The 288,358-nt window shown below is 40.8% G+C and overlaps 1 protein-coding gene, 1 non-coding gene and 1 pseudogene across 11 annotated transcripts; all 3 read left to right on the top strand.

Annotated features, from left to right (window-relative positions):
* LOC138429931 (NADH dehydrogenase [ubiquinone] 1 alpha subcomplex subunit 8 pseudogene) overlaps nucleotides 1-294 on the top strand; it is a 779-nt pseudogene extending 485 nt beyond the window's left edge.
* Nucleotides 295-7,872: 7,578 nt separating this feature from the next.
* On the top strand, nucleotides 7,873-7,945 carry TRNAE-UUC (transfer RNA glutamic acid (anticodon UUC)). The gene has a single exon. It is a non-coding gene; the product is annotated as a tRNA-Glu (tRNA).
* Nucleotides 7,946-127,775: 119,830 nt separating this feature from the next.
* Nucleotides 127,776-268,192, top strand: RHOBTB1 (Rho related BTB domain containing 1). 10 transcript variants are annotated; one of them, XM_069571722.1, is made up of 14 exons: nucleotides 127,776-128,115; nucleotides 128,595-128,728; nucleotides 143,646-143,748; nucleotides 167,087-167,153; nucleotides 193,154-193,204; nucleotides 227,058-227,259; nucleotides 227,798-227,901; nucleotides 245,112-245,297; nucleotides 250,469-251,448; nucleotides 253,690-253,808; nucleotides 259,685-259,835; nucleotides 262,638-262,726; nucleotides 265,406-265,511; nucleotides 266,020-268,192. In XM_069571722.1, exons 6-14 carry the CDS (start codon nucleotides 227,068-227,070, stop codon nucleotides 266,187-266,189), a joined length of 2,097 nt encoding a protein of 698 aa, XP_069427823.1. In that variant the 5' UTR covers nucleotides 127,776-128,115; nucleotides 128,595-128,728; nucleotides 143,646-143,748; nucleotides 167,087-167,153; nucleotides 193,154-193,204; nucleotides 227,058-227,067; the 3' UTR covers nucleotides 266,190-268,192. The 10 variants fall into 10 exon arrangements, with proteins under 10 accessions (XP_069427823.1, XP_069427824.1, XP_069427830.1 ...); XM_069571723.1 differs by lacking the exon at nucleotides 193,154-193,204; XM_069571729.1 differs by lacking the exons at nucleotides 167,087-167,153; nucleotides 193,154-193,204.
* Nucleotides 268,193-288,358: the final 20,166 nt, after the last annotated feature.

Below are 288,358 nucleotides of genomic sequence, written 5' to 3'. Positions count from 1 at the left end.
CAGTGGGGTTTTCTTGGTCTCTCTGTGTCTTTTGGCCCTGGACTTCTTTAGGGAGATAAAGTGGAGTCTTTCACAGAGTATTGGACCTGCAGTGATTATTCCGACCTGCAGCAATTTCTTCACTGTCATAAAGAGCCAGCAAAGTTTCATGAGTGAGTACCGGACAAACAGGGCTGGGTGAGTGCTGACCTTAGGGAGCTGTCAAAGGTCACCAAAGTGAAAACAGATAGGACTTTACCCTATCACTCAAGACCAAGGCCAGAGCCCAACCCTGAGATAGAAAGCAGCTTTTGATGCTGTTATTCAGTCACTAAGTCATGTCTCACTCTTTGCGACCCCATGGACGGTAGCATGGCAGGCTTCCCTGTCCTTCACCGTCTCCTGGAGTTTGCTCAGATTCGTGTCCATTCAGTCAGTGATTCCATCCAACCATCTCATCCTCTACTGCCCCTTTCTCCTTCTGCCCTTAATCTTTCCCAGCAACAGGGTCTTTTCCAATGAGTTGGCTCTTCGCATCAGGTGGCCAAAGTATTGGAGTTTCAGCATCAGTGCTTCCAATGAATATTCAGAGTTGATTTCCTTTAGGATTTACTGGTTGGATCTCCTTGCTGTCCAAGGGACTATCAAGAATCTTATCCAACACCAAAATTTGAAAGCATCAATTCTTTAATGCTCAGTCTTCTTTATGGTCCAACTCTCACATCCATACATTATAGCTTTGACTAGACAGACCTTTGTTGGCAAAGTAATGTCTCTGCTTTTCAATATACTATCTATGTTGGTCATAGCTTTCCTTCCAAGAAGGAAGCCTCTTTTAATTTCATGGCTACAGTCAGCATCCACAGTGATTTTGGAGCCCAATAAAATGAAATCTGTCACTGCTTCCACTTTAAAAGGCAATCTGAAGCCTGCCAACATGGCAGCCATCTCTTTTTTCTGGACCATGTGAAGATGAGTTCATGGTCCAAATCCAGTCACACTCCAGGCAACAGGCAGTAAAAACTCTCCTGCAGTTTGCATCAACCCAAAAGAGAGCTCTTTCCAAGGGATCACAAACATTAACAACAATGTTAATTTATGTGGCATGGCTGTTATTTTATACCATTTCTTGCCCATTCAACATTTTAAAGGCAAAAAAATTAAGGGGATGATTCTTCCAAAACAAACTTATTGGGGCCAGTCATAGCCTTCTAGATGTTGGCATCTGAGAATTCATGGAAAGACTCACCCTTATTATGTACTGGCTATAAATCTAAGGCAGAGGAAAAACAGAGAGAGAGAGAGAACTTGATGTTTAAATTTTGCATCTATTATCATTTGAAAACCATGTTCAAATGTTTGAAAACATTGAGAGCCTATCATGCCTATACCCAATGTGGCAACAAAGTAGACACTAGCCAGGTTTGGCTGGGTGACCATTTTTCTAAGTGGGTGTGCTTATTTGAAATGCTCAATACCTCTTCTCTCAGCCACTTTTAGAGAATTAAAAATAGACCTTGCAAGGAAACCAGTTAAAACTAATGTCCATAACATGGGGCAGCTGGATATACACACAAGAGCTATTATCTTTTGATGTCCACCAGCTAGATACAGTTAATGGCAGGCAGCTGAGCATCAAAGGGAAAATGTCCCCCATGTGCCCTTTGCTTAGATACTAGCCCGTAAGTGCTTTGGAAATTCAAGTAGATTTTCAGTGGGTTATTTTTATTGTGGGTTCACAAAGATCTTCAAGGAAAAGCACCTCACTTGCAGACATTCACTCTCCAGGCTTTCCCACCTTTATTGCCATCACTCCCTCTACAATGAGCTTTAAGTCAAAATCAATGTTGAAATAAAGGATGTCAGTACTTGGTGGCTAAAGGAAATTGACTTTCAAACAGTTGAGAGCCTAAAACATAACTCCTAACACAATCTAGTTTATCTAGTTTATCTGCTCCAGAATTTTCTAACCTACAATGCTCATCCTAGCTCCACGCTAGAGTCATCAGATGAGATACATCAGAATCTCTAGGGAAAAGCCAGGACCCTTGTCTTAAATGCTCTCCAGTTATTTCTAACGTACACCAGGGTCCAGAACCCCTGAAGTTCCCTCTAGTTATAAGATGATTGCAGATTATTTGAATGAGAAACTGCAAAAATGATGTAGGGCATGAGTACATACGGGCATTTCAGGAGCATATAACACTCCAAGATAGTTACTTACGAAAACTTAAAAGATAATGATCTCAGTTGTAAGAGAGTGAAAATTTAGAATCAACCAATTTCAGTTTCAGGTGGTCAAAGGAAAAGGAAATGGATACTAGGTCACCACTGAACCCCAATTTTCATCTGGCAAATGACCCATTCCCCCAATATCAACAAATGCAGGTTGAATTGACTTGACTCTTCCCCTCAGCCTAGGATGGAGGGGCCACCTGACATTGGTCCAGTCATTCGGGGCATTTCCTTTCCCTGGCTGTCGTCATTGCTCAAGGATCAAATCAGAGCACGTAAGACATGGTTCTGCTACAACTCTTAAACCAGGGAAAGTGCTTTTTATCCTGACACTTGAATCTGAAAAGACCTGGGTCAGAATTGGTAGAGCCAGTATTTTCAACATAAGAGAAAACCTGAGACTAATTCAGAGAAGAAGAGTAGCTGGGAGACTTCAAAAAAGAATCCAGGACCTGATTCCATAATTTGGGTTCCTGTATCGAGCTGAGCCTGAAGCTAACACTACAACTTAGTTTTCAGTTATAAGAGCCAACAGATTCCCTTTTCTATAGGTTAGTGTGGATCTTGGTAACTCAAAGAATTCTAAGTGAAACGTCTTCCAGCTAAAACAGCAGTTTCTCCCTTTCTCTCTTACACTGCCCCCAATCCCAGCATAAACACAGGACATCATTTACACACAGTCCAGACTCACATTTAGGCTTCCCTTGTGGCTCAGCTGGTATAGAATCTGCTTGAAATGAGGGAGACCTCGGTTTGATCCCTGGGTTGGGAAGATCCCCCAGAGAAGGGAAAGGCTACAAACTCCAGTATTCTGACCTGGAGAATTCCATGGACTGTATAGTCTATGGGGTTCCAAAGAGTTGGACACAACTACGCAACTTTCACTTCACTTCACGGTAGAAGTGAACTTATTTGCTCTCCGTTTTCAAAAGTCCTTTCATCCAGCCCCATGATAGTCTGAGAAGGATTACCCTTTATTAACGCACAAAGAAAGGGCTTGACTAGAAGAGACTTGGGCTGTGAATACCTTATCAGTTGTTCCTATCAAAGATATCAAGACAGATTCACAAGGAAAATAAATACAAAGACATTTATCATGGTAAACTACCGGACATATCATAGCAAAATGACTAAAACCTAAAGACAAGGAAAAAATCTTCAGAGACTCCTGAGACAGTAACATATATTACCTTCAAAAAAAAACCTAATAAGATTTATAGCTGATTTCTCAACAATAATAAGGATCAGAAGAAAATAAAATATCCTCAAAATGATAAAATGAACTACAACTATGAATGCACTAGAAAAAATATATATATATGTATACACAGACATAAATCTGGCAGTTCAAAACTCTTTCTTAACATCACATCAAAGAGGGAAATCATGAAAGAAATTCAAGAGGAATATATCTGACCATATGAAAACTAAATATTTATAAGCTTTAGGTAAAATTCATGCTATAAAATGTGAAAGATAGTTTCAAACTGAGGAAAAAGTATAATATTTTCAATATGTAAGATAGTAAACTATTATCCTTAACAAGTAGCCTTTACAAATCAATACGAAAAAATACTGTAAGCACCCTAAAATGGGCAAAGAATATATACATAGTAAACAAAAAATGTTTAATAAATTTGAAAATGTTTAACTTCATTAATAGTAAAAATACAAATTAAACAAAAATATTACAGAAAGTTTCAGCTATGAAATGATCAATATTTAAAAAATGAATTTAATATTGAGGCTTCAGTGGTGGCCCAGCTGGTAAAGAATCCGCCTGCGATGTGGGAGACCTGGGTTCAATCCTTGGGTTGGGAAGATTCCCTGGAGAAGGAAATGGCTACCCACTCCAGTATTCTCGCCTGGAGAATTCCATGGACTGTTTAATCCATGTGGTCACAAAGAGTTGGACACAACTGAGCATTGAATTTTTCAGAAAAGCTGTCGATAATTAGGCTCTGTGCACTTCTGGAGGGCAATTTAGGGTAAACATTCATGCACTCTTCCTAGAAGGCAGCTGAGCAGCACATAGGCAGCAGTCTAGTAGTTAAAACTCTGCACTTCCACTGCAGGAGAGGCAGGTTCGATCCCTAGTTGGGGAACTAAGATCTCACATGCCATGTGGTGGGGCCAAAAAATAGGTTAAGACGTGTCCCTTGGCCCATTAGTTACATGTTTAGGAAAAATCCTCAATTATAATAAAAAATGAATAAAGATTTAGCTATAAAAAGTATATAGCTATATAGTATAAATGAGTAAAATTTTAGAAGCAGCCTAAATCTTCAACAATAGGAGAGTTATTAAAATAGTAAAATACATTGTAATTATATTTCTAATTAAAATACAAACAAGTAAGCACAGTATTACTTCATTTTTCTAGATTTTCATAGGACATATACCACCTTTTGTACAACAGCACAAATTATAAATATATGGTATTGAACTCAATTTATACGCCTCTCTACTTCCCTGGTGGCTCAGACGGCTAAGCGTCTGTCTACAACGCGGGAGACCCAGGTTCGATTCCTGGGTCGGGAAGATCCCCTGGAGAAGGAAATGGCAATCCACTCCAGTACTATTGCCTGGAAAATCCCATGGATAGAGGAGCCTGGTAGGCTACAGTCCATGGGGTCGCAAAGAGTCGGACACAACTGAGCAACTTCACTTTCACTATATGCCTCTCTAGATTTGTTCAATCCCACCGGCCTCCCGGGTCAAAGAAAGAGTTCCAGCTGGACAGTGATATAACCATCCAGCATGAATTCCATGGTGAAGACTTTGGGCAAACATGCATGGCACACACTGAGGACGGGAAATCCCTTTGAAGATTCTCAAATCACATCCCACAAGTCCTAATTACATATCCAGGAAGCCCCAGAGTGTGCAGCTTGGTTGTTCAGAGAGAGAAGAAGCAAGTTCAACATATTTGGCCACCTGATGCAAAGAACTGACTCATTTGAAAAGACCCTGATGCTGGGAAAGATTGAAGGCAGGAGAAGGGGACGACAGAGGATGAGATGGTTAGATGACTGAGAAACTGAACTGAATTGATTCTTGTCTTGTTGCTGTTGTTCAGTCACTAAGTTGTGTCTGACTCTTTGTGACCCCATGAACTGCAGCATACCAGGCTTCCTTGTTCTTCACTATCTCCCTGAGTTTATTCAAACTCATGTCCATTGAGTCAGTGAGGACAGCCAACCATCTCATCTTCTGCTGCCCCTTCTCCTCCTTCCCTCAATCTTTCCCAGTATGAATGTCTTTTCTAGTGAGTCAGATCCTTTGTATCAGGTAACCAAAGTATTGGAGCTTCAGCTTCAGCATCAGTCCTTCCAATGAATATTCAGGGTTGTCTTACCTCTATTTCCTTTCTATTGATAGCTTTGGTGGAAAAAAAAATAGCACCTATACTTGGAATGATTAAGAGATCATCCTGGAATGTAGCATCATTCCCAATTCATGGAAAGAATCCTTGAGAAACGTTTCAAAGCATCATCTGTGTTTATGCCCTAAACAGATTGAATCTAAGCATACCCACAGCCATCACCTGAGATGCTCTCTTCAGTGTTCCTTGAAAACAAATTCTTATGAGTCTTAGCTTCTAAAACACAATCCCTCTTCATCTCACCCCAAATCTAGGTGGTCTTACATTTTTGATAAGAATAATAATGAATGATGAGACTAAGACAACAAAGAATGAGATTAAAGATTCATTAATCAAATGTTTCAGAATACAGGCAAATTTACTCAAATTCTGACCATGCAAATGATGACTTTAGAATCCTTTAGGAAAAATGCAGTTAAATCTGTATCAACATTTTAAGGAAGACAATCAAAGTCAAACATTATTATCTTTTATGATAACTTTCTGTTGTCATGACACAGGTTCCCTTTTTGTGATTTCAGCAGTGAAGATTTAAAAAAAAAAAAACTTAATTTAAAAGAAACCTCATATAGATTTTTACAAAATGTGGCTGAAATTGGTAATATGAGATTACTAAACTGAGAAGCATTTTTTAGAATCTTAAAGTTGTTAAGACTCCCAAAATATATAAGCCACAGTCTGCACACTAAGACTCAAGACTTTTCATCATAGGAGAAATCACATACGTTAAGGAAAGGTAAATAAAACTCTTCCTTGCACAATTCAAATGACATTAAAACCTTAATAAAAGTTTTCAACCTGTTAGTCTTATGTTCACATTTCATTGTAAGTTCCCAGAAACCAGAGTACATGTCTGTTCACTACTGAATTTCTTAAGAGTCTAGAAGAGCATCTTTACAGTAACTAATCGATAACTTTGGCACTAAAAATTTTCTTGGCTGTTAAATGTATATATGATTCCTTTCTAATAAATTCTTGCTTCAGGCACAGACTGTTAGTGACTTCATCCCACCAACACATAACTCACTAACACGGTAACCCACTACCCCTGAAATAAAACAGCTTGTAGGTAGTTCCTGCCTTGCTGGCTGACAGTTTAGATGGGAACCAGGGAGTTGTTAGAAGCCATGAAAAGAAAAATCAATGTCTGGTAGGAACAGGAAGCAGCACACAGGAAAAGGAAGTAGCTGGGCAGCAAAAAGAACCTCACTGAGGCTCAGCTGCATCCTCATGGTACTGCAGCTGTGTCTATCAGTAAAGACCCCCTTTGGCTCAAGCGACCTCAAGTTAAATTTCTATCACTTGTAACTGAAACACTTCTGACCAAGTCATCATTTTCCCATCTAAATTCTATTCTTAATTATTTCCAACCTAAGTTCTATCTCTCTTGAGACAGTTAACTCACATTTCATTACAAAACAAACAAAATAATATAGATCAGATGTCATAATGATGAACCTCAAGTTTATGTTCAGAGTATTTCATTAAACTCTCATTTTATAGCATTGGGTAGCACTCAAACCAAAAGGCTTTCAGTTGAGACCTAAAGATGCTCTTACCCGGCATATACTACTACCACAGTAACCATTTTAAACATGCTCTAAACTGAGTTAACTGCATTTCTTATAAAATTCACTAATATTCAATAGGTACGTTTTTACTTTCTTTCCAGTAATAATCCCTAATGTTTTTCTACATCTGCTGTCAGTTTTGAGACGCTCAACAACTATGTGAAAGGTAGCGTGGCTATTTGCCTTCTTGTACTACTCAGGGTAGACTAATTGCTGCAATTCAAAAAGCTCAGGAACTCAAAACCATTTATTTTTGGCTGATGTTGAGTTAAACGCAAACGAAAAGCTCTCAGACACGCCCTTGTGATGTCACCATCATCAACATCAACACAGGAAGAGGAAAGAGCCTGGGAAGGTAAATGCATCAGATACTCCGCCTCTTCAGAAGTGAGGCGCTACAATTCTACTCATATTCTATTGGCCAGAACCAGTCACATGGTCTTGGCTAAGATGCAAGGGAAAGACATCTCCCTTGAGCAGCTGCTTTCTGGAAGCAAATCCACACTATGGAAGAAATCACAGATTTATTTTATTTGTCCCTGTCACGGTTTTGTGGATGAAGACATTGAAGTTCATATACAGCAGAAATTAAAGCAGAACAGTTACTCCAACCCAGGTGTTCTCTTAGGTGGCACTTTCCTTCAGTACTAATGCCAAAGTCAGTCAGAATGACATGCATTTAACATTGACATTGAGGGGACTTCCCTGGTAGTTCAGTGGTTAAGACTTTGCACTTTCAATGCAAGGGATGCAGGTTTGATCCCTGGTCAGGGAACTAAGATCCCACATGCCACGTGACCAAAAAATAATAATAAAATTTTAATAAAGATGATTTTGAATTATACACTCCTTTCCTTTTCCTCATTTTCCCTGTTCTTTTAGTTCTCCTTTAAAGATCGATTTTTAGTAATTTTTTTCTGACTCTTTTCTTTCGTACTCTGCTTTGTCCTACCATATTAACCACACTGCCTCTATTTTTGTTTTTATTAGTATTATCTATATTGGGGTATATTTTACAAAGGTCCATACCTGCTAGCTTGAAGGTCCATACCTTCAAGCATCTTAAAAGCAATCTTATTCCTCTGTGTGTCTGTTTCTCAAAAAGTGATTAATTAGTGACTGCTTGGTAAGTGAGAAAAGACTTTCTCCACATCCAAGTTCATTCAACCCCTTGACCTCTCTCATACAGGTGAAACCTTTTTCCTCAATTAACATGGAAAATCAAAAACAGAAGCTAAAGCACATGTGACAGATATAAAAATGTAACCCTGTATTCTTCTACATTTAACACATTTTATGAATATTCAGAAAATGAAGATCATGGCATCTGGCCCCATACTTCATGGGAAATAGATGGGGAAATGGTGCAAACAGTGTCAGACTTTATTTTGGGAGGCTCCAAAATCACTGCAGATAGTGACTGCAGCCATGAAATTAAAAGATGCTTACTCCTTGGAAGGAAAGTTATGACCAACCTAGAGAGCATATTCAAAAGCAGAGACATTACTTTGCCAACAAAGGTCCGTCTAGTCAAGGCTATGGTTTTTCCAGTGGTCATGTATAGATGTGAGATCTGGACTGTGAAGAAAGCTGAGCGTCGAAAAATTGATGCTTTTGAACTGTGGTGTTGGAGAAGACTCTTGAGAGTCCCTTGGACTGCAAGGAGATCCAACCAGTCCGTTCTGAAGGAGATCAGCCCTGGGATTTCTTTGGAAGGAATGATTCTAAAGCTGAAACTCCAGTACTTTGGCCACCTCATGCGAAGAGTTGACTCATTGAAAAGACTCTGATGCTGGGAGGGATTGGGGGCAGGAGGAGAAGGGGACGACAGAGGATGAGATGGCTGGATGGTATCACTGACGCAATGGACGTGAGTCTGAGTGAACTCCAGGAGTTGGTGATGGACAGGGAGGCCTGGCATGCTGTGATTCATGGGGTCACAAAGAGTAGGACACGACTGAGAGACTGAACTGAACTGAACTGATTAAAATTCTTGTTCAGCAGCTCAGCAGCATTAGCAGTCCCTCCCCTTTAAATGTTTGTTTAATCCCACCATTCAGCAGCCTCAAGAGTCAGGGCACCTGCATTTGCTGTGAGTTGATGCTTGAATGAACCTTAAATCTTCATGTTCTTTTTGACACCGTTCTGAGACAAACTCTTTGATTCAGGAAAACTGCATACTCTATGGAATAGAGCTGAAGCAATTAATCAAGTATTTAATTATATTGTAACAGAACACAGTTATGAAGCTTTTAACTAACAATGGGAAAGAGTCCCCAGTGACCTTAGGCAACAGAAGACACTAACACAAAAAGGCTATTTAAACCTCAGTTCTTGGGGTCTCAGTGGGAACATGTGGAAGCACAGAATGGATTGGCGTCAAAAGGCTAAAAACTCGCAGTCAACCCTTTAAAAGCAGGGTTTTTAAACTTGGAGACTGCCTGTTCCAGAAGTTCCTAATCACTGGTCCAGACTGGTGCAAATTTTCACCACCTTGAACATTCTAAAACAGAGCACCTAGGTACCTTTCCCCTTTGTCTCTTTCCTGTAAGAGTCCACAGTCAATAATCTAGATATCATAATCTTGACATTTTAAAGCATGATGTCTTAAAGGGCATGCAATGCTGAAAGAAACCATTCTATTCTTGGATGGTTTGTGAACTCAGAATCCATATGATGATGTAATCATTTTATTTTCTGTTCTTACTATGTCCATCTCACACGGATATCCAGAAATCGCCTCTCTTGGTCTCCTTCCTTTTCAACCCCCCAGCTTCAAACCCAAAGTCCTGGTTCATTCTGTTGCTATCCTGTCCAAACCCAGACAGGTAAATTCCTGACCTACCCTTCCCAGTAAGGTGAGGCTGGACATGTACATTCTTCAGACTGGAGTTCCTATGTAACAATCTAATTCCTCTCTAACACTGAGAGAAGATCATGGCATAACTCTGGTAGGTTTTTAAAACAGCCTATTTTCACACCAGGATGAGAATGGGGAGATGACACGGTGATGAAGGGACAGGGAGTCCCATCTTGCCACAAAACTTTGCCTCCCCACTGTCATCTGGGATGAGAAACAATCTGTCTATACAACATAGCACTCTATTCTACATACAGCTCACACTCACTCTTCTGGACCAAGAAGAATGATTTCAGCTCCCCAGCAAGTGTGTGAAGGGTTGTCTACCACCAACAGAGTTACGATTTCAGATTAAGGCTTCATTCTGAAGAGGTCTGAAAATTACACTGTGTGCTGGGGTGGATTATTGTTCCAATTTCTCCTTCGTTCCCTATTTAGAAAAAAAAAGAAGCAGCAGCAGCAGCCTACCTATCCACACCCTTTGCCATGTGATTCTACAGTGTCAAGAAATAGAACATGCCAAATACACAGCTCTACCTGCAACTTGGTCAGGTGCCTTGCTTTGACCACTGGAATGTGGGTGGAAGAGACAGTGTGTCAGTTCCCAACAGTTTAAGAGGCATCGCCTGTCACTTTAAGCCCCTACACCCATCTTCCTTTAACTTGGGTCTGGAAATGAGAAGACACATGGAATGGAGTCAAAATAAGAGAAGTAACACCAAGTTGAGCCCAGCAGAACCACAGACAATTTGCAGCCCTCATGATAACATGAGCAGTAAGTGAGTATCTCGTGCAGTACATCACTGTAATTTGGGGTTTGTTTGTTGCTGCAGCCAAAGTTAACTAATATGAATGATACTCAAATTTTTCACAATCTATCTCAAACATAAGCTTTCCATCTTCCCCTGCCACCGTTCTTCCCTCCACAAAATATGTTTCAGACAAATGGTTAGCCCTTAAATGTACCCTCTTACCTTTCCATGTCCATGGCTTTGCTCATGAAAACCCCTGGCCTAGAATACACAAGTTCTAGTGCAAACAGAACAGGCTTTAAAGTCACCTAAACTAGGCTTTAAAACCAAGACCATCACTTAAATTTAGCTACGTGCTCTCTGAGTTTCAGTATCTCTATCTGTGGGAATGGGGCTGAGGTGGGAGCAGGAGATGATGGAAAAAACGCAAAAGCATCAACTTTAACAGAAGACCAACTCATATTTTCTGCTAATCATTATTCTGACCCCATGACCTAGCCTTAGTTTTATCACCTGTAAAATGGTGATGATGGGTTCTTAGGCTTAAGAACTCTATGTTCTTAAGTGACATAGAGTTGGGAAATCAACTAGGACAGAGCTTAACAATGTCCTGCTTAATTTTTTGCGGACTGAAAACTTAAATAAATAAATAGGGCTTCCCTGGTGGCTCAGTGGTAAAGAAATCACCTGCCAGTGCAAAAGACATGGGTTCAATCCCTGGTCTAGGAAGAATCTACATCCCACATGCTCCAGAGCAACTAAGCCCGGGTGCCACAAATACTGAGCCTGTATTCTAGAGCCTGGGAGCTGCAGCTACTGAAGCTCACGTGCCGAGAGCGTGTGCTCTGCAATAAGAGAAGACACCACAATGAGGAGTCCACACACCCCAGACAGAGGATAGCCCTTGCTCACTGCAACTAGCGAAAAAATCCACAGAGAAATAAAGACCCAACACAGCCAAAAATAGATAAATGAAGTGTACAATCCAACAGGGGCATCCCAAGAGGTACAGTGGTAAAGAATCTGCCTGCCAATGCAGGAGACACAAGAGACATGGGTTTGATCCCTCGGCTGGGAAGAGTCCCTGGAGGAGAAAATGGCAAACCACTCCAGTGTTCTTGACTAAAAAATCTCACGGACAGAGGAGCCTGGCGGGCTACCAGGCCATGAGATCACACAGAGTAGGACATGACTGACTGACTAAGCACAGGTACAAGCATGCACTCAAACTGAATAAGAGATCTCAAGGCAATTTTAAAATAATTGTCAATTAATAAGCATGTGTCTTCTACATGTGCCATGTACAACACGGGTTCACTGAAGATATTAAAATGTGTTTCTTGAGAAAAGTGTTCCACAGTTAAATAAGTTCAGAAAATCTTGCATAAAATACCTCCCTTTGGATATTCATAGTACACATTAAAAATTAAAGGCTCTGAGAAATCATGTGATAAGTAATCTTATTTGACTTCATTTAACATCTCCAAAAAGGACCATCCACTGTTCCTCCTATTGACCTGTTAACATTCAAAGTCTTTCAGAGAACATGGTTTGTGTCTTACTCTGCTAGGGCTGTCACAACAAAGCACCATAAACGGGGTGGCCTAATCAGCAAGAATTGATTTTCTCACAGTTCTGGAAGCTAGAAGTCTGTGATCAGGGAACCAACACGGTCAGTTTCTTCCGGTCAGGGCTTTCTTCCTGGCTTGAACATGGCTTGCAGCCCTCTCACTGTGTCCTCACGTGGCAGAGAGAGAGAAAAAGAGCATGACGGGGCAGGGGCGATCTCTTCCTCTTCTTCTAAAGGCCACCAATCTTATCAGATTAGGACACCACCCCTAGGATCTCATTTAACCTTAATCACCTCCTAAAAGCCCTGTCTCAAAATGCAGCCATACTGGAAGCAAAGGCTTCAACATATGAATGGGGGTGGGGGACACACCATTCAGTTCGTAATAGTTTGGGAAATGCTCGTAAAGTATGAAATATAACAGGGAAAAAGAGAAAAGAAATAAAAGTGTAGCAGAATGAATTCAATCCGTTTTGATGAAAACACACAATACTTTATAGAGGAAGAGGACTTATATTAGTCTGGGACCCAGGGTAGATTGAGCAGGTTATTATGGGATCTGTAATTTTAAGCTGATGCACTTGCCAAATTTCAAGAGAATGGGCAATTTGCTGGTCCAGGCAGAGCAGATATGAGAATCATGTGGCTGAAACTTCCAAATCTTAAAATCTGATACATTCAAACACCTCTCTGTCCAAGGACCTCTTCCCACAAACTTCCTCCATTGCCCTGCTATGAATATGCAGGAAAAAAGATGTACCCCATGATAATTATTTGTGAGAATACAAATAATAGGAAGAGGATTCAATGAAATTTATGACCACCTTTTGGGCTCAAGCCAACTCCCTACCAAAACATCTCCTGTTTAGAGGGGATAAGTATAGAAAAACAGTCACACTGATGAGCTTAAAAAATACAGATAATTTGGCTCTGTGGATCAAGGACCAAGTGCTAAGGCACCTGGAATCATTGGTTAGCCTTCAATAGGTGGCTAACTTGGCTACATCTAATGCTTGCTTTACCCACACACTACAGCATAAGGATAAAGCAGGCATTGAAATCAACCTTATTACAAGACTGCTGTATCACATTTGATGCCAGATCCATGGTTTTGTCAAGCCTTTAGCTTTTTCATACTGGGAAACTTGTTTCTTTAAGATTCAGGAGACAACCTTATACAAATTATCTTAATGTAGTTATGAAATATGCTTCTAAGTTGTGTCCAACTCTCTGTGACCCCATGGACTACAGGCTCCAGGCAAGAATATGGGAGGATTGCCATTTCCTCCCTCTAGGAGATCTTCCCGGCCTAGGGATTGAACCCGTGTATCCTGTGTCTCCTGCACTGGCAGGGAAATTCTTTACCACTGAGCTACCAGGGAGGCCCTCATACGAAATACACAGGTTTGAAAATGCCAATGCTCACAGGAACCAGCATGGCAGATGCAAATGGGCAAATAAGTTCAATTGACAGCAGTGGTGAGCAGCGTGACAGACTGGGGAACATGTGCTTCTAAAGCCCCCCCCCCAATATCTCCAAAATTCTAGCCAATATTATCTTGTAGATATGTAAGCTTAGTATTGACACACCTCCTGATTTTTCAAGAAAAGTTGGCACTCTGGATTTTGATGTGAAATTCAACCTTTAAATGTTAGCAACAAACTAAACATCTTTCAACCCTCTCTATAGATATGAATAACACTCCTCCATCTCCCACCCACGCACAGACACACATGCAAATACATTTACAGGATAACTCCAGCCCATAGGTCACCAGTGTTGAACCTGTGACATATGCTATAAATATTTAGTGAATAAAGGCATCAAAGCTATCCCAAAATACACTACTCCAATGGAGGGAAGAACACCAGAGGTCTGATCTTTTCAAACCAGCAGCTGGCATTGTCAGAACGGTACAACATTAAGTTTAGCTTCTCTCTAAGGAGAGAACCGACCACTAAGATTTATGGAAATGCCTGAGAGAACTGGCCATCCAATATTATTCCTTCTCTGTTAAACAAATACTTCATGACATCTCTAGTCCAGATGTCATGACAGATGCAAGAGGTGCGGATTTCACTGCCTGATTCAATGTCAAATTGGAAACATCACTACTCTTTCCATACTCTTGATGAATATTACTTCAATATGATGACATTAAGTCATGCATTAAAAAAAAAAGTTATGCACATATTGTGTCATTAAGATTTAATTGCAAGTTGCATTACATATAAATCCAAAACTCTTCACAGCTCACCATGGTTTTCGTTTCTTTTGTTTGTTCTTTCTCCAGGATGGTTTAATCTTGAGAAAGAATGCCTTAGCAGGAAGAAAAAAAAAGTGCTACCAAATTTTAGTGAAAGTAAAAGTCGCTCAGTCGTGTTCAAACTCTTCGCGACACAGTTCATAGAATTCTCCAGGCCAGAATACTGGAAAAAGCCTGTTCCTTCTCCAGGGCATCTTCCCAATCCAGGGATCAAACCCAGGTATCCCATGTTGCAGGTGGATTCTTTACCAGCTGAGCCTCAAGGGAAGCCCAAATAGGAGATCCAAATAAGTTGTGTCCAACTCTTTGCAATCCCATGGACTGAATACCAGATTTTAGAGGACCCATTTAATTCTGGCGCTTCCTTGGTTAAACTGTTTCCTGCACTCCTTGCTCCACTGCTCTCCTTCCAGTCTCTTCCACCTGAGGAGAAAGCAAGATTCAAGGCACCCGGTTTAAATCTGTTTCTAGAAACTAATGAGTTGAACAGTGGTTCTATTTCACAGACTTGTCCAGGTTCAGTGGGACGTTACACCATTTAAAACTAAAAAGCCCCTTTTTATTTCAAAGACAGCTGATAGGAAAAACAAATTGACAGTGTATCTTGAAAGAGCTCATCCCACATGCAGACAAATTTTTACAGAGAAAGGGCACAGAAATACAACCTGCCAAATATTCAATTGAACTTATTTTAGGCCCTTGGATTCAGAGCACTGTACATACATAAACACAGAGCTGCTCCATCTTCTGGTTTTTCCAAAGAACAGGCTATAGCAAAAAGGAATATAGAAAGTTTGGGCCACCTTCAACAGGGTCAAGCACAATGTAAAACAGAGGAGCCGAACAGGGCTCATTCAGATTTCAGGCCATCACTGCTACTGTACCAAAACTTAATACGAAAAGCTCACTGTGATTTATTCCATGAAAGAGCATCCCTGAGCAGAAACTAACACAACACTGTAAAGAAACTATACACCAATAAAACAGATAAATATAAATAAAGTGATAAAAATAAAGTTAAAAAAAGAAAAAAGAAAGAAGGTCCCTGCCTTGTTCGTTTTGCTAGGCCTCCACCCCACCCCCACGTTCAACCCAGATTTAGATTTTTTACTTTCAATTTCACCCAACTCTACTCTTAGCTTTATAATGACTTTAACTGTTCAATATTTAAAGAACCAATTAATTAAATAACATTTATTATGCTGTAAGGACAGTGGTTCTCATATTTTCATATGCATAAGAATTACCAAGGGAGCTTGTTAAAAACTCCAGGCGCCCACCAACCCAGAGATCCTGATTCAGTAAGTCTGAGCTGGGGAGCAGGAATTTTATTCTTAACAGTCCTGCTTCATCTGATTGTGGTGACTGGCCGACTGCATTTGGGGACACACTACTCGAGGGACTAGGGGATTAGATAACTGCACGCTCTGGAGGGGGTAAAGAAAACCAGCAAAGTACAAGTCCCTGGTCCATTACTCACTAGCTGTGTGATCTAGGGGAAGTCAGTACATGCTCTGTGCCTCAGTTTGCCTCATCAGCGAAAAGAGAAAAACACCACCACCAAAGTCATAGGGTTGCTGGGGACGTGATCAGTCAAGTTTGTATCTCATTCTACCCTCTCTAGGAGGACTCTTGCTGATTCCAGAGCCCTCCTGTTCCATTGGTCACCAGTTCCACAGTTTCTCTGGTGACTCAGCTGGTAAAGAATCTGCCTGCAATGCAGGAGACCAGGTTTGATCCCTGGGTCAGGAAGATCCCCTCGAAAAGGGACTAGCTACCCACTCCAGTATTCTTGCCTGGAGAATGCCACGGACAGAGGAGCCTGGCAGTCTACAGTCCATGGGTTGCAAAGAGTTGGACATGACTGAATGCACCTTTCAGAACAACTGGGGAAGAGGGTCAGGCCCTGTGAAAAAGAATCATGGAAAATTTGGGGAAAGCAAATATACAGCCCAATCCATGGGTGTACTATGGAAGAAAAGTGTAGTGGTCTGAGGGAAAATATGTGTGATATGTGAGCTGTTTCCCCTCACCTCAGTCACGTCTGGGGGTGACAGCCAGCAATACGTGAAGGTAAACAAAGATGGGCACTATCATTGAGGCAACCAGAAAATAAATAAATAAACCTTCTGGGACAAGTGACACTTTTCCACCTAAGTGGACTGTTTTCAGTGTGTACACACAGGTTTTACTATCTTTATTTTTAGGGGGGAAAAATATAGGTAGCTGCTGGCCACTGACCTTCCCCTGACCAGGGTGAACATCTTAAATCAAGAGCTTGCTACAACACAGCTGAGCTTAGCGATTTTAATGAGAAATCTGGTCCTGCTGGATTAGTGTTCATGGGCCACATCTTGTCAGCAATTCCTCAGGAAATTATTCAACCATCCCCAACTGCAAAGAAACAGATGGTGTACTGGAGGGGAAGAAAAAAAAAAAAAACAAATACTCTGAAGTGTATGTGCTGGTGAAAAGCAAATTTAAGGACAACAAAGGCCAAAGATGACACAAATACTGAAAGTACTTTTTCCCCAGAAAAATGGACTTTCAGAGATTTTCATTTTTCTCTCCCCTTTTAAAACTAGGAACTCTACCCATCATTGGCTTGCATACTCAATGGGAAGATTTGTTTGAGTTTTCAGAACTGGTTAAAAGAGACAGCTTGTTTTAATAACATAGAATCATACTGATCAATCGCCCTTATGGAAGATCAAGTTTTAAAATTTTTATTAATGCCCCCGCTTTCTTTCTTCTAATATCCTTTAACCAAAACTTCAGGATCTGACTCTATTATGCCAACTACCCATAAAAAAAATGCTGAAATACTATTAAAAATTATGATGACACCTGAGAAAATAGCAGGGTAACCCTCATGAATATTAAACCTTTTCATAATGATCAGTGTTATTACCATGAATACTAAATGTTATGAATTCATTGGAAATTCATAATGCTTAGTGTGAAAACTTGGCCTGTAACCAGAAAGTCTGAATTATACTTGGCAAATGCTTGAATTGATTTCAGTTATAAAAGCAGGAAAAGGAAAATGGATAAAATTCTTGACCTTTAGAATTAGAAGCCAAAGAGTGTGAGGAATCTCACAAAAGGAAGGCTAGTTGCAATTTTCAAAGATTTCATGGAAATGTCTGAATCTTTTCCAGAGTTCCCATTTCTGCTTAATTATATCCCAGTGAAGAATCAGAGAAGTGTCAGGAGTAAGAGAGCAGCACCTTCAGTTACCAATCTGTGGCTATTCTTACATGGCACTAACTTCCAGAGCTTAGTACCACAGCATGTCACGTATTACATGTAGTCAATGGGGAGTACTACAGCCTAGGAGTGATTCTGACCCTAGAAGAAATCTGCACAAAATAATCATTACGCAAGAGTCTGCACCTATTACAAATCATGCCGGCTTTTAGTCCTCACATCTCCCACTGAGATGAGCCCCAGCAGGTTTTGCTTCAGTAACTGAAAGCCACATCTATATGAAAACAAATACACGGAGTGCTTGTTATGATTAACTGATCACAAACCTTAGGCCATGTGTTTTTATAGTCGCATGACATTCAGGCAAATAAAATGGGATGATTGATTCTCAAGACATTCCAAGAGCGGAGTAACAGACGGGGGTTCGGGCAAAGAGATCTTAATGAAAATCTGATGGGAAAGCGGATCTCTCTTGGGGGGTGGGGGAGGTGGTTGTTCCAGCTGAAAAACTATTGAGCAATTTATAATAAACTGAAAGCCTGGTTTCACAAGCATTCCCTTAACAGGATCACTTACAGCTCTATTTACTGAGCAGGTCTTCCTACTCATGTTGCGTGATCAAAAATCATAGGAATCAGACTTTAGATTGAAAGTTTGCTGATCAAAGTGAAGAAGCTCCTATCAAAATTCTTTCCTTGCAAAATATGCTTCTAAATCCACAGATACTTAGCATCTTTTAGAGAATACAAGCATATCCCACACAGATTTTTTTTTAAGTATTGTAATTTTATCCCAACTAATTTAAGCCCCATTTGAAATTTCCTTTAAAATATTCTTAAGAACTGGAGAAAGTTCTGACTGATGGATGGATTTAAGCGTCTCATAATTTCCTAAAACATTCTCTAACTGTCCTCAGTAATAATCCATTGAGGTGACAGAGAATGGGGACAGATGCTAATTTTGCCTCCGGGAATTTCTATGAAGTTATAGGATGGCACTAAAACTGCAAAACAGCAGGATTTAACTAAACAGAACATCAATCAGTAGAGAACAGTATGGTGTGCCTGGAATCCATTCTGAATGTCCTCAGGGCAAATTCCAAGATAGTTTCTCCCCCTCTAAATTCTAAGTCTCATAAGTAATGTCTTACATTCTCCCGGTAATTTCTTCAGTTATACAATCATGGCAAACCGAGAGGCTCTGGAGAGTTATTCAGCTAATAATCCACCACGAGGAATTATTGGCCCCTTCAGAACAATTACTCTGCATTCTTCCCGAATTCACTCAGATACCTTTAGCGTCCTCTGAATCTCCTTGGCGTCAACAATACTTTCTTAACGGTTTCACAAGCATTTCAGGGTCTGAGAGTCCCAGATTAGAAATACAGATAAAAATTCCTCATAAGTTCCCAGAGAATCATGAATAACATTTCTAAGTGCAAAAAATAGCCCTACATACTCATCAAGGCTAGTAAACTATGTGAGATTTTAAAGCGGCACCATGGGGAAAGAAAATCTGCAATATTCCAATTTAAATGAAGTCAGATGAGAGACTGTGGTAGAGTGAAAAAGGATACGATTTCGGTTCCTGGGTCCTTAATATGAAGTGAAAAATACTTTTCTGAATTTCTAGGTCGTTATCTGTAAAATGGGAATAATAACTACATATCTTTATGCATACGTATAGCTGATTTACTTTGCTGTACAGTAAAAACTAACACCACATTGTAAAGTAACTAAAATCCAATTTTAAAAATTTTTTTAATTAAAAAATAAAATCTGTATTAGAAATTTTGAAGTTTTAAATAATAACTACATATCTTACAGGGTTATTGTGAGGCTTAAATGAAAGTTTTATAAAGCCTCTAGCACAGTTACCAACATCAAAGCCTGGTTTTATAAATATTTATTCTCTCTAATGTTAGAACGTCTCCTCGTAAGTGCAATTTCCCTGTATATCTGCACTAGCCGAGGACTGGGCCAGCCATTTTCAGTTAAGTCTATGATGAAGCCCACTCTTTAAATGATAGCTTTTATTCTTCATCAGAGTTTGTAGATTGCAGGCAACAGATGCCTACTCAAAATAACTCAAACAAAGGAGGACAACTGGAAGGATTTGGGACAGATCTTTTCATGACCCAGGAGCTCAGCTGTCCATGACCAAGGTAGCTACTCTGGTTCTCAGTCTCTCCCTCTGAAGCCAACAGGCCTCTCCTCCTTGCTTCTCTCTGCCTGACCTCCTCCCCCACCTACTTCCCTTTGAGGGCCAGCATTCTCCACTTAAAAGACATGCAGCTGAAAAGGCATTCCCCTGCAGCCCCACTGCCGCATTCACACATGCACCACCCTCTGAGCACACACCCTGAGACTCTGATACAAGACCAGTTAGAGAAGATGATGTGTGTCCGGTAGGTTGGGGCAGGAGTGGAAACTGGGAGAGGCAGCTGTACCATGCGGTCCACGGCCATCCCTTCAGCAAACTGCGTGATGTGGGGGCGGAGGGAAGGGAGTTCCAAAATAAGAAAGAGTGAATGAGGCAGGCACTCCAGAGCTGATCTGCCCAACTTCACAATAAGATATTATCTTTGGCTTCCTGCTTCTTATCCATCAAGAGCCCAGCACTGGTGGCCGATGAGCATGCATAGCTGTCCTGCCCCTCAACAACTAGGATCACGAGCAGCCTAGAAATTGTGACTGTGAATAACCATAGGAATTCGTCGTCTCCAGATTTAGAAAACGGTGTCAAGCTTATTTCCATTCCTACTTCTTCTCCCACCCACTGTAAGCACCTCTAGTCACTCCCACATACAGAACACATCATCATCCCACTACACAGGTCTACCCAAAACTCAGTCGGAACCACGCTCACTCTTAGCTCTTACGTGTCCTTCTGAAATGCACTCTCTTCTTTCTCCCTTCTTTTTTCCCACATACTTTCCTTTACAATATCCTACATTCCAGAGCTAAGTTTGACTATATAAAGAATAATAAAATCAAATGCCAGTGGCCAGGTTATATTGATAGATATCTAAAAGGTATCAATATGCTTGACATTCAGAAGTAAGAAATGCCACCTTACTTGCTGTAAATCAATGCGACTTAGGCACAAAGCCCCTCATGAATCAGCACTGATAAACTGAATCTCAGACACATTTAGGGAGACACTCCCTCTCTTGGGGGGTTATTCAATAGTCCCAGAGAGTGTTCCTCCGTTGAGTACTGGAGTGGGTTGCCATTTCCTTCCCCAGGGGATCTTCCTGACCCAGGGATCAAACCCAGGTCTCCTGCACTGTGGGCAGATGCTTTACTGTCTGAGCCACCAGGGAAATCCATCCAATTCTTAACAATGGATAAAGAGGTCTCTGTTTTCAGTCTATCATGACTGACTCTGAGATACTCATTATTCAAGATATACATACACACACACACACACACACACATCCAGTCCATCTGAAGTGAATCATTTCCCCAGCTCTTGCCAAGCTCAGGCACAGAATTTCTCATGGCTGGGACCTAGTGCATAGATCTTTCAGGCATTTATGCTGTCATCATCTGAGCTACAGCCACCCTGGGATGGGAGTAAGAATATCCATATCTTTTCCTTTCAGGTCAATTCATATCTCTTTCCTCCAGTCCTTGCTGACCTTCTCCCTTTCAGAGGACTCATTTCTTCAGGGAGTCTAGATTTTCAAAAATAATGACCTGGTAATTTCCCCCTGAGGGCAAGAGCTGTCCAACTTCTGGGGCTCTAAGCTTGCTTGCTCTCTAGAAGGTAAAAAAGAGAAAAACACCTCTCACCTATTTTCCAACTCTCCCTGTAACTGTGAGAACAAGACAGATATTAATATCACTTACTTTAGCAACTACCTATAAGTGAAAGTGTTTAAATGACTGTGCTCTCGGGCTCTTCTCAAACTGCTGATTGCAGGGTCATTCTCCCAGAAGCTTTTCTGGCAAGTAAGAAAAAGTTCAGAAAGTGACATCTCTGGGGTTGGCAGAGAAGAAGTGAAGGCAAAGAGATGGTCTACAACATGAAATATGGATGTCCAGGCCAGGCCAGGCCAAGAAGGTGGAGTAGGAAAGTATTTCCTGAGCTGGCCTGAGTTAGGATGGCACAGCTTCATAGTGGAGTAGAGAGGTAAGGGCGGAAAGGGGAAACCAGGGAGAAGAACGCTACTCAGACTCCATGACAAATGCAATGTGCTTGGTAATAGCAGTAATTCTAGAACTGCTAATAAAATATAGTCTCTTGGACAGCAAGGAGATCAAAGCAGTCAATCTTAAGGGAAGTCAACCCTGAATACTCATTAGTAGGGCTGATGCTGAAGCTGAAGCTCCAATACTTTGGCCACCTCTTGCAAAGAGCCAACTCATAGGAAAAGATCCTGATGCTGGGAAAGATTGAGAGCAGAAGGGGGTGACAGAGGATGAGATGGTTGGATGGCATCACCAACTCAATGGACAAGAGTTTGAGCAAACTCAGGGAGATGGTGAGGGACAGGGAGGCCTGGCGTGCTGCAGTCCATGTGGTCGCAAAGGATCAGACACGACTTACTGACTGAACAACAACAACAGCTGTGCTTTTTATGTGCTATGTGATATTTAATTCACTTCACATTCTTCATTGCATTTATCCTCAGTATCTATGAGGGAGTCCTATTGTTATGTTCATTTTATAGATGCAGAAACTGAGGCACCAGAACCCAACTAAGATGGCATCGCTAAGAAAAGGCTGGGCCATTCTCACACGATGCCAAAAACTCTTTCAGGTACTTTACATACAGTAACTCACTTAATACAATCACCCCATTATGTGAGTGCTCTTATAAAATTAATTAGAAGTTTCCAAGTATTCGGGGCCTGGCGTGCTGCAATTCATGGGGTCGCAAAGAGTCGGACACGACTGAGCAACTGAACTGATGCAAAAAAAAAAAGCAATACTCAGATTAAATTGGTCAAATATGTAAGGACAAGCTAACAGTCAGCAATTAGTGTAAGAGCCCTGGAGCGTGAAACAGATATTCCAGGTCAGACCATCACTGGCACTATGAGGGAGGCCAGGCACCTCTGCAGAGAAGGTGAACTGGCTTAACTATGCTTAGTAAGGATTGTCACTAACAACTTTGTAAGGCAAACCTGAGACTCAAGTCAGGCCCCCTGAAGAGCATTTTATTTAGTCATCTATTTTAAACAAGATAAATTCAGTTTCTATATAACACATACACATACAGAAATACACATATATACAGAAGGTAAATAGTACATCATTATATAACTCAATCTGAGTTCTAACATGTTTAAACAACACACATACACAGCACAGTATCCAAAGCTGGTAGGAAATAAGCAAACTAGCATTTGTTGAGGGCTTAATTCTATGTCAAGAACAACTTTAGGCCCTTCACTCTGATTTAAATTGTTCCTTACACAAACACATACCTATTTAACATAAATATAAGAAATTTTCTTTCAAGTCAAGAGCTGGGTTTCAGGGGCCAAAACTGAATGAAAAGGGAAGAATTGCTGAAATTAAGGTATTTTAAGAAGAAATAATTCTATATTAAGGTGTCACTTAAAAGCAGGGGAGTAAAGAGCCCAATGTTTCCTAATGGGAGGCTGGATTCAGCATCCAGAGCACAAGGAACATGTTGAGATGTTATACGCTGGCCAAAGAGACTCAGGACCACGTGGGCAAAATGATGACAGGCCATAAGCACCATTAACAATGTTACCAGGAGACTTGAACGCTGCTGAGACAGAATTGGGGTACTCTGCCTGGATTGGTGTGCACAGACCTTCACGTTGTCAAGGATGTGCAGGAAGAAAGGAAACCAGAGATCAGAGAAATGCAGTGATGCTTACAGAAATTGAAATGGAAGAACATCTCTGCAGCAGAGTAATGATGGGTCCTGACAGCTCAAACTTTGGGTTTTCAGACTCAGATTTCAAAAGGATACGGCCACCCTTTCAGCTGAGCTGATGGTGAATAATTATATCCTGTCTTTGCTTCTGCTCAAATGGTTGACTTCTAAAATACTATGCTGACATGCAGGTTTTATAGCAATCATAATTCAATATTTCAATAAAGAGTTTCCTCTGAACATCACTGGGGTTTCACTGGCCTGTCTTTCTTAGGGGCCTCGACTCTATGGAAAGAAAAGCTAATATTTAAGTGCACTGTCTGACCCACCAGGTAGGCATATAAAGAATACCTTTGGAGGGTCAATCATGAAAATAAAAATCTTCCTTAACTTTCTTTTGTTAAATAAAGTGAGGGGCCTCTCAGGGAGGCAGACGGCTTCAGACAGCCTCTTGTCTGGGGAATTCAAGTAGGGTAGTGGAAAGAGCTAGGCTCTGTAGTCCCTGCTCTGGGTTTGAACCCCAACTCCATCCTGAATGAGCAGTGATGTAAATTTTAACTCCATCACTGAACTAGCATTGATGTCCCTGGGAAAGTGCCTGACTTCTCTGAGCTTCTCTTCCCCACTCTACAAAACAAGTCCAGCCTTATCTATTTTCCAGGGGGTGGGAGAGATTCTAAATCTAAATGTATCTGGGTGTGATTTTCACTGTTTCCAGAAGGTTCACCTGGAGACCACACGGTCAAATCTGCTATAAACACACATCTCATGAAAACCGTGCCTCTTAGTTCAGTGTCAGGAAAGATGAAAAGGAAGGGCTGCTTTAAGAATAATTTTTTTCTTGGCATTTATTGATACTCAATTTTTAAATTATGTATTTTTAGAAATGTATTCAAGTATAGTTGATTTACAATGCTGTGTTTGTTTCAGGTGTACAGGAAAGTGATTCAGTTATACAAATACATACATTCTTTTCATATTCTTTTCTATTATGGTTTAGCACAGGATATTAAATACAGTTCTCTCTTAAAATTAAACCTTATAGTTCTACAACTGCAATGCTAAAATGCTATCCCCTATTTTGAAAATGATACAGTGCATAAAAGTCTGTGTAAAAATTCTGTGCACATCTGAGGGCTCCTAGGAATAGACATTCGACTATCGGCTTCTACCTTATACACCTTCATTTCATGCAGACAGCTAGGTATTGCTATCTCAAGAGTCTGGTCATTGGATTTCAGTGGTATATCAGAACGAACAAGATTGTAAATTGGATTTACAGTGAATTCTATGAATAAATACATAGCATTAATTTTGTATTAATAATTACCAAGATATGTCAGAAAGGCATATGTTATACTAGGCAGTTTGTAATATATGCCAAGTGTCCAGTAGAGTGCTATCATCAAGTAGACAATCAGAAAATGATAGTTCAGTAAATGTCCTGTAGAAAACAAGAATACAGTTAAGATGAACTAGAGAAGTGCCAGCCTGTTCTGGAACACACCTTGCCAAAACCACACCAAAATTGTCTGCCTTTTGTTAACTGTAGCAGGCTACAGTCTAGAAGAAACCATTTTATTTCAATATAGGGATATTTCACTTTTAAATGGTCATTAGAAAATCCTCTTATGTCAGTTGTGTACGTTTTTTAGTCCCTCACTCTCTTTTTTTAGGCAACCCTGATGTTTCTTAACATTTCAGTCTTTATCAGTATACATTAGTATATTCTCTAGGCTTCACGAACCTATCAAAAACACCTGAATCTGTTATTCTGTTCTTAAAAACATCACTCCACCTGTGGCTGCCTATTTCTCCTGTACAGCACGCATCACAATTGTCGGCCTACTGCTTTTCTCAATGCATCAACTGAACAGAATTCATGACTGTGAATTTCTAAATCACAATCCTTGACCTTTCACATGCAGCAAATCTCTTGTCTCTTTCAGTCAAAAATTATACTGTTCTCTTCTAGGGCAATACTTGGAAGCCCGATGCCACATGAAAGCTATGTATCCTATTAACTGTTGTTTTGTATTTAACTTGTTTAGGATATGGTCGCCTTTGGTCCTTCTGAACTTAAAGAACAGAAAATGACTCAGTTAAAAGTATAGCAGTGGCTTACATCTCAACGTGGCATCTGCATTCATCTCCTCTCCCTTTCGAGTCATCATCACACCGATATTAAAAGAGTAGATATAAACCCACAGCAACAAAGGGAGCGAGAATAGAGCCTCCAGAGAGCAAGAGATCTTATAAAATTTCTAAGACCAAAACAGATGGATGAGTCTGAAGACTGATGGAGAAGAGCAGAGGAAAGCACAACCAAGCATACTAATGAAGCGAACTGCAATCAATAAGAGACAGATTTGCTCTGGAGGACTCAGAGACACCAGGTATGAGGAAGGGCAGATTCCAAGGACATGCCTGAAAAGAGAAGTGAAACTCTAGAAAGAAAAACAAATATTGTATATTAATGCATACATATGGAATCTAGAAAAATGGTACAAATGAACCTGTTTGCAAAGCAGAAACAGAGATGCAGACATAGAGAACAAACCTATGGGCACCAAGGGGAGAAGGGGAAGGGTGGGATGAGTTGGGAGATTAGGACTGACATACGTACACTGCTGTGTATAAAGCAGATAACCAATGGCATCCTATTGTACAGCGCAGGGAGCTCTACTCAGTACTCTCTGGTGATCTAAATGGGAAAGAAATCCAAAAAAGAGGGACTATACACATACATATTGGAGAAGACAATGGCAACCCACTCCAGTGTTCTTGCCTGGAAAATCCCATGGACGGAGGAGCCTGGTAGGCTGCAGTCCATGGGGTCTCAAAAAGTCGGACACGACTGAGTGACTTCACTTTCACTTTTCACTTTCATGAACTGGAGAAGGAAATGGCAACCCACTCCAGTGTTCTTGCCTGGAGAATCCCAGGGACGGGGGAGCCTGGTGGGCTGCCGTCTATGGGGTCTCACAGAGTCGGACACGACTGAAGCGACTTAGCAGCAGCAGCAGCAGCATACATACACATACACATAATTGATACAATTTGCTGTACACAGAAAAAGTGAAAGTGAACATCACGTCCAAGTCTTTGTGACCCCGTGGACTATAATACAGTCCATGAAATTCTTCAGGCCAGAATACTGGAGTGGGTAGCTATTCCTGTCTCCTGGGGATTTTCCCAACCCCAGAATCGAACCGGGGTCCCCTGCATTGCAGGTGGATTCTTTACCAGCTGAGCTACCTAGGAAGCAGAAACTAAGACTATTATAAAGCAACTATACTTTTTTAAATTTAAAATTTTTTTGATTTATTTTAAAAACACTCTGCCTCTCATCTACCCCCATGCAGAACACTACAGTGAGATGTTTACCCTACATAAGAAAAAAGGGGATATCCTCTGGACATTTTGAATAAATTATCTGTGAAGAAGAGGGCAGTGGGTACAAAATTAGCACCCCTGAGCAAATCCCTCATCGTTCTAGTATTTAGAAGTCCCAAGGCATCATCTTTAGTTTTCTACTCTCTCCTTATAACTGATTCCTTCCCTTTCACCAAGTTCCACCACAGAGCTCACAGTTAGGTTTTTAATGCCATGATGTCTCAATGCCTCAATGATGGCATTTGAGAAAAGCTGAAACAAGCAAAATCAAGACACCATACAAGAATGACTGAAGATGAAACAGGATTAAGTCAGGAATGGAGGGGAGGAGAAAAAGAGAACAAGAGTACTTCTGCTTGGTATTCACAGACAGGATTGAGGTTATATTGCAATCATAAACCAAGAAGAGGATGATATTGAAAAAATACAAAGACCAAAGAACTCTTTGAAACCTAAAAACTGTCCATTTTTTAAAAATGCAGACACAGTATAATATTAAATGAAGCTAAACTCCCAGACAGCAGGACAAAAATATTTAGATAGAAGATACTGTTACACCTTATCTAAACAATGTAAATTTTCCTACTCATTTTTTAGAATCAATTTGCAAACTGGAATACTTGGCTATGATTCCAAATAGAACATATGCATTCTCAGACTTCCCTGGTGGTCCAGTGGTTGAGAAACTGCATAGGTTTGATCCCTAAGATCCCACATGCTGGGGTGCAACTAAGCCCATCCACCTCAACTACAGAAGGCACCACGATAAGAAGCTCACACACCACAACGAAGAACAGCCCCTACTGCTGCAACTGGTGGAAGACTGCATGCAGCAACAAAGACCAGCACAGACAAAAATAAAGAAAGAAAATTTTAAGTTAAATAAGGTGATTTGAAAAAAAAAAAAAACTGGGTAGGAGCATTCTAAGCAGTGTTCAAAAAAAATAAAAAGAACATATGCATTCTCAACCTTGCTTTCCTTTTAAAAAGATAAGTTGTAACTAACCAAGGACCAAATGGGGTGAGGGGAGGGTGGAGGTGGAGGAAAGAGCATGGGAACACTGATGTCAGAAGTCAGTCGATGCCATCACTGGGGATGCAGCAAATGTGGCTTATTATTGTTTGGAGTTACAAAGATGGCCTCTGGAGGAAATGAGGGTAATTTTGGAAAGAGATAAAGAGGGAGACAGACAGGCCAGCATGAGGAGGCTAATTCCTTGCATATTATAATAGACAGAATAAATTAAGAAAATTTGTTTTCTCAATTTTCACTTTCAAATTGAGAAAAACAAAGAAACAGCATATTGAAGACATGAAGAATAACACATGAAAAGACAAAGCAAAGACAATGACAGGCAGTTACCTCTGAGAAGTGGGAAAGGAGTAAGGAGATTATCAGATGCCTTTTGCTTTTCCTTCTGTTTCTATAGTGTTTGACTTTTCAAACCACGAGCATTAAGTATGGACATTCATTCTAATGCAATATTAAAAAAAAAAAAGAGAGAGAGAGCTTCCATCCACCTCAATCTCAATCCATATACATTTCACTGGTAGATGCTCAACATTCTTGGCATTTCAGCTTTTTCCAGCCATTTCAAGTCTCCTTAAAGGCCATACTTACTTGTTTGACAGAGCAATATATATCCAAACTAAAAACAAAGTGACAAATATATGAGCAGAAAAAACCTCATCTGACCTGCAGAATCATATAGGCTTAGGAAGCATTTTAGTATTCAGCCTTTGAACATATGCTGTTTTTTAACAAATGAAATAAACTCTTGATTATTCTTCAGGTAAAACCCTTCAGCAGAACTGCTGCTGCTCCTACTGCTGCTGCTCTTGAGGTTTTGCTGCATTTTACCCCAGGGGAGAAAGGAAACACACGAGTGCACTCAAGCACATTCCTCACTCCATTTCCGGTCTAGTGGAAAGACGAAGGTACCAAGCATGCCCAGGGTAGACTCATTTCAGTCTCCTGGGATTTATAAGGTTCAGAAAGGTAATCCTGTAGAACTACAAGGCCTTTTTTTTCTTTCTTTTTCTTTGTACCTTTTAATATTTCCCTGATCTTGCATAATGTCGACATATTACTTCCAGTACACAAAAAGGAAATAAAAGCTCTTGGGGAGAACAAAATCTAAGAATGAGAACATGAAAGACCTCTATTATCAAAAGAAAGAAAGATATATTTCAATTCTGTATAATTCACTTACGAGACAAGGAAGGAGGTGCGTACATTAGATTTTTATTCTCATGGTAGGTCAAATTTCCAAAAGAGGTTCTGGGCAAGAAGCGTGTGTCAACCATTTCCTTTATTAAGCTTGGCGGTAGTAGTGGCCGTTGCTCAGTCGTGTCCAACTCTTTGCGATCCCATGAGCTATAACCTGCCAGGATCCTCTGTCCATGGAATTCTCTAGGCAAGAATACCGGAGTGGGTAGTCATTCCCTTCTCCATGGGATCTTCCCAACCCAGGGATCGAAACTGGGTCTCTGGCATTGCAGGCAGATTCTTTATCATTTGAGCCACTAGGGAAGCCCTTACTAAGCTTAGAAATTATTAAAAATCTCTCATTATAATTTTCCTCATTTTCACTCAGTTCAATGCCACCAAATTCTTTTTTTGCTCATGTGCAACTGGTTTATTTGTTTACATATTACAGAGATAGTACTGGCTTCATATAGAGATATTAGAAAATATTAAAGAGCAGAAGCAAAAAGGATTAATCATCTTGGAGACAACCATCATCAACATTTTGGTGAATGTCTTCAAATCTCTTTTAATATGCCTATATTATATACAAAATTAAGCTTACACAGTCTGTACAATTTTACAACCAGTTCAGAAAACTTTTGTGAATATTCTTACTTCAATACAAATATATTTCTCCCAAAAAGATCTTTCTGAATATTTATCCAAAAGATCTTTTTCAATCTTTTATTATGTTTCTGACTGTGATCAATAATCCATTGATGAGTATCTTGGTACATACATCTTAGTATACAGCTCTGAGAATTTCTTCAGGGAAAATCCTTAAATAAGAAACTACTAGATTGTAGGCCATGCATATGTTTAAGCTTCTCTTAAAATATACTGGTTACAATTTTTAGTTCATTAAAAATCATTTTAAACCACAAATAGCAGAGAAATGGACCTGCTGAATCCCATCATTTCAGGATTTGCCCTTATTAAGTACAGAGGTTTGAGATCCCTCCATAGGAAAAGAGACTGGCAATAACTATACCAAGATGTCTTATTTGAATGTCTTATTTGACTATGGGTAATGAGAGTACTTTGGCCACCTCATGCAAAGAGTTGACTCATTGGAAAAGACTCTGATGCTGGAGGGGATTGGGGGCAGGAGGAAAAGGGGACGACAGAGGATGAGATGGCTGGATGGCATCACTGACTCGATGGACGTGAATCTGAGTGAACTCCAGGAGTTGGTGATGGACAGGGAGGCCTGGCATGCTGCGATTCATGGGGTCACAAAGAGTCGGACACGACTGAGTGACTGAATTGAACTGAAGCTGCTCATGGACTCTCAATTCTGCCTCCACATACCCCAATCCTTGCCAAGCATTGCTGATAGACCAGCAGCGGGTTCCTCCCTGAAAGAGAGCCAACGCACGCACTTGGCTCAAGCAATCAGATTTTCTAGGCTGACAAGTGAGACTGTCCCTAGTAATTGGTAGGTTCTGGAGCTAAAAAGCCATGGAGCTTAAGGGCTAGAGTCAGCTTCTTAGCCAACCAGAGCCACCTACAGGCCTCAGAAGTTAAACAGCAAAACCTGGAAACAGAGCAAATAATTCAGAGAGAAGTGGAGAGATGTACCTGGAAAGGCAGAAAAACAAGACTGTGTGTCCTCAGAAAGACACAGACTAGGTTACTACAGTTCCTGATTTCTGGGTCTTGGTCTTGAGCCCTGGGACAATTTCTTTCCTGTCATGTATGAGGTTGATGAGATGGCCAGTTGCACCCTCAGCCACCCCCCTACCCCTCATCAAACATATATATATATTCACACACACATACATATATACATATATTATGTGGATGTGTGTGTATATATACATATATAATGTGTATATATGTTAAAACATATTATACATACATGAGTTTTTATTCTTTGGGACTACAGTCTGCTTACTTGAACAAAAAGTGAATTTTGCTGTCAGAACACTGAAAACCAAAATTTGAAGATGCAAAAGAGCAGCCCCTGGGCCTCATTCCAACCTCAATCATGTTCTACTTGGCTCCACAGCGTTTTCATAAATCTGGATAAGCATCTATACGTGGGGAAGCTTTACATAACATCTGAATCCTTATCTTTTTTTGAAAAACACATCATGAATTGAGTATCACTGTGCCCCGGGCCTGAACTGGCTGGAACTGAGCAGCTGGTAACACCCTGAGACATAGTACGTCACTCAGAGTTCACATTCTTCACCACGCAGGAGGTCCCTACTTGGATACCCACCCTGGACAGCTATATTCCTTTTTCATTTTAGGCCCCCAAGGAGTTAAAGTTCCTGACCCCGTGTCCTAAAAGACCTACTTTGAATTTCCTCTCTTGCCTTTGCCTGCTTCTGAAGGTCTGATTCCTGGGTTTTTAAAAGAGATTATAGACCATGTACATCCTCTCTCCTGCATTCTCGCCCAAGCATTGCTTTTTAAATAAAGTTAATGGCTTGTCATTAAAGGGTGATGCTGATGCCTGAGGAACAAGGCATTTTATCTGCCTCAGCAGTATATCTGTGGCAAAGAATAAAAGCTAGGAAAATCAAACACTTCCTCATTTCTCCAGAAAACCTTCCTTTTTCTAATTTAGAAACACCCATTTTGGAAAATCCGTGGGTTTTTTTTTTCCCTCTGCAGAGCAAATATCTGACACCACATCATTATCCCGAAGCCCAAACACAAGCCACAAGACTGAAGGCTCTGACAAAGGAGCTGATGTGAACACTAAAATTCTTAAGCTTCAATTATGAAATTGCCTGCTTTACAGAACTGGTTAGATGTTGTTCATTTGGCGGGGGGCGGGGGGCGGGTTGTTCTGAAACACTGAAAGAAGCACCCAAGTCATCATGGTATTTCCCACTGGAGATGGGAGCAAAGTGCACCAGCTTGAGTGCCTGCTGACACCAGCCCCTTTCTCACCTTTAAATGAGCCTTGGAATAAATCAAGGGCAACAGGGACAACTGGATGGGTCTGCAAAGGAGATCTTTATCTCCCAAGTCTTAAAAATCTGGAATCTGCTAAACCACAGAGGAGATGTTTTTTATAGCAGTGAATGTTTTTTTAAGATGACATGTGAAGAAGCACACTGTTTTCTTTTACGCTTAATTTTCAGAAAGTTTTTCGACCTGAGCCATTAACATCTATCAGATGGGTCCTAATCTCTGGTGAACTAACACATGTGGGAAGTTAAAGTCTTCTCCATTCACGATGGAATAAATGTTTCCAATTTACCACTTGAAGGCAAGATATCAGACCTGGAATTGAACTGATTTCAAGAGAATGAAGAATATCCTACCTCTGTCTGCACAATTGGGCCTGCGGACTTTGGTGGTCCAGTGGTTAACACTCCACGCTTCCACTGCAGGGGGCATGGGTTCAATCCTTGGTCAGGGAACTAAGATCCCACATGTCATGCAGCATGGCCCAAAAAAACCAGATCAGGCCTGAATAAGGCAGAAGGAAAAAGCATCAACTATGCCACTGCCTTCCCTTAGTCAAAACAATGTATTTCTCTGCAAGAAAACTCTAAATTGGAATTTCAAACACAAAGTCTAATTAGAGGTTCAGCCAAGGTTTAAATGCCATCAGTGTTATCCATCTCTTGCCCAAGATATTTTCATTGTTTAACAGTAACAGTAAAATAGAATATATACATTTACCCAATTCATCATTCTTCAAGTCTCAGCTGGAACCTGGAAAAGACTGGTGAGCTTAATCCAGCAATGAACAGTCACCTCAACAAGAATACTGAATGTTAACATACCTGACTTGAGACCCTAATTAAACGTACATTGAAAAGCCACTGTATGAGAATCTGGAGAGAATTCAACCCTTTCGTGCTACTGTAATGTCAGACAGTCTACAGCTGCCTTAATATTCTATACTGAATAGGGAATGTCTGTTTGCATTCATCACTACAGAAATCTACAGAGAGCTTTAAATGATAACCCCACTGGAGTAAACCACAGGCTTGGTGCTAGGTATTTGTTTTATTTTTACCAAATGTGAAAAGAGGGACTCCAGTAGACAGGGAAGAAAGTCGGGGGTCCCTTGGAATAAGACCCTGGCTCTCCACCAGGTTATGGTCCCAAGAAACCTTCTGGCCTCAGTTCAGGTCTCTGCTGTGGCCCAAATCCCAGAACCCCGGGTTCAACCTATGAAGAAAGACATTATCATCCCCAGGAAGAAACATTTGTGACAAAATATTCAGCATATCTTATTAGCCGTACTGACTCTTGTGATGAGAAGGTAATTAAACCACTTCCCAATATGTGTTTTGCTATAAAACAATCTTAACTGACAAAGTTTAAAAAAAAGTTTCTTAAAAAAAAATATAAGTACCATCATCTCTTCCTTGGACTTCTCAGGTGGCTCAGTGCTAGAGAATCTGCCTGTCAATACAGGAGACACAGGTTCAAACCCTGGATCAGGAAGATCCCCTGGAGAAATGGCAACCTACTCCAATATTCTTGCCTGGGAAATCCTATGGACAGAGGACCCTGGTGGGCTACAGTCCATGCAGTAGCAAGAGTCAGACACAACTTAGCAACTAGAGAACAACATCTCTTCCTTAGATATACTCCTTCATATGTGAAATATCAGATCTTGGAGATAAATCAAAAAATGCCACAATGTCTCATTTAATGAAGTCAGAGAATAGCAGTTACAAATGAATGAACTTCCCAGAATTACCCCATGAAGCATCAACTTCCTATAAACAAATCAGGTAGATACAGAAATTGTATGCCATACAAACATATAGATTACAAAAAGTATACATGTGTAAATTTTAAGTATATGACTCATTTTTTTTGCCTTTCAAAACAGAAAGTATTAAACATGAGTGCTTCTTCATATCATGGTTCCCTAGTCAGAAGCCTGTGTATGTGTGATAACCTGGGTATCCTAATATTCCTATATATTTTGATTTGGCTTTTTATAGTTTCTTTCAGCCTCATTCACATTTTCAACTGTTCAGTATCATTTCAGGCTTATGGTTCTCATAATATTTTTCAGCTACCCCAAAACCCTCTTGCTCTGATTCCTAATATCTTCTTTGCTATGAACAAATAGACTTAAGTGAGGGGAAGAGAGAGAGAAATAAAAATGATTGTAAACCAGCCTTTAAAGCCTCTCCCTATGGGAAGGAAATCCAAAAGAGGTATATGTATCTGTATATGTATGTGTGTGTGTATCAGTTCAGTTCAGTCACTCGGTCGTGTCCGACTCTTTGCGACCCCAAGAATCGCAGCATCCCAGGCTTCCCTGTCCATCACCAACTCCCAGAGTTTACCCAAACTCATGTCCATAGAGTTGGTGATGCCATCCAGACATCTGATCCTCTGTCATCCCCTTCTCCTCCTTCCCTCAACCCCTCCCAACATCAGGGTCTTTTCCAATGAGTCAACACTTTGCATGAGGTGACCAAAGTACTGGAGTTTCAGCTTCAGCATCAGTCCTTCCAATGAACACCCAGAGTGTGTATATATATGTCCAAAAAAGACAGGATGTGTGTGTGTAGCTGAGTCACTTTGCTGTACAGCAGGTACTAACACCACATTGTAAAACAGTTCAGTTCAGTTGCTCAGTCATGTTCAACTCTTTGCGACCCCATGGACTGCAGGACACCAAGCTTCCCTGTCTGTCACCAACTCCCAGAGCTTGCTCAGACTCATGTCCATCAAGTCGGTGATGCCATCCAACCATCTCGTCCTCTGTCATCCCTTTCTCCTCCTGCCTTCAATCTTTCCCAGCATCAGGGTCTTTTCCAATGAGTCAGTTCTTCACATAAGGTGGCCAAAGAGTTGGAATTTTAGCTTCAAGCCCTTCCCAAAAGCAATGTGCAGGAGTTTTAGTTACTGGAAACTAGAGTCACTTCTCAGCTTCTCAGATTTCTCTTTCAATGGTTCTTACCTAAGCTCCCAATAGTTGATGTGGCTGGTTAAGTGACATTCTGAGAAATTGGGTATTAATGGACCATGATATTATAGAAATTGTTTTAAAGTGAAGATGTAAGGAAGCAACTCAACTTTGAAGACCCACCTACTTTCCTTTCCAAATTTACAACCTTGGTGTGCAGTGTAAATAAAATATTATTGAGCATAAAGCAGAAATTTAATACACAAAGAGCAAAGTACTCAGTAGGGATCACAAATGTTTGGAGAAAGAAATAAAAGGCAACATATTAATGAACAATTTGCTAATGAATCTTCCAAGAATTATACCAGTCATACACCTCAAAGTCTCAAATGGGGCTTGTATATTTGTTCCAGAGTACCTGGAGGCCCCAGCTGCACACTCCACTTCTGAAGGTCAAGGGAGGAACAGTACCTCTGTTTGTTTGACAAGTTGGTGGCTTTTGTTTTTTTTTTTTTTTGGTTGTTGTTTTCTCTCTTTCTGGCTGCACCTGGCATTATGTGGGATCTTAGTACCCCTCACCAGGGATCAAACCTGCGCCCCCCTACACTGGTAGCATGAAGTCGTAACCACTGGACTGCCAGGGAAGTCCCCCTCTCCTTGCTTTTAAACATTTTTCATTAATTCTGAACCAGGGTTAAAAATCACAAGAATAACCCCTCCACATTATGACCCTCCTCCGGGTACTCCTTTTCCATCCTCATATTAGTATTTCTCTCCTCTCTTTTATCTCCAACTCTGTAGTTCATTCCTCCCCTGTTTCTTTCCCCTCTGCCCCTAAAGCTGAGCAGTATCCTCTGGTGTGCTCTTCAAGAACTCTGAGATCTTCTACTTTACTAAGGCACTCATTTATGACCTAAGCTTCCTCTGCTAAAAAAAAAAAAAAAAAAAAAAAAAACAAACAGCATTCTGTGCCTGCCCACACACATTGCTTTTTAGCAATTATATCCTTATTATATCCTTCTGCCCGTGTTTTTGTTTATTACTTTTTACTTGCCAAAATCTCCATGAAATTCTAAGTTCCTTGACAACAAGGATTCTTTCTTATTCACCTGATATCTTCCATAATATCTAGTGACCCATAGATGTTAGCACTATATACATAAAAATATATGTTAACTTAACTAAATTCGTGTTGTGGTGGTCGTGTAGTTGCTAAGTCATGTCTGACTCTTTCACAGTCCCACAGATGGCAGCCTGCCAGACTCCTCTGTCCATGGGATTTCCCAGGCAAGAATATTAGAGTGGGTTGCCATTTCCTTCTCCAGGGATCTTCCCAACCCAGGGATGAAACTCAGTCTTCTGCTTTGCTGGGTGTCTCCTGCATTACAGGTGGATTCTTTACCCACTGAGCCAGTAGGGAAGCCCTTGCTGCTGCTGCTAAGTCGCTTCAGTTGTGTCCGACTCTGTGCGACCCCATAGAAGGCAGCCCACCAGGCTCCCCCATCCCTGGGATTCTCCAGGCAAGAACACTGGAGTGGGTTGCCATTTCCTTCTCCAATGCATGAAAGTGAAAAGTCAAAGTGAAGTCACTCAGTTGTGTCCAACTCTTAGCGACCCCATGGACTGCAGCCCACCAGGCTCCTCCGTCCATGGGATTTTCCAGGCAAGAGTACTGGAGTGGGGTGCCACTGCCTTCTCCAGGGAAGCCCTTAAACTGGTATAATTTATATACAATATGAAGAAGACAACTTAACTACTGTTATAAGTGTTGCTTTCAAAGCACTTTTATATCCATGGTCTTAATTTAAACATACAGCAAGCCAATGGTTTACATGAACTCAAAATGGTCATTTATTATTTCATCTAACCACCATTCATTCACTTTTCATCTGATATGAGCACTCTAGTTTCCCCCAACAAAGAATCCCCATGCTACTTTTACTCCAAGTGTTACAGGTGACACAAACACCAGCCCTGGTCTCACAAGGTCATGAGAGGATGCCTGGCCTGTCAGAGCACCACGTTCCCTGAATTCTGGTGACTGATTCAGGGATAAGCACTTGGCCAGAAAGGGACAAAAGGACTAAACTCTGGAACTTTTGTGAAATTGTTGGAAAGACAAAATAACTTATTTCTGATGGAGTTGCTGCGACATTAGGATGTAAACTAATTTGGCATTGCAAGGGGAGAACCAAAATAGAGGAGAGTAGAATTAAGGGAAACGACTCTTAAGGACATCATTTAAACCCCGGGATACAGCCATACCTAAAACCTACATAGAACATTTCTGTTAAGTGAACCCAATAAGAAAGCTTCTGTACTTGTACAAAGAAAACAAGCAACAAAATGAAAGAGCCGGTTGGGAGAAAATATTTGCAAATCATATATCTGGTAAGAGAGTAATGTGAAAGTGAAGGTTTAGTTGCTCAGACGTGTCAGTCTCTGCAACCTCATGGACTGTGGTCTGCCAGGCTCTTCTGTCCATGGAATTCTCCAGGCAAGAATATTGGAATGGTTAGCCATTTCCTTCTCCAGGGGATCTCTCTGACCTAGGGATCAAACCCAGGTCAACTGCATTGCAGGTAAATCCTTTACCATCTGAGCCACCAAGGAAAATATATAAGGAACTCACACAACTCAAGAGCAAAAATAACAATGATAATGAAAATAAAAATTTTAATGGGCAAAGGATATGAATAAATGTTTTTCCAAGGAAGATATCCATGGCCAACAGGTACATGAAAAGGTGTTCAACATCACTAAGAGCTCAGTTCAGTTCAGTCACTCAGTCGAGTTTGACTCTTTGCCGTCCCATGAATTACAGCACGCCAGGCCTCCCTGTCCATCACCAACTCCCAGAGTCCACACAAACTCATGTCCATCGAGTCGATGATGCCATCCAGCCATCTCATCCTCGGCTGTCCCCTTCTCCTCCTGCCCCCAATCCTTCCCAGCATCAGAGTCTTTTCCAATGAGTCAACTCTTCGCATGAGGTGGCCAGAGTATCGGAGTTTCAGCTTTAGCATCAGTCCTTCCAGTGAACACCCAGGACTGATCTCCTTTACAATGGACTGGTTGGATCTCCTTGCAGTCCAAGGGACTCTCAAGAGTCTTCAACACCACAGTTCAAAAGTATCAATTCTTTGGTACCCAGCTTTCTTCACAGTCCAACTTTCACATCCATACATGAAAAACCATACAGGAAAAACCATAGCCTTGACTAAACAGACCTCTATTGGCAAAGTAATGTCTCTGCTTTTCAATAGGCTATCTAGGTTGGTCATAACTTTCCTTCCAAAGAGTAAGCATCTTTTAATTTCATGGCTGCAATCACCATCTGCAGTGATTTTGGAGCCTAGAAAAATAAAGTCTGACACTGTTTCCACTGTCTCCCCATCTATTTCCCATGAAGTGATGGGACCAGATGCCATGATCTTCATTTTCTGAATGTTGAGCTTTAAGCCAACTTATTCACCCTCCTCTTTCACTTTCATCAAGAGGCTTTTTAGTTCCTCTTCACATTCTGCCATAAGGGTGGTGTCATCTGCATATCTGAAGTGATTGATATTTCTCCTAGCAATTTTGATTCCAGCTTGTGCTTCTTCCAGCACAGCGATTCTCATGATGTAATCTGTATAGAAGTTAAATAAGCAGGGTGATAATATACAGCCTTGACGTACTCCTTTTCCTATTTGGAACCAGTCTGTTGTTCCATGTCCAGTTCTAACTGTTGCTTCCTAGCCTGCATACAGATTTCTCAAGAGGCAGGTCAGGTGGTCTGGTATTCTCATCTCTTTCAGAATTTTCCACAGTTTGTTGTGATCCACACAGTCAAAGGCTTTGGTGTAGTTAATAAAGCAGAAATAGATGTTTTTCTGGAACTCTCTTGCTTTTTCCATGATCCAGCGGATGTTGGCAATTTGATCTCTGGTTCCTCTGCCTTTTCTAAATCCAGCTTGAACATCTGGAAGTTCACGGTTCACATATTGTTGAAGCCTGGCGTGGAGAATTTTGAGCATTACTTTACTAGCATGTGAGATGAGTGCAATTGTGCGGTAGTTTGAGCATTCTTTGGCATTGCCTTTCTTTGAGATTGGAAGGAAAACGGACCTTTTCCGGTCCTGTTGTCACTGCTGACTAATAGTCAGGGAGATGCAGACCAAAACCACAATTAGGTAACACTTCACAGCTTTTACAGTGGTTATTATCAAAAAACAAAAAACTAGAGATATAGTAATAAGTGTTGCTAAGCGTGTGGAGAAAAGGGAGCCTTTGGACACTGTTGATGGGAATATAAATTGGTACAGCCACGTGGAAAATAATATAGTTCTTCAAAAGATGAAAAATAAAACTACTTTGAAAGTGAAATTGCTGAGTCGGACACAGCAGTCGTGTCTCTGCAACCCCATGGACTGCAGCCTACAAGGTTCCTTCGTCTATGGGATTTTCCAGGCAAGAATACTGGAGTGGGTTGCCATTTCCTTCTCCAAAACTACTGTGCCATCCAGCAATTCTGCTTCTGGGTATACATCCAAAAGAAACTAAATCAGTACACTGAAGACATACTACATTCCCAATGCTCACTTCAGTGAACATTATTCACAATAGCCCAGGCATACAAACAACCTAAGTGTCCCTAGACAGATGAATGGACAAAGAAAACGTGTCATATATGCAATGGAATATCATTCAGTCTTGAAAAAGAACTAACTGCTGCCATTTGCAACAACATGTATGAGCCTGGAGGACATTATGCTGAGGAAAATAAGTAAGATAAAGACAAATACTCCATGATATCACTTATACGTAGAGTCTAAAAAAGTCAGACTCAGAACATTTCCAGGGACAGTGAGTTGGGGGAAATGATGGGATGTTGACCTAAAGAAACAAACCCTCAGTTATAAGATGTAAAATTCTAGGGCTATTATGTACAATATCAAAATTATAGTTAATAATGCTAAACTTGAAATTTGCTAACAGTAAATCTTGAGTGTTCTCACCACACACACACACAATGGTAACTATGTGAGATGATGGATGTTAACTTTTCTGTGGTAAGCATTTCAGTGTACAGATAAGTCAAAAACCACATTGCACAACCTAATTATAATTTTATTTTCCAATAATACTTCAATAAAGCTGGAGATGGAAAAAAAAGTAATTTGTAAGTTTTCTCCATTTGAAAAAGAGAAAAGTCCTGACTAATCAAAAGTCTGATAGCACTGAGGATTAAGGTTGTTCCATGACCCATAGTAGATGATATAACGAGTTCTCCCAGGGGCAGAATCAGTTCTGAGTCAGTGTCTCTTCCGCCATCTCTCTCTTAAGTTCAGTTAGGGAGGGTGTTGGGGACCATGCTAGTTCTCCCTCCACTCCCATCCTCATCACAGCATCATAAAATTCCAATATCCCTGTGGCAACATTCAGGGAGAGTCAGAAAAAAACTTGTAAATAAATTTGTCAATTTTATTTTAGTTCTCATTGCCGCAAATTTATACAGTTCAAACAAATTTACCAAACATTCACAACTTTCACAACCTCACTTATCCACAGTATGAAAGGATTTCCCTGGTAGCTCAGCTGGTAAAGTATCTGCCTGCAATGCAGGAGACCCCAGTGCCATTCCTGGGTCAGGAAGATTCCCTGGAGAAGGAACAGCTACCCATTTAAGTATTCTGGCCTGGAGAATTTTATGGACTGTATAGTCCATGGGGTCACAAAGAGTTGGACATGACTAAGTGACTTTCACATGATTATAGGTGAATATAATCACTAAGTTCCTTTATACTGTTTTTTCCTCATATTAATACATGATTTGGTCTGTCCTGGATCCAGGTGAATCACGTGATAAGACTGGAAATTATTCAAGCAAAACAAATTTTTTTTTTTAATGTCATGAATTAGGACAAAGAAAACAAAGAGATCAAAACCTGCCTATGTGGCACTCAGTGGTTAGAGTTTAAGATCTCAGCTCCAGGCATGAGGAAGCTTCCTTCAGCTGTTTTAACAATGCCTACCCATTGTCAGCCCTGAAGACTGGTCACCGTGTACTCAACCTGGCTTCTTCCACCTACCAAAATCCAATGAACCAAGAAGAAAGGAAAACAAACCTGGAGGCTCATGTCAAGTGTTGGCTAGTAGCTGCCAGAGCTGATAAAAACATGATGTGTCCCTCCACTGGGTAAAAGGTCAAGGTCAGGCTTGTCAGCTCTCAAGCACAGGTGAAAATGAACAGGTCACCAAACTCTGGGGACTGATTCTGTTTTTGCTTGCCATTTTGCCCATAATAAACACACAAACACAGCCAATCCTATTATTCACAGGTTCTGTATTTGCAAACTTACCTACTTGCTAAAATTTCTTTGTTACCCCCAAATTAACACCCCTAGTGATTTGAGAACCTTCACACACAAATTGTGCAAAGCAGGCAAAAAATTTTAGCTGCTCACATGGGTTCCCAGCTGGGGTGAACCGGCTAATGCTCTGTCCTCTTGTTTCCTCTCCTGTCCCTTCAACAAGTGTCCTTTTCACAGTTTCCTTGGAGCTGCATTTTTCACATTTTTGTACTTTTTGGTGGCGATTTCACTAATTCAAATGGCCCCCATGGATCATGCTGAAGTACTGCCTAAGGTTACAAGCACAAGAAGGCTGTGATGTCCCTTAGAAGAAGGTATTGGGTTGGCCAAAGTGTTCAGTTTTTTCTCTTCCATCTTAGAGAAAAACCCTAACGAATTTATGGTCAACCCTTACGTGTGTTAGGTAAACTTCAATCAGATATGAGTTATCACGCTATTAGCTCTGAATTCAAAGGTAATGAGTCAAAAACATATATTAAATAAATTATCACATAAAATGACGTTACCTATTGATTAGTTAACAAAAGTGTTGGTGACTAGAGACTCACGGGAATCTAACCCCATATTGTCCCTAAAAGCAATGGCTCAGTGACTTTACAGAACATGACAAGTGTGAATAATGAAACTTGGCTGCACAAACATATATAATATCCGTATGCATGTTGTATAGACACATCTACATTTAATAGACACTCTGTATAGACAAACCTTCATGCAAATAGGCATTTTTAGGAGAAGGGTTACACTGCCCTTCCTATATTCAAAATGAAGGTCCAGAAATAGAGCTGCATTGTCCAGTTCCAGTAGATAATAGATTATAAAATACCCAGTGTGGGACAATCTCTCAAGGGGCATAAGAGATGAAAGATCTGACTTCGAGCCAGCTAATCACTGCCTCCCTCATGAGTCCCAGTAATGATATTCACAAGGGAACCATGGAAATTGCTTCTCTGAGAAACAGCAAAATAAAGTTAAGTCCTTCCATGCTTGCTTTCTAAGCTCAGAATCTCCTTCACCACACGTGGCAATTATGGTGGCAATTGTTACACCTCCCAAGTGGCTGCTCCCAACCTCCCAAATTTAAGCAAGGCATTGATTTTTCTATCAAAATCTAATAGTCTGTAATCCTGTTAACCAGGGTTTTACTGTCACCATCACCAGCCACAAATATACACAGCATACCTGGCAGGTAAAGCAAGATGCAAGATGGTGGGAGGCAATACACTCACACTATTAGATATAAGGTTGGTACCTTCAGAAATCTTACAGTTATAAAAGAAAAAAAAAATCTCAGACAAGATTCCAACTTCAAACCTCAGAGACTTTTAACTAATTTGACATTTATATGAGCTAATTCAGGGTTTTTGTTAAAATAATGGAGAATGGGAAAGATACATCCACCTCAATTTTCACAGTAGCCTTATTTACAGGTGCTAAGATATGGAAGCAACCTAAGGGTCCATCAACAGCTGAATAAAGAAGTTATGGTACATATATACAATGGAATACCAGTCAGCCATAAAAAATGAAATACTGCATTTGCAACAGCGTGAATAGACTCAGAGGGTACTATGCTAAATAAGTCAGAGAAAGACAAATACTACATGATATCACTTATACATGGACTCTAAAAACTGAAAAAAACAGATATTATAACATAATAGAAAGAGACTCATAGATACAGAGGAAAAAAATTAGTGGTTACCAATGAGGATAGGGAAGGAGGGAGGGAAAATATAGGCATTAGGGGATTAAGAGGTAGAAACTATTATGTATAAAATAAGCTACAAGGATATATTGGAATGCAGTCTATGGGGTTGCAAAGAGTCAGACATGACTTAGCAACTGAACAACAACAACATGTATTGTACAAAACAGGGACTATATAGCCAATATCTTAAAACAAATATAAATGGAGTATAACCTTTAAAAATTGTGACTTGCTCTATTATTCACTTGTAACTTATATGATATTGTACATCAACTACATGCCAATTTTAAAAAGATAAAATAATAATGGAATAAGCAGCAGTAGGTGTAACGTCATGGCTGAGGAAGAAAGCATGTAAGCCTTTTGGAACAGATGTACTATTTTATTCTATGTTTTCTTACTTTTCTTTCAGTGACAAACATACACAATTCTCATAATTGGAGCTCAATAAATATCTCATTTAAGGGGAATGTACCTGATATTTGCTGGAATCATCCTAACCTAAAGCCCTGGTCTTACACAAAGATGGACAGTTATGGACCTAACTATTTTTTGGATTGAATTTCATATGAATTTTTTTCTAAACTGCTCAAAATGCTAAAGGAAAACAGATCTACTGAACAAGCATTCCCTGCAAATGACATGTATGTGGCAGAAGGGACGCACACAGAGAGAAAAGGAAGGATGTAGAGATAGGATATTGGTGAGAAGAGGAAGGCTGGGAGACAAGGACCAAAACTTTATGCGGCCCTAGTAACACTGTGCCTGGTTCTTCCCTGGTGGCTCAATGGTGAAGAACCCACCTGGTAATGTAGCAAATGCAGGTTGCATTTCTGGGTCGGGAAGATCCCCTGGAGAAGGAAATAGCAACCCACTCCGGTATTCTTGCCTGGGAAATCCCGTGGGCAGAAGAGCCTGGCAGTCTATAGTCCATGGGGTCACAAAAGTGTTGTACAAGACTTAGTAACTAAACAACAACAATGCTGTACCTAGTCTAAGAGCATATCAACCAGAACACCTGGTTAAATATTGTGAATGGAATGCATGCATTTACTGTCCCCAGACTTATCAATACCATAATTATAAACACATAAGCCCAGCAACTCACCAGCTTCACTTATGCACCCAAACTTTAAAGCTATTTTTATTTTCAATTCATCAGTCTTTAATAGGAAGAGAAAACCCTGGATTATGAGAAACATAAAGAAATTCCCCAACATGAAAGTGGAGAATTATCTTTAAAATGAAAAAATGCAAAGTAAAGAAATACTATCAGAAGGTAGCTTGCAAAATCATTATAGCACCAGAGATCTATCAAAGAATAGGGTGTCACAAAAAGGAGAAATGTTTAGAGAGAAAGACGAGCTCTTAAAAATTAAAATTACGAGAGCAGAAACTGGAAAAAAGCAACTAATTATCAATTATACGTGAGGACAAAAATTTTTAAGTATGCAAGTTCTCAAGATACTTACCTGCTCTTGCCCTTTACTCTAGAACGTACAGGATAAGAAACGTTCCCCACCAAAATGAAAGTGTAAATCAAGAACGAGACCAATAGAAAAATCAGTAACTCAAGATTCCACCAAGAGCAAAGCAAAACGTTCTAGGAGGGTAAAGACGGGCCATGCCTTGGTGACTGCTGTTTCCAAAATGAGAAAGCACCAACCCAGCTGGGCGCAGAAGCAAACAGTGTTCCCCCAAAGTTCCCACGTCAAGAGAATTAATTAAAAGTGGCATATTATCTAATACTTTTCAATGTATTAACAGTCATTTCAATACGATAGTTACGACTTTGATAATATATGTATGTGGAATCTAAACAATAATGGTACAGATAAACCTCTTTCGGGACAGGAAGAGAGATGCAGTCATAGAGCATGGATGTGTAGACACAGTGGGGGAAGGGAAGGGTGGGATGAACTGAGAGCCTAGGCGTGACATATGTACACTACCATACATAAAATAGCTAGCTAGTGGGAAGCTGCTATAAAGCACAGAAACCTCAGCTCAGTGCTCTGTGATGACCTAGAGAGGCGGGATGTGTGGGGGCAGGAGGGGTGGAAGAGATGTCCAAGAGGGAGGGGATATATGGATACACATAGCTGATTCTCCCGTGGTAAATCATCCTGCAGCGCAGGAGACATGGGTTCCATCCCTGGGTCTGGAAGATCCCCTGGAGGAGGAAATGGCAACCTATTCCAGTATCCTTGACTAGGAAATCCCCTGGACAGAGGGACCTGGCAGGTTACAGTCCATGGAGTCGCAAAAGAATCAGACACAACTTAGCAACTAAACAACAACAAATAGCTGATTCACTTCACAGTACAGCAGAAACTAACACAACATTGTAAAGCAATTATACTTTGACTAAATCTATTGATTGATCGATGAATCGATCGATGGATAAGGGCTTCCCAGGTAGCACTGGTGGTAAAGAACTGGCCTGCCAATAGACAGACAGACAGACAGATGTGGGCTTCCAGGTGGCACTAGTGGTGAAGAACTTGCCTGTCAATGCAGGAGACAGCGGAGACATGGGCTTGATCCCTGAGTGTCACATACCTATACTTGAAAGTTGCTAAGAGAGTAGATTTTATATGTTCTCACCAGAGAAGCAAAATGGTATGTCTGTGACATGATGAGAGGCATTAGCTAACACTATGATGCTAATCATTTTTCAGTATATAAGTGGATTGAAGCAACACAGTACAGTTCAGTTCATTTCAGTTGCTCAGTCATGTCCGACTTTTTGTGACCCCAAGAATCCCAGCACCCCGGGCCTCCCTGTCCATCACCAACTCCTGGAGTTCACTCAGACTCACGTCCATCGAGTCAGTGGTGCCATCCAGCCATCTCATCCTTGGTTGTCCCCTTCTCCTCCTGCCCCCAATCCCTCCCAGCATCAGAGTCTTTTCCAATGAGTCAACTCTTCGCATGAGGTGGCCAAAGTACTGGAGTTTCAGCTTTAGCATCATTACTTCCAAAGAAATCCCAGGGTTGATCTTCAGAATGGACTGGTTGGATCTCCTTGCAGTCCAAGGGACTCTCAAGAGTCTTCTCCAACACCATAGTTCAAAAGCATCAATTCTTCAGCGCTCAGCCTTCTTCACAGTCCAACTCTCACATCCATACATGACCACAGGAAAAACCATAGCCTTGACTAGACAGACCTTAGTTGGCAAAGTAATGTCTCTGCTTTTGAATATACTATCTAGGTTGGTCATAACTTTTCTTCCAAGGAGTAAGTATCTTTTAATTTCATGGCTGCAGTCACCATCTGCAGTGATTTTGGAGCCCAAAAAAATAAAGTCTGACACTGTTTCTACTGTTTCCCCATCTATTTCCCATGAAGTGATGGGACCAGATGCCATAATCTTCGTTTTCTGAGTGTTGAGCTTTAAGCCAACTTTTTAACACAAGGTATACCTTAAACTTACACAATGTTATACATCAACTATATACCAATAAAGATGGGAAATATTTTAATTTTTTTCAAAGGAAAAAAAATTTAGATAATGATGGAGTTTGGGAATAATTTTCTCATCCATAAAATAAAGGAGTAGACTAGCAGATCTCTAAATCCTTTCCAGCTCAAATAACCTATGAACTATAACCTACAACCTCAAACTCTTTAAAAATGAAAATTCATATTTCAAAGCCAACATCAAAGATGAACGGTTCATGCATTTCCCTGGGGAAAAAGCAACCAAGCAATAATATTTAGAAAAATATTTTATGTGTATCAGGATTTTTAAAGTTGGCCATTTAGTCAAATAAGCTCTGCTTCTTCCAGTCAAACCACAACCCACTTCACACCCTGTTTCATACACAGATTTCTTTTTAGGTGGTTTTATCACATGCACTAACTCTGGTTCCCAGAGAGTGAGCCGTTAACAGGTGACAAGAAATGTCGTCACTAATGTTAACATTGGCATCTCTCACAGACAGGCCCACTGGTCTGCAAATTAAGAGAATTTAAGAATTAAGAAGCCACTTAAGCATAAGACTATCATTAGCCAACTTATCCTTGCATTTGCTAATGACCAAAAACAAAACCTTAAATATGGATGAGGTTCTATATAACTAGGAATAAACATATATTCCCCGAGAAATCATTTTTTCAATCTTCATGTAATCTTAGGGACCATGCTAGTCACATATTTCTTGCTCAGTAAAAGTGAATTTCCAACCTAAAAAGTGAGTAAAGGGTCTTCCTTGGCAATCCAGTGGTTAAGACTCTGAGCTTCCAATGCAGAGGACATGGGCTCAATTCCTGGTCAGGGAACCAAGATTCTAAGATCCCACGTCACTCTGTCAAAAAAATTAAATAATAATAATTTTTAAGAGTGAATATGAAAACAGGAGACCCAGAAACTCTTATCTTTTTTTCTCATTTCTGGCTTTATTTCCACCCTAGTTGTTGCCCTCAGCTATTATCTGTGCTGTGCTATCTGGCCTGATCCTGTCTGTCCTTGTTTTCTCCAAGCTCCCTGCCATCTTTGGTATGTCTTTTCCTTAGACACCTTCTCCTTCTGAGACAATTTCCAATCCACATTGTTCCTTAATGCCAAATCACTAAAGAAGCACCACTGACAAGTCTTGGGGACAAGGATGCTGACCAAGGACAACCTGCTCCAATGCCTCAGGAAGTCAAGGAAAAAACCAAGAGTCCAATCTGGGTCTCCCCTTGTACCTCTTTCAGTACTGTTTCCACAAAATCACATGAAACCTGAAATAACAGCAAACCCAGGAGCAGGGCAGTCAAAAGGCGACTAAATGACCACATGTGACTTGGTTTTGGAGGCACTTGCATCTGAAAGTATATCTGCATGCTGTGTTCACATTAAAGGTGTACATTTTTAAATCTGGCTGACCCAGGACTTGTAATGTCTTAAGGAGACACTTCCCTTTAGGCTGAATGTTTATAGTAGACCGAGGGACAGCTCAAGTGCTTGAAAGTATTCATGCAAAAAAGCAGAGAGAATAATTCATTACACTAGAAGAACCTAATCCTTCTAAATCAATATATCTCTGCACACAAAGCTTCTATCAAGAAATCAAGCCTATTATACACCCAGAGAAAAAACATGGTCTAAAAAAATACATGCATCCCAAAACTCATTGCAGCACTGTTTACAATACCCAAGATATGGAAGCCACCTAAATCCCATCAACAGAGGAATGGATAAAGAAAATGTGGTACATATATACAATGGAATATTACTCAGCTGTTAAAAGGAACAGCTTTTGCAGCAACATGGAACATGGAATATTACTCAGCTGTTAAAAGGAATGGCCATTTGCAGCAACGTGGATGAACCTAGAGACTGTCATACTAAGTGAAATAGATGGACAGAGAAGGAAAAATATCATATGTTACCCAACATATACGAAATCTAAAAAGAAATGGTACAAATGAACTTATTTACAAAACAGATACAGACTCACAGACTTAGAAACAAACTTATGATTGCCATGGGGGGAAGATGGGGGGAAGGGATAGTTAGGGAGTTTGAGATCAACATGTATACACTGCTATATTTAAAGCAGATAACCAACAAGGATGTTCTGTATAGCAAAGGGAACGCTACTCAATGTTATGTGGCAGCTTGGATGGGAGGGGAGTTTGGGGGAGAATGGACACATGTGTATATATGGCTGAGTCCCTTTGCTGTCCACCTGAAACTGTCACAACATTGTTAATCTGCTGTACTCCAATATAATATAAAAAGTTTAAGAATATATCAAAAAATTTTTAAAGTGAAGCCCATGTCAGGGACTACAAATTCTCCTGCTGGTAGGAGTCAGGAGAAAACATGAATGGCCACACATAGGCCCAGGAGTGAAGAAAGGAAATAGGGTGAGTAGGCCCTGTTGCCCGGCAGCTGCTCTCATGCAACAGTCTATGCCTACTGCCACTCTATGCTTCACTCTTGAGCTGTAAAATTTTTCAGCTTTGAAAAGGGACTTTCCTGGTGGTGCAGTGGTTAAGACTCTGCCTTCCAATGCAGAGGTGCAGGTTCCATTACTGGTCAGGGAGCTAAGACCCCACATGCCTAGTGGGCAAAAATACAAAATATAAACAGAAGCAATATTCTAACAAATTCAATAAAAACTTTAAAAAGTAAAAAGTAAAACACTACAAAGGAAAAAGAAACTCTGTAAATTTAAACCAACCTAACTGATCCCATTATGAGAAGTCAGGCACATTTTTTTCTTTTCTAATTACACAGCTCTTCAAGAAGACAGTGTTATCAGGAAGGTGTAGATAATCCTCTGAAAGAAACTTCCAAGTTTTGAATACTTCAAACAAGACCTCTGGCTCTTTGCATACACTTTTCTCTCATCAAAGTCACCAGGAGTTAAGAATTTACCAAATCAGCGACAGCAAGATTTTCAAACAAAGTTCTTCTTTTTCCTCTCTCCTATATCGAACACATTTATTTTACAATCCCTTGAATGATGGATGCTAGCCTAAACAGAGAATACTCAATTGTGTCTATTTTAAAAAATACTTGTACTAATAGGAGGTCAAAAAAAGAAACTTTCGTGAATTGACAAATAATCAATTTTCTGGGGCCTGCATCAAAACTATGACATCAAACGAGGTAAAAGTGTAACCAAGTATTCTTAAAAGCTTAACTGCTCAGGCAGGCTTAGGGGTCTGAGTGTGCAGCTGAGCACTAAGGCATTATTTGCGGTTTTCGTCAGCAGGTGTTTGGCAGACACTGTTTCCACAGGATATGATTGTCCAGTCCTTCATTTATCTCAAATTTTAAAAATAACTAGTATTTTATTGAGCAAAAGGATTAGAGGAGATCAAGAAAAGGGAAATGGTTTGGCAGAAGATAAAACTCAAACACCAAGCAACATCTTAAACTGAATTGCCTTGAAATAACTAACAATGAGGTTTTAAAAAAACATTTTAAGGGTCAAATGCTCAGAATCCCACAGCATTTCTAATTAGCAAAATTCAGTTCACAGAAGGGCGCTAAGCTCTCAAGATTAAACCCAGCTAATGCTCCTGGCCACTTCCACTTACCTAGTCAACCTGACTAAGCCACAGACTCCTTTCCTCTGTAAGATATCTGACCAATATTACACTGGACACCATTAATCAGTTCAGTTCAGTTCAGTCACTCAGTTGTGTCTGACTCTTTGCAACCCCATGGAACACAGTACGCCAGGCCTCCCTGTCCATCACCAACTCCTGGAGCTTGCTCAAACTCATGTCCATTGCATCAGTGATGCCATCCAACCACCTCATTCTCTGTCATCCCCTTCTCCTCCTGCCCTCAATCTTTCCCCGCATAAGGGTCTTTTCAAATGAGTCAGTTCTTCGCATCAGGTGGCCAAAGTATTGGAGTTTCAGCTTCAGCATCAGTCCTTCCAATGAATACTGAGGACTGATTTCCTTTAGGTTAGACTGGCTGGATCTCCTTGCAGTCCAAGGGACTCTCAAGAGTCTTCTTCAACACCACAGTTCAAAAGCATCAATTCTTCGGTGCTCAGTTTTCTTTACAGTCCAACTCTTACATCCATACATAACTACAGGAACAACCATAGCTTTGACGAGATTAATATTTGTAGGTTAGTTTTTTGAAACCCCTTAGGTGAGTTTTATGTTTACTATGAGTTCCCTATATTGTTCTCAAGTCAGTTTATGCCAGTTTTCTTGCTATTGCAACTGTGAAACTGGGCTTCCCCAGTGGCTCAACTACATGCCAATGTAGGAGACATAGGTTCAGTCCCTGGGTTGGGAAGATCCCCTGGAGAAGGAAATCGTAACTTGCTCCAGTATTCTTACCTGGAGAATTCCATGGACAGAGGAGCCTGATGGACTACTGAGTCCGTGGGGTCGCAAAGAAGTCAGAAACAACTGAAAATACATGCACAATTTAATTAAATATTACACAAACTGACTAACAAGAGTATGGAAAGAGAGTTTGGGGTTTCTATGAAAACCTAGTTGAATATATTGGAAAGACTTGCTAAAACCAAGTCTAGAAGAAAATTACTTTGGGTGAGATATCTGCGAAAGAGTAGGAAATATTCATAAAAAATCTAGATAGACTGTACTGTCAGATGACTTCACAACTCATTAACTTCTAGCTCTTTTTTTTTAATTAAATTGAATTTAGAAGAAATAGGCAATGCATTGTATGGTTTATGCAAAAAAGATGACAGCATTCTAATAATAGACATATTCAATGAAAAGGTCTTGACTTTCAAAGTATTGGCTGACAACAAGAAAAGTTAAAATACATATATATTGTTTTCATGAATCCCTTTTCAATTTATTGACAAATTTTATTGGCCAATACCAATCACATCAGATAATAGGGCTTCTACTATGCTCACTTCAAATAAGTCTTATGTTCAATATGAACAAGGCAACACTTTTACCAAAATTTTTGGTTACTGCAGTCTTTACATTTTAAACCCTTGTCAAGGGAGGTCATAGAAACGACCTCCTCAGCCTAATATCTTGACATGGCAATCAACTGAAAAGTTTACATTTCAATGGACCAAAATCTATGGAAGATTCTCTACTACAAAGTTGCCTTTTTTCTCCTGACCTCATGAAAATTTACATGTTTGTTTCATAATTAAGATAAACTTATCAAATTATATTGGCTAAAATGGATTATGCTATATAAATCTCTGAAATAGTCATAATTAGGTTAAGTTTTTGAGAATTGATAATCATTAGTAAATTTATGTACCAGACAATGTTAATAAACATAGACACCCCATCTATGTATACACAGCTGCTTTTCACAGCACCCATTTTTCACATGAGAAAGAGTGCTAGAGATAACAAATAAGTTGCCCGCAAGTCACTGTCTCTGATGTGAGGGACACAGCCAGACTTGGCGTCTGGTCTCTCAAGTTCCAAACATGGTGCTCATCTTCACAGTGCTACCAGGAGCCCTATAGATTATGTTACTTTAATGCTACTCAACTAAAGGCTCCAGTCTTTCGACTATCTTGATTTTACATTTAGAAACTTCTCTATACTTTTTAAAATCATTGGTTATAATACACAGCTACAAAATTTTTTAAAAAACTAGATGTTCCTTAATAAAATTTCTTCAGAACAGAAAGGTATACAGATTGCATTACTAATAAGAAAACACTGCTTCCAAGGAAGGGCATAATGGAAATAATTCTGGAATGTTTCCTTAACTCATTCATACAGACACCTGCTCTTGGCTATGCTCAGCACTGAGAATGCAAAAAAGTATGTAATAATGCCATTTGCAGCAACACAGATGGACCTAGAGCTTATCATACTGAGTACAATAAGCCAAAGACAAATATCTTAAGATATCACTTATATGGGGAATCTAAAAAGATGATATAATTGAACTTATTTACAAAACAGAAACAGACTCACAGACTTTAAAACCAAATTTGTGGTTGCTAAAGGGTAAAGGTAAATGGCTGGATAAATTAGGAGTTTTTACTTAACATATACACAAAACTATATATAAACAATAAACAAGAACATACTACATAGCACAGGAAATTCTACTCAATAGTCTGTAATAACCTACATAAGAAAAGAATCTGAAAAAAAAAAAGTATATATGCATATAACCGAATCACTTTTCTACCCAGCAGAAATTAAAACAACACTGTAAATGAACGATACATGAATAAAGAAAATAGTTTTAATGGACAAATTCTTAGAAAAGCACAACTTTCCAAAACTGAACCAGGAAGAAATAGAAAATCTTAACAGACCCATCACAAACACGGAAATTGAAACTGTAATCAGAAATCTTCCAGCAAACAAAAGCCCAGGTCCAGATGGCTTCACAGCTGAATTCTACCAAAAATTTAAAGAAGCTAACACCTATCCTACTCAAACTCTTCCAGAAAATTGCAGAGGAAGGTAAACTTCCAAACTCATTCTATGAGGCCACCATCACCCTAATACCAAAACCTGATAAAGATGCCACAAAAAAAGAAAACTACAGACCAATATCACTGATGAACATAGATGCAAAAATCCTTAACAAAATTCTAGCAATCAGAATCCAACAACACATTAAAAAGATCATATACCATGACCAAGTGGGCTTTATCCCAGGGATGCAAGGATTCTTTAATATCCACAAATCAATCAAGGTAATACACCACATTAACAAATTGAAAAATAAAAGCCATATGATTATCTCAATAGATGCAGAGAAAGCCTTTGATGAAAATAAACATCCATTTATGATAAAATAATATCATATTTTTTTTCTCCAGAAAGCAGGAACAGAGGGAACATACCTCAACATAATAAAAGCTATATATGACAAACCCACAGCTAACATTATCCTCAATGGTGAAAAATTGAAAGCATTTCCCCTAAAGTCAGGAACAAGACAAGGGTGCCCACTTTCACCGCTACTATTCAACATAGTTCTGGAAGTTTTGGCCACAGCAATCAGAGCAGAAAAATAAATAAAAGGAATCCAAATTGGAAAAGAAGAAGTAAAACTCTCACTGTTTGCAGATACCATGATCCTCTACATAGAAAACCCTAAAGACTCCACCAGAAAATTACTAGAGCTAATCAATGAATAGAGTAAAGTTTCAGGATATAAAATCAACACAGAGGAATCCCTTGCATTCCTATACACTAATAATGAGAAAATAGACAGAGAAATTAAGGAAACAATCCCATTCACCATGGCAAAGAAAAGAATAAAATACTTAGGAATATATCTACCTAAAGAAAATAAAGACCTATATATAGAAAACTATAAAACACTGGTGAAAGAAATAAAAAAGGACACTAATAGATGGAGAAATATACCATGTTCATGGATTGGAAGAATTAATATAGTGAAAATGAGTATACTACCCAAAGCAATCTATAGATTCAGTGCAATCGCTATCAAGCTACCAACAGTATTCTTCACAGAGCTAGAACAAATAATTTCACAATTTGTATGGAAATACAAAACAACTCAAATAGCCAAAGCAGTCTTGAGAAAGAAGAATGGACCTGGAGGAATCAACCTGCCTGACTTCAGGCTCTACTACAAAGCCACAGTCATCAAGACAGTATGGTACTGGCACAAAGACAGAAATATAGATCAATGGAACAAAATAGAAAGCCCAGAGATAAATCCACACACCTATGGACACCTTATCTTTGACAAAGGAGGCAAGAACATACAATGGAGAAAGGACAATCTCTTTAACAAGTGGTGCTGGGAAAACTGGTCAACCACTTGTAAAAGACTGAAACTAGAACACTTTCTAACACCGTACACAGAAGTAAACTCAAAATGGATTAAAGATCTAAATGTAAGACCAGAAACTATAAAACTCCTAGAGGAGAACGTAGGCAAAACACTCTCCGACATAAATCACAGAAGGATTCTCTATGACCCACCTCCCAGAATACTGGAAACAAAAGCAAAAATAAACAAATGGGACCTAATTAAACTTAAAAGCTTCCGCACAACAAAGGAAACTATAAGCAAGGTGAAAAGACAGCCTTCGGAATGGGAGAAAATAATAGCAAATGAAGCAACTGACAAACAACTAATCTCAAAAATATATAAGCAACTCCTGCAGCTCAGTTCCAGAAAAATAAAAGACCCAATCAAAAAAATGGGCCAAAGAACTAAACACATTTCTCCAAAGAAGACATACAGATGGCTAACAAACACTTGAAAGGATGCTCAACATCACTTATTATCAGAGAAATGCAAATCAAAACCACAATGAGGTACCATTTCATGCCAGTCAGAATGGCTGCTATCTGAAAGTCTACAGGCACTAAATGCTGGAGAGGGTGTGGAGAAAAGGGAACCCTCTTACAGTGTTGGTGGGAATGCAAACTAGTACAGCCACTATGGAGAACAGTGTGGAGATTCCTTAAAAAACTGGAAACAGAACTGCCTTATGACCCTGCAATCCCACTGCTGGGCATACACACTGAGGAAACCAGAATTGAAAGAGACACATGTACCCCAATGTTCATCGCAGCACTGTTTATAATAGCCAGGACATTGAAACAACCTAGATGTCCATCAGCAGATGAATGGATAAGAAAGCTGTGGTACATATACACAATGGAGTATTACTCAGCCGTTAAAAAGAATACATTTGAATCAGTTCTAATGAGGTGGATGAAACTGGAGCCTATTATACAGAGTGAAGTAAGCCAGAAAGAAAAACACCAGTACAGTATACTAATGCATATATATGGAATTTAGAAAGATGGTAACAATAACCCTGTATGTGAGACAGCAAAAGAGACACAGATGTATAGAACAGTCTTTTGGACTCTGTGGGAGAGGGCGAGGGTGGGATGATTTGGGAGAATGGCATTGAAGCATGCATAATATCATATATGAAATGAATTGCTGGTCCAGGTTTGATGCATGATACAGGATGCTTGGGGCTGGTACACTGGGATGACCCAGAGGGATGAGATGGGGAGGGAGGTAGGCAGGGGGTTCAAGATGGGGAACATGTGTACACCTGTGGCAGATTCATGCGGATAAATGGCAAAACCAACACAATATTGTAAAGTAATTAGCCTCCAATTAAAATAAATAAATTTATATTAAAAATAAATAAATAAACCATATCAATAACTATATCCAAAAAAAAGAAAATAGTCTTTAATTGCAGATGATCTTACATATTGAAAATCCTTAAGACTTCAACAGCCGAAAGAGCTGATCAATGAATTAATTTGCAGAATATAAAATCAACATAGAGAAATCAGTTGTACTTCTACATACTAACAATGAAATATCTGAAAAAGAAATAAAGAAACCAATTTATTGCATGAAAAACAACTGCATCAAAAACAATAAAATATTTAGGCATAAATGTAACTAAGGAGGTAAAATAGGAAGCACACTGAAAACTATAAGCTTTGATAAAAGAAATTAAAGAAGCTACAAAAAAAAAAGAGAAATATTCTCTGTTCATGGATAAGAAGAAGGAATATTGCTAAAATGTCCATACTGTCCAAGGCTATTTATAGATTCAATACAAGCTCTCAAGATTCCAACAGCACAAAAAGGAAACTCCAATGGCATTTTTCTATGAAAAAGAATGAACAATCCCAAAACGTGTGAAATCACAAAAGACTATGACTGGTCACAGCAATCCTGAAGAACAAGAATAAAGCCAGAGGTATCACACCTCCTGATTTCAAACTATACTCCAAATCTACAGTAATCAAAACAGTTTTATACTGGCATAAAAATAGACACAAAGACCAATGGAACAGAACTGAGAGCCCATAAATAAATCTCTGCAGACATAATCAATTAACGTTTGACAAAGGATTCAAGAATACTCAATGGGGAAAGGACAAATGGTATTGGTAAAACTGGATAACCATCTGCAGAAAAACAAAATTGAACCCCTTCTTATACCACTTACATAAATTAACTCAAAATGATTTAAAGCTTTAAACATAAGGATGAAATTTTTAAACTTTTAGAAGAAAACATTGAGGGAAGTTCCTTTATATTGGTCTTGGCAATGATATTTTGGATATGACACCAAAAACACAAGCAACAAAAGCAAAAAAAATTGAAGTGATACTACTTGAAACTAAATGTATAACCACGATGGTGTGATCACTCACCTAGAGCCAGACATTCTAGAGTGTGAAGTCAAGTGGGCCTTAGCAAGGAAGCATCACTATGAACAAAGTTAGTGGAGGTGATGGAATTCTAGCTGTGCTATTTCAAATCCTAAAAGATGATGCTGTGAAAGTGCTGCACTCAATATGTCAACACATTTGGAAAACTCAGCAGTGGCCACAGAACTGGAAAAGGTCAGTTTTCATTCCAATCCCAAGGAAAGGCAATGCCAAAGAATGTTCAAACTAACACACAATTGCATTCATTTCACATGCTAGCAAAGTAATGCTTAAAAATCTTCAAGCTAGATTTCAACAGTACGTGAACCAAGAACTTCCAGATGTTCAAGCTGGATTTAGAAAAGGCAGAGGAACCAGAGATCAAACTGCCAACATCTGCTGAATCACAGAAAAAGCAAGAGAGTTCCAGAAAAACATCTACATCTGCTTCATTAACTATGTTAAAACCTTTGACTTTGTAGATCACACAAACTATGGAATATGCTTAAAAGAGGTGGGAATACCGGAATACCTTAACTACCTCCTAAGAAACCCGTATGCACCTCAAGAAGCAACAGTTAGAACCAGAAATGGAACAACAGACTGGTTCCAAATTGGGAAAGGAGTACGACAGGCTGTATATTTTCACCCTGCTTATTCAACTTGTGAAATGCCAGGCTGGATGAAGCACAAGCTGGAATCAAGATTGCTGGGAGAACTATCAATAACGTCAGATATGCAGATGACACCACCCTTATGGCAGAAAATGAAGAACTAAAGAGCCTCTTGATAAGAGTCAAAGAGAAGAGTGAAAAAGCTGGCTTAAAACTCAACATTGAAAAAAATAAGATCATGGCATCTGGTCCCATTACTTCATGGTGAATAGATGGGGAAACAATGGAAACAACAACAGACTTTATTTCCTTGGGCTCCAAAATCACTGTGGATGGTGACTGCAACCATGAAATTAAAAGACGCTTGCTCCTTGGAAGAAAAACTATGACAAACTTAGACAGCATATTAGAAAGAAGAGACATTATTTTGCCAACAAAGGTCCATCTCGTCAAAGCTATGATTTTTCAGTAGTCATGTATAGATGTGAGAGTTGGACCATAAAGAAAGTTGAGCACCAAAGAATTGACGCTTCTGAACCACGGTGTTAGAGGAGACTTTGGAGAGTCCCTTGAGACTCAAGGAGATCAAACTAGCCAATCCTAAAGGAAATCAATCCTGACTATTCACTGGAAGGACTGATGCTGAAGCGGAAGCTGCAACACTTTGGCCACCTGATGCAAAGAGCCGACGCATTAGAAAAAACCCTGATGTTGGGAAAGATTGAAGGCGGGAGGAGAAGGGGACAACAGAGGATGAGATGGTTGGATGGCATCACTGCCTCAATAGACATGAGTTTGAACAAGCTCTAGGAGATGGTGAGCGACAGGGAAGCTTGGCGTGCTGCAGTCCCTGGGCTTGCAAAGAGTCAGACATGACTGAGTGAGTGAAGAACAACATGAAACGAAAAGGATTCTGCACATCATAAGAAACAATCAACAAAATTAAAAAGAAGCCTATAGAATGGAATAAAATATCTTCAAACCATATGTATTATAAGGAGTTAATATTCAAAATTTATAAAGAAACTACCAAATCAATAACCAAAAAAGTTTTTAATGGGCAGAGGAACCAAATAAACATTTTTCCAAAGAAGGCATAGAAACAGCCAAGAGGTACGTGAAAGGATGGGCTTCCCTGGTGGCTCAGTGGTAAAGAATCCGCCTGCCAATGCAGGAGACACAGGTTCAATCTCTGAGTCAGGAAGTTCCCCAGGGAAAGAATGGCAACCCACTCTAGTATTCTTGCCTGGGAAATCCCATGAACAGAGGAGCCTTGCTGGGGCGGGGGGTGGGGGGGGTGGCTAAGTCCACGAGGCCACAAAACAGCCAGACATGACTGAGCAACTAAACAACAACAGGAAAGGATGTTCAACATCACTAATCCTCAGGGAAATGCAAATCAAAAAACCACAGTGAGGAATCACCTCATACTTGTTAGAAAGACTAATATCCAAAAGACAACAAATAACAAGTGTTGACGATGTGTGGAGAAAAGGGAATTCTTATATGCTGTTTGTGGGAATATAAATTGGTACACTCACAGTGGAAAAGAGCAGGAATGTTCTTTAAAAAGTTAACATAAAACTACCATATGATCCAGCATTCCCCACTTTTGGCTTTATAGCCAAAGCACATGAATGCAGGATATCAAAGAGATGGCTGCCCTCCGTGTTTACTAATGTATTATTCACAACAGTCAAGGCATGAAAGCAACCTCAGTGTCAACAAGAGTTTACTGATATGTGAGATACACACACACAAGGTTGATCCTTGAAAACCATGGAGGTTAGGGGCACTGACCACTCACAGTAAAAAATTCACTTACTGCTATCTCTGCCTCAAAAGCAAAGAAACTGAGAGATGATTCAGCTTACTGTCAAAATAGGAAACAGTTTGTACAGAACCAGGACTCAGACTCTAGTTATTTCGATTCCATATACCATGATCTCTAAATGAATACAAGTATTTCCCTGTACTTATTTAAAAATCTGTAAAATGAAAATAAAGGTACTATATTTATTGAAAACAATTTTGTGTAATGGACCTGCACAGTTCACACTCATGCTGTTCAAGGGTTACTTGTGCATGCACACATGCACACACGCGTGTGCACACACACACGCACACACACACACACCCAGGATGTTATTCAGCCATGAGAGAAAACAAAATCCTGGTATTTTCAACAATATAACTGGATCTTGAAGGCATAATGTTAAGTGCAACAAGTCAGAGAAATACTGTATGATATCATTTAAATATGAAGTCTAAAAAAATCTAACTTATAGGAACAACAGTGTAAAATGGTGGTTACCACTGACTGTGGGGTGAAGGGAACAAGGAGAGGTTGATCACAGAGTATAAACTTCCTGTTCCGATTCTGGGGATATAATGCACATCATTGTGATTATAGACAACAACATGAAAGTTGTTAACAGATGTTCTCACCACAAAAAAAGAAATGGTAACTATGTGATGTGATGGTGGTTTAACCGTATGATATGTACTATGTAAGTGATCAAATTAAGTTGATCAAATCAACAAGTGATCACATCAACAACCTTGAACTGACACAATGTTACAGTGAGATGCACAAGGTTTATTGAGGTACCAATTATATCTCAATAAAGATGGAAAAAACACAAAAGTAATGAATTTGCAGTGGCACTCTAGTGGCAGCTGTGTGGTGCTGGAGTGACTGTGAGGAAATACCCCATGTCCAAGGGTCAGAGAAGCCCCAGCAAGATGGTAGGAGGGGCAAAATCACATTTAGAACCAAACCCCATACCTGCCAGAGATGCTCAGAGGGCTCAAACATACCTTGTTTGCACAAGGACCCAGAGACCCCACAGAGACTGAGACTGTGTTTGGGTGTCTCCTGAGGAGGCATGGGTCAGCAGTGGACTGCTGCAGGAGCTCTGGGTATGGCATAAGCTCTTTTGGAGGAAGTCACGATTAACCCCACCACAGAGCCACCAGAACTTACACAGGACAGGGGAAATAGACTCTTGGAGGGCACAAACAGAACCTTGTGCATACCAGGACCCAGGAGAACAAAGTGGAGGTGAAGGAATTCCAGTTGAGCTATTTCAAATCCTAAAAGATGATGCTGGTAAAGCACTGGACTCAATATGTCAGCAAATTTGGAAAACTCAGCAGTGGCCACAGAACTGGAAAAGGTCAGTTTTCATTCCAATCCCAAAGGAAGGCAATGCCAAAGAATGCTCAGACTACTGCATAATTGCACTCATCTCACATGCTAGTAACATAATGCTCCAAATTCTCCAAGCCAGGCTTCAAAAGTATGTGAACTGTGAACTTCCAGATGTTCAGGCTGGATTTAGAAAAGGTAGAGAAACTGGAGATCAAATTGCCAACATCTGTTGGATCATCAAAAAAGCAAGAGAGTTCCAGAAAAAAATCTGCTTCTGCTTTATTGACTTCTGCTTTATTGACTCTTGGCAGTGTGGATCACAATAAACTGTGGAAAATTCTGAAAGAGATGGGCATACCAGACCACCTTAGCTGCCTCCTGAGAAATCTGTATGCAGGTCAAGAAGCAACAGTTAGAACTGGACATGGAACAACAGACTGGATCCAAATTGTACATCAAGGCTATATATTGTCACCCTGCTTATTTAACTTATATGCAGAGTACATCATGAGAAATGCTGGACTGGAAGAAGCACAAGCCAGAATCAAGATAGCTGGAAGAAATATCGATAACCTCAGATATGCTGATGACACCACCCTTATGGCAGAAAGTGAATAACTAAAGAGCCTCTTGATGAAAGTAAAAGAGGAGAGTGAAAAAGTTGGCTTAAAGCTCAACATTCAGAAAACTAAGATCATGGCATCTGGTCCTATCAGTTCATGGCAAATAGATGGGGAAACAATGAAAACAGTGAGAGACTTTATTTTGGGGGGCTCCAAAATCTCTGCAGATAGCGACTGCAGCCATGAAATTAAAAGACGCTTGCTGCTTGGAAGAGAAATTATGACCAACCTAGACAGTATGTTAAAAAGCAGAGATGTTACGTTGGCAACAAAGGTCCGTCTAGTCAAAGTTATAGTTTTTCCAGTAGTCATGTATGGATGTGAGAGCTGGACTATAAAGAAAGCTAAGTGCCGAAGAAATGAAGCTTTTGAACTGTGGTGTTGGAGATTATTGAGAGTGCCTTGGACAGCAAGGAGATCCAACCAGTCCATCCTAAAGGAAATCAGTCCTCAATATTCATTGGAAGGACTGATGCTTCCAATCCTGAAGCTGAAACTCCAATACTTTGAACACCTGATGCAAAGAACTTACTCATTGGAAAAGACCCTGATGCTGGGAAAGATTGAAGGCAGGAGAAGAAGGGGAAAACAGAGGATGAGATGATTAGATGACATCACAACTCAATGGACACGAGTTTGAGTAAGCTCTGGGAGTGGGTGATGGACAGGGATGCCTGGCATGTTGCAGTCCATGGGGTTGCAAAGAGTCGGACATGACTGAGTGACTGAACTGACTGACTTATCCCACAAAGAGGAGTCTGTTGTCCACTGTCGTTATTTGCAATTACTGGCACATGGTACTAATAACAAGCAGATGGCTTTTAGTCAGTTTTCTTTTCGTGTTAAACTCTCTACAGACAATGTATTGGCTTCTGTCTACACCTAGGTGGACCACCACCACCACCCTGGCATGATGCTGTGAATGTGAACTAGGTCTTACCATACAGAGAAGACAGAGAAAGTCATCTCAGACAGAGTCTTTGCTAGGGAAATCCTTCCAAACCAAAGATCCAATCATGCCATTATTCTGTCTAAACACCAAACTTCTTTGACCTACTTTGAACAAGCACAGTGGTATGAAAAGATGAGAAGGACAAAGAAGTTTGGTGTTGTTGAGCAGAGTTCAAGGAAGTTGAACTCTGTAAACATGACCTCTTTAAGTTCCTGCAAAGATTACCTCAAGTCAAGCCGGAATCTGAGCTGACTGGCTCAGGAATCTAGACTTTATCCTAAAAGCCACAGAAAGACTGGGTAATCTGATGGGCTGCTGCTGCTGCTGCTGCTAAGTCACTTCAGTCGTGTCCGACTCTCTGCGACCCTATAGACGGCAGCCCACCAGGCTCCGCCATCCCTGGGATTCTCCAGGCTCCAGACTCTTAAATTCAAATCTTGGCTCTGCCATTTAACTACTGCATGATTTCAACCCATGAACCTGTCAAGATAATAACACAATGCCTACTCTGCAGAGTTGTGAAGATTAATAAAGGCAACAATGGGAGATGCTTAGTGCCTTGGGTGATTTGAGTGGACAATACACAAGGGCCCTCTGAAGAGTTTAGACGAAAGAATGCCATGATTGCATGGTTTGGAAGGATTGCATGGATTGCATGGATTGTGGTTTGGAAGGATTTCTCCAGCAACAATGCGAACTCAGGGACACAATTAAGGAATTTTTGCAAAAATGCAGGTAAAGCAAGGGAAAGACATGAACTTCAGGTAGCACTGTGGTGTCTGAAACAGGAAGTCGTTTCTAGAGATATTTGGAGGAAGAGGGGTGGATTAAACATGGACGGGGTGGGGGAAGGGGGAGATGTAGATACACTCAGCACTGTAATAGTTGCCTAGGCGTTTCCCTGGAGGTCCAGTGGTTAAGACTCTGCACTTCCACTGCACAGGGCACAGGTTCAGTACCTGGTGGGGGAGCTAAGATCCCACATGACATGCAGCAAAAAGAAAGGAAAAGGTCCCATATTAGCCCACCAACAATCAAAATGATGATACACATAGAGCATATATATAAAATAATTTCTTTCACTTTGAACACTTATTCGTTTTTACCTCTTAATAAAAATTAATGAATTTTGATGAAGAGCCCTCAGGTCAGGAATCAAATACAGCAAGTTCAGTTCTGACTCAGTCCTCACTGCTCTTTGACATGTGTTTCAATTTCTCATTCACAAACATGAAAAAACAAATTCATTATACCTACTCATATGATTCTGAAAAGAATATTATTATCAACAGTGTTGCAAGTAGGAGCATTGCATAATAGGAACTGAACTCCTAACAGGGACTGAATTAATAAGAATGCAATTGTCCATGGTTATACACAGTGTCGAGCCTGGTGGGCTGCCGTCTATGGGGTCACACAGAGTTGGACACGACTGAAGTGACTTAGCAGCAGCAGCATACACAGTGTCGGGCTTCCCAGGTGGAGCCAACAGTAAAGAATACACCTGCCAACGCATGAGACAGAAGAAAGTTCAGTCCCTGGGTCTGGAGGATCCCCTGGAGTAGGGCATGGCAACCCACTCCAGGAACTGTGCCAGGAGAATCCCATGGACAGAGGAGCCTGGTGAGATACAGTCCACAGGGTCGCGAAAGGTCGGACATGACTGAAGTGACTTAGCAGGCTTACACACAGTATTATTGTGGGAAAAGGATAATTGGACTTCTCTATGATATTTCTGTTAGCTTTTTTTGTAAGTCTGAAATTATTTCCAAATAAAAAGTTAAAACAGTCATGAGGGTGTGAATTCACCCAAGACCCATGTGTGAATATGAATAGCTGTTACAGGAAATGCTGTTTGCAGAGAAATGGGACCGTTCAAGCTGAGCTGAAATGATGTTTCCCCTGGTGGATTGAACAACTGCCCAGTGACACACTGACTCCTGGAAGCTCCCTTCTGACAGCATTCTGAAGTCTGTTCTCGCCAAACATTTCTTTCTTTGCATGTAAGAATGGCAGTCAACAGCCAAATCAAACAGGAACTGCTTGGCTTGTTTTGAAGAAGCCTTTGGAAAACTGCTTTGGAGTTGCTATTTGTCATTGCCACCAAATCTTGGAGACATGGGGAGAGGAAACTGTAGTGTCCTGCCTCAGCCTGACTCTAGGCACTTTTCCAATTTGTCCTTTCACACAAGACCAGAAAGTCCATGTGGAATTCTTCTCGGAATCCAAGTCTCCAGCATAAGACAACTTTCTTTAATTGAAAGTGCCAGTGGCTTCGATTTCCTTTTGAAAAGGAGTTTTTTGTTTTTCCTTCTTTAAAGCTCTTGATTAGTAGAAGGCATGAATAAAAAATAAGATTTCTGTGTGAGTTCTACACACTGAGGCCATCACTACAAGCACAAAAATACAAATAGCCACTGCATTGACTCATTTCCTTCTAAGCTAAAACCTTCTCTACTAATGAAACAGAAGTTCAGGAAAATGACTTGCTAAGAGTCTCTCCTCTTAGACTCGGTAGAGTCTATATTAGCTATCTAACACAATCTAACACACTCCTAGCTAACACAATCTATAGCCAACAGTCATGAGTAGATCTAGGCAGAACTTAGAAGAAGAAATAAATACGCACAAACATCCATCATCAAAACAGGCTTTCACTGTCATGAAACTACTCTGGGAGAGTCTGACTTAAAATTGCTCACCCTCATCCAACCACAGGAAAAACATTCAATACTTTCAAGCTCCTACACTAAAGCAGAGCCTCTCTGAGCACATATAATCACTGGATTACAATTCTAGTCACATATACATGTGCAGAGGAAGGTCTTTCGAATGGAGCAAATACTCCTTTAAACACTCAATTAAAGCCCTTTCAAGAATGTACAACAATGTGATTTAGGTCACACACATGATGTCAGAACTATGGGTTGAATCTCATCAATGCAATGAAGCAGAAGAAAGTAAGATTGAAGCCAGTTGTTTGGTTTCGTGTAGCTAAAACAACTGCCTGATTAACTAAATTTTTCTCCTTCTAACTGGTTGTCATGGTATTGTGCAGGTAGAATCTTAGATGAAGCCTGTAGACAACAACAAATTTGCGACATTCTGCCTTGACCCTTATTTTGCAATTATATTAGGGCTGTCATTCTCAGAGGACATGGAATCACAATACAGTCTCTTTAGAAAAAGATTCTCAGAAATTTGCAGATGGGAAAGCCAAGGAGTCAATGGAAGACCATATTTTATGATTTTAAAATACAGGTTTATTATTTTCAATTTCTGTGCACATTTAAGACTAAGAGATATATATAAATAAATAAATATTAAATAAATAAATAAATACTAAATAAATTCAATTAAGAAAATGAAAAATGCCAAAAGGCCTATATTGCCTGTATATCAAAAATATACAGTTATCTCAGTGCACAGACACCAGTTACTGTACTCTGAGATAAAGGCACTTTTACTTAACCAGAACTACAATAACAGTCCCTAGTGTTTACTGGACATTTAGAACATACCAGAAGTTTCATATGTATTTTCTCATTTATCTTCCCCACAACCATTTAAGATAGAGTCTAAGATGATGGGAATTTTACAAATAAAGAAACTGAGCTTAAAGAGACTATGTCTCTTTGCAAACGGAAAGAACGGATTTGAGGACACAAAGAGGGATGGAGAGGGTGGAACAAATTGAGAGAGTGGTATTTACATATACACACTGCTGCTGCTGCTAAGTCACTTCAGTCGTGTCTGACTCTGTATGACCCCATATTTACACTACCACACATAAATTAGATAGCTAGTGGGAAGCTGCTGTATAGCACTGGGAGCTCAGCTCAGCGCTCTGTGGCATGGAATGGGGTGAGGGGAGGAAGGTTCAGGAGGGAGGGGACATATGCATATTTATAGCTGATTCACATTGTCGTACAGCAGAACTGAACACAGCAGTGTAAAGCAATTATACTCTAATTTTTTTAAAATAAATTTTAAAATTTTAAATAAAAAGAGAGAGAGAGTACACCTCAGGCCCAAGAGCACACCAAGGGGTGGGGACCCTACTAGTCTCCATGGCCTGAGGCCTTCATTCTACCCCGAACATCTTCTAAGCAAACACACTCCAAACTGTCAACTGATCCCCCACCAGTTACACTCTCACCTAACGTTAGCCATATTTTCAGTCTCACTGAGACCAGGGGGCTCCTTTCAAAGAAAGAACCTATGAATGATGAGCCATTAACAATTTTCAAATGTAAAAGCAAAGCTTGGAATCTGAAACAGAACTGAAATGCCCAACTCAAAATTTAAAAAATTTCAGTTTAGCAATAACATTCAGGATTTGTATCCATTTCATCTATGTTTTTTAATAACACTTTTATTCGGCTGCTCCAGGTCTTCATTATGGTATGTGGGATTTTTTTTTTTTTTTTAGTTGCAGCATGGGGAATCTTTTAGTTGTAGCATAAGAACTCTTAGTTGCGGTATTTGGGATCTAGCTCCCCAACCAGGGATCGAACCCAGGTCCCCTGCTCTGGGAGCACAAAGTTTTAACCAGTGGATCACCAGGGAAGTCCTCACATCCCCACTTTTAAGAGATCTTTTTTCCCTTTTGTGCTGAAGCTACTAAAATTAAGGCTTTAAAATAAAGAATGATGAGTTTTCTCTAAAGCAAGGAAATTCATGTTCCTAGGATCCACATCAAACATTATCCTTTCTGTACCACATTTGGGCTGGTGCCTCGGAAATGTACACAGTGGCTGTGGACATCTCCCTTAAGCTTTGCTCCCTGGACATTGTTCAGGGAAGCTGGTAGTGATGCTGTGTTCTTGGGTATCTTGGGAATACTAATGGATACCCAAAGAGAACACAACCAGCAAGCATACTGCAGCACAGGGCCTGTTTTATTCACTCCTGGAGGCTCACAAGTGAAACTCTGACAAAGCATGCACCACGTCTGTGGGCAGAGGTCATAATCCATTATCTGAGACAACAATCACTAATGTCTGTGGCTTAACAGTAAAAGGAAAGGGGGTGAAAATTTTTCATCTGTAACAGGTTTGATAGATCACAGCTCTGATCTCCCCTTCCCACTAGCTTATTAAGTAGAAAGTCAATATGAATATGCAACAGAACTGTATCCTCCTTTGGTTTTTTGGCAAACTGGTCTTTGCTCCTAATTCCCAGCAGTATCAATTAACAATGAATAATTTTAATAGAATGCTTGGAAGTACGGGACTGGTGCTGTAAAAATTAATTGTCTTGAGCAGATTTCTTGTAGACACCGTTCATCAATATTATGCCATCTCACAAGCAGCTGCTTGTCTTCCTCCCAGGGATTCAAGAGAGGAAGGAATGAGAATAAGGTGGCCTCATGCTCTGCAGGTGTGTGGGCAGCATTTGAATTTTTAACATCTTGGGTTGTAAAAATCCTGGAAAGAAAATTAATAGTTTGATGTGTTCTGCTACAGCTGAAGTTCTTAAGATGTTTTCGGAGTGATCCAGATTAAATAACTGAATTAAACAAAGTATGAACGGAGACTTCTCATAAACGCTACCTAAAATACGATCACTTGTACGATGCCAGACTCTGGAAATTACACCTATTTATGTCAAGGAGTATTTTATGTAATTGTTTGGCATGTTCAGAAGTAAAGTGATACAGTATATATCACAGGGAATGGAAACCTTTAGATCAGTGTATTTGGAAGGAACATCTACTTTAGAATAAGAGAACATGAGTTCCAGGCCTGACCCTTGCATCCTCTTGTAACCTGGGGTAACAACTTTTAGAAACTAGCATTTCCCTTCTCAGGGTCAAAATCTCCTCACCTATAAAGTGAGAGAGTGAGTAAAAGATCTCTAAAGTTCTAGTTTTTATAATTCAAAAAGATACATGCACCACCTATGTAAAAAGCAACACTATTCACAATAGCCAAGACATGGAAGCAACCTAAATGTCCATCAACAGATGAATGGATAAAGAAGCTGTGGTATATATGTACAATGGAATATTACTCAACCATAAAAAAGAACAAAATAATGCCATTGGCAACACCATATATGCACTAGAGATTATCATACTTAATGAAGTAAGAAAGACGAATACCATATGATATCACTTATCATGGAATCTAAAATATGACACAAATGACCCTATCTATGAAGCAGAAACAGAATTACGGACTTGGGGAACAGATAGGTGGTTGCCAAGAGAGATGACTTCAGGGCAAGGGTGGACTGGGAAGTTGGCATTAGCAGATATAAGCTTTTATATATAGAATGGATAAACAACAAGGTCCTGTACACACAGAGAACTATATTCAATATTCTATGATAAACCATAACGGAAAAGAATATTTAAAAAAGAATGCATATATATATATATATATATATACACATAGTTGAATCACTTTGCTGTACAACAGTGATTAACACAACACTGAAAATCAATTATACCTCAATTTAAAAAATTAATAAAATTAAAAGTTCTATTGTAAATCAACTATCTTTCATGCATCCAGAGGTGTGTCCAACTCTTTGTGACCCCAAGGACTGTAGCCTACCGGGCTCATCTGTCCATAGAGTTTTCCAGACAAAAATACTGGAGTGGGTTGCCATTTCCTCCTCCAGAGGACCTTCCCATCTCAGGATCAAACCCATATTTCCTGTGATTCCTGCAATGGCAGGCAGATTCTTTACCACTATACCATGAACTATACCTCAATAAAAAATGAATAAAATTTAAAATGAAGTTCTCGATTTAAAAACAAAGGTGTTGACACAATTCAGGCAAAGATGGAAAACCACATACACTGTTCACAAATGCTGAATACCTGTCCATGCTAGTCTTCTAGTTCTTCCAGAGAAGATGAGCACATGTCCCTCTAATCCACCATCTTGAGACTCTACTAATCTCACAGGACCTTTTGAAGGAGGTCACCATTATCTGCATTACTTCCACCATAGTCTGGCCTCAGGTCAAACAAAAGGGATATAGCCCCTCCTACCAACAGAAAATTTGATTAAAGATTTACTGAGCACAGCCCCACCCATCAGAACAAAACCCAGTTTTCCCCTCAGTCAGTCTATACCATCAGGAAGCTTCCACAAGCCTTCAGAGGGCAGACACAATGAAAACCACAATCACAGAAAACTAATCAAACTGACCACAGCCTTGTCTAACTCAGTGAAACTATGAGCCATGCCTTGTAGGGCCACCCAAGATGGACGGGTCATGGCGGAGAATTCTGACAAAATGTGGTCCACTGGGGAAGGGAATGGCAAACCACTTCAGTATTCTTGCCTTGAGAACCCCATGAATAGTATGAAAAGGCAAAAAGATAGGACACTGAAAGATAAACTCCCCAGGTCAGTAGGTGCCCAATATGCTACTGGAGATCACTGGAGAAATAACTTCAGAAAGACTGAAGAGATGGAGTCAAAGCAAAAACAACACCCAGTTGTGGATGTGACTGGTGATGGAAGTAAATCTGATGCTGTAAGAACACTGCACAGGAACCTGAATGTTAAGTCCATGAATCAAGGCAAATTAGAAGCGGTCAAACAGGAGATGGTAAGAATGAATGTTGACATTTTTTAAATCAGTAAACTAAAAAGGACTGGAATGTGTGAATTTAACTCAAATGACCATTATATCTACTACTGTAAGCAAGAATCCCTTAGAAGAAATGAGTAGCCATCATAGTCAACAAAAAAGTCCAAAATTCAGTACTTGGATGCAATCTAAAAATGACAGAATGATCTCTGTTCATTTCCAAGGCAAATCATTCAATATCACAGTAATCCAAGTCTATGACCCGACCAGCAATCCTGAAGAAGCTGAAGTTGAATGGTTCTATGACGACCTACAAAAATCTTCTATATTTAAAAACCAAAAAAGATGCCCTTTCCATTATAGGGGACTGGAAAGTAAAGTAGGAAGTCAAAAGATACATGGAGTAACAGGCAAATATGGTTTTGGGAATACAAAATGAAGCAGGGCAAAGGCTAATAGACTTTTGCCAAGAGAATGCACTGGTCATAGCAAACACCCTCTTCCAACAACACAAGAGAACACTCTGCATGTGGACATCACCAGATGGTCAATACCTAAATCAGATTGCTTTCTTTTTTTTTTTTTTTTTTTTTTGCAGCCAAAGATGGAAGAGCCCTATACAGTAAGCAAAAACAAGACTAGGAGCAGACTCTGGCTCAGATCATGAACTCCTTATTGGCAAATTCAGACTTAAATAGAAGAAAGTAGAGAAAACCACTAAACCAGATATGACCTAAATCAAATCCTTTATGATTATACAGTGGAAGTGACAAATAGATTCAAGGGATTAGATCTGTTAGACAGAGTGCCTGAAGAACTATGGATGAAGATTTGTGACACTGTACAGGAGGCAGTGATCAAGACCATACCCAATAAAAGAAACGCAAAATGGCAAAATGTTTGTCTGAGGAGGCCATACAACTAGCTGTGAAAAGAAGAGAAGTGAAAGGCAAAGGAGAAAAGGAAAGATATACCCATTTGAATGCAGAGTTTGAAAGAATAGCAATGAGAGATAAGAAAGCCTTTCTCATGATCAATGCAAAGAAATAGAGGAAAACAATAGAATGGGAAAGACTACAGATCTCTTCAAGAAAATTAGAGATACCAAGGGAAGTTTTTGTGCAAAGATGGGCACAATAAAGGACAGAATTGGTATGAACCTAGCAGAAGCAAAAGACATTAAGAAGAGGTGGCAAGAATATACAGAAAAACTATACAAAAAAGATCTTAATGACCCAGATAATCATGATGGTGTGATCATAATAGAGCCAGATATCCCGGAATGTGAAGTCAAGTGGGCCTTAGGAAGCATCACTATAAACAAAGTTAGTGGAGGTGATGGAATTCCAGTTAAGCTATTTCAAATCCTAAAAGATGATGCTGGCAAACTGCTGCACTCAATAAGCCAGCAAATTTGGAAAACTCAGCAGTGGCCACAGGACTGGAAAAGGTCAGCTTTCATTCCAATCCACAAGAAACGCAATGCCAAAGAATGCTCAAACAACTGCACAATTTTACTCATCTCACAAGCTAGCAAAGTAAGCTCAAAATTCTCCAAGCCAGGCTTCAACAGTAAACTGTGAACTTCCAGATGTTCAAGCTGGATTTAGAAAAGTAGAGGAACTGGAGATCAAAGTGCCAACATCTGCTGGATCATCAAAAAAGCAAAAGAGTTCCAGAAAGACATCTACTTCTGCCTTATTGACTATGCCAAAGCCTTTGACTGTGTGGATCACAACAAACTGTGGAAATTTCTTAAAGAGATGGGGATACCAGACCACCTGACCTGCCTCCCAAGAAATCTGTATGCAGGTCAAGAAGCAACAGTTAGAACTGGACATGGAACCAAAGACTGGTTCCAAACTGGGAAAAGAGTACATCAAGGCTGTATATTGTCACATACTCTGCTTATTTAACTTATATGCAGAGTATATCATGAGAAATGCTGGGCTGGATGAAGTACGAGCTGGAATCAAGATTGCTGGGATCAATAACCTCAGATACACAGATGACACCTCCTTATGGCAGAAAGCGAAGAAGAACTAAAGAGCCTCTTGGTGAAAGTGAAAGAGGAGAGTGAAAAAGTTGGCTTAAAATTCAGCATTCAGAAAACTAAGATCATGACATATGGTCCCATGACTTCATGGCAAATAGATGTGGAAACAGTGGCTGACTTTATTTTGGGGGGCTCCAAAATCACTGCAGATGGTGACTGCAGCCATGAAATTAAACGACGCTTGCTCCTTGGAAGAAAAGCTATGACCAACCTAGACAGCATATTAAAAAGCAGGGACATTACTTTACCAACAAAGGTCCGTCTAGTCAAAGTTATGGTTTTTCCAGTAGTCATGTATGGATGTGAGAACTGAACTATAAAGAAAGCTGAGCACTGAAGAATTGATGATTTTGAGCTGTGGTGTTGGAGAAGACTCGAGAGTCCCTTGGGCTGTGAGGAGATCAAACCAGTCAATCCTAAAAGATATCAATCTTGAATATTTATTGGAAGGACTGATGCTGAAGCTGAAACTCCAAAACTTTGGTCACCTGATGTGAAGAACTGACTCATTTGAAAAGACCCTGATGCTGGGAAAGACTGAAGGTGGGAAAAGAAGGGAACAACAGAGAATGAGATGGTTGGATGGCATCACCGACTCGATGGAAGTGAATTTGATCAAGCTCCAGGAGTTGGATGGACAGGGAAGCCTGGCATGCTCCAGTGCACAGGGTCACAAAGAGACAGACATGACTGAGTGACTGAACTGTCTTCTAGGCCTGACCTGTCCAATACTGTATCCATGAGGCATGGGTGACTATGCAGCAGTTTAGAAGTGCTGTTAATGGTCAAACACACATCAGATTACAGATGGTATGAAAAGAAAAAATGCAAAATATCCCACTAACATTTTTATCTTCATTGCATGTAGATAGGGTAATATTGGGGATGCACAGGGTTAGATTAAATGCATTATCAAAATTAATTTTCTATTTCTCTCCTTACTGTTTCTAATGTGGCTACTGGAAAACTGCAGGTCACATATGTGCGTCATTCCACTGCTGCTGAACAGCACTGGCCTAGGTCTTGGTTCTTAGCAGCAGGCAAAATAAGACAGGTCCCCACTCTTTTAAGGAACTTGCACTCTGTGAGAGGCAGGAAAGAACAAACAAGCAAGTGAATAATTAACTTAGGTAACAGTGCTATGAAGATAATAAAATTAAACATTATGCCAGAGTAGTTTTCTTTAGATAAGGTGGTTGGGAAAGATTTTTAAGAGAAGGCGACGTTTAAGCTGAGACGCAAATGATGAGACATGGCAGCCTGACCCAAATCTGGGAGAAGAATGACCCAGAAGGAGGAAAGAGCAAGTCCTGAAACCCTGAGGTGAGAGCAGACTTCAGATGTAAACACACTGACATCCTCATGACACATTTACCAGAAGTATTATTTCGGCTCCGCAATGGATTTACTGGGCACCAAGCGTTGTTTTAGGAAATGTTACATACAACATTACCCCTATTTCATCTTCCCAATGACTCTCTCTATAAATAAAATAGTGACAAAGTGTCTTTTGGAGGAGAAAAGGGCGACCCACTCCAGTACCCTTGTCTGGAAAATCCAATGGACAGAGGAGCCTGGTGGGCTACAGTCCACGGGGTTGCAAAGAGTTGGACATGACTGAGCATGCACCTATGCATGCTCACCTTTAACACAGATGAACTAAAACTCAGAGGGTTTGAGGGACCTGTCTGAGAATGCTCAATATGTAAGACAGATTGGGGACTGATGCGCCCATCTTCACTCCTGAAATTCGGGCCTCTTTCCGCCTGGTTTCTTTAGTCACCTTCACCCAAAGTACAGAGAGGAGGCCAAAAAATTTCCCAACAGATGTGTGGTGTCTTTGCCACTCCTTCCTAGCTACTCTTTATTGCTCAGTGGCTCACTGAAGGAGTGAGTCTGGAGAAATGTGATCACCGCCACCAACTATTTGATGAATTGGAGATGCAAGTTTGCCCTCAAGCAACTAGACAACATTGTTCATTTTTTAGAAAGGAAGGAAGAAATTGTTAATTCCTTTCCCTTTCCTCTCTTCCTCTTAATTATCAAGTGTTTGTCTTATTCATTACATTTGTTAGGCGTTTAGCAAGCCTTCTTAGTGATTCAAATGGCATTCTAGAATAGCTTAATAGTGGAGGTCTGCTGAGCCCAGCTCCTGGGAAATATTTTGCTGCTTCACAAGGAACTCAGTCTGAACCAATGGAGGTTTGTGCACCCTGAAATTATTGGGATTAAGAGTGGGCAGGGACCTTTATGGCGGGACAGCCTTGAACATGTTTATACTTACGTACTGATGAAACACAAACAGTATTTCCTGGTTAAGATTATTCTGTTTCTGAGAATTGAGATCAGCTATAGGAGCCCCGGCTTTCAGCTTCCCAGTAACAGTCCAGGCTTCCTTCCCATTTGGCACTATAATTCGATGACATTGGATTTTATTTTATTTTTTAATTTTAATTGGAGGCTAATTACTTTACAATATTGTAGTGCTTTTTGCCATGCATTGACATGAATCAGCCATGGGTGTACATGTGTCCCCCATCCTGAACCCCCATCCCATCCCTCAGGGTCATCTCAGTGCACCAGGCCTGAACATCCTGTCTCTTGCATTGAACCTGGACCGGCGATCTATTTCACATATGGTGATATACATGTTTCAATGCTATTCTCTCAAATCATCCCACCCTTGCCTTCTCCCACAGAGTCCAAAAGTCTGTTCTTTACATCTGTGTCTCTTTTGCTGTCTTGCATACAGTATCATCATTACCATCTTTCTAAATTCCATATATATGCATTAATATACTGTATTGGTGTTTTTCTTTCTGACTTACTTCACTCTGTATAATAGGCTCCAGTTTCATCCACCTCATTAGAACTGATTCAAATGCATTCTTTTTAATGGCTGAGTAATATTACATTGTGTATATGTACCACAGCTCTCTTATCCATTTGTCTGCCAGTGGACATCTAGGTTGCTTCCATGTCCTAGCTATTGTAACAGTGCTGCAATGAACATTGGGGTACACATCTCTTTCAATTCTGGTTTCTTCGCTGTGAATGCCCAGCAGTGGGATTGCTGGGTCGTATGGCAGTTCTATTTACAGTTTTTTGAGGAATCTCCACACTGTTCTCCATAGTGGCTGTACTAGTTTGCATTCCCACCAACAGTGTTAAGAGGGTTCCCTTTTCTCCACACCCTCTCCAGCATTTAGTGCTTGTAGACTTTCAGATAACAGCCATTCGGACTGGTGTGAAATGGTACCTTATTGTGGTTTTGATTTGCATTTCTCTGACAATGAGTGATGTTGAGCGTCTTTTCATGTGTTTGTTAGCCATCTGTATGTCTTCTTTGGAGAAATGTCTGTTTAGTTCTTTGGCCCATTTTGTGATTGGGTCATTTATTTTTCTGGAATTGAGCTGCAGGAACTGCTTGTAGTTCCCATCTACTGGGTCCAGCAGATGTCTTCTGAGTACCTTTTAATACTGGGCTTACAGGACATCAACAAGAGACAGAAATCAGGGCCCCCTTTTCACAGGAAGTTGAGTCTCATAGCGTTGCTTTGCCTGAGGTCACAGAGCTGCTGAGGCAGGCTTTCCATCCTTCCCTGAAACCAGCTGTCCAGACACCAGGCCTCCTACCAGCTCCTACAAGGACAAAGGAGGGTAGGGTGGCCAGAGGACCAGATGCAGCCTGGGTTGATTGAAGCTCACAGCCCACCTGGTCTTATCATTCTCTGACCCACTACTCAGGGTTCCAGACTCCCCAGGGGGCCTGTTCCCTCGTCTGCTTTGGTCTTTCTTCCTCCTGCTTCTGTGCAAACTGGGGCCCCTCCCCCATGCCCTTCTATAGATACTTTGGATAGATACCCTTGCTCTCATTTCCAGCCGCAGGTGGGCTGTCAGTACAGACTCTCCCAGGCAGGATAGCAATAACTAACCAAATGCCAATGGGTTCCTAGTAAGTGAGAGGTGGGATATCTTTTCTTTACTATCATCTCATTGTGTGACTTGTTCCAATGAACCAATTCTTCTCTGTTATGGAAGTGAGTGAACTCCTTCACCCCCAAGACATCCACCCTCTTCAAAACACCTGACATGACCTTCTGTCCATCCCCTAGATGACTTTTTTTACTTTTTACCACTTTTACTTCTCAATTTGAAATCACAGGCTACCCATCACCCACAAATGCCTTTCCAAACTAGTTCAAACTTTTCTGCAAGGACTGAATCAGGGGTGAGATCTGGCAGAGATAAGAGGTATTTAAACTATTTACAGTGGATTGAAGCAGAGGTAATTAAGAAGTCCTTTAAAATGAACATCAGAACAACCACAGGAGACACTGTAGTGGGGGACCCTACCTTCCCCCACCCCCATTCCTTTATCCTGTCATAATGAGGGGTTGAAATGAATGGTCTAGCCATATACTTCTAGGGACCTTTATGTCTTCTCCCCTGAGTTATTGTCTTGTCTTTTACCAATGTCCCAGAATGGAAGTGAGAAGGCACTTGTCCAAAATTCCCATTTCTAGAGCCCTGCACACTCTCCTTTAGAAAAACCCTTAAGCATTCTCTTAGCTCCTGTACACAGATCTAGAAACCCATACTTATAAAGCACATCAAAGATGGAGCACTTCATTCTGGTGTGGACCAATATGTCCTCAGCATTGTGTTGGCCAAAAAGTTTATTTGGGTTAAAGTGAAAAAAAAAAAAAAAAGATATTTTTCATTTTCATGAAGAACTTTACTGAACAATATATTCACTAACCAGATGAACTTTTTGGTCAATCCAATATAAACCTTGCTCACAAACTGACAAGTTCCTGGCAGTGTGCTGGAAGACTCATTTGGTTATCATTAGAATTATGTTTAGCTCTAAGGTCTAAAGTTTAGCTTTAAGGTTTAGCTCAACCTTATGTTTAGCTCTAAGGTTTAGCTTCTAAGCTCAAACTTCAGCTCACTTAGAATTCAGACCTTCCATTCTAGGTGGAATACCTAGAGTGAACTTGCAGTTTTCAATTCACATATCTGAAGACATGGACTCTCCCTTTCTTTTGAAGACAGTTGGTCTCCTGGTTTGTGTGACTCTCTTCTTTGTCTCTCTTTCCTTCTAATTCCTCAGTGTGATCGGTCCACAAGCTAAATGATATGATGGAGAGGTTACTGAGCTAAAGGCTCCTATCAGAGTCATGCCCCAAAAGGTAAGCATCTGAGACATAAAACACGTGTTTAACAGACCTGACCTGGACATGAACCAATGCCAGTGTGGCTGCCAGCCAGCTGTGGCATTCCCAGCAGCCTCCAACTTTATATCCAGGTAAAATACCTTCACAAGATTTTCAAGAAGATCCCAAAGGGGACAGATGATAGGAAAGAAGAGAGAGGATGTCACTGAGAACCAGAAAGAAATTTAGTGTACATCTAGTCCAATCTCATCTTTTCACTGTGAGGAAATGAGGCCCATTCTGATGAAAACCTGTCCAAGGACTCTTGTGCTTATAAGGACAGAGCTTAGAACATACCTCAAGCCCCATGACTATTAGGCTAATGTTCTTTTCCACGATCCAATTTGCCAAGCCCAAGAATAGCTCTGACTCTTATCCGCAGACTATCCTCCAGCTGTCCAAGAGAACCCAAATTCAGAAGACATGGCATCGTGAACTGAAACAACCACGGCTTTTAACGTCAGGCCTGAAGTCAAGTCTAGCTATATGGAACTTCCCTGAAAGTTACCAGTCACCTTTCTGAACTCTTGTTTTCTTACTGGTGAAGGGGGGCTAATAGTTGCCTTCAGTACCTGTCTGACTTGTTGTGAAAATCAAAGGATACAGGAAATGTGTAATGATTCTCAAATTCCACTGACCTAACACAGAACACGGAGAAGGCAACGGCACCCCCCTCCACTACTCTTGCCTGGAAAATCCCAAGGACAGAGGAGCCTGGAAGGCTGCAGTCCATGGGGTCACTGAGGGTTGGACAAAACTGAGTTACTTCACTTTCACTTTTCACTTTCATGCATTGGAGAAGGAAATGGCAACCCACTCCAATGTTCTTGCCTGGAGAATCCCAGGAACAGGGGGGCCTGGTGGGCTGCCGTCTATGGGGTCACACAGAGTCGGACACGACTGAAGAGACTTAGCAGCAGCAGCAGCAGCAACACAGAACACAGACTGAGGGGCTTAACAGATATGGAAGTAAGCCAAGACCACTTCCCAGCAGCTCTGGGAAGGAAGGGGAAAAGACTAGGAAGGAAAAGGAAGAGAAAACATCCTGTGACGTCATGGGGTTAGCAGGGCAACCAACTGTTCTATTTGTCCTGATTTTAGCACCAAAAGTGCTCTGTCCTGGGAACCCCTGAAGTCCCAGGCAAACTGGAAGAGCTGGCCACCCTAAAATTTAATATTAATTTAACACCTAAAATGTGAGTCACTAAGATATTATACTCACTCACAGAAAATTGTAAACCTGTCAGTTAAGAACCGTTTAACAGCAGGCTATGAGTTTTACATGACTCCCTCTTCTTCACCTCCAGGAATAAGGGAAACCTAGGTAAGGGCTTTAAAAATACATTTTTCTGCCTGTGGTGGCCACTAGCTTATATTCCTCCTCACAGGACACTGTACACAGCAGAAAAACAACAGCAATGCAAAACAAGTGAGTCAAGAGACAGGAGAAGATTAGAAAAATATCAAGGAATACAAGTGGATAGCCCAGCCAGCTAGCGCCCTGCTGTGTGCAAAGGTTAAGCATCTTGTCAAAGCCCAGGATCCAACATGTTATTTCATCTTATATTCCCCCCTCCCTTCTGAAAACTACTAAGAAATGCAGTCAAATTCCTGACAACACAGCCCATCTTTCTGACTACTTTTGCTTTGAATGTAAGCTATCTCACTTTCAAAATGGAGGGCAGTAAAAGGCATTGTTTCAACTTTATTTTTTCCAATTGGCTTTTCTGGTCAAGGGCCTTAAAGTACCAGTTCTCTTAGCCAAGACTGGAAAGAGTGTCATATCTGATATTCTAAATTATTCATTCCAAATTCTGAATTAGGATTGGGCAGCTCAGATGAATATACAGCAGTTTTGAAATCTATTCCTAAGAGGTAATTGTTCAGTCAGGAGGACAACTTCTTTCAAACTGTGTGCAGAAAAGCATACCAAGAAACATGAAACGCTTTGGAAAACTTCTGGTGTGCGACCACATTTGCAGGTTTCACCAAAATATTTATTCTGGTTCCTCCATCTCTTGAGAGCAGATTTTTGAACATATGGCTTTTAAGGACTTTTTTTTTCCTCTCTGTCTCCCTCGCCATCTTGTATTCCAGTTTTGTAAGTAGAGACATATATGAAAATGATATGTGTGGTTTTTTTTCCTTCAAAATATGGGGACAATTAGAGAATAAAATACGCTAACAAGTGTGGATTCAACTGGTATTCTTGAAGGACTTCTATAAGCACTCTTTTGGTATACAAGAAACAGTGAGCACCTGAGATTTTTGGCCAGCATTATTCTTTCTTCAATCCTTTTGGATCACATGCAATTATGCCCATGTGGGGATAAAAATAGTTTTAAATTCTGATAAGGCATAAAAGCAGTATAAAATGACAGGCATGGTACACTGACTAAAATAATCAATAGTAACTCATACTTCTGTACTTTCCCATCTCCTTGAGAAAAATGACCATATATACCAAGAGTGGAGTATTGACTAGGAAGGGAAGAAAGAGGGCCTATCTGCCCATGATGAATTCTAGAGAGCATACAAAAATCATTTGTCTTTAAAAATAATTTCACTCACATTCATACACTATACGTTTCATCATCAGTTTTAAGTTTATGGTATGCTTTGAAAAAGAGGTAGTCTGTTATATATATATATATTTTTTTAAACATCTTAGCTGTGGCTTATTTCTCTGGATGAAATCTTATGCATGTTCCAGGCCTGTGTATCTTACTGTCTCTACACAGTTTTCTATTAAGGGCACAGGCTATCTAATGAGAATGCTTACTATGGGCCAAGTTCTAACAATTTTATAAATATCAACCTAATTATCTTAATATGAAGAATAGTAGGAAGACTTTCCTGGTGGTCCAGGGGTTAAGACTTTGCCTTTCAATGGAGTGGATGTGGGTTCAATCCCTGGTCAGGGAGCTAAGGCTCCACAAGCCTTGCAGCCAAAAAACCAAACCATAAAGCAGAAGCAATATTGTAACAAATTCAATAAAGACTTTTTAAATGGTCCACATTAAAAAAAATAAAAATAAAAAAGAATGGTAGATACTATTCTCATCCCCATTATACAGATGTGGAAATTGAGCACAGAGAGGTTAAGGGACTTTCCCAAAGTCTCAGACTTAGTAGGTGCTGGAACCAGGATTCAAACCCAGACAGTGCTGCCCTTGGTTTTCACCACCACCTCTCCAGGCCACACCATTTGCTGCCTACACTCCAGACATCTGCTGTTTTCTAGTCTTCCAGTCCCTCAAAGAGTCTTGTCAGCCTGTGTCTTTGGACATGCTCTCTTTGCCTACAGAATTCTTCACTGTTGGCACCTTCTCATCATTTCCATCTGAGTCAAAATGCCATGGACTTGGGAGGTCTTCTCTGTACCTCCTCAAAGTTAAGGGATTGACATGTACACACTACTTTATTTAAAATGGATAAGCAACAAGGGCCTACTGTATAGCACTGGGAACTCTGCTCAGTACTATGCAACAACCTAAATGAGATAAGAACCTGAAAAAGAATAGATGCATATATATGGATAATTCAATCACTCTGCCTTATACCTGAAACTAATATAACACTGTTCATCAATTATACTCCAGGATAAAATAAAAAGATTTTTACAAAGTTAAGTGTCTCTTCCCTCTCTTTCTCCCTCTTTCACACCAACATCTTTCATAGCATTCATCACAATTTGTCATTTTCTTTTCTTGCTGGTTTCTATCAGACTTTCCCACTAACATATTCTCCACAAAAGCACTGTCTGGCTCACTAAGTATAGTACCTGCCTCACCGAAGCTAATAAATAGTCACTGAATGAATGAATGAATGTTAAAGAACTCTCTATGTACACAGTCTGGACAAATAGCCTAACTGGGACAACTTTCAGGCTAAGTTGAAGCTATATTCAGGTGTAGGGTCAGGAAAAGAGGTTCTGGATCAGGCTTAATTAAAGAATGTACTTAGAATATTAAGCACATTCATTGAATCCATGAATGTGGGTACAATCTCAAGACCTTTCAGACATCCGTCTTTCTGCAAATGGTAAGAGTCATGTTATAATTACCAACCGCCAAAAGCTGCCTTGACATGCACCAAGTAACTGGCAGATTCAAATCTAGAAGTGAGAAGGCTGGGCTGAATGGGAGCCCCTCCTGCAACCCCTGCCCTCTCGCATTGCCTACAGGTACAAGTTTCTGCCCTGGAATCCAACTTTCATATAAAGCCTATCTGAAAGTACAAGTGAAAGTGTTAGTCATTCAGTCATGTCCCACTCTTTGGGACCCTCTGGACTGTAGCCTGCCAGGCTCCTCTGTCCATGGAACTCTCCAGGCAGCAATACCGGAGTGGGTAGCCATTCCAAGTTTAGTGCTATAAAGACAATTAGGTCCCCAATTACTTCTGTCAACTCAAGACTGTAAAGTCTTACTTTTCAAAGCGTTACTATATAATTATCTTCTCTGAGCTTCCAAACTGAATAGCCATTAGTCCAGAGTTCTGCTGGGTTGAAGTTCCTGCTCTCAATTACCAGTGGCACAGGCCTTGTCCGAAATCAGAGGTCCCTTTACCTAATTTCAATTCCAGCATTAAGAAGAGGAGAAGTTTCTCTTTTAAAATATTATTTCTTTATTTGGCTGTGCTGTGTCTTAGTTGCAGCATGTGGAACCTAGTTCCTTGACCAGGGATGGAACCCGGGCCCCCTTGCACTGGGAGGATGGAGTCTTATCCCCTGAACCACCAGCAAAGTCCCAAGACAAGACATTTCTTCACTGCAGGATCTATTTGTTCTCACAGCATGGCACAGAGCCAGGCCACCACTTGGCCTGGGCAGAAGTCAGTCTGTATCAGTCAGAGTCATGGCAAGAAACAGATGCGACAGTTAAACTGGGTCATTTGAAGAGAATTTAATAAGGTAACTGCCTATAAAACTATGAACAGGATCTAAGAAAACAAACAAACAAACAAACCAAAGAATGGTACAGAATATTCCAGAATTGGCAAGAGTGGGTTGCTGTTTTTCCCCTAGAGATGAAAAGACAAGTGGTTCCCAGAACCAGATTCTAGAACAGTTAGCTGAGGGGAGTGGGTATAAGGAGTAGACCACCTGTCAAGGAGGTGTGGCCATCAGAGGAGGGATGTAGACAGGCTGCAGAGACCATGGCAAGAAAGAGGTAGAGGAACACCCTGCTCATTCCTACTTCTATCGCCACTGATTCAACCCAACTAGAATCCAAAGTTTCTAAGAAAAAATGGTGTGACTGAAGGATTGGGTCCACACAAAACATGTGTGACCTCAAACTTTTTCCCCTGTGAGTTCCACCATAGCATCACCCAAAAATGGTATTCCATGGAACAGGCTTTAGGAAATGCTGGAGAAGGTAACCTCCATTGCCTCCCGCTTCAGCATTCTGTTGCTCTAATCAGTACTAGGAGGGAAGGCATAGGACATACTCGGCTAAAAGTCAAGTCCCAGCACTGTCATCTTGTGTTAACTGACATGATTACAGAATTACAACATGATTCAGGATGGGGTCCTTGGCCACTGGATTAACAACTGTGCGGGGGGCAGGCGGGTGGAGAGAAAGAAGAGGGGGCACTTTTTGGATAAAATAGCTGAAATTCATCCAAATTTCTTTTTTAAATGAGGCTGGAGGTTATTGAGAATTCAGAAGAACCTATTAATTGCCTTCCCAGAATTGTGGTTGTGACAAGGGGTTCATACCAGATGCTCCTAAATATAATGAGACTAATTTGTAAATGTTCCCATAATGCACTAATTCTGAAGGCACTCGCTGTCAGGGGAAAGTTTCTCCTGACCTCAGTTAATGACCTCCTTACATCGTGAAGCATGAAGATTGATAGATCTTGTAATTTTTATCCCCGTTAATTTAACTGCAGATGCTATTCTTAGGCAACTTGGTGATCACAAGATTTAAAATATTGATAAGCGTCTATAGGACGGCAGTAAAGAAAGAGAGGTTTTTAACAGACTGTGAAGGAACTTACAGCTTGTTAAAGGAAACTGGCTGCAGCTCAAAAATGCATGGGAAACTGACAGAGTGGGAAGCATTTAAGATAGAGTCAAGGAAATAAACCATAAAATTTATATTTATGAAGCCAGCAATGCCAAATGAGCAACAGGAACCAATGTGCCTGAGTGTGGAAGGGAAGACATATACAACAGCAGAGAAGCAAGGAAAATTAGAAAAATAAAAATGCACGTGTTCACTGCAGTATTTCACCACCTCGACATTTGCAGCTAAGGACTGTTGGGAATATTCCCATCTTGAAGGCAGTTCTGCCTGGGGTGGTGATGGACAGTCCAGTACCTGAGAATGGTGTTTACTGGGGATTCCTATACTTCCCCCAAGACTCTGTTCCCCTAATTCTGCCACTACGCTGGCTCCTGGGACTTCTGTACATCACAACACCCAGTTGTCACATAAGGAAATTCAACTGCACAACCTGCAGGGCTCTGAAATGTAACAGCCTCTGTGAGAAGAAGGTCACAGACTGTAAGAAAATGCATTTGGTGCAGAATGCATTTCTTTTAAGTATTCTCAGGTGTGTTGTTGTTCCCTTCAAGCTATAACCCAACCCTAACATACAGGGGTGTTATGATGCCCAGGCAAGAAACTAAAACATTTTGACAATTATCACTTAAATTCCTTGCCAGTCTACTGAGGCAGACATTATTATTTCTACTTCAGAGATGAAAAAACCAAAACAAAGAGAGTTTCAGCAATGGGACTAGCCAACAGAGCGGTAGGCAGTCACCACTGAAGCTGAGAGAAAAAGAACCTGTCCGTTATCATTATCACTAAAACTGTTACCCCTAGAACTTAAGAACAAAGGGATTAAAAAGGGTACCTTGGGGAACAAAGTACCTTGAGCTCTTCCTCCAACTGACTTTACTCTTTTCTATGGACTATTCCTTAACTATAGGGAAAGAAAAGTGGAAGAAAAATTATAAAATAAAATATGGAAGGGTGGGAGGAAAGATTGTTGACATCAAAGTCAAATGGTCAAGGGACTTCCCTGGTGACCTGGTGGTTAAGACTTTGCCTTCCAGTGCAGCGGATGCAGGTGTGATTCCTGGTTGGGGAACTGGATTCCACATGTCACAACTAAAGATGCCACAAGCTGCAACTAAGACTCATCACAGACAAAAATAAATAAATAAAATATATAATTTTTAAAAAGTTAAATGGTCCAGCTGGTAGTTAGAGAGCCCCAGCTCTGTATCATGGAAAGCTGTGTAACTGGAGCTCTTGGGGGACATGGTTCAGACCAGTTCATAAAAGAGGAAATAGAACAACCATATTCTGAAGGTAGGCACCATAACACAAAGGCAACAACACTGGGCAGAAAGACCAGCAGGCCATGATTCTAATCCCAGTTCTGCTACCTCTAAGGTCTGAGTGACTGCAAGCACATGTTTAAGGTGCCTTCTGGATCTGAGGCTATTTGCCAAAGACTGGAAGTTCCCTTCCAGTCTGCCTGTGACCCCTCCAACTCTCTGTTCATAAGTGAAATACACTTAAAGCAAATGGCCAAGAAGATTTGAGCTTTTAGAGAGAGTCTCCCTTCAGCGAACTGACAAATCGGCTTCCTATGGCTGCTGTTCAATTTAGTTGCTCAACTGTGTCCAACTCTTTGCGACCCATTGGACTGCAGTAAGCCAGGCTCCCATGTCCATCACCAACTCCCAGAGCTTACTCAAACTCATGTCCATTGAGTCAGTGATGCCATCCAACCATCTCATCCTCTGTCATCCCCTTCTCCTCCTGCCTTCAATCTTTCCCAGCATCAAGGTCATTTCAAATGAATCAGGTCTTTGCATCAGGTGGCCAAAGTATTGGAGTTTCAGCTTCAACATCAGTCCTTCCAATAAACACCTAGGATTGATCTCCTTTAAGATGGACTGGTTGGATCTCCTTGCTGTCCAAGGACTCTCAGGAGTCTTCTCCAACACCACACTTCAAAAGTATCAATTATTCAGTGCTCTGCTTTCTTCATAGTCCAACTCTCACAACCATACATGATGACTGGAAAATCCATAGCCTTCACTAAACAGACCTTTGTTGGCAAAGTAACATTTCTGCTTTATAATATGCTGTCTAGGTTGGTCATAACTTTCCTTCCAAGGAGCAAGCGTCTTTGAATTTCATGGCTGCAGTCACCATCTGCAGTGATTTTGGAGCCCAAAAAAATAAAGTCTCTCACTGTTTTCATTGTTTCCCCATCTATTTGCCATGAAGTCATGGGACCAGATGTCATGATCTTAGTTTTCTGAATGTTGAGTTTAAGCCAACTTTTTCATTCTCCTCTTTCAATTTCATCAAGAGGCTCTTTAGATCTTCTTCACTTTTTTCCCTAAGGGTGGTGTCATCTGCATATCTGAGGTTATTGATATTTCTCCTGGCAATCTTGATTCCAGCTTGTGCTTCTTCCAGCCCAGCATTTCTCATGATGTACTATGCCTATAAGTTAAATAAGCAGGGTGACAATATACAGCCTTGACATACTCCTTTTCCTATTTGGAACCAGTCTGTTGTTCCATGTCCAGTTCTAACTGTTGCTTCCTGACCTGTATACAGTTTTCTCAGGAGGCAGGTCAGGTGGTCTGGTATTCCCATCTCTTTCAGAATTTTCCACAGTTTGTTGTGATCCACACAAAGGCTTTGGCATAGTCAATAAAGCAGTAGCAGATTTTTTTTCTGGAACTCTCTTGCTTTTTCGATGATCCAGCGGATGTCGGCAATTTGATCTCTGGTTCCACTGCCTTTTCTAAACCCAGCTTGAACATCTGGAAGTTCACAGTTCACAGTTGAAGCCTGGCTTGGAGCATTTGGAGCATTACTTTACTAGCATGTGCTTCTGCTGCTGCTGCTAAGTTGTTTCAGTCATATCTGACTCTGTGCAACCCCATAGATGGCAGCCCACTAGGCTCCTTTTCCCTGGGATTCTCCAGGCAAGAATACTTGCCATTTCCTTCTCAAATGCATGTGAGATACAGTAGTTTGAGCATTCTTTGGCATTGTCTTTCTTTGGGATTGGAATGAAAAGTGACCTTTTCCAGTCCTGTGGCCACTGCTGAGTTTTCCAAATTTGCTGGCATATTGAATGCAGCACTTTCACAATATCATCTTTTAGAATTTGAAATAGCTCAACTGGAATTTCATCACCTCCACTAGCTTTGTTCATAGTGATGCTTCCTAAGGCCCACTTGCCTTCACATTCCAGAATGTCTGGCTCTAGGTGAGTGATCACATCATCATGATTATCTGGATCATGAAGATCATTTTTGTACAGTTCTTCTGTGTTTTCTGGCCACCTCTTCTTAATATCTTCTGCTTCTGTCAGGTCCATACCATTTCTGTCCTTTATTGTGCCCATCTTTAGATGAAATATTCCCTTGGTATCTCTAATTTTCTTGAAGAGATCTCTTGTCCTTCCCATTCTATTGTTTTCCTCTGTTTCTTTGCATTGATCACTGAGGAAGGCTTTCTTATCTCTTCTTGCTATTGTTTGGAACTCTGCATTCATATCGGTATATCTTTCCTTTTCTCCTTTGCCTTTTGCTTCTCTTCTTTTCACAAATTTGTGAGGCCTCCTCAGACAACCATTTTGCCTTTTTGCATTTCTTTTTCTTGGGGATGGTCTTGATCACTGCTTCCTGTACAATATCACAAACTTCCATCCATAGTTCTTCAGGCATTCTATCAGATCTAACCCCTTGAATCTATTTCTCACTTCCACTGTATAATAGTTAGGGATTTGATTTGGCTCATACTTGAACAATCTAGTGGTTTTCCCTGCTTTCTTCAATTTAAGTCTGAATTTGTCAATAAGGAGTTCATAACCTGAGCCACAGTCAGCTCGTCTTGGTTTTGCTGACTGTATAGAGCTTCTCCATCTTTGGCTGCAAAGAATATAATCAATATGATTTCGGTATTGACCATCTGGTGATGTCCATGTGTAGAGGCTTCTGTTGTGTTGTTGGAAGAGGGTGTTTGCTATGACCAGTGTGTTCTCTTGGCAAAACCCTATTAGCCTTTGCCCTGCTTCATCCTGTACTTGAAGGCCAAATATCTGTTACTCCGGGTATTTCTTGTCTTCCTACTTTTGCATTCCAGTCCCCTATAATGAAAAGGACATCTTTTCGACGTGAAGCTATACTCAGCAGTATGATAAGCCCCCTGGATTGCAACCAATATTTTCCATCTTTCTGAGTTCTCTAGTAACTGAGCTCCTGTCTCTCATGCCTCTGGGGCCATAGAAAAGGCTCAGGTTGAAAGTTTTCAAACTCCCTGAAATATCAGGACCAAGATGCTACCACTTTGAAGAATTCTCTGAAATGCAAACCCTCTAATGCCATAATGGAGTCCAGGTAACTGCTCCACATACCAGAAATCACAATAAATACAGCTGATGGACCATTCTTGTCAATCTCTTTTAGGTTCTGAATATCTTGGATTCAATATTAGAGGTTCCCTTTGTTCCCTTGTAAAGAGCCACTCCCTGACAAGCAGAGAGAAAAATTCGGTGGCATGTTTTTATAGAACATATCACCACAGCCTTATTATGAAGCTTGAAGCATTAGGGTTTTGAATATATATTTTAAATAAACAGAAAAGTAATGATGGGCTCCCAACAATTGTAAAATTAGAGGCTCCAACATTATTCCAACAGATGGCATCCTGCTTTGTGCTATCATGTTTGAGTTAGCAGCAGTCTTCATTATACAAAGATATTCTTCAATTGTGTGATCTTCATAATAGGGATTAAGGAAAGGATATAAATGCAGTAATTTAGCAGATCTTATCGTTGGAAAGTGCTCATTTACTTCTAACTTGCACCATGGCTCTGTTGCTTAAAAAATGTTTGCCTGCTGTTTTTTAGCAGCAGGGAGAACAAAACACATTGTTGTTAAGGTTGTTGATTCTAACTAGCTTTCATTAGGTATAAAAACCCATAAAGAATCAATAAATACTTGGTGTTTTTCTAAAGAGCATTCAAGGGTGGGGACAGTTAATGTGTTCATTGTATCCAGACAGTCTTTGCCCAAGAGAAATAATGAGGGAAAAGATGAATAGAAAATGGAAAATACTCTCCATTAATAATGCTTTCCAAGCAATAAAGCATTTTAAGTCAATAACTTGCTTACTACTTAAAGGCCAGCACAATATTTTAAAAATTCCCTTATATAACTGGCCATCTATGTTTAATGGGATTTTCTGCACAAATATTACATAGTCCCTAATGGAGCTATTAGCTGTTCATGGCAACTGTCCATCTTGATTCTATTCCTATAAGCTAGCCATACCCATCCCAGACCACAAGGCTAGTAGCCAATTGAAAAACTGCTGCGGCTTCTTCAGCTCTATCTCAACACTGCCTATTGACCCTGCAAGGCCTACTACAATGCTACGAAATGCCAGGTGCTCAATAAATGTTTTGTGTATAGAAATGAATCCTCTCCAGTAACTCTAGTTTATCTTCTCAAAATTACTTATTGGTAGTAAAGCTGGATTCATAGGAACACTATCTGTGGACTGAGACAATAAACTCACTGCTTATTTTTCTAATCATTTTTAAGATGACAGGTCCTTTCGAGGAATTGATGGAGGTAACAACCTCTTCCCCCAGAAAGATTCACATGGACACATACACATTTGATTTTACACACAATTTGGGGTGATTCCTTAAACCTAAAGCATCATGGATTCCAGGTTAAGAATGCCTGACCCCTCAAAGCAATAAAGTAGTCATGGACCCCTAGTGGTCCTGTGGTTAAGATTCCATGCTTCCAGTGTAGGGGACACAAGTTCCATCCTTGGTCAGGGAATTAAGATACCACATGCCACCAGGCATAGCCAAATAAATTAATTAATTAAAGAGTTTATCCCCAAGCTCTCTTAAACAAAACAAAAGGTCATGGAAATGCCAGCAATATACAAGACATTAACTTTATTGATAAGTACTAGAATGTGTGCTTGTGCTGAGGCTAAGTCACTTCAATCATCTCTGACTCTGTGCAGCTCTCTGGACTGTAGCCCACCAGGCTTCTCTGTCCATGGGATTCTCCAGGCAAGAATACTGGAGTGGGTTGCCATGCCCTCCTCCTCCTGGGGATCTTCCCCACCCAGGGATCGAACCTGTGTCTCTTATGTCCCCTGCCCTGGCAGGCAAGTTCTTTACCGCTAGCACCACCTGGGAAGCGCTCACACTAGTTAGATATGAACAAATGACCAAAATCTCTATGGTGATATATAATGCAATTTTAAGAACATCCACTGTATAAATATTACAGGACATTCAAATTGTGGAGGCAGATTGTTTGCTTCTCAAAATCATTTTTTCAATCTACCTAAGACAGCAAGCCTCCTGAAGCCAGGGGGTCCATGTCTTTAGTTACAGTTCCTGCCATTCAGTTGGCCTTTGGTAAGAGTTTGTCGTGTGTCTTGAATAAATACATGGCTACCTTGCAGTTTCTGTAAATAGCTATGCTTCATTTGTGTTTGCATTTAGGTCATTAAAAGCTTGCATAGATATGCAAAAAGAAGCCTCTGTCAACTGAAGATTATTCAGAAGAGAAGATAAAGCGTATCTCAAATTATAATGTGAGTCAATGGGAAAAGTGATTTACTTTACGAAAATGAAATTTACACAAAACTAGTGCATAAATCAAGATCTACTCTCTCTCATGAATAATTTGAGTCACCTAGTATAATTTATAGCCTTTGTTATAAAACCAATTTAAAACCCTATTCCAACTGTAGTGTATCTTCTGTGAAAACTAGCACTAATCCTGATGCAGGAAACTTGCCTGAATTGAAAAAAAAAATTCTGGAGTAAAGAATGTGAGCTCTTCAAACACCAGGCATTTTTTGCTTTGTCTTGCCTTTTTTTTTTTTTTTTTTTTTTGCTGAGACAAATTTTGGAATTTGTTAGACCACTGTTACAAAGAATTCTCTTTATGTGAAGGTAATAGAGAGCTAATGGCACAAACTAAGGAAACAAATAGCATATTGAGGGGGATTACTTCACTCTTCTTCTGGAAATAGTAGAAAATTCCAATCTCCTGATTAGGGGGAAATATTCATGAGAAAGGATTGTTTTCTCACTCCGAGCAGGAATACCTTATTATGGCACAATCTCCTTTACCATTAAGCCTCTCAGCTGTGATGTGCCAAACTGATTATCCAGGAATTTAGCTTCCTCCATGCATTAATTAGCCTCCTAAGGCTGCTGTAACAAAACACCACAGACTGCGTGGCTTAAACAACAGAAATATATTTCCTTACAGTGCTGGGGACTGAAGTCCAAGATCAAGCTGTCAGCAAATTTGGCTTTACCTGAGGCCTCTTTGGTTCACAGATGGCCTCCTTCTTACAGCCTCTTCACATATGTATCCCTCTGTACACACACCCCCAGTGTCTCTTCCTCTTCTTATAAGGTCACTGATCCTACTGGATTAGGGCCCCAACCTAACGGCCCCATTCTATTGAAAACTCAATCACCTTTTTAAAGACTGCATCTCCAGGAATGAACTAATGCCATCTGCAGCAACATGGATGGACCTGGAGATTATCAGACTAAGTGAAGTAGTAAGTCAAACAGAGAATGACAAATATCACATGATATCACATATATGTGGAATCTAAAACAAAAAAGAAAAAAATGTGTACAAATGAACTTACCCACAATACAGAAACAGACTCACACACTTAAGAGATGAACTTTTGGTTACCAGGGGGAAAGGGTGGGCAGGGGAGGGACTGGGAGCTTGGGATTGAACACAGTGAAAAAAAGGGAAAAAATAGACTATTTCCAAATAGAGTTACATTCTGAGGAAATGGGGGTTGAGACTTCAACATAGTGATTTCCGGGGAGGGCTCCAGAACCCAGCGATCTGACGGCTTGCCTCCTCATAGCCCTGTGTTCACTGACCACTCTAGATACATTTATTCTCATAGGATCAGGCTTCGAATCCCAAGACTTCTTTCTGACCCGAGGGCCCAAGTGTCTCATGCTATTACATGACCACCTCTCCTTACTTTTCTACTGCTGCCATAGTAATGAGGGACCAGGAAAGGGGTTCTTTGCAGAATCCTCAAGTGACTTCTTTCTTCTTGATTGTGTGTCTATGTGTGTGTACTCTTCTTGATATACAAAACAGACCTCCAGTCCTTTGTTTGAATTTAAGCATCAGTAAATCAATGACAATAATTCCACTTACATCTGTGTAGAGTTTACATTAAGAGAACCGTTGCAGAAGAAAGTCCAACAAAAGAGATCGAAAAGGGACAGCTAGAAGAAGGCAGAGGAACTGTGAGAGAATGATGTTAATGGAAGAAAGGAGACTCCAGTGTTGATGGAGGCTTTTAGGGATATTGACCAATAAAAGGTAAGAGAATGTGGAAATTAAGAAATCACTGATAATCTTACGAATAGTTACATGGCTTGATCTTTGGAAGCCAAACAATTGGTTGAGAATTTAATAAGAAGCAATGAACCAGAATAGTGAATATGGGACAAAGCAAGTAGCTTAGAGGTGGCTGCGGGAATGTGGAGGTCCGAGAAACAAGTTTGTAAGGATGGGTGAATATAGTCACGGACTAGGACGAGAAGGTAGAAAGAAATTGAGAATTAGACTGAAAGCAAATATAAGAAATTGCAGCAAGGCTTGGGGAGAAGAAATAGCATCCCAGGGATAAAGCACAGACAAGGAAGTATCAAGAAGTTGCTGGAAGATTTAGTATAAAAGAAAGCACACATTGTCCCTTAACAGGGCACATCAGGAGAGGATGATTGTCAACACGGCTAAAATGAGAGGCAGCTACACCTCCCATGGGGCTAGTAAAACCAGACAACTTCAGTGGTTCCCATCTGATGCCCATTTGAGATACGTGACATGCTTCAGACGGTGGCTGGGAAAAGGAGGCCTTTGGGGAGCTGGGCTCATGTTCAAAAAATCATTTTGCTGAAAAATCAATTCAATGAAGAGTCAAGCTACCAAATTCATTTAAGTTATGTTTCTCTTAACTGGAAGTTTACAGCAATTAGTACTGAGTGACGTTTAACAGAACTAGGGGAAGATTTGAAGATTTGGCGGAAGTTTGGGTTGACTGATTTTCATTTGTTCTTCATACCACCCTTTTAAGGAATATCTCATGTGTCAAAAGCAAAGTATCATGGGATGCTTTAATTAGGAACACAGGTAATATTCAAAAATGCATATGTAAATACCAGGAATCAAAATTTAAGGGTTTCCTATGGAGAATTTTACTATGCCTACTCTTTTGCCCTATTTAAGACCCTTTGACAAATATATCAAATAGAATAGCCTACTTACCTTGTTTTTATAGCAATTAGTAGCCAAGGAAATGGCAAACCACTCCAGTATTCTTGCCTAGGAAATCCCATGGACAGAGGAGCTTGGCAGGCTACAATCCATGGGTTTGCAAAAGTCAGACACTGCTGAGCAACTAAACAAGTCAAAATTTAGCATGTGGTATGAAAGAAAGTGGAAGTGAAGTCGCCCAGTCGTGTCCAACTCTTTGCGACCCCATGGACTGTAGCCTACTAGGCTCCTCTCTCCAGGCAAGAATACTGGAATGGGTTGCCATTTCCTTCTCCAGGGGAGCTTCCCAACCCAGGGATCAACCTGGGTCTCCTGCATTGCAGGCAGCCGCTTTAACCTCTGAGCCACCAGGGAAGCCCCTAGTATGTGGTATAGCTGTACTTAACTGCTTCAGAGTTACCTTCCCCCTGCCTTGCCCCAAAGTACATCCCCAAGATGAAAAGGGTCAAAGAACCTGTCTGCAACTGAGTAAAACTCAACACGGGGAACTGGCTCAGTTCTGCCTCTAACACCTCTGCCATCGTCTTCAAAAGCTAGAATTTGTTTATACATATGTCTGTCCATCACTAAGTGCATAGCTGTGTTACTTGGGCTTTTATTGATGGTTGGAAGAGGCAAGTTCAAGATCTGCTGTAAGGGTATCAGGAACCTATGGAAGTGTCAGCTCCATGGTCACTGGGGGACCTGTGATTCCAAGGTCAGGATGTGTAATCAGTTCCTTAGAAAACTGGCTCACTGGAAACAGAAAAGCCCTGTGCAAGAGGGATCACCTGGAACATTTTTAACTAACACATTAGCTGATTTCTCCATCACAATTTTGAATTTACATTTAATGTAGTTCAAATCTGAAGTCCTAATCACACGGTCCTTTATAATAATCCTATCTAAACAGCCCTTGTTTTCATTCCCATCCTTGAATGTTTCCAAATTCCATTTTCTGCAACTGTCAACAAGTCTATGCCTTTGGAATGCTTTACAGAGTAGCTAAACATTTATTTCCTAAAAGGCTGATACAGAATACACAAGTGCCAAGATAAATTTTAGTGGGGCCAGAAGCATACTTCTCTTTAATGAGAGAATAACAAATTGGATTATATAAGCATCTTTCTAGAGCCCTTTGGGGATGGAAGAGGGTATCCTCTGACCCATCCATATTAATCTACAGTGCATGGCCCAGAGTCAGATTGCTGGGCCACATTCATGAAGTCAGCCTCATAGTATGTAGTTAGGACAGCTCTCCACAGTGGTTAAAAACTGGAGTCCCAAGTTCTGATCAATAATATGTTCAGATCACCTATTACTTAATATTTGAAAGTTATTTAATCTCTTTCTGCCTTTCTCTTTTATGAAATTAGGCAGGAGTTGGATGAACTTGTGTATGTGTAGTATATATACATACGCTTGGCACATAACATACACTCAGTAAATGTTAGCATTTTGTACACAGTGGAAAGACGGCTCAGATAGTAAAGAATCTGCCTGCAGTGCAGGAGACCGAGGTTCGATCCCTGGGTCAGGAAGATTCCCTTGATGAGGGAATGGCTACCTACTCCAGTATTCCTGCCTAGAGAATTCCACAGACTGAGGAGCCAAAGAAAGGCAATGCCAAAGAATGCTCAAACTACTGCATAATTGCACTCATCTCACACACTAGTAAAGTAATGTTCAAAATTCTACAAGCCAGGCTTCAGCAGTATGTGAACTGTGAACTTCCAGATGTTCAAGCTGGTTTTAGAAAAGGCAGAGGAATCAGAGATCAAATTGCCAACATTTGCTGGATGATCAAAAAAGCAAGAGAGTTCCAGAAAAACATCTATTTCTGTTTTAATGACTATGCCAAAGCCTTTGACTGTGTGGATCACAGTAAACTGTGGAAGATTTTGAAAGAGAAGGGAATATCAGAACACCTGACCTGCCTCTTGAGAAACCTGTATGCAGGTCAGGAAGCAACAGTTAAAACTGGACATGGAACAACAGACTGGTTCCAAATAGGTAAAGGAGTACGTCAAGGCTGTATATTGTCACCCTGCTTAGTTAACCTATATGCAGAGTACATCATGAGAAACACTGGGCTACAGGAAGCACAAGCTAGAAAAAAGACTGCCAGGAGAAATATCAATAACCTCAGATATGCAGATGATACCCTTATGGCAGAAAGTGAAGAGGAACTAAAAAGCCTCTTGATGAAAGTGAAAGAGGAGAGTGAAAAAGTTGGCTTAAAGCTCAACATTCAGAAAACTCAGATCATGGCATCTGGTCCCATCATTTCATAGGAAATAGATGGGGAAACAGTGGAAACAGTGTCAGACTTTATTTTTTTGGACTCCAAAATCATTGCAGATGGTGACTGCAGCCATGAAATTAAAAGATGCTTACTACTTGGAAGGAAAGTTATGACCAACCTAGATAGCATATTCAAAAGCAGAGACATTACTTTGCCGACTAAGGTCCATCTAGTCAAGGCTATGGTTTTTCCAGTGGTCATGTATGGATGTGAGAGTTGGACTGTGAAGAAAGCTGAGTGCCGAAGAATTGATGCTTTTGAACTGTGGTGTTGGAGAAGACTCTGGAGAGTCCCTTGGACTGCAAGGAGATCCAACCAATCCATTCTAAAGGAGATCAGTCCTGGGTGTTCTTTGGAAGGAATGATGCTGAAGCTGAAACTCCAGTACTTTGGCCACTTCATGCAAAGAGTTGATTCATTGGAAAAGACTCTGATGCTGGGAGGAATTGGGGGCAGGAGGAGAAGGGGACGACAGAGGATGAGATGGCTGGATGGCATCCTTGACTCAATGGACATGAGTCTGAGTGAACTCCGGGAGTTGGTGATGGACTGGGAGGCCTGGCGTGCTGCAATTCATGGGGTTGCAAAGAGTCGGACACGACTGAGCAACTGAACTGAACTGAGGGGCCTAGCACGCTACAGTCCATGCGGCTGCAAAGAGTTAAACGTGACTGACACTTTCACTTTTTCACTTTCACATAATGGAAAAGCCTATAGATTGCAACTTAGAATCATACACATTACTTTGTAAATTCTTCCCTTCTTATTTTTTGCAAGCCTAAAAAGTTGAACTTAAATTAAAAGCTATTGTTTCTCTGCTGAAGAATTCATTCAAGAAGTACTTATTGGGGGGACAGGGCTTGGGGGAGGAATGAATTGGGAGTTTTGGATTAACAAATATAAACCATTGATATTATATATAGAAGGGATAAACAACAAGGTCCCACTGTATAGCACAGGGAACTATATTTAACATCCTGGGATAAACCATAATGGAACTGAATATGAAAAAGAATATATGTATAACTGAGTCACTATGGTATACAGCAGAGATTAGTGCAACACTGTAAATCTACTATCTTTCAATTAAAAAATAAAATACTTACTGAGTAAATACCTCATATCATGTCTTGTGCTGAATGTATAATTTAAAAAATAGTGAAAAATAAAACCAGAATGGTCTCTATCCTCAAGGAATTTACAGTCTAATAGGGAGCATCTGGAACTATAAATAAAGCCCAATCAGAATGTATGTTATGATGACAGAAAGGAGAATAACAGATGTAAAATTCAAGGCATCCGTCAGTTTAAACCTGCACTTGTGGCAACCAGAATCGCTACTAGGCAAGAAGAGAGGCATTTTCTTCTCTGCACTAAAGGATATTCTCAAAGAAAGTTAATCACGTCCAGAGTTAGTCTCTTTGAATACAATTTGATCTGTACATGTTGAGAGAGAGCTATAGCAGGATTCACCTATCTCACTGCAGTCAACTATTAAGCAGTGAAATTTTGCCTGAACGCATGTAAGAATTAAAGATTTTAAAATTTAAAAAAAAGAAAAAAAGAAAAATCCAAATACAGTAAGTTCCCTGTATATGAACCTTCAATTTCTGAGCTTTCAAAAGTTGCAAACATGCGTCCCATCCCCTGTATGCCAGCTGTTGTACTGTTCTACTGTACTTTTCAGGGATTCCCAGGTGGTGCTGGTAAAGAACCTGCCTGCCAATGTAGGAGACATAAGAGATACCAGTTCAATGCCTGGGCCGGGAAGATCCTCTGTGGTAGGGCACGGCAACCCACTCCAGTATTCTTGCCTGGAGAATCCCATGGACAGTGGAGCCTGGTGGGCTAACATCCATTGGATCACACACAGAGAGTCAGGCATGACTGAAGCAAATGAGCACGCATATACCATACAACTGTACGCAAATACATACAAGCAAACCGGTCCTGGTTGATAGTTAGGACAGTCCTAAGCTAACAAGACAGTTGGCCAGCCTAATAGCAGGGACATCTCACAAAGGCAGACCTCTCCTCTACACTCCAGAGGATCTTAAGTGTGAGGGCCCTGGTAATGGGGTGTGGTGGTTAAATATGGGGGGCTTTGGGGGTCAGAGGATACGTGTTGAAATCCAGCTTCCACTTACTAGCTGTGTAACCCCAGACATATTACTCTTCCTCTCTGAGTCTCAATTTCCTCACCTGCAAAATAACAATGCACTTCACAGTTCATCATAAGGATTAAATGAAGTAATGGATATAAACAAAGTTTTCAACACACCACCTGGCACGCTTGCAGCACACAGTACATGTTATTACCTTTTCTACTTCAGTAAGCACTCAACAAATATTTACTGAATGAACAAATACTTGCAGATATTTTCGACAGGTATGTCATGCTTCTCACAGTTACAAATGGTGTTACCAGAAGTTAGGGGGTATGGAATCGTGAAAATGATCCCCCCCACTGCCCAGCATTCCCATCCCAGACCACCTGTCCGCTCTGCTGACACCTCCCTGAACTCTTCAGGATCCAGTCCTGTTCCATTAGAGTCTCCATATCCCACCAACCACATCTTGAGCAGAATCCCTGTATCAACAATGGACAGGCACGTTCTCTTCATCCCTCCCTCACCCTCAGCTCACCCCCTCAGGAGGACGGGGCTACCTGTAATCATCGGTAGTGATTTAGTCACTAACTCATGTCCAACTCTTGCAAACCCATGGACTGTAGCCCACCAGGCTCCTCTGTCCATGGAATTCTCAGGCAATGATACCGGAGTGGGTAGCCATTCCCTTCTCCAAAGAAGGAAGACCTGACCCAGGGATCAAACCTCAGACTCGGGCACTGCAAGCAGATTCTTTACTGACTGAGCTATCAGGGAAGCCCACCTATAATCATTGCTACACGGGAAATACTTCATTGTATCAGCCAGGATATAAGGAGTGAGCAGAAAAGGAAGAAGACAAGAATGGAACACATTGGGCTTTTTCACAAGTGCAGAAAACAGATAGCAGGAGCCCAGTGAAATCCAATCTGGTTGGGAGAGAGAGGCTGGGTTTCACTGGGCAAGAAGCTGGCTTTGAACCAGACCAAAAATGACCAAAATGGCAATGGGCTCACTGTATAAGTGAAGTAGCTGACACATATTATTAACATATAAAGAGTAAGTCTAATGAGGAGACATTTCAGTTTTCAGGGTAAAAGATTTCTGGGCTCCCAGAAGAAGACATAGAAGAGATGGAAAATAATACTCAGTAAAAGCACAGAAAATTTATTAATACTATCCATGATTTTCAGAGAGTTGGAAACTTGTTCTTGAAGCATTTAAAAGCTGAATTCAGCAACCCCACCAAGCTGGAATCAAGATTGCTGGGAGAACTATCAACAACCTCAGATATGCAGATGACACCACCCTAATGGCAGAAAGCAAAGAGGAACTAAGAGTCTCTTGATGAGAGTCAAAGAGAGTGAAAAAAACTAGCTTAGAACTCAACATTCAAAAAACTAAGATCATGGGTTACAGACCCATAACTTCATGGCAAATAGATGGGGAAAAAGTGGAAACAGTGACAGATTTTATTTTCTTGGGCTCCAAAATCACTGTGGATGGTGACTGCAGCCACTAAATTAAAAGACATTTTCTCCCTGGAAGAAAAGTTATGACAAACCTAGACAGCATATTAAAAAGCAGAGACTTCACTTTGCCAACAAAGGTCCATATAGTCAAAACTATGGCTTTTCCAGTAGTCATACTGAATGTGAGAGTTGGAACATAAAGAAGTCTGAGCATCAAAGAACTGATGCTTCTGAATTGTGGTTCTGGAGAAGACTCTTGACAATCCCCTGGACAGCAAGGAGATCAAACCAGTCAATCCTAAAGGAAATCAACCCTAAATATTCATTGGAAGGACTGGTGCTGAAGTTAAAGCTCTAATCCTTTGGCCAACTGATAGGAAAAGCCAACTCATTGGCAAAGACCCTGATGCTGGGAAAGATTGAGGGGAGAAGGGACAACAGAACGTGAGACGGTTGGATGGCATCACTGACTCAATGGACATGAGTTTGAACAAATCTCAGAGATAGTGAAGGACAGGGAAGCCTGGTATGCTGCAGTCCATGGGATCACAAAGAGTTGGACAAAACTGAGTAACTGGACAACCACCACCACTCTTTGGAAACTCCCTCTCTCTCTCTCTCTCTCTCTCTCTCTCTCTCTCTCTCTCTCTCTCTCACACACACACACACACACACACACACACACACACACACACAGGCACTGTGATCCATGCTATTCATGGAAATGTGTCACACATCAGGAGTGACACCAGTGGGCAAGTAAGACTGGGAATCCATGGCTGGTGAACAAAGCACTGGGCTAGGAGACCAGAAATCTTCATTTCAATCCAACCCATTTGAGACTGTGGCAAATCATTCACTCCTCTGTTCTTCAGCTGCTCTGGCTGCAAAAGGATCACAGCCATTTCTGTTCATTTCTGCCGAAGAGGACACTCATCAAGTGGAATCAGATCACATGCACTGAGTCCCTCTTCAGAAGAGAATATATGCACACCTTCCATTATTAATAATAAAAAAATGGACTCAAAACTTCTGCCAAGAAACCTTTGTCACAACGCCAGGAGAGCATAATTCCTCTGTAATGATACCAGTCCTTTGTACTACCCAGGTTTCAGAAATATGAACAGGAAGTTCATATTTTTCAACAACAGGAAGTCACTAGTATATAATCATTTCCCACTAAATATTTTCAAGAGCCTTGTTCAAGCTGGCTTTGACTTTATTTAAATAACAAGTTGAGGCTTTAAAATAGATATTAATTAAAGAAATCCCTTTCAAAAGTAGATATTATATAAGCTTATTCTTCCTTTATAAAGCATTTAGTTCCTATTGAGAGAAACAAGTGGTTTCTGATTATAAAGCATACTAAAAAATACAAATATCACAAGATAGTGTGTGTTGAACAAATAACACTCAATCATGTGAGTCAGCTGACTACTGTAGATACGAGTACATTTTTTAGCAATGCTGGCTATTATCAGTGGTACCACTAACGAACAGAATGAAAAATTTCTTTCCAAGCCAACAATTGAAGTGTTGCACATAATACTCCCCATTCATTCTCCATATAATTAGTCACTAGCTTTGATAAGAGGGTTTGGTTTCCTGTATCTTTTCCGGTTTCTTGGGTACTGAACAGTGTTCTGTGAGGGACAAGAACAGTGTCTGCTTTCGATCCTGCTTGTGATTTGAAACTTTGCTCACATGAAAGTCACACCTGGAATAAAAGGTGGGGCCACACTCTGAGTCTTTTATGAGCATATCAGCTCAGTTACCACAAGTAAACATTGTCATCAGTAAAAAGTACACACAGTTTTTGGGATCACCATGCCTCATTGCATTCTTTTCGAAGAGAGCCAACAGTATGGGGTTAATATTTTGACCTTACTGAACAAAAGTCCAAGTGACCGCCTGCTGTGCTACTTAGACCTACTACTTATGCACAAGTCCAAGCAAACTCTAGTAGATGGTGAAGCACACGGAAACCTGGAGTGCTGCAGTCCATGGGGTTGCGAAGAGACAGACACAACTGAGCAACAGAACAGCAACAACTTATCCACAGTCCAGGCTCCTCTCTTGAGTGTTAGAGACCACACAGAATCATCCATCAATCAGTAATTATTGACCAAGTGCCCTTTCCACAAGCTGAGCCCCTATTCTGTCCACCTCTTTGGACTTGGATACGGCTCATCTCTAAGACAAGAACTGCATACACCATCATTCGTTGGTCTAGGAGTCATAAGAAGGCATCCAAGATGTACTGGAATATGATGAATTTGGTCAGTTATACAGAGTGGTCTTGATGACAGAATTTTAAAAATGGGAACAAAGCAAGTTTATCTGCTTTGGACTGTTTGGTAGAGCCTAATAGTGAAATGAGTGCTCCTCCACTGTGTCCTTATGACTGTTTTTGTTCTGTTATGCATATACTATCATAACCACCTAGTTACTTTTTCCCCCATAGACTAGAAGCACCTTAAAGATAGACTGTTTCCTATGCATCTTTGTACCCCAAAAGACTTCCCCAGTAGCTCAGACAGAAAAGAATCTGCCTGCAATGCAGGAGACCTAGGTTTGATCACTGGGTTGGGAAGATCCCCTAGAGAAGGGAATGATTACCCACTCCAGTATTCTTGCCTGGAGAATTTCATGGACAGAGGAGCCTGGGCTACAGTCCACAGAGTTGCAGAGAGTCAGACACAACTGACAAGGGTCTGTATAGTCAAAGCTATGGTTTTTCCAGTACTCATGTACAGATGTGAGAGTCCAACTGTAAAGAAGGCTGAGCACCAAAGAATTGGTGCTTTCGAATTGTGGTGCTGGAGAAAACTCTTGACAGTTCCTTGGACAGCAAGGAGACCAAACCTAAAGGAAATCCTAAAGGAAATCAACCCTGAATATTCAATGGAAGGACTGATGCTGAAGCTGAAGCTCCAATCCTTTGGCCACCTTTTGCGAAGAGCTGACTCACTGGAAAAGACCGTGATGCTGGGAAAGATTGAGGACAGAAGGAGAAGGGGATGACAGAGGATGAGATGGTTGGATGGCATCACCGACTCAGTGGACATGCATTTGAGCAAACTCCAGGAGACAGTGGAAAATACAGAAATTTGGCACACTGCAGTCCACGGTCACAGAGGGCTGGACACAATTTAGAGACTGAACAATGACAAGGAAGGCAAAGCCCGGCTGATCATACATAAGAATGGAGCAGTTATCTTCAGACAGATCCTGCAATACCAAATGCTGGGAGTTATTTTATCTATTCTCCTCTTCTAAAGATTTGTCCTAAGAGGGGAGAAGTAAATAGTAGGGTGAGGTAGGGAGGGGGGCTGTGTGGTTCCCCTTTGAGTCTCATCCTCAATTAAAAGAGAAATAGTTAATATTTTACTCTCTGTATATAACCCATCCATAAACTGCTATGTGAAACTTAATTCAGGCAAGTATATCTCCTACTCTCCAGAAGCGATTTCTTCCACTCTTCAGGTAAGAAGCTTTCCTTTTCTAAATCAAGAGTCAAATTCATCAAAGGACTCCCCCCTGCCTCCCATGGAATTCAAGGATGGCAAAACCATCTCCCATCCAACTACCACTGAGGCTCACTAGAAACCACCGCTTCCTTGAAGAATGTTGCCAACATAGGTAGCCATTCCCCAAATACTAGCAAGAGTTCAGGTCATGCTTCCTTGTGGATCATATTCATGCACCTGGAATACATTTTAAGGTAAAGGAACACTGATTATAATAAGACTGACTATGAGTTCTTTGTGTGACTTCTTAACAATACTTCTCTTCTAATGAATTGCCAGACCTCTGAGATACAATCAAAGTCCCCTACTGGCCAGGATGAAGGTCCCCAAGTGATGCAAAAAACAAGGGCTAGAGCCCAGGAGAAGAAACGCCATCTGTCCTGGCAGAGAAACACAAACAGGAAATCTTGGTCAGGAATGAGATAGCTTCTACAGAAACATCAGCATCAAAGAAAACGGTAAGAATATTATTAAATATAGAATAAATACTTAAAATGTAACATACTTGAAATCAACTCTGTCCTTTAAAAAAAATATTTTACTGCCTCCTATGGAAGTATATATCTAAAATTATAATAAGTCAGATTGCTTTAGGTTCCACTCAGAAATATTTTGTCAAAAGACTGCTTTACATCATATTTGAAAAACATAAGCAGCCTTTACCAAATATAGACACAAGGATCACAAACTGAAAATAGAAACCAGAAGACAGACTCAGTGGAAACCGAGGAAATACTGACATTGTATTACACTTGGCAGTGAAGAAATTGAAATCTACAGTGATTTACTACATTAACACATGAATACAGAATTAGGTGAAAAAAATATTCAAAATATCAGAAACCGTAAGACATTTTTTGGCAATAAGTAAGGAAGAAGATTTATTTAACTTGGAAAGGGTTGGCAGAAAGGGACTAAAATGAGAAACAATAATATCACATATTAACTTTGTTCTTAAACATCCACATTTAATGTATCAACTTTGGCTGTTGTTATATGCCTTGGCAATTCAATAAAGTTACTGAAATGGAAAATTGAAAATTTTTATTGTGATATTTCCAATTTCTCCACTAGTGGAATAGTTTAATAATAAGCCATTGCATATGCTTTCAGCATTCTCATTAAAATGACTGAGCAATCATTTTTCTTTCTATTCCAAGTTATCAGCAACTTTATTTACCAGTGCATATTAAGTAGAACACAAAGCTCAGCTAACCATTTGTGGCTGTACTTTCTGAACAGGCAAGGATTATCTACTGCAAAGACACAGAATTTCAAAGCTGGAAGGAATCTCAAGGGTGTTCATATTCCATACTTTGTGGTATCAGTGAGGAAACCGAGACTCCAAAGGGTGAAGGAACTTCTCCTATGACAACAGCCATTCAATGGCAGAGTAGATGTCACGCTTACAGAATGTTCTACTATAGCAGACTATCCTACAGTCCAAACATTATTTCAGTAGTAAGTGTTGAACATTAACCGACACATGCCTGTCTGGCAAAAATAAATAAAAAACTCAATGGCCAAAGAGGAGCATTAATTTACTGAAAATGTACCTCCTCCTTGTCACAAGGAATTCCAGGTTGCAAAAGAATCAGATTCCATTTATAATCACTTTGCGGTGGTTTACTTGCTCAGTCCTGTCCAACTCTTTGCGACCCCATGGACTGTTTGCCACCAGGCTCCTCTGTCCATGGGATTTCCTAGGCAAGAATATGGAGTGGGTTGCCATTTCCTTCTCCAGGGGATCTCCCCACCCAGGGATCAAACCCGGGTCTGCTATGAACTCAGCCAGATTCTTCACCGACTGAGCCACCGGGGAAGTCTATAGTCACTTTACTTTGGATGTTTAGCCTTTTGGCTTTTATAAATCTGGCCTCAGCTGTGACATGTTTCAGCGTTCTATCAAATGTCTGTTTGCATTCACCGCAGAGCCATGCAGAATAACAACAGTTCCCTGATTTGTAAGGTGATATCTCCATAAAACTGCATTAATTCCTTTGTTGGTCTTTGCAGAGTAAATCTACTTCTAATCTGGTACCTGCCATTAAGCAGCTCATATCACTAATTTATTTCCCTTTTAATCAGCAATTTGGCCATGTTTTCTTTGACTCAGGCTCTACATAAATGTTTGCATTAACTATTAACCCTCCTGAGGCCATGGGCTTGATTGGACAAGGAACGGAGCAGAGCTGAAAGGGCTGGGTCCAATAAGCCATGTGACCTTGAGAAAATAATTTATCCTCTCTGAATTGTTCTTCATGTGTAAAATGTAAGAAGTCAATTTCATGACCCCTAAGATCTAAAGCTCTGATTTCTAAACTGATTGTTCTGAAGCCACTCTTAAAAATAATTACTATGCTTAGACCCTAAACATCTACCCTATTTACCTCTATAGACCTGGTACATATTTCAGTCCTAGCACTAAGACAAGTAAATAAACTATGGTAAAATGTGATGTCTCCCTTACTACACCACGAACTCCATAAAAGGTTAATTCATTTTTATAGGCTCAGTGCCTGTCAGAGTCGACATTCCATAAATGTTTAATATATGAACAAAAGGATGGATGACTGCCACAGCATAAGACAAAGAAGAGTTTATGTGTATAAGTTCACATTATCTCTGCAAACCGCCCAGAGATCATTAACCTAAACCTCTTCTGAAAAGCTAGCACTTATATGTAATTTGCCTGTTCACAGCATAATGGACTTCACAGTACACCTCTTAGAGTCTGATCTCCTCCTGTTCAACCTTCCTTGACCATAAGCTTTTCGAGAGTAAGATCTATGCCTGATTCATCCCAACTTTGTGTACCAATTCATTACGCTTAGGAGGTCTTTCATCAATTTTAACTAATTAAACAAATAGAAAACAGTAGTTTCAGAATAATAGTGGCCAAATAAAGGATACATTTGGTAACAAAGTTAAAAAAGAAATTCAGGAGAAAAAATTTGGAACAAATTATCTGTGATTATAAACATTCAACTTTTTGTCTTTCTGCCCTGGGATTTCTTTGGAAGGAATGATGCTAAAGCTGAAACTCCAGTACTTTGGCCACCTCATGCGAAGAGTTGACTCATTGGAAAAGACTCTGATGTGGGAGGGATTGGGGGCAGGAGGAGAAGGGGACGACAGAGGATGAGATGGCTGGATGGCATCACTGACTCGATGGACGTGAGTCTGAGTGAACTCCGGGAGTTGGTGATGGACAGGGAGGCCTGGCGTGCTGCGATTCATAGGGTCGCCAAGAGTCGGACACGACTGAGCAACTGAACTGAACTGATCCTTCTATTCATCTCAAATTTCCACCTTTGTAAAAATCACTCATTTCTAGGAACGGTATTTTCCTTCATAATTCCATCAGGGCATAATTTGTGGGATACAATGAGGTCTAATATAATCTAATAAGTTCTCACAGAGGGGAGGACGCATGAGGAATTTTTTACACTGTAGTTGCAATTCTAAGAAGTCAGAGTAGCGTTGTAGTTGAATGGTTTCTGTTTATATAAAATCTAGTGGTGTGGCCTGCCTTCCACGGTTTCCGTTTATTTGAAATCCAGTGGTGTAGCCTGCCGTCCATGGTTTCCGTTTATTTGAAGTCCAGTGGTGTAGCCTGCCTTCCATGGTTTCCGTTTATTTGAAATCCAGTGGCGTGGCCTGCCTTCCACGAAAACTGTCTCTATGCTGCTTCAATAGGGACTTTTTCAGTCAACAGTCCACTAGGCCAACTAATATGGAACCCCAGCGGAAGAGACTCCTGCTGGGATGTTCTGCTCGCCTCTGCCTTACCATGTGATTCCAGGGTATTCACTTTAGGGTGGTATGCTTTTTCTTATTTAAGGCTAGCTGGCCCTTCACCACTGCACGCGGGCTTCTCTCTAGCTGTGGCAATCGGGGGCTCCTCTCCAGGGGCAGCGCCCAAGCTCCTCACTGCAGTGAATTCTCTCCTTGCAGAGCGCGGGCTCTCGGGGCAGGGCTTCCAGTAGTCTCAGCGCATGGCCTCAACAGCTGTGGCATGCGGGCTCCAGAGTGCGTCATCAGTAGTTTGGTGCACTGGGCTTAGCTGCTCTCCAGCATGCGGAATCTTCCTGGACCAGCGACTGAACCTGTGTCTCCTGCATTGGCAGGAGGATTCTTAACCACTGGACCACCAGGGAAGTCCAAGATGATGTATTTTTGTTCTCAGGCATGTCCATTCCTCTTGTGGAGGAATGCTTTCCCTACATGCAGTTCTCTTTTTCAGGCAACATCAGTTTCCTCATTGCTTTTTCACAACTTCCACACATTCACGATTCCATATTGGCATAAACAATCCATATTAACACATACATAATGTTAATACTTTCTAACTCACTTTTTAAATAGTCATCACAATTCTAATTACACTATTAATTCATTCTAATTATACTCATTATTACAAATATGATTTGTTCATGGGGATCTTCATTATAAGCAGTACTATATCTTACTGTTATAAATGATACCAATAAACCATAATGGTTAGAAATAGTCTTAACATATTTACTATTTGTTTCATCAAGTCCCACATAATCAATGTGGACATATTTATGTCTATATAAACTTCAAAGGAACCAGAACTCCTTTATTCCTAAAAAAATTACTGTCATGCTAATAAAAATAATGCCTAAGATTTATTGAGCACTTGCCTCATACCAGTTATCGTGCCAACACTAAATGAGTTAACATGGATCGTCCTGTGAATGTTACCAAGCATCCTAGGAGGTTGAAGCTTTAATTAGCCCCATTTTACAAATTAAGAAACCAAGACTTAGCTCAAATAATGACTAAGATGTTTACAGCTAATGCATGATGGGGCTAGAACTGGAACCCAGACAATTTCACTATTTTGTTTGGGGAAGAGGATGAACTTGCACTTTTTGGAAGATATCATATTTTTGCATTTGCATAATTATTTCTCCAAACTCAAGTTTGCATATAATTTTAAATTGTCTTAAAACCAAAAGTATACAGTGAGTGCAAACTGAAATATTTGCAATAGGAATTATAGGCTATCAAAATATAATTAATCATTATAACTGAGAAATTAGCAAACTGAGTAAACAAAGCTGGAGCACAATATAGTATAATTATCAGCAGAGTTTTCAAACTGTGAATTTGCTGATGTTAATTAATTAATTTTACACTTAAGAAGCTTATTAAACTATGTACCTTAACAGTTTTATTTTTAGTGTATAAAGTTTAATTTCTTTTCACAAAGATTTTCCAGATGCCAAAAGATAATAAAGGAAAAAGGATTAAAAGTAAATTTAACCACAAAGATTTTGATAGCGCCCACATTACATCCATTTATAGACTGATTTTTGCAAAAAAGAAAATTGTAAAATCTGATATTCATTGTTGCTTTTATTAGTTTCCATCAGCTGGTCCAATTACTATCACATTCATAAGAATTATGTGCATAAAACAGGTATGAATCCACATTCTATCTGAAAGTCTAAGAATCAACAAGTCTTTTAGAAAATATGCTTAATATATTATCTTAATTAAGACAGCATACAAGCCAGAAAGATTTCTTGGTGTATTATCTGAAGCAAAAACTACATGAAACTTAAGAGCCAAATGATCCTGCAGATGCTGTCAGTTTGATCTCTGGTTCCTCTGCCTTTCCTAAATCCTGCTTGAACATCTGAAAGTTCACAGTTCACATACTGTTGAAGCCAGGCTTGGAGAATTTTGAGCATTACTTTACTAAAGTGGGAGATAGGTGCAATTGTGTGGCAGTTTGAGCATTCTTTGGCATTGCCTTTCTTTGAGATTGGAATGAAAACTGAGTTTTCCAGTCCTGTGGCCACTGCTGAATTTTCCAAATTTGCTGGCATATTGAGTGCAGCACTTTCACAACATCATCTTTTAGGATTTGAAATAGGTGAACTGGAATTCCATCACCTCCACTAGCTTTGTTCATAGTGATGCTTCCTAAGGTCCACTTGACTTCACATTCCAGAATGTCTGGCTCTAGGTAAGTGATCATACCATCGTGATTATCTGAGTCGTGAGGATATTTTTTGTACAGTTCTTCTGTGTACTCGTGCCACCTCTTCTTAATATCTTCTGCTTCTGTTAGGTCCATACCATTTCTGTCCTTCATTGAGCCCATCTTTGCATGAAATATATCTCTAATTTTCTTGAAGAGATCTCTAGTCTTTTCCATTCTATTGTTTTCCTCTATTTCTTTGCACTGATCACTGAGGAAGGCTTTCTTATCTCTTCTTGCTATTCTTTGGAACTCTGCATTCAGATACGTAGGTCTTCCCTTTTCTCCTTTGCTTTTTGCTTCTCTTCTTTTCACTGCTATTTGTAAGGCCTCCTCAGACAGCTATTTTGCTTTTTTGCATTTCTTTTTCTTGCGGATGGTCTTGCTCCCTGTCTCCTATACAATGTCATGAACCTCTGTCTACAGTTCATCAGGCACTCTATCTATCAGATCTAGGCCCTTAAATCTATTTCTCACTTCTACTGTATAACCATTAGGGATTTGACTTAGGTCATACTTGAATGGTCTAGTGGTTTTCCCTACTTTTTTCAATTTAAGTCTGAATTTGGCAATAAGGTGTTCATGATCTGAGCCACAACCCGCTCCCCGTCTTGTTATTCCTGACTGTATAGAGCTTCTCCATCTTTGGCTGCAAAGAATCAATCTAATTTCAGTGTTGACCATTTGGTGATGTCCATGCGTAGAGTCTGCTCTTGTGTTGTTGGAAGAGAGTGTTTGCTATGACCAGTGTGTTCTCTTGGCAAAACTCTATTAGCCTTTGCCTTGCTTCATTCTGTACTCCAAGGCCAAATATGCCTGTTACTCCAGGTGTTTCTTGACTTCCTACTTTTGCATTCCAGTCCCCTATAATGAAAAGGACATCTTTTTGGGGTGTTAATGCTAGAAGGTCTTCATAGAACCGTTCAACTTCAGCTTTACTGGTCAGGGCATAGACTTGGATTACAGTGATATTGAATGGTTTGCCTTGGAAATGAAGAGAGTTCATTCTGTCATTTTTGAGATTGTATCCACGTACTGCATTTTGGACTCTTTTGTTGACTATGATGGCTACTCCATTTCTTCAAAGGGATTCTTGCCCACAGTAGTAGATATAATGGTCATCTGAGTAAATTCACCCATTCCAGTCCATTTCGATTCAATGATTCCTAAAATGTTGATCTTCACTCTTGCTATCTCCTGTTTGACCGTTTCCAATTTGCCTTGATTCATGGACTGAACATTCCAGGTTCCTATGCAATATTGCTTTTTACAGCATCAGACCCTGCTTCCATCACCAGTCACATCCACAACGGGGTATTGTTTTTGCCTTGGCTCTGTCTCTTTATTCTTTCTGGAGTTATTTCTCCACTGATCTCCAGCAGCATATTGGGCACCTACCAACCTGGGGAGTTCATCTGTCGGTGCCCTATCTTTTTGCCTTTTCATGCTATTCATGGGGTTCTCAAGGCAAGAATGTCGAAGTAGTTTGCTATTCCCTTCTATACACAGGGAAGCAAATAAGAACTTTGAGATTATATGAATTCACTCAAATAGCCTTTAGAACACAGCAATTCATTGTGATCCATTTCAACACCATATTTTTATTTAGACATTAAAACTTATTAAAGGTTTGTCATATTGAAGACCCTATGAGGCATATTCTATGGAACAGGCCACCTAAGAGTTTCTCTTTTGAAGTGTTTTGTTTATTCTGTCTGTTCTTAATTACGGAAATAATAAAACAGGTGCCATTTTAGAACACTTAGATTAAGAGAAGTTGTGTATTTCTTAGTACTGTTTTTATTACATACAAATCCAGGTGGAGCTATTAGAACCAAAAACTCAGGTTTTTTGCTTAGAATTCCTTATACTCAGACCTTCTGAGACCTGTAGCAGTACCACGTTTTGGTTTAGAAAACCAATCTAACTAAAATTTCCCTTCAATTGAAATAGATAATACTGAAGTATAAAGGTGATGTTATATGAGTGCATGTATCTCATGGGGATAGTGGAGGACATTGGGAAGCCTGGCATGCTGCAGTCCATGGGGTTGCAAACAGTCTTAATGACCTAGCAACTGAACAACGTTGCTTTTAAAAAGAAGCTGAGATGAAGCGGAGCTGAGGTGGCAAGGTGAGCAGTCATGAACTTAGGGTCTATAGAGGGTGGAGCTGGATTCCAATCCTGGTTTTGCCACGTACGAGATCCATGACCTTGAGTTTTTAAATTTCATCAAACCTCAGTTTTCCTCATTTGTAAAGCAGAATTATGCTATTTTCCTAACAGAGGTGCAAAGACTGGGTGATGTACGTAAAGCACTTAGCATAATGCTGCGAACAAGGCACATATTCAAGAAATGGCTGTGACCCTCATTATTAGAAAAGAGGTCAGGTGGGCAAAATTGACTGGAGTTCTAAGTAGTGTAGTCTAAGTAGCACCATACAGAAGTAGGCCACCTTCAGTACATATTGCATTAAATGGGCATTGTGCTGTGCAGTGGATCCTTGTTGCTAATCTATTTTATGTAAAGTAATTTATTTCTCTCAGGCTTCCCAGGTGGCTCAGTGGTAAAGAATCTGACTGCAAAGCAGGAGCCACAGGTTCGATCCCTGGGCTGGGAAGATTCTCTGGAGAGGGAAATGGCAACCCATTCCAGTTTTCTTGCCCGGAAAATTCTATGCACAGAGGAGCCTGGCAAACTACAGTCCCTGGGGTTGCAAAAGAATTGGCCATGACTGAGCAACTCAACAACTTATCTCTTTTAATAATATACTTCTCATCTGTCACTCCTTTCTCCCCTCCTTTGGTAGCCGTAAGTTTGTTTTCTGTCAAAATAAACAAACAAATGTGGGGAAAAAAGAGGTCATCTGGGGAGGAAAAGGTAATGTGTTGTTTTTCAGGGAAGTTGCAAAAACACAAAAACTGCAATGCCAAGAAATAGGCTTCCTTGGTGTATTATTGTGAAGCCACTAAGTCTGGGCTGAACTGAAGAACAAAGGGCAGGTATCTTTCCTCACCATAAGCCATGCAGTTAAGGCACATTCAATGAGTCCTTGACCTAAGGAAGAGTCACATGCTCTGAGGAAACTGTGGATAATTAACTAGTTAAATAATTCACTAAAATTAACCACTTGTCATGTTGTGAATCACTAGGTCATGGTTGAAGAGGCTGTGTAAAAACAATGATGCTTACAATTCAAATTTCTATGTACAAAGTACTTGCTTCAAATCAGCTCTAAGTTCCTATTAGAAGACCTAAATTAGGGTTGTGTGTGTGTGTGTGTGTGCTTTCACACAAAGAGTTGTGCTCGACTCTTTGCAACCCAATGGGCTGTATAGCCCACCAGGCGCCTCTGTCCATGGGACTCTCCAGGCAAGAATACTGGAGTGGTTCACCGTGCCCTCCTCCAGGAGATCTTCCTGACCCAGGGACTGAACCCGCATCTCTTATGTCTAACCTGCATTGGCAGGCAGGTTTTTTTACCACTAGTGCCACCTGGGAATCCACAAGTTACCCAGTACAGCCAAAAAACCTTTTTTTTAACTTAAAAGGGGGAAAAAAGAAAAATATTAACTAAAAGGATGAACCATATAAAATTGCCACATTCATAAGTTTTTTTTTTTAATGGTTAAAAGCAATAATTTCATAAGGCTCAAACTAAGTGGGGGTCTTCATATATGAGTTCAGGAAAGCAGTGCAAGTCTACCACTTATTTAAGCCTAAGATGATAGACAGCCTGCATCTAGTCCTTCTGGTTCAGTTCAGTCACTCAGTCCTCTCCAACGCTTTGCGACCCCATGAATCGCAGCACGCCAGGCCTCCCTGTCCATCACCAACTCCCAGAGTTCACTCAGACTCACGTCCATCGAGTCCGTGATGCCATTCAGCCATCTCATCCTCTATTGTCCCCTTCTCCTCCTGCCCCCAACCCCTCCCAGCATCAGAGTCTTTTCCAATGAGTCAACTCTTCACATGAGGGGGCCAAAGTACTGGAGTTTCAGCTTCAGCATCATTCCTTCCAAACAATCCTACGGCTGATCTCCTTTAGAATGGACTGGTTGGATCTCCTTGCAGTCCAAGGGACTCTCAAGAGTCTTCTCTAACTCCACAGTTCAAAAGCATCAGTTCTTCGGGGCTCAGCCTTCTTCACAGTCCAACTCTCACATCCATACATGACCACAGGAAAAACCATAGCCTTGACTAGAGGGACCTTAGTCGGCAAAGTAATGTCTCTGCTTTTGAATATATTATCTAAGTCAGTCATAACTTTTCTTCCAAGGAGTAAGCGTCTTTTAATTTCATGGCTGCAATCACCATCTGCAGTGATTTTGGAGCCCCAAAAAATAAAGTCTGACACTGTTTCCCAATCTATTTGCCATGAAGTGATTGGACCAGATGCCATGATCTTAGTTTTCTGAATGTTGAGCTTTAGGCCAACTTTTTCACTCTCCTCTTGCACTTTCATCAAGAGGCTTTTGAGTTCCTCTTCACTTTCTGCCATAAGGGTGGTGTCATCTGCATATCTGAGGTTACTGATATTTCTCCCGGCAATCTTGATTCCAGCTTGTGTTTCTTCCAGTCCAACGTTTCTCATGATGTACTCTGCATATAAATTAAATAAGCAGGGTGACAATATACAGCCTTGACGTACTCCTTTTCCTCTTTGGAACCAGTCTGTTGTTCCATGTCCAGTTCTAACTGTTGCTTCCTGACCTGCATACAGATTTCTCAAGAGGCAGGTCAGGTGGTCTGGTATTCCCATCTCTTGAAGAATTTTCCATAGATTATTGTGATCCACACAGTCAAAGGCTTTGGCATAGTCAATAAAGCAGAAATAGATGTTTTTCTGGAACTCTCTTGCTTTTTCCATGATCCAGCAGATGTTGGCAATTTGATCTCTGATTCCTCTGCCTTTTCTAAAACCAGCTTGAACATCAGGAAGTTCATGGTTCATGTATTGCTGAAGCCTGGCTTGGAGAATTTTGAGCATTACTTTACTAGCATGTGAGATGAGTGCAATTGTGCAGTAGTTTGAGCATTCTTTGGCATCGCCTTTCTTTGAGATTGGAATGAAAACTGACCTTTTCCAGTCCTGTGGCCATTGCTGAGTTTTCCAAATTCGCTGGCATATTGAGTGCAGCACTTTCACAGCATCATCTTTCAGGATTTGAAACAGCTCAACTGGAATTCCATCACCTCCACTAGCTTTGTTCATAGTGATGCTTTCCAAGGCCCACTTGACTTCACATTCCAGGATGTCTGGTTCTAGATTAGTGATCACACCATCGTGATTATCTGGGTCATGAAGATCTTTTTTGTACAGTTCTTCTGTGTATTCTTGCCACCTCTTCTTAATATCTTGTGCTTCTGTTAGGTCCATAGCATTTCTGTCCTTTATCGAGCCCATCTTTGCATGAAATGTTCCCTTGGTATCTCTAATTTTCTTGAAGAGATCTCTAGTCTTTCCCATTCTGTTCTTTTCCTCTATTTCTTTGCATTGATTGCTGAAGAAGGCTTTCTTATCTCTTCTTGCTATTCTTTGGAACTCTGCACTCAGATGCTTATATCTTTCTTTTTCACCTTGGCTTTTTGCCTCTCTTCTTTTCACAGCTATTTGTAAGGCCTCCCCAGACAGCCATTCTGCTTTTTTACATTTCTTTTCCATGGGGATGGTCTTGATCCCTGTCTCCTGGACAATGTCACGAACCTCATTCCATAGTTCATCAGGCACTCTATCTATCAGATCTAGGCCCTTAAATCTATTTCTCACTTCCACTGTATAATCATAAGGGATTTGATTTAGGTCATACCTGAATGGTCTAGTGGTTTTCCCTACTTTCTTCTATTTGAGTCTGAATTTGGTAATAAGGAGTTCATGATCTGAGCCACAGTCAGCTCGTAGTCTTGTTTTTGTTGACTGTATAGAGCTTCTCCATCTTTGGCTGCAAAGAATATAATCAATCTGATTTCGGTGTTGACCATCTGGTGATGTCCATGTGTAGAGTCTTCTCTTGTGTTGTTGGAAGAGGGTGTTTGCTATGATCAGTGCATTATCTTGGCAAAACTCTAGTCTTTGCCCTGCTTCATTCCGCATTCCAAGGCCAAATTTGCCTGTTACTCCAGGTGTTTCTTGACTTCCTACTTTTGCATTCCAGTCCCCTATAATGAAAAGGACATCTTTTTTGGGTGTTAGTTCTAAAAGGTCTTGTACGTCTTCATAAAACCATTCAACTTCAGCTTCTTCAGCGTTACTGGTTGGGGCATAGACTTGGATAACTGTGATATTGAATGGTTTGCCTTGGAGATGAACAGAGATCGTTCTGTCATTTTTGAGACTGCATCCAAGTACTGCATTTGCGACTCTTTTGTTGACCATGATGGCTACTTCATTTCAAGTATGGGAGGTTCAAAAAACATCAAATAATGGTCAATATTCTGAAAGAAGCTAAAGACCATAAGTAAGATGACATTAGGACAGTATACTTGAATATGTCACATGTAGAACAGTATACTTGGGTATGTCCCATGTACCTTAAGAAAACATTCTTTAGTGCAATCCTTGAGGAATCCTTGGGTGGCCAATAACCCACCTTCACCAGTTTTACATGTACATGGATGTCAAGGCCCCCTTTGCAATACTTTTGAACTCTGAGCTAAATCCTGGGCTTAAGAGGAAAAAAATACCATTTCAAAGAATGATAGACACAGCTAGTCCACACTAGTATCAGATTCTTCACTCCTTCCAGGGTACGTGGAAAACTTCATTCCCCTGGCACGCAGTTAGGTGGGACCATGTGAGTGGTTACAGCCAATGATACGTGAGCCAGACTAGCTAACAGGCACCACTTCTCAGTGCTGGAGAAGGGAGCAGGCCTGTATGGGTTCCCTCTCAACACCACAACCACCAAGGAGGCCTTGACCTGAGAGGGCAGACCCACAGGATCAAAACAGCCTGGACTGCCAAGGCACCTCAAACAGGACGACTGCCTTGAAGTCACCCAAACCCACTGGGTCTCTCAACGAGCCAGAAATAAACTTTTATTGTGTTAAGGCCTTGAGAGTTAGGGTTGTTCATTACTAAAGACCAACCTAATCAATCCTGACTACTACTATCTTTGAAAACAACCAAAACAAATGATTATCCCTCAGATTTCTCTTCTTAACAGATTATATACTGGACTGTAAAAGAAAATGCATAGAAAATGAATATTGAAATACTCTAACACAGCTGTTTCCAAGGGGCCTTCTGCAAACCTGATAGTAACTGCTCAAGTCCATTGACCCACCCCATTCATTTGCCTTTAGCTGCAAAGTCCCTGCCGAGTAGGCTGTTTTGTCTCTTCCCAGACTTCTACAAAAGGTATTTGTTCTTGTCTAGGTGTCTTTCCTCAGAAAGAAATGGAAGTTAAACCTATTCAGGATCCACTATGTTTTGTTTTGTTTCCTTCAATTCTCCAAGTTTTCTCTACAGATTTCTCTCAAAAATAAGTAATAAAAACAAAAATTTTAAACTCATAACATTCTCCCTCCCCAGCCCTCACCACCCCTCCACACCCTTCACTCCTTCCAAAAAAGATTTGGTTGTGGTTTTTGGGGGGTTTGGTCCCTTCTGTTTTAAAGAAAAGTTATGTAGGGTTTGAGGTAACAATTTAGAAGTGGGACATAAGATCTGAGTTCTAAAATCCTCGACTTTGTTTTCTAAAACATGGCTAAAGAGAACTGGATTAAAACTTTTGGAGGTCCAAGCACTGGAGATATTTGTTTGACCCTGACTCCTCTGCCTATGAGTAATTCAGTGTAGCAAAGCAAAGTCCTAAGTATGTGTAAGGAATTTTTAAAAAGTTTTCATTCTCTTTCCATGATTAATATATTGTTTCTTTTTTCATTTTTTTTAACCATCAAAGATTAAATTGTTTTCAATGGGGCTCTGTTTGTGTATTATCTGCTAGTGCCCTAAGAACCCCTGGAAAAAGAAATGGCAACCCACTCCAATATTCCTGCCTGGGAAGTCCCATGGATAGCGGAGCCTGGTGGGCTCCAGTCCACGGGGTCGTAAAAGAGTCACACACGACTTAGTGACTAAACAACAAGTACTATCTATGTTTTTATTATCTTAGAACCAATTAACATCATGTCATCAACTAAAGTTTATCTGGCCTTCAAATTTTAGGATGAAACTGGAACAATAACACATATAAAAGGGGATACTTTACAGAAAAATCAAACTAGGCTGTTCTTAACTATTTAGAACAGAATACATATAATACCCAAAATAATTTCAACAAATTAAATTTCAGCTATAATCCATTTCTAGCCTTGATCCTGAGGTTTTAAGCCAAACGCAGCCCCACAAATAAAAATGGGCTCAGGGGGACTTCCCTTCTGGTCCAGTGCTAGGACTGCATTCTGAAAGCAGGGGGCCTAGGTTTGATCCCCGGTTGGGGGACTAACTCCAATATGCCACAACTAAGAGTGTGCATGTCGCAACTAAGACCTGGTACAGCCAAATAAATAAATAATAAAAAGTTAAACATCCAAAAAATTGGGCTCAGAGCACTAAAAAATATTTTGGGGGCAGGTGGCGCTAGTAGTAAAGAACCCGCCTGCCAGTGCAGGAGACGCAGAACACCTGGGTTCGATCCCTGGGTTGAGAAGATCCCCTGGAAGAGGGCACGGCAACCCACTCCAGTGTTCTTGCCTGAAGAATCCCAGGGACAGAGGAGCCTGGCGGGCTACAATTCATAGAGTTGCAAAGAGTCTGACACAACGGAAGCAATAACGGGAGTAGGAAAACTTCGACTGAATTCCAGGTTCTGTGCTAAATAATGGTTACATAAGCGTGAACAATAAAGACAGGGTCTCTAATTTCACAGCAATTCAATTTTAACAGCAATCATGTCACAAACATGGAAACAAATAACATCCTTTCTGCTTCCATGTCCTGGCTATTGTAAACAGTGCTGCGATGAACATGGGGGTGCACATGTCTCTTTCAATCCTGGTTTCCTTGGTGTGTATGCCCAGCAGTGGGATTGCTGGGTCATAAGGTAGTTCTATTTGCAGTTTTTTAAGGAATCTCCTCACTGTTCTCCATAGTGGCTGTACTAGTTTGCATTCCCACCAACAGTGTAAGAGGGTTCCCTTTTCTCTGCACCCTCTCCAGCATTTATTGCTTGTAGACTTTTGGATCGCAGCCATTCTGACTGGCATGAAATGGTACCTCATTGTGGTTTTGATTTGCATTTCTCTGATAATGAGTGATGTTGAGCATCTTTTCATGTGTTTGTTATTAGCCTCCAATTAAAATAAATAAATTTTCAAAAAATAACATCCTTTCTGAAAGTGATAAACATTATGAAGGAAAAAATAGGCTAAAGTGACAGAGAGGCAGCAGGGCAGGGAGGGTGGGTGGGCAATATCAGATGGCTCATGAGGAAAGACATATTGGGAAGGGGCCAGTCATGTCAAAATTTGGGCTAGGAACATTCTAGACCAAGGAAACTGCCAGTTCACAGGTGTAGGATCCGGAATGAGTGTGCTGTCTTCAAGAAACAGACAGTCATCTAGAATCACCTAGCTTAGTCAAGATCTGTAGAGAAAATTAAAGCCATCAGTGGAGCAGATTCCTACAGGGCCTAGTTGCCTGTGCTGAGTTAGAGTTTAATTCTAGGTGCACAGAAGCCCCGTTTTGTGGAAGGAAGAGATTACAACAAATTTAACAATGAATATGGAGAGAGAGACTAAAAAGATGAATACATAAGGTACCTCAAAAGTCCAAGGCACAAAACCCCTACCAGCAAACAGATTTTATGAACTCTTGGCAGTCAGTTCTATCCCAGAAAAGAAGGAAGTTGTTGAGAGATGAAGGATCAGACTTTAATTTACTAATATTTAGTGACATTGACGGAGAAGGCAATGGCACCCACTCCAGTACTCTTGCCTGGAAAATCTTAAGGACGGAAGAGCCTGGCAGGCTGCAGTCCATGGGGTCACTAAGAGTCGGATATGACTGAGCGACTTCCCTTTCACTTTTCACTTTCATGCATTGGAGAAGGAAATGGCAACCCACTCCAGTGTTCTTACCTGGAGAATCCCAGGGACGGGGGAGCCTGGTGGGCTGCCGTCTATGGGGTTGCACAGAGTTGGACACGACTCAAGTGACTTAGCCCCAGCAGCAGCAGCAGTGATGTTGATTGGTGCCATGTCTTTGGAGGGGATATTCTCCCAAGGTAAAGTTTTCTCGTGTGTGTGTGTGCATGCTCACTCGCTCAGTTGTGTCTGGCTCTCTGTGACCCCACAGACTGTAGCCCACCAGGCTCCTCTGTCCATGAGATTTCCCAGGTGAGAATACTGGAGTGGGTTGCCATTTCCTTCTCCAGGGGATCTTCCTAGCCCAGAGATCGAACCCACATCTCCTGCATTGGCAGGTGAGTTCTTTACCACTGAGTCACCTGGGAAGCCATCCTCTCTCACATGGGTTTTCTAAAAGCTTGGTTTCAAAATTCAAGATAATCCCTGTAATAAATTCCAGCTCTACAGTTTCTACTCACAAAGCATGTTACACATGGAAATGAATACATTACAATCATAAAATAATTTTATTAAGCACTGCATACTGAGAAAAAGGAGTAGAATCCTTATAATCAAGGATTTGACTACTATTATACAAGGAAAAAAGATGGTGCCACATGTACAAAACCTGTCTGGACAGACACTACAGAGATGTCATTTTTATCATAAAATGTTTTGTAACAAAACCCAGAAGGCATAGTACCATAAAAATATGAAATTCACAAACTCTGAGACTTTGCTATTAAGAAAATTAAATGAAAACTTTTATATGTTCCATGGGAATTTTGTTATAGAACTTCTAAGTCACATTTATAGGAACTACAGATACACTTCCAAATTTCTTTCAGAAATATCCCAGTCTATTTCTGCTTCTAAAGTTTGGGCTTCCCTAGTGGCTCAGTGGTAAAGAAGCCACCTGCCAATGCAGGAGATATGGGTTCAATCCCTGGGTCAGGAAGGTCAACTGAAGAAGGAAATAGCAACTCACTCCACTATAATTGCCTGGGAAATCCCATGGACAAAGGAGCCTGGCAGGCTACAGTCCATGGGATCACAAAAGAGTCTAACACAACTCAGGAACTAAACACCACCAACAACAATATTTGAGGGCAGAGGAAGAATCAAAGTTAGAGAGATCAGATTATAGCCAAATCTTAGCAACATTTTCTTTTACCTGTACCATAAAATCTAATATTAACTAGATTATCAGGGCTATCATGAGAAATATAACTAACAAGTTTAAAATCTGGAGTTGAGAACCAGAAATTCAAGTGTAGGGGGAAAACACCCTTCACGGAGCAAAGGCTTGTCATGGCAAAGGGGTTTGTGTAACTCAATGGAGTTATGAGCCATGCTGTGCAGGGCCACCCAAGATGGGTCACAGTGGAGAATTCTGACAAAACATGGTCCAGTGAAGGAGGGAATGGCAAACAACTCCAGTATTCCTGCCATAAGAACCCCATAAGCAGTATGAAAAGTCAAAAAGATATGACACTGGAAGATGAGTTCCCCAGGTAGGAAGATGTCCAACATGCTACTGGGAAGAGTGGAGGGCAATAACCAATAGCTCCAGAAAGAATAAAGCAGCTGGTACAAAGCAGAAACAATACTCAAGTGTGGCTGTGCCTGCTGGTGAAAGTAAAGTCTGATGCTGTAAAGAACATCGAACCTGGAATGTTAGGTCCATGAATCAGGGTAAATTGGATGTGGTCAAGAAGGAAATAACAAGAGCAAACATTGACATCTTAGGAATCAGTGAACTACACTGGACAGGAATGGGCGAATTTAATTCAGATGACCATGATATCTACTACAGTGGGCAAGAATCCCTTAGAAGAAATCGAGTAGCCATCATAGTCAACAAGAGTCTGAAATGCAGTACTTGGGTGCAATCTCAAAAACAACAGAATGATCTCAGTTCATTTCCAAGGCAAATCATTCAACATCACAGTAACCCAAGTCTACGCCCCAAGCACTGAGGCCAAAAAAGCTGAAGCTGACCAGTTCTATAAAAATGTACAAGACCTTCTAGAACTAACACCAAAAAAGATGTCCTTTTCATAATAGGGAACTGGAATGCAAAAGCAGGAAGTCAAGAGATATCTGGAGTCACAGGCAAGTTTGACCTTAGGAACACACTGGTCATAGTAAACATCCTCTTCCAACAACACAAGAGACAACTCTACATACAGACGTCACCAGACAGTCAACACCAAAACTAGACTGATTATGTTTGTCGCAGCCAAAGACAGAGAAGCTCTATATAGTCGGCGAAAATAAGACCTGGAGCTGACTGTGGCTCAGATCTTGAGCTTCTTATTGTAAAATTCAGGCTAAACTGAAGAAAGCAGGGAAAACCAGTAGACCATTCAGGTATGATCTAAATCAAGTCCCTTATGATTATACAGTAGAGGTGACAAATAGATTCAAGGGATTAGATGAGGTAGACAGACTGCCTGAAGAACTATGGACAGAGGTCTGTAACACTGTACAGGAGACAGCAACCGAAACCAGCCCAAAGAAAAAGAAATGCAAGGAGGCAAAGCGGTTGTCTGAAGAGGCTTTACAAACAGCTGAGGAAAGAAGAGAAACTAAAATCAAGGGGAAAAGATACCAAACTGAATGCAGAATTCCAGGGAATAGCAAGAGGAAATTAAAAGGCCTTCTTCAGTGAACAAAGCAAGAAGGAAGAGGAAAACAAAAGAATGGGAAAGAGGGAAGATCTTTTCAAGAAAACTGGAGATATCAAGGGAACACTTCATGGAAGGATGGGCACAATAAAGGACAGAAACAGTAAGGACTTGACAAAAATAGAAGAGATTAAGAAAAGGTGGCAAGAACATACAGAAGAACTATACAAAAAAGGTTTTAATGACCCAAATGGTGTGGTCTCTCATCTAGAGCCAGACATCCTGGAGTGTGGCATCAAGTGGGCCTTAGGAAGCACTACTCTGAACAAAGCTAGTGGAGGTGATGGAATTCCAGTTGAGCTATTTCAAATCCTAAAAGATGATGCTATTCAAGTGCTGCACGCACTATGCCAGCAAATTCAGAAAACTCAGCAATGGCCACAGGACTGGAAAAGGTCAATTTTCATTCCAATCTCAAAGAGAAATGCCAAAGAACGTTCAAACTATCATACAACTGCCCTCATTTTGCAAGTCAGTAAGGTTATGTTCAAAATCCTTTAAGCTAGGCTTCAGAAATACATGAACAGAGAAATTTCAGATGTACAAGCTGGATTCAGAAAAAGCAAAAGAACCAGAAATCAAGTTGAAACATTCGCTGGATCATAGAGAAAGCAAGGGAATTCCAGAAAAACACCTACTTCCGCTTCATTGACTACACTAAAGCCTTTGACTGTGTGGATCACAATAAACTGTAGAAAACTCTTAAAGAGATGGAAATACCAGAACACCTTACCTGTTTCCTGAAAAAACTGTATGAAGGTTAAGAAGCAACAGCGAGAACTGGACATGGAACAAGGGACTGGTACAAATTGAGAAAGGAGTACAACAAAGCTGTATATTGTCACCCTGTTTAAATTTTATGCAGAGTACATCATGCGAAATGCAGAGCTGGATGAATCCCAAGCTAAAATCAAGATTGTTGGGAGAAATATCAACAACCTCAGATGCAGATGATACCATCCTAATGGAGAAAATGAACAGGAACTAAAGAGCCTCTGGATGTGGATGAGAGAGGATAGTGAAAAAGCTGGCTTAAAACTCAACATTCATAAAACTAAGATCATGGCAACCAGTCCTATCACTTCATGGCAAATAAAAGGGGAAAAGTCGAAGCAGTGACAATTCTTATTTTCTTGGGCTCCAAAAGCACTGTGGACGGTGACTGCAGCCATGAAATTAAAAGATGCTTGCTCCTTGGAACAAAAGCTATGACAAACCTAGACAGCATATTAAAAAGCAGAGACATCACTTTGCTGACAAAGGTCCGTCTAGTCAAAGCTATGGTTTTTCCAGTAGTCATGTCCAGATGTGAGAGTTGGAAGGCTGAGCACTGAAGAACTGTTGCTATTGAACTGGGGTGCTGGAGAAGACTCTTGAGAGTCCCTTGGACTGCAAGGAGATCCAATCAGTCAATCCTAAAGGAAATCAATGCTGCATATTCATTGGAAGGACTAACGCTGAAGCTAAAGCTCCAGTATTTTGGTCACTAGATCCAAACAGCCAGCTTCCTGGAAAAGACCCTGATGCTGGGAAAGATTGAAGGCAAGAGGAGAAAAGGGTGACAAGAGAATGAGATGGTTAGACAGCCTCACCAACTCAGTGCACATGAATCTGAGCAAACCCCGTGAGATAGTGAAGGACAGGGACGCCTGACATACTGCAGTCCAAGGGGGTCGCAAAGAAGCAGACACAACTTAATGACTGAAGAACAAAACAGAAAACACAGGAATGAAGGTGAATTCCAGAATAAAGCTGAGTGTCCTAGAAATAACAAAGAAAAAATATTCAGAATATTTTAACAACTAAACTGCAGGGTTACTTCATGCCCCTGGGAAAAAGAAAATCTTTATTTCCTCATAAAAGAATAAAGAACACACACATTCCGAGAACCATAAAAGCTGTAACAAAGGAAAGGCCATCTGGGCAACTAGATTATCTTTATAATACACTCTTCACTATTTTATCTGGTCCTGTTTTATGTACCTCGGGAAATTAGGTTCCCATCACTTGCCTTGAAAATTTTCTACCAAACTATTAGATATTATTGCTAAGTAGTAACCAATCATCTCCACCAACCAGTTTAAAATTATCTGCCTGCCTTTATCTTACTGATATTTTTAGTACTATTTTTTCATTAGGATTGTTTTATCAAAAGAATACTTTTTTGTGAAGGTTAAACTTCTAATTGGGAAAATAGCAGCTGCCAGTGGGTTAGTGGTTAGTTAAACCCTGAGAAGCCAAGGAGAAAAATGACAATCTATAAGGTTTCATCTCACTCTTTATTAAATGTAAAATGAACAGGCCCTTAGGAGAGAATGATCCCCCTTTCCTTCATGGGCACACTTTGCAGTAGGGGTCTTTGGGGAATTCAAGCACCCTGGGCTGCCTGACACATATATGTATGGATACAATGAGGCAGGGTCCAAGGTAGCCTACTTCCTCTAACTCAGATTTGCAAAGAAAAACTACATCCTTACCGAGCTCCCTCTGAGGTGGCTATCACAGTGGACAGTACTCAGAACAAGAATCAGAAGGTTTGGGGGTCTAGTCTCAGCTCTCGTGGGATCCAGCAGTTTGACTGCAGGCAGGCTCTCTGATGATCTGAGCTTTAGCATCTTCATTCATACAAGGAACTGTAGCCAAGTCTCCCCTTCACCCTCAAAAATGTTATGATGCGATGATACTCATCAAAGAAAACACAGCTAAACAGACAGTCCTTCTACTAAAGATATGCTGATTCCTGTTATTATATAATATTGGTTGCTCAAAATGGAAATGTTATAAATTTATCATGGAGAGAAGTACTTGAAGTTTTAGAATGGGGAAGTGGATTTTTTTTTTTTTTTGAGAGCTTGAAAATAATGGGGCAAACCATTTTAATAATTGGAAAAGAGCAGTGAGAGGAATTTGAACGTGTTTTAATATTATTTCAAATTGCAGGCTCTATGGGCACATTCCATAGTAAGAAAAAAAAAAAAACTAGTTTAAAGAGGGTGGATGAATACAAAGTCATACAGAACAGGGTAACCAACACCCCTAAGTAAACTACAAACTTTTTTTTTTTGTAAAGTTTAATCTTTTCTGCCAAATATTGGGGCAAACTAACAAGGTTTCTTATTTCCCTTGAAATTTTAGAATGCTCAAAATGCAGTTGAGAGAAGAAAGATTTAAAAGGGTTCTGGATAACTTATCCTCTGAAGATGGTATTCTGTGAATAAGAAGTTGGTTTGATCTGTTTTTTTCTTTCAGGACTAGGGTTTGGGGTTCTAGTAAATTATTTTACCTCTGGTGATATAAATCAGTGTTTCCAAACTGCTCCAATAGGATACTCTATCAGTTTAAAATGTTCTGTGTATATCCTCAATATTTATCCATCTACCAATTTATTCGCCAGGTGGCTTATTATATTTACTATTATACATCATAAGCTGAAAGTCAAAGTGTTACGTCACTCAGTCATGTCTGACTCTTTGTTTACCCCATTGTCAAAGAGGGTAAGCCACTTTGAGCCTGCCAGGCTCCTCTGTCCATGGAATTCTCCAGGCAAGAATACTGGAGTGGGTAGCCATTCCCTTCTCCAGGGAATCTTTCTGACCCAGGGATTGAACCTAGGTCTCCCACTTCACAGGCAGATTCTTTACCAGGGAAGCCCCATACATTATAAAACATACCCACAAATAAAACTGTTAAAAAATGATTTAATGATGAACTACATCATATCTGTTACTTTCTTGCAAGTCACAGTACTTAATAATATCATTAGCCTATATCTCAAAGTACAATATATGCTTAAGGCAAGGCTTGTTAATAAAAGTGGATATAAATCCTTATTTCATATGTCTTCTTGACTATTTCAATGGGAGAGAGAAGCTGGCTTCTTGGAAGACTGAATTAAACAGATCATTCCCATTATTAACCTCCCATTACGGCTAAGAATTCTCACTTACAGTAGCAAAAGCTTCCATTCCACCAATTTTCTACTGTTTGCTTATATCGGTATTATTTGTATTATCTAATTGTCTAAGCCACTTTTAAATCCTTTTAAGCCATTTTTTCATTTTATGATTGCAATTGTTGATTCAAGCTGGGTAACAGAATCCTTAATTGAACACATAAAATCAGTAAGACTCAACACAATGAAAATGAAATAAGTGTAGGGACCACATGTTGGCCCCTCCATGCTGTAGATCTCCCAAAATTTCAAGACACCTCTGCAAGGGAAGACAGGCCACCACATGACCTATGGGCAAATGAGGGTGTTAGCATCAAGCTGTATACTCCATATTTTGCAAAAGCTTATGTTTTCGCTTTTTTTAAAAAAAACAAACAAACATAAATGGAGGTTCTGGTATTTACTCCCACAGCCTACTTTGGAGACCAGTGGTATAAACAGTGGTGGTAGGTAACCAAAGCTGTTATCTGATATTTTGTCTGAACATCAGTGGGCCATGATTATGTTTTAGGTACACAGCAGCATATGACTCCTTCAGCCTGACCAGGAGGGAACTTGCATGGAGTTTAGATCTGAGTTCTCTCCTTGAAATACCATTTTTCACCATACTAACTGATCATTGTTTCTTCTCTAAGCTTCAATCATTCATGACTTCAGAGACAGACAACAAAGAAGTTGTAAATGACACTTGTTTATCTTGAATACTTATTCTCAGGCCCAGATAAGATTAATCGCCAAGCCTCAGCTTACTCTGGTGAGTGCTGCAAAGTTTGCTCATTGGTTAAAGGTCACAGCATCACACCATTCCCTGAATTAGTTGTGTGAGTGTAGATTGTATCCAAACTCCTCCTTTTAAATTTTTTTGTAATCTATCATACTCTTCTCAGGCTACCATAACAAAATACCACAGATAGGATGGCTTAAACAACAGAAATATGTTTCTCACAGTTCTAGAAGTTAGCAAGTCCAAGATCAAGATGCCAGTGGGTTCAGATTCTGATATAAGCTCTCTTCCTGGCTTGCAGACGGCTGCGTTCTCACTGTGTGCTCATCGCCCTTCCTCTGCCATGGAGTGAGCACTCTTCTTCAGGGTCTTATTCTATCAGATCAGGGCCCTACACTATGACCTCACTGAACTTCAATCACTTCCAAAAGACTATCTCCAAATGCAGTCACATTGGAGGTTAGAGCTTCAATATATGAATTGTGTGGAGACACATTCAGTCCATAGTATAATAATTTATATGCTCTCTTTCCACAGATATTTATAGAGTGCCTTCCATGTGCCTGGCACTATAACCAAATTGCTGTTCTCATTCTAGGAGAGAGCAATGAGTATGTATGTGTACATTAAAAGGAAAACTTAAGTAGATCTGAGACAGACAGTGAGAGGGTTGAGAGAAGAAAAAAAATTTCAAATAGGCGGTCCAGGACTACCTCTCCAACAAAGAAGAGAAAAGAGTAAATACCTGATGTAACTGAGGAGGAAGCCTCTAAATACACGTTTGGAAGAAGTAAATCCAGGCTCAAAGGCCAAGAGGCAGGAAGGTGAGGGTTGAAAGAAGAGTAGAAAGGCCAGAGAGGCTGTGCTGGGGAGTGGGACGGGAGGATGATGGACAAGGAGGGAAGAGAGAGAGGTAAGGCGGCAGGCAGGCAAGGCCTTGGGGGCTGGGTCAGGCCTGGGTTGTCTGGAAACCACTGAGTGGTTTTTGAGCAGAGGATTGATATGAACTAACTCATGTACTTTCAAAGGGTCACCCTAAATTCTATAAGGATGATAGACCATGGGTGATGCTGGTTTGGAATACCGACAGTGGGGGAGTTTAGATTTGGAACACTTTCTTAAGATGGAGCCGTCAGGATTTCCTGATAGACTGGATATGAGATAGGAAAGAAAGGATGCTGCCTCCCCCAATCTTTGCACTGAAGAAATTCTAGGGTTCAAAGCCAAGAGCAGTCTAAAAGACCACTTGAAGGGTGTCCTTTTCTAATGTCCCACACTTCCACATGCAGCTTTGCACAGGTGAAATGAACTATGTTTGCCGTTGTCTATGTAGCAACTATCTCTCCCCCATTAAGGTGTAAAGCCCCTTGTAGGGCATGTACCCTCTATCACCTGCACCAAGCTCAAGGCCAGGCACTGTCTGAACCTTCACTGAATACTTTAAAGAAAGAACAAATGTCCAAAAGCTCTGAGCAATCCTGAAATGACATCTTATTAGAAACAGTAGAAGGAAGCCGGGGTGATGAAAAGAAAATATCTTCATTAGATGGCAAACAGAACTCTAAAGATGCTATCATGTTTTCCAGCTTATCCTTACTTGTTATTTAAACTCTAAGACAAAGCCAATTTTACCACTTTAAAGAGATGTATGTCTCCTATGCTATCAGAAGGCTAATAGAGTCTTCTATAGATAGTTTGATCTGACATGATATCATAACATTATGCATTTAATCAGTTTAATAATTCTTAGAAAAGTATCATTTCTACTAAAAATAATAGAAACCTCTAGCCCTCCATTACTCAAACTCCAGCAAAACGGTAAAACTGAAGTGTGAGGTCTACAGATAATTTCGGAATCTTATTTTCAATGATTGCAGACTGCCTCTCCCATAAACTTTTATACCAGCTGTTAAAAGCTCTTCAAATTGATTTTGTTGCATTCCATTTTCCCTCCTCCCTCACATCACAGGGAAAATGAAAACAAAGAGTAAAGGGACCCGAAGTTCTAGTGATGTGGAGATGCGACATAGTGACCGCCCTACGTATGTATTCCTGGTCACTGGAAAGTCTGAATTATTCAGAGGTAACCATACTTAAAGCTTGGGGCAGAGCTAACACATCATGTATTGGATTCCAGCATTGACTTTTTATTTAAAAATTAAGTTCCTTTAACCCTTTCACTGAAATGACTCTGGGCTGGGGCTTTGAAAGGCGAACACGCCTAAGATGATGGAGAATTTTTGTGCAAACTACAAGAGGGCCGAGACCCAGCGCGGTGTGGTTTATGTTGTCAGCACAACCCGCAGACTTTCCATTTCTCAGCTGCAGAACGTCCCTGCACAAAAAAGCTGACCCTGCACAGGGCCGAAACGTTCCCGGACCTGGCCTCCAGGTGTAGGAGTCGCCCCCCTGCCGGTGGCCCCACCCAGTCCCAGAGGTGGGTGGTAGGGATGCCGACTCCGGGGCGTGGCCCCTCGTGGAGAAGGGCGGGGTCACGAGCACCCGGGGCAACCAAGTCCGGAGAGGGTGGCGAGGGGTTGCTGACACACGTGGGGCGACGGCTCCAGAGGCAGGGAAGTGGCCCAGCGCCCCGCCCGCCCGAGCTGGCCACGAGGGTGGGACGGAACTAACAGCCCTCACCAAGGGAGGCCGCGGCCGCCAGGGCGAGGCGGCTGCGTGGGGGCAGGAACGGGAGAGGGGGCCCGGGGAAGGAAAGGGTGGGGGGCGGGGGAGTGGAGAGGGCGGGGTCGGCTGCCCTCCCCCCGAAGGCTTTACAAAGCGTGCGCACCAGCCCCGGGCTGTGGTCTGCAAGATCGCGAGCCACCACTAGCTGCATCCAGCGTCCCCAGGTAGCGTAAGCGCAGGGCGGGCCCGCGCCGGAGGTGGGGGAGTGGGTGGGCGGGGTTATGGGGGGGCTCTCGGAGCGCCCCGAGTATCCGCAGACTTGGGGACGCTAGGGATCGGAGCATCTCCTTGCACCTTGAAAGGGAGATGACCGGGTTACCTTACACTGACCTCTGGACAGCTGCCCAGCTGCACCGAGAGAACGCACAAGGCCGCATTTGTTTGCTTGCAAAATATCTGGGTGTTTCCTGCACCCGCCTACCTGTCCCCCAACACACACACACACACACACACACACACACACACACACACCGGCGGGGGTGGGGGCCTGAGGGATTAGAGGGATAGAGTCAGGTCAATCAGAAGAGATTAGAGACTGGACTGGACGTGTCCACTCTGAGGGCCTCTGAAAGTAGGCACTGCATCTGCGCTCCTGGTGTCCCGCCCTCAGGTGACTCGAGATTGATTTTTCTTGGTTCGTTAGTTCTGAAAGCCCCGGGCTGTAAAACGTTTGGGTCCAGAATGAAACTCTGATCCGCAGAAGCTTTCCTCGCCCTGCACTCTCACCCCTGCTGGTGTCTGGAAGCGGGCAGACTGGAGGATTCTAAAGAGTTTGAGGTGGGTGTTGGAGGAAGCTGAGTTTTTAAGACGTGTGAGTTTTCCAGAAAGAAAATACAGACTCTCTTAGTTTGAATTAGGTTTTGTTTTTTACTATATATGTGTGCATATTAACAGTAACTGGTGTTGTCATCAGATAGTGAGTCCAGCAGGTATGGATGGTGGTGTTAGATTTGAGAACTAAATTCACTGTACAATTTTAAAAATTGACTTCTTCCTTATGTGCCTTTTTATGTGCTGTATTACTGGGCTGCATCTTTGTTGGGAATCCTGTCATATCACCTGGGTGTCTTGTCAGGTTTCCTCTAGTTCTAGCCACTTGACCCATGACTGAGTCCAATATAGTCCCTTTTAAATTTTAGGGTGCAAGCCTACTTTTCAGGCCTCTAGCTTTGGTCTCCAGTGAGAGGAAAAATGATCAGAAATGTGCCCTTAGCAAGTTTGGGAACACAGAGGAAAGGCATAGATTTTTTTTTTCCTCCATTAAACTTTTCATGTATTGGCAATTTAGAATCCAAAGCATTGTTTACCACCTGTCACATGCACTGTGAAGTGTAAGGATTAACTAATAAAAGATTTGCAAAATGCTTCCTGAATATAAAATTCCATAAATATGCTAAATAGTAATAATCCACCCATTGTTAAATTTATGTAGCTGCTTCTGCCATGCATACAAGATGATTTAGAATGCATGTTTCCTGTCAATTAAACAATGAGTTTGGAGTAAAATAATGAGTTCAATTCGCATCCTGTGAAACTTTGAAATAAAATTTCTCCCATAAGGCACCACTGGCAGGGAATCATAAAGAAAGCAGCATTTCAAAAAGCTATATATGGAATGGCATTTACCTTATGGCTGGGGGGAAAGGGACCCAGTGAACTTCAGAAACAGAAATATTCAGCCCTGGTTCAAGCATGCCTGAACCATAAATATTCCCTTATGTTTTGGGTGAGTCAACAAGGAGGGCAAGCAGGTTTCTTGGAATGGCCTCATAAGCTGTCTGCTAAAATCCATGAAATAACGCCTCTTGGTATTTTAAGGGTGAAGTTCAATCTGCGGTTTTGTTCACAGACAAAGAAAATCTTCCTAGTTGCCTGGATCAATTATTCATTCTCCCAATATCATGGGCTTGGTTTTTAAGCATCCTTAACACCAGAAATCATCTTAATACTCTGCAGATAATTGAATTAGTTTGTTCCCAGTGGATTGAGTGACATGTTAACATAACAGTGTTCTCTCTGCATGTATTTAATAGTGTGTCACACTTCTGTTAACCAGACTCCCAGAGTAAAACCTCTTTCCCCTATGCTACTTGTAAGTATAAATTTTACTATGGGTGGTCTTTTCTGTCTTCTGAAGACAACTCTAGATTCCCCACTAGCAGATTAAGGGGTGAGCAAAACCACGCAAGCTCAGGGCCTTTTCTTCTCATTTCCTCTATTCAGCCTCTCAGATGGATAGCTGCTACACAGACACCAGTCCAGTATTCTAGAACTTCTCTGCTGTCTCTCTTCCTTTATCCAAGTAACTTAATATCTTACTTATTTTCCAATACTTGCTATGGATGCAAGCGCACAGGAGATTCTGCATTTATTGGGCAGTTACGATATACCAGACACTGTGAAACATGACCTCGTTAAATCCCCTAACAATCTGAGGGAGTAGATGCCATGTGTGTTTCACCCAAGAGGAAACTAGACCTCTAGACCAAGGCATTTTGGCACCTCCTGATGCTCTGTAATCCCTAAGAGAGGTTCACCTGCTGGACTGAAGCATGCGAGAGTTCTCCCATTAACTAACTCACCACTTTTAAGTTCCCTAAACTCTCTGGGCCTCTGATTCCCTTTCTCTAGTCTTAGATTAAATTATCTATCGGGGACAGAAGGGACTGTCCAGGATTTTGGCTGCCAAATACCTAAGCTGCCCCTTCTGGGGGATTCCTGACTGTGTTCTCCCCTGTCCTACCCTTTTCTCCAACCCTTCCCCTTATTTATCCTTTTTCTTCCTTTAGGTCTAAGAAAACAGCATCTTCCCCACAAAACTTTTCCGAGTCACCGCTCCCAGTCACTCTGTTATTCTCTATCTTATCCTTAGTGATTCTTCAGCCCACTGATTACAAACTGCTGTTGTTTGAGTTATGTGTCAGTTTACGTGCAGTTGTTTTTATCTTACCCCAATCACCCCCCACCTCAAGATCATGATTAGCATGAGGCCAGAGCTGTTTTCATTATTTTATTTTGGGGGCACAGCACCATGACACATGGCTGGTGATGGATAAGTATTAATATATATATGTTGAATGAGTAATTGTCTCTTAGAATGGACATGTGCTAACGGCCAATATATTGTCCCCTCCATGGATAACCTAAATGAAGTACCGTCAGTATTACTCTGCCAGCCTAAGTCTGAATTATGAATGGGGATCCAAGTATAGTGATGGAGACAGCAGGGCTGCCCTTGAACAAAAGGACAAATGGACACACGTACACGGCCCAACCCCCATATTTTACAGCAGAGAAAACAACTTCAGGATGATAACTGAAACTTGAGATTAGAAGATAATTTAGGGACCATCCAACTGTCTAAACCATTGTTTTATTGACAAGGAGACGGGAAGTTCAGAAAAATACAGAACCAAAAGTATAGATCCTATGCCTTCTCACTTTCAGACCAGCACTCTTCCACCAAGAATCAAAAATATCAGGGACTGCCCAAACAACAGAGAGGGAGTTGTGGACAATGATGCTTTCTTTCAGAAATCCCGAACATCCTTAGATTTCCCAGACTAGTCCTGGGTAGCAGCATTAATACACAGCAGAGCACCCTAGTTGAGATCATCTTTTTAAATTTCGTATAGCCTCTATAAACTTCATTGACTCATTTACTATTTTAATGATCCATCAGGCAGCCTTTCATACCTAAAGTTAGTTTACTAGTTCTGTTCAAATACATGGAAACTCTGAATGGGCCAATCTCCAGTGCTGGACGTTTAACTCTAGTGTGATAGACTCCAGATACATTTAAAAGATGACTGATACTTTGAGTTCCAAATAATGATAGCTTGTTTTTAAGGACAAAAATAACTTTCCTTCTCTAAGCTCAATTTTTGCTTGAGTATTACATGCCATAAAAGACACTCTTTAAACTTTAGAGGTTATAAAAGTCATCTGAAAGACTTTTTAAAAACCCAGATAGCTTGGAGCCATTCTGAACAATTCTACATTGGTAGGTCTGAAATTGGACCCAGAAAACTGCATTTTTAATAGACACCTTTCATGAGTCTTCAATCAGATGGGTGGAAGATCTCACTTTAAGGCCCAATAATAATGGTGGTCTATTTTTAACGTTCCCAGATTTCCTCTAAGAGGATTTTTTTTAACAACAACAACAAAAAAAATCAATGTGTTTGAATCCAGCAAGTAGAAGAGATAATCAAAATCCATTCATTAAGTACTATGGACATCTCTTTCCTTATAGCAAAAGGCATATATATATATATATATATATATGTATATATATATATATATATAATCATGATTTAGCTGCTAGGTTTGATATTGGCCCCAAGTCAAGAACACTCCAAAATGTTTCTGTTGGGTGAGAAAACTGAATCAGTAATTAGCAATAAAAGTTGAGTGTTAAATTCAGTGGAGAAATAGTGAAGCCCCTTGCCCTCTAGATGATTATATTCTGTGTAGTTGAGAAATAACATTAATATCCATGGAATATTCAAAGATAAGACTGATGATCAAGTACAGCAGGCTGAGTTACACTTGAATTTAAAATATACAACTAATTATGTTTTAGTAAAGGCATGTCCCATATAATATTTTTATTTGCTAAATCTGGCCACCTTGCTCAAGAAACATTAGCATTTAATGTCATTATTTTCCAGAAGTGTGTGTGTGTATCTGTTGGGAACGGAGGGACAGTTGCTGAGTGGTAGTTAAACTTTAAGAAATTGATAAAAGTTCTGGACATCCCTCTGAGAAAAATCCCTGATGGTACTTTCCAACAGAACTCTCATACAATTCCATGGAGTCTCCAGGCCACCAAAGCTCTTGAACACACCAGGGTGACCTGCAGCAGTAGATGGCAGAGGCCAGCTCTTCTGGCTATTTACCTGGGCTGGAGAGACCTTTGGAAGATGGCTTGGATAAGTGGAATTTGAATAAGGCCTTTAAGACCAGTAGAATTTAAGCTGGATTGTGGGCTTAGGGGACTTCTGAAGCTTTAAGAGGAGGCAGGTTCCCATAGGGTTCGAAGGTAATTTAGAGAAATTAGCTAGGACAGGTTAAAAAAAAGTCCAGATCATGGAGAGGCTTGCACTCTAAAGGGTTTAAAGCAACCTATGTTGGGAAATAGAATGTCCTCATTGACATGTCGATTAGGAACAAAACCTGATCAAACAAAGGGAGACTGTGGGGGAATTGCAGGGAGCCTGAGCTCCAGCGTCAATGGGCTTTGTGTAAGCCCCTCCATTAGCAAGCTGGGAAGCCTTTGATATGTGGGCAACTTCTCTAAATTCTCATCTCTTGGGCTGGGAATTGGGAAGAATAATAATAAAGACTACTAATGGGATTGCTGCGAGGGTAAAGTGAAGTTGTACAGTGGTAGGAACAGTGTGTGATACTGCGTAAATACTCAATAAATAGTAACTAGTACTACGATACGCTCCTGCTGCTAGTACTATACTTGTTATTTCAGTGGGATTAGCCTCAGAGAGGGCAGGCCCTCACTTTTGGGCTTCCCTGGTGGCTCAGATGGTAAAAGAATCTACCTGCAGTGAGCGAGATCTGCGTTCAATCCCTGGGTTGAAAAGATCCCCTGGAGGAGGGCATGGCAACCCACTCCAGTATTTTTGCCTGGAGAATCCCATGGACAGAGGAGCCTGGCAGGCTACAGTCCATGGCCTCATGAAGAGGCAGAAACGACCGAGTGACTAACACTAAGAGAGGGTATGTTATGAATAATCCAAATAATTTACTCTGATCCAAAGTCAAGTAACCTTTTTTACTCTTAATAGCAGCTTTGCTGTCTTACTTGTTCTGTTTGAGTTAGTACTGAAATTAATTTGCACATGATAAGCTCAGACGAATTGTTCAGAATGTCATTCCCCAAAGCCTTTTAAACAGCAAGGCAGATGAGTTTATCAGCTGTAACTCACAAAACCTCCTCTCTTCATGGAACTAACTGATAATGGTGGAGATGATGGCATTTGAGGAGGCCCTGGAGTCAGTTTCACTTCTTCTAAACCTCAGTTTCTCCCTGTCTGTAAAACAGAAGTAATGATTAGTCTTTACCTGGAAGGCCACGAGCTCAGAAATCTGACACAGTTTCTGGCACACTATAACTGTCACAGAGTGTTCTGTGACCTTACCCTTGGCTCTACCTTTCAGGCATTATTTCTTTAATATATTTATAAACAATTTAATTCAGGAAAACAGCTAATAATGTGGGAGGTATTTATGATCTTTAGTCATATCCTAATTTATTGATCTACATTCAAGGCTATTTAGAGCATTTTCCAAGCCATAGAGTAGTGTTCTTATCTCAAAGAATTTTTAACACTAATTTTCAGTATGTGTTCCTTTTCTTCTTCATCCATCTTCAGCTTTTAGAGGATGATTGCCTTGCTAAAGAACTTTGAGTTTCAAACTGTACATTAAAGTGTCAGGGCCCTAGAATTTACTTGGCTTATAAACCTATGTTACTGAACAATACAAGATTGGTTTAAGGTACATTATGGTTACATGTATGGTTGCTGCTGCTGCCGCAGTCACTCAGTCGTATCCAACTCTGTGCGACCCCATGGATACAGCCCACCATCCATGGGATTTTCCAGGCAAGAGTACTGGAGTGGGGTGCCATTGCCTTCTCTGACATGTATGGCAGTTATATTTTATTCAGCCTGTGCTGAGCACCTTCAGGGCATCTCCCATAGTCCCTTCAAGATGGTAGACTCAATTACTTACTGAATTTCATGTATAATAAAATACATGGCCCTTTTTCTGAAGATACTTTTCCCTCACATTAGGAAATCTAACTCTTCAAAGAAAATGAAAACAAGGAAAAGAGAGTGAAGTACTGAAAATAAATTTGCAAAGTGAATTTGGAGAATGACCATTCCTATTTTCTAGAAGAGTTATGGATGAGAACAAGCCTGTATCTCTGTGAAGGTCTTTGCATTAGCTGGTCTCTCTCTCTGGAATGCTTTTCCCTCCAATCTTGCTTGGCTCAGCTAAGATTACATCTCCTTAGAGAGGCTGTCCCTGACCATCCAATCTCATTCATTTTCTATTACATTACTTTGTTTATTATAGTATGTTACCATCCAAATATTTCACATTGTTTTTTCATTGCCTTCCCTCATCCCTGCTGGACTAAAAGTACCCTGAGGTCAGAGGTCAAGTCTACATGGTTATTGCTGTTTTCTGAGCAATTAAAACAGTGCCAGGTACTTGTACTTGCCCTTAGTCGCTCAGACGTGTCCAATTCTTTGCGACCCTGTAGACTATAGCCTGTCAGACTCCATGGGATTCTCCAGACAGAATACCCGGAGTGGGTTGTCATTTTCTTCTCCAGATCTTCCAACCCAGGCATTGACCCTAGACCTCCTGCATTGAAGGCATATTCTTTACCATTTGAGCTACCAGAGAAGCCCTTTTTAGACACTAAGTAGGTAGTCAAAAAATATTTTGTCATTTAGTTGAATGCCAAGAGACCCAGATCTGGTATTCTGGGGTTATTCCAGTGAAAAAGAGTATATTTTTAATCTTTTGGGTCAAATTTACCTTTCAGAATTGGATTAAAATGAAACTCCTCTATAATAAAAATTTATATGCACAAAATTTTGCATATAATTTGAAAGAGTCCATGGACCTCAGGCTAGGAATTTCAGCAATAAAAGTGTATGCATAAATATTAAGAAAACCTAACTGAAATATTGAGTGAAATATCACAAAAAATTTAATTACTATGAACATCAGTGTCTTAATGTTCATTTATGGTAATGAATTGTGTTGCTCTGGGAAAATTTTGCAACCCTCCAGAGGAAAAAAAAAAAGGCTATCTATAAATGTTGTGTATTTTATTTATATGCTGGAAAGGATTTAAAGCTTATAGAGAAAGGCTAATAAAAATACATACTGTAGAGCAACATAAAATATATTTCAAACAGGTAGGAAAAAATGAGTCAAAAGAAAAAAAAATAAGGCTAGGAATGTAAGATAGGGCCAGGAGAGAGATTCATACTCAAAATTTATGCCATGAAATTCAACATTCTTGCTAGAAGATAGTAACAAATTTTATTCGCGGTTTTTTAGCAGCCAATGCAAAGGAGAAAAAGTAATCAGTTATGCCTTGCAGAGGGTCATATTTTATACACACTTATATATGAATATATGTATATATATTTAACAGCACACGGCTGCTTAAAAGAAGGAAGCTGAGTGCAGGAATAAGGAATAGAGATTATATTTCCACTGTTTGTTTTTGATAAGTGCCCTTGTACCTGAGCTGGAAATGACCTATAGTAACATTTTCAAAAATAACTAGCACTGTGGATGTTTCTAATCAAGATTTGATGCCTCTCTGTAATTTTTGTTAGCAGTAGGCCTAATAGAGAGAGGCCTCATTTGGCCAGTTAAGACCCTTCTAGATCACATACGGATGTGAGAGTTGAACGGTAAAGAGCACCAAAGAATTGATGCTTTTGAACTGTGGTGCTGGAGAAGACTCTTGAGAGTCCCTTGGACAGCAAGGAGATCAAACCAGTCAATCCTAAAGGAAATCAACCCTGAATGTTCATTGCAAGGACTGATGCTGAAGCTCCAATACTTTGGCCACCTGATGCAAAGAGCTGACTCATTAGAAAAGACCCCAGTGCTGGGAAAAGTTGAAGGCAGGGCAAGGGGGCGACAGAGGATGAGATGGCTGGATGGCGTAACTGACTCAGTGGACATGAGTTTGAGCCAACTCCAGGAAATAGTGGAGGACAGGGAAGCCTGGCGTGCTGTGGTCCATTGGGTTGCAAAGATTCTGACATGACTGAGCAACTGAATAACAAGAACGCAAGGGCAGAGGGGTGGGGAACAGACAAAGACAAGGGTGTATCCTGCAGCATCCCACCCCTCCTACTGAGGCACACTATTTACAGACAACAGCCAGCACTTTCATGCTCCCCTTTAAGGGGTGTACACCTAGGATGCTGACTAAATTTGTACATTCTTCCAACTAACCTCAGTTTCCTTGGCTAGCAGACCATCAGAGACTTCCAGGCCTTCTCTTCGACACAGCAAATACAATAACTAGCTCCTCAGAACGTTATGTGGATTTGTGGCATTCTCTGAGGGACTATAAATGGATCACACTGACAGCTTTATTTGTCATTCTTAAATGGAAGGTGTTTCTCCCCCTTTGTGTTAAATGGAAATCAGATGGCATTTCTTATTTCAGTGTGGAATGTTTTTACTCTCGTAATTGCAAAAGTACATTCACAACACTGATACTATTCTAATTGACTAAATTTGTGTTTCATTATTGGGGTGAGGGGGGTGTCCTGTACTTGTCAAGTAACTGAGGCGAAACAACTGATCCAACATTTTCGCTTTGCCTATGTATTGAGATCTTGATACAGTGGATAGAATTCTGTCACCATATGGAAGCAGAGACAATTATAGTGCATGTAATGACATGAATTTTAGAAGCAAAGATATAAAAAGGCATATCCAGCCCAATAGCCACAATCCAGAAACATAAACGTTTTTTGAAATCTCATCTCTCCTTTGCCTCCCCAGTCATCTCTGGTCCTAATCCTCTATTCCTGCCCGTGTGATGGCTCTGGTTCAGTATATGCAGTGGCAAAAATAGCAGGAATTAGATTAGAAAGTACTACCTTCATACCTTGGCATATTTTTTATGTACTAAAATCAGTTGCTTTTCAATCCAGGTGAAATTTTTCATTAAAAATTCTCTACCATTCCCGTCTACCCACTACTGAATCTGGGTGAGAAAGGAAGTCCTCCTACTTTAATTTCTTAAATCCATCTAAAGCTTTCAGTGTTCTTGATACTCATCTCAATACTGTGCTTATTTTGGAATTTTTCAACAGTAAAATATGAGTACATTTTTCTTGCTGACTTTAATCTAGGTTTATTTTCATATTCATTTCATACACTCATACTTTCAATAAAGTTGTCTTTAGTGAGTGCCTACTATGTGCCAGACACCGTTAGGATGCAGTGAATTACATCAGGTATTCTCTGCCCTCATTTGGCCTTCAAGCTAGTGGGGAAGACAGAGGGTAAAAAAATGACACAAACACAGGACTTTCCTGGTGGTCCAGTGGCTAAGCCTCTGCGCTCCCAATGCAGGGGGACTGGTTCTGTCCCTGGTCAGGGAACTGGATTCACATGCCACAACTCAGAGATCACACGCTGCCCCTAACAGATCTTGCATGCTGCAACTAAGACCTGTTGCCGCCAAATAAATAAAAATATAATTTCAAAAAAGAGAATGACACAATAGTTATGAAAATGCAACTGTTCTAAATGATACTGAAGAGAGACACATGACCCTAGAAAATGAGATCTACATGCTGTACAAGAGTCAACTAGACAGAGTACTGGCAGAAAGCATGACGTATGGGAAAGTCATAACTTACGGAAAGCAGAATGAGCATGAGAGACAAGGGAAGCTGAGCGGCCGCAGGACACGGTGAACAGCTGGAGTCTGCAGATGCACTCAGAGGTTAGCACCATGAAAGGCTTTTTCGCCATAGCAGGGCATATTCCTTTATCCTAAAACCAATAAGAAGGTGGGTTTGGGGGGCTTTTTGAGGGAGAGGTTTATAGTCACATCATCAATTTTATGTTTCAAAAAAGTGTTTCTGGCTACAATGAAGAGTCCTGGTTGGCAAGGGGCCTAAGTTATGCAGCTGAACTTTTTGAACAGAGAGGTACTGGTAACTTGGCCTAGGGGAGGAAAGATGAATTCTAAGCTGTCAATGGATTCTAAGGATATACAGAAGGTAAAACTGACAGGTCGTCTTCTGCGGAGCCCCGGAGAAAGTGTCCGGGAACACTGGCAGAGGAACAGGTCTGTGAAGACTGATGCTAAATTCAGTGCTGGACATGCGGAGCGGGAGACGTCTTGGAGTTGACACAGGGCAGAGCAAGCAGACATTTGGTTATGGGTGTGAAGCTTGTCAGAGAGCTCTGGAGTCCCAACCAGAGATGGAGACTTGTGACGCGTCTTCACATTCACAGGTCTGGATATGACCAGTAGGACCCACAGACGGAGATGACGTGCAGAGAAAGGTTATAAAGTCAGCGATGGCAGAGAATGCTAGAACCAAAGCCTGGAGGAATTCAAATCCATCATGGCCACCAAGTGAAGAACGAGCATAAGGGCGAAAGGAGGAGCAGAAGAAGAAAGAGAAGGAAACCCAGGAGACTGCTGGGTCATGGGGGCAAGGGAGCAAGGATTCCATCTTGAGAAGGTGGCGGTAGTCAGTTGCCTTGACTGCGGAAGACTGAGAAAGGAGACATTTGTTTTGAATTAAAGAGAAATGGCTCAGTGGTAAAGAATCCACCTGCCAATGCAGGAGATACCCAAGACGTGGGTTCAATCCCTGGGTTGGGAAGATCCCCTGGAGAAGGGAATGGCAACCCACTCCAGTATTCCTGCCTGGGAAATTCCAGGGACAGAGGAGCCTAGCAGGTTACAGTCCATGGGGTCACAAAGAGCTGGACATGCCTGAGTGGCTGAGCATGGACGCACACAGAAATTCCTAAATGATATGTCTGGGTAACAGAGCTGTAACCAGTTCTGACCGCGGTCAAGCATGTCAGAGACTCTTTCACGTGTTCCTAGTTTACATCTATCTTAAGAAGACACTCAGGGAGCGGGCATGGTAGACAGGAAAGTCATTTTGACACGTTGGTGACCTCTAGAGACAGTGTAGCTCGGTGGAATTTATACACCGAACAGTCCAAGTTTCTGGGGTCTGATTTGGAGAGAAAATGCAAACCTGCAGCTAGAGGACTTTACGAGCTGCGTGTTCACCCACTCGATGGTGCTCTTGTGAGTGGCATAAATAAACCGAATGTTCACAAAGCAGCGTTGCCCGGCCTCACCCACTGCAGACATTGCTGGGGGAAGGGAGAGGCCGTGGGCAGAGACGTTACAGAGAACATTCTCAGCAGCTCCTGTGGCATGAACGCAGCCTCGACTTCCCTCCCTGTCCCTCGACAGCTCACTCTTATGAGCCCACCCTAAGGGAGCGGAGTGAAGGCAGGGCCCCAGCGCAGTGAGCACTGAAATAAGGCAGAGGTGAGACTCAGGTGGTGTGAGCTCCAGACCAGACAGGAAGCAAGGAAAGGAGAGCATGGTAATTATTTACAGTGGTTTGGCTGTAAAGGGGACTAGAACTATTGCAGGGCAGCTGCTGAGAGAGCAGTGGGTGACTCAGCACTCATGCACCCGACAAACAGTAACTATCTTATGTGTATGAAGCAGGGGGACAGGCACCAACTGGAAAGACATTTTCGATCCCTAATGGGCAATTTGCCATAAGATATATTCTGCGTAATAATCTCAAATGCCTAAGGACTATTCTGTGATCTGATTTTTAAAAATGCAACGTTTTCCCTCAGGTATAAACACTTACTTGATTTTTATAAACTGATCACACAAATTTGTTAAAAATAATGGAGAGAGAAAAGTAACACTTCTACCTATATTGGGGCTTTTTCTTGGTCCTCTTTCATTGCTTTGTCTTCAAAATTTGGACAGTCTTGCTACTGTTGTTTACTCAGAAAAGAGTTTCTAAAATGGTGTCTGACCCGTGTTCAGAGCATTCCATGGTGCTATCTGACGTTTAAAAACCATCTATCTAATCACCTATTATTTATATAGCATTCACAATATTCAAGCATGAGATACTACACCGTGGAAGTTAGAAATGTGAATAGAGCAGGGTTTCCCTAGCTAGATTGTAAACTTTCTGAGAGCTCTTTGCACTGCTGTATTCATAGCTATTGAAAATAAAGCCAGAGTATTATAAATATGAATCTTGTAGTGAGAGTACATTTAAGGATCTTTGGGTTTGTAGAGGAGGGTATAGTGGGTTCTACTCAAGAATTCAGGACAATGCCTGAAAGAGGTAGTGTCTGAACTGGGTGTTAAGAGATGAACATTTCAGAAGCAGAAAGCTAGTAACAAAGTCATGGAGGCAGGAAAACAGCTTTTGGGGAGAGGGCTACAGAGAGGGAAATGGTTTAGTAGGACTGGAAAGGTTATGTTAAATGTGGTCAATGTACTGATTTCAGCTATTGGAAACTTCTCTGCTGAGAAGTTTTAGAGTTGATCTACTAGGGACTAAAGAAATACTGGACGCTTTCAAGCAAGTGGGGAAGCACGAGGACTTAGGAAGAAAACCGGGATCCACCCTGAAACCTGGGAAATGATGGCGACTGGAAGTAGGGGTACATGAGAAAAGAGGCCACTACCTGGAAGGGAGATGATGGAGGCTAGATGTATTATTGATCACAGTGGCCTTTGACATGTAAAAGGGAAATGACGTTTGTGTGCCAAGTGGCCACAGTCAGGTGGTGTGTTCTGTAGGAAGCGATGGAGGAGAAGACTAAGGATGACTCCAAGTGTTCAAGCCACAGAGGGTGACAGTACCATTGATGCTAGGCAGGAAAAAAAAAAAAAAAGCAAATTCAGAAGAGGTTGGGGAGGAGGATCCAGCCTAGAGAAGCATCAAAAAAGACAACTTAAGCTGTGGGTGTGAATGAAATTGCTGCCAAGTAGAGAATCTGAAGGAAGGCCCATGCTTAAGGGGAGGAAGCAGAGGAGCCAGAAGAAGAAAATTGAGTTTCCTGCGAGACCGGGACTTCTCTAGTGGTTCAGTGGTTAAGGCTCCATGCTTCCAATGCAAGGGGCATGGGTTCAGTCCCAGGTCAGGGAACTAAGATCCCACATGCCATGCATCGGAGCCAAGAAAATAATTTTTTTAATAGTACATATATTTTAATTGGAGCTGGGCTTCCTGACAGCAGAGAAGGTGGAAAATCTACAAATATTTCAGTGCATATGAACTCTTATGTAGTATGTTCCAAGTGGTACAGCAGAAAGACCAGCTATTACTTGCGCAGAGACTCAAAGAAAAAAAAATTTTTTTAAGTGAGATTTCAAGGAAGTCAGGAAAACATGTGGATTTCAAGGAAGAGCCGCGTGCTGGGATGTGTTTCACTGACAGTATGATCATAAGATCATATACCTTTCCCTTTCTCATCCTTTCCCTTTTGAAATGGCCCCACAAAAAGGGCTGTGTGGCAGTCAGTACTATATCACATTTGGGCTCATTATCTTTGCAGCTTTACCCCCTATTTATATTAATGAACACTGACTGGACTAGGGTCGCAAGCCATCAGTGACTTCCTTCAGAAATTTCTCCTCACTGCTGCGAACGTGACTTCAGCTCAGGAGCTCCTATGTGTTTGTTAGGAAGGCGGGGCAAGGGAAGAGATTCAGATGACTTGTTAGTTGGGAGTGAATTGTGCTTATAGTTAGGATTTCCCTAATTCAAGTATCAGGTGTTTCTCTAGGAGTAAGACAATTTTCATAGCAGTAATAGATGGCGCTAGTGGTAAAGCACCTGCTTGCCACTACCGGAGACGTTAAGAGATGTGGGTTCGATCCCTGGGTCGGGAAGATCCCCTGGAGGAAAAAATGGCAACTCACTCCAGTACTATTGCCTGAAGAATCCCATGGACAGAGGAGCCTAGTGGGCTACAGTCCACAGGGTCACAAAGAGTGGGACATGACTGAAGCAACTTGACATGCACTACCTCCAAGCAAAAGTACCCTGTTTCAGAGCTTCCTGGTGGTCCATTGTTAAAGAATACGCCTTCCAGCACAGCGGATCAGGTTTGATCCCCAGTCAAGGAACTAAGATCCATGCGCCACAACTAGGGAAGCCTGACGCTGCAAGAAAGACCCAGCACAAACAAGAAAAAGAAGTACTCCTTTGCCCTTCAGTTTTCATAGTCGTCAGCCCTATTCCTGTTAAACAGAATAATCCATTTTTTTCTCAATGCCCCTGTATCATGTTTTACATGCTTTAAATTTTCGATGAATTTCATATCAAGAGGATAAAATACTTGGCTTCTTTAGGGGAAGTAATGTATCGTTTCCTCTCTAATAGAAAATTAAGAAGAAACTGCGTCTTCCTTTTCCCTAAATTACCAAGAAACTTAAGTCTAAACTACACTTTCAGTCAAGTGCTAGCCAATGTAGGTAGCATGTATGCATCCTCCTTTTTTACTCTCAACCTTTTTTTTTTTGGCCACACTTCAAGGCGTGTGGGATCTTAAGTCCCCAACCAGGGATTGAATCTACTGAGTCTTAAACATTGGACCTCCAGGAAAGTCCCTGTTTCCTGACTTTTATTCATATTTTTCTTTTTGGAAGCCACCTCAGATCCTTACAACAGAGTCAGAGGATAAATAAATGAAACAGTTTTACTGTTGACTAAACATCTTTCTATACATTGTCTTGTTTGCTTGTGAGAGCAGTCCCTCAAATAGCTGGCATTAGTACCCTACAAGGCAGATGAGGAACTCAGCCTAAGTGAAGTGAAGGACCTTCACTTCATGCAGATACCCAGTGGGATGCAGCACCCCCTGCCCCACCCCTCCCCACCCTGGTCTTCTTTCCCTAATAGTGGTAGTCATTCCAGCCTCTCTTGCTCAAACTCTCGAGGGCACCTGATTGATTTGTAAATAGCATACAGTTGGCTGGGATAGCACTCATTCAGATGAGAAATCACTGATATAACAAACTAGTATTTCTTGAGAAGTTTTCTCCTTGATGATGAAACATTCTGTGCTTGCATCTCCTACCCAGGTTGGGTAACTATCCAGAAACACATGAGAAGAGTCCCCTTTCAGCAAGTATTCTCAATTAAGTCACGAAAATGGAATTGGAGCTTGTTTTTCCCCTTTGTATGGTAAGTACCTACTGATATGGATAGTTCTAATCTTCTCACAATGTTAAAAACAAATGGAACTACTTCTTGCGTGAAGATGGCGTGACTTCTGATATCTAGATTTGCCGTCGGTGTGTTTCATAGAAAAGAGAATGTTCAGTTTATTCGTTCAGTCGTGGTTTGTGTCAGTGTGAAATATACATTATCTGGTTTAGAATTTTGAGTCATTTTGTTCTATGTATGAGTTTTGGTCACTAAAATAAAAGAATTCTTCCACTCGCTTTATAAACAGTTTTAAGATTCTTTAGCATCTTGTGCGGAAAACTGACATGTGGATGCTGAAAAGTCATGGCCACAAACAAGCGAGATTTAGAAATGCCAGATCTGTGCTGTGGCATTTCTCTTCATCCCAGATGTCCTCGTTTGGAGCATCCACCCCTTTGGCCTAGGAACTGACTGTCTTTAATTGGAAAAACTTATTATCACTTTGCAAGCAAGTGATTAGAACTCAGTCATCCCAAGTGAGTGACATCACCTTTTGAGGAAAGGGCTATTTTACTGAGTTTTCACCAGTGTATTGTGCCTACAGGACTGAAATTGATTTGAGACACTTCACTCTCCTTTGTCCACACTCACAAAATCATTTATTTTCACACGTCATTGTATTTTTCCTGTATGTGTCCTACTGCATATTTAAAAGGAAAATTCTCTCTGGATGTGTAGCTGTGAATATTGCAAATTTTCATTTTTTCTAATGAATTAGGGAGATGGGCATATTTGAATGTGTGGGAAGGCTGAATTACAGATAACTTTAAACAAATGTGGTTTTTATTACTTTAAACTACATATAGTAACTTCAACAAAACATTATAAAACAGAAATCCTTAAGGAGATTTCTCCATTGTAAGGAGACCTCTTACAATGAATCATATGAACATTTTGTTATTAGCATATAGATTGGGTGTATGTAGGAGCTTGTAAAGTGCCTGAGGTTCATTGAAAATAGCTTATTCTGTCTAAAAAGTGTACGTAAGATTGAAAATAAATGTTTAAAACACCATATGTTATCTACCTGTAAATAAAATGTTTGCAAAAAAAGGTAAACATCAGCCCAACTCATGAGCAAATTATCAAAAGATCTTAAATTTATTGAATTCTTAAATTAATGAGATATTACCACGTGTGCATAAATAACCTAAAGAATAAAATTTGCTTATCCTTCTCTCATATGGGTATTTGTGCTAATGAATCAGGATCCTATTTACACGATTAGTCCCTGAAGTAATTGCTTATTTGAAGAAGTCCTGTCTTATGGGTTTTCAGTTAATTAAATATATTTGCATTTTAGGCACACATTTTAAATTCTAAAGTCCTATTTTTCATAAGCCAGATTCAAATATGTTCATGTGATAATATGTCTTATTAAGGCATAAGTCTTTCATTTTTAAAGAAACTTTCAGAATAGCCATATGCATAAAATGCTTATTAATGAAATCCAATCAATATTTTAGAAAAGTCAAACAATTAAATGTTTTCTTAAATTTTCCTGTTTGTAACTGTGATTGCCATGCTGAACATACCTTCAATTTCTAATTTTTCAGTTAGCTTTAATTAATCAGTGTTTTTTTTTCCTGCTTAGATTTTGCATGGCAGTTTTTAACTTCTAATATGCCTTTGGAATTATAAGCGTCCTTTTCCTGAAGACTAGCTTTTTCAAAGTATGTGCATATTAACATACTGATCTTGCCAACCCAACTGGGAGATTACTAAAATATGGAGCAAAACTTTTCTAATACTGAAGAACAAAGTATAGTAATTCACAAAGTTAGGTATGTTTTAAAAGGCATAGTTTCCTTATGGTTTTAAAATATATGAGAAGTTGGGAATTTAAGTATGTAAGTTATTTAAAAAATCATAAATGCCTTCATGAGATCAAAACTATGGTAATCTCATGGTGCTACCCTAGTTTGGAAGTTTGAAGAAGCTATCGAAGTTGTAGGGGGAGAAGCAACAGACGGACAGGCAAGATGAAGGGAGGGGCGAGGGAGAAGGGGAGGATGCATGCCGGGGACCCAGGGTCTAAAACCAGAGACCACGGCAAGGCCAGATGCTGGGAGAGGTACAAAGGGACCCAATTTGGAAAGCAATTTGAACTATCTGTTTTAAACCACACCTAACTGACCTCTTTCTAGGTGGCTATTTATTAGATGTTTATCTAGTATCCTGTTTATCTATTAGGCTTATTAATTCCTCTTTGCAAAGAAGATATAAGATGCAGAATCTGGATGTAGATTCAAATTCTAGTCTAAGACTGTATCTAACTCAAAAAAGGGTAGTAATAGAAAAAAGAAGAAGAAAAAAATTATATCCTACAATCATAATGTGACAGTTATATTTTGTCCGGATTAGCAGTCCTGCACGATAATGTCATTTTATTGTCATCTTAACATGGGATTACACTATAGGTATAAAAAGGAAAACAATCTGACATCCTGAAAAATATGTACACTTTACAGTAAAATAAATTTCATTCAATTAAATCTTACTGATTCATGTAAGCAATGATTTATGTCAAATGTAATACCAATAGTCTTCTCAGAAGATAACATTTTCTTTGTACTTAGAATTGCCCTAAGGAAGCATTTCTTCTCATTTAGAGAAAGTAGGAATAAAGCACTTGTATTACCATTTGTATAAATTTTTAATACTGAATAAAATATTAGTGTTTAGTGTAATATTGATTCTCAACATAATACTCCTCCATAATGGCATGCTAATTGGGAAGAATTAAATCAGATCGATTAAAAAACCCTGAGAATGGATCATGTAACACTTGTAATTTTTTTCATTAGTTTTCAAAATTCCAATTAAAGTGGAATTAATCTGTACAATAGAAATTCTGTGCACATGCACCATCTCTTCTTTCCCACTGCTCCACTCCACAGTGAAATACAGGCGTGAAGAGGGTGGGAAAGGGACTTCCCTCGTGGCCCAGTGGGTAAGATGTCACACTCTCAATGCAGGAGGTGCAGGTTCAATCCCTGATCAGGGAACTAGATTTCACATGCTGCAACTAAGATCTGGTACAGTCAAATAAATAAATAAAAAAGAGGGTGGGAAAGAGGGCAGATCTTCACTTACGAGTTTCAACCGTAGAAAAATAGCATTCAAGAGATAGGTGATCTGTGTGCTCTGTAATTTGCTAACTGCGAGCCTTAAACCTCTTGTAGTCACAGTTTCCTCATCAGCCATATTACTAATCTAATAGTACTAATCTCCCTCAAACTGTTGAGGGAGTAAAACAGAGGCTCTCTCTCAACTAGGGGTGATTCTGCCCTTCAGGAGACATTTAGCAATATCTGGAAATGGGCTCAGCTATCACAACTGGAGGAGGTGTGTGTGCTGACATCTGGGGAGTAAAGGCCAAGGATGTTTCAGATCTTCCCAGGATGCACAGGAGCGCCCCCCCCCACCCCCCACCAACTGGCCACCACAAAGAAAAACTCATCCAGCCCGAAAGGTGGAACCACAACTGAGAAATCCTGAAGCAAAGTGAAGTAATATATGCAATGAGCACAGTGTCTGACATACAACAGGCTCTCCAATAAAAATTAGCATAGTTACAATGTTATGACTGTCATTACTTGAGAAAGAACTCCAAGTCACCTGCCTGGTATGGGGACTGAGTAAGCAGTTCAGGAAGCCCATCCCAGTAGTCAGTTGTGCCTGTCTGCTAAGTCATCTACTTGGGGTGGCCAATTTTTAAGTGTTTTTAGAAACAGACTGACCCACTTAATATGTGACTAAGGTAGCAGGCTCATAAATTGTATCATACCAAAGTTCAAGGGTTATCATTTAATTTTTACTTTCTTAGAAATTACAAGAAACTAGAAAAGACAAATAATAACCTATAGTAATAGGTGACTTTTTCTTTTTAACTTTTGCTGTTAGTAATAGCTGAAGAGTCTCCTGACAATCATTTACTTTATAAAATAAACTGATGTCTGGACAAATGGCTAGGAAATATGGTCTTCTCATTAATAAACAATCCTGATTAACTGCTTATATGGTACAAGAACAGTATCAGTTTCAAAATCAGTTGACTGCAACCATATAGTTTTAGCTTAATGTTAAAATATTTTAAGGAAGGCAAAATTCTTGCTTAACACAAGATTGTTTTGGTAAAGAATCCCCCTGCAATGCAGGAGATCCTGGTTTGATTCCTGGGTCGGGCAGATCCGCTAGAGAAGGGATAGGTTACCCACTCCAGTATTCTTGGGCTTCCCTGGTGGCTCAGCTGGTAAAGAATCCACCTGCAATGTGGGAGACCTGAGATCGATCCCTGGGTTGGGAAGATGCCCTGGAGAAGGGAAAGGCTACCCACTCCAGTATTCCAGCCTGGAGAATTCCATGGACTGTATAGTCCATGGGGGTGGCAAACAGTCAGACAGGACTGAGCGACTTTCACTTTCTTAGGTCAAAAAGATCTGAGCTTGAGTTTCACACCATTAAGCTGTGTGATTTTGAATAATTTGCCTAACTTCACTGAGTTTAGTTCTCTTATCTGTTTAATAGGCATAAAATTACTGTAACAGGGGTAATAGATATATTAGGTGACAACTATAATTCTCTCAGTAACATAGAGTTACTGAGAATTAAATGAGACATCTAGAATTTAATGTATATTAGCAGTCACTAAATGGTAGCAGTTATTATTTTCATTATTATTATTTCTTCTAGGAACCTTGCACTGTTTTTCAGAGCCAGCAGTTCTCATTCTAAAGAACGATAACTAAGATGTAGAGGCACGTTTTTTATTAATGGGGAAGCTCAAATTAGTTCTGTTACCTCAACAAACAAAATCCTAGACTTGCTTCAATAAATTTGATTTAAAAGAAAAAAAGAAAACATGGGTATTATATATGGAATTTTCCAGTGAGAATTTTTTAAGGAAGCAGTGGATTTTCTAAATTAAAGAATGAATGATGGGCACATTTTTCTCTCATATTTTAATATAGTTGGTAATCCACTTTTTAATTAGCCACCTAATTATAATTCAATAGAAATTTCCCTAGGTGAATGTAGTAACCTACTTCAGAGAGAAATGGCGCTTTGAGTAGGCACTCCTAGTGTGAATTTTGACACTCTTTCAGGTCCAATTTGTTCCAAACCTAAACCGCCCAGGAGAAATGGAGAGAGCTCTGTTTCGTAACCTAATAATTCTGACTGCCAGGAAGGACGATTGCAAAGCTAAATTCACCTTCTATCAGAATTTTTATTTCTCCACTTCGTTTCTTGAAGAAGAGTCAATATTTCTTTTCTTCCCATTAGTCATGTTTTAAATTTGAAAATAAAAACACGAATAGTTCAAATATGACTCCCTTCATTTTTCTTGCTGATTTACACTCTTAACTTTTCAAGTTTCCTTAAGTTCCAAATGAAAGGTCTTGATTTTTGTTTCTTGGGTGGTCTTTTTTGGTTCCAGGACCAAAAAGTACTTGAAGAGACAATTCCAACATCATAATAGGCATCTGTTTATTTTCATAACCCAGACCCCATGTTAAGGAGGGAGTTTTTTTTTAATCTATTACTTAGCAATAGATTGGAGAAGGCGATGGCACCCCACTCCAGTATTCTTGCCTGGAAAATCCCATGGACAGAGGAGCCTGGTAGGCTGCAGTCCATAGGGTTGCAAAGAGTCAGGCACAACTGAGCGACTTCACTTTCACTTTTCATTTTCATGCATTGGAGAAGGAAATGGCAACCCACTCCAGTGTTCTTGCCTGGAGAATCCCAGGGACGGGGGAGCCTGGTGGACTGCTGTCTATGGGGTCGCACAGAGTCAGACATGACTGAAGCGACTTAGCAGCAGCAACAGTAGCAATAGATATTCAATGTTCCCAAAATTTACATTTGTTTAATCACTGGTTATTCATGAACTTATTCTAAAATATTTTCAAACTTTGGTGACATTTGGTGCTGAGGAAATGAATCGACTACTTTATTGAACTCTCTCTTCCAAGCAGTTTTAACTTTGTGTAGTTACAACTTCAATGTCTTTGCATATAATTTTGAACTCTTCTCTCTTAATTTCTGGTTCATATTCATTAAACTTACACAGAAAGGAGAGTTGAATTTTTCATTTTAATTAGTTTATCTCCTTGCTTCCACCTTTGCACCCTAGAGTGTATTTTCTTTTTTTAACTTTTCTTTTATATTGGAGTACAGTTAACGATGTTGTATTAGTATCAGATATACAACAAAGTGAATCAGTTACACATATCCATGTATCTATTCTTTTTCAGATTCTTTTTCCATTTAGGTTATTACAAAATATTGAGCAGTGTTCCCTGAGCTATATACAGTAGGTCCCTGTTGGTTATCTATTTTAAACATAGCAGATGTACATGTCAATCCCAAACTCCCAATCTACATTAAAGAGGCAAGGCTGATGGAGAGGAAAGTTTGCTTTCTTTTATGTCAGCAACCAGAGGAGAAGGCGAACTCCTGTCCAAAGGCCAATTCCCTCCCCACTTCTCCCAACTATATCCAGCGGGCAAGAGCTTTCATAGGCAGAGGGAGGGGGCTTCATGCTGAAACAGCACAGTCAGCTCTGACAGTCATCTTGAAATGGTCACCAGTGGTCTGAGATGATTACCAGTATCATGTTGATTGTTATAAAAGTACAGTTAATATTCAGCTCCAGGGTCAGTTTGTTTCCATTTCCTTGAGGCCAGTTTTAGGAATTGTGGCAACTTATATCATGGCTACAGTCTAGTCATCAGGTAGTTAACATCTTCCACCTGGTGGGGGTTTTAGTATAACTCACAACCTCACAGGATAGGGCTCAGAATATTATCTATAGCCCTTGAGAAGGAACTAAAGGTAACTTTGCTTACTAACCACTAATGCTTTGTCCTGTTTGACTGCTTTTCTTTTGTTTATGCATTTTCTCACTTCTCTAATTAAACTTAATGTTTGGTTTCCCTGGTGGCTCAGTGGTAGAGAATCTGCCTGCAATGTAGGAGACCTGAGTTCAGTCCCTGGGTCAGGAAGATCCCTTGGAGAAGGGAATGACTATCCAGTCCAGAATTCTTGCCTGGAGAATCCCATGTAGCCTGGCAGGCTACAGTCCAAGGTGTTGCAAAGAGTTGGACATGACTGAATGACTAACACTTTCACTTTTCACTTTGGCTAAAGCTTTTCCGTGGACAAGAAGCAGGCTGAGGACATGGGGGCTGGGGGAAAGGACTAAAGGGTCCTTCTCTGTTTGACAATTGCTCTGGCTTCCCTACAGTTCTACCAGCACAGGAGGCGTGTTCCTGCCTCAGGGCCTTTGCACATGCTCTGCCCTATCTGGGACGTCCTTCCCAGGGAACCCACATGACCTGCTCTTTCCTCTCCTTCAAGTCTTTCCTCAAATGCTGACTCCTCAGTACGCTCTTCACTGATCACCCTTGTAAAATGCAACCCCTTCCCACAATCCCTATTTTCCTTTCTTGATATGTTTCTCAGCATGATAACCACCATCATCTGATAAACTGTTTAACTGACTTATTTATTACTCATTTATTTCTTGTCTGTCCTCCACAACTAGAATGTAAGCTCCATGAGGGCAGTGTTTTTTGTTGGTTTGGGCTGGTATCTAGCAGACAGCTGATATTAGTTCCATTGCCTTATTTTGTTTCTTTCAAAGCCTTAATGTGCTTCTCCCGTTTTTTCTTCTGGTGCTCTGTTTCTTTAGGAAAATGTCAATCCCCTTAACCAAGATTGGGATTTAGGAAATAGTTTCACTGTGTTTCCTTTTGATCTCTGATAAACTTCAAGTGGGAGAGGTATGCATTTTAGCCATATTCCTTTTCCTGTTCCTTTTCCCATTAGACAAGGAGACCATTATCACCAAATGGTAAATGGGCTGGAATAGATTCAATTCCTGATCACAACACTCTTGGGTGAATCCTGATGGAAAAAAGAGATACAATGGAAATGCCAAGTTCTACAAAAAGTTAAAGGAAAGACAGTGGGAGGGTTATTTTCCTTTGGACTTAGGTAGATTTTTTTTTTCTAGGACACGTGTTCCTAATGTAAATATAGAGCCTTAAACCTGATTTGAGAAAATACCTACCTCCTGATGACAAGAAAGCCATAAATATAGTTCATGACCAAAGATTAGTCACTGTTTATTATTGCTGGTGACACATGATACATAGGGAAGGGCTGGCAGTATTTCAGATTTCTCCAGCCAGCCATTTGTCATTTCATAGTGCAAGATGGGGAGGTATTTCTATGTTAACGGCCCCTATAAAAGGGAAGTGAGTGCAGAAATGCCTGATGTGTTTTATCATTGAGAGTCAAAGGGACACCTGGCAATGTTAAAAATGTGCTGAGTGGATTACAGTGTTTGGTACAAGTTGGTCTTCTAAATAATAAGACTCCATTAAAGAGGAAGAGCAAGAAGAGGGAGAAGAGTAAGGGAAATATGTTTTCTGCTGCATAGTTCTCCCTTGTGCCCTTGAACAACATTTCTGGACTCAAGCTGAGACACAGGAGCTTGATTTATCTCTAAAGCCTGTAACGTTTTGAGCAGCATGATATCCCCAAAACCCTGCTGTTTGGGCTGCGCTCCTGTCCCAGCACAGAACATTTCTAGCTCAGATCAGTTCAGTGCAATCTGCAGAGACGTGATGCACCTCCCCGCCAACTTCACATCGCTTCCCGATTTCGATTCATAATTTAGGATAAATCAAGTCACAGAGCATGTTCATCACTTCCACCTGATCAAAAAATTCACACCCATATCTGCTTCATAACTATGATGTCTATACACGTGAAAGACATCAGGCTCTTTGGGAGGGAACTTTAAAGTTCTCTTTAAAAATGGAGTTGGGGATGTGAACAGCCAAGAATTTTTTCTTGGAAATGTTGGTGCTGAGGAGTTTTTAACATAAGCAGTAACTCCTGTGATGCTCTGCAGAATTCCAAAGACACTGATAAAAATTAAAATAAAAAGCCTCAGCTTGGTTATATGTATGCTTCAATAGGCAAAGAGATATATTTAATGCAGAGGGTATTGAATCTGAATTAGTACAAATATTATTAATTTAATGTTCATACTGCATTTTATGGTTTATAAACTGCTTAGCAATAATTTTATATATTTTCCCTCATAGCACCACTGTAAAATATATCAGCATTTTATTTTTCCCATTTTATAGATGAGGCAACCTTTAATAAGTGATCTATTTCTTTCCTGTGCATATTGGTTAACTGGTAAATGATTAATTTATGTCTGCATGAACTTCATCATGCAGAGTATTTGTTTTAGTGTGAGTTGGTATTTATTTTACCCGCAAAGCATTACAGTATCCAATTATGTATGCATGTTTTAAAGGCAGTAAAGCAGCCACTGGCAGTTAATGCAACATTAAGTCAGAGATTTTAAATCCACAGTAAATTCTGAGTTAGGGTATTTAAATCAACCATCCTCCTTTCCCCCAGCCCTGGTCCATGTGGGTGAGAAATGGTCCTTCTATAAAATGACCATGTGGCTCTTGTCCAACGACACAGAAAAGTTATATTGAGATTTTCAGAGTTTCAAATCTTAACTGTAAAATAAAGAACCTAAAGGCTTATAACTACATTTGGCAAGAGTCTGGAGGAGCAGGCAAATCTGATCGGTGACTTCTGCCCACAGCATAACTTGTGACTGTGGAGTTTCTAGCCGGCTCTCTTCCTTTTGCCGTCTTTATTTTTCTGCCTTCATTTCTTCCTTTTCTTTATCAATTTTTGCATCAGTGAGATGGTTGCTGTGGCTGCCTATGTGGAGAAGATGCTAATCACACCTAACATAATTAAACCTTACGTTAAGGTTTAATAAAAAGGGAAACATCTTCTGCAACACTGTCATTTGCATTATTTATCCATAACGTGCTCTACTGTGCTATACCCAAAACTGCCTCTCTCAATGGGTGCAGCACTTGCAGTCCAAGATTCTCAGAAAGGTCATTTGTATAAATGTGGATGGACCTAGAGTCTATCATACAGAGTGAAGTAAGTCAGTGAGAGAAAATCGCATATATTAACACATATATACAGAATCTAGAAAAATGGTACAGGGCAAGAACAGAGATGCAAACACAGAAAACAGAAGGGGAGGGTGGGGTGAACTGGGAGAGGAGGAGTGACCCATGTGTAAACTAGATAGCTAATGCAAGCTGCCATGTAACACAGGGAGCTCAGTCGGGTGCTCTGTGATGACCCAGAGGGATGGGATGGAGGGGGCAGGAGGGAGGCTCAAAGAGGGAGAGCATATATGTTTCCATAGGGGAGATTCACTTCATTGGACAGCAGGAAGTAACACAACATTGTAAAGCAATTATACTCAGTAATAAAAAAAAAAAAGTTTTAAGCATCCTAGGCTCTGACTCAGTCCGATCCCTCCAGTATTTCACCACTCTCATCTTAGTCAAAGGACCAAAAGGTTCAGTGATTTTATAAGTCAACATTTTTTAATCAACTAAAAATGTGCTTTCTTTTCATGATAATTTATAGTATATCATTCTCCTCCATTTATTGACCCCAAGACTCTTCTACTCAGCCAACAAAGGATTCTAAGATAAAAAATTACTTGCAGAAGGTCACTGCCATAATTTCGCTGGCAAAATTTCAAAGTCTAAATACTGCCATGAAAGTGAAAGTCGCTCAGTGGAGTCCAGCTCTTTGCAGCCCCAAGGACGATAGAGTCCACTCTCCAGGCCAGAATACTAGAGTAGGTAGACGTTCCCTTCTCCAGGGATCTTCCCAACCCAGGGGTCGAACCCAGGTCTCCCGCATTGCAGGCAGATTCTTTAGCAGCTGAGCCACAAGAACACTGGAGTGCGTAACCTATCCCTTCTCCAGCGGATCTTCCCAACCCAGGAATCAAACCAGGGTACGGATTCTTTACCAACTAAGCTATCAGGGAAGCCCAAATACTGCCATGTTAGCTGTCAAAGGCAGATGATTTAAAACACATTGTGTGTATTGGGTATTTAAACTCTTTCAGAATCCAGAAACTGTCTGTTTGAAAATCAAACTGTATTCTTTAAACGAAAAGAGTACCTAAAAATTCAGGAAGTGCTATAATATGAATTTTATGAAAGTAACTTTTCTTATTAAAAATGTACTTACTGAAACATAAACTCCATTTCATCAGATCTACCAATAACACGATGTATCATGGAGTAATATTTTTTCATTTGTGTCATTCATTATGGGATGTATTGTACAGTATCTATTTAATCAAGGCATAGAAATTTTAAAAATGAATTTTTTTTTTACAACAAGGAGCATTATCACAGAGGAATGTCATTGAAATATTATCCCCAGGCTACTTGCTTGGAGATCAGTTATAACAGGAATTAGCACCTCAGTGTGCAGGTTTGTAACTCTGACTTAGATATACTTGACCTTTAAATGGATACTGGGGATTATTTTCATATAATGAAGACAGAAAGAAATTGGGAGATTTTAGCCATCTCACTCTGTTATAAAAATGAAAAAGTACACATATAATTAAAGGAAATATTTCAAAATATGAGTGTAATATACAGAGTATACAAATTTCACCCTTTTAAAAATCCCTCTAATTAAATACCCAAATGAAATGCCATTATAGCTTCCTTCATATGCAGTGGTTCCCGTATCTAAAAACCCAGGGCGTTTCCCAGTCCAGGACTTTTTAGATAACATTTGTCCTTCCTATGAACATTTTTTGGACCCATACTGCAGCTTCTGCACTGAACATATCATTTTCCTCTGAGAACTGCATGTCCTTACACAGCCTTACAGGAGAACTGTGAACTTCTATCACTTTCTGGAGTGACAAAGGACCAAGCGGGCCAAGAACCAGACAAGACTCCCATGCACCTGCTTGTTCTCCACCACCCCTCACCGAACATGAGACATAAAGGCACACCCCTTATTGTAAATGTCAAACTGGGCTTGATCTCCAGGCTCTCAGTCCCGTAATTCCCAGGACCCATTATTATGGCATTTCTGTTTTCATTGATTGTCATCTTTTTATATAATTCTGTTAGCTTCTGCCAAAAAGAAACATTTCGAGGAAGAATTCTTATAGGGAAAAACTCAAAAATAATAATGATGCTGAGTGAAAACACTGTATTCCTTTTCATAGAGAGAGCTTATCAAGTATTCATGATATTTCAGAACCACATTTGGAGAAGTTGCTGAAACTTAATCTCGCTTCCAGATAAAGTCAGCACAGCATTTATACAATTATTACCTAGCATTTCCTCGCAAACTAATAAACAGTATTTCAGCTAAAACTTGAGCTTTATTCTACAAAGAACCTAAAAATTCTTACAAGGAAGCATTCCTTATCCATCAGAAGTTGGTACAGAGAAAGGAAAATGCAAAGCAGCAAATATGGGCAGTGCCTTTCCATCACCAACAGAGTAAGAAGATCCCAGCCCAAGAGCATGGGTCTCTAGAGCATGTGGCAAATGTGTGCCTAGAGAGAGAGGAATCCATTAGGATGTCATGGCTTTGAATCAGTCATTTACACCTGCCAAATCGTTCCCCTGGTTCTGAACCAAGATTCATTTGGTAACCAGTTCACTGGTTACCATTCTTCACATATACTTATCTCTGCATCTCATCAACTCAATGGACATGAGTTTCAGCAAATGGCAAGAGATAGTGAAGGACAGGGAAGCCTGGCGTGCTGCGGTCCATGGGGTCTCTACAAGTTGGATACGACTGAACAACAACATCTCCATCTATGCCGACGGGGGGAAAATACAGCAGTCAATGTAACTATCAGCTTGATAGATACACTTCTTATTGTAAAGCTGGCATTCTGCTGTAAACAGCTTTTAAATTCATGTGAATATTGTCAGTGAGCACATTTTGAAGTCATATAATTCTCAGTTGCACATACGGAGGTAGAAGTTCCATTTCTGGAACATGAGGCTAGATGGAGACAGTCATTTCTCATCCCATATATTTGCGTATAAAATACAGCCACTCCCATATATACTTTCACAATGCCTTCCCCACCCTAAGAAGATCCCAGCCCAAGGGAAAAGAACTCATGCTTGTAGGAGATGACAGTGAGTCTAACGCTGTCCTCAGAGAAATAAAGTTCCTTACACAGGTTCACCCAGCCAGTAATAGAGGTGAGAATAAAATTCAGGTCTGACAGATGTACTTTGATGTACTTTGACCTAACCTCTTCATTTACTTTCTATAACTAGCAACTCAGGCCCTGAAGAAAAGAAGCAAATAAAAGTCCCCTGGCTGCCAGAGAATAAACACTGGTCCTGTTAGCTATTTCTTCTAAGCATCTCTAAACCCAAGATCTCACCCAAGAAGTGATACTCTTACCTCTATGGATGTTTGTAGAAATCTTGTCTGATCGTTTAGCTATATACATAATGTTTTGGATTCTGATTTAAAAATGAACACTATGACCAACCCAATAAATAGTAATATCAATTCAAGGCAGTGTGTGCAGTGGTGATGAATTCTAGGGAGCAGGATTTGTTGAGAAAGGTTTGCATACTAGGAGAGCATACAGAGGAGAAAGCAGTCTTCTTAGGATAGAAAAAAGAAAACAAGAAGGCAAAGCGGAAAGAAAAACAAAATGTATCTGTGTTTTATGTGCACACACGTGCATATTCTATAAGTATATGAAATAATTTGCAAATATAAAAATTTAAAAATAAAATGTACACTATTAACACAAAGACATGTGTTCATAGTGAACTTAATTTCTTGAACGTTCCTTATCAGGGAACTGGAAAAGCAAAGAGAAACAACAATTATTTTAGCAGTTACATAACTGTCTTCCATTGTCTATTTATATCTTGTTATTTGACCTTCCTATAGAATTAGTTCGGAGAAGGCAGTGGCACCCTACTCCAGTACTTTTGCCTGGAGAGTCCCGTGGATGGAGGAGCCTGGTGGGCTGCAGTCCATGGGGTCGCTAAGAGTCAGACACAACTGAGCGAATTCACTTTCACTTTTCACCTTCATGCACTGGAGAAGGAAATGGCAACCCACTCCAGTACTCTTGCCTGGAGAATCCCAGGGACGGGGGAGCCTGGTGGGCTGCTGTATATGGGGTCACACAGAGTCGGACACGACTGAAGCAACTTAGCAGCAGCAGCAGCACAGAATTAGTTATGAGTCCAGTTCCAATGATCTCATTGTGTTAATTGACCACATCACATTTAATTGTTTACAAGCACACATTTATATTATTTACCTAAAACTAATCTGAAAAAGGTCTTAAATCTATTTAACTGGAGCTGGTAGGAGGGAGAGTACTCCTAACTAATTATAAGCTTAGTGATGCACAGATGAAATATTCTGGATTTTGACCATGCATATTAGGTATTAGGTTTATTCCAGTCAGCCCTCTGTATCTGCAGGTTCCGAATCCACAGACTGTGCATCCTCAGATTCAACCAATTGCAGATCGAAAATATTCAGGAAAAAAAATTCCAGAAAGTTCCAGAAAACTAAACTTGAATTTGCCATGCCAGCAACTATGTTGCTTAAGTAACATAACATTTACATTGTCTTTACAACTATTTACATAGCATTTACATTGTATTAGGTATTATAAGTAATCCAGAGATAATTTAAAGTATACAAGAGGACGTGCATATACTATACCATTTTATATAAGGGACTTGAGTACTGTCGGATTTTAGTATCTATGGGGTCCTAGCAACAGTCCCCTAGCCATAACAAGGGATGGCTGTATTTCAATGTCATTTTGGAGATTATTTCTTCATCTTAAAAAATAATAGGTATCAAATGTCATTTATTAAATCATTGTGATTTAGTGAGATCATCTTTCCATCTCCCAATAAACTCTTTGCTTAAACTAGTCCAAATATTAGAACCTTTTCTCAAAAAAAGAGAAAAGATCATCACTTAAGATTGAAATAATATAACTAAACCAGGGATTCATTTCAGTGTTTGGCATACCTCCTCACTTCCAATAAATTCTCCCTAATATCTAACTCAGTTCTTTCCCAAAATGTCCTCTACAAGCAGTGTGACCATAGATCATCTTCCTCAGTCTGGACTTTTCTTCCCTGTAATGCTTGCTTTGAATCTACGTTCTTTTCCCATTCTCCCAGGCCTCCAGCTTTCCTCTAGGCCAGTATTTCTATTAAGAAATTAGTCTCCTCCATGTTACTGACAGCAGCATTTCAGTTGCCAGGATTGTTTCTTTTAAACAGAAGACCCAAAGGGTGCTTCCCTCATTTTAGCCCCAGTGTTTCTAGGATTCAACCCCCAAATCATTTTTTCAGAATTCCTTCAGAAATGAAACACTCATTAAAAAACAAAAAGAAACAAAAAAGAGCTATTTCAAAAAGAGGGCTAAGCTTCAAAAAAAAATGGTAAACAGAGACTTTCCTGGTGGTCCAGCGGTTAAGACACCATGCTTCCTCTACAGGGGGCACAGGTTCAATCCCTGGTCAGTGAACTGAGATTCCACATGCCGTGCGGTGCGGCCAAAAGATATCAATAAATAAATAGAAGAGAGTGAATCATGTTCTTCCCTGGATGCTATTTTGAATGGAGACAGGAAGATGAGCTAAATGACCTCTTGTTGATCCCCCAGCCTTGTGATTTTGTGATCATCTTAGCTTCCGGCACTTCATCTCCTCTGAACACTAAAATCTAATCTGCCCTGAAACATGGGAGTGTTTAACAGATGAAAACCTTTTAATGGAAGAAAGAGTCTGCCTGTTTCCTTGGAAGTCATTTCCTTAATAATTGCTTACATTTATATTCGAGGCAGCCCATACTGAATCATTAAACCCAAAGAAAGTCATAAAAGAAAAATTAGCAGACATACTATGTAATGATATGCAATTTATTTCTTGACTTTTCCCTTTGTTTCTCTGCATGAGAAACATTTATTCCTATAAATGGTTAAAGGATTCATGAACTCTGCTCGGCTAAACCTAAAAATCATCCTTGACACCACGGCAATGGTTTCAGTTTAAACAAGAGAGCTTTGTGAACATCTCTGGACATTTTACTTCCACGGCTACCTTCTGAGCAGCGTTGCCACAGAGCAAATTACATCTGACAAGGCTGTTTGGTGAAGATTAGCAGCAGTTAGATTAAGCAGTCCTTGAGCCTGCCATTTAATCCACCACTAGTGGTTTTATGCTCTAAGCCAATGATGCTACTTGGAAGCACAACAATTAGGTTATTAGTTTTTGTTACTTTGTAAGCAGCTATTTTTGAACCAGTAGAAAACTTTGAAAATAATTCCTACCGATGAATAGTTAAAAACAGACCTCTTCCCGTATCAGATGGATGACGTGGTTGACTCTGGATTCAGATGCCACTGTTATTGTTACATGATTATGACTAACAATGATTATGGTAAGACCATTCCGTTAAGTACCAGAGCTGAGCTTCCTGTACATTACAGCAGGTTCCCACTAGCTATCTATTTTACACATGGTAGTGTGTATATGTCAATCCTAACCTCCCAGTAATAAAATAGCTTAAATAAGCTACAGGAAGTGAAGGAGAAGACGTCAAAATTCGACTCTGGTGGGACTCGAAACCACAACCTTTGAATAACCACACCCAGGCGGACAAGAAGTCCAATGTGCTATCCATTGTGCCACAGAGAGAAAATGGCCTGGAATGGGTGAATTTAACTCAGATGACCATTATATCTACTACTGTGGGCAGGAATCCCTCAGAAGAAATGGAGTAGCCATCATGGTCAACAAAACAGTCTAAAATGCAGTACTTGGATGCAATCTCAAAAACAACAGAATGATCTCTGTTTCCAAGGCAAACCATTCTATATCAGGGTAATCCAAGTCTATGCCCAAACCAGTAATGCTGAAGAAGCTGAAGTTGAATGGTTCTATGAAGACTTACAAGACCTGTTAGAACTAACACCCAAAAAAGATGCCCTTTCATTATAGGGGACTGGAATGCAAAAGTAGGGAATCAAGAAATAACTGGAGTAACAGGCAAATTTGGCCTTGGAGTACAGAATGAAGCAGGGCAAAGGCTAATAGAGTTTTTCCAAGAGAATGCACTGGTCATAGCAAACACCCTCTTCCAACAACACAACAAGAGACTCTATACATGGACATCACCAGATTGTCAACACCAAAATCATATTAATTATATTCTTTGCAGCTAAAAATGGAGAAGCTCTATACAGTCAGCAAAAATAAGACTGGGAGCAGAGTGTGCCTCAGATCATGAACTCTTTATTGCCAAATTCAGACTTAAATTGAAGAAAGTAGGGAAAACCACTAGACCATTCAGGTATGACCTAAATCAAATCCCTTCTGATTATATAGTGGAAGTGAGGAATAGATTAAGGGACTAGATCTGATAGACAGAGTGCCTGATGAACTATGGATGGAGATTCGTGGTTCATGACATTGTACAGGAGACAGGGAGCAAGACCATCCCCAAGAAAAAGAAATACAAAAAAGCAAAATGGCTGTCTGAGGAGGCCTTACAAATAGCTGTGAAGAGAAATGAAAAGCAAAGGAGAAAAGAAAAGATATACCCATTTGAATGCAGAGTTCCAAAGAATAGCAAGGAGAGATAAGAAAGCCTTCCTCACTGATCAATGCAAAGAAATAGAGGAAAACAACAGAATGGGAAAGATGAGAGATCTCTTCAAGAAAATTAGAGATACCAAGGGAACACTTCATGCAAAGATGGGCTCAATAAAGGACAGAAATGGTAGGGACCTAACAGAAGCACAAGATATTAAGAAGAGGTGGCAAGAATACACAGAAGAACTGTACAAAAAAGATCTTCATAACCCAGATAATCACAATGGTGTGATCACTCACCTAGAGCCAGACATCATGGAATGTGAAGACAAGTGGGCCTTAGGAAGCATCACTATGAGCAAAGCTAGTGGAGGTGATGGAATTCCAGTTGAGTTATTTAAAATCCTAAAAGATGATGCTGTGAAAGTGCTGCACTCAATATGCCAGCAAATTTGGAAAACTCAGCAGTGGCCACAGGACTGGAAAAGTCACTTTTCATTCCAATCCCAAAGAAAGGCAATGACAAAGAATGCTCAAACTACCGCACAATTGTACTCATCTCACACATTAGTAAAGTAATGTTCCAAATTCTCCAAGCCAGGTTTCAGCAGTATGTGAACCATGAACTTCCTGATGTTCAAGCTGGTTTTAGAAAAGGCAGAGGAACCAGAGATCAAATTGCCAACATCTGCTGGATCATTGAAAAAGCAAGAGAGTTCCAGGAAAACATCTATTTCTGCCTTATTGACTATGCCAAAGCCTTTGACTGTGTGGATCACAATAAACTGTGAAAAATTCTGAAAGAGATGGGAATACCAGAACACCTGACCTGCCTCTTGGGAAATCTGTGTGCAGGTCAGGAAGCAATAGTTAGAACTGGACATGGAACAACAGACTAGTTCCACATAGGGAAAGGAGTAGGTCAAGACTGTATATGGTCACCCTGATTATTTAACTTATATGCAGAGTACATCATGAGAAATGCTGGGCTGGATGAAGCACAAGCTGGAATCAAGATTGCCGGGAGAAATATCAATAACCTCAGATATGCAGATGATATCATCCTTATGGCAGAAAGTGAAGAGGAGCTAAAGAGCCTCTTGATGAAAGTGAAAGAGGAGAGTGAAAAAGCTGACTTAAAGCTCAGCATTCATAAAACTAAGATCATGGCATCCGGTCCCATCACTTCAGGGTAAATAGATGGGGAAACAGTGGAAACAGTGGCAGACTTTATTGTTTGCGGGCTCTAAAATCACTGCAGATGATGACTGCGGCCATGAAATTAAAAGACGATTACTCCTTGGGAGAAAAGTTATGACCAACCTAGACAGCATATTAAAAAGCAGAGACATTACTTTGTCAACAAAAGTCAGTCTAGTCAAGGCTATGGTTTTTCCAGTGGTCATGTATGGATATGAGAGTTGGACTAAAAGAAAGGTGAGCACCAAAGAATTGATGCTTTTGAACTGTGGTGTGGGAAGAGACTTGAGAGTCCCTTGGACTGCAAGGAAATCCAACCAGTCCATCCTAAAGGAGATCAGTCCTGGGTGTTCATTGGAAGGACTGATGTTGAAGCTGAAACTCCAATACTTTGACCATCTGATGAGAACAGCTGACTCATTTGAAAAGACCCTGACGCTCGGAAAGATTGAAGGCAGGAGGAGAAGGGGATGACAGAGGATGAGATAGTTGGATGGCATCACCAACTCAGTGAACGTGAGTTTGGGTAAACTCCGGGAGTTGGTGATGGACAAGGAGGCCTGGCGTGTTGTGGTCCATGGGGTCTCAAAGAGTCAGACACGACTGAGCGACTGAACTGAACTGAACTGAAGCTACAGGAATATATTTACAGCACAGGGGCATTATACTCATTATGTTGTAATATTCCATAATGGAGTATAATCTGCAAAGATACTGAATCAGTATGCTGTACACTTGAAACTAATATAATATTGTAAATTAAATATACCTCAATTGAAAAAGAGAGAGCAAAGGACAAAAAAGACTGTTCTGTACAAACTAGCTACCCTGAGCTAATCTCTGAATGGGCTTTACAAGATTTTCATTGACTCATCACAACAGTTCTTTGAAGTTTTACCAAAATACAAAGTTCCTCATGTATTCTGGGAATTTTTTTTTTTTTTTTGGATATTGACTTTGTGTGTCCATGAATATTTTTACAATGAGTTATTCAGCTCTTGACAGATTATTTTTTGTGTTGCTTGGTCCAACTGCAGTTTGGATGATACAGAATGAACAGAGAAAACCACAGCATTAATCTTGAACGGTGAAAGCCCTATTTGTATTGTGACACAAATGTAAATGTAAAGCAAGCAGAAAATAAAAGGCTAAGTAAGCTCTTTTCTGAGCTTAGTACTGTTAGAAAATATTTAACTCGTTGCTTGGTAGCTTCTCTATTTTGTGTGCTATCAGTGCAAAAAGAATTATACTAGGGTCAACAATGATTAAAAACTTTACAGTAAATTACTTTTATCAAAATTTTACTAGTTTCTAGGGTAAATGTGCAGCACTAAACTTAATTACCAAGATCCATGAAATGTAGAATTAATATTCAAGATGGGTCTGAATTGTATTGATTAGCATATATTTTATACAATGCACTAAAAGAAAAATATGTTATCATTAATATTTGTTGTCTGTTGAATAAATTCTTAGCTTGTGGATGGAATAGTGGGTTTATATACCTAAAGAGGATAGCATTTGGTTGTGCCAAATACAAGCTGTGTTTACCACTCACATCAACTAAACCGCACTGTACCTGAAACTAGGCAGCATCTTCTATACAATGAGCATGACCGGACCAACAAAACCTATGAATTTTCTTTATTATAGCACTAAGATAAAGATTGTTATTAACTATAAGAGGCAAAGGGTCACTGATCACAATGACATTCTGCTAAATGACAGACCACAATCCATAGCCTTGAGTGATCCCTCTGCCAGATAACACCTAGAAACCACACTGAGATTTGGTTTCCAGGTGGTGGTTTTACCTAGTTGGCCTTAGACGTGTCAATCAAGCACTTGTCTCAGTTTGCCAATTCCCTCCTTGCTGACATCAGAACTGAGATGGCTAAAAATGTGTGAAGTCCTGTAGCCTACTCTCCAGGGCTTTCACCTTGGGATGGCAGGAGGGCTTATAAGGTCTCTATTACTCGATTGGCACAGCCCCTAAGACTACAGCTGAAAAGTGACCCAAACAAGGTACATTAAGGTGATTGTCTAACAAATGGTTAGTAAACAACTCTAGCACTAAAGACTCCCAAGGTTAAGGGGGACCTTAAAGGTCATGAATGACTATTTTACACTCTTCTGATGACTCAAGTGACATTCAAAAACCACTGATGATAGGAATCTCTTGGCTTCCCAGCTTCAGGCAGTTCTAGTTGATACTCATCAAATTTCCCCCTTACTGGTCCTAGATGTAACCGTTGGCACTAATGAAATGTTTACTTCCCCTCCAATACCCTGACAAGCTCCTTTCTAATGCTTCCTCATTCTCTTGGGTTTCCTTCCTTCAGTGCCCTAGTCACTTTCCTCTGCACACATTCCAGTTTTGCTTTATTTTGAGAAATGAAACAGAGTCCTTGCATAGCAAGGAGATCAAACCAGTCAATCTTAAGCAAAATCAACCTTGAATACTCATTGGAAGGACTGATGCTGAAGCTGAAACTCCAGTACTTTGGCCATCTTATGCAAATAGCTGACTCACTGGAAAAAAAAACCCTGATGCTGGGAAAGATTGAGGGCAGAAGAGGGCATCAGAGGATGAGATGGCTGGATGGCATGACCAATGCAATGGACATGAACTTGGGCAAACTTCAGGAGATGGTGAGGGACAGAGAGGCCTGGAGTGCTGTAGTCCATGGGGTCGCAAAGATTTGGACATGACTGGGAAACTGAACAACAACAAACATGGGGTATAATCTCATCCACACAGGATAAAACACAATTAGCAATAGCTTTATTCTAAGAACTGCCTTTCTGTTAATATTGAATTTGCTTTTGTGGCACTTATATCTGAGTGACACTTGACATCCCTAAGTGAAATTCCTAAGTGACACTTAAAATTCCTAAGGGCTTCCCTGGTGGCTCAGACAGTAAAGAATTCGCCTAGAATGCAGGAGACCGGGGTTCAATCCCTGGGTCAGGAAGATCCCCTGGAGAAGGAAATGGCTACCCACTCCAGTATTCTTGCCTGGAGAATTCCATGGATAGAGGAGCCTGGCAGGCTATGGTCCATGGGTTCACAAAGAGTCAGACATGACTGAAGTGACACACACACACACACACCACCACACCACACACACACCACCACCACACCACACACACACACACACACACAACACACCACACACACACCCATCCAACCACGTGCCACACCTCCATCCGACCACATGCCACACCTGCTGAACACCCTTCTGAGTTTCCTTCTTGTGGCTGTAGATGGCATTTCCTGGAAATTCACCTGGAGACATAATCGGCCACTAGTTTTCCTGCTGGGACTCAGATGGAGCCAAATTTGAATTGTTTGGTGCGAAGGAGGGAGAGCAGAAGTGTGAGGGCCTGAAGGAACCTGAGAAGAAGGTGATTCGGGATATGGAGGAAGAGAAAGGGAGAGAGGTCTCCAGCTCAGTCCCTTGAGGGTCCCCCTTTCTGTGCCCCCACAACTGGAGTCCCTCTGTTCCCTCCTTTTCCCCTCTAGGGCCGAATTCTCTCAGAACCTGGCCCCTCTTCTGCTAGCATAATCTAACCTGCACTTCTCCCTTCATCAGCCCCTGAAATTTAAGCCAGAAGGAAAAGAGATTTTCAGGAGAAACAGCTTCTAAAGACAAAGCAGTAGATGATGACGGCCAAATCTCATATTTCAATAAAACCCTGGCCACTGAGATAATTCGAAAGAATTATAGGAATGCCAACATTATTTCTTTGCCCCAAGATTGCCATCATTTCTAAGGGATGAAGAAAAAGTGGGACAAAGTTCCCACCAGTGACAACCCTTGAAGGCATCTAGAATACATTCTCTTACATTCTCTTTGCTCATCTTTTCCCTCTTAGCAACAGTGTAGTCTGTCATTTCCATTTCAAAGTTACAAACAAAGAAAACAGAAATCTCACAAGTCTGTTCTCTTTCTCATCTATCCACATAACCATCCCCTCTAAGCTGCGGGTTCATCTTTTACTGGAACATTCTGCTCCTTGAACTTAAAGAGCAACGTGTGTGTCCTGAGTTTTTTTTTTAATTGACCTCAGATCATTTGGGGGTTTTCTTTTGTATCGATCACTCCCTCGCCTGCACGGCTCATCACCGGAATCTTCCCCAATCCACTTCTTAGCGTTCCAGCCTCCCATCACTAGTTGTTCCCTTCTCAGAGGAACTGACTTCCCTAATCAGCACATCTGAAGCTATGACACCACGTTGCTCTGTCTCTTCTTACCATGCTTTATTTTTCTTAAAAGCCTGACTGCAGCCTAGAATTAAAGATGTGCTTAATTTGTTTTCTTTCTCCCCTACTAGAATATCAGCCCTATGTGAACAAGGATGTGCTTTGGTCCACATCTGTGTCCCAGGGCCTGGAACACTGCTGCTGTTTGCGAGTTTCTCAGTAAACAGATGCTTAATGAACAAAGCAATAAATGGATTATTTAAAGTAGAGATGCAGAGACACTGGAAAGAATGTCATATAAAAACCACATCAGAATGATGTGCAACTGTATATGGTAGAAACTGCTTGTTTTAAAGTGACTTTTGTTTTATTTTTTAGATAATATAATCGGAGCTTCTCTGTTTACCTGAAAACCATCTCATAGACAAGTTAAAAATGTGGAAAGGTAAAATTTTTAAGAAATTACTCATAATCCTAATACCATAAAAACTGACATTAAGAGCTTTGGGGTTTGTTTAGAATATTTGCAACCTTTTCAATCTTTTCAAGATATTTTCCCTTTGAAATTTTTATGCTATAGAGTTCTTCTAATCTGTCCCCTGAATTTTTAAAAATCTGTTCTCATAAATTTACCATATTTCTCTGATTTTTTTCAGAATTTTTATCCCCATCAGTTTTTAAAACTCTTATTTCTATTGTTCTTTAAGATTCTTATTATTTCCTATGAGTTAGAACTTGATTCTAACTTGATTAATTAACTTGATTCATTTTTTTTTAAATATCAGCTCCCCCCTTCATTTCCTCAAATCTTTGTACAATGAAATTGCCAAGAAGGTACATCAATGACCTATCTGATGTCCTGAGTTCAGCTGAAAATGAATTCCAGGACAGTTCGTTAGAGACACCATCAACACATATTTCATAAAACATTCGTTTCATTTAGTCTTAAAACATTATTCTACCATTGTGGATATACTGTAAGAATTAAGGTAATGGAAAAATACTGAAAAGAGACTTCCTAATAAATCTATATTCATTCATTCAACAATTTTGAGGCCCTATTATGTACCAAACACTGTTTGAAGCACCTGATACACCAAAATGGAAGCAAAGAATATACTACTTAGGAAAACCACACCAACTAATTCTTATTCAAATATTTTTGAACACCTACAATGTGCAGGCACTATGCTAGGCATATAAGCATGGAAATATCATAATATCAATGATCAGACACACTTGGGTTTAAATCTCAATTACATTCTAGCTTATAAACTGCTGAATAATTTACCCAGAAACTGGGAACAAAAACACACACTTAAAGGACTACTATTAGGCTTGAGAAATTAAATCATCCAAGATACTGGTGATACAAACATGAGCAAAATAAATTCCCTTTTCTCTAGATACTTGAAGTCTAGTAGATAAGATACATAAAACATAAGCATCTTGACATTTTTTATTTGTTGAACAAAGTCAAATCTAATACAGGACAAAATGTGTTACTGTCATACAGTTCTGTTCTACAGAATGGTAAGTTTCTTTATACGCCTCCTAAGATAGTGTCTTTTGAGTAATGGAATACTCAACAAATGTTAAATGGATGAACAAACAGATGTTATGTAAGTGGCTCTTTCACAATATCATCCAAAACTCATGAAATTTTCTCAAGAATATCCACTTCCAAAAAACCTCATTTAGTATTATTTAAATTCTCCTTTAAGAGTTGGCAGTGAAAGTATATTACTTTCTGCTTATAAAGTAGGATTACAAAAGATACTGTCCCTAATTTTTCAAGCTTTATATCGAGACGGTTGAAGGACCCAGGGGTACTTTAAGTTATATCTCCCATGTGGAAATCACAAGCTGATTTTTTGGTCTTCAAATCAGTGACGCTTCTTTTGTCTAGAAATAAGGATCAATTTGGCAACTTTGGAAATGTTTGCACATTTTCCTCCATACACACTGACTTTGTGAAAAAAGACGGAAGGAGCCAGGGTTGCAGGTTTCTGGAACACCGAAAGCTGAAAGTATAAACAGTGACTAACATGTTAGTCATAATAAGCAGCTGTTCCTTAACAGGGCAAGAAAAAACAGGTTTAAAATTCCACAGGAACATCAGTATAGACAAAATACAAAACTTTTTATCAGCCGAGAGGGACTCTAAATTGGGTGACCATAAAAGAGCATGTGATGTAAAGATTTGGGGGGGGGATTATACAGCTATCCTTGAAGTAATTTTAATTAGCTTTTCATTAAGCTTTCCTTAATAAAAGTGAGGCAGACAAATGATTTTCCAAGGTCTTAACTTTCTAGCAGGTTGGAGACTTTGCTTATTTTCCATGTGTCCCCTAGAGGGCAGCGGTGGCCCAAAACACAGGAAAGGATTTTCTCTCTCAGCCTCTGGTGATAACCTCCACTCCAGTCTCGTAATCATCTTCCACTGACCTACCTGCTGTATGCAAGCTGGCAGTGGTATGTCTATTTCTGAATACCTAACTAGTAAAAGCATTAAATACTACAAAAGGACCTGCATGAAGTGTACTTTTAAAGAGACTGAAAGTACATTATATGAAGATTGTATTTTATGTTTGTGTGTATTACTTCACACATACACACACACACACCCTAGTTGGTCCTTTTTATGCATTTTTCATGCATTTTTGGAGTAGAGAAGGGCACGAGACAGTTGGAGGAAAAATAAATTGGGCCAAGGCAAAGAAATCAAAGTTTTTTTCTTTCAGCTGGTTTGAAACAATCCAGAGTTATTACTGAATGCCTATCCATCCATCCATCCATTCATTCAGGAGTCACCTATTAGGTATTGCATTTGGCCGTGTGTGGAACAAAGAAACTCCTATAAGGAGCTTATAATTAAGAAAGTGATGCTCAATCACATTATCCAGAAAAGGACAACACAGGAGTATACCCAGCTAGCAGCAATGTGCCATAAGAATCTGCTTCTCTGACACATGGATTTCTTTTGAATGCGTATGAACACCTTGCCTGGTCCAACAGAGCCCATAACTTTCTATTTAAAAGGTGATGACCAACCACCTGAAGCTACCTAAATGGGAAAGGAGAGCCTGAGTGTGCGTTTTTCTAATGCTGAGGTTTTCTTTTTTAGTTAATGCTGCTTGTTTAAATATTTTATTCTGCTCATAGACATTTTTATGCAAAGGGTGCAGCTTTCAAAAGAGCCTTTTTGTAAGACTGCCCTAAAAGCCTCTTGTCATGCTTGTGAATTTATCTTCTGGAAGATAACAATCTTTTTTTTTAATTGTATTTGGATTATTTGCTAATTAAACCTCTCTATTCACTTTCATTTTATAAAACTGGGAGCAAGATGTGTGTAAAGAAAAAGATTAACAAATGCCAGAATTGTAATTCAGTAAATATTTGCTGAGCCATTTGGGTTTTTTTGTATGGAGCAGTGGGTAACAAAAAAACGGTCTACCTGTATGACAGTGAGTGGCTGAGGACATTCCTGCCATTCAAGCCAAATAGTGTGGTTTATGTGGTTGCTTGTTTACACAGGCTGCTTTGGCTGAAAACTACATGTATTTGCAATACTTTCTGGGGGACTTCTGCCATCACATTTGTATCCATGGTCTGCACTACAATCAAAGACCTTGAGACATTAGAAAACAGACTTCCAATCCTAACGATATGCCTGACGGTCTAACTAGCCATTTATGATGGTCCAATCCTAGATTAGGAATGATGTATTTGTTTAAATACACAGAAATTGGTGGGCAGTTTAAGTGATACTGCCCTGCAGAGGTCAAGTAACAGAATCATAGTATTGTCAGTATACAGGTTATGCTCAGGATGCCAGGACCAAGCCAAGAAGGGGACAAAATTGTTACAAATGGACCAGAAACCATAGTGTTTTTTAAATTATTTCTATTTGGCCATAATGGACCAAGCCATTGGTTATTTCCAGGGCTACAAAGAATAATATTAAATCTGTATCAAAGGACAGATAAGCATCTAAGTATTTGTCAAGTGGAAAGCTTCCTTAGAACAAAACAGAAAATTAGGATTGCAAAAGACCTAGACATTTACACTAGATATTTTATGAGGGGAAAAAAATACACTATGTAATTTGCTTCTTCCTGAGGATGTGGAAATTTCCCCTGAAGGGTAGAAAACAGTGTTTGTAGAAAGAGTATGTTTAAAAGCCAATTTGGCCTCCTGACTTTGTTTTGCATTTGTGGATTGAGATAAGCCTATGAAATTATGAAATGTCTGCTGTTAAATGTTAATCATTCTTCTATCCCCTACCACTTCTGTGTTCTTATATTTAAAAGGAAAATATAACCAGTTGCGCATATTTTGATATATTATCTGTTATAGAAAAGTGCCTCTTTTTCTGTTGAGAAGGGTTATTTTGAAGGTCAGAGATAGGTGATTTTAATATCAGTTCCAACAAGAGCTGCAGAGATCACTAACTGCATATAATTCATCAGCAGATGTTTTCAACCACGTGGCTCATTTTGAAAGTTTCTACTCAGGACAGTCCTAGCACTGGGTCTCAGGAAGAGAAAAAAATGGCCACCTCCTTTAAAAATATAAACAACCATTACATTTAATAGCACTGTAATACCTATCTGACTTAGAATTTACAGCTTTATTAAAAGCACTTCTGGGGGTTATGAACTGGGAGATTGGGCTTGACATATATACACCACTGATATATATAAAACAGATAACTAATAAGACTTCTATAGAGCTCAGGGAACTCTACTCAGTGCTCCGTGGTGACCTAAATGGGAAGGAAATACCCCCAAAAAAGAGGGGATATATGTATACATACAGCTGATTTACTTTGCTGTACAGTAAAAAACTAACATAATATTATAAAGCAACTATACTGTATAAATACAGACTCCACCATCTGACTCTCAACACTGCGGCCATGATGAAGACCGCATCTTCCCAAGGCAATAATAATAATTTCAAAGGTATTAGAGGTGGGGAGTTGGGGGTAGCTAAGCTTCCAGCCCTTCCCAGGAGGCCACAGAGCACGCAGTCCCGCTGTAGTCACTGGAAATTCTTCATGACATGGGCTGCGACCGCCCATAAATAAGAAAGTGTCTGATGGACGATGGGGACATGGTCCAGAATACTAACATCATATAAAGCTCTCTCATGAGTATGTCCAGTTTGAATATTTGGTCTAACTGAATAGTTCAAACTCAGAAAGATTCTGTGAATATGACTTTCGGAAAAAAGCAGTCCTTTATTTGATACAATATGTTATGTTACAAATGCAGATCATTAAATGTCCTGTTCTCTAAGCAGGGTACTTTGTCCTCTGAACAGCTTATTTACAACCGGTGAAAGTCACATGCCTGACTGTAGACATCAGACTCTGTTTGGATTACTTACATAAACATACTATTTGATTAAATTCAGCACCATAATCAATAGGGGGTTCTGGTATCTCATTAATTACATTCTATGGAAACTGTATGGACGCATCATTTAATTAGATTTCTCACTTAGTACTTATCTGAGTATAGGAAATGTCATCATAGTTTTTTTACACATGGTAATGAAATCACTGGTACATTACCAAGATTAAATCATGAAAGAGTATCTATCCTTCTGTTCTCCTTTCTGCTAAAATTACCCAAGCTTTTTACAGTACCCTACCTGTGATGGGCGGGACATGCAGAATTTCAAAGCTTTCCACAACACTTACCAATCTCCCTGTCAGAAAAAAATTAGTATTTCCAGTCTGTTAATCATCACGGCATTTTAGAATCTAATAGCTAATTCTTAGAACATTAACAACATCTATCTTTATTTTGTATTCGGTATGTACAGTGAATGTGTTCAGTGTTCCACTTACATGATCTTATTTAATATTCAGAGAAACATATTGAGGTTTCTGTCCATTATACAGATGGAGAAAATGAGGCACAGGTCACACAGATGGTAAAGCTGGAGCTAGGACTGAAATCCAGATCTGATTCACACTGAGACCCATCAAGTCTAATCCACTTATTTCACAGATGCAGAAACCACAAGCCCAGAGAGGTAATCTGTCTTTCCAAAGGGCACACAGCTGGGTAGTGGCAGACAAAACTAGGATTCAGGTTTCTACCTGTTACCTTTATTGCCAGGAGCCTTCACTATAGGCCTGAGCTACTCAGCTTTTGATCTTGTTTCATTCCTATTGTGGCACAGAACAGCCAGGTTCAGACATGTAAGCAATATCCATTAGCACTGCTGCCTGGGATGTATAGAGCAATCACATTTTTAATGGACTCTGTCAGAGTCCTTCCTTGTCTACATAGCTGTTAAAGAGGTCTGGAGTTAACTTATTGCTCACTTAAAGTCAGCATCTGGCACGGTTCCTCCAGTGGTAGAGCTGGATGTCTGTGGATTTCACTTTCTCCTATATCCCTGAAAACTTTTCCTAGAGAAAGTCATACCGTAGCACCCTGTTCCAGGACTGAGAACCCTGACTGCTTCACAAAGAGCCTTCGACTCTGAACAGCACAGATCTGGACAGGTCTTTTCCTTGCTTTAAATACTCAGATGGAATTTCAATCACGAAAGAGTGTTAAATTTCATCATTTGTCTTATCTGCATCTATTAGATATGGTTTGCTATTCTGCTAATGTAGGTTACATTATTGAGTTTTAAACAGTAAACCAACCTTGCATTCCTGATCATTTGGTCTTGATGTATCATCCTTTGTTAAGTTGCTGGATTTGCTAATACTTCGTTCAGGATATATGGGTCTATGCTCATGACACCCTTGTCATGTTTTGTCATATTATGCTGGCCCGACCTTGGTCCAAGTGGTGGTCACATAGATATTTACATACATTAAAATTCACTGAACTTAGGATGTTAAGACCTCTTGCTGCGTGTTAATTGTACTTCATTTAAGTACAATTTTTTAAAATTGTTAAGATGGCTTTACCTTGTCCTCAAGCCATGCTGAGGAGAATGGCCTTCAAGGCTTCCGACTGCTTGGACAGGCAGGTAACCTTCGTTACTCCACCTTGCACCATGGCTACGTAAGACTATGCTTAGTTACTTAAACTATCATATTCCTTAACACTGTCCGAATTTTGCTAACGTTCTTTCCTAAGCACAGAAGGACTCCTCCAGACTGCTCTTTCTCTACCTGGGAGAATTCCTTTCATCTTTCAATGCTTAACACAAATGCCATTCCTTGTAGGACACTTGCTAGAAAATTCTGAGCCCTCCACAGTCACTGAAAGATGTTGATCCCTTCTCTATGCTGGTATTGCGCTAGGCACACATCATTCTAACACACAAAACCAATCCTGTGTTTGTCTCCTCCATTAGGCTAAGTGCTTTTCTGAGTCACTTCTCATCTTTGGGTACCCAGGGCCTAACAATCAACAGGAATACTTGGCAAACGCTGAAAGAATGAATGCTTCCTTCAACACACAGTTGGGGGAAGGGAAAGAATAGAACATGGTAAAGTTGTTACGATTTTACAAAACCAATAATCAAATCAATGTATGTCCCCTCCAAAACAATTTTGGGAGAAATGGAAAAGATCTGGTATAATTATGTCAATGTATTGTTACATTAAAAATTAATTCAATGGAATTTCCCTGGTAGTCACTATATAAGACTCCCTTCTTCCACTGAAGGGGGCCCAGGGTTCAGTTTGTGGCAGGGATCCCTGGTTGGGAAGCTAAGATCTCAGATGCCATGCAGCATGGTCCCCCAAAAAATTTAGCTCAAAACTTGGAGGCTTAAAACAACTGTCTCACTTATTTGCTCCCAGTGCTGCAGCTTAGGCAGGGCTCTGTGGAGACCCCTGCATGTTTGGGAGGTTGTTCAGCTGGTGATGAAGAATCCACTTCCAAGATGGCTTCATTCAGCTGGCTGGCAATATGCTGCTGGCTGTCAGCTGAGAGCTTAGCTGACGCTGTCTTCTGCTGCTCCTGCTGCTAAGTCGCTTCAGTCGTGTCCGACTCTGTGCGACCCCCCAGACAGCAGCCCACCAGGCTCCCCTGTCCCTGGGATTCTCCAGGCAAGAACACCGGAGTGGGTTGCCATTTCCTTCTCCAATGCATGAAAGTGAAAGTGAAGTCGCTCAGTCGTGTCCAACTCTTAGCGACCCCATGGACTGCAGCCTACCAGGCTCCTCCGTCCATGGGATCTTCCAGGCAAGAGTACTGGAGTGGGGTGCCATTGCCTTCTCCTGACGCTGTCTTCTAGGGCCTAGCTATTTATCCATGGGAACTCTCCACATGGCTAGGTTAGGCTTCTTTTAAGAATGGCAGTCCCAGTATAGTCCAACTTTGTACATTCTAAGTACTTTCCTTCTAAGTACACAAGCAGAAGCTGCCAAGGTTTTTTAAGACTTGGGCCCAGAACAGGTACAGCTTCTCTTCAACCACATTCTATTGGCTAATACAGGTCACAAGGCCAGCCTCTTCCAGGAGGGACCTCCCCCAGGCAGAGAAGTGTGGTTCATCGGGGACCACCAAATTAACATACTACCACTGTGAAGATGTTACCACATTAATTTTAAAAATGAAGTCACTTTTATTATAAATTCTTACTCTTTCCTGTTGATGATTCATCTTGAGTTTTTTTTTTTTTTACTTTAGAAGTTTGTATCTACACAACCTTTTAATCCAGTTATGCTTCAGTTCAGTTGCTCAGTCATGTCCGACTCTTTGTGACCCCATGAATCACAGCACACCAGGCCTCCCTGTCCATCAGCAACTCCTGGAGTCCACTCAGACTCACGTCCATCGAGTCGGTGACGCCATCCAGCCAACTCATCCTCTGTCGTACCCTTTTCCTCCTGCCCCCAATCCCTCCCAGCATCAGAGTCTTTTCCAATGAGTCAACTCTTCCCATGAGGTGGCCAAAGTACTGGAGTTTCAGCCTCAGCATCATTCTTTCCAAAGAACACCCAGGACTGATCTCCTTTAGAATGGACTGGTTGGATCTCCTTGCAGTCCAAGGGACTCTCAAGAGTCTTCTCCAACACCACAGTTCAAAAGCATCAATTCTTCGGTGCTCAGCCTTCTTCACAGTCCACCTCTCACATCCATACATGACCACTGGAAAAACCATAGCCTTGACTAGACTGACCTTTGTTGGCAAAGTAATATCTCTGCTTCTCAATACGCTATCTATGTTGGTCATAACTTTCCTTCCAAGGAGTAAGCATCTTTTAATTTCATGGCTGCAGTCACCATCTGCAGTGATTTTGGAGCCCCAAAAAATAAAGTCTGACACTGTTTCCACTGTTTCCCCATCTATTTCCCATGAACTAATGGGACCAGATGCTATGATCTTCGTTTTCCGAATGTTGAGCTTTAAGCCAACTTTCTTACTCTCCTCTTTCATCAAGAGGCTTTTGAGTTCCTCTTCACTTTCTGCCATAAGGGTGGTGTCATCTGCATATCTGAGGTGATTGATATTTCTCCCGGCAATCTTGATTCCAGCTTGTGCTTCTTCCAGTCCAGTGTTTCTCATGATGTACTCTGCATATCAGTTAAATAAGCAGGGTGACAATATACAGCCTTGACGTACTCCTTTTCCTCTTTGGAACCAGTCTGTTGTTCTATGTCCAGTTCTAACTGTTGCTTCCTGACCTGCATACAGATTTCTCAATAGGCAGGTCAGGTGGTCTGGTATTCCCATCTCTTTCATAATTTTCCACAGTTTATTGTGATCCACACAGTCAAAGGCTTTGACATAGTCAATAAAACAGAAATAGATGTTTTTCTGGAACTCTCTTGCTTTTTCCATGATCCAGTGGATGTTGGTAATTTGATCTCTGGTTCCTCTGCCTTTTCTAAAACCAGCTTGAACATCTGGAAGTTCACGGTTCATGTATTGCTGAAGCCTGGCTTGGAGAATTTTGAGCATTACTTTACTAGTGTGTGAGATGAGTGCAATTGTGCGGTAGTTTGAGCATTCTTTGGCATTGCCTTTCTCTCGGATTGGAATGAAAACTGACCTTTTCCAGTCCTATGACCACTGCTGAGTTTTCCAAATTTGCTAGCATAGTGAGTGCAGCACTTTCACAGCATCATCTTTCAGGATTTGAAAGAGCTCCACTGGAATTCCATCACCTCCACTAGCTTTGTTCATAGTGATGCTTTCTAAGGCCCACTTGACTTCACATTCCAGGGTGTCAGTTATGCTTACTCATCAAATAAAAAGAAAAAATTTAGCTCCTCCGACCTATATAATATCAAGTTCCCAAACCCTTTTAAAACTAAAACCCGTTGGGTTTCTTTTGCAAGAGACTAGCTCAGAAACTTTGATTTCTGAGGGAAATAATTGTTATTATATAGTGGACAAATCTTCAGAAAATTTACAGTCATATCAGTGTTCTTTCTAACACACGGTGCTTAAAACTGAAATATTTGCGGCTTCAACTTGAATCTTACAAAAATGGTATCAAGTCAAGTTCCCTATGATTTCTTCATTTAGAGGTGCTTGACTTTCCCACCTCCCTAAATTTGGCATTAGCCTTCTTGTGCTTTTAACCACATGTTCTGAGGGCCTAATTACTGACTTTATAATCTGATTAATGGTGGGGTCTGTGTCTGTCCTGGCAGAGAAAATACACTCACAAGTGATGTCTGCTCACAGGAAGTCCTTCCCCTTTGCAGCGGTATTATATAGTGGTTATGAATTTGGATTTGAATTTAGACTTAGAATTTTAGTCCTTGAACTCCCCGTCCTAAGGATATGATCTTACACAAATGACTTAACTCTCTATTCCTTGGCTTTCCCATATGTACAATGGAGAGGACAATAGTATCTCACAGGGTTGCCACGAAGCTGACATGATATGAGAAAGCTTGCAGAAGCACTCAACAGAGTGTGTCAGTGGAGGGAACATTCAGCACATGTTGTAATTGTTGTTATTATTATTACCAGTGGAAAAGTTGTTAATACTCTTTGAGGTTTCCAGAAATAGACTGCAAAGTGTGAGATTATTCTGAAATCTTGGGTTCCCTCCCCACACCACGCTACATATTCTGTAGACCTGCTTTTTTAGTATTCTCACTATTAATTAGCCTTTGATTCAGGTTAGTTTTTAGGATGGGAGAAAGAGCGCATGTGAGTTGACCCCTAAGGCTTAGTGGTGCTTACACCATTACACCTAATTGTTTGGGAACAGTTGTAGTCACTCAGAAGAGGATTATCAGCCTACTAACAGATGAAGTCCAACTGAAAATCTGTAGACTCCCAAGATAGTTACTTCAATGTGTTAATTGATCAAAATTAATGCCTAAAAATGGCTATGAATTTAATAACATGTTTAAACAAAAACAGTTTAACTCATCAACTATGATAGTACATATTAATTTTCAAAATAGTCACATTCCTTTGCAAACAACCAATAAGCTCAGTGTAGACATGGGTTTCTGTTTTCTTTGCAATCAAACACTGGACGATTTAGAGTATCTGTCACTAACAAGTTATAGATAACAAATTTAGATGAAGAAAATGCTTACTAATACTGGGTCAGCTGCCACCAAGCTACATTAACTAATTACAGTGTTTTGTAATCAGTATTGCTGGTATATACCAAACTGGCATTTTAAATGAATGCATTTGTGCTGTGTAATGATAGTTGGCAATTATCTATGGTTTGGAGTAACCCAGGACGGTTACTCCTTGAATAATTGACCACAGTGACCCACATGTCTACCCAATCAGGAAGAAGCCTCCGTGCCGTTTGGAATGACTGACCCATGCAGTACACTGTTGTGGTTTTATTAACTGTGATGTTCACAAGTGTGTTCAAGAACACTGTGGATTGTTGATAGTATTCTAGGACCACAAGAAGAGATCCTGGTTAAATAAGCACAGGCAGCTCAACAGAGAGCATTTCCCTCTGAGAAAGGCACAACTAACTTTCACCTATAAATGTCCTGGGAAGTCTTGCAATAAGAAAAATAACTTCCCTTAAGGAGAAGATAAAATATAAAGTAGTTCTCCAACTTACTTTAACATTTATAAAGAAAGGACTATTTCCCTTTTTAACAGAGTTTCATTTAGGGTTGGTCCAACAAAATAAACTTTGTGAAATGCTACTTGACTAATTCATTTATATCTCCTTCTGTTTATTTGTAAATTCACAACTGGATAATTCCAAAAATGCTTCTGTCAGTTTTCCTTCAATTTAGTTTTGCTCCCCTCTCCTCACCCTGTCTGATCCACTAAATTGCCAGATTTAGCAAATGGAAATACAGGATACCCAGCTACATGTGAATTTCAGACAATAAATACTTTTAAAATATGCCCTAAATTGCATGGGACAGGTGAATGTAACTGAGTGTCCTATATTTTATCTAGCAACCCTGACCCCCAAGCCAAATGAGAGCCATCAGTAACTAATGAAACTGTCAGCTTAATTTAGTAATAAGTAAATGGAAAGAATTCATTCATTGTTTGTTGAATATTTTTTTTAAATCTTTCATAATAAGAGAAGTGTAAAGTGCTTTTGGAGGTCACTAGGTCTCTGGTCTTTTTGTAATAATTTCAACATGCAAAGTGTATACACTCTGGACTGCCATGAACTTTGGTACTCCAGGCTGAGGCTTTCAATTCAGAGATAAGGAAACTCGCCCTGGGAGAAGTGACTTGACTTGCCCAAGGAAATTCTCCCATAAAGAGTTGTCAACAGCCAGTCTTGAGTCCTCATTACCTAACTCTCAAGCCAGGGGTCTGAACTCCCAACCAGGTTGTCTTCTCTGTTGAACACTCTAGTTGATAGGACTAGAAAATACCAATTCCAAAAATTAAAAAAAAAAGGTGATGACCAGGTTAATAAGTGTTTTAAATAAGAGTTAGCTAAGTTTACCATTTTAACTGATAAAAATCAAAATAAACTGAATACATCAAAATACATTTAAAGCTTAAATTATACTGAACATAAATTTTTATCATTCAGAAGGCACTCAAGTATCTCTCAATATCTCAGCCCTCCATTTTTTGTATAATATGCCAAGAGTCCAAATATAAAGAAAATTTTCAGGCATCTTTTAGGTGCCTGTGTGTTTCTATTTGTAAACTATTGTTCAGGGTATATACGCTTTTTTCCCATCGATTTGCCACATAAAATGTATTACTAGGGAGAAACATCAAGCCTAGCAAAAATCAAACAATACAAAACTCTTGCTAATAACAGCAAGTTGCGATGAGTTCATTTCCATAGAAAGCAAAAGAACTATTTACATGCACAGATGGCATATCATCTTTACTATTAAAAAGAAGTATTACTCGGACTGAGGTATTAAAGCATGCTGCACCATGCCCAACACATAGTGGTTGCTACCTAAATATTAACTAGAATCATTACAGATTAAAAAGTCAGGTGGTCATCCCTAGAGAATGTCATACTGAGTGAGCTAAGTCAGACAGAAAAGGAGAAATATCATATGAACATCCCTTCTATGTGGAATCTAAAAAGAAATGATACAAATAAACTTATAAAACAGAAAGAGACTCACAGACTTAGAAAATGACCTTAATGGTTGCCGGGGGGAAGGGAGAGTTAGGGACTTTGGGAAGGTCATGTACACACTGCTGTATTTACAACAGATAACAAACGAAGACCTACTGTATAGCTCGTGGAACTCTGCTCAATGTTACGTGCCAGTCTGAATGGGAAGGGGGCCTGGGGAGAATGGATACATACACACGTATGGCTGAGTCCCTTGGCTGTTCACCTGGAAATGGCACAACATTCTTAACTGGCTGTGCCCCCCAAAAAAATGCTTTGGTGTTAGAAAAAGGGAAAAAAAAGTCATGTGGTCATGGATTCAACTAGAACTTATCATACTAAGGGAAGTTAGTCAGAAAAAACAGACAAATATCATATGGTGTCACTTATATGTGGAATCTAAAATATGACACAAATGAGTCTATCTATTAAACAGAAATAGAACCAGGGACATACAAGACAGACTAAGGGCTGCCAAGGGGGAGAGAGGCGGGAGAGCGATGGAATAGGAGGCCGGGGTTAGCAGACGCAAACGGCTACATATAGAATGGATAACAACAAGGCCCTGCTGAATAGCACAGGAAACTGTGTTCAGTATCGTGTGATAAGCCATAATGGAAGAGTATGAAAAAGAATCTAAATGTATACACGTGTATCATTGCCTTACTTTGCTGTACAGCAATTGACATCATAATTCAACTATATTCCATTAAAAAATAAATTTAACGAGATAATTATCAGTGTCTCAGAAAACAAGCCAGGTGGTTATCACAGTACTTATGATTATTATTCATCCACCCTAGTACCTTGCTTATTATACTTTACTCTTTACAAAACAGTTGTATGGTCTCAAAGTTCCCTTTTGTGAACGATCAATGTAATGTGGGCAGTGGTGACTGTGGAATAAATAAAGCCATAAAGGGTAATTTTCCCTTAAAACAGGTTTGGTCTTAAGTCACATACATGCTTTGCAGATAGGACTAACTAGAAGAAACGATAACTAAGGAACCTTGTGAACGTTTTAGCATTCAGCTCTGTTACAAACCATTTACTATGGGCTTTCTCACCCACAGCGCTACTCAAAGACTGTGGGAACAAAGACACTACGCTTTCACCAAAACTCCAGGCTCCTTTAAAGTTGATATGGTGAAAGGAAGTGAGATTTTTGTCTCTGACCCCAGGAGTTATCAGCTCATGTTTACAAGCTAAGGGACTGGTCTCCTTCAATGTCGATCCTGAACACCTTTAACTGCTTATATCACTTACGTGTGATGCAGTTAACTACTTGTTCATAAAGGCGAGTTTACCAAGTAGTAAATCATAGGTCCCGTTAAATATTACGATGAATATAAATATTGACTGAGCTAAGGAGAGACTGCAGTTGTGTGCATGGAGACACGTTCTTGACTTCAGAGGAAGGAGTCAGGTCCTCGCTGCTTTTAGATAAGGAACCATTATGAAAGTAGAGTACTGACAAGAAGAAAAAGCCTCACAATTCAGCTGTATTTCTGGGGACTGACTGGTAGGTCTCCTTCCAGGTCATTGGTGTTTCTAAAACAAAGAAACTGTATTCCTTTTAAAGTAGAATAAATCCATGATTTACATGGAGAAGGAAACAGCAACCCACTCCAGCATTCTTGCCTGGAGAATCCCATGGACAAGAGGAGCCTGGCAGGCTACAGTCCATGGGGTTGCAAGAGTTGGACACGACTCAGCAACTAAACCACCACCACCATCACCCATGATTTAAGCGTTCAGTTCAGTTCAGTCACTCAGTTGTGTCCGACTCTTTGCGACCCCATGAATCGCAGCACGCCAGGCCTCCCTGTCCATCACCAACTCCTGGAGTTCCCCCAAACTCATGTGCATCAAGTCGGTGATGCCATCCAGCCATCTCATCCTCAGTCGTCCCCTTCTCCTCCCGCCCCTAATCCCTCCCAGCATCACAGTCTTTTCCAGTGAGTCAGCTCTTCGCATGAGGTGGTCAAAGTATTGGAGTTTCAGCTTCAGCATCAGTTCTTCCAATGAACACCCAGGACTGGTCTCCTTTAGGATGGACTGGTTGGATGTCCTTGCAGTCCAAGGGACTCTCAAGAGTCTTCTCCAACACCACAGTTCAAAAGCATCAATTCTTTGGCACTCAGCTTTCTCCACAGTCCAACTCTCACATCCATACATGACCACTGGAAAAACCATAGCCTTGACTAGACGCACCTTTGTTGGCAAAGTAATATCTCTGCTTTTAAATATGCTGTCTAGGTTGGTCATAACTTTCCTTCCAAGGAGTAAGCGTCTTTTAATTTCATGGCTGCAGTCACCATCTGCACTGATTTTGGAGCCCCAAACAATAAAGTCTGACACTGTTTCCACTGTTTCCCCATCTATCTGCCAGGAAGTGATGGGACCAGATGCCATGATCTTCGTTTTCTGAATGTTGAGCTTTAAGCCAACTTTTTCACTCTCCTCTTTCACTTTCATCAAGAGGCTTTTTAGATCCTCTTCACTTTCTGCCATAAGGGTGGTGTCATCTGCATATCTGAGGATATTGATATTTCTCCCGGCAAACTTGATTCCAGCTTGTGTACTTATACACTAAATTTCAAAGTATTTACTTTCATGTGGTCAGAAGGTCAGGGTTAGCATTCTGGGTTAGAATTCAGGTTCCTCATCTGCTAACAGAGAGCAAGTCACCCTCTAATAAACTTCACTTGTTTCCCTTATAGCTTAGTTGGTAAAGAATCTGCCTGCGATGCAGGAGACCCTGGTTTGATTCCTGGGTTGGGAAGATCCCCTGGAGAAGGGAAAGGCTACCCACTCCAGTGTTCTGGCCTGGAGAATTGCATGGACTGTATAGTCCTTGGGTCACAAAGAGTCAGACACGACTGAGCGACTTTCACTCTCACTTTTCCCACCTCTCATATTTGAGATAATAATTCTCAAGGTGTCATGAAGATTAAATGACATGTATATTAGAGATGCTCAGTAAGAAGAAAAATGTGACAGGAACAAAGGCAGAATTAGTTTTCTGAAATGGGTTTTTTGTGTGCATGTGCAGTCCATCTATTTTTCTAGTTTCTGTATGTAGTTTAGCACACTTCTATCGTGCTGCGATTCATGGGATCGCAAAGAGTCGGACACGACTGAGCGACTGAACTGAACTGATAGGGAGGATGGGGTGGGGAGGAAATGCAGCAAAGCAAAAAAAACTCAAAGCTCAAAAACTTTCTGCCTTATGGAGAGAAGTCGGTGGAGGCTATTCTGTATAATACTTACAGTCATCCTTGCAGGCTGAGTTATGGGAATGATACAGTTCCTATATCTTTGTACTCCCAAATGCAAGCATGCCCTGTGCTGCATAGGATTTTTAAATGGCTTCAGGATGAGTCATTTTACACTTACCAGCGTGTAGAGAGTTTCACATTTTACAAGACATTTTCCACAGACGTTATTTCATTTAGTCTCAACAACTCTTTAGAAAGTGATTATTCTCATTCTCATTTTACACATGGAAATTTGAAATGCAATAGAAACTAGCACAGAATTATAGGACTAGTTAGTGGGATGGCAAAAATACAATTCCATTTTCCTACTCTTTCCCTGCTCTATGCTCCCCTTAATGTGTTTCAGTTTGAGGTTTTTCTTTTTTTTTTTTTTTTTTTTTAACTAGTGTCATGAAGAGAAACAGTTTTGTATTTTTGGCACGACACAGTTGGTCAGGCAAGATAGCCTTAAAAATGCCACGACACATAAATCTTGTCATTTACTTGGAATCAGGTAAAAATGAAGCCTGTTATTAACACCTTTTGTAATATAAGGAACATAGCTTCTTCTGAACAAATGTCCATTTCACATGCAGATTTTTCCCCAGTACAGAATTCTATTTTTTTAATCAAAAATAATGTGCATTAGACTGTTTTTCTTCTTTTAGAGGTGTGATATACATGTTTCACAATTAGCAGCTCTGTACTAAACAAAGCCAGACAGAGGCCCATAAAAGCTGTCTGCTACCTCCTCTCACAGATGCTGAGCTAGACCGGTGAACAGTCATCTTGGTAAGAGAGACTGTGACAAGAAGATGAATGTAGCAACAATTGCAGAGCTCACAAAAATCATGTTTTCAACAAACTTGACCCACCAACAGAAAACCTAATGAAGGAATCCCCACAGAAAGGATGTTATGCAAACCTGCACAAATACATTTAACATGCTGTAGGCAAAGAATACTTCTTTGTCTATTTCCAACACATGGCCTATATCCACTGTTGCCCAGTCACAAAAGGAACTCTAATGCAAAAAAATTTCCACCTTCAGAGAACTGACAACTAAAAGCACACTGTATTTAAAGCTTCTATCTTTAGATGGGTAACAAAGGAAATGCCAAGACTGGACCCACTAGAAACCGCATCAAGGTCAACAGCAATAACCAGACTACAAACTCAAGACTGGGAATTCATTTACACTTGTAGCTTTCAGGTAAAGAACATTTCCTTTAGTTGATTCCCACAGCCAAGACTAACTTGGATTTCTCTAGAAAATAGGAACTTCAAAGACCATAAGAGCAGGTATGATTCACAGCTGAGATCAATTGCCAATTAGTCAAAACTCCATACAGCTGGGCTCCTGAGGCTAAAGGGTCTTCTCCCTACCCAGCTGAAAGGGATTCGGGCAAAGCCTGCCTGCGGTACTGGGGAAAGGGATTCCCGATGCAAGGTTATTCCATGTGGATACCAAAGACAAGAGAAATGAGGAGGGGGCCCCGAACGGAACGCTGAACAGCGTCAGGCACCAGAGGAGTCTGACATCTGGGAGAAGCCCCTACTCCGGAAGTAGTAGAGTACTTCTAGTACTCCGGAAGTACTAGAGATCCAGAATACAAGTTTCAGGAGAAACAAAGGGTCTTTGGAGGGTCAGGTCATTTACTTTGCCATTAATGAAGAGGCCCGAACAGGGTCTCTTACATTTCTGCCACCACTCGCTGAAGAGGCACACACCCTCCTGCCTGCTCCGTCAAGACTGACCCCACTCCCTGGAGGTGGGAGCCATAGCCGTGGTCGTTCCGGAAAAGCCAGCGTGCAAGACAATTTGGATAAAGTCATCCCTAAACCAATGCTTAAGTCCAGTGCCCACGGGTCTTACTTAGTTCTCTAGTTTAGGTGCATTTCTTCAAAAGCCAGCATACCCCCTTTACTACATCTCCAGTCACCTGATCTGTAAAGTGCCACAAAGGTGTTGGCTGTTCCCCTGTTAACTCCGGGAATCTGCTCCGGCAACTGTTTTTCATTATCTTTCTACCAAACTCCTTAAAATAGGTGCATGTCTTCAAACACTTGTCCATGAAATTTGCTGCCTAACACCTGGAACTTGCCATCCAGGACGACATCCTTTAAACAGCCAAGTACAACATCCCATTCTGCATCCAAGGAGAAGGCGATGGATGGTCCGCACAAACCAAGCCTCACTCAAGCTTCTTGCAGCCTTAGCTGCATCCCTGGCTCGGATTGCCGGAAGTGGCCTCTGCGCCTGCACGGAGGCAGGGCCTCGACTAGTTCGGCGGTGGCCACGTGCCAGTCAGATTCTGCGGGTCGGTTACGGACAGATGAGGAGCAGGTTTATTAAATAATAGGGAAAGACCCTCTCTAAAGGAGTTTTATGTAAGTACTTCAGAATACTTAATGTAAATACCTGAGAAGATTCTCTAAAACGAATGGCAGTAGAAATGTTGGATGCTAGTGACTGGATTGAAAATGGTGTTATCTTGAAGGAGTATTTATTTTGCAGTTTGAAAGTTCTGTGATCCCAGAATATACTTTTTGGGGAAAAAAAAAAAAACCTCTTAAAACACAACAGTTTAAAAAATCCAGTTATAAAGTAGGCCAAAGAGATGAATAGATATTTCCGCAAAAAAAGATATAATGGCACATGAGAGGAGGTTCAGTATGATTCAGTTCAGTTCAGTCGCTCAGTCCTATCCGACTGTTTGCGACCCCATGGACTGCAGCACGCCAGGCTTTCCTGTCCATCACCAACTCCCGGAGCTTGCTCAAACTCATGTCCATCCAGTCCGTGATGCCATCCAACCATCTCATCCTCTATCGTCCCCTTCTCCTCCTGCCTTCAATCTTCCCAGCATCAAGGTCTTTTTCAATGAGTCAGTTCTTCAGTATCATTAGTCATTAGGGAAATCCAGACAAACCACCATAATTCGTCTGTAAAAAGCTACTGAACAAATGAAATTTTTTTAATAGTAATAATACCAAATACTGATGAGAACATGGAGGAACTAGATTTCTCATACATTACTAGTGGGAACATAAAATGGTACAGGCACCCTGGAACACAGTTAGACAGTTTTTTAGCATATGACCCAGCAATGGCATTCTTGGTCTTTCATCCCAAAGAAATAAAAACTTAAGTTCACATACATACCTACAAAACCATGTTTATAGAAGCGTTACTCATACTGGAAAAACTGAAGCTACTCACAAAAGTCCTTCAACAGGACAACAGATGAACAGATTCTGGTATAGCTATCCAACAGAAATTGACTCAGCATTAAAATGAAGTACTGATATATGCTACACCCCGAATGAACCTCAGCAGCATTTTGCCTAGTAAAAAAGAATTCATTCAATCTCAAAACATTATCTACTGTATGCTCTCATTAATACAAGCCTCAGAATGACAAAATTCTAGACATGGAGAACAGATTAGTGGTTGGTGGAAGGATGCAAATACCAAGACTTAGCATGATGCTGTTCTATGGTATGAAACATCTCTGTATCTTGACTGTGAGAATTTTTTTAATCCTGTGACTTTGGCAAATAATTACCATAAAAGGTAGTCAAAAGTTTTTATACCACTTTTGTGCAGTAGAAACCTGAATGTTTAAAGACATAGTGTTCATTTAATTATACTTACGTACCAATTTTTACTGGAAAAGATCAGTTCTCATTCCAATCCCAAAGAAACGCAATGACATACAATGCTCAAACTACTGCACAATTGCACTCATCTCATACACTAGTAAAGTAATGCTCCAAATTCTCCAAGCCAGGCTTCAACAGTACGTGAACTGTGACCATCCATATGTTCAAGATGGTTTTAGAAAAGGCAGAGGAATCAGATCAAATTGCCAACATGCATTGGATTATCGAAAAAGCAAAAGTTCCAGAAAAACATCTATTTCTGCTTTATTGACCAAAGCCTTTGACTGTGTGATCACCATCAACTGTGGAAAAGTCTGTGGAAAAGAGATGGGAATACCAGACCACCTAACCTGCCTATTGGGAAATCTGTATGCAGGTCAGGAAGCAACAGTTAGAACTGGACTTGGAACAGACTGGTTCCAAATAGGGAAAGGAGTGGGTCAAGGCTGTATATTGTCACCCTGCTTATTTAACTTATATGCAGAGTACATCATGAGAAATGCTGGCTGGGTGAAGCACAGGCTGGAATCAAAAGGGTGGGAGAAATATCAGTAACTTCAGATATGCAGATGATACCACGCTTATGGCAGAAAGTGAAGAAGAACTAATGAGCCTCTTGATGAAAGTGAAAGTAGAGAGTGAAAAACTTGGTTTAAAGCTCAACATTCAGAAAACGAAGATCATGGCATCTGGTCCCATTACTTCATGGCAAATAGATAGGGAAACAATGGAAACAGTAAGAGACTTTATTTGGCGGGGGCGGTGGGGGGGGGGCTCCAAAAGCACTGCAGATGGTGACTGCAGCCATGAAATTAAAAGACGCTTACTCCTTGGAAAAAAAGTTATGACCAGCCTAGACAGCATATTAAAAAACAGAGACATTACTTTGCCAACAAAGGTCAGTCTAGTCAAGGCTATGGTTTTTCCAGTGGTCATGTATGGATGTGAGAGTTGGATAAAGAAAGCTGAGTGCCAAAGAATTGATGCTTTTGAACTGTGGTGTTGGAGAAGATTCTTGAGAGTCCCTTGGACAGCAAGGAGATCCAACCAGTCCATCCTAAAGGAGACCAGTCCTGAATATTCATTGGAAGGACTGATGTTGAAGCTGAAACTCCAATATTTTAGCCACCTGATGCAAAGAACTGACTCATTTGAAAAGACCCTGATGCATGGGATCACAAAGAGTTGGATACAACTGAGTGTCTGAACTGACTGACCTGCTGCTTAAACATGCCATTTAACTGTTTAATTCATAACTGAGGAAATGAAAGAAATTAAGAAAAAGCAGGATGTCAAAAGGCCAGTTAGTGATATAATAATGCCTTAGCATAATCTGACCAAGGTGCAAATGCAACTGTCAAAATTTCAGAAAAGTACTTACTTCTATGTGCCTCCATTTTATCATCTTTAAAATGGTTATGTTAATTATGGCATCTACCTCATCAACTAGTGTGAGGCTTAATTGAGAAAATGTGTTTGAAACCTCCTGGCCTAGCCCATTGCCTCCCAGATGTAAAGGCCATAATACATGTTGATTCCTATTTCTTTTGAGTTTCTATACTATTTCTCATCTCCCATTGCAGTCTGATGAGAAATGGCTTGCACTAAAGAGGAGTGATTGCTAGGAGTGAACAGGGTTAATTAAATTTTCCTAAGAAATATGTTACTGAAAAAAAAGGCATATTGATTAAACCTTTCAAAATAGTCACTTTTAAATAGATTAAGCAAAGTCTGTTTTGTGCCAAGTAAATGATCACCCCCTCATGGGTCTGTCTTGAGGTTCTTAGAGTAGACCACCATAATCTGACTTTTCATTGTCCTCTCTTCTGGGTATTAAAGATTGGAGACTAATAATTCTATTTTCAAAGACAGTTCAGTGAGGATGGCTTAAAAAAGAAGGTTGCCCTTAATATCTTTCCTTGTAAAAACATTGAATATCACTATATTCTAGGGTCTCTGGGGAATTCAGAGAGCACCAGGCAAGACTTGGTCTCCAAAGGGAATATAAACTAGTGGGGAAGAGTAGGAACATCCCGTGTAGTAAAACTCATCCGGGGAGTCCATGGTTTCTTAGAGGAAACTGAGGTAGGAGAAGTGTGTTTGCATTTATAACCTTTTTGATGTTCTGTTTCTTGAGGGATAACACAGATACAGTCTTTGCAGCAGAATATGGGTCCTTCTTTCCCAGCTCTGTAAATCTATTACCTGAGAACTCCTTGAGGACTAAAGACACATTGTTGCCAACTTTGTATCCCCAGCCCTTAGGACACAGATAGCCTCCTCAATAAAGGTTTATCAAATGAATGAGGGCTTCCCAGGTGACACAGTGGTAAAGAATCCGCCTGCCAATGCAGGAGACACAGGAAACAGGAAACGCAAGAGATTCAGGTTCGATCCCTGGGTCAGGAAATTCCCCTGGAGTAGGAAATGGCAACCCACTCCAGTATTCTTGCCTGAAAAATTCCAAGGACAGAGGAGCCTGGCGGGCTACAGTCCATGGGGTAGCAAAGAGTCTGACACCATTGAGCGCAGCACAGCACGAATGAATAAACCCTTTAACCTTAGCTGCACACATCAATACCTTTACCCCCTAATTGCTTCTTTAGAGGATGGGAATGGGATGGTTTAAAACACACTAATTTTAATAGCTGACTGAAAGAAAGTGCCTTGGGGACCAGCACCGGGTTGGTTGTGTTCATTGTCACCTCCTTAGAGCTTCACAGATTACCTGACATTCTGTAGGAAATAGACATCTTTTATGTGCATGCATGAAAGCTGCCCCTGGTCCGTCCTCAGAGCTCACAGCCTGGAAGAGTAAGGAGAAGTTCAGCAGGGTATCCAAGAATTCTGACAATCCACAAGCGGTCAGAAGTCAATTTCACTTCCTCACGCAGCCATTTGTAGAAGGTTGTAAATCTCCTCCTTACTCGGGTCGGGGGCAGCCGGTGCGACCTTACGCCCCTTGCGGGGACCCCACGAGCCAAGTCACAGAGGAAGGTAACCCAGAGTCGAGCCGGGCAGCACGTGCAGCGCCCAGGGGAGGAGGAGGCTGGGCTAACGCAGCTCTTAGTCAGCAGCTGGGCTCGGTTTTGAAACAAAAGCCAATGTCCTCCCTTGGAGTCCGCGGCCGGTCAGCTCCTGGGGGGAAGAGAGCCATGCTGCCCAGCCGGTTAGTGGCCCAACTTACTTTTGCAGAGCCTGGGACAAAGGGCCAGCAGTTGTATGCGAATGGGTGGGGTGCTGGGGACAGAGGACGTGGGGAGGGCGGGGGCTACAGCTCGCTGTGCCCCTCCCCTCCCGGCCACTAGCAAGCAGGGCTGGGGTCTCCCAGGCTCGGCACACGTTAGCCCCCGGCAGGCCACCTCCGAGCCCGCCCCCACCCACCTCCACCCACCTCCACCCCCAGGGTCTGCGTAAAAACTAAGGCACCTTTGCAACCCGCACCCTAGCGCACAGACACACCAGGCCCGGGTTTCATGAATGAAATCCAATCGTGCGGATATAAATAGCCGCGAAGGCTGCTAACGTCACAGAGCAAGCGGCGGTCGCCACCGCGGCGGAGCTGGGTGCCGAGCGCTCTCCATTCCGCCAGGCCGGCCAGCCTGGGAGCCGGGCGGGGGCGGGAGGAAAGGGGGAGGGCTGGGGGACGGAAAGGGGCGAGCCCCTCTGGTCCGGCACCGGGAAGAGCTGCCGCCGCGGCGCGGGGCGAGCCCAAGAGGCGAGGCAGAGCCATGCTGCCTTTGTGCAAAGTTGGGCGGCGGGCGGCGCGCCGCGCGCAGGGGCCCGGCACACCCGCGACCGCGCGCAGTCGTGGCTGCTGCTGAGTGGCGGGGACCACCCCCCACCCCAGCTCCCCCAGCCCTTGAAGGCGGAGAGAGCTCGCGTCTCGCTCGGCTTCAGGGTAGGTTCTGTGTCGTGAGTGCGCTATGCTGTGAAACTTCTCCGAGCAGCCGCCGCGGAGCCCCCACCCCCCACCCCACCCCGCCCCGGCCCCGGCGGGTGGCCTATGGGGGCCCCGGGCCGCGCCACGCGGCCGGCCGCGTCCCGAGCAAGAGTCGTGGGACCGAGCTGCCCTGGGAGCCGCCCTCGCCTTCTCTGCGAGGCCGGGAACCCTCCCATCAGAGGCCAGCAGAAGAGATTTCTAGGAGCGCCTGCACAGCCGCACCCCTAACTTGGAGCTGAGAAAATGCACAACAGGGCACCCTTAGAAGGAGGGCTGCGCCAGGGAGGGGGTGGGGGACGTGCCGCGCCGACCACAAGGCTCTTTTCCTTGGAAGGTGGTGGGGAGCCAGAGGAACTGCACAGGGGGAGACACTAACCCCTTTGGCGCATGCACCCCCAAGAGTTGACCGGTCAGCCTACAGTTTGGCGCTCCCCACCCCCAGCCCGGTGTCTATGGAGTCTGTTGTGAGTTGCTGTGGCAACAGTAGGAGCTGCCTTGAGGGGCTTGCAGAACACCTTACCTAGTCTCTGCGTGCTCAGGTTTTGGGGAGAAAAACAGGGTGGGGTGGAAGGGTGGGGTGGGAGGAAGCTGTGCAGACAAGGGAATCCAGCCCCCTCGACAAAAAAAGAAGTGGAAGGAAGGCTCAACGATGTAAGAATGTATCATTTGATCCTGCTGTTAGTTCTGCCGTTTCTACCCTCAGCAGTATCAAACATCTCAACTGAGGAGCAATGTCAATATTTAGACTTGGACAAGCCAGAAAGTTAGAAGGGAGTGCCAAGCGCAGGGTTTTGACTTGGCTTTGCACGTCAGCACACAAGCTGTGCCTTTCTAGCTGACTGTACACATTTGCTGGGGGGCGGGGGGAATGCATGAAGATTAATATACACACAAAGGCGCTCAGACCTAGGAAGAGGAGAAGAGGCTCTTTGACTTTGAACTCCCTCTCCCCAGCCTGTGCTGTTCCCGAAGCTTTGTTGAACCCCAGCCAGATGCTCAGCTAGAGGTTTCACTAGTTTGGGGCTCCCCCAGCACCCACGGGAGCAGTGCTGCGTATTTACACTGTACAGCATATCCCCTCTAAACTGCAAAAGTATGTTACCAGTAGTTTTCATCTCTGTATAACTGTGTTCTCACTATCAGCAGATATAAATAGCCAATAGGCTGTGTTTGGTTTCAGCAAACAGCTAGGCTTTATAACAAAACGCTGATAAGTTTGTTTTAAAACACTCTTCAGAAATTTGAAATTATATTTCATTTCTGATAACTCTGTGGACGCCTGAGAGAGTCACTGTTTGCTGAAAGAGAAACACAAGCTCTTTTCGATATAAATAATGTCTGCATACCACTCCACAGGTGGAGTAGGCAGCAAATTATTATTCAAGTAAGTTTTCTCTGAGATTCTTGGATAGCATTTGGACTTGTTAGTGGGAAAGGAATTTAACTTGTTCTTCACAGTGTGGAAGACTTTGAAAAATCATTAGGAAGCAATGAAATCATAGTATTCTAAGCTTGCACATTGTTCAACCAAATTTAGAAAGTAGTGTGACTTCAAGTACATAGGGTTGTGTGTGGTTACAGAGGTAGAAACAGAAACACGGGCAGGTTGATGTTGGTACAACAACATAGCTTATTAGCTATGCAAATGCAATCAAATAGAAGAAAACAACAGAATCATTTGGACTTATGATAATATGGCCTAAAAATGCTATTTTGGAGGAATCGTAGATCCATTTCCTTTCCTTCTGTATTGTAAAATCCCTGAAAGGTTTTCCTTGTTTCTATTCATGGTTTTGTGGCTAACTGCTTTTTTTTTTTTTTTTTTAGTATCATTGCCAAATGCTCAGAAATATATTTTCAGAAATGCTACAAAAAGTTCACCTAGCTATTTCAGGATGTATATGGCCCCAAGAAATGCCATTTTAACACTGACACTTGGAAAAAATAAAGCAGGTTCTGCTCTTTGGTGGGTGGGGTAGAGAGGAAAACAATGCATGTTCAAAATGTCAGTGGCGCCCCATGTGCTCCAAGCGAGCAAGTATTACAGAGCAATACTTTATAAGGCACTTCTCTCTTTTGTGTAGGTAAGTCCAGCTGTGAGGAGGGGGTTCTGTTCTTCACTTCCAGCAAGCCAGGTCAGTGTCTTTGTGCAACCCGTGACCATAGATTGCTGACATATTCTGTCTGATTCTGAGCATGCATTTCAGAACAACTTACTTGGTCATTTGTCTTAGAATGAGTTGTCTTTGTCATATTTTTTTTTTATTGACTCAGTTACGAATATCACAATTTCCATGATTATTAAAATTATTTTATTTACTCTGTGAGTAAAAATAGCACTAAAATGGGCTTTGAATCAGTTTGTTCTTTATAAGACTTTTCTCTTTCATGTTGGGGACCCAAGTTGTGCCAGGAAAAGCTGAAGATACAGGGGATTTGCATGCTTGATCACTGCAATTTTATATCTGTCCTAATCTTAGCAGTCTAGAGCAGAAAGAAAATTGATACAATAATGACTGATATTTTTGAGCTTGAACCAAAATTCAGGTAATATGCTGCATTCCTTACACTTATGTTCTCATTCTGCAAAAAAAATATATATATATATATATTCCTGTGAGGTGTAACACTTCTCTTGGTCTCCAGAGGACAAGGTGAGGAATTGAAAGTTCAGAGAGGTCAGGTAATAGGTTCAGTTCCTGCTTCTAGTAAATGGAAGAAATTATATTTTTTAAAGTTCTGTCTTAATCCAAACTCTAAATTCTCTAGTTGGAAAAATCTTGCCCAATAGAGAAACTGGGACCAAAGAAGTTTAAGTGACTTGCCTAAGATAACTTGGTAATTATAGCTTATGTAGTAAAATTCAATGACAAAGGTGTTACAAAAGTATAAATTCCATTCTCTTTAAGTAAAACAGCAAAATATTAAGTATTTGTGTGTACTTTATGGCATGGCCCTGTCAAAAATTAAGATTTTTACTGTGGGGGTCTCCAGTTTTAAGGATCTTACAAATAGATTTTAAAAGACAAGATATTAAACAATCATGCAGGAAAAGTGAGAACATAAATCAAGATAATGCATGCCTGAACTGAGGGTCAATGGTACATTCACAAATTCACCGTTTTCTATCCTATGGGACTACTTTGCAGTTCCATGTATGGATAGGGAAAATTTTCCAAGCACATTTTTGTCTAGATAGATAATAAAAGGGTAAGAGTTTAGAGAAAGACAGAGTGTAGAATTTCAAACCAACAGGGAGAGATTATGCATTCATCTAGAACTGCTAAATTACAGTATATCAAACTTGAGGTGTTATTGCTTGAAAAGCATTGAAACAAAGTTGTAAGCTGTCTGAATCTTCACAGCATCACTAAGAAAGCATCACAACATGACCTGGTGCTTAAGAGTACTGGATTCCTTCTGCAACCTCAGTTTGTCTGAAATGTGCCACATAGATATATTTGGATACCTAGTAAATAAATGCCAATGTAAGTCCTGAAAATGGCCAATATTTAAAGGTTAAACAGGACGTTTTCCGTTTTTGCCAGGGTTGACCACCTTCTCTTTTCCCCTCTTTCTTCCTCCACCCTTACTTTTTGTAGAATAATGTGTAAGTTGTTAATCCTTCTCAGAGAGTATTATATAAAGGGATAATAAAAAGTAAAATGGGAATAAATTACCAAAGAAAACCTTACCGTATCTTCTTTTTTAATGGACTGATACCCCCAACCCAAGCTAATAACCCTAAAAGCTTAATTAGTTAAAAGATACTTTTAAGTGTTTAAAGGATTATTATAAGCTGTCCTATAACAGCTTTGTCCTATAAAAGTTGTTATATAATGTATCATTACGAAATAGATCATAATAGCTCTGTTAGACTGGGAAACCCCCTTACAGGTTAAGACCTCATTATCAACTGGTATTTGCTTAGCTGTGACAGTGGTATGTTGTAAATTATCCATATGACAACTATAAACCTATAATTGCTTAAAGAGTAAAATTATACTCTGAATCATATAATGTTAGCACCAAAAAAGGCCTTAGAATGAGTATGGTGTCTCTAAGAGTAATTTAATTAGCAACCATTTGTTTGCTTTTTTGAACTTTAGAGGCTTTGGTTGCTATGCTTGACCTCTCTCAAAACACACCTGGAAATACATGAAATTCTGCTGTTTTTCACTCAAGAAATGTACCTGTAGAAAACGGGAATTTTCTTTTTCTTTACTCTTCTTATTGGTCTTCCTTTTTCCTTTTAGGAAATAGGCAGCTCAGTCTCATTCTTTGAAGGCCTTACTCTGGCTTCACCTAATAGGGTTCAAAGAGTACAGATTATTTGAACCTGGCTCTTGTTTTCATCTTCTTTTCTCTACCCAGGCTCCCTACCAACATGTCGACACCGAAACAAAATTTGGAGAGGGAAGGAAAGATAAGTCACAAAAAGTGAGGTGTATATAGAAAGGGGAAGGGGGTGGGAGTGTGTGATTCATGGGGGAGGGGAGGAGAAAAGGAGAGCTTTGCCTGGAAAGGCAAGAGGCAGTCACCCAAACAGATGGGATGTGTATGGACAGGTTATTGATATGTCAGAATAAAAATTGTTTAGGGTTTTTTTGGGGGGTCGGGGGAGGCTGGAATTTATAAACAAAGTGAGGTCACCTCCTCGTAGAATCTTTTGTTCCTCGTACACATTGGACAGAAACTGAGAAATGGGCAAATAAAGACACTAAAATGTGAGTATGACAGCCACTCTTTGATGTCCCAGGACGCACCTGCCCTCAGATACTGCCAGAAGCTGTCCCATCAAGCACATCAACATGTCTGATAAGGTTTAATCAACTAAGGATGAATTAGAAAGTTTTACAAAGAAGGAAACCAGATGGATGCCTGCAGGTCCACAAGTGTGATTACATTTCTCCTCTCTGCACCTGACGTTATTTATTGCATAGACACAGGTTAATGGCAAGTCCCCAGTGCTAATGGGGTTACAATCTCAGTCTCCATCCCTCTGTGGAGAAATTTCCGTGGAACTGTTTGTCACCCAACCTAGTCCAGACCCCTAATGACTGCTGAAAAAACAATAACCAGTACTTACATCATGCTGCTTCTAGATGCCAGACACTTGATTGTACTAGATACTATTATTTATAAATTCCAATTTTATAGAAGCAAAAAGGAAACTCAGGTATATTAAGTCAAGAACTAATTGGAAGTAGAGCTTGGATTTGTACTGAGATCTAATAATTTGAATATATATTTGATTTAAGTATATAATGGGGGGGGAAGCACTTTAAAATATTCAGTTCCAGGTTATTCTTGCAGACTGTAAAAGAAGTAATTATTCTTGTAGGGTTCTTTTTTTAATTTTATGTGTCTTGTTTTGTATTTGGTAACTTGAACCACACAGCAGTGTTGTCTGTACAGATTGTTAATTCTTCAGGGCATCTCTAATATATTTTGATGGAAGTCACACTAGTAAACAGTTGAGTCATGGAGGTTGAATCCTGAACCAGAGAGGTTCTTAAAGATCCTTAACCCAACCTCACATAGGTGAGAAACAATCTACCATCCAGAGAAGCAGTGCAGCTCTCACCCACTCTTCCAGTTCGTAAGTGACGCAGCTGGGGCTGAACCCAGGTTTCCAAAGCCCAGTCCAGGGCTCAGTTCTTTTATGTAACACTGCCTGAAACACGGCACACTTTCTAAAGCCTCCAACTTAGCCAAAATTGCAGCTATCAAATTTGAAATATATCTGAAACCTAACATACATCCAGAAATGGGTTACAAGGGGATTCCAGCAGTGTAAAGGTATGGTGGGTCCTAGGAGAGACCTTTCCTATCTTCACGGACGCCAATACAGACCAGTCTCCTTGTATTCAAAACTTAACTACCCCGTACTCTGATCCCTTTCAAGCTGTTTTTGTTGAGATGCCTGTTTTCATCAACTATGGAGATTTTTAATTTTGTCTATGGATTTCTGGCTTTTTATTAATCATGTGACATGGGTGACATATTTCTTTGGAGCTCATTTTGCTCATCTGTAAAATGAAGACAATATCACCTCCATCAGAGGATTATGAGAATGCTATGAAATCACACATGTAAAACAGATATTAGGGGGTCTTCCCTGATGGTCCAATGGCTAAGACTCCGTGCTCCCCCAATGCAAGGTCCACCAGTTCTATCCCTAGTCAGGGAACTAGATTTCACAGGCTGCAACTAAGAGTTCACAGGCTGCAAGTAAAGATCCCACATGCCCCAACTCAGACCTGGTACAGCCAAGCAAATAAATGATTAAAAAACACACCAAAAACAGGTGTTCAACAAGGGTGAGTTTTCTTCTTGGCCTTGCTAAAGTATGTCAAGAGAAAATGTTACAACACATTAGGGCATCCATATCATTTTGCTGCTAAATGTTCTGGAGTCATCTGAAGTCTGACACTGCAAGGGATCACTATAATGACCTTTTTTCTTGGGTAAAAACGGGCCCAGTTGTGTCCCTGAGTACCAGTAGCCTGGTCACAATTACATTTGTCTTCTTCACACTCTAGGGTTGCTGAGGTTTGCATGAATTACTTTACTGCTTCAGTTTCTGCCTCAAAGTACTAGCAAGCTCCTCTGGGAGATACCTGGCTCTCATGTCCTTTCAGACACTTTTTTTATCTAAGGTGTTTTCCATGTAGACCTTTGCATCTCAAAGCAGCTACTGTGTTTTCAGCCAAATAACTAAAATATTTTTGGAGAAAAGTGTTGCCAGTAAAACATTTTGGTTTCAATTTCAAAACAAGTGAGACTTTCCTCCCATCATTTCCGTTAACTCTAGTATTGAATCTTTCCTGGGCCTTGACCGTCTTTTCTCTCTGTTGCAGGTTGCTAACTGATATGTTGATGGGAAAAACATGAGCACTGCAATTTCCCCCTTTCACCCTCAGCACTTGATAGCTACCGTGGCCTAAATTACATCTCTGGGAAATGTTTCATCACACTCCTCTCTCCAGCTGCCACACTTTGTCATGTGGCACTTGCTGCCCTGTTTTGAGTTTTTGGATCCAAGTCTTTGGCAACAGTTCTTATTACATATACATGAAGGAAAGCTCCTGATAAGATCTTTTTTCTTACTTGTACTTTTTCCCCCTTTTTTGAAATGAATCATCCAAGTGGCCTAGAATACCCTTTACTTTCCTAGTGGCTCAGTTTCCCTTTTCAGTGTTGGACGAATGTGTGTTGCAAGACATATGTCCTCTTCAGGTTAGTTATTGAGTCACTAAGTCGTGTCAGACTCTTTGTGACCCCATGGACTGTAGCACACCAGGATTCCCTGTTCTTCACTCTTCAAGTGTAAGGTTAGCCATTAGATGTTTTCCCCAGTGCTGTCCTTCATTCGGTATGAGTTGCTTAGAGATCACCAATTGCTAGATTGCTACTAGTCTCAAACCAGTTATGTGAGTTTCCATTCATAGCAGGGAGTTTATTGTTAAAGCAATGCTTCCCAAAATTTAATGTGCATAAAAATCACCTGGGCATCTTAATAAAATGCAGATTCTGATTCAGAAGTTCTAGAGTGAGGCCTAAGATTATGCGTTTCCCAGGGGTACCTCACTGATGCCAGTGCTACTGGTCTGAGGACCATATTTTAAGTAGGGAAATATACTGTACTTTGTAAAGTATAGTCATTATCTTATGCTGAAACTCCTTCCTTGGAGGCTCCCATCTTATTTTGTTTTCTTCTTTCTTAAATTATGTAGAGTCATAGAATCTTAAACGTGAAAGGTTTGTGCTGGTAAATCAACCTGCACTCTGGAAGAGAAAAAGAGTGCATTTATGTGCAAACATAAGTTGATTATAAATTTTGCTGACATAAAGAATGGGTGTAGCATACTATTTATAAATAATAATAAAGAATACTCTTTGTTGTAAACTCCATTTAGCTAATTGGGTCTCATAAAACGCTGGTTTTGAGAACTCATCTATCCATGGTCTACCTATGGTACAGTTGATGAGCGCAATTCCCATGTAAATGTTGGCCAGTGTTTTTCCTTATGTTAATGAATAAGACAAAACTGAAGTAACAAAGGCATATGTCAGACTGCATTCATTCATCAAAGATATGAATGACTTCTTTGCTGAGCCAAATAATAGCTTTTAAATACTGTAAGGATATTTCCTTAAATGGATTATTCATAATATAACAGCTATATACATTACACCCTTTTAAGTTTAATCTGCATTATTAGCATTTTAAAGTCATTTTCTTAAGTCACGGTGACAGAAAAATAAAGCAAGACCTGATGTGGAGTGGTTGCCAGTTTCACCATGGCCAATTGGAAACCACCACTGTGACTGAGTGTGGAGTTGGAAAGAGATGGCAGAGTAGCACATCGTTGTTGTTTAGTTACTAAGTCGTGTCAACTCATTTGTGACTCCATGGATCATAGCCCGCCAGGCTCATCTGTCCATGGGCCTTCCCAGGCAAGAATACTGGAGTGGGTTGCCATATCCTTCTCCAGGGGATCTTTCTGATCCAGGAATTGAACCCACATCTCTTGCAGCTCAGGCGAATTCTTTACTGCTAAACCAGCGGGGAAGCCCACAGGAGCACATGGTTATATAGTATTTCCATTATACAGATAAAACTGGAATAAATAACCCCAAAATATACTTTGGCCACCTGATGTAAAAAGCTGACTCATTGGAAAAGACCCTGATGCTGGGAAAAATTGAGGGCAAGAGGAGAAGTGAGCAACAGAGGATGAGATGGTTGGCTGCCATCACTGACTTAACAGAAATGAGTTTGAGCAAACCCTGGGGGATTGTGAAGGACAGGGAAGCCTGGCACGCTGTAGTCCGTGGGGTCACAAAGAGTCTAACACGACTTTGGGGCTGAACAACAACAACAAACTTCAAAATACAGGTAATAGTAAAATATAGTAGAATAAAAACAAAGCGGTAAGATTTGAGTATTTAGTTACCTTTGTTTTAATATAATTTATTTAACTGAAACTTTATATAATTAATATTCAGTACTGACCCTATTTTAACAGGCTTGCGAAAGTCCTGAAAATTTAACAGTTGGTTCATGGGCCAGTAGAGACTGGCACAATATCAGATGCAGATCATCTGGTCCAATGATTCTCAACCTTTGCTATACATTGAATACTCCCAGGAATTTTATAACCTGTAGTCTTAGTTATTCATGTTAGGGCCCAGGAATCTGAGTTTTAAACTTTTTTATTGAACTGTATCTTGTTTAAACAAAAATATATGAATCATAACTATATAACTTAAGAATTCAGTTCAGTTCAGTTCAGTTGCTCAATCACGTCTGACTCTTTGCAACCCCATGAATTGCAGCACGCCAGGCCTCCCTGTCCATCACCAAATCCCGGAGTTCACTCAGACTCACATCCATCGAGTCAGTGGTGCCATCTAGCCATCTCATCCTCTGTCGTCCCCTTCTCCTCCCGCCCCCAACCCCTCCCAGCATCAGAGTCTTTTCCAATGAGTCAACTGTTCCCATGAGGTGGCCAAAGTACTGGAGTTTCAGCCTCAGCATCAGTCCTTCCAAAGGAATCCCAGGGCTGATCTCCTTCAGAATGGACTGGTTGGATCTCCTTGCAGTCCAAGGGACTCTCAAGAGTCTTCTCCAACACCACAATTGAAAAGCATCAATTCTTCGGTGCTCAGCCTTCTTCACAGTCCAACCTCACATCCATACATGACCACAGAAAAAACCACAGCCTTGACTAGACAGACCTTTGTTGGCAAAGTAATGTCTCTGCTTTTCAATATGCTATCTAGGTTGTCATAATTTTCCTTCCAAGGAGTAAGCGTCTTTTAATTTCATGGCTACAATCACCATCTGCAGTGATTTTGAAGCCCAAAAAAGTAAAGTCTGACACTGTTTCCATTTAGCAGCACCCAAAATCCCATCTTAAGCCCCTGTTCAGTCACTGTCTAATTGAGGCAACCACTGTCTTCACTTCTAATGCCATGGATTAGTTTTGCCTGATTGTCAACTTTTATACAAATGAAATCTCTTTTGTGTCTGGCCTCTTTCAATATTGTGTTTGTAAGATTCATTATAATTGTATGCAGCTGTAGTTCATCCCTTTTTAACAGTGTATAATATTCCATTGTGTGGATAGACCTCAATTTATTATTTCTTTATCCATTGTACTGTCAGTGGTTTGTTTCCAGATGTTGGCTATTACGAGTAGTGCTGCCAAGGACATTCTTGTGCAGGCAGCAGTATTTGAAACAAAACAAATTCCCCCAGTCATTCTGATAAGCAGCTGATTTCTTGACTGCCTTCTCTACAATTCCCTCTTCTGCCTTTGATTTTTCATATGATGTGATTAAGTCTATTGGTTCTTTCCTGAGAATGTACTTTTAATACCTTAAGTCATGAAACTGTGTGCTTCCATTCATTATAGCATGTTTTCCTGGATCTTTTCAATGTAGATTCACCATCACCCCCCTTTCATCAAGACATCTGCTCTTGGGCGCTTTAAATAGGGATGAGATTTGGCCTCACATCAATAGCGTGGAGGAATAATAGACATGGTGGAGATGGAGCCAAGGCTAAATTTGGCAGCCAATCATTAAGGCTCCTGGAAAGAGGCTTCAAGGAAGGGAAATTGTTTCCCTTTGTGTGTATCAAACAAAAATCAACAGTAAACCTTCGGAATATTTCAGATTCTAGATTTTTTAAAAATTGGTTTATTTGAAGTGGACCAGGGACTCTCTTCTGACATGAGAACGGATATCTCTCAATGTCTCATGACTTGATCTGGAAAGAGAACAGAAGGAGATTTTCCCATGGGCTTGTTCCTGCACCTAGTGGGCAGCCGGGGTAGCTCTGCTGCATTGTTCTAGGCTGAGTGGCTGTGTATTTGTGTGTTTGCATCTATTGAGATGTTAGTTCTTTTGACAGAAGTCAAGAGAGCTGAATGACCAGAAGCCCCAAGATGATACTGTTGATCAGCGGGATGGCTGCTTAGAATGGAAAGACAGGTGCTGGGAGCAGCAAGGCTGTTTCCTACCATATGAAAGGCACATCACATACAGCTTTTACGATATGTAGAGAGAAAGTAAAGAATAGACACTAATTTCACATAATGGAACAAGAGAGTGTATTCCCACACACATAAATATTGTAGTCCTTCATTTTCCTGCCTCCCCACCCTCACATTTTCGTAAAATGACTTTGTTATAAAATAACAAACATGTTCATTATTGAAAAGATGGGATGTGTAGATAAGAAAAAAGAAAATCAATTCTAATCCTAGTTGACCTCAATATTTTAATGTATCTATATCCCAAATATTTCTCCGTATATTTAGGTACATAATTTTTAACGAAGGGTGTTACTCATGAGCCTCTAACAATAAATGTACTCCTATAATTTTACATTTTTAACTACTCTATACTTTTCCGGTATGTGGACGCTTTTTAAAAATTCCTCCCTTGTGGTCGGGTTTCTAAAATTGTTTCCAATATTTTGTTTCCACAGTAATATGATAAACACTCCTTGAATGGAATCTTATTGTAATCCTAAATATTTTTCTAGGAATAAAGTCTGATAATCAGATGAATGTTATGGACATTTAAAAGTCTTCTGAGTCATTATCCAAAAGTTATCATTATCCAAAATAATGATACCATCCTCCACTCCCACAAACAGCACTTCATCCTGCTTTTAATAAATGTACAATCTTTCATGTCATAATTCCCTCCAAGAGTTGGAGGGTACAGGAACATGTCCTGAAAACACTGAATACTAGCTAGAATCTACACATTGCTGGCAGTCAATAACCTTGAATAAAAATAAGATATTTTAATAGTTTTTTGTCCACCAGCATTTTTGCATTTTATGGTCTAACTTTGTTAGGAATCCTGGTTTGGGGAGAGGGAGAGGCTGGTGGAAAAAAAACTATTTTCTTCATTTGCCTGAATGAGCGCATAAGCTAATCCTCACTGACATATTATAGTCTCATAAATGATTAAGTGCAATTGTCTGACTGTCATATCTGAAGGCGTTGCAGCAGGTGATCTCTCTGGCAGTACAGATGCTAACCCAAGTGACATCTTTAGAGAGCACTTTGAATGAACAACTTATGACAGCGGAGTGTACAGACTTCTTCTATGTGAGGATGGGTTTTTAAGCACATCTAGTCTGCAGACTGATACTAGCTTTCTCAAATGAGCATTTGGTGTCTCTTGAAAGACTTGAGCAATATTTTAATTATTCATTCTTGACAAAGCTTCCTCCAGCCCTTAGCTAAGGCTCACCCAGATGAGGACTACAGGCCCTCCAATGTGAAAACAATGTGTAGAGTCTTCTGTTGCTTTATTTCTTTTTAACTTTAAAAAAGGTAGATTGAAGTATAACATGCATAGAGAAATGTGTACGAATTACAAGTGTACAGTTTGATGAATTACCCTTACTTAATATGACCTAGCTGCAGTCAGCTTTGATCGAGCTATATCCCTTGTGACTGAAAATAAGTAGAATTTGCCTACAAGTAGAGATTATAACATTAAATTCACTCATTGAGTGTGCATCAGTATTTGTATGTTTGTGATTTGCAGGTACACAAATATACAACATGCATACAAGCAAATTTGGAACTTCTTTTTCTTAATGAGTATAAAGCTCAGTTATGCTACATCTATACAAATTAAAATAACTACAGTTGATTGCCACAGAATAGTTTACATGCTTAGTTTCTAAAAATTACTCATTTCAGTTACCATAAGTATTCCTTTGAACATTCAGAATTTAAAAGCCAAGAATTTTTCATCTTGTCTCTGAGATAGAATTGTATGTGTTGGTCCTGGTTACCCACAGCTGTCTCTTTAGGTTCAATTTCTGTGTCTGATGTTCAGCAAGATACCATTTATATTCCTATGTTCTTTTTAGTTGAGAGCTTCAGTTAGAAAAAAAAAAAACAGGTTTAACAGGCTCACTGTGATTTTTAAATGCATGATTTTGAAAAACAATTTATGCATCACCAGAAATCATTTTTTATTATGATTGGAGTGTACCAGGGTATTTTTAGTAGAATTAACAACCAAAAGTAGGATTTCCTGGTGGTCTGGTGATTAAGACTCTGCACTCCTGATGCAGGGGGCCTGGGTTTGATCCCCAGTCAGGGAACTAGATTCTATATCCACAACTAAAGATGCCACATGCATACTATCATGTAAGAATCGAATCGCCAGTCTATGTCCGACGCAGGATACAGCATGCTTGGGGCTGGTACATGGTGATGACTCAGAGAGATGTTATGGAGAGGGAGGTGGGAGGGGGGGTTCATGTTTGGGAACGCATATACACCCGTGCTGGATTCATGTCAATGTATGGCAAAACCTATACAGTGTTGTAAAGTAAAATAAAGTAAAAATAAATGAATAAATAAAATAAAAAAATAAGGATCCCACATGCAGCAAGAAAGATACTGTGTGTCACAATTAAGACCCAGTGCAGCCAATAATTTAACAAAAAAATCGTTATACGTATGTAATCATTACCTTTTTTAAAACCTAAAATAGTTTTTCCATTAAAGAATTAATATATCTAAGAATATTATTCAGTCACAAAAAGGAATGAAGTACTAGCATATGGATAAACTTGAAAACATGAAGCTGAATAGAAGACAGACACAGAAGGCCATATATGGTATGGTTCCATTTATAAGACATGTCCAGAGTAGGAACATCCATAGTGACAGGAAGTAAATTTCTGTTTTCCAGAGCTGGAGGGAGGAGGGAATGAGAATGTCTGCTAATTGGCACAAGGTGTCTTTTGGGGGTGATGAAAATGTTCTAAAATTAAATAGTGGGAAGAGCTGTACAACGTTGAGAATATAATAAAAACCTCTGAATTGCACACTTTCAAAGGGTGAATTTTATGGCACATCAGTATTATCTCAGTTCAGTTCAGTTCAGTTGCTCAGTCGTGTCCGACTCTTTGCGACCCCGTGAATCGCAGCACACCAGGCCTCCCTGTCCATCACCAACTCCCGGAGTTCACTCAAACTCATGTCAATCGAGTTGGTGATGCCATCCAGCCATCTCATCCTCTGTCATCCCCTTCTCCTCCTGCCCCCAATCCCTCCCAGCATCAGAGTCTTTTCCAATGAGTCAACTCTTTGCATGAGGTGGCCAAAGTACTGGAGTTTCAGCCTCAGCATCATTCTTTCCAAAGAACACCCAGGACTGATCTCCTCTAGAATGGACTGGTTGGATCTCCATACAGTCCAAGGGACTCTGAAGAGTCTTCTCCAACACCACAGTTCAAAAGCATCAATTCTTCAGCGCTCAGCTTTCTTCACAGTCCAACTCTCACATCCATACATGACCACTGGAAAAACCACAGCCTTGACTAGACAGACCTTTGTTGGCAAAGTAATGTCTCTGCTTTTCAATATGCTATCTCAGTTTACCACAAAGAGGTAATACATATGCACTGTAGAAAATTTGGAAACTAGGAAAGTAGAAAACTAGCAACAGGTTATAGCCCGATTCAGTTCAGTCACTCAGTTGTGTCCAGCTCTTTGCAACCCCATGGACTGCAGCACGCCAGGCTTCCCTGTCCATCACCAACTCATGTCATGCTCAAACTCATGTCCATCGAGTTGGTGATGCCATCCAACTATCTCATCCTCTGTCATCCCCTTCTCCTCCTGCCTTCAATCTTTCCCAGCATCAAGGTCTTTTTTCAGTGAGTCAGTTCTTCACACCAGGTGGCCAGAGTTTTGGAGCTTCAGCATCATTTCTTCCAATGAATATTCAGGACTGATTTTCTTTAGGATAGACTGGTTTGATCTCCTTGCAGTCCAAGGGACTCTCAAGAGTCTTCTCCAGCACCACAGTTCAAAAGCATCAATTCTTCAGCACTCAGCTTTATAGCCCAACTCTCATATCCACACATGATTACTGGAAAAACCATAGATTGACTAGACAGACATTTGTCAGCCAAGTTATGTCTCTGCTTTTTTATATGTTATCTAGGTTGGTCATAGCTTTTCTTCCAAGGAGCAAGCATTTTTTAATTTCATGGCTGCAGTCACCATCTGCAGTGATTTTGGAGTCCAAGAAATAAAGTCTGTCACTGTTTCTCCATCTATTTGCCATGAAGTGATGGGACCAAAAGCCATGATCTTAGTTTTCTGAATGTTGAATTTTAAGCCAAACTTTTCACTCTCCTCTTTCACTTTCGTCAAGAGGCTCTTTAGTTCTTCGCTTTCTGCCATAGGGGTGGTGTCATCTGCATTTATAAGGTTATTGATACTTCTCCCGGCAGTCTTGATTCCAGCTTGTGCTTCATCCAGCCCGGCATTTCACATAATGTACTCTGCATATAAGTTAAATAGGCAGGGTGACAATATACAGCCTCAACGTACTCCTTTCCAATATGGAACCAGTCTGTTGTTCCATGTCCAGTTCTAATTGTTGCTTCTTGAACTGCGTACAGATTTCTCAAGAGGCAGGTTAGGTGGTCTGGTATTCCCATCTCTTTAAGAATTTTCCGCAGGGACACAATTATTAAATTTTAAGTATTCACATATTAATATACAAAAGAAGGGCGGGTCCCCAAGGAAGATCCATTTCACCGGTTGGAAGGAATACACATGAGAGAAACAAAGAGCAATGATCAGCCCTGTGAGGGGGATGAAGCAACACCTGAAGGGACAAGATCTGAGGTCCTGAGAGGCAAAAAGATAGATTTGAGCTCTTCAGGGAAACAGTCCAAAGAGACTTATTAGAAGTTTTGCTTCAAGATGCCTGGTAAATTACATAAATCACAGCTCTGTATTTCTAAATACCCCTATTGTTTTCCCAGCTTAGTGAAAGTCACATTTTTGTTTCTTTTAGATGTGTCGGTGTGCTTAGGGTGAGAGAATGATGAGCCTCAATTTTAATTGTTACACATATTTGTTTATTTTATGTAGTTTTCATCAACTGTATTTCAGATGATGACCTTGTACTTTCCCCTCAGTGCTGTAACATTAGCACTTCCATTATTGCAAACTCAATGTAAACATAATTTTAAATAATGACAGTCTTAATAGATAAGACTGACTGAGGGTTCTCTTGATGGCTGGCCTAGTGATTAAAATATTTTACAAGCATTGTCTAATTTCATCTTTACAACAATTCATTGAAGGAGGTAATTATCCCCAGTTTACAGATAAGGACATAGAGACTTAGATTAAGTAATTTGCCCAAGACCATATATGAAGTACCTTAATTAACTGTTCCCCCTCTTGTCATAGATTTAGGTGGTTGGCAGTTTTTCCTTATTCTTAATAAAGATGTGATAATCCTGTTTGATTTTAAAACATTTTTCCATTTATAAAGTTATTGCCTCAGATGGGTATTTTTTTTAATTTCCAAGTTTATTTTTTATTATTGTCTTGCTGTCATAAAACCTTTCCTCAACTTTTTCTTTGTGGCTAGAGAATTTGATTGATATAACATGTTTGGGGGAATATTTGTCCTTATGATCAGTCTCTACAGAGTCAGTTTTGTAAATGTGCTAAGAACACTTGAAAAGAAAGCACTCTCTCATAGATTTGTTAAAATGTGGGTTATCTGTTAACTCAGTCCCACTTTTTATGCTATTCAAGTCTTCCATTTATTACTTTTACTTTTGCTTTCTTCATATGATACCGATTCCGATTTGTCATCTCATGTGTCAGTTATTTGCATTGATTTCTTCTTATCATTACAGAGCTTATCTTATTATTACATGCCTTTTAGTATTTGAAGTTCATTATTGCTGCTGTGCTTTTACTATGCATTGCCCCTTTTAACCTTCTAATTATCTTTTACAGACAATTTTTCTGTATAAGTTTGAAACCAAAATCTAAATAAGTGTAGACTGGGCTTATATTCCCAGTTGGTTTTGGTTTCCACAGTTCTTTAAAACTGAAATGCCCATTTAAAAAAACTTTTTTTTCATTATCTCTGAGTGTTTTGGCAAGTATCTTTGAGCAGTTTAATTCCTTAAAGCATTTTGCCCCCTGAGTCTTTGCTGTCTAAAAATAACTATATGTTACCTTCACATCAGTATTAATTTGACCTGATTCAGAAATGTGTTAGTCTGTCCTTTTTCTTTGAAAGCTGTATATGTGTTTTTCTATTATGTTAAAATAACATTGGTGAAGTGTATGGTCATCTGTATTGTTATACCTTGATAGAAGTGTTTTTGGACGTTAGTTCTAGAACTTGTTTTGCTAAGATACTTAGAGGATTCCTGTTGTTGTTCAGTCACCCAGTCGTGTCTGACTGTTTGCAACCCCGTGGACGGTAGCACTCCAGGCCTCCCGGTCCCTCAGTATTTCCCGGAGTTTGTCCAAGTTCATGTTCGTTGCATCGGTGATGCCATCCAGCCATCTCTTTCTCTGACACCCTCTTCTTCCCTCAGTCTTTCATCATGGACTTTTTCAGTGAATTGTCTGTTTTCATCAGATGACCAAAATACTGAAGCTGCAGTATCAGTCTTTCCAGTGAATATTCAGAGTTCATCTCCCTTAAGATTGACTGGTTTGATCTACTTGCTGTCCAAGGGACTTTCAGGAGTCTTCTCCAGCACCACAGTTCAAAGGCATCAATTCTTTGACGCTCTGCCTTCTTTATCATCCAGCTCTCACAAACATATGTGACCACTGAGAAGACCGTAGCCTTGACTATACAGACCTTTGTCAGCAGGGTACGGTCTCTGTATTTCAATACAATGTCTAGGTTTCTCATTGCTTTCCTGCCCAGAAGCAATGGTCTTCTGATTTCATGGCTGCAGTCACCGTCCGCAGTGATTTGGGAGTTCAAGAAGAGGAAATCTGTCACTGCTTCCACCTTTTCCCCTTCTATTTGCCATGCAGTACTGGGGCTGAATTCCATGATCTTAGTTTTTTTAATATTTAGTCTTTCACACTCTTCCTTCACCCTCATCAAGAGGCTCTTTAGTTCCTCTTCACTTTCCACTGTTAGAGTGGTATTATCCACATATCTGAGGTTGTTGATGTATAACTGTATAGTAATCTGACAATTATTATACAGTTATTTTTTGCTGAAGAGTGTATACACTTGGAGTCTTCTTTTAGTCTTCTTTTTCTCCTCTGTGTCCCCACTACACCCTCCTTTTAGTATTAGGAAAATTTTGTTCTACTAAGTCACATTTTGCAACCTTATTTCTTCAAGAACCCTACTATCTAAGAGATTGCTTTTCAACGGTTAACCTCTTATCTAATATCTTCTGTTACAACATTTTCAGATGGCCTTCCATCTATATGTAGAGTTTCTTATGTTTACCCTCTACCTCACTAGTTCATTTTACTACCTTTTCAAGGCTGCTGTTGACTGTTGCCAGTGGTTTGTGGAGAAGGCAATGGCACCCCACTCCAGTACTCTTGCCTGGAGAATCCCATGGACAGAGGAGCCTGGTGGGCTACAGTCCATGGGATCACTAAGAGTCGGACAAGACTGAGCGACTTCACTTTCACTTTTCACTTTCATGCATCGGAGAAAGAAATGGCAACCCACTCCAGTGTTCTTGCCTGAAGAATCCCAGGGACAGAGGAGCCTGGTGGGCTGCTGTCTATGGGGTCGCACAGAGTCGGGCACGACTTGAAGCAACTTAGCAGCAGCAGCAGCAGTATGGTTTTGAATGTGGCTATCCTGTATTTCAGGCTTCCCAGGTAACTCGGTGGTAAAGACTTCCTGCCAATGCAAGAGATGTAGATTCAATCCCTGGGTCAAGAAGATCCCCTGGAGAAGGAAATGGTGAGCCACTCCAGTATTCCTGCCTGGGAAATCCCATGGACAGAAGAGCCTGGGGGGCTACAGTCCATGGAATCACTAAAGAGTCAGACACAACTTAGCGACTAAACAACAAATCCTGTATTTAATTTATACACAGCCTTTACTTATCCTGTCCTATTGCCTACTTACAGCCTCATCTGCTGTTAGTATACCTGCATTGTCTTTTTTGGCATGATCAAATATATGGATAGGATTTTTTAAAATTTTTCTTCTGCTTCTTAGAACATATCTACTTCAGTAGACAACTTTTCTCTCTGTCTTTAGCTAATTACTTGCACCTTTCTATGTGTAGGCTTTTAATAGACCACACGTTGAATGAACTCTGTGTACTCCATCCATATTAAAAAGGATTTATGCTAGCCAAAGATTGAAGTGTATTTGAACATTCCAAATGCTTGGATAAACTTAAATTTGTCAGAGACCAAAACAGAGCTCTACAGAGACCCAGGAACCCACCCAGCCCCTAGCAGACAAGTAAAGCTTCTCAGTTTGGTTTGGGTTGAAAAAATTTAGTGGGGTGAGCTAGGACTTCGGTGAGGAATGTCACCACTGAAGATACACCAACGTTCAGCCTTAGGGATGGTACCCCCTCACCCCACTCCCTCTGGCTTGTCAAAACGGAAACTGCCTGGTTGAGCAGGCTGGAGGAAACAGAAACCAGTCTATCCCACGCTCAGGGCTGTCTCCCTGCCCATGCTCGGGAAGGGGCAGTGATATTGCAGCCTGCTGCTGCTGCTGCTAAGTTGCTTCAGTCGTGGCCGACTCTGTGTGACCCCATAGACAGCAGCCCACTAGGCTCCCCCATCCCTGGGATTCTCCAGGCAAGAACACTGGAGTGGGTTGCCATTTCCTTCTCCAATGCATGAAAGTGAAAAGTGAATGTGAAGTCGCTCAGTCGTGTCCGACTCCCAGCGACCCCATGGACTGCAGCCCACCAGGCTCCTCCATCCATGGGATTTTCCAGGCAAGAGTACTGGAGTGGGTTGCCATTGCCTTCTCCAATTGCAGCCTGCCGGTTTCACAATGACTCTCCAGCAGCTCTGCTATCTCCTCTTTCCACCCTGTCCCAGTGAGTCCGGCTTACATCACTCCAGGTCACAGGCATCTGTGGCAAAGAGTATCCTGCTTCCCTCCAGGCCGTAGAAATGGGCAATCTGTTGGTCTTCAGCGACCTTCTCATTTGGCTCCATGGAGGTGAATCAGGGCAGAGATCTTTCCAGTTTCTGGTATATGGTTATTCCTTATTCTTAGTTTCTGGCACTGTTTTGGAGTCTGCTCTCTATACAGAATAAGGTTAATTCTAGTGGGACCTGGGTAGAGGGGGATCCAAAGCATCTGATCGTTCGTAGCTAACTTGCACTTGAAGTCCAGCTAATTGCCTTGTGTGATGTGGCTCTTGTAGACATAGATTGAACTCTGTCTTCCAGACTAATTTTCATATCAATTCTAAATCTTTCTCCCTATGTAGCAGCTGCATATACCTCCCTTCTCTCCTTTTCTAGCCCAGCAGTAACTCACCGAAAAGAGTTGATATTCCCTTGAATTAGGATGCCAAAGTCTAAAAACGGATGAGAACTTTATGAGACCCTTATATGTAAATATTACCAAGATTCACAAATTGACTCTAGGCACTAGAGCACAGTGAAAGGCCACATTCCTTTATTTTTCTAAATCAGATTCAGCCCTAAGCCACTCCTGTTTGCCTGTATCTGGGCTCCTCCCTACCCCCTGCCTTCCCATTTGGTGGAGGGGCCTAGACCTTGGCCCCTGGTGGTTCCCATGGTTACTGATGCTCTTCCTGCTGGGGTAGCCGTGGCTGGTGCAGTGCCATCTGTCAGAGGCTGCTCTCGTGATGGGCCTCACAGATGTCCCTCAACGTGTTCCTCTGCAGGCTTAGCCACACGCCACAGCTTCCGAGGCCACAGGCTTAATGATCAGTCACCAGAGACAGCCAAGTGCCAGGTCTCTGCCAGCCCCATGTGGAGGGTTTCCTAAGGAAGCTGGAGTAAGTGTTTTTGTGTATATAAGTGAACAAATATTTATGGCAGGCCATGTATGGCCAAGGCACCGTGAAAAGATCTGAGGATTCAAAGGTGATTAACAGTCTCTATTGTCAAAGGTCCATAACCTTGATGAGATGGAAATGAGACACATATAAGGCTCATTGTCAATACTGCAAAGGAAGTGAAGTGAACTCACTCAGTCGTGTCTGACTCTTTGTGATGCCATGGACCGTAGCCCACCAGGCTCCTCTGTCCATAGGATTTTCCAGGCAAGAATACTAGAGTGGGCTGCCATTTCCTTCTCCAGGAGATATTCCTGACCCAGGGATTGAACCCAGGTCTCCCGCATTGTAGGCAGACGCTTTACTGTCTGAGCCACCAGGGAAGTCCCTAAGGGAAATTTGATAAATACCATAGGAGACAGGATAAAAGGAGAATGTGCTAAGTGCAACTGTTTCCAAAATGGACTTGAATCTCTGCTTTGCTCCATCTCCACCGATTCCATCTCCACTGGTCACAGCCACCATTTTTCCCTCTTGGAGAACACAGGAGCGTCCTGGCTGGGCGTCTGCCACTGTTCAGAACCCAACCCCATGCTCTCCACACGGCAGTTTCAATGATCCTAGTGATACTTTTTATTTAGTTTTTCAACTATTTATTATCTGTCTGTGCCAGGTCTTAGTTGCCCCATGTGGGACCTAGTTCCCCGACCAGGAGTCAGACTCGGGCCCCCCGCATTGGGAGTCTTAGCCACTGGACCACCAGAGGAGTCCCTGGTGGTACTTTTTCAAAAAGCAAATAAGAACCTGTTACTCCCCTGCTGAAAACCCTTAGGTAGCTTCTCACTGCACTGAGAATGAAATCCAAACTCCTGACTGTGGCCTCAAGGGTCATGTATGATCTGAGCCCTGCCCTGTCTGCCCAGCAGCCTTCCCTCTTCCCAGTTCCCTCCACTCAACTTTTCCACCCGTTTCCTATTTTATGACCAGGCCCTTCTGATTGTTTAGAGAGGAGCAGGGGCCTCCTCCTGGAGGCCTCCCACCCACCGTTTTCTCCCATAACACCTTTTGTTTTTCCCTGAAAGAGTTTTATCAAATGTACAGTGGTATCCCCCTATTCAGCGATGTCTCCCTACCTGATTGTGAGGTCCCTGTGGCCAGCACCCACCCTGGCCTGTCTACTGGTGTGCACCTGTAGGCCTGGGACTCACTAAGTACAGCCTCTATTTCTTTAACCAAGACAGCCCGAGGCCTACAAAATATTTCAGTGGATGGATCAAGGGCACAAGAAATAATGGCATAATCAACATTGTCAAAGGCCATGCTACACGGCATATTTGTAGGCAAAAGTAGGCCGGAATGTCTCAGACATAGCACACACTTTACTTATGGTGATTTTGAATCCTACCCTGGAATTTGTATGCATATTTTAAGCTGTTTTCAATCATTGCTTTTTTTTAAATTGAGACAATTGTTATTAAGGGCAGTCAGTAGAAGTAGTAGTTTATTTATAATCCTGGCCCACTTCCTCACTGACATGGAGCTTCAAAAACTGAGAGCGTGATGTGGTATAGGTCATTACAGGGCTCTGCTGAGAAGGAGTGAATGTTTTAAAAAGTATCTCTGTATTATTTGTATTCCTAAAGTTCTCTGCAGTGCTCTTTTTGTTACTTAATCTCTTTTTTGTTTTGATCAAAACTTTCAATTGAATAAATATTGCTGACTGGAATGATGAAAGGCAATATTATCCTGGAGATATATTTTAGTGAACTTTTGATTTAAAGAGGCCCAGCCCAGCTCTGACTGTCTCTTTCCCAGGTCTGGACCTATTTTCTGTTCCAGCTGAGATGTTTATATAATGCATAAGGCTGCTCCTGCCTGACTAGGACTGGTGATTAAGAGCTCAGGATAATGAAATCTGCACAGTTGAAACTTGGCTGTTGGCTATAGCTATTATGCAACTCTTAACATTTCCCTTTTGTTTCTGCCAATAATATAAAATTCTCAGTCTTTCTTTCAGAGCTAACTCTCCAAAGACGCTCAAATTTGTTCCACTAGGATTTTTAATGGACCAAGTTAAATTATTTCTTAAAGTTCAGAGTATATGCTTTTCTAAAGGACAAGAAAATTTAGTGGCTGTGCAATTACCCTGTTCAAACTGTCAATAACAGATGAATGGAGCTTGAAGTACAAAGGCCCCGCTATGGTCTTAGATTTCCGTCTTTAAGCAGACTGCTCATCCGGCCTTGATTGCAGCAGCAAATATAACAAGAGACACGGCAAAAGTGACAGTAAGAGGCAGCATATTCTAATAATGGGGTGATGTAGAGCAATTAGGAGATGCTTAGTGAAGCATCTTGGACAAATGGTCAACCTTTCCCTGCCCATCCTCGCTAAGATCTGAATTTCTAGTGTTACAAGAGAATTGCCCCCTTCAGTTCAGTTCAGTCGCTCAGTCGTGTCCGACTCTTTGTGACTCCATGAATTGCAGCACGCCAGGCCTCGCTGTCCATCACCAACTCCCAGAGTTCGCTCAGACTCACGTCCATCGAGTCAGTGATGCCATTGCACCCTTACCCGAATTCAAATAGTGACCCTATACTAATGTGCACCCATTTGGAACAAGAAGGACTATCTTGGGTTTTATGGGCACAGCACCACAAATTACTCAGTTATGGAGACAAGATTCTGATAGTCACCTAGCTGTCATGTAATTGGGGAAGTGAATGTGCCTGACTCTTCCTGAGAACCTGTTTCTTAAGAATAGGACACTAGGCAGACCATCATCTCAAGGACTCAAGGTGAGGGGTAGGGGCACCCCCACAGGAAGGAGAACACTTTGAAAAGGAGCCTAGGGCAGCTAAGGTCATGTTGGGCTGCATCTCTCTCGCCTGTGGTTAACCCTGGAAGAATCACAAGTATATTGGGGACCCATGGACCAGAGAAAGCAGACAGAGCTTTATAGAAGAGGGGCATTGTATGCGCATATATTCCAACTACTTCAGTGTATGGCATTGGGTTGGCCAAAAGTTTTGTTTGGGTTTTTCTATAAGACGTTATGGAAAAAATCTGAATGAACTTTTTGGCCAATCTATTAGTACCCCAAGAAACACCTGATGATTCATTCATTCAGTGCACAAGATGGGCACTTGGATGTTATGACCTCAGGAAAAAGATAAAAAGGTCACAAACCACCATTCAGTGATTTGCTGATATAAGAAAAAATGAGTGAAAGAGAAACAGAGTATTTGTGTTTTCGATTGCCTCTCCTAAAATCATTTATTGATACAGAGGAGAAAGAAATTTAGTCTGTGGGGAGGTGGGGCAATAGGAAAACTTTTTAGAGGAGGTAATATCTGAGTTGGGCTTCCCAGGTGGCGCTAGTGGTAAAGAACCTGCCTGCCAATGCAGGAGACGTAAGAGATGTGGGTTGGATCCCTGGGTCGGGAAGAGCCCCTGGAGGAGGCCATGGCAACCGACTCTAGTATTCTTGCCTGAAGAATCCCATGGACAGAGGAGCCTGGAGGGCTACAGTCAGTAGGGTTGCAAAGGGTTGGGCACGACTGAAGTGACTTAGCACAATATCTGAGTAAGATTTGGGGGAATGAATAGAATTCACCAGGCAGATGAGGGAGAGTAGAGGTACAATGTTTAGAATTCTGAGGGTCATTTTGTGTAGCTAAAGCAAGCTGTGTTAGGTCCCTATTGCTGCTGTAACAAATTACTGAAAGTTAAATGTCTTAAACCAATAGATTTATTATCTTATAATCCTAGAGGTCATAAGAGTGAAATGGGTCTCACGATGGTTAAGTCAAAATGTTCCTGCTGGAGGCTCTAGGGAAAAATCTATTTCCTTACCTGTTCCACCTTCTGAAGATTACCTGTAATTCTTGGCTTAAGGCCCTTCCCTCTATCTTCAAAGTCATCTTCTATTTCTCTCTGATTCTGACCTTTTGCCTCCTTATTTCACCTGTGAAGGAAGCTTGTGATTACACTGGGCCTACCCAGCTAACCCAGGATAATCTCCTTATAGTAAGGTCAGCTGATTAGCAACCTTAATTCCAACTGCTACCCTGATTCCCGCATGCCATGTAACAGAACATATTCATTCATAGCTCCCAGAGATGTCAACCATAGACATCTTTGATGAACCATTGTTCTGCCTACTATGCATGTAGTACAGAAAGTTGAGGGTGATGGTGTAGGAAAGAGTTGCCTTTATTCATCAACCCTAGATAGAAAAGATCATCCCAAAGGGGCCTATAATTAAATGTATATTAATTATATATATAGGGTATATATATGGGCTTCCCTGGTGGCTCAGTGGTAAAGAATTCACTTGCCAATGCAGGAGATGCGGTTTGATCCCTGGGTCACGGAGATCCTCTAGAGAAGGAAATGGCAACCCATTCCAGTATTCTTGCCTGGAAAATCCCGTGGACAGAGGAGCCTTGTGGACCACTGTCCAGGGGGTTACAAAAGAGTCAGACACAACTTAGCAACTAAACAACAACAAATAGCTCTATGTATGTGGTATCTTTTCAAGGGAGAAGTCAAGGTTCTGGAGGTCTTCCCAAAGTAGGATGTGCATCTTTCAGTTAACTATTGCTATGTAACAAACCACCCCAAAACTTGGTGGCTTAAACAACAGTTTATTACTTGTTATGATTCTGTAGGCTGGGCAGGTGATTCATCAGTTGGTTTCACCCAGGTTCACTCATAAACCAACATTCAGCTGGAAGGTTGGTTGGCCTAGAAGGTCCAAGAGGACCTCACATTATGTGTCCTCTGGTGATGGCCAACAGCCAAACTGCCTCGGCCTTCCTCACTGAGTGCTTATCTTCTGCTAGGCAGGCCTCAAGACCTTGCTCCATCAGCATGCAGGACCTGTGGAGGCCTTGATTCCAAAACTCACACAGCATCCCATTCATCACGTTCTTTTGAGCTGGGCCAGGAAGTCACTTATTTAAGAGGTAGGGAAATAGATTCCAGCTCTTCATGGCAGTTGCTGTTGTGGCCATATTTCACACAGCACAGGCTGTAAAGATGGGGGGTTTTGCTCTGAGAGCAGAATCTCGAGATTGGAGACTTCGGAGGTAAAACGTTTCTGGATGATGGCAGTAGCCAGCACATGGCTAAAAGCTATGCATGGCTCAAGTACAGTGTGCTGAATATCACTGTCACTGGAGAAGTGAAGAAGCTGTGAGGCTGGGTCTGGGCTGCATCGTCCTGCGCACACAAGAAGACCAAGTTGCTGGTGAATGTGGAAGAGTGAGGTAAAGTCTAGTACATGACAGTGATAATGGCAAGGGGCAGATAGCCAGGCAAGGTGGGATAACTCGATAGGCAGAAGATCAAGACCACACTGTGCCAAGTCAGCCTCGTGGAGGGAGGCTAGCATGCAGAGCAGTAGCTCACTAAGCCCTTCACTTCCCAACCTCCACAATGTCTTATTCATGTACCAGGTGTTTTTTAATGTTGAAATAGAGTTGATTTACAATGTTGTGTTAGTGTTATACAGCGAGTGATTCACTTATACATATATGTATTCTTTTTCAGATTCTTTTCCATTTTAAGTTATTACAAGATATTGAATATAGTTCCCCGTGCTATACAGTAGGTCCTTGTTGTTCATCAATTCTATATATAGTCATGTGTATCTGTTGATCCCAAACTCCTATCTTGTCCCTTCCTCCCACCTTTCCCTTTGGGTTCCCATAAGTTTGTTTTGCGTATCTGTGAGTCGGTTTCAGTTTTGTAAAGAAGTTCATTTATATCATTTTTTTAGATTCTAGGTAGAAATGGTATCGTGATACTTGTTCTCTCTGTTGACTGACTTCAGTTAGTACAATGATCTCTAGGTCCATCCATGTTGCTGCAAATGGCATTATATCATTCTTTTTGACAGCTAAGTAATATTCCATTGTGAGACTATGTGTGTGTGTGTGTGCACGCACCTATACACACGCTTCTTTATACCCATTCATCTGCTGATAGACACAACTTAGGTGGCTTCCACGTCTTGGCTACTGAAAATAGTGCTGCCATGAACATTGGGGGTGCCCATATCTTTTCAACTTAGAGTTTTCATCTTTTTGAGATATATGCCCAGAATTGGGATTGCTGGATCATATGATAACTCTGTTTTTAGTCTTTTTTAGGAAACTCCATACTGTTTTCCATACAGATTGCACCAATTTACATTCCCACTAGCAGTGTAGGAGGGTTCATCCTCTCTAGTATTTATTATATGTAGACTTTTGATGACGGCCATTCTGACTGGTGTGAGTTGATACCTCATTGTAGTTTTCATTTACATTTTTCTAATAATTAGTGACGTTGAACATCTTTTCATAGGCCTTTTGGTCACCTGTATATCTTCTTTGGAGAAGTGTCTGTTTAGATATTCTGCCCATTTTTTGATTTTTTAAAATATATATTGAGCTGTATGAGCTGTTTGTGTATTTTGGAAATTTGTCGATCACATCATTTGCAGATAATTTCTCTTAATCCATAGATTGTCTTTTTGGTTTGTTTATGGTTTCCTTTGCTGTGCAAAAGCTTGTAAGTTAGTTTAGACCTCATTTGTCTATTTTTGTTTTTATTTCTTTTGCCTTGGGAAACTGACCTAAGAAAACATTGCTATGATTTATGTCAGAGAATGTATTGCCTATGTTTTCTTCTAGAAGTTTTATGGTGTCCTATCTTATATTTAAGTCTTTAAGCCATTTTGAGCTCATTTTAGCATGTGGATGAGGGACTGTTCCTTTTTGTTTATTTATTTATTTTTGGCTGCCCTGGGTCTTCATTGCTGCATGGGCTTTCTCTAGTTGCAGCGAGTGGGAGCACCTCTTAACTGTCGTGCACAAGCTTCTCACTGAGATAGCTTCTCTTGTTGCAGATCAAGGCTCCAGGATGTGCCAGCTTCGCGTGGGCTCAGTAGTTGTGGCACAGAGCTTAGTTGCCGCACAGCGTGTGGAATCTTCCTAGACCAGGGATTGGACCTGTGTCCCCTGCATTGGCAGGTGGATTCTTCTTTTTATGGGGACTGTAGCAAATGTTTTATGGTTTTAAATTTTACTTTTAACTGGAAGATAATTGCTTGACAATATTGTATTGGTTTCTGCCATACAACAAGGTAAATCAGTCATAAGTATACATATGTTCCCTCCCTCTTGAACATCCCTCCCAACCCCGACCCGATCCCACTCCTGTAGGTCATCACAGAACACCAGGTTGAGCTGTCTGTGTTATACAGCAACTTCCCACTAGCTATCTCCTTTACATATGGCAATATATATGTTTCATTGCTATTCTCTCAATTCATTCCATCCCCTCCTTACCCCACTGTGTCCACAAGTCTGATCTTTATGTCTGCATCTCTGTTCCTGCCCTGAAAATAGGTTCATCATAACCATTTTTCTAGATTCATATATATGTGTTAATATATGATATTTGTTTTTCTCTTTCTGACTGACTTCACTCTGTATAACAGGCTCTAGGTTCATCCACCTCAGCAGAACTGAATCAAACTCATACCTTTTTATGGTCGAGTAATATTCCATTGTATATACATACCGCAATTTCTTTTATCCATTCCTCTGTCGATGGACATCTGGGTTATTTCTATGTCCTGCTGCTACTGCTGCTAAGTTGCTTCAGTCGTGTCCGACTCCGTGTGACCCGAGACGGCAGCCCACCAGGCTCCTCCATCCCTGGGATTCTCTAGGCAAGAACACTGGAGTGGGTTGCCATTTCCTTCTCGAATGTATGAACGTGAAAAGTGAATGTGAAGTCGCTCAGTCGTGTCCAACTCCTAGCGACCCCATGGACTGCAGCCTACCAGGCTCCTCCGTCCATGGGATTTGCCAGGCAGGAGTACTGGAGTGGGTGCCATTGCCTTACTGGTAGATGGATTCTGAACCACTGGATCACCAGGGAAGTCTGAGGGAGTGTTCTAATTTCACTGAGTTACCTGTGGCTCTTACAGGTTTCCCAACACCACTTGCCAGAGAGGCTGTCTTTTCTCCATTGTATATTTTCGCCTCCTTTGTCAAAGATTGACTGTAGGTTTGTGGGTTTATTACAAGGCTCTCTATTCTACAGAGAATAGAGCTTTTTGTGCCAGTACCACACTGCTTTGATTACTGTAGCTTTGTAGTATTGTCTAAAGTCTGGGAAGGATATGCCTCCATCTTTGTTCTTTTTCCTCAATTGCTTTGGCAATTCTGGGTCTTTTGTGGCTCCGTATAAATATTAGGATTATTTGCTCTAGTTATGTGAAAAATTTGATAGGGATTGCAATAAATCCATAGTTTGCTTTGGATGGTATGGCCATTTTAACAATGTTAATTCTTTCAATGCCAAGTCTGTGGGATATCTTTCCATTTCTTTTCAGTCATCTTCAGGTTCCTTTATCAATGTTTTACAGTTCTCAGAGTGTAAATCTTTCACCTCCTTTGTCAGGTTTATTCCTAGGTTTTGTTTTGTTTTGTTGTTTTGGGGGGCATTTTTTTTTTTGGACATGATGTTAAAAGTGATTTTTTTAAACTTTCTTTTCTTTCATTGTTACTGTAAAGAAATGCAACAGATATATGTATATTAATCTTGTATCCTGCTACTTTGCTGAATTTGTTCATTAGTTTTAATAGTTTTTGTGTGGAATCTTTTAGATTTTCATATAGAATGGCATGTTATCTACATATAATGACAATTTTACCTCTTCCCTTCCACTATGGACACTTCTTTCTTTCTTTCTTTCTTTCTTTCTTTCTTTTTGTTGCTGTTGTCTGATTACTATAGCTAGGACTTCTAATACCGTGTTAACTAAAAGTGGTGAGAGTTGGCATCCTTCTCTTGTTCCAAATTTTAGTGGGAAGGCTTTCCGTTCTTCACCATTGAGTATTATGTTGGCTGTGAGTTTGTCATAAATAGCTTTTGTTATGTTGAGATATACCCACTTTTCTGAGAGTTTTTGTCACGAGTGGGTATTGAATTTAGTCAGTTGCTTTTTCTGCATCTGTTGAGGTGATCTTTTGACTTTTGTCTTTTCTACTGTTGATGTGATATAACACATTGATTTTACATGTGCTGGACCATCCTTGTGGCCCTAGGATGAATCCAGCTTGGTCATGTTGTAAGATCCTTTTTTGTGCTTTTGTATTCAGTTTGCTGATATTTTGTTGAGGATTTTTGCATCTGTATCCATCAAGGACATTGGCCTGTCATTTTTTGGTGGTGTCTTTGGTGATTGTGGCTTCATAGAATGACTTTGGGAGTGTTCCCTCCCCTTTAGTGTTTTGGAAGAGTTTGAGATGTTTTGGCGTAAGCTCTTCTCTATATGTTTGGTAGAATTCCCTAGTGAAGCCAGCCAGTCCTGGACTTTTGTTTGCAAGGAATTTTTTTTTTTAATTACAGATTCTATTTCACTTTTGGTCAGTTCAGATTTTCTGTATCTTCTTGATTCAGTTTTGGTGGGCTGTATGTTTCTATAAACTTGTCCATTTCTTCTAGGTTCTCCAATTTGTTGGCATACAATTGTTTGTAGTAGTCTCTTTTTTTTTTGTATTTCTGTGATAACATGTTATTTCTCTTCTTGCATTTATTTTGTCACTTACTTGTTTTAAAATAAACTTTTTTAATTGAAGGGTAATTGCTTCACATAATTTTGTTGTTTTCTGTCAAACATTAACATGAATCAGCCATAGGTATACATATGTCCCCTCCCTCTTGAAATAAACTTTTTACTTCAAAAAGTGTATAAGTAGATTTTTCAGATAGCGTTTTAACTATCAGCCTTCATGGCCTGAAGAGTCGGTGAAAGTATGAAATCAGTTTCGAGTAGGTTTAATCTCACTCAAAACCTACTTGAAACTGATTTCATTCCTGGGTTGGGAAGATCCGCCGGAGAAGGGATAGGCTACCCGCTCCAGTATTCTTGGGCTTCCCTGGTGGCTCAGATGGTAAAGAATCTGCCTACAGTCCGTGGGGTCACGAAGAATTGGACACTACTGAGCAACTTTAACTTTCCCTTTTTTACAGAGCTGCCGTGGTGTCAGTCTCAATTCTTCCCAGCTGTTCTTTTCCTTTTGATACCTTCCTAGTCTCCTCAGATATAGATCTAAAGACAAAAGAGACCAGCTGAATTTATGGTGGTGAGATTTATTAACAATGTTAAATGAATATTTATTACTCTCTTCCCAGGTAAATAAAAATCAGAAACCAGATAGTCATTATCCACATGGTCCTTAGAGCTCATTCAACCATAAGAGTGCTGGATATGGATAAATTTGAGCCCATAACAAGCAAAGAATGATACAATCGCATATTTTTATAATTATAATATTTGTTTATGTGTAACAGATGAATAATTGGTTTACAAGAATAGCATGAGTTTACATCTTTGACTGTGATTTCATACTCTTAAAGTACTTTTTAGATTGCTGCTAAATAAATTCCTACCCAAGAGGAAAGATTTGAAACCTCAGATTTTGGAAATCCAGCACGCTCTTCCTGGAAATGCCCCATGTAGAGTGCGTGATCTGGGCTGAGAGCATTTAATGCCGCCTGCCTTTCACTTTCCTTACATGTTGTCCCCTTGGCGCAGAGTTCAGCACCTTTGGCAGTCACTTTGATTTTGTGCAGACTGTTAGAGATTAGAGGACCAACGGATGTTATTATCACCTTTGACCCAGAAATTCTTTTTAGGACCGTGCATGAGATGTGTCTATAAATAAGTAATGATATTTTTGTAACCATGGCCTTAATATAAAGCTAGGAGGGCTTCTGCCCCCCTCAAAGTCATCTTCTGTAAAAGCTGTGCAGCTATTCCACCAGAGCTGCCATGATTCAAGTTATTTGGGGGACTCCTCTTTGGGGTTGCTATCAAAGGAAGTTTACAAGCCAACAAGAAAACCAGTTTTAGACTTTTTGTGTCGTGTCCAAATTTTTACTAAATCTAAACATTCTTCCAAATTTAATGGATTGGCTTTATTTGACTTTTATCTACCTAAAGAAAGTGAAAGTGTTGGTCACTCAATCATGTCCGACTCTTTGAGACTCCCCATGGACTATTGCCCACCAGGCTCCTCTTGTGCATGGAATTTTCCAGGCAAGGATACTGTTGCCACTCCCTTCTCCAGAGAATTTTCTTTACTCAGGGATCAAACCCAGGTCTCCTGCATTGCAGGCAGATTCTTTACCATCTGAGCCCATTTTATCTGTCTAAAAAAGTAAAATTCACTCAAAAAAGTAAAGTTTGATTGTCATGTAGGACAAAATTCAAAATAATAGACCTTAGGTTTCAGAGTTGTGAGTCTCCAAATGAAACCTGTTTTTTTCTGACACAGGCTATCCCATGGTAATACCACCAGAAGCTTATCAAAGACTGTTATGAAGTGCTACCATTTTTATTCTAGAATCTAGAAATGCTGCATAAAAAGATCTCTAACCTAGCTTTCCAACTCAATTATCCTTTAGCTACCTGTGACCTCCTCTTCTCCCCTTCCCCACTCAGAACTTTTACTGCCTTCTTTTTATCAGGTCAGCTGTGCTCCATTTTGTATTTAGGTTCTTAAGTTTTCAATAAATTATCTTTAATTGCTCTACTAAAGTGTATCCTTTTTATAGGTCTTAAGTTCGTGATTTTTGCATCTAATTCTGGCCTTCCACCTGACTCAGTTTTGTTGTCATCTGTAAGTGTTCATTTCAGCATCATGATTGTAATTTGGGAAGCATCAGTGTGTCAGATATTACACCAGCGGCTGAGAACCTCAGTTCACCTAATGCTCATGACATTAGGAAATCAAGGTTCTGTAATTCCCGCTTAACAGATGAGGAAGCTGAGGCACAGATGGTGCAGATAACTTGCCTAAAATCACATAAAATGGCCAGAAAGAGGGGAGACAAGGACTCAAACTCCCATGCACCCGAAGCAGGATTTCCCAGCTCCCCCACTGTAGTATTTGGGGCTGAATAATTCTTTGTTGCAGGGGCCGTCCTGTGCGTTGTAGTATGTGTAGCAGCATCTCTGGCCTCTGCCTACCTGAAGCCAATAGCACCTCCCTCCACCCCATTGGGATAACTAAAAATGCCGCCAGACATTGCCAGATGTTCTAGGGCCAGTATTTAAGAATCACTGGAAACATGGCAAGTCAGGCTTTTGCCATGTTATACTGATAAAATCACAGAATTTTAAGGCTGAATTTTAAAAAGATTGATTTTTGCAGTCATCACACCTGGATAATCATCAGAATTGGAGATGTTTAAAGACTTTCATTTCCCACCCAAGAGCTTCAAAAAATCAGCATTTTCCTGCTGGGGGACAGGTATCTATTTTAAGTCTCTTCACAGTGTAGGCTCAGACCTTAACCTCACCACACATCTTTTCCTTGAATCATTCCATTCTATTCCTGCCAAATAGTTCTCCATCCTCGGGTTTAACACCTCCTGTGATGCTGTTATCCATGTTCAGATGGTCCTAACTGTGCAAAAGCACTGTTCTCCTTAACATTGTTCCTTCTATACCTTTTATCTAATATTATCCAAATTATCCTTTGTCCTCTCCTTCTATACCTTTTATCTCATATCATCTAAATTATCATTTTTCTTACATCAAATGAATTAAACATGTACTGAGTCCCAGTTATTTATCAGGCCCCCCTCTGAACATTTTTTTAAATTTATTTTTTATTGAAGGATAATTGCTTTACAGAATTTTGTTGTTTTCTATCAAACCCTCAACATGAATCAGCCATAGGTGTACATATATCCCCTCCCTTTTGAACCTCCCTCCCATCTCCTGCCCTATGCCACCCCTCTAGATTGATACAGAGCGCCTGTTTGAGTTTCCTGAGCGATACAGTAAATTCCTATTTTACATATGGTAATATAAGTTTCCATGTTATTCTTTCCATACATCTCACCCTCTCCTCCCCTCTCCGCATGTCCATAATTCTATTTTCTGTTTGTTTGTCCATTGTTGCCCGTAAATAAACTGTTCAGTACCATTTTTCTAGATTCCATATATATGCATTAGAATATGATATTTATCTTTCTCTTTCTAACTCACTTCACTCTGTATAACAGGTTCTAGGTTCATTCACCTCATTAGAACTGATTCAAATGCATTCCTTTTTATGGCTGAGTAATATTCCACTGTGTGTGTACCACAACGTCTTTATCCATTCATCTGTTGATGGGCAGCTAGGTTGCTTCCATCTTCTAGCTCTGGTAAATAGTGCTGCAGTGAACAATGGGATACATATGTCTCTTTCAATTTTGGTTTCCTCAGGGTATATGCCTAGGAGTGGGATTGCTGGGTCATATGGTGGTTTTATTCCTAGTTTTTTAAGGAATCTCCATACCATCTTCCATAGGGGCTGTATCAGTTTATATCCGCACCAACATTTCAAGAGTGTTCCCTTTTTTCCACACCCTCTATTGTTTGTAGAGTTTTTGATGATGGCCATTCTGACCGGTGTGAGGTGATATCTCATTGTATTTTGATTTGCATTTCTCTAATAATGAGTGATGTTGAACATCTTTTCATGTGTTTGTTAGCCATCTGTATGTCTTCTTTAGAGAAATGTCTGGTTAGGTCTTTTTGATTAGGTCGTTTGTTCTTCTGGCAGAATGGTAGGAGCTGCTTGTATATTTTGGAAATTAATCCTTTGTCAGTTGTTTCACTTGCTATTATTTTCTCCCATTCTGAGGGTTGTCTTTTCACCTTGCTTATAGTTTCCTTTGCTGTGCAAAAGCTTTTACGTTTAATCAGGTCCCACTTGTTTACTTTTGTTTTTATTTCCGTTACTCTGCGAGGTGGGTCATAGAAGATCTTGCTCTGATTGAGCATTTTTAGAACCATGGCTGTTAAGACCATTATGAACTCATTTTTAAAAATTACCATCTAACTAGTTTTCTCAGTTTAACAACAGACTTACTCAAAAGAGCAATCCCAGTACATTAACATCTCGCATGGTTGGCCGGCCGACCAGCTGATGCAGGGAAGCAGTCCACGCTGCAGTTTGTGGGGGCTCCTGTTTGAGGGAAGCAGGGCTACCAGCAGCTTTCCCTCTGCCTCTTCACTCCTCACCCAGCAACCCTCTTTAAACCTTTTTTGATGGTTTCAGAAATAATACAAAATAGTGTGCATGCTAAGTCACTTCATTTGTGTCTGACTCTTTGAGACAGTATGGACTGGAGCCCACCAGACTCCTCTGTCCATGGGAATCTCCAGGCTAGAATACTGGAGCAGGTTGCCACACTCTCCTCCTATCCCAAGGATCGGATCCATGTCTTTTGCATCTCCTGCATTGGGAAAGAGGGTTCTTTACCACTAGCACCACCTGGGAAGCTGTCTCCGAGGTAGCTCCTCATCTTAATAAAATCATTCTCTACCGTATGCTCCAGATTCTTCTCAGGAAGAAAGAATTTTTTTTTTAAATTCTGCTTTATAGTGCTTCTCTTAAGAGGATATTTTTAATGAATTTGATTAATAAAAATTCCTGAATGAATATAAATACAATTTCAACAAGATATCAAAATTCACACAGTTCACTCTTCTTTAAAGTCAGATAGTCTTTTCTGCTTGCACTTTGGATCCTCCTCTGAGTCACCAGGATAGTTTAGAACTTATAGGATTTTTTTTAATTAATTTATTTTTTATTGAAGGATAATTGCTTTATAGAATTTTGTTATTTACTGTCAAAAAGAGATCTTGGATCTTTGGAAGATTGTAATGGACATTATTGCAAAGGCTGGTTATGCCAGAATGTATAAGGTTAAACCTGCAGGTGCCCAGTTCTTTAGGGGGTCAACATGAGTAGCTAGTGAATTTAGATTATATGCCAGCAGCCCTGACTCGCCTGGATGAAGCTCCAGTAGTCAGATTGTGTTTAGAGAAAACCAAGGAGAAAATAACACGTTAACCGGGATAAACCGTTTGGGGTCAAAATAACAATCTGGTGTTTTTGTACTTGTGTGAGATATAAAAAGAAAAGTTGAGTTTCAGTTCGGCTTCATAGGAACTTCCAAACTTCTGGCTTAGGCTCAGGCACCTCCATAAGAGCGCCTGGGCCAAGGGAAAACTGCCTGACTCCTTCCCATCTTTGATTGCTCTGGAGAACCCTGATGTCTCAAATGTGGTATCCCCTGTCTTCTTCCAGAGTTTTATAAATGGACGCTGACATGGACTACGAAAGACCCAACGTGGAAACCATCAAGTGCGTGGTTGTGGGAGACAATGCCGTGGGGAAGACACGCTTGATCTGCGCCAGAGCGTGTAATACAACGCTGACACAGTACCAGCTGCTGGCTACCCACGTCCCCACCGTGTGGGCCATTGACCAGTACCGAGTCTGCCAGGAGGTGAGAGATGGGGTTTCTTTAGAGTCCTAAGGACATGTCAGTGCTATCGCCAGTCTGATTTTGATTTATTTGGGACATATGTTTATTTATTTGATTTTTTAAAATTGAAGTCTGGTTGATTTACAGTGTTGTGTTACTTCCTGCTATAGAGCAAAGAGATTCAGTTATATATATATATGTTGACATTTTTTATATTCTTTTCCATTATGGCTTGTTGTAGGCTATAGAATATACCCAGATTTTTAAAAAGCAGAGGAAGAACTTAACTTAAGGGTTCAAGACAGAACTCCCCTTTTTCATGCAGCAAGAGAAAACAAAAGGAGAAAGCTGATTCGGTGTATGGCTCTGGTATCCTGAGTGAGGGTTTTTAGGGCACATGGTTCCAGGAAGAAACGTAGGACTTAGCTAAGTCCTGTTAGCTGGAAGGAGAAAACTAAATGCAAGTGAATCTCGGGGGCTTTGAGGGCTGATGACCTAGGCATTCTTCCCCTGGGGAACTTCTGATTGACAGCGAATTGGTGCCCTCTCTCTCCTGCAGGTCTTGGAACGTTCCCGGGATGTCGTTGATGAAGTGAGCGTTTCTCTCAGGCTTTGGGACACTTTTGGAGATCATCACAAAGACAGGCGTTTTGCATATGGCAGGTAAACCAAGACCAGTGCAGCTCAGTCCAACTTGAATACAATTTCCTCTCCCCACCCCATCTCTGCTTCATGAGTCAACAAAAACCACATCATATGGCCTTGAAATGTGTTGGTTTCTGCACTGTGTCTTAAAAAAGAAAAAAAAAAAAGACATTGTTTCCTGATGTCAAGAAAAGCAGTCTTCATAGCCATTTGGTTCCTCCCAGGAAATACTTTATTTAAAACAACCAGTGCTAGTTAAATTGAATGTCTGCTTGATGAGGATTCTGTTGTATGTGCCAACCTTGGGCTGCTTTGATTGTTTCCCTGAATAATACTTTATTTGCCTGCTCTTAAAATGTTTTAAGTTTATTTAGCAGTTGGCCACCCCTCTTCAGAAGGTCTCTTTGGTCTTTTGATGACCATTCTACAGAGTCTGATGTTACTTGCTTTGGGCTTTGCTGTCTGAAAAGTCTGTTATCTTTATTTGAAGGTTATTTTTTAAAAGAAACAAAAATATCTCTGAAATCATTCACAAAGGTACATTTCCAAAATCAACTGAAGCATTAATGCCTATTTTTCATTAAAAAAAAATAAAGAGGAGGAAAAAATCCACTAAAGGAAAGATAAATCTAGAAGGACAGTAATATGAGTGGGGACAAGGTCAAAGAACCGTAAAATATTTAGCAACTTCCCCTTGTCACCATAAGTCCGTCGGCATCTCCAGGACTCCAGCTGTCTTAAAGTCCCTCTCAGTGCATCTGTTATAACTGTCAAAATCCAGATGAGGAAGAGATTTCCTTACCTCTTACTCTTAAGTAAAGGCATGTCTTTTTAAGTTTAGAATTTAGATCTTTTTTAACATAAAACATCATGCTACCTTACAGGATTGCATTAGTTAGATATCCCCAAACACTGAGTTTACTCCTTGTATTGAGATAAGCATTTCTGAAAGGACCTCTCTTTCTTCAAGCCTGTAGCTTTCATAAGCCTCTGAACTCATACTGGCACTTACCCAAGTGGTCTGGAATACTGAATAAACTGCTAAAAGGGTTTGCCCTACTCCTTTCACTCATTCACCCACTGAAATAATCTGCAGTTTAGGCCAGTTTATTCAAGGGGAGAAAGAAGTATATAGAAGTAAAAGTTTGATTTTAATGTCCCCTTGAACAGAAATTTTGAACTTAATATCCAGCATAGATAATACATTTCTTCTTGAGTTTCCTAGTTTGTTTCTCTTTGCTTCATGTGATGTTCCTGATTCTTATCTTAGTTGCCATTTGGGTTTTTTTCTGTTATCTCATTATTATACACACACAAAAATAATAATCAATGAACCTGCTTTATAAGTACTATGCTGTCAGATTTTATAATACCTGTGGTTTTAAGGAAGCATAGTTAAATGATGACTGGAAGCAAAGTACGAATAAATACATAGATTTCAAAGGACTGTTTGTATCCCAGCTTCTAAAAAGGTATGGTGAATGAAAATGAACTTACTGAGATACTGGGTTTAGCTTCTGTAGGCAATCTCGACAGCTCAGTGGTTTATTGCCACTTGAAATTTATGAATTTGAGGTGATGAATTTTAACTTCACTCCACCATGTAAAACTGGTCTTTTGGTAATATAAGGGCTACTTCATTACCATGTGAGGTTCCTGCTTAGGGTTGACTCAATGGCACAGTGACCTTCATAGATCTGATATCGACAAGCATCTACACTGGGCCTCATCCAGCTTCCTGATATATCTGGGGTCACTTTACATGTCACGCCTGTGCTTGGTCACTCCCAACAAAAATAAGCTGGTCTCCCATGTGACCCTGTCAGTACACAGTGCATTGTTCTGCTCCTTTATCTGTAGTGTTTAGTTCCATCAACTGTAACCCATCCACTGCCCCCTTTGCTGGAAACAGGACGTGCTTTCCAAGCCAAGTCTGATTCTTTGAGCAACACAGAGGGACTCAGGAAACCCTCCCATGCTTCTGGCCAGCTCTTCATGGGCCTCACTTTATGTGCATGTTTGTGCCTTATATCTCCTCTCTCTTTTCCTATTCTCCACAGCCTCTAGACTTCCTCCCACAGACCCTGCCACTGGTCAAGAACAGAAAGCAGAGCTGTTCTGTCCCAGATTACAGAATCTCTGCATAAACACTAAATATGTTGTACCACATTGATATAGCACCAAAAAATTGCGTCTTATGGCCAGGTCTGACAGTAGAAGCCCCTTTTGCTCAGCACAGGGCTCTGACCACTGTATTTCGTTGCTGTGCAAGGGCTGTTTTAATTTCTGTGTAGCTTCCATTTTTAGCTCCCTATCATTTGCGCAGGAGAAAAATCATAATTACAGTTTCTGACATTCCATTTGGTTTGCAGACCTGTTTTTTGACTGGTGTTTCTACTATACTTAGTGTGAATTACAAGTCGGTGGGATGTGATATATTCCTTAGACTTGGAAATGTATTTGGAACCTTTTAAAAATAACTTATTTGATTCTTAGGGTGACAGTGAGAGAAAGCAGATTCATACCAAGATGCCTTAGGCCTCGCCTTTAGTTTCCTTTGCTTCTTAGCACCAAGCTGGTCAACGAGTTACCACTTCAAGCCTTCTTTGGCCTAAACAAGTTCTAGTTTGCAGAGTGGGCCTGGGTGGTGTCAGTCTGCTGACTTGAATTTGCAATTTTCCTAGTATGGTGTAACTACAACCAGAATGTCATAGCTCTTATTATGACTTAAAGGTAACTAGTCAACTAATTTTTTTAGCCAATTACATTAATAGCTCTAATTCATCAAAGCCCTACAGTGTGTCAGTCAAAATATTAGGTGCTTTGCCAGCACTAGTTTAGTTAATCCTTCCAGGAACTCTGGGAGGCAGAGATTATCTCCAGGTCACAGTTGAGGAGGGAGTTGAATTCCTTTCTCATAACCTGCCCAATTGTGAGTTTCAAAACCAGATTCAAATTCAGCTCTGCCTGAGTCCTGGCTCCCACTCTTTCCATTGTGATAAGCTACATCGACCTCATTTTAAACAGAATGAAACTGAAATCACCCCCCTCTCCAACACACACACACGCTGATGGACTGGGTATTCTTTTGCTCTTTGTATTTTTACAATGGCTAGAATGAGAGGAGATCTCAAAAGATCATCTGGCCGATCCCTTTTCTCCAGGAAGGGAGATCATCCATCCGAGAAAAACGTAGTGATAGGAGTCCTCCTATTGGATGGACATGAAAGGCAGCAGAGTAGCATCAGTATCCTGACCCTTATCTAACATGTTTGAAATCTTTCAAACCCTCCTTCTCTGGAGCGAATGACTCCACCTCTCTAGTAGCCTTTCTTCTTCCTACTGCCTACTTTCTACCCACTTTTGGATGAACTTTGGTGGATGAACTTTGGAAGCTCTTTCCTGGATCTTTTAAAATGTCAAGATCAAAACTGTACATCATAACCATGACTGTAATCAGCTGCTCTTTTTTGGCAAGAAAAGAAAAAAGGCTCTTTTTAAAGGGATATCACAAAGTTTTCCCTTAGAAATATTATAAGGAAGTACTCACACTTAGGTGCCTGGTACTGAAATGCAGGCAAGTAGGGTGGGCTCTACCTTCAACAGGATGCCTAGGCCCCCTCTATAGTCACACACACATAAATAATTACCAATATTATTGTTCTCTTTCCTTGAAAACCTTCACCATTGCTCTGTCTTGGGGTCAGATAGCCTTTAAACACACAAAGCTTATGGGGCTGGAGGTGGTGATAACAGCAGGTACAATTTAATAAGAGCTCCCCACAAGCCAGGTCTGTGCTCTGCGTATCTTGTTGCCATGTCATTCTTGCGGTGACCCTGTAAAGTAGGCTCATTTCACAGCTGAGCTAGCAGGCACAGAAAGGGGCCAAGGTCAGAGGGGTAGGAAAGAGTGGTACTCAACTTTTCCTGGTAGTTCTTTCTGGCTCCAAACGCTGTTTCCTCCCTTTCCCCCAGGCTGTAGTGGCTGCTGCTGCTGATTGATGACCAACTTTACATTTATTCTCAGTCCAGTCTAATTATTGCATTATTCTCTGTGGACATGGAAGACTAGTGTTCACCATCTCTCCCCAGCTGTAACTAATATTCTGTTGTTCCTCTTAAGTTCTTTAATATGTAGCTAATAACTTAATTCTCTTTATTACATCAATGAGTGGCTAAACAGGAGTCCTTTCATTTCCAGGAAAAAGCCTACATCCAAGCACACTCTCCCAGAGTGAGTAGGACCCTTGAGTACTTTGTTTGGCATGCTTTCTCCCCACAGCTGAACACAGGCATGCAGAATCACTGTATTTGCCCTTACACCAAAGAGTTTCCAGGCATATTTTCAGTCCATTTGGAACTCATTTATTATACAGATTATTCTTACACACTGATTTTTCTCAAGTGTTTTTTAGGCCCAGTGAGAAGTACAGTACGTGTTTTAAATAATAACATCAATCAGAGTGATGGTTTCTGTTTGTCTGTTGAGATAAGATGGCTCTAGTTTCACACTGAAGGCCAGGTTATGAGATACAGCATTAATGCATCCCATCTTGAATGCTTGGTTGATGCCCTTTAAAAAAATTCAGGACTGTGGGTGACCAGTGTTTATGTCTTTGTCTGGGATTGTCTGTACTTGTGGTTAAAGGCAAGGGAAAAAGTAAGAAACAACTCATGTGCCTCGATAAAGTATTTTTGAAGTAGCTCTCATTGTCCGTGGCATATTCTAATTGCTGGGCCAGAACTAACATTCTAATGATGATTTCACTATGGCAAACAGCCTGTTGGACAGAGAAACATATCCAGTCGAGGCAGACCAGGGCCAGGGCAAGGGTGAGGCATGTAAGGCACTCACCTTGGGTGTAAAATGTAAATAATAATAAAGGTCAGATCACTGTTAACTGATCTTCTCTTTCTGTCTAAGGCTCAGCATGGCAAATGTTACTGGTCCTGACTTTATTTAAAATTTTTGTATTTTGTTCATCACGGATTTTTTTTTAACCTTAATTTTTATTTTTGGAAAAATATGGGTCATCTGGATTACTGAGGTCTGGGGTACCTCTTCAAATTTTTCACCTGAGGCTAGTGCTTCACTCTTTACAAGTCCTGACCCTGAAGATGGACTTTATAAATGGATAACAAAGCAGCAAAGGGAGGAAAGTTACCGGTGTGTATACTTTATAGAAAAGTCATCCAAACCACACTTCTAAATGTGTGGTCTAGAGGGATCTTGGAAAATTACTGCAGCTTGTTTCCCAAAGATACTTAGTTCTGCTGTGAAATAAAGGACTAGACTAAGACTTGCCTGGGTTATAAAAAATGGTAGAAAGACATTAGAAGAGCAGCTAGTTGGACCAAGGGAGGGGAATAGTTATTCCCTAAGAGTTTAGACTAAAACTGCTAGTTCCTGTAGGCTTCCCAGGTGGCGCAGTAGTAAAGAATCCACCTGCCAGTACAGGAGACATAAGTGAAGCTGGTTTTATTCCGGGGCTGGGAAGACCCCCCCGGGTGAGGAAGTGGCTGCCCTCTCCAGCATTCTTGCCTGGAAAATTCCCTGGACAGAGGAGCCTGGCAGGCTACAGTCCACGGAGTTGCAGAAAATCGGGCACGAATGGACCACTGAGCACTCAGCACAGCTAGCGCTCATGCTTGAGTGTGCCGAAGCCGCTGGCTATCTGATGTCAGAGATCTGGGGAGAGGTGAGTCAGCAGGCTTTAGCCAATACCTGAGTGATTAGAAGGAAGCTACGCTTTGGTAAACACTGCCACAGAAATATCATAATGCTCTTTACCTCAGCCAAATGGGAAGACTCTTACGAAGATTAGAGAGAGAAATTTTGAGTGAAGGAAACCAGGGGGAAAAGAGCACACATTGTGTGTGATTCCATTGCTGTAAAATTCCAGAAAATGGCGTGTAATCTATAGTGACAAAAAAATCAATCACTGGTTGCCTGGGAAAGAGGGGTCAGGGAAAAATGGATTACCAAAGGACACTTTGGGGGTGACAGAAATGTTTATTTTCTTGATTGAGATGACAGACTCATGAGTGTATACCTATGTCAAAACTAATCACATAGAGCACTTTAAGTATACAAAGCTTCTGTGTGCTAAGTCACTTCATTTGTGTCTGAATATTTGTGACCCTATGGACTGTAGCCCACCAGTCTCCACTGTCCATGGGATTCTCCAAGCAGGAATCCTGGAGTTGGTTGCCATTTCCTCCTCCAGGAGGTCTTCCCAACCCAGGGATCAAACACATCTCTTATGACTGCTACACTGGCAGGTGGATTATTTACCATGAGCACTCCCTGGTGGCTCAGACGGTAAAGCGTCTGCCTGCAGTGCAGGAGCTGCTGCTAAGTCGCTTGAGTCGTGTCCAACTCTGTGCGACCCCAGAGAGGGCAGCCCACCAGGCTCCCCCATCCCTGGGACTCTCCAGGCAAGAGTACTGGAGTGGGTTGCCATTGCCTCCTCGAGCAATGCGGGAGACCCGGGTTCAATTCCTGGGTGGGGAAGATCCCCTGGAGAAGGAAATGGCAATCCACTCCAGCACTCTTGCCTGGAAAATCCCATGCACGGAGAAAGCCTGATAGGCCACAGTCCATGGGGTCGCAGAGTCAGACACGACTGAGCGACTTCACTTTCACTTTCACCAACCACCTGGGAAGCCCCATCCAGAGTTTAGTGTATTTCAACTGTAGCTCAGTAATTTTTTTTAGATAAAATATTTTTATGGGAATCGAAGTAGTCTATGGTATGTGAGGAAATTTTCATGGCTGACAATATATGTTTTGATTATTTATAGAACTTAAACTTAGTTCTCATTGAAAATATAAATGATTTGTGTGAACTTTAGTGGGGAAAAATATAAGACCAGATTCTTAATAGCTGAATATAGGAAATGAGATAGTTCTGGCACCTCCAAGCTAATGTCCCCAAACCAGGCTGGACCCCTTTTCCCAGAGATAGAACCATCAACTGTGTGGATCATAATCCAACCAAGAGGCCTGTGTCTTTGACTTTGATTCTGTAGCTCTTTTCTGAGAAGGTACATTTGTCCAGGTACCCTGTAATAACCAAATAAAGTATACCACTTTCCCTGAAAGTTTTCCATTTCTCCATCAAATAGTAACAATTTTGTCTATCATAGTCAGTTCTTTCTGGAACCAGAGAATGGTGTAAGGCCAAGTGAAAAAGGAGGGGGTATAGTCAGCTGCACCTTCAGAACTCCCCCTTTTTGCCAGATCTGTGAATTTTTAAATTGGGCGGGGCGGGGGGGATGCCTTTTCTGAATGAGTATTCTTAAACAGAGAATTGCATGTATTAACACTAATGTTTTTCCAACTATAGTTTGTTTCTCCTCTGGGTATCATTTCTAAGCTCTTTATAAGAATTATTTTAAAATATAATTGTATACTTACCTTTTTAATCCATTTACCCATAGAGGAGGGCATTAAGTAAAACAATTGAAGGTAGATTATTACTGCTTTGTGCTAATCCAAAACAGAAAAATATGTTAAACTAAATGTATACAAGTAACTTAAAATTTTTAATGTAGTAGAAACGTATGGATTCTGTACTGAAGCACTCAAGCACAGGATTGCAGTGATACCAGATCACCCGGCACACAGAAGATACGTCTGTATCACCCCAACCAACTGTCCCCCACTGTCCTTCCTGCTCTGAGCTGGTACATCTTGTATTGTAACCAGAAGACAAAATATCAGAGGAGCTGGGATTCCTGTGCCCAACCCAGTACTGTGCCCAGGATGAAAATGTCCTTGGGAAACAGCAGTGCCAGATGAGATAGGAACAGGGCTTGACTGATGACTGGGGTCACTTGTGTTCCAGGACCTGGAAGGATGCTGGCTGCTGCCCAAACACTGGTCACATGGCTGGGAAAAATGGTCCTTTGTGGTTGAGCCCAGGAAAACATTTGTGGACCCAAAAGATCCCACAGACTTAGGAATAATGAGGCTGCTGAGCTGGGTAAAGAGATGAGGAGCATATGCACTGTTCAACACATTAACGTCATGTGTTCTGCCTTCTTTTTACCTTTTCTCTGTTACTACTTAATAACTGTAAGCTCGACATGTTGGGTCAAATACAGCTAAGTGTGTTGCCTGCTCATCATGGACAAAGAGAAAACAAAAGTTTGTGATATTTCTAATACCAGAATCTTCCAATGAAAAAAATGTATTTCAGCCTGTAGAGTTTTCCCACATAAAATAGGTGGTAAGAAGAAAGAGACTGCTGAGTAATTCTGCAGTATCTTCAGAGGATAATTCTATTACCATCTTTCAGCAGTTCCATATCAATGAGCTGGTAAGCCAAAGGGAAAGATCTCTTGTTGAGAATGTCCTGCCATTCTTATTACAGGTTAAGAGTGTCCTGCCATTCAATATACAGGGTATATATTTGGTGACTTTTGAAACCATAAACCATATTTGTCTGACAATAATTGGGACCTTATGGTTTACAAACCACTTTCACAGATATTTTTCGTGGTGAATCTTAATAGCAGTCATTATCAGCAACTTTTAATATTGACCATTTATCAGATTTCTAAAATTATTCCACTACTTTGATCTTTCCCCAGAACAGTTACCCCCAGTCTAGAAAATACAGTTAGAAGGATAAAGTACTGAATTACCAAAAAATAAAAAAAATTAGCAAAAATCTCTTTTAAATTCATCACCTTGGTTATCTTTTTATTTCAGTGCTTTTGGAGATTGGGGGAGTTGGTGTGTCTTTTAAAAAAACAAGATGGCCTATGAAATGGAGGATGTTATCTTAACCCTTAATTCTGTGAAAGTAAGCCAGAATTAATCCTGAAAATAACCTGCCCATTTCTTTATATTTCCTTTTTGCTTCTGGATATAATCTTAATTCCTAGAAGAGATCATTAATCCATTTTTATTCTGGAATTATGAAAGTACCCAATTAGGTGGGACAAATAGATTTTTAAGATAAATTCAAATAATTTAAAAATATATATTTAGTGGATAAGCTCTGCTATGGACCAGAGATGACGATATACAGCTGCATGCACGCTCGATCGTGTCTGACTCTTTGTGACCCTACAGACCGTAGCCCACCAGACTCCTTTGTCCATGGGATTTTCCTGGCAAGAATACTGGCATAGCATGGGATGCCATTTCCTCCTCTAGATTATACAGTTATCTTTCAGCAATAATTGTCTGAAGAAATATAATAGCTCACATATCATTTTTTTATTAAAAGTTAAACATACCCTCTAACTGGATTATTTTAGGCCTAAATTTCTTTTAGATTTTGAGTCTGCAGACATACTTGCATCTACCTCCTTCAGAATCTGCAAGGCTTTTCTACTTGATAAGCAGTCACTGAGGGCCTCTTTTGTTACAAACACTGTGTTGTGTACCGTGAAAGAGACAAAACAGAATCCCTAAAGATGAAACTGAGAGCAGTGGGGAAAGCCAGCAGCAGAAAGAGTTACAATACAGGGTTAAAATGCTGAGCTAAAGATGTCAGTACCAGGAACAGGGAAGAAAGAATTGCTCAGAGCAAAAATTCCAGCATCATCCTCAACTCCTTTTGCTCATGTCCCATACCTGCTCCATCAGCAGACCCCAGTGACTCTACCTTCCACACATTTAACGAACGCGGCCACCTCTTACCACCTGTACTGCTCCCAGGACAAAGTCACCATCCTCTCTCTCTGGATGATTATTTTTTTTAACTGTCCTCTCCTACTGTCTTGTGCCTTCTGACAACCCACCCTTCACCACTGTTTAGGACCTATTACAGCAGTAGGGTGATCCTGTTAAAACATACATTTTTTCATTCAACTCAAAACCCCTGATCACCTACCAGTTCACTCAGAGTAACAGCCATACACCCATGAGGCCCTCCGTATCTCAGACAGCATTGCCTCTCTGCTCAGTTGCTGCTGTTTTCCCCCCTCACCTTGAGGGAAACACCACAGGAATGTCCTGCCTCAGGACCTTTGACAGCCATACACCCATGAGGCCCTCCGTATCTCAGACAGCATTGCCTCTCTGCTCAGTTGCTGCTGTTTTCCCCCCTCACCTTGAGGGAAACACCACAGGAATGTCCTGCCTCAGGACCTTTGCCTTAGATGCTTTCTCTTCCAGTGTTCTTCCCTCAAGATATCAACATGTCAGCCCCTTCACTTCCTTCAGGTCTTTGCTGAGACATCACCTTTTCAGGAAGGCCCTCCATCGCCACCTCATTTCAACAGCAACTTCTGCTTTCCAGTATTTCTGTCCCCAGTACCCTGCCCACTTTCATGCAAACACTGTCACTATCCAGCATACTAAACATTCTGCCTGTGTTTCTTGCTCATTGTCTCTGTTCTCTGGTAGAATATAAGCGTGACACAGATAAGCATGCTGAGGACAGTGATTTGTGTCTTTAACTAATCGCTGTGTCCCCAGTGTCTGGAAGGGCACCTGCCACGTAGTAGGATATCAGTTAATATTTCTGGGAGAAATGATTGAATGATTGCTTATTGATACTGGACAAGTGACTTGGCAGGTCCTGTGCCTTTATCATTTTACAGAGGCCTGGGGCGAGGCCTGGGTGAAAGTGGTGGGACGATCTTGCTAGTTTACACAGTTTGGTTTCAGAAGTGTCAAGAGGTTTAATCCCAGAGCCCTCCCATCTGGCAGTCTGGCTGACACGTAGGTGCCATTAGGTGTGCAGCTAGCCTTGCTCTTAGGAGGAAACGTCCACTTTCGTGAAGGAAGGCAGCTCCTCAGTCATGCAGCTTCAGAGCAAGCCAGAGAGAAATGAGAATGAGGAGAAGTAGGCAAGAGATTTATTCCTGCAATTGCACCTTCTCCTTTAAGGAAGCCTTTTCTGTATCTGTCTCCTGCTTTCATTGACCAGGAGGTAAATGAGCTTGCTTACGCTGTTTCTTTTAATCACTTACTTGTGCTTCACACTGCTTCGTATGCATTCAGCTTGTTCTGATCATTGTGTGAGGTGTAAGAATGCAGACGGTCTCTAACTTACAATGGTCTAACTTATAATTTTTCTGTTTTATGATGGTGCAAAAGTAATACACATTCAGTAGAAAACATACTTTGAATTCTGATCTTTTCCCCAGGTTGGCTATTTCCAAGTACTAGCCCTGCTCCCAGTCAGCCACACAGTCAACAGGGTAAACAATTGATACATTTACAACCATTCTGTACCCAGACAAGCATTCTTCACATTCAGCACAGTATTCAGTATACAGTATTCGGCCTTTTTGTTCATTGATGTTCCCCAACTGTACGCTAATGTAAATGTTCTGAGCACATCTAGGGTAGGCTCAACAAAGCTATGGAGAAGGCGATGGCACCCCACTCCAGTACTCTTGCCTGGAAAATCCCATGGACGGAGAAGCCTGGTAGGCTGCAGTCCATGGGGTCGCGAAGAGTCGGACACGACTGAGCGACTTCACTTTCACTCTTCACTTTCATGCATTGGAGAAGGAAATGGCAACCCACTCCAGTGTTCTTGCCTAGAGAATCCCGGGGACTGGGGAGCCTGGTGGGCTGCTGTCTATGGGATCGCACAGAGTCTGACATGACTTAGCAGCAGCAGCAATGAAGCTATGATGTTTGGTAGGTTAGGTATATTAAATACATTTTTGATTTATGATATTTTCAATTTACAATGGATTTATCAGGACATAACCCCATCATAAGTCATAGAAAATATTTATACACTAAAGGAAGCATAGATTGAAAAATGGGATATCAAGTTTAAAAAAATAGTTGGTTACATTGAATGATAACACAGGCTTTTATATGATCAAGTCATTGGCTTCTATAATTTTTGCACTATAATGGCAGAACCAACCATTTTTAAGATCGGGTGTTATCTGTCTTAGGATTTGGTGGCATTGGTGGGATGTTGGTATGGCCTTCCTACACTTAAGAGGGTGCATTGCTTTAGTCCCGTTTTTGGAGGGTGGGGGAAAGCTGATTTAAAATATTTGCTTCCTGCTAAACATACAATTATGGGCTTGGGAGAAATAGTTGTGCATGCTAATCACTCCCAAATCTGAATATATTTCAGGGTGTTTTCAGTTTTCCCCACATAACATCTGTACTTAAGAAGCCTCACTGCTCTTGGTAAAGTATTGACTTGATTTCTCTGCTCATATCCAGGGCGCTGCATGTTTCTGCCCTGCTCTCCCCAGATCCCCTGCCAGGCGCTCCCCTACAGGCCTTTCCATTTTCCATGAGTATGAGTTTACACAGCCATTCATCTCCAGGTGGTTATGTTCACCATCACTGACGACTCCCTCCACATCTCATACACACCGGGCTGCTCCCCTACTAAAACTTTCCACAGCCACGTGTTACACATTCCTTTTTTCTGCCATGCTCCCAGCCGTTTTGTGATGTTTTGATCTGTCTGTTTGCACAGCGCTGTCAGACTACATGCATGAAAGGTGTATTGTTGACATGAATGGTTTTAAAAACGTTTCTGTAAAGAGCCTACCTCGGTTATTGGGGAGGGAGAAGGAGGTCAGGGGCATCTACTTGAGTCTCTGCCAGAAGAAGACTTGTGTATGTTAACAAACAAACCCACTGAAATGTGATCATGATCTCTACCGATAAAGGATATGGGAGTCTCTACTTAGAAATAATAATAGGCAATAGTGACATAAAGATATGGAATCCTACCATAGAAAACGTATAAAAGTATATGTTAAGAAGGAGATGCTTACAAGAAGATTCAGGTAAACAGAACTGTTAGCTTATTCTTGGTCACCAAGTGTAAGGGTCTTAGCAAGAGACCCAGCCAGAACTGGCACACTGGGAAGAGGCCAGTTGGATGGGAGCCTGTGGATGTCCTGCTCACAGCTATCTGGAGGACTAGATGGAGTCTACTGTCCTTTACATTGCCCATGCTGGCCTGGATAATTTAGCAATTTTTTTTTTTCACTTAAGCAGATAAGAAAACCCAAGGCCCGCAGCTCTTTAGCTGGACAGTGGTGGCAAAGCAAGGAAGACAAACTAAGAAGATAGAAAGCACTTTTGTGACAGTAGAGAACATGGACAGTTCATTCCTAATAGAAAATATTTGTTTGCTTCCCTGATCTTTTTCCACTAAGTTTGCTGTATTTGAATCTAGATGATAAAGACTGGCCATGAGAATGGGTGGCATTTAGTGTTTAAAGTCCAGCTTGAAAGAGAAAAAAATATGTATACACACACACACACACACATATTATTACCCTAAAAGGAAAAATCCACCTTGTATTTAATAGCAATCTATTTTTTAAAAACTTCATGTAAAAAATTTCACTCTAGGCCAAAAGAAATATACAATAAAGAATATAATAATATAGTGCATTCTTTAAAAGTCTGTCTTGGGCCAAGATATGTGGGTAAGTTGCATTTTTTCAGATTTTTTTTCTTTAATCCTCCAACAAAGATTGGCCCCAACTTTGCATACATTGCTTATGTTATCCAAATATGTTTGCCAATCTTTCGCATGCTATCTTTGGCCAGTGTTCTCCCTGAAATGTAGCAAAAATATAATGTGTTTGCTTTGTTTTGTTTTTGTTTTTTATTACTTATTCTTATAGAAGAAGAACTCCTACAGTTGACAGCTTCATCAGCTCAAGCGTTCGGGGGATGACCAGGCCTCTCTCTGTCTCCTCCCTACCTCCCACAGCTCCACTAAGCTGTAGGTCTGCAGTTGTTTCAACACATATTGATGAATTTACTTCGGATTGTTTCACAGGCATTATTTGATGTGTCAGTACCCTAGTGAAACTTTTATACTGATATATTCCCCTTAAAAACAATAAATCACAGTTTTCTCAAAAAAATAAATAAATAAACATTCATAGGCAAGCAACCAAGACCAAACACTTAGATCCTTTGTAATCTCGACTTTCTTTGAAAGAATAAGACCACGTAGCTCAGTCAGGAAAAAAAAAAAAATCCAAACCTCTTCCTACTCTTCTCAGTATTCAAGTTCTGGAGCTTGAGTTTTGTCTCCTATGTTCTTTTTGCCTCAGCATTCTCCAGTTCTCATCCTTTCTATTCCAAATAGCTGTAAGACTCCATTTAAATCCTATCAGATTCTTTTTACAGCTGAAATTGAAAGCCTGAGGTCATTTCTAGGCCAACTCTGCTGCCTAATAAGTACGAATGTCCTCATCACACCTCCCCCTCCCAATTATTTTTTAAAATTCAACTCAATTATTTTAAGCACAACTCTTCAAAGTTAAAAAAAAAAATGTAACAGAGCCATGGAAGCAGAAATGCTAGAACTTGCCTTTTTATCTCTCACAGGAATGGCATTTTTAAACACAAACTCATGTCAGACATTGAATAGTCTCTACCCAGGAATGAATGTTTTGATTAAAAGTTATTTAATATCTTTAGCTCCTTGGAATTCTGCCTAAAGCTGGAGATATTCTTAGCTGCAGGTTTTGTGCCTTCTTCAACTAGATAGAAAAATGGCTCAAAATCCAGAGGGAATAAATGGCATTCTCAAAATAGTTACTTGGTTGTATAGGTGTTTATATCATAGAGGATACTGATGTGTTGAAATTTAGGAATTAGAAAAGAATGCTGGGGGAGGAGGAATGTGTCAGTACAGCATCTTTCTACAGCCCTGTCCCTACATCCACTGATCCTCAGGCTTTTGCTTAAAATCAGTTTTAGGACACTGCATTTATACAGCAGGTCTTAACACTAAGATTCTGTATAATCTGTATGTCATATTTCTTAACTTGAATTGGTATTTAAATCAAGAAGTGTTAAAGACATTTAAGCAGGTTGGTAGATCAAATATGATTTAATTTTTTGTCTGCTTCCAATGTAAAATCATGGGGACAGATTCTCATAGCATCTAAACGTTCATTTAAAAAATTTTTTAGAAGAAGGATAACTTCATTTCAAGGATGCAAATAGAATTTTGACTCAATAAGTTATTTTCGCTTCAGAGGTAGTGTTGCTCTCAGTACAACCTCTTCTCTTTAACCATCATCCTTTTGAAGCAAAATATTTACAGAGCGTTGAATTATTTTTCCAGCTTTCCAACAGCATTTCATGCACTGAGATATTGATGTGACATGGTTAGAAATTGGGCCCTCCGGACCTGTATTGTGCAATGGCATTGTGCTGTTATCATCGGGAGATTCCATTTTTTCCAACCCCCAGGGTCCTGTCTGTGCTTGTTTACAGGTCATCTGGATAGCAACTAGTATATGTTCAATGGCATGAGTGTTAGCACGGTAACCTTGGCAACCGAGCTAGCTCTGATTTCAAAACCTCACATGCTGTATCATAAAATTAGATAACAGAATTGACATTCTGCTACATGTCTGTCATATAAATTAAGCTCTGAGAATGATTTCCTTTATAGCGGTGTGCCTTAATATGGAAATAGAAGGCACGAATTAGAACAATTTTATTACATATGTGTATGTACTATTCCACATTTACGTGCTGGGTATAGTTCTTCAGTTCTTTCTCTATGATTTTGAACCTCAGATATTGCCATATTACTCTCACTGTGCTGGAATTCTTGGCTTCATTTTATGATTGGGATGAAGCTTATAGCAGAGCTGTATCAGATATCCTATAGAAATAGTATTATGAATAATAGAAGATTCTGCTCCTAAAAAATGTAAAATTCAAAGCATTCTTGACTTTACTGGATACCATTATTTATGCTGATTAGAAGTAAGACTGTGCACAGAATATTATACTAACTAAATCAGAATCCCAAAGACAAGACATGCTTCCCTTTCATTTATATAGTTATGCATATTTTTACACACATTATATTTTCCAGTGCCCAGGAATCTTTGATAAGATCTTTATTTCAAGGACATTTTAAACATGCAGATTAATACACTTCATCAGCTTTGAGTCCTAGGTCCTCCTTTACAATTTGTAAATATTTTAATGTCAGGATTTTTCTATTTCTTGGGGTCTGGTGCAGTTTTTCTTGGATATAAATTTAAAGACTCAACTTGTGAATTACATTTAATGTAAGCACCCTGCAGTTTGCTGCATTGCAAATGATTATTTTTAGAAATTTTATGGTTGCCTGGATATATATATTTGTCTTCATTGATATGTAGGGAGAAAAGCTCATTAATGATTTAAAAAGAAGGTGTTTTGATTCATCAACTTCATTCTTCTCATTACATAAATAATAAAGGCAATAAATTAACATCTAATAAAGTTGTAAGTTTATTTCTGAATATAACTGCAAAACAGTCTTGAATCCTTGGGTATAACTTTTTCTATTCTTTATATTTTTCTGCCTCCATGTTTTCAATGTCATCATTCTGCATATTTTAACCTAGAAAGATGGTATATAATTCTTGTTAAAGATGCCTTCTAGCAGTTATCTATCAAACACCATAATTGAACAACTGTTTTGTAAAACAGTTCTTTGGCTTCTAGAATGGTAAGTTATTATATAAAACATGGAAGATTCTTATGTCACAACTGACTATAAAACAATTTTCCTTTTTCCGTATACCTGCTATATGTCATACATAACATTTGATAAAGCTGCTTCCAACATTTTCTCATCTTGTTAGCCATCCATCTAACTCTGGCTAGTGTTTTGTTAAGTACTACCGTCTTACCTTATACCTAACAAAAAGTGGAAATTCCTGCAAATTCAGGACTTTTTCTTTCCAGAAACAGATTAAGTGGTTGTGCTCTCTGCATTTGTGCTTAAGGGTGAAGAAGGGCAGAAATCCTGTGTATTTGCCGACCCTGTACAGCAAATACCTGTTACATTTTCTGCAATGTTTAAACTGTTTGCTTTATCTCATTGAGTCATCATCACCTTTCTGTTTACACTGGTAAATGGTAGTTTTTATTATTTTCTTTTATCTTGAAACTATTTCTTGTGATGAACAGAAATAGTTCAGCATGTGGTGGTTCCAGGACTGAGTCCAGTTTGGGTAACCATCTATCCTGTGAAATAACTTCATCCAGAACTTTTCAATGCCTAGGCCTCCTACAGTGCAACATGGACGTGAACTCAGGCTGTGTGGGGGCTGCAATGTGGGGGCTAAATGGGCTGTTTGCATGACTCCAAGATGTATTTTAATATCTGGTATTTTTTTTAAATTATGAAATGATATGCCATTCGATGGATGGGGGAGGGGAGGAATCCTAATGATAAAAGAGAAAATAAAAGTGAAAAAGCAATACAGCTTCTTTTGTGATTTCCTTGTAGGTCCGATGTTGTGGTCCTCTGTTTTTCGATCGCTAATCCCAATTCCCTAAATCATGTGAAAACCATGTGGTATCAAGAGATCAAGCACTTTTGCCCTCGCACACCTGTTGTTCTAGTTGGCTGCCAGCTAGATCTCCGCTATGCTGATCTTGAAGCTGTTAATAGAGCCAGACGCCCTTTAGCAAGGTAAGCCAGGGGACTCAGTGTGCCAGTTAAATTAAAATTTAGAGGTAGCAGATGTCTTTGTAGCCTTGGGTTCTGTTCTTTAGTGGCTCCAAGATCCCATCAATCAGTCAGAATGCTTTAAGTTGGCTGGTTAACCAATGAGGAAGAGATATGTCCTGACCCCTCTCATGTTCACCATTACCTCTTTTTTAAAAACTGTACATATTTTTTAACTGCTGGAAAACTGCTTGACAGTTTTGTGTTGGTTTCTGCCATACAACAATGCAAATGAATCGTGTGTGTGTGTGTGTGTGCCTTCCTTCCTGATCCTCCCTCCCCTTCTCACATCCCACCCCCTAGGTCATCACAGAGTGCCAGGCTGGGCTTCCTGTGCTCTTTAGCAACTTCCCGTTATCTATTTTACACATGATAGTGTATATATGTTAATGCTACTTTCTCAATGCATCCTGCCTTCACCTTGTCCGGCTGTGTCCAAAAGTCTGTTCTCTACTAGATTCATCAGTACTATTTTTATAGGTTCCATATATGTATGCATTAATATATAATAATTGTTTTTCTCTTTCTGACTTAATTCACTATGTATAAGAGGCTCTAGGGTTATCTACCTCACTACAACTGACTCAAATATGTTCCTTTTATGGCTGAGTAATATTCCATTGTATAAATATACACCAACTTCTTTATCCATTCATGTGGAGATAGACATCTAGGTTGTTTTCATGTCCTGGCTGTAAATGAAGCAACTGACAAAGGGTTAATCTCCAAAATCTATTAGCAGTTCATACAGCTCAATATCAGCAAAACAAATAACCCAATCAAAAAATGGGCAAAAGACATAAACAGATGTTTCTCCAAAGAACACTTCACTTCAGTCTCTCAGTAGTGTCAAACTCTTTGCAACCCCATGAACTGCAGCATGCCAGGCCTCCCTGTCTATCACCAACTCCCGGAGTTTACCCAAACTCATGCCACTGACTCAGTGATGCCATCCAACCATCTCATCCCCTGTCGTCCCCTTCTCCTCCCACCTTCAATCTTTCCCAACATCAGGGTCTTTTCAAATGAATTCGCTTTTTGCATCACATGGCCAAAATATTACAGTTTCAGCTTCAGCATCAGTCCTTCCAATGAATATTCAGGACTGATTTCCTTTAGGATGGACTGGTTGGATCTCCTTGCTCTCTAAGGGACTCTCAAGAGTCTTCTCCAGCACCACAGTTCAAAAGCATCAATTCTTCATCACTCAGGTTTCTTTATAGTCCAACTCTCACAACCATACATGACTACTGGAAAAACCATAGCTTTGACTAAACAGACCTTTGTTGGCAAAGTAATGTCTCTGCGTTTTAATATACTGTCTAGATTGGTCATAACTTTTCTTCCAAGGAGTAAGCATCTTTTAATTTCATGGCTGCAGTCACCATCTGCACTGATTTTGGAGCCCAAAAAAATAAAGTCAGCCACTGTTTCCACTGTTTCCCCACCTATTTCCCATGAAGTGATGGGACCAGATGGCATGATCTTCGTTTTCTGAATGTTGAGCTTTAAGCCAACTTTTTCACTCTCCTCTTTCACTTTCATCAAGAGGCTCTTTAGCTCCTCTTCACTTTCTGCCATAAGGGTGGTGTCATCTGCATATCTGAGGTTATTGATATTTCTCCCGGCAATCTTGATTCCAGCTTGTGCTTCTTCCAGCCCAGCGTTTCTCATGATATACTCTGCACATGAGTTAAATAAGCACAGTGACAATATACAACCTTGACGTACTCCTTTTCCTATTTGGACCAGTCTGTTGTTCCCTGTCCAGTCCTAACTGCTGCTCCCTGACCTGCATGCAGATGAAAGAAGACATACCAGGGGCCAATAAACACATGAAAGGATGCTCCACGTCGCTCATTATTAGAGAAATGCAAATCAAAACTACAGTGAGGTATCACCTCACACCAGTCAGAATGGTCATCCAAAAAAAAAAAAAATCTATAAACAATAAATGCTGGAGAGGATGTGAAGAAAAGGGAACCCACCTGCACTGTTGGTGGGAATGTAAACTGACAAAGCCATTACAGAAAACAGTATAGAGATTCCTTTAAAAAGTAGAAATAAATCATCTGACCCAGAAATCCTGCTTGGGCATATACCCTGGGCAAACCACAATTCTAAAAGACACATGTACCCCAGTGTTCATTTCACCATCACCTCTTAGTCAGGAACCCATTTTTGTAAAATGGTTGGCTTAAAGTGAGTTCTCTAATTATGATATGGTGTATAAACGTGCTTTGGGGCCTTCCCTGGTAGTCCAGTGGTGAAGACTCGGCTCCCAATGCAAGAGAGGCTCATGTGATTCCTGGTTGGGGATCTAAGATCCTGCATGTTGCCAAGTACAGCCAAAAAAATAAATAAGCACTTTGAACTTGGTAAAGTGTTAAACAAAATGTTAGTTACTCATAATAATGTCTTTCTGGAAATTAAGATTTATAATAAAGGTAGGTGAAATTCATGTCTGGATAGTCATGTATGGATGTGAGAGTTGGACTATATAGAAAGCTCCACACCAAAGAATTGATGCTTTTGAACTGTGGTGTTGGGGAAGACTCTTGGGAGTCCCTTGGACTGCAAGAAGATCCAGCCAGTCCATCCTAAAGGAGATCAGTCCTGAATTACACTGGAAGGACTGATGCTGAAGCTGAAACCCCAATACTCTGGTCACCTGATGCGAAGAGCTGACTCATTTGAAAAGACCCTGATGCTGAGAATGATTAAAGGTGGGAGGAAAAGGGGAAGACAGAGGATGAGATGGTTGGATGGCATCACCGACTCAATGGGCATGAGTTTGAGTAAGCTCCAGGAGTTGGTGATAGAGAGGGAAGCCTGAAGTGCTGCAGTCCATGGGGTAAAGAATCGGACACGACTGAGCGACTGAACTGAACTGAACTGAAGTGAAATTCAGAGCCATCGTCTATGATTCTTGGCCCCAGAAACGTCAAATTCATGCAAATACTCATATCCAAGCATTTTTAACCTTCTCATTTTCCTCCATCTTAGAGTATTTCATTCCTGAGGTGGCTGTGTCCGGTTTTTAAAGATTATATAGACCTATGGTTAAAAACAGCAATACTGCTTTTTAAATGGCTCTCTGGTGGTATTATTTTTGGAGTGTCACACATTTAAATTACAGCTTGAAGGAGAATTTGTTTCCATCTATATAAAATGTGGATACCAATCTTGGGAGGAATAAGAGTTTTTTTAAAAGATGTACTCCTTCAATATTCTTTTTAAAAATAATTGTATATGTGTTTTATTCTTAACTTTGTTTTTTGCTGGTAAACAGGTTTTCCCAAAATGTTGATATTACTACCTTCCTTCCAGGTAGTAGGTACTTTGCCTTAATAAGCTTATTATAAAATTTTATATAGACATAAGTTTTTATGCTCTCACAGCAAAAGCAAATGTACTTTGTCAAGATAATTTCTGATGTTCTAGGTACCTCTTGGATAAATGTCCTAAAAACATTTCATGTTCCTTCTATCCTTAAATACATGGACTAGGAACTGCATATTATAAGCCACGCAGAGGGAAAGAGGCCTCCTGGCAAGCGAGAGACTAGCCCCGGGCCTCAGAACTTTCTGTGTCAAAGGTTAGGATACTCAGGCCTCACACCCTGCATGTGTGGAGGCCTGAAGGAGAGTTACAGAGCTCCAGGGCACAGTCCTTTCCATAGACAATTCTGAGGTTTCATGAAGGAGTATCTGAGCTAAGTCTTATAGAGATTCTTCAATTAGTAATCCACCAAAAGCCCATAGGAGCAAAGCTTGAAGTTAACCCTTCTTTTCTGTGCTTCACTTCCACCTCTGCAACTCCGTACAGTTTTCCCTCATTTCCATCTAGATCCTCAAATCCAAATTCTACCCAGTATTACCTTATTTCTCCTAAGACCTGTCCCTGTCACACACACATCACCCTTGGTCCTGTACACCAGATATTTTATTTAGGAAGATCATCTCCTAGGAGTGCATTTCAGAATCAAGTATGTGTTTGTGAACAGTGTAACGACAGATCCTATCTTGCCTGCGTCTTGGAATTCATCTGAGTCTTGATCACGGTTATACTGTAATTACAGCACTATTCTGCCTGCCGATACTGATTCCAGAAGCTTGGCTTCTTGGGGGTTGATTAGACTGTAAATGGGCCTTGTGTGCCAGTCTAAAGGGTTTAGACTTTATTCCCTGGGCTCTATGGAACCAGGGGAAATTTTTTTTAAAGAACTGCAGCTAAGTCATACTTGTGGTACATAAGAAATTTTTGTGTAACAGTGAATGCTGTGAGCTAAAATGTGGAAAAATTCTGAAGAAAGATGAGTTAAGAGGCTAATGTACTAATCCAGGCAAAAGATGATTGCCTGATTGAAGAGGGGAAAAGAGTGAGATATGAAAGGAGGTTCACAGAACTAATAGAGGAGACTTAGGTGAGCTGTTGGACATGGATCAGTTAGCCTAGAACTAGGGAGTTCTGGATTCTGACTGCTTAGTAAAGTGCTCTCAGTGACTTTAAAATGTGACCTTAAGACATTTCCCAAGTGGAAAGGACCTTGAAACTTTCTGCCTGTTTCTTCAGGATACAGAATGAAAACAGCATCCATAGGGATACTGGGAGGCCCAAGTGAGAAAATGAACATGGATTCCTTTTTAAGTTATAAAGCAAAATGTAAGCATAAGGGGGAAATGATGAAAATGATGCTGATTGTGGCAATAATGATGGTTATCAGATAACACTGATCAAGCACTCACTGTGGAATAGGTACTATGCTGGGCTAATTATCTCATTTAAACCTTTCAGTCATCCTTTAAGATGCAAGTACTTACTATTATATTCTTTCCATTTTACAGATGGGAAAACTGAGAAAAACGTTAAGTAACTTACCCAGGAACAAACAGCTAGTGAAATGGCTGATGCTTGAGTTATTGTTGTTACTACTAAAAGCATTTTTCCCCCTGCCATCATAAGTCCTTTATATTTGAAAGATTTGAAGTTGGTAGGAGATTTTTCAATGAGTCTAGTAAAAAGTCTGAATAGGATTTAAAATGTATAATTCAATTAGGTGCTTAGATAGTCCCTGATTACTAATTTTTTCCTGAAATAAGACTGATTCTAATGTTAAAAATATTCTATTTCAGGCCCATAAAGAGAGGGGATATTCTGCCCCCAGAAAAAGGCCGAGAGGTTGCAAAGGAACTGGGTATACCCTACTATGAAACAAGTGTGTTTGACCAGTTTGGCATCAAAGATGTGTTTGACAACGCAATCCGAGCAGCACTCATTTCGCGACGGCACTTGCAGTTCTGGAAATCCCACCTGAAGAAAGTCCAGAAGCCTTTACTTCAGGCACCGTTCCTACCTCCAAAAGCCCCCCCACCGGTCATCAAAGTTCCAGAATGTCCCTCCACGGGGATGAACGACGCTGCCTGTTTACTGGACAATCCTCTGTGTGCTGATGTCCTCTTCATCCTCCAGGACCAGGAGCAGATCTTTGCACACCGAATTTACCTCGCTACCTCCTCTTCCAAGTTTTATGATCTTTTTTTAATGGAATGTGAAGAAACCCCCCACTGGAGTGAAGGAGCTTGTGAGAGAGAGAAGCAAAGCAGGGATTCCCAGGAGTGGGCACAGAGTCTTGACCCAGATGAGGAAAGGGAAGAGGGCACCCCAAGGACGCCTCAGGCTGATCAGTGGACCCCCTCGAGCCAGAACCTGTCCCAACAGGAGACCCTGGGGCTGGACGCCGAGGACCTGGTGGCAGAGACACAGGCCCTGTCAGGCTGGAGTAAGGGGTTCATCGGCATGCACAAGGAGCTGCAGGTCAACCCTGTCTCGAAGCGGCTGGGCCCCATGACCGTGGTCAGGATGGACGCGTCCGTCCAGCCAGGCCCTTTCAGGACCCTGCTCCAGTTTCTCTATACAGGGCAACTGGATGAAAAGGAGAAAGATCTGGTGGGCCTGGCTCAGATCGCAGAGGTCCTGGAGATGTTTGATTTGCGGATGATGGTGGAAAACATCATGAACAAGGAAGCCTTCATGAACCAGGAGATCACGAAAGCGTTTCATGTCCGGAAAGCCAATCGGATAAAAGAGTGTCTCAGCAAGGGGACATTCTCAGGTGAGCAGGTCCAACGGCAAAGCCATCAGTACCTTTGGTTGTGTTTTATGGAACATTAGCCAAACATGAGGAGGGGGAGATAACGATCACTGACACGTGTAAGAACTTTTCCCCTGATGTACCTAAGTTATACGTATTCACCTATTTCATTCTTATCACACTTAAAGCTAAAATATGATGATCTCCACTTTGCAGATGGGGAAACTGAGGGGCAGGGAGATTAGGTAACTGGCCTATGGTTTATACCAGCAGTCAGTGGTGGAGCCAGGATTTGAATGCAGGCTGCCTCCTAGAGCCCCATGGTGTCATAGTGCTTCTCGAAGGTAGGTCAAGCTACCCCTGAGCCTGAGCCAGTCAGCTCAGTACTCATAGTTGCCCTTCAGGATTCCTTCCCTGACATTTTCTACTCACCAATTAGCATGCACCGATGACAAAAAAACAGCAGCCTTTGGCCCCAGGGTCACTGATATCCTTGAGGCCATTTTGGTGACCCCCTGGAAAGGGTCCCATCTGGAAAGCCTCATCAGTTTCTCTCCCTTCTCCTTTGGGTTCTCACCATCCTGTGCCCTGCTCGTCTGGATGCTTTTTGTCCCTTCGTTGTCTTGATAACTGTGCCAAGGGTTGCCCATAGCACCCTTACATAATTGCTTAAGCATCCTGATAACCTGTATCTAAGATGGGTGACTGGCCCATGCTTATCCTATCTCATCAGTTCAGTTCAGTTCAGTCGCTCAGTCGTGTCCGACTCTTTGCAACCCCATGAATCACAGCACGCCAGGCCTCCCTGTACACATAGGACTTGTGCTAATTTTGTTCTGTAATTGTCCTCTCTGTGTATGTTTCATTGTAAAAATTTGACTTCTTGACTTCCATTATTATATAGATATTTCTGTTTTTGTCTTCATCTTTCATAATTCCTGTCATAGAAGTATGCATTTAATAACTGGTCACTGAATCTGTTAATTAATTTTAAAACTTTGAGTAATATTTACTCCAAACATTGACGATCATGGTAGAGAGTCTTGAAAGTTAATGAAAAGAAATGTTACAAAGATTTACCTGCAGTAAACGAAACAATGGACCTTAAGTGAAATTGATGAAATCTCCTTTTCCTTACTAGAGAGGATTAGTAACCAAACACAGAGTGGGAGCCTAAACTGGATTCTTTATATTAAAAAAAAAAAAAAAGCCTATAAAATACAGTTGGGGGTAATTAGAAAAAATTGGACATGAACTAGATAATGGATGATATTAAGGAATTATTGCTGATTTTCTTCAGAGTTATAATGGTATGGTTATCTAGGAGAATCTTATTTTTAGAAAATTCTTGGCAAAGTAGTTAGGAGTGCGTTCAGTTCAGTCACTCAGTCGTGTCCAACTCTTTGTGACCCCATGAACCACAGCACTCCAGGCCTCCCTGTCCATCACCAACTCCCGGAGTTTACTCAAACCCATGTCCATTGACTCAGTGATACCATCCAACCATCTCATCCTCTGTCATCCCCTTCTTCTCCCACGTTCAATCTTTGCCACCATCAGGGTCTTTTCTAGTGAGTCAGTTCTTCGCATTAGGTGGCCAAAGTATTGGAGTTTCAGCTTCAGCATCAGTCCTTCCAATGAATATTCAGGACTGATTTCCTTTAGGATGGACTGGTTGGATCTCCTTGCTCTCCAAGGGACTCCCAAAAGTCTTATCCAACACCACAGTTCAAAAGCATCAATTCTTCGGTGCTCAGCTTTCTTTATGGTCCAACTCTCACATCCATACATGACTACTGGAAAAACCATAGCTTTGCCTAGACGGACCTTTGTTGGCAAAGTAATGTCTCTACTTTTTAATATGCTGTCTAGGTTGGTCATAACTTTTCTTGAAGTACGCTGTTAAAAAATGTCTACACACATTTTATATAGCTAAGGCAAACGTGACAAAATTAAGCATGTGATAAACCAGTTACTGTTTTATTCTTCTTTCTACTGTTCTCCATGTTGAAACTTTTCTAAATAAGGAAAGACTATTCCTCTCCTTTATGTTACTTTATGGTTCACAGTATTTGTGTTGTGACTTTATGTATAATTTTAAATGTCCTTGGAGGACATGGAGAGAATTGGTGCCCGAGGTGGGGGTGGACACCACATCAGTGGTTAAGGGTATGGAAGAGAGATGAGACTAGGCGGATGGATGTGGATGGAACCCCTGGCAAGACTGGCTCACAGGCTTGTGCTTCCTCCGTCCTTGGGCAGATGTGACGTTTAAGTTGGACGATGGAGCCATCAGTGCCCACAAACCGCTGCTGATCTGTAGCTGCAAGTGGATGGCTGCTATGTTCGGGGGGTCATTTGTCGAAAGCGCCAACAGTGAGGTAGGTGCCTTCCGAAAAGCCCAAGTGGCATCTTAATGAATATGTATGTGTATTTGTATTAGAAAGTGTTGCCAGAGGACTTTGATTCTTTAACTGCTAACTTGGAAGACTTTTTTAGGCAATACCTGAGTATCACGTCACCCTCTTCCCATAATTCTGCAAGTACGAGAAGCCTGTTGTTCACTTGCTATGTGTGAACCCCCAAGTCCCCCCATATCCTTTCATCCTCACAGGGTTCCTCATCCCTGAAGACATGTACAGATATATTTTTTAACAAATGTCAGCAGGCAAGGTACTATCAAAATCCCCTCAAAGAAGGGGCACGCTGTCTTATAGAAGTTGGAGACAGTGAAAAGTGTCTTCAGTCACTTAAACCTGGGCTTGACTCTGCCAACAACAGATGAGGGACCTTAAAAAGCCACCTTCCTGTGCCTCAATCTCCTTATCCTAAAGGTGAGAGATGTACTGGGTCATGCTCAAGGTCCCCTTGATCTGTGATAGTCCCTGAGGCTCTCTGCCCTGACGGGCCTCAACTCTAGGGTTTGTCACCTCTAGGGAAACAGAGATGGAGCAAAGGGTCTCTCAGAGTGCTTGTCACATCTAGTAGAAGCCACTGGGTCACTTGTCAAATGCTGGCCCTATCAGAGCAAGCAGCAGCTTGGAGACCTTGTATCTCCACCTCTTCACAAGCTGTTGGGAAAGAAAGAAAAATTCCCTTCAAGCATTTCTAACTTGTGTCTAGAGGTAAACATTTTTTGTTGAGTTTGGCAAATATTTCTTATCCATCTTTTAAAAATATATTTGGGGACACCGCATCAAGCTTATTGTCCTAATGGGCTTATTTTTGCTTATCTCAACATCTCTCCAAACTTTTAACAGAAACACAGATAACAGTAACTAACTTCAAAGGGGAGCCCTCACACTAGAAATCTGAGCACTCCCTTTGTGACCCAGGAGCCTGCATTTGCATCCCCAAGTAGGGAAACAGAATCCTGTAATCACAAGCCAGGATGGATGGCTGTCAGTAGGCCACCCTCCTGCTTTCAGAACAGACTGCAGCTGCTCCTAAACCAACCTCCAGCCGAAGACTGTCTGCTGTCTGGGGAAAAGATGTTAGAATTATCCTGACGACCTCTTCTGATGTCTGCCAGCCTTCGTAAACCAGGAGGTCCTCACCTGCAGCTAAATGAAGTCTTTCCTCTACCATCAAAGGTGTCTGGGAGCATCATTACTAAGACCACAGCAACTGGTAGAGGCTACCCAGTGAAGGGACTGTGGGGCTCAGATCCCTGACTCCTCTGCATACAAGCTGTTTGGCCTTGGGCCAGTGATCACCTTTCTGAGCTCCAGCCTCCCTATCTGGAAAATGTGATCATAACCCGTAATGTGGTTGCGAGGTGTGAGTGTCAGTACCTGTGAAGCACCTCATAAGCACTAAATGCAAAATAACATCAGCCTTATGTGGATGCTGGCGGCATTGATGGTATTCTTTCCCTCTTTGTCAAGAAAATTGGGGGACGCCGCCAATTAATAAAACCTCATCCAACTGGCACAGCACACCTTCAGTAATCTCTCAAGATAAAAGAGCCCCAAGACTCGCTTCCCCTCTTTTTCCAGCTTGCCGAAGTATGTGCCCAAGGATACCTGCTTGTCACCTGGCAGGGAGCAGTTGATCGAGGTCCAGGGTCCAGGCATAAAGAGACACTGTCAGAGCTGACCTCACTGATGCTAATCCCCTTTATCCCTTCTCAGAATGGATTGTAATTGTCTCCAGATTAAAATGTGCAGAAGAGATGACCAAAACAGAAACTTGGCGGCCGATGTGAATGCACACGGGTCTGTTCGTGTGACAGCCTCTCCCTGGGGTGGCGTCTGTTTAGCATCACCCTGCCCACCCCCCTCCCCACCTCAAGGACTAGGTTGCTCACCACTTAGAACTACAGCTGAGCCTGATACAGATGTGTAGTTTCAACCCAGCTCAAAACACAAAGGCCATGGAATCGAGCTACCAGAAGTCTATACCAAGACACCTAGTATATGAAGAATGGCGTGAGCTGTGGATGTGTCCAGTCTTTCCTGCCCCCACCCCCTCATGTCCAGGGTACACGGAAGTGTTCTGTTATATAGTTATGAACTCTAGTCTCAGCTTGAGCTTGGGCAAGTGACCGACCCTCTTTAGACCTGCGTCCTCATCTCTAATATGGGGACCACAAGAGAACCATCTCCAAAGGGCAGGTCAGTCATGAAAGTATGTGTGTAAAGCATCAAATTCGATGCCAACATACAAAGGCTCAAGTGATGTCAATGAGTATTTTCCTGGAGGATTCTTGTTAAATTGTTTCCATGAGGAGTTCAAGGCCTTTGTCCCCTGAAAGTCCTCAGGTAACAAACAAGCCACCTAGTCCCTTCCTAAACTGGCAGAGTGTGGTAGAGATGGTTATGGAGGTAAGAAGAGGTCCTTGGGTGAAGTCTGCGTAAATGCACGATGGTTAATTCAGGCCTGTATATGCGTGGGCCTGTGCTTTCGAGGCCGCCTTTTTGTTCTTTGTTGTTTTGTGTAAATCTGATGTCCCCCACAAAATTCAACCTTTTTAAATCTGATGTCCCCCACAAAATTCAACCTTTTTTTTTTGCATTAATAGAATTCACATGCATATCCAGAAAGGAATAAAATATGCCCACTGATGTTCTTTTAACTTTTTTTTGTCATTTAATATTTAAGACACTGTATTTTACTTCTATTTTTCTCATTACTTTTAATGTAGCAGTAAGCATAATTCTCTCCCCAGAGGTACTCAGCAAGTGGTTCATTAAAAATGCATGCCCATGTTGTGGTAAGCAATGCTCTGGATCTAGAATACTTTCTTATTCTCTATGAGACCATCTCTAATTACAAGCCTAATAGTCTGAGCTGATCTTTGCAATTAAAATTTTAAACCAGCTAAACTGGAATATGGGTCATTGTTTACGGTAGCATTGTATTCTTATTTTTTTTTTTAAGCTACATTCAGCAGGTAGGGCACAACCATTTTAATTCCATTTGTTTATTTATATGATTTTTTAAAGTTCTATAAAGATGGTCTCTCTGTTGCTACTCAGTTTATTAGTAATGTTGAAATCTCAGGGAAAAAAATCAACAGCGAGGGGGAAAAAAGTGCATGTTCTAAAATGGTGTTTATTTTCATTTGTTGGTTACTTCCGAGGATCCCTAACATTATTTGCCAAAAAGAGCCATTGCTTTTATAAATAAAAGTGTTAGTGTTATATTAAACATGAAGGAAACAGTAGGTCATAGATGCTTACAAATGTCAGAATGCTCTGAAGACATTGGGAGTGTTGGGGCAGGGCTGCTTCCTGGAATCTATCATCTCCTGATGCCAAAAATAATTTTTTTATTTAGGATGTCCATTTTGCCATTGCTGAGAACACAGTCTTAGAAAAAATTGCTTAAGTTATCTGAGTATCTTCAGAGTCCATAATCTTAGTGAAGAAAAAGCTTTAGATGTCATCTATTCCAAATCTCTCCGCTGTCACCGATGAGGAAACTAAGGTTCAGAGATGGTGAATAATTTGTTAAAGGTCACACAGCATTTTAGCAACACATCTCTGGGCCTTCCCCAGCCCCTTACCCTGTCCTTCAAGCTAGTATTTTCAGAAACATCCCCATCCCTGAGAGTACAGGTATTCACAGGAAGCCCTGGGACTTTATTTATAATCACTAACACTTTAGAGCACTTAGCACTTCATAAAATGTATATTTTTTATTATCACAATGGCCCCAATTTTAAAGTTTCACAATTTAATTAACTTCCAATTATTTAAAAATTGTGCTAATCCAAACACCATTCTAGAGAAATCAAATTTTGCCATATGTAATTTGCCATGTTTTCCATATGCTAAAAGTTCATGTCTATGTAAGATAAATGCATGTATATATAAATGTTTATCCATACAAATACAACTGTGTTAGATTTACTGGAATAGCAATTAATTACAATACAATGGCTTCTGTATTTTAAAATGATATCAGATATAGTTTCTACTTGCCAGGTTTTATTTATTATTGTAGAAGTTATGCTAAAAATTTGAAATTATCACACTTGTCAAGTCATTGATGGGTAGTAATCCACGCACTTATTAATAGAATCACAATTGTTCTCACTGTGTCTGAGAGAGGAAGAGTAATTTTCATAATATTTCTAGGAATTTTTCTGGGCTCTCTCTTTCATACACCTAGGGAAAGCTCTGTCTGAGAGGATTTTCCCTCTCTGAGATGGTTGGTGGCTATGCAGGAAAATTATATAGATGGTTGCTATAGCTAAACAATTGCAACCACACCATTAGAAGACTGAAGTGGCCACAAGCCCCTTGTAGATTGTGGAGACAATTTATAAACAAATATATATATATACACATATACATATACATACACATATATATACACACACTTATACATACAAATATAGAGAGATTAAAATATATAATATAGATGTAATCATATATAACATACAGATATAATCATGTCATACATAAATGTAATCATAAATATAATTTTTGTATGCTATACATACCAGAATTAAGTCTATAACTTTTTATCCTTTTGAACTCAGAAATCTAATTCTTGAAAACTCTTAGTGAGATACAGTGCTGTATTATAGCTTTCTTCCTTACCATGAAGGGTTTCCAGTCCTGCACAGCAGTTCCAAACACGACTTTAGAATCTTATTTCCTGGGTTCAAATATCAGTCCCAGCTTCCTAGCTCTGCAACCCTGGACACCAGACTTAACCTCCCTGAACCTCCATTCACTTATCTGTAAAATGGCAAAAACAGTAGTCTCTCCTTCCTAGGGAGGATATAGGGATCAAAACATAATGCATGTGGAAAGCTTATTAGCACAGTACCTTGTGCATAGGAGGCCTTCTGTTAGGTTAATTCTTATCATCATTCCAGTAGCAAGTACTCATGGCACCATTCTCTATGATGCCAGGGCACATCTCATGGAGTGAGAAACCTCAGATGAAGGACAGCTGCTATAACGTGTATATCCCTGTTGATCCAGGCCCAGCCATTCAGAACTCTACTTCCCAGGCAGTCCCTGGCTCCTCAGCAGACTCTAGCTTGGATGAATATGTGCAATAACTACAGGTGCTCAGGAGGAAGACTAGCAGGATCCTCCAGGGAACAATGCTCATACCCAGCCATTCCCCAAGATGTCCTAAGCCGAGCTCTCTCTAGATTCTCTGCGTCTACTGATACCTGATAACCTTCCAGTAGTTCCAAATCTATGTGGTTGTGCCACAGGAAAAATAAAGTGTGTCTATCATGCTAACACATACTTTTTAAATTTTTTATTGATGTATAGTTGATTTCATGCTAGTGTTTATTGATAGAACGTTGGGATCACGCCAGTCACTGTGGCAGCTAGGATGGTTGCTCATCGTCTTATTTTGACATCTTAGAGAGCTGGGCTCTATTGTTTCTCAGCAACAGTGCAGACTGCAGCCTCCCCCCAACACCTGTCATGTTGCTAGGAGATTTCTTTCCCCACAATAGAGTATTCTAAGGTACTTGGCAAGGAGGGCCTATAATGTCATCATACATTTGCAGCCCATTTGTCTGATTTATAAGCCCAAATAGCTATTTAAAAATTCCAAATCAGGCTTTGTCAGGCAGCCCCACTCTTTTGTCATCCACAAATCAAACTGTTATGTTTACAGCTGTAAATAGTGAGTGACTTCTCCGCACAGCCTCAGAGCAGGTGTCCCAGACTTGCTAATAATGAATCACACGGCGGGGATATTTACAAGCAGTGTAGCCTGAAAATGTTCCCACTGTTTTCTTCAGCAGAACTTACCTTTTCAAATAACATTTCAGGTATATCTCCCAAACATAAACAAGATGTCAATGCAGGCAGTACTGGATTATCTCTATACTAAGCAGTTGTCACCTAACTTGGACCTGGACCCACTGGAACTAATTGCCTTGGCAAACAGATTTTGCCTGCCACACTTGGTTGCACTTGCAGGTAAGGCCGATGACTCAGGGCCATGCGGTATCTGACTGTCATATTTATCAAAATGACATTTAAGCAAAAAATAATACTTCCAGGGAATAAAAATTAAATTTTTATCACCCAACATAGGACTGTCTTGTACAGGGTGATATGAACTGATCAAATGTATCAAACAGCCCCCGTTCAATTCAGCAACTGTTTTTTAAGCACCTACTTTGTATAGGTCCTGCTGATACATATAAAAGGCAGTAGTTAAGAACATAGGCTACAGATCCAGATCACTTGGGTTCAGGTCTTGGCTCCACTATTTACTGGCTGGATGACTTCATACTTGATTTAATTACTCTGTATCTCAGCTTTCTCTCTCTCATTAAAATGAGGATAATGATATTCTACCATAGAGTTGTTATGAAGATTAAATGAGTTAAGAGATTATATATATATATATATATATATATATATATATATATAAAGAGAGCGAGTCCTGAGAACAGTGTCTGGCACCTAGTAAGCATTATGTAAGTGGTTTTCTTAAAGCTATTTTAGAAAATGTTCTGACATTGTCAAGATCATTTTGGGAAAAAGAGAAAAAAGGGAGACTTGATTTAACTTCACAGAACCTTATGTATCATTTCTAGATTTGCTCAGTTGGTAAGCCAAAGCAGATCTAAATAAGATATATGCTTTCAAATACCCTTTTCTTGAATTTAAACCTTCTGTTTCATTTACCAGAGTTGTTGATTAGCAGTAAGGGTGCTACATTTAGTTGACTCTTGTTAACCAGGAAAGCAGGATAGTGCCTGTTTTGTTCACTGGCATATCCTCTGTACACCGAGAAATGCCTGAGCATAGGAGGTTCTCAGTAAAAGTCTGATGAAGCATTAAATGAAAATGAAGGAATGAACAAACCAACCAGCCACCCCTGCCCTTGACTTCCTGACAGTATCTTTAGGAAAAAAAAGATTTATTTCTCTGCACTCCAAGTTTCTACCATGCTCAGCCAACTGGAGATCAAAGTTTTCTCCTCACCTTCCTTCTTCACCAGCTGGATAACAAGAAATAGTATTGCTATTCTTTCTTTTTTTTTTTTTTTGCCACACTGCACGGCAAGTGGGATCTTAGTTCCCTGACCAGGGATCTAACACGCAACCCCTGCACTGGAAGCATGGAGTACTAACCACTGGACAGCTAGGGGAGTTCCTGCTATTCATTCTTTAAACTGTTTTTAACCAATAAACCTGAAGTCATAGATTCAAATATGAGTATTGCTGCTTTTTCAATACTAACTCTAGGAGGCTACAGAAGGCAATTCTTTTTTGCATAAGTAAGAATCTCAAGCCATTTGACTATCCAGTTTTTATAAGAATTTGTCCTTTGAGGATAAACTGAACTGTTTTACATAGTCAAAAGTAATTTGGAGCCAAATCTGTTGAATAGGATTTGTGATCAGTCTTGAAGGAGGGCCATTTTTGCTTAAATATTAAGGGTGGTGATGAAAACATGGGACTGCTCTCCAGGAAAGAAACTGACCCATTCTTGTGTTAACTACAGACTTCTATGTATGTTTATTTTTCTTAGTAAATGTTATTATTAATGGTTATGATTACTTAATATACATCTTTCTAAGATGATTCCTTTAATCATTTCTATAGTATTTGCTGTTTAGTGTAAGTATAGAGTGTTTGGAACAGAGTGTTTAAAAATCAGTTTCTGGGGTGAAAATGCCCTGCAAGCCAAACTATCATTTAACACTTTGGAGTTACCTAAAATTTAAAACCCAGTGACTCCTCTGGAAGATTTAGTTACAAATAGTTCTTTGTCTGTCAATCCAGCTGAGGAAGGTTGTGTCAAAGAAACCATCCCAAACTTGAGACCATGTTGACTAGGTAAGAGACATATAGACTAACAAATAAGCACATAAAACCAGAGCAGAAAGTAAGCATAGTTTGGACAGTATACTGAAAAATTAAATGTGATGCTAGAGATGAAAAAAAGCATCAAGGAGCTGGAAATGCTGGGCTAAGACTGTACCCACTCATGTCAAGGCCAGAGGCAGGCAGCAGCCTAACAGAGACAAAAGGCAGCTTCGTTGCAGAACCAGAGTCTGAATTCAGCATAGAATCCTAGAACACAGCTCCCGAGCAGAAACGGCAGCCCCATCTAGATCTGTGTGACTTGTGGCTGAAAATCGCCCCAGTCTTTAGAATCTAAGAGGTTGAACAATATGTCCCTCGTCTGCTGCTGCTGAGACACACATACACATTAGCAATTTCAATTCCCCATCTGAACTCATTACTGTTAGCCTCTCCATAGCCAGAGAGTGTTGAGAATTGGAGTGATAAGAGTGAGGAAACCATCAAACAGGAAGATACAAGAGTCTAGAGGATTCTAGGCAGGTCCTAGCCTGCCCAGATCAGCAATCTCAAACAGAACTTGCAATGATAGAGACTCCCTGTGTTGGCGTTGGCCAGTACACGTGACCACTGAGCACTTAAACGTGGCTAGTGTGAGGCTGAGGACCTGAATTGTTTATTTTAATTGTAATTGTTTAAATAGTCCCTGGAGGCCAGTAGTTACCATACTGGACAGAGGTGGTCTGGAGGACTCTGGCTATTTCAGAAAGGCTAACAGATGTCCCCAGAGTCTGCAGTGCGCTGACCCAAGCCATGACTTGCCATACTGAAAGGCCGCACATCAGAGAGGGCCCTTGATTCAGTGCACATGGAGCTGTGTCCCCCTACCTCCTCCCCTCTGAGGTGACCCCAGACGGCAGCCTCCAGGCACTAACATTCTCCTGCTCCCTCTTTTCCCCAGAACAGCACGCTGTTCAGGAGCTGACCAAGGCCGCCATGAGTGGTGTGGGCATTGATGGGGAAGTTCTCTCTTACTTGGAACTGGCCCAGGTTTGTAGCACTTTGCCTTTCACCTTTTCAGTGTATTCCACCAGTTCATTTAATGCTGATAAAACATTCCACTGTTGCATCTGAACAAATAAAGATGTCACCACTGAGTCACAGAAGCCCCCTGCTGTGTGCAGCAGAAAAGATCTGAGAGTTTTAAGTTTCATGCACTGTTCACCCTGCTGGGCTTCATTTGAAAAAACAACAAGGGCCCTGCCCCCACACCAGCCCCTTTGTGCCCCGCCCCTCCAGAGGCAGCAGCTTCACTTGTGGGAGAACAGCTCAGGGCATGGGAGGGGAAGGCTCTGTCTCCTTTTTGAATTCTCAGACACGCATTGGCTGAGATCAGACAGTTTCTAGAATTCCGTGAAGTCCCGGGTTGCCTCCGATCTCACTGCAGCTCTCCTGGTTTTCCTTTTTTTTTTTTTTTTTTACACCAGCACTTGTTACTGTTGATGTTGTGATTCCATATCCCAACACACACTGCCCTCTTCCTCTAGAGAGGGTCAGAGATCAGTCTTGGCTTTGTCTCTGTGCATAATTTAAGGCACAAAGTTAAACGCTGCCTCTGTTTCCTCATCTGTTGGAAATGGGGATGGCAATTCACCCTCTGTCAACCTTACTGATTATTTTGAGAAAGAACTAGGAGAGAATGTTTCAGAAAGAGCATCAAAGAGGGGAAATCCTCTCATAATACAAGGCACATAGGCGGAGTTATCTAATCCCTGACCTGGACTTACAGGCCACGAGTTTACACTCTGAAGGAACTAAGAATAAATTCTTCAGACTTTTCTCTGACCTATTGGGTTTGGCTTTCTTTGTTCCCTGTCTTGGTTAGGGCAGTGGTTTACTAAATCTTACATCAGGCACTTCAAATCGGCATTTGTCAACCGAGGAAGAGAAGGAGGCAGGCCTACATCACATGTTCCTCAGGCCGCTCTGACTGTGGCCCTGAGAGGCCTTCAAGACGGGAAAACGTGGATCGGGGCTTCACAGCAGCCTGCTCTTTCTGACTCAACACCCAACAAGCATTCGTTATTTCCTCTCCTTCTACCAGGCACCACCTTAGATAAGAGGACATGTAGCTTCTCTGCCCTTGGGGCCATCATGGGCCACTGAGAGGAACAGGCACAAGCACACATTGTTAGAATCCAGTGTGAAAAACAACCTCCTAGAGGTTACAAGTTAAAACCGAGAGCAGACGTCAGCTACAGTGAAGTCAACAAGCCCCCATCAACACTGACTCCACATTTGGGATTTGGGGGTGTTTTGAAACAGGACTAGGGGAGAACTTATGACTTGTACCCCTCCAGTAGGTATTCCTCCTGGAAAACAATCAAATGACCCAGAATCTCCTATAGGCCAGCCCGATGGAGGTAATATAGCAGTTGTGTCTGTCTTTTTACTTTCTGTTCCCACCCTGTCCCCTCCCCTGACCCACACATAACCCAGGAAGGAAATAAAATCATTCCTGCTAAGCTCTGAAAAGCCTTGGAGGAGGCATTTAGGATGGCGCCTCCAGTATCTTAGCTCATTCAGTAGACTCTAACCCAGGGATGCACTGGGAAGTATTTAACTGTCAGCTTGGGGATAGCAGAGACCGTGATCTGTTGCATTTTCTGGTCTCCATGGTGTAAATACCCCACCTGCCCAACTTGTAACATCTCAAATTCACTGAGCTCAGAGTAGCAAAGAGCTGCACTCAGTGACGCTTTCAAGCAGGTACAAGCCAACTCCAATACAGCACTGCTCTAATCTGACTTTCAGGGAGAAATCGACTATCAAGAGAAGTTGGAAGCACTGGCTAAAATTGTCTGTCCTGCTGGGCTTGTGATCTGCAGAGAGTTTCTTGAATTAGTTTCCAGGGATGTTGGCTTTTCTCTTGGCCTCTGTTCAGGGCGTTGACAGGGGCCTCAGAGGAAGCATGCTGTGGTTTCAGGGGTTCAGCTGCTCAAAGGAGCATCAAGAGTAACAGGCAATAGAACAGATGTCCGGAAGAGGCCTGGACAGAAAGACTGAGGGACGTGAGAGACCTTCCAAATTTGGGGACAAGATGGGGAGTTAACCGTGGATTTCTGTGCATCAGGTCTTTTGCAGACATAGCTCCCTCAGCTGCCGTGGTCCTGTGCATCTTCTCAGAAAGGAGAGAGTGCATGGAGTGTCTGGCTCCCTCCTTCCCTGCCCACATTGCATGCTCTTCTTATGTAACCAAAAGGACAGGTATAGGACAGTCACACATGCCGTAGTCTCCTCTTTCAGATCACTGGCCCCAGCCAGCTGAGCTCTGACGTGTGACACGGAGGATTCTGTTGCCGAGGCTTCCTTGAACAGAGGTGACATCGCAGCTTTCTGCTGCAGGCTGGTGCCTTCCAGAGGCCATGACCACTTATCATTAGAGGGCAGGTGTGAGGGGAGGGGGAGGGAGGCAAGGCAGACTTTAAACTCCTGATACAGTGATCATTTTTAGTGCACATATCCCAGAGGTGAGAGGAGGATGTCAAACACTTGCATGTGGCTGGTGTGGAAACTGTGGCCAAACTCAAAACACTAGTCAAAACAACCGGTTTCTGAATTAGTCATCTGGGCCTTTTATTGCTTTGACCCCTGCCGTGACTTTTGGTTTCTTGTAGTCCCACTTGAGAAAGTAGAGGTCTGACCCCCCTTTTGGTCACTTCCCTGCAGTTTCACAACGCCCACCAGCTGGCCGCCTGGTGTTTGCACCACATCTGTACCAACTACAACAGTGTGTGTTCCAAGTTCCGCAAGGAAATCAAATCGAAATCTGCAGGTGAGGCTGTGTGGTCCCCATCTGTCCAGTTCTCATCGCCTGTGCCTGAAGAGTTTCCCTTCACTGCCCTTGAGAAGGAACATGGAGAGCCCCCGGCTCACGGAGAATTCCTTGTGGCCATGTGGCAGTCACAGATTCGTGTGACGTGCGTGACCCAAGGAATTGTATGTTGGATATTCTCTCTGGAGAACTTCATGGCTGGGGGGATTTGTGTGGAGACGGGTGGGAAAGGGGTTGTTCAGGGTGCCCCGCTGCGGAGCAAGCAGAGATTGTTGGTTCACCCTTGTCCGGGAAGGCAAAGGGACCTGGATTCAGGCTCTCTGTGTCCAGCTGTGTAATTTTAAACAAGTGATTCCACCTCTCAAAGCTCTCTTGTGATAATCTGCCGCTGTCCCTACTCAGCGTCCCTGCTCACTGGTTAGTTGAGAGGATGCACCTGATAATCATCTCAGGCACGCCTAAGCACAGAACCTAGCAGGTGTCATCATCTGCACCTTTTCTTCCCCAGACAACCAGGAATACTTTGAGAGGCACCGCTGGCCTCCCGTGTGGTACCTGAAGGAAGAAGACCACTACCAGCGTGTGAAAAGGGAAAGAGAGAAGGAAGACATTGCACTGAATAAACATCACTCGAGAAGAAAGTGGTGCTTCTGGAATTCATCTCCAGCGGTCGCCTGAGGCGGAAGAGGAAAAAAAATCAGAAATCTGACACACCACTCTTAAAAGCACTACTGTAAAATGAGTCTTATTTTTAGAGATAACATGTAGTTCAGGTTTCAGGCACTGATCTTCCTCCACTTTTGTGCATTTATCTTTGTTGGGATCAAAGCACAAGCTCACCATCAATGAGCCTGGACAAAAAGGGAAGCTGACGCTCACTGCATTCCTTAAACTTATATGTATATTTTTTGTTAGAAGGCTTAATAAACTTTAGTCTGTTATCTCATTTCTTTTTATACAAAGGAAAAAAAAAATCCAGCTTTCATGTTTCGAATTCCAAATTGGAAAATATTTTTATACGGTCTCTTGTAAATGAAAATACTGTGTATTACTTTATTTTACAGGACACACATTAACCATGAAGTCGCCCTGCGATTCTCTTTGCCCACAAGCATTATTACTTAATTAGAGGGATATCCTTTTGTCGTGAAGTAAAGGGTTGGAATGAATTCCCCAAAGTACAAGTTAGGGAGTGTTTCATCTTTGTTCTGCCGAATAACATTGGTATAATTACCAAGTCAACTCCAAGAATGTGTATTTACAATATTTGCTGTGTGAGTGCTAGTAATTATATGGTTATATGTGCCATGTAAAATATAGTGATATCAAATCTTCTGTTGTTTAAAATGTCTAGATTTAAGAGGATAATCTTTATAATCATTAGAAGGGCTTATTAAATCCCAGCATTATCCAGGGCAAACTCTCTGGTGGACCTGAACACGAAAGAGGCCAAGAGCGCTGGTGTGTGGATTGCTGTGTGAAGATGCCTGTCTCTCAGTGTTCCTGGACTTGCCATGTTTCTGCATGCAGTTTTGCCACTGACTTGAATTGAGATGGGCAAGGGCAAGGGTCCCCGGACTCTGTCCCCCTCATCTGCAGACATTTCCCCACCAGAAACAGGCTTCCTCAGGTCTCTCACCTGCGGCCAACTTCACTTTGTAAGACCCATGTTTTTAACTCTTCCCAGGGAAAATTCACGTTGCTGCAGAAGTAGGCCAAGGCAGACCACCCACCCCTGCTGAAATTCAGTGGGAGGGCCTGTGAAGGCACAAAGCCGGAGGCTGGGTCGTCTAAGGTCACTGCATGCTCCAACACAGACGGGAATTTTACTCCAAAAGTCTAGGAAATGGTGCTATTGTGAGTTAGTTCTGACCCTTTGTCATTCTGAGTTTTCAGTGTTAAAATAGAAAGTATTGAGCAGGGGGGCTTTTGAGAGGCCATCAATCACTGCTTCTCTGTAAATTAAAATGTTACAGCACTCAGAGCATTTTAAGGCCACAGTTCCATACCTGTTTTGGGATGTTGTGTGGTGGAGGCTCGGGCTTATTCAATTCGGAGGTCAATTTACTGATACTAAAAGCTGTTTTGTTTTGTTTTTTTTTTTCCTAGCTTTCAGAAGTTAGAAAAGAGACAGCTGAGTCCAAACTCCAATGTTAACAACCAAATATATTTGAAAATCTATCCAGATTACAGATAAGCACTTATTACTGGCAGTGGATACATACCAGTTAGCAAAATTGGGAGAGGCCCAGAAATGTTATCACTCTCTCATGACAAAGGACTGGGCAGTAGAGTAGGAAAGGTTGGGATGATTGTAAATGCATCTACCTTAATTTTGGGTCAATAGGTTGTAAGTCATGAATGGAAGGAGAAAGGAGACAGAATGAGAGGAAGAATCAGCATATATCCCATCATAGAATGGTAGAAGTTGAGTTTTCGATGAATAGTCAGAGTTGAATTTATACAACCAAAGCTCCCATGTGATTGTAATCTTGCCAAAATGTAATGGACATATAAATGAACCTGGGGTATAAGCAATAATATCCACTAGTGTTATCAGCTACTGTAACCAAGTGGCTGGTTCATTTGGTTGACGCTGATTATGGCCTTTAACCATGGTGGTTTGTTTTGTGTTTTGTTTTTTATTTCACAAAAACCAATAAAATTGTTTAGCTATAAAATGCCTCCAGTTTTTGTTGTTGTTGCTGTTTTTCTCTAAGGACTACCGTCATTATTGTGTGTGTAATTTTCATTGCTTTTAAAAAGAACTATCAAAGCTTTAAGGGTGCTGGGTCATGGGGTATGTGTGCTTCAAGAACAAAGCAGCCTGAATGACTGTCATCTTTGTCTTTAGTATTGCCAGCAGATTGTAATACCATGATGTAAATGAGGGGTCTGGCTCTTTGATTTTGGCTAATATGGTTATGTCATTAGACATGGTACAGTTTTGGAAAAAAAAAACACAAAAATGTCTCCAGCCTAATGGACTTGTTTTAATCTGATTTGAGGCGATTCTACCAGCAATTAAGTCAAAGTTTGCATTGAAGGGCTCATGAAGAATAGTCTTCTTCGAAAGCAGCTCTGAGAAAGCATTTAGAAAAATTTATAATTAATCTCCAAACTTCTATGTAGTATATTTGCCCAAGCTGAGAAGGAAGAAGGGTCTTCAGTGAGATCTCAAGGGGGATTTTCTGAGTAGCAAATGCCCCATGACTCTATGGAAAGGAGTTAACAACTGTAAAACATAACTGCATGAAGAAGACAGTTTCCAATACATTTGCACACCCTTAAAGGTGGGTGGTCCAGACCAGGCACCTTTTATCTAATACATGCCAGTGAGGTCTTTCCTCTTGAAAGTCTTGGTCTAAGTTTCTGGCAAACCATTAAGGATTTCAGCAAACCTGTCTCAGCATTCCAGGAACCACAAATTTTACTGGTTTAGCACTAACTCAAGTATTTTCATTGTAGACATTCACAAGCAAGAATTCTATGCTCCTAAGATTTTTTTCCCATTTGCTTCCATTTTATGGTATATCAGTTGTCAAAGCTCAGTTTTTCATCACTGTGACATTGGCTAAGCAGAATAAATTCTACTAGTCAGAGGGAAAAGAACAAAGTGAATTCTGAATTTGGAAATGTACAGTATTTGGGAAAGTGCAGTATTTCTGAAAGTAATTTGGAAAAGTGCAGTATTTCTGAAATGAATCCTTTTCTGCAAGCTGATTTATCAGGCTTTTTCTTAGAGAAATACATATGGTGTGTCTTTAATTGGATGTTAGGGGGCAAGTAGCAATAATTCCTCTTTTCTACAGGAATGTAACTATTACATGAAAAATGTAGAGTTAAAAAGTTAGCCAGGGAGAATGTATCTGTGTTGTCTGTGTATAAGTAATCAAGAAGTAACATAAAGGAAAAAAAGGCTAAAGATAATTTTTAAAAATTGAGAGGAGGAAGGAACTGATCAGATCCCTGGAAGCTGAATTAAGCATTATGAGCTTCGAATGCACCTCTTTCTTCCAAAGTGCTAATTTATGAAATTATTCAATATCTCATGATTTAATTTATTTTCAAATACACACTTTGCTCTACTGAATTTCCAGGTAGGAGGTAGATGATGTATGCACCATGGAAATGCACTGGTGTGTCAACCCTGCTGACCTGTCATGTTTCTCTAAACTTTTAGCTGCGTTAAATCTCACCCTGTGCTGCTAGGGCCTTTAAGTTGGATATTTTTACTTAAGCCGTTTAGATGCAAGATTTTTCACTGGGTTCATGTGCAGGTGCCTCATCAGTTAGACTTCTACAGACTATAGTCTACAAAATATGGAAATAATTTGGGAGCAGATAACTCTTGGGTAGAAACAAATCAATCATAAGTTGCACATGCACAGACATGAAAGTGTTAGAAACAACATTAGGAGACAAGAAGCGACTTGCCAGCAACTCACGCCTGTTGCTCCAGGAACAGAACATCTTAGTGACATGTATTTCCAGTAGAATGTAGATGAAATGGGTGATTCACAAATGTGGCTCCATGGAAAGAGGAGGTAAATTCTTTGAGTCTGAATACATTTCTCAGACCCAAAGACAAGAATGCTTAGATGTTACTTACAGGCAATCAATGAGAAAGAACCTGATTCATATCCCTCTGCATGGATCTCAACCAAAGTTTGGGCATTTTTCTTTTGTTCCCTCCCAATCTGATAAAAATAAACATCCTTTTGATTCAATGATTCATAATAGTCCCAGTTGGAGGGATAATACCTATGGAATGTTAAGATCAACTGTTGTGTGAAGAGACGCACAACCTCTCTAAGCTGTAGTTGTCTAAAACAGTGGAAATGGATTTCATTGAGTCCTTGGTGCAGATCAAATGAGATGATTTAGGTAAAGCACTTGGCACAGTGCCTGGCACGTAGTTTTCACTTAGTACTCAGCATATCAAATACCCAGGCAAGAAATCCAAGAGAAAGGACAACTTTGCAAGTTACAAAATGGAACAAAGATGTCTTTTCCTGCATTTCTCTTAAACCAAATGCCAATTTTGCTGCTTAGTGCTCCATAACGGTGATGAAAGAATTAGAAAACAAGAGTCATGGCAAGAGAAAAAGCAGGTGGTAGGGGGATAGGGAAGAGTGTAGCTCTTTCCAAGACACTGTCCCCACCATTCTACCCTTTTCTCCATGGAATAAGGGCTAGACCACCCTAAGGTGGCTTCCCTAATGGCTCAGTTGGTAAAGAATCTGCCTGCAATGCAAGAGACCTGGGTTCAATCCCTAGGTCAGGAAGATCCCCTGGAGAAAGAAACGGCAACCCACTCCAGTGTTCTTGCCTGGAGAATCCCAGGGACAGTAGAGCCTGGTGGGCTGCCGTCTATGGGGTCGCACAGAGTTGGATAGAACTGAAGCGACTTAGCAGCAGCAGTAGCCATTCCTCTTGCCTAGAAAATTCCATGGACAGAGGAGCGAGGCAGGCTACAGCCCATGGGATGGCAAAGAATTGGACTAGCTAACTTTCACTTTTCACCCTAAGGTGAAACTTGACTGAGCCTCTGATTCACATCAAGCTTTTTCCTATTTATTGCTCTCAATCATTTTTTAAATTTTTCCTGAAGCTTGGAAAGGTTAAGAAGGAGTTAAGGAGTCTACTTAACCAGATGCCTCAGTGTTCTTCAGCACTTGGCATTATCATCTTCAGCAGTCTCTTCTTTATTTTCCATAATTTCTTTCATTTCTTCCGTAATATCCACTCCCATAATATGTTTGATATACGTCTTTGAAAGTGCAGATGTCCTTATACAGAGTGCTGTTTCATGGGTGTGGTTGTTACACGAATGGTGTTGCCTCATAAATTCCATTCTGTCTGCTTCACAGACTCCACGCTGTTTTGGAAGCCTCGCCATGTGGAGATGTGTGCAGCAGCCTCATGGCTGCTCAGATTTCTCCAGCATCCGTCATGTTTCACTCTCCCATTCCACTGGCAATGGCACCACAGCAAATTCCATTCCCAGCCACTACCGTGGACCTCTTTGCATGTGCCCTGAGGTCAATACCCAAAACCAGATTCCCAATTTGGCTCCAGACATACAGAATCAAGGTCTTCTGAGGTGAGGGACATGTGTAGGACATTGGAGTCAAAGATAAGAGTCCTTCCCTGCTCCAGCACTAAGTTGATATGATTCTGCAGAATTCAAGAATCATAAAGAATCGGGAAGGCTCTGTTGCAGCCCAGAGACTGGCTGTCTTTTGAAAGAAAAAGTGAGCTTACCTCCCAAACCGCCTGAGAACCCACCTGAGGTTTTCCTGATGGTGAAAGTTGTCAGATGTCAGAATGAGTTAGTCAATCCCATCTGGCCATGGCATTTTGTGTCATCTGACCCTCTTGAAAGGCAAAAGGACAAGATAACTTCTCAAAAGCCCCTGGAATTAAAAAATATATACCTAGAAATTAAAAAAGGCTTTCCTCTAAAACCTCTGTATGTCTGGAGAGTTTGAGGGTTTCGAGCACAAGCCACCCATTCTACTTGCTTGGCCTGGCAATAAACTTTTCTCTGCTCCAAAAAAAAAAAAAAAAAGTAAGTAAATAAATTCCTAGAGAGCTTGTGGATTTGCATAGATGGTTGCCTTCTAATTTTATTTCACATATGGAATCTAAAGAAAAAGTAACTTACCAGTACAAATGCTACAGATTGTTCAAAGGGTCTCTGAGACTTTCAGATTCTTTGTGACTCTTGAATTCTATAGAATCATATGAACATGAATATAAAACTTAGTTTTTCACTCTGGGTGGTGAATCACTGAGCAACACTGCCTAATTCATAAGTTGAAGAGTATTCAGACCACTAGTCTCACCCGCACTGGGACGCTGGGACCTCATGACCACCACTACTAAGGTATCATTCAATTTATACCTTGGAAAGAATTCTTTTAAAGTAGATAGTCATAGTAAATGGTCAAGCATTTGAAATCTCCAGCCCTTAGCCTTACTAATCTTTTGCAACATAATAAGGTGGACTCTCTCCTCAGCAAATTGTGTACTGCTGATTACCCTTGCTCCCATTTAGCCTACATTTGCACAGGAAGCCCAGGTGGTGGGACCTTGGGATGCTAAGATACACTCTCACATACTCTTTCGGTCTTATTTCAGTGTTTCCTCACTGTGCTCAAACCAATGAATCGATGTTCTAAGCTCGGCAGCAGTCTACCAGAGACCAAAACACTGATGTGAGAACCATAATAATACTATTTGACATATCTTAGTATGTATTGTAACCAAACAATAAGTGCTTTACATGCATTTGCTTCATTCAATTCTCACAACATTCTCTTTTGGGGAAGGTAATGGGTTCCCCAAAAGCTGACACTGAGATGGAGATTTACAGGTGAGTGACTTATTTAGGAAGTGCCTTTAGGTTAGACCAACACTGGAGAGAGTAGGAAGCAGAAATCTAAGAAGTCAAGCAAAGGCCCGGATTCAGACATCCCACTCTCAGCCTGGTACACCCTGCAGTATAAAAAACAGCTCAGAGTTGGCTTTCCTATTCCTGCACTGGTCAGCTCAGTTGAGTTCAGTTCAGTCGCTCAGTCATGTCTGACTCCTTGTACCCCATGGACTGCAGCATGCCAGGCCTCTCTGTCCATCACCAGCTCCCAGAGTTTACTCAAACTCATTTGCATTGAGTCGGTGATGCCATCCAACCATCTCATCCTCTGTCATCCCTTTTTCCTCCTGCCTTCAATCTTTCCCAGCATCAGGGTCTTTTAAATGAGTCAGTTCTTCGCATCAGGTGGCCAAAGTGTTGGAATTTCAGCTTCAACATTAGTCCTTGCAATGAATCATTTAGGACTGATTTCCTTTAGGATGGACCGGTTGGATCTCCTTGCAGTCCAAGGGACTCTCAAGAGTCTTCTCCAACACCACAGTTCAAAAGCATCAATTCATCGGAACTCTGCTTTCTTTATAGTCCAACTCTCACATCCATACATGACTACTGGAAAAACTGTAGTTTTGATTACTTTGTTGGCAAAGTAATGTCTCTGCTTTTTAATATGCTGTCTAAATTGGTCATAACTTCTTCCAAGAGCAAGCGTCTTTTAATTTCATGGCTGCGGTCATCATCTGCAGTGATTTTGGAGCCCCCGAAAATAAAGTCCCTCACTGTTTCCATTATTTCCCCGTATTTGCCATGAAGTGATGGGACCAGATGCCATCAGTCTAAATAATGAGTTTCAAGCCAACTTTTTCACTCTCCTGTTTCAATTTCATCAAGAGGCTCTTTAGTTCTTCTTTGCTTTCTGCCAGAAGGATGGTGTTATTTGCATATCTGAGGTTATTGATATTTCTCCCGGCAATCTTGATACTTCATCCAGCCTGGCATTCCGCATGATGTATATAAGTTAAATAATCAGGGTGACAAGATACAAGCTTGACATACTCCTTTCCCAATTTGGTACCAGTCTGTTGTTCCATGTCCAGTTCTAACTGTTGCTTCTTGACCTGAATGCAGATTTCTCAGGAGAAGCTAGAAAAATGGTGTTCTGGTATTCCCATGTCTTGAAGAATTTTCTATAGTTCTTTGTGATCCACATAGTCAAAGGCTTTGGCATAGTCAATAAAACAGAAGTAGATGTTTTTCTGGAACTCTTGTGCTTTTTTGATGATCCAGTGGATGTTGGCAATTTCATCTCTGGTTCCTCTGTCTTTTCTACATCCAGCTTGAACATCTGGAAGTTCACAGTTCACATACTGTTGAAACCTGGCTTGGAGAATTTTGAGCATTATTTTGCTAGCATGTGAGATGAGTGCAATTGTGCAGTAGTTTGAATATTCTTTGGCATTGGCTTTCTTTGGGATTGGAATGAAAACTGGCCACTGCTGAGTTTTTCAAATTTGCTGTCATATTGAGTGAAGCACTTTCACAGCATCATCTTTTAGGATTTGAAATAGCTCAACTGGAATTTTATCGCCTCCACTAGCTTTGTTTGTAATGATGCTTCCTAAGGCCCACTTGATTTCGCATTCCAGGATGTCTGGCTCTAGGTGAGTGATCACACCATCATGGTTATCTGGGTCACTGAGATCTTTTTTGTATAGTTCTTCTGTGTATTCTTGCCACCTCTTCTTAATATCTTGTGCTTCTGTTAGGTCCATACCATTTCTGTTCTTAATATCCTCAACTGATACGGTGCAAACCATCCACACCTTATCTTGGAAAGCTTTGTGATTATATGTTGACTTAGTCCTCCTTCTACCTTGCCAGCATACCACGCCTCCTAGGACTATTGGAGTCAGTGTCCCTGACCCCTTGGAAGTCCACTGTCAACACACACCTCGGCCGGAGACTCCCGGACACTGGCAAGAAAAGATGAGCACACGTCCTTCTATTCCACCACCTTGAGTGCCTTTTCTGACTCAGTGAAATTATGAGCCATGCTGTGTAGGGCCAACCAAGATGGATTGGTCATGGTGGAGAGTTCTGACAAAACGTGGACCACTGGAGAAGGAAATGGCAAAGCACATCAGTGTTCTTGCCTTGAGAACCCCATGAACAGTATGAAAAGGTAGAAAGATAGGACACTGAAGGATGAACTCTCAGGTCAGTAGGTGCCCATTATGCTACTGGAGAAGAGCAGAGACATAGCTCCAGATGGAATGAAATGGCTGAAACAAAGCAGAAACAACACCCAGTTATGGATGTGTCTGGTGGTGAAAGTAAAGACCAATGCTGTAAAGAACAATATTGCACAGGAATCTGGAATGCTAGGTCCATGAATGAATGTAAATTGGAAGTGGTTAAACAGGAGATAGCAAAAGTGAACATTGATATTTTAGGAATCAGTGAGCTAAAATGCAAATCAGTGGAAATGGGCCGATTTAATTCAGGTGACCATTATACCTACCACTGTGAGCAAGAATCCCTTAGAAGAAATGGAGTAGCCCTCATAGTCAACGAAAGAGCTGACTCTTGTACAACAAAAAAAGTACAGAATGCTACTTGAGTGTAATCTCAAAAATGACAGAATGATCTCAGTTTGCTTCCAAGGCAAACCATTCAACAGCACAGTAATCCAAGTCTATGCCCCAGCCACTAATGCCAAAGAAGCTGAAGTTGAACAGTTTTATGAAGATCTACAAAAACTTCTGGAACTAACACCCCCAAAAGATATCCTTTTCATCATAGGGAACTGGAATGCAAAAGTAGGAAGTCAAGAGAACCCTGGAGTAACAGGCAAGTTTGGGCTTGGAGTACAAAATGAAGCAGAGCAAAGGCTAACATGTTTTGCCAAGAGAAAGCACTGGTCATAGCAAACATCCTCTTCCAACAACACAAGAGATGACTCTACACATGATATCACCAGATTGTCAATACCTAAATGAGATTGATTATATTCTTCACAGTCAAAGATGGAGAACCTCTATAGTCAGTGAAAATAAGACTGGGAGCAGACTGTGGCTCAGATCGTGAACTTCTTGTTGCAAAATTCAGACTTAAATTGAAGAAAGTAGGGAAAACCGTTAGACCATTCAGGTATGACCTAAATCAAATCCCTTATGATTATACAGTGGAAGTGACAAATAGATTAAAAGGATTATATCTAATAGACAGAGTGCCTGAAGAACTATGAATGGAGGTTAGTAACACTGTATAGGAGGTGGTAATCAAGACCACCCTCAAGAAAGAGAAATGCAAAAAGGCAAAACGATTGTCTGAGGAGGCCTTACAAATAGCTGAGAAAAGAAGCGAACTCAAAGGCAAAGGAGAAAAGGAAAGATATGCTCATCTGAATGCAGAGTTCCAAAGAATAGCAAGGAGAGGTAATAAAGCATTCCTAAGTGAACAATGCAAAGAAATTGAGGGAAACAATAGAATGGGAAAGACTAAAGATCTCTTCAAGAAAATTAGAGTTACCAAGGGAACATTTCATGCAAAGATGGGCACAATAAAGGACAGAAATGGTATGGACCTAACAGAAGTAGAAGATATTAAGAAGAGGTGACAAAAATATACAAAACTATACAAAAAAGATTTCAATGACCCAGATAACCATGAGAGTGTGATCACTCACCTAGAGACAGACATCCTAGAGAGCAAAGTCAAGTAGGCCTAAGGAAGCATCACTATTAACAAAGCTAGTGGAGGCGATGGCATTCCAGCTGAGCTGTTTCAAATCCTAAAAGATGATGCTGTGAAAGTGCTGCATTCAACATGCCAGCATATTTAGAAAACTCAACAGTGGCCACAGGACTGGAAAAGGTCAGTTTTCATTATAATCCCAAAGAAGGAAAATGCCAAAGAATTTTCAAACTACCACACAATTGCACTCATTTTACATGCTAGCAAGATCATGCACAAAATTCTCCAAGTTAAGCTTCAACAGTATGTATGCCAAGAACTTCCATATGTACAAGCTGGATTTAGAAAAAGCAGAGGAACCAGAGATCAAATTTCCAACATCCGTTGGGTCATAGAAAAAGCAAGAGAATTCCAGAAAAACATCGACTTTTGCCTCATTGACTATGCTAAAGCCTTTGATTGCGTGGATCACCACAAACTATGGAAAATTCTTAAAGAGATAAAACTACCAGACCACCTTAGCTGCCTCCTGACAAAACTGTATGCAGGTCAAGAAGCAACAGTTAGAATTGGACATCAAACAACAGACTGGGTCAAAATTACATCAAGGATTACATCAAAGCTGTATGTTGTCACCCTGCTTATTTAAGCTATACACAGAGCACTGTGCTGTGCTTAGTCACTCAGTCTTACCCAACTCTTTGCAACTCTATGGACAGTAGCCTGCCAGGCTCCCTCATGTGAAATGCTGGGCTGGATGAAGCACAAGCTGGAATCAAGATTGCCAGGAGAAATATCAATAACCTCAGATATGCAGATGATATCACCATTATGGCAGAAAGTGAAGAACTAAAGAGCCTCTTGATGAAAGTGAAAGAGGAGAGTGAAAAAGTTGGCTTAAAACTCAGCATTCAAAAAACTAAGATCATGATATCCAGTCTCATCACTTCAAGGCAAATAGATGGGGAAACAGTGAGAAACTTTATTTTCTTGGGCTCCAAAATCATTGCAGATGGTGACTGCAGCCATGAAATTAAAAGACGCTTGCTCCTTGGAAGAAAAGCTGTGACCAACCTAGACAGCTTATTAATAGGCAGAGGCATTACTTTGCCAACAAAGGTCCATTTAGTCAAAAACATGCTTTTTGCAGCAGTCATGTATGGATGTGAGAGTTGGAACATAAAGAAGGCTGGGCACTGAAGAATTGATGCTTTTGAACTGTGGTACTGGAGAAGATTCTTGAGAGTCCCTGGGCCTGAAGGGAGATCAAATAAGTCAATCCTAAAGGAAATCAGTCCTGAATATTCATTGGAAGGACTGATACTGAGGCGGAATCTCCAATACTTTGGACACCTGATGCGAAGAGTTGACTCACTGGAAAAGACCCTGATACTGGGAAAGATTGAAGGCAGGAGAAGAAGGGGATGACAGAGCATGAGATGGTTGGATGGCATGACTGACTCAAAGGACATGGGTTTGAGCAAGCTCCAGGAGATGGTGAAAGACAGGGATGCCTGGCGTGCTGCAGTCCATGGTATCACAAAGAGTGGGACATGACTGAGCGACTGAACAACAGCTACCTTGCCAAAACATCGATCTAAAGCTTATCACAATCAAAGACTTTTTGTTCTACCATGTGCCAAAAATAGTATGAGAGTATTAGTCTATGACCCAGGGGAGCACCTAGTATCTGGTTGGACACACCCAAATAATAACAACAGTAAGAGTGAACATGCCAGAATTTTACTTAGTAAGGCATGATTATGTTGTGAGTTACTCCATAGCATAATATAGGCTCTAGGGCAAAAAGTGCTGGGATAGCTTAACATATCACGTCTGACATGATTCTGAAAGAATGAACTAGTGGTATAATTATCAAGTTTTATTCATTTCACAAATAATTATTGCACAGATATCCAATATGTGCACTCTCTTTTCCAAGAACCAATGTCCCTATCATTATGGAGTTTACATTCCAATATGGGAGGCATAGAAAAGCAACCATATATATTTTTATCAGATAATTGCTATGAAGGAAAAAGGAAGAGGATAGAAAGTAATCAAATAATACCATTTCAGACAAAGGTAGTGAGGGAAGTCCTCTCCAGGGAGGTATTATTGGAGTAGAGAGCCAAATTAAATGAATCAGAAATTCAGAGAAGCTACCAGACAGCATGCTTATCTCTATTTCCCAATGTTTGGGCTGTAACCAAGAACTGGAGGTTAGGGGCTACTAAATGGCTTGGGGTTGAAATCACCTAAAAGTGTCTACTCTCACGTATTTGGTGGTTAATCCTGGTTCTTAGAGGACACCTCAGCCAGCTGTTGACTGCACCTCTACAGGGTCTCTCCATCTGGTCTCTCTGCACAGACCTATTTAAGCTTTCTTATAGAATAGCAGCTGGATTCTAAGACTGAGTGTCCCCAAAGAAAAAGGCAGAGGGACATGGTATATATATATATTGGTTTTTTGGTTTGGGTTTTTTTTATTATTATTCTTCTTATTTTTTGTCCATTTCTCACGACGTGCAGGATCTTGGTTCTCTGAGCAGGCGTGGAACCCACATCCCTTATACTGGGAGTCTCAACCACTGGACCACCAGGGAAGCCCCCCTACATGGTGTATTTTTCATCTAGTGTCAGGACTCACATGGTATCACTTCTACTATGCTCTGTTGTTTGAGGCAGCCAAAAAGATCCATGCAAGTTCAAGAGGAACTTGCAGATGTTACCACTCAATGGGAGAAGCGTCAAGGAAACCTGTAAGAACATGAGGAATGTGAAGCACCGTTCTGTCTTCTGCCATGATAACTGAGAGTTCACTGGTTTTCCAGAGCTGGCTTTTGATTGGAGGAGAGAGAAAAAGGAGATTGGGAGACATGAAGGATACTCTATATCCAGAGGGAGAAAAGGACAGCCTTGGGTAGAGTCAGGGCTAAGAGCAAGGAAGAAAAGCTCTGCCACTGCTTGCTTTATTATTTCACATCTTCTTTTGCTTGAAAAACTACTGTTTGGATCATTCTCTGAACTTCCTTGCCCAGTTCCTACACTAACTCACATTCACATAACCCACACGAATTCCACGTGCCTCACCCAAACTTTTGGTCATTGAAATGGTTACCTCCCCCAACATAGAGTTGTCATATGATTCAGTAATCCCACTCTTGGGCATATATTCAGACAAAACTATAATTTAAAAAGATACTTGTACCGCTATGTTCATAGCAGCACTATTCACAACAGCCAAGACATGGAAACAACCTAAATGTCTGTCGACAGATGAATAGATAAAGAAAACGTGATATATTCATTATATATATATATATATATATATATATATATAGGTGCAAAATTCCATTATACATATATAATGGAATATTACTCAGCCATAATAAAGAATGAAATAATGCCATTTGCAGCAACATGGATGCAACTAGAGATGATCATACTAAGCAAAGTAAATCAGAAAGACAAATACCATATGCCATCACTTGTATGTGAAATCTAAAATATAATACAAATCAACATACCTATGAAACAAAAACAGACCACAAACATAGAGAACAGATTTGAGGTTGCCAAAGAGAAGGGTTGGTAGGGGAGGGAAGGACTGCCTGGGATTAGCAGTTGCAAACTAGATATATAAGTTGTATAAATAACAAGGTCCTACAGTATAGGGCAGGGAACTATATTCAATATTCTGTGACAAACCATAATGGAAAAGAATATGAAAAAGAATATATATTATATATATATATATACACACACACACATTCATATATAAATGACAACCCACTTCTGTATTCTTGCTTGGGAAATCCCAAGGACAGAGGAGCCTGGAAGGCTATAACCCATGGGGTCACAAGAGTTAGACATGATTTTGTGGCTAAACAACAAGGTGTGTGTGTGCACGTGTGTGTGTGTTTGTGTGTGTATGTCTGAGTCATTTTGCTGTACAAAAGAAATGAACACAACCTTGTAAATCAACTATACTTCACTAAAATGTAAGGAAAAGAAAAAAAGATGGTTACCTCCCCAAGAGGAGCAGCTACTGTATTTCAGCAGCTTCAACTGTCCTAAAATTATTGACCAAAAGGAGGCCCAGCTATTTTCCTATTGGATCTCCCAGGAAAGAAACAACCTCTTTGAAAGGCATGTCTTCTCATTATCCTCACACAACCTCTTTGAGAAGGCCTGAACTTCTTGAGCTATGATCTTTGGTTCAGTAAAAGTTCAAAAAACAAATATTCCTTTATAAACAATAACAGCAACAATGATATTCTTATCGGTGGAGGAACCAAAGAGTCTAAAAGTCAATTCAGGGACTTCCCTGGTAGTCCATCAGTTAAGACCTCGCCTTCCAATGCAGGCAGTACAGTTCCATCTCTGGTCAGGAAGCTAGGGTCCCACATGGCTTGCAGCCGAAGAACCAAAACATAAGAAACAGAAGCAATATTGTAACAAATTCAATAAAGACTTCAAAAACAGTCCACAGCAAAAAATCTAAAAAGTAAGTAAGTAAAAGTCAATTCAAACTACCAAAACAATGGTGCCAGAATGTCTTGCTTTAAAGGCATCCTGGGAATTCTAATGTGCATGGGGGTTGAGAAGCACTGTCCATCTGATGTGTCCTGACTCCCTTCCTGCCTCTCCTCCCCTTGCCTATTGGGTTTCAGCATCACATGCCTTCTTTTTTTAAATTAATTTTTATTGGAGTATAGTTTATTTACAATGTTTTGTTAGTTTTACATATACATGTATCTACTCTTTGCATTCTTTTCCCATACAGGTCATTACAGAGTATTGAGCAGAGTCGCCTGTGATGGACAGAAGGTTCTTATTAGTTTTCAAATAGGTCTTCTCGAAGAGACTTTACTAGGCTGTGTTCTTGTCCTGTGGTCTTTGTACATGCTATTCCCTCAGCCATCAGATGCTCTTTCCCCAATTATCTGACTCACTCCTCAATTCAAGAACCTGCCCCAAAGGACCATAAAGCATCAAGAAGCAGCCCTCTTGCTCCTTTGAAGTCCCACCACATAAACCTCTTTGAGCTCCTATCTATTATATAATCATCTTCAAAGAGGCCCAATGAGCTTGTTCAATAACTAGAAGCAAACATCTCAGCTTATGGTTGAAAAGAATTCACCCTGGAAGTTCTGTAATTGCACACATCATGGGTGGTCCAGTGGTTAAGATTCTGTGCTTCCACAGGGCAAGGGTTCAGTCCCTGGTAGGGAAACTAGGGTCCTGTATAACACAAAGCAGAGCAAAATTAAAAATAATAATAATAATAACCATCATAGAGACCAGGAGTGTTGGGGAAGAAAAATTCCCCCATCTCCTAGGGTAACCTTTCCAGAAACAGACATCCTGTTTTCTTCTACCAAAGTCACTAACTCATTATGTATTCTTGGGCATCTGGCACTATAGGCTCCAGCTGTTCTGCCCTCGGCTTTTACAAACTTCAACAGGAACTGATACTCATATCATTCAAAGTGGATGGACACAGAAAAAGGCATTGGGAAGGGTATTCATCCAACAGCTTTCCTGGAGCCACCCAACAACCAGACTTGCAAATACTTTGAGCCCAAGCTCTTCATCACCAGAGGCAGAACCATTTTTGTTTCAGCAGTTTTCACAGCCCTCTCCACACTGGGGACATCCTGGAGCAAAAGTCCCAGAGCCTCTCTGTACCCCTGTGGCTCCTCCCTTACAGAGCAATGGCCAACAGGACGGCTCTGTCTCTCTCTCCCTGGCCTAGAGGAAGTGCAGGAAGGGCCAAGACTCCATTCGCTGACCCGACAGAACATCTGGCCCAGAATTTCAAGGGACAGCGTGGGGACCACCATTCCCTCAAGAGCCTTCTTTCTCTGCCAACAATGGATGTTTGAGCAGCTCCCAACCTCCCTGAAGCCAGCGCTCCTAACAAACAGGGACAAAGCCTTGGGCTTGAGAAGCAGCAGGAAGCCCTGGATTAGTCTCCATTCCAACTTCACCAAGAAACCCTGAAATTCAGGATTATTGCATACTTGATGCCATATAGGTAACAATTATTGCCTTCTGGCTGCTTATTTCTACACTGGTTAGAACCTGCAGACAGGAGGAGACGACTAAATAATCCCCAAGCACACAGCTATCTTTCCCACCCCCACCCCCCACTGGGTAAGAGCAACAATTGTCCTCACAACCATTTATAGCACTCTGTAGTACTCTTTTCTATTTGTTTTACAAATGGGAAAACAGACCAGAGAGCTGGAATAATTCACCAAGTTTCCACATTTAGTACCAGAGCAGGAATTTTAACTCACTTCAGTACATCATCTGCACCCTTCATTTGTTCATGTCCGACTCTTTGCGACCCCATGGACTGTAGCCTGCCAGGCTCCTCTGTTCATGGATTTCTCCAGGCAAGAATACTGGAGTGGGTAGTCATTGCCTTCTCCAAGGGATCTTCCCAACCCAGGAATCAAACCCAGGTCTTCTGTATTACAGGCAGATTCTTTACCATATGAGCCACCAAGGATACCCCAAGAATCCTGGAGTGGGTAGCCATTTCCTTCTCCAAGGGATCTTCCCAACCCTAGGATCAAAATCAGGTCTTGCCACATTGCACACAAATTCTTTACCATCTGAACCACCAGGTACACCAACTTATTTACTAGAGCTAGGTAAATTTATTTTAAAGTTCTTAGAGACAGATAATAATAGCCATGTGCTATAGATTGAATGTTTATGTCCCACCCCTAAATTCATATGTTAAAACCCAACCCCTAGTGTGAGGGTACTAAGAAGCAGGGGATTTGGAATATAAGGTCATAAGGGTGGAACCCTCATGAGTGATATTAGTGCCCTTGTAAAAGGAAATTCAGTGAGTTCCCTCCCTCCTTCTGTGAGGGCACAAAGAAACACCCACCTATGAACCAGGGAGTGGACTCTCACCAGACACAGAATCTGCTGATGCCTTAATTTTAGACTTTCCAGCCTAAAGAACTGTGAAAAACAAATTTTTGTTGTTTATAAGTCACCCAGTCTATGGTATTTTTCTTATAGCAGCCCAAACAACTAAAACTCAATGAAAGCTCTAAAAACAAGGAGAAAAAAATAGGAGATGGATAGCCCCATTTATATGAAAATGTCTAAGGGGGCTTTATGATGAGCACAGCTAATGCCAGCACAAGAACAGACATAAGAATAGAATAGAATAGAAAGTCTAGAAATAAGCACATGCAGAGTATATTTATCCTATGATTAAAGCTGTACTTCACAGGACTGGAATTTTTAATACATGGTGTTGAGACACCTGGATAGGCACTTGCAAAGAAAAAATTAAAAGTGTCCGAACTTCTACATCATTTAGTGTAAAAATAAAGCAAATGTAACTAGAGAGAACTAATACAAAACTGTGGGTGGATTTCCTGAGAGTGAGATGACGTTTTTGAGTCTGATTCAAATCTTTAGGAAATAAAAGAAACAACGATAGATTCAACTATATAAAATCAAAATTCTATCCATGGAGATCTGAGAGCCAGAGAATGTGAGTGTGATAGCCCAGGCCACAGCGAGATAGTGTAAGCTCCTGAGCGCTCCAGGTCCTTCGGTCCACTCTTGGTATTTCCATATGCTATCCACCCTGACTCCCTCCTACTGCTCATAACCCTCCTGTTTTCCACTGGAGGCCACCTCTGCAAATTGTCTCTCACACCTACAAAGCCCTCTTATCACTATGCGCACAGAACCTGGTGTTAGGTTTCAGGGTCCTTTGAATGCAATGTGCATCTCCTTTCCACCTCACTAGCTGGCTAAAGTTTAACCTGTAATGGGATCCTGAAGTCATCCAAAGTTCACCAGAGCTGTTATCTGCAGGTATAGGTGGTATAGGCAACAGATGAGCCCCAAGTCTGGCAGACATGTGCTCTGTGGTTGTATCTTTGTGCCCCGGAGAGGCAGGAGGCCAGCTGACACAGTATTTCTCCAGTAACCCCTGTTTAGGAGACACTTTGTTAGGAGAAATAAGGATGACATAAAAAAGCCTCTTCTCTACCCTCAAGTTTCTTGGCAGAAAATTTGGCAATTAGGAGGATGGAAGGGACCTGTGAGGTCATGTAAACCAATCACTGTCTTTAAGGAGGCATCACTGTGAACCTAAGAGGCAATCCTAGGTCATCAACTCTCGTGTGTAGAGGACAGAACATGCTGGAGTTTAGAGAAGGTCCAGATCAGAAGCAGAAGGGCCGAGGTTTTTCTGAAGAGACAGATGATTAAAGAGTTTTACCCAGGTTCTATTCATGAGTTATCACCACCTGAAGCCCTAAGCCTAAGCCTTTTGCCTTTAAACAGCCTTGCTATTATAATCCTCCTTGCTCATAGCAGGCTCTGTAGCCTGGGGTTGTCACTTTGGGTTCGGACTCTGAAATGTTTCAGACTCCCCTTTACCGCAGTCTCTTCCCACTACAGCCAGCTTAGTTCTTTTGCTCTATTTTCTTTGCCCGTTTCTGAGATCATTCTCTCTTTGGCCAGGCTGGGAAGAAAGTTCCTCTGCTCTCTGGAGAATCCCAATATACAAGCTTTGCAGCAGGCCTGCAGGTGCAGAGGAAGACTTGGGGAGAGAGGATGAGGTAGGAGGACAGGGTTAGCAGAACCTGAGGAATAGTCAAACCACAGCCAAGTGGCACTGGGTGACGGTCATTGGAAACACGTGGTTCATATGGATGGCCAATAGGCACATTAAAAGATGCTCAATAGCTCGAATTATTAGAGAAATGCAAATCAAAACTATGATGAGGTACCATCTCATACCAGTTAGAACGGCTGTCATTAAAAAGTCTACAAATAACAAATGCTAAAGAGGGTGTGGAGAAAAGGGAACCCTCCTACACTGTTGGGAATGTATACTCATGCAGTCACTATGAAAAACAGCAAGCAGCCGCCTCAGAAAACTAAAAATAGAGTTGCCATATGATCCAGCAATCCTGCTCTTGGGCATATATCTGGAGAAAATTATAATTTGAAAAGGTATAATCATTCCTATGTTTACAGCAGCACTATTTACTATAGCCAGGACATGGAAACAATCTAAGTGTCCATCAGCAGATGAACAGATAAACATGATCTGGTACATATATACAACGAAATATTACTCGGCCAAAAAAAGAATGAAATAATACCATTTGAAGCAACATAGATGAAACTAAGAATTATCATACTAAGTAAAGTCAGTCAGACAGAGAAGGACAAATATCATGGGATCACTTATATTTGAAGTCTAGGAAAATGATACAAATGAACTGACTTACAGATTCACAAACGTAGAAAACAAACTTACGGTTACCAAAGGAGAAAGAGGTGGGGGAGGAAGGGACAAACTAGGAGTTTAGGACTAGCAGATACACACTGTTGCATATAAAACAGGTAAATAACAAGGTCCTACTGTATAGCACAAGGACCTATATTTAATATCTGTAATAAACCATAATGGAAAAGAATATGAAAAATAATATACACATGTATAATCGAATCTCTGCTGTACAGCAGAAACTAACACAGCATTGTAAATCATCTATACTTCAACTTAAATCATGATTCAGAAGCATATTTGATGGCTCTTACTCTTCTAAAAGGGCTAGTAAACGTTCTGCTCTAACTAACCTCCTTCCCAAGGCAGTGGTGCCTGGTGACTTACGTACTTATCTTATGAGAATTATCCAGGGAACTTTAGAAAATCACAGATTTCCAGGCTCCATAACCTATCTACTAAATCTGAATCTCTGGAGTAAGGAGCAGCACAGGATTCTACATTTTTTAAGACTCTCCATTAAATTCTGATGATTGGCTATTTTGCAGAAGCAGCTAAATTTAAACTGAGATTGAAGGATGATGATCTACGAGGTGAACTATTAGCACACGTGGGAAGGTCTCTCCTGAAATGGTGAGTTTGTGTTCCAATTGTGCTGAGAGCCAGGAAAATATTGTGACATGGGAATGAGGAGGAAGTAAGGAAGTCACACCATCTTCCAGCCTGCCCCAGAACTTTGATCTGATCCCCTATGGAAAGGGTGCCTCTTGCAGAAGCCTAGTGACTTCTCTCACAGTGCATTCTGGCCACAAGAAGCAGGGGTTCTGAATGACAAAGACAAACAAATGGAAACTTCCTTTCACAGTGTGGTGAAAGTGTGTTTCACAGTGTGTTGACCTGCACCTGTTAACTTCTCAGGAATTCCGCAAGCCAGTTGGTAACAAGCTGGTAGCTTCCAATCCATGAAAGTATTTATATCACAGAAAGGAAAATACTGTAAATCAGAAACACTCTTTTTTTTTTTCTTCTGGAGAACGTGTAACTAAACATTTACCCAGGTCTCCCACATTTCAGGTAGATTCTTTACCAGGTGAGCCACAAGGGAAGCTTGAGAATACTGGAGTGGGTAGCCTATCCCTTCTCCAGCAGATCTTCCCAATCCAGGAATCAAACCAGGATCTCCTGCATTGCAGGCGGATTCTTTACCAACTGAGCTATCAGTGAAGTCCCTCAGAAATATTCTCTTTTTTTTTTTTTCTTCTGGAGAACCTATGACTAAACATTTACCTTCTTCTCCTTTGGGACTATAGTGCATTTGGTACATAAAGCATCTGGCAATCAACTGCATAGGTAGAGTGGAGCTATGATGGGTATAAGGGCCCTTCCTCAAGGAACTCACAGGCAGGTGATAGCAACAAGCAGGACAGGGACATCCCTGGTTGTCCAGTGGCTAAGACTCCATGCTCCCAATGCAGAAGTTCTGGGTTGCATCCCTGGACAGGGAACTAGATCCCACATAACTAAGAGTTTACAGGCTCCAACTAAAGATCCCAAATACTGCAACTAAGACCCATGCAGCAAAATAAATAACTGTTTTTATTTTTTCTAATTGGAGGTTAATTGTTTTAAAAAGCAAGAAAATTCAAAAAATCATCAGAGGACTGATTTTAACATATGTGAAATATTTGGGAACTCCCAGTAATATCCTAGAGACTTCTATAAGTGGAGGAGACCTTTCAAATATGGTCTTAGAGGCTAATGTCACCATCTTTAAACCCACAAGCAAGGGTTTACAGTAGAAACTCCTTCTCCAGGCTTCCTAACAGATCTATGTGTGGCCTCTCCTTAAATAATTCTGAACACAGGGAGCTCACTGCTGTCTGCATTGGCCCATTCCCTCTTTGGGCAGCTCTAGTTGCTGGAAAGCTCTTTCTCTCAAGAAGCTGAAGTTTGCTTCTCTATCATTTCCCCTTTGAGCCCATTTGGTCCCTGGGATCTCCCAGAGCTTCTTCCAGTAGAAATCTTTCAGGGATGCTCCCCAGTTCCTAAGGAAGCAGCACACTCTCTGTCAGTACCAGAGTGCCTTCATCCCAGTCACTCCTGGGGCTCTTCCCCTCGCCCATCATCCCATCGGGGAAGGGCTTTGCCCAGCTTTGTATGGACTCTTGAATGTTTTGTCTCCAACAAAACAGTACTTTCACCAAACCATGTTTCTCCCTCCTGCCATTTAGTACAACCTGCATTATTTATGAACTCTTCCAGTAGTCCTAGTGCCAAAAGCTTTGCTGCCAGAGGCGCAGAATTGATTTTGTGGAGTGGTTTGCACACTATGCATAGTATCTTCTCATTTATTTATGTGAAAGGATCCTACCCTGGACGAAGCATCCAGCTAGGCCAGGCAGGGCAGGGCATTAGGTTTCTGGGCCAAACTGGCTTAGAAATTCTGGGGTTTTGAGATGATGCCCAAGAGGGGCCCATCAC

Source organism: Ovis canadensis, chromosome 25, assembly GCF_042477335.2.
Source record: "Ovis canadensis isolate MfBH-ARS-UI-01 breed Bighorn chromosome 25, ARS-UI_OviCan_v2, whole genome shotgun sequence".
In the NCBI taxonomy this organism is placed as follows: Eukaryota; Metazoa; Chordata; class Mammalia; order Artiodactyla; family Bovidae; genus Ovis; species Ovis canadensis.
Note: the sequence above shows the minus strand (reverse complement) of the source record. Positions and strands in the feature narration are given on the sequence as shown.

Bases quoted from the DNA above. Each gene is read 5' to 3' on its own strand.
- RHOBTB1 (XM_069571729.1), top strand. From the start codon at position 227,068: ATGGACGCTGACATGGACTACGAAAGACCCAACGTGGAAACCATCAAG. The intron at 253,809-259,684 runs GTAGGTGCCTTC...ATAACATTTCAG, and splicing joins TCGAAAGCGCCAACAGTGAG to GTATATCTCCCAAACATAAA. The intron at 259,836-262,637 runs GTAAGGCCGATG...TCTTTTCCCCAG, and splicing joins ACACTTGGTTGCACTTGCAG to AACAGCACGCTGTTCAGGAG.